Below are 288358 nucleotides of genomic sequence, written 5' to 3' on the forward strand. Positions count from 1 at the left end.
TTACTTCTCAACTGACTTTCAAAACACACCCACGTTAGTTACTGTTATCCACATACACAAATGAGAAAACTGAGATTAAGAAAACAGAAAATTGGGAAGGGAAATTTCTAACTTAAATTGTCTGACTCAAAGTCTCATGTATTACATAATGCCTAGCCTCTATAAAGTGTTGCTCTATTATTTTAAAGGCATCAGAGTAAAGGAAATTAATTTGGATAGTATTTTATACTTGAAATTGCTAACTAACCCTATCACCTTTTTATGCTCCTTATGGCATATCCCAAAAACTATAATCAAGTTTAAGTGCTCAGAAAACAAAGCAGTTTTATTTCATATTTAAGCCTTTTACTTCAAAAGACCAGAAACTTAGACTATTTACCACTGATGGGTAGATCATACAAAAATAAAGTGTCTCTAGATCCACCAGAGACAGTTTGGGGATGCTACTGGAGGATTTTAAGCAGGAATATTTCATGATTCCTGAAAGTGAAAGGCCACATAATGTGACAAAGAGAAAAATTCAAAATGATTGGGGTTCAGGGTTTCCATACAGAAAGACAATTGATGAAGCTGGAAAAATATGTTGCAATGATATTGTGAAAAGTCTCATTTGTAGTCCTAAGGGAATTCACAGTTTTTCCTGGAAGTCATAGCTAGCCATCCCTCATTCTCTCAAAAAAGGATTTTGAATAAGGGAGAGGCATACTCAGGTTTTATTTTTGAAAGGAAAACTCTGATGCTACAGAGGAAGATTGGTGGGGACAGTCAAAGGCAAAAGAGATCACTTGGAAAGGCAAGGCAATAGCTCTTGCTAAAGGTGGTTGAAATGTGAGCCACTGGCTGCAGGGTGGAAAGGAGAGGACAATGTGAGGAGATATTTAGGAGACTCCTTTTAAGGGATTGGAGTTGGGAGCTGAGAGGGCAGAAGAAGTAGAGAATAATTTTGGTGTTACAGAGAGGAGAAGGATCAGGTTTGAGAGCAAGGAATTCAGGTTGCTTGCAGAATGTACCTGTGTACAGGTGGGCATCTAGGAGGCCATTGGAAGTATGTGGAGCTCAGAATGAGAGTGTGCTGAAGAACTTACCTAGACCACCTCGCTCAGAAAAGAATCCCAGCCGTTCATAAGCCTTTGAACAAAAGGGCGATGATTCTTTCCCTCTCTCAGCGTCCTTTGTTCACATCACAATCTCCTAGAGTTTCTCACACATATTAAAGGAGACTTGATATGATTGTAACCTCTTTATATTCATAAAAACTATACTTAGCAGTAGCCTGAAGATTCGGAGAAGGCAATGGCAACCCACTTCAGTACTCTTGCCTGGAAAATCCCATGGACGGAGGAGCCTGGTAGGCTGCAGTCCATGGACTCGCTAGGAGTCGGACACGACTGAGCGACTTCACTTTCACTTTTCACTTTCATGCATTGGAGAAGGAGATGGCAGCCCACTCCAGTGTTCTTGCCTGGAGAATTCCAGGGACAGGGGAGCCTGGTGGGCTGCCGTCTATGGGGTCGCACAGAGTTGGACACGACTAAAGCGACTTAGCAGCAGCAGCAACAGCAGCCTGAAGATTATAAGACGTTGTAATTTAAATACTCAGTCTATGAGAGGAATGACTACATTTCAATATTGATGTGTAAGTAACTATATTTATTTAAAAGATATGTTTCTGAGTGCTTATTATGTGCCAGGTACTGTGATAGGTGCTAGAAATATTGTTTAGAAATATTGTTTAGTCGTGTCTGACTCCTTACGACCCCAAGAACTATAGCCTGCCAAGCTCCTCTGTCCAGAGGATTTCCCAGGCAAGAATATTGGAGTGGGTTGCCATTTGCTTCCCTAGGGGGCTTTCCGACAAAAGGATTGAACCCACGTCTCCTGCATTGGCAGGTGGGTTTTTACCACTGAACTACCAGGTAAGCCCTATATATATAGTGTGTGTGTATATATAAAGTCTGAAATCACTCTGATGTATAGCAAAAATTAACACAGTATTGTAAATCAACTATACTTCAATAACAAAATACCTACTTTATGAAAAATATATATTATAAAAACAAAAATACTGCTTAATAAATAAATAAATAAATAAAAACTGTACTCTTAATAAATGAAACTAAAACACACCCATATTTACTTCTTCTCTATTACTAGCTAGTGTAAATATCTTGAAATTTGTCTTTGGGCTCTTAAAAATCCTGAAATAGGTGAACTGTTTCTTTTCTATGTAAACCAGAGTTTGCAAATGATTAACAGACAGAATTGTTGCTACTTTTTTTTTTCACAATCTCAAATCCATAAGGAATATGTGGCTAATTTAAGCTTCAATGCATTAAACTGTAGAATACACCATAAAATACTGATCCTACAACTTGCATCAAACAAGTAAACATTTGTTATGGGGACAGTAAAATTTACTTTTCACAAAAGGAGCCTACAGTAATAATGCATTCAATTCTATTTCCCAGAATGCTTCTTAAGTATGTTAATAAAGTCTTTATTGTGTCTGCTTATAAAAGTCGCCACCATTTCCCATTAGAAAGTCTCTGTTTATTCATCAAACATTTACTGACAGTGACTGCTGGGAGCAGCCTCAGATTTCCACTCCATTACACGTTTGTGGCATAAAGCACATTAATTATAGATATATTACAATATTCAACTCATTGAGGAAAAATTAGATGATCAAGGCTCATTTTCCTTGACAATAAGCAAGTTAATGAAAATACTAATTACCTGATGATGAAGTGGAGCCTTCAGGATTGAATGCTTAGCATCTGTAAAAGGTTCTGTGCATCTAGCACAGAATATTAAAGCCAGAAGCATTGGAAGTCTATAAAGTGGTCCTTGCAATTGTCCAGTGCCCTTCAATCAGAGGATGAAGGCCAGTCAGAGATGAGGCAGAGTTTTTTTAAAACATTTGGGGAAAGTCATTGAAAAGTCATATTTTTTACCTAAAATTTTTAAAATACTGTTATCTGGAACACAAACCAACTTCATTTTATACAATTATGCAAAGAATAAGCTCATTGTTAAAAAGTATATTGCCATCTCCTGGTTGTCCACTTCATAGAAATGTCAGAACTATTTCCAGCTATTTTGAAATGGTAAGGAAGAAAACTTTAATTTAAAATTCTTTTTCTTTCAACATCTGGAAGTTTAGACTGAAGAGTAATAAATTCCTGACACAGGAAAGCCAGTTCACATCATGTAAGGGGTTTGGAGATGCTTAAAAAGGGGTCCTTGCCTAATCAATGTGTGAAAAGACAGCATGATTTGTCATCAGGGAAATGCAAATTAAAACAAGAACAAGAGACCACTAAACATCTTTTAGGATGGCTAAAATCCAAAACTCTGACAACATCAATTGCTGGCAAGAATGCCATGCTACAGGAACTGCCATTCATTGTTGGTGGGACTGCAAGATAGTGCAACCACTTTGGAAGATAGTCTGGAAGTTTCTTACAAAGCTAAGCATTGCCGTAACAGATGATCCAGCAATCACACTCTTAGGTATTTTCTGAACTGACTTGAAAACTTTCACATAAATGTTTATATTAGGTTTTGTCATAATCACTCAAAACTGAAAGCAAAGGTATCTTTCAGGAGGTGAATAGGCACACAAATTATGGTACATTCACACAGTGGAATACCATTCAGCAATAAAAAAAAAACTTATGAGCTATCACATCACATAAAGACATGGATGAAAGTTAAGTGCTTATTACAAAGAGAAATGAGTAGTCTTTCAGGCTTATGTTTCCAATTATATAATATTCTGGAAGAGACAGAGCTATAGACATGGTAGAGCGATTTGTAGCTACTGAGGGTTGGGTGTGGGAAGGATGAGGATTGAATTGGTGACGCTATTCAGCCATTAGGGCAGTGAAACTTCTCTGTATGACACTCTAATTATGAATTCATGAGACTATGCATTTGTCAAAAGCCATAGAACTTTACAGTATTAAGAACAGACCTCATTTAGTACAACTTTTAAAAAATCATTCAGAAGGTGGAAAGATGGCAGGAGACATGCAAATGTGACAAAGGAACCTAAATATATTACCAATGTATTAAATAACTTCACTGAAGGGTAAGGGGGAAAAGTTGCTAAACTAAGTAATTTTACAAGTAAATAGAACCTGTAAGATTAAGTGAAAAGAAAACCCACTATACACAAGCACTGTACTGTAGTTGATAAAGTTGTTTCTCACAAGGGTATAGGTTAACAGTTCTGCAGCCACCATGCATGTACACTGAAATTGAACAATGGGGTAAATGATGGATGCATACATGCATACATGCATACATACAGTCATGTCTGACTCTTTGCAGCCCAATGGACAGTAGCCCACCAGGCTCCTCTGTCCATGGAATTTTCCAAGCAAGAATACTGGAATAGGTTGCTATTTCCTGCTCCAGGGGATCTTCCCGACCCAAGGATTGAACCTGTGTCTCTTGCATCTCCAGTATTAGCAGGCAGATTCTTTACCACCGTGCCATCTGGGAAGCCCAAATGATGGATAAAGAGAGCCACATTCTCACTGTTGGGGTGGAAGGTTACAGATATGCAAGGAGACTAGGATGATCCATGTGGCAACAGATTGTCAGATACTTGAGTATAAATATGTGTTTAGCTTAAATATAGAACAGACAGCTCCATACAGATACATACACACACACACACATACACTTCCTTGCTCTGTCAACTGAGGACACCTAGAATTAACTATATTACAGGTGGCCACCAGCCAAGCAGGAGATGCAAAAGACCTGGGTCACAATGATCCCCTGGAGTAGGAAATAACAACCCATCAGTACTATTGCCTGGACAGAGAAGCCTGGTGGGCTATAGTCCATGGGTCGCAAGAGTTGGTCACGACTGAGTGACTAAAACAACAGCAGTAACAATGGACATATGTAAAATCCAGATCTCAGTTTCTAATACCATTTCCAATAAAAGCGACCAGGAATAAAACAGGAATACGTGAGATGAGCCTGAAGCACACTATAGTGCCAGAAAATAAGGAAATGTTTTATACATATATATAGTTCCATTCGTGGGGCATCAGGGGGAGCTGTGTCAAAGTGTCATAGAAGCCAACTGAAAGAGCTCCTAATAACCAAGGCTGGAAAATATTAAGCAAAAAAAATAAATAAAGTATTATTGGATTATAACATGGAGTGTAAAATAAATAGCTATGAATCCATACTAAGTGAACAAATAGATAGATAGATAGACAGGTAGATGAGGGAGAAAGAACAAATCTTCCATAAAGAAGAATTCCAAATTATTTATGTAGATACTCTGCATTCAAGGAAGTGGAATGCAACTTCCTATTCTTTTTTTGGGGGGGGGAGAATAATTGCTTTAAATGTTGTATTAGTTTCTGCTGTACAATAATATGAATCAGCTATGCTGCTGCTGCTAAGTCGCTTCAGTTGTGTCTGACTCCGTGCGACCCCATAGACGGCAGCCCACCAGGCCCTGCCGTCCCCAGGATTCTCCAGGCAAGAATACTGGAGTGGGTTGCCATTTCCTTCTCCAGTGCATGAAAGGGAAAAGTGAAAGTGAAGTTGCTCAGTCGTGTCCGACTCTAAGCGACCCCATGGACTGTATATGTATACATATATCCCCTCCCTCTTAAGCCTCCCTCCCACTCCTCCACCGCACTCCTCTAGGTCATCACAGAGCGCTGAGCTGAGCTCCCTGTGCTATACAGCAGGTTCCCACTAGCTGTCTATTATACACATGGTGGTGTATATGTGTCAGTAATACTCTCTCAACTCACCTCACCCTCTCCTTCCCCTACTAACCCTCACTTCCCATTCTTTAAGAGGAGGTTGCACATAAAAACTTCCTTTCAAAGAATACAGTATGGCAAGGGGGAGAAAGAGTCACCTTATAGTTGAGAAATCTGATAAACATTTCCTGAGCCAAGTGAAGATTAACCCCAACAGTAATAAGTCATATTGGTAACAGGTACCCTAGATATATGATGAGAATGCCATTTTACATCTATGGTCTTCCTGCCCCAAACACATTACCCTGATCTAATCATGAAAAAGCCCAGTTGAAGAACATTCTCTAAAATATCTGACCAGTACTTTTCAAAACTGACAAGGTCATCCAAAACAAGGAAGATCTGAGAAACTGTCAGAGACAATAGGAGCCTCAGGTGACATGATAACTAGATGTAATGTGGTAACCTAGATGGGATCCTGAAACAAAGAAACAAAAGAACATTAGCTTAAAACTAAAAAAATCTGAACAAAAAATGGACTATAGTAAACAATAATGTAACAGTATTGGTTCATTAATTGTAACAAATACACTGCACTAACATCAAATATTAATAATGGGGGAGAACACTGTAGGATATAAGGGAATCTGGAATCTTGTTGCAATGTTTATGTGGATCTAAAACTTTTCTAAAACAAAAGGTTCATTTAAAAAAAAAAGGGGGCCCTTTCCACAATCCTGTGCCTGAATTATTTCTTTCATTTCTCAGACTGACGGTCTACATCAGAATAAGCAAACTGCTGAGTAGATCGTCAGTTTTCATTCCTGCACCAATTTGTATTTTCCGTGCTCTTTTGAATTCCCACTAATAGCTCTGCACGGCCTCTCCCTTTTCCTGTGCATTATCCATTGAACGGGTTCCAAATCAGTCTGCTGTGAAGTGGCCAAGATTCCATGTGATGGATGGGCATTTCACACACTTGTTTGGGGGGTCTTTGACTGATGTGTTGGCGTCCATCTAATGTAGCTTCTCCTACTAGAGAAGTGAGGAAAACATACATTTGTGCAAGCTGCCGTCCAATTTGCTACTCATCCAAAAGGCTTAATTTAGAAACAGTTTCTTAATAATTCAACATGGATGATTCCTTGATTTCCACTGACTTTCAATTCAATCAGCCAAGCTGCCTCTTGGATTTTCCATTATGATGAAGACTGATGTATTTTATAAGAGCAAACAGCTGCTCTAGCAGATTAATGTTCCTTCTTGTCACCCTGCAGTGAAAGCTTAGTTGGAATTCTTCTCTTGTAAAAAGAAGTCTGGATCCAAAACATTTAACCGGTTGACCGCCAATGACTTGAGTGTGTACTCCTTTGCCCCAGGTCTGTTTTGATAACCCTAGCTGAGCCAAGTTCAGCAAGATCTTCAGATCGATACCCTCTCCTGAATTAAATGCCACATATAACAGAATGCCCAAGCACTGGAAGTTGAGAGAACTGGGCTCTCATTTCAAACTTCTGTTACTCTGGACAAGTTATTTAACCTCTAAATGCTTTCTTGTCTGTCTCCTTCCCAATTAAATGGGAACAAAAATACTTACCTGGTCTGTCTTATGGAAATATGGGGCCATCATGCATTGATTCAACAAATATTTCTTGAAGATCTATTGTACTGCAGGCAATGTGTAAGAAGTGGGGATGTAATGGTCAAGGAAAAAAGAAATGGCTGCTTTTGTGGAAATTACATTTTAGTAGAAAGAGACAGGGGCTTCCCAGGTGGTATTAGTGGGAACCTACTACCAAAGAACCTGCCTGCCAATGTAGGAGACTTAAGAGACACTACTGGTTTGATCCCTGGGTGGGGAAGATCCCCTGGAGGACAGCATGGCAACCCACTCAAGTATTCTTGCCTAGAGAACCCCATAGACAAAGGAGTCTGGTGGGCTGCAGTCCATAGCATCGCACAGAGTTGGACATGACTGAAATGACTGAGCACACACACATACACACAGAAAAACACAGAGAATAATAAAGTAAGATGTGTATCTCTCTATATATAGATAGATAGATAAGTGCAGTTTCAGAAAAAGAAGACAGAAAGGAAGACAACAACTCTTGGAACTCTTGGCAAAGAGAAGAGGTAGTTTTAAATATAGCGATCCAAGCTAGGTCTCACTGACAAATGGTATTTGAGTGAAGGTAAGGGACTCAATCATGAGGATATCAGGAAAAAAAGAATATTCCAGGAATAGGAAACAGCAGCTGTAAAGGCCCTGAGGCAGGAGTAGGCCAGAATATTCAAAGCATAGCAAGAAGGCCAGTGTAGTTGGAATAAACGGAGCCATGTGGAAAGTAGTGTCAGACAGGTGGCAGACAGGATGATCGGGTCAAGTGGAGTCTCATTAGGACTTTGGTTTTTACTCTGGCCAAGACAAGGAGCCACTGAAGATGGGGAGCCATTTGAACAGGGAAGTTACGTGATCTGTTTCATGATTTAATAAGGTCACTGTAGATGAAGCATAGGTGAGGGGGGAAGGCAGAGGAAGGGATCCATTGAGTTAGCTATGGAAATAACCCAGGAAAAGATCATGGGGGCTCATGCCAGGATTCTGGCAGAAAAGGTGTTCAAGAATGAGTGATTGGATTCTAGATGGAATTTGAAGATATAGTGAATAGAATTGTCTGGGAGGTTGGATGTGAGATAGGAGAGAAAGAGGAGCATCTCTTTCCAGAATTTTTGTCTTGAATACTTGGAAAGATAAAGCATCCATTTTCCAGCACTGGGACTACAGTGTGAGAAACAGTTTAGAGGAATAGGGAAGAACAGCATTCAGTTTTGGAAATGTTATGTTTAATACACCTGTTAAACCTCCAAGGAAAGGTTAAAAGTCAACAACTGGACATTCATGTTTAGAGTTTGGAGGGAAAGTCTGAACTGAAGGTGGAAGTGTGTAGGTCACCAGTGTGCTGCTGCTGATGCTAAGTCGCTTCAATAGTGTCCAACTCTGTGTGACCCCATAGACAGCAGCCCACCAGGCTCCCCTGTCCCTGGGATTCTCCAGGCAAGAATATTGGAGTGGGTTGCCATTTCCTTCTCCAATGCATGAGAGTGAAAAGTGAAAGTGAAGTCGCTCAGTTGTGTCTGACTCCTAGTGATCCCATGGACTGCAGCCTACCAGGCTCCTCCATCCATGGGATTTTCCAGGCAAGAATACTGCAGCAGGTTGCCATTCCCTTCTCCAGGGAGTATTTCTGACCCAGAGATCAAGCCTTGGCCTCCTCCATGGCAGGCAGATTCTTTACCATCTGAGCCACCAGGGAAGCCCAGGGAAGTCAGGACAGTAGAGAGAGAGAAGAGATCCTTTAAGGACTAAACTCTGGGACATTCTGATGTTAAGAGGTCAAAAAGATAAAGAGAAACCAGGGAAGAACACCAAGGAGAAGAGGCAAGGGTTAACAATAAAACCAAAGAAGGAAAGTGTGGTGGACATGACCTGGAATCCAAGGGAAAAAAGTGTGTGGGGTGAAGGGAATTACCAACCCTGTGAAGGAGAGAAGATGGGTAACATAAGTTCTGACAACTGACTTTTGGGTTCAGTGATGTGAAGGTCATTGTTTATTCGGAGGCAAGAAAGTATAATTGCAGTGTGTAATTAAGAGTTTTCAAGAGTAAAGTGGAGTTCCTGACTTTGATAATGTGATGTGGTTATGCAAGGTGTTAACATTAAAAGAAGCTAAGTGAAGGATGTGTGTATGGGAATGTACTGTACTATTTTTCAATTTCCCTGTAAATCTAAAATTATGTCAGAATAAAAAGTTAGAAAATATACATGGGAAGAAAGTAATTAGAAGTAGTAGCATAGGTAATTTTCTTACCGAGTTTTTCTGAAAAGCTAAGGAAAAAAAATAGTAGCTTGAAGAGGAAATAGAATCAAAAAAGTTCTTTGTTTCTTTCTTTTCGGCTAAGAGAAACAGCACCATGTCTGTAGATCAATGGGAATTATCTGGTAGAAATATAAAATCTGATGATGCAGGAAAGAAAACATTGCTGGAGTAATGTCCTTGAAAAGGTAAAAGAGTTACAAACTAGTTTACCTGTGGGAATCCTGGCCAGAGCCAGGAAGAGCAGGTAGAAAGGTACAGAGGCTAGCTTCAAGTAGATGTGTAAATTCTGTCTGATTCCTTCAGATTACTCATGGAAGGGAAAAGCAAGGTCATAAGTGAGAAGGAAGATGGTGGCCAAAGGGCAGGAGAGTCAGAGTTTGGAAGAGAAAGGATAAATGAAGAAAGAGGAAAAGAGTGAAACAGTCCACTAGAGAGTGAGAGGGAGGCTAGGAGTTAGCACCTGAAAGGTGGGAAAGTGATTAGCTTATAGATAAGGAAGAAAGCCTGGACCTGGAAGCCCAGTGGGGACCGGACAATATACTTCTCTTCTCTCTTCTGATCATTCTCAGTAGTAATAACTCCAACTGACAGGCCATGCCAAGGGAAGTTCCAGAAGCAATGGCACAGCCCACCTCTATAGTTTTGGTGTGGCCATAAAAAATTACCAAAATCTTTGGAATCCCAGCCTAACACCTGTGAGCATTAATTTAAAAAGTCACAAGTGTACTGGGTTCAGTATTAAAAGTTTTTTGAAACTGAAAGAAAAATTAAAATTAAAAAAATATTTTTTTAATTACCAAAATCTTCACACATCTAACATTGAACAACTTTCCATCAGCAGAATCTCAACTGTTGTGAAATAGAAGTCAAATCACACTGCCCATCCACCTTTCTGAACTGACCATGATGTGTTGCACAGCTATATGCATTAATTAGGGCTTCCCAGGTGGCGCTAGTGGTAAAGAACCTGCCTCTCAATGCAGGAGACTTAGATTTGATCCCTGGGTGGGGAAGATCCCCTGGAGGAGGAGAATACTCCAGTATTCTTGCCTGGAGAAGCTCATGGACAGAGGTACCTGGTGGGCTACAGTGCACAGAGTCGCAAAGAGTCGGACACGACTGAAGTGCCTTATATTAGCACATATATTAATTATATGCCTTTAAACACATAACTTTTTAAAGCAGTGACATTATTTAAGAATTAAAAATCCACGAGGAGAGTTGAAGAAAGTTGGAAAAAGTTTAATCTTTGGTCATCGAAGTGCTGAAGTGCTTCCATATCACCCCTGCTAATGTCACAGACAGGTTTCCCCAACTAGGGGCCTCCCCTCAGAAGGAGGGCTGGAGGAGGAACATCCCTGGAGAATGCTGTCTCTCCACTGAGCCGTCCAGGTGAAGATTCCAAATTGAGTGACATTTCAACCAAGAGTCAAGGGAAACAGTTACCGCCTCCCTAATAAATCCCCCAGTTCTTCAAGCTGGTCCCTGAGCCTTGGAAAGGGCAGAGGGCCTTGATTTCCAGTTTCCTGGGCTACTGGGTAATTTGCCTCCTGCAGAGAACAGATGAATAACCAAGACTAAAAGCCTCACAGACAAAGTGAGGTGGGGACACTAAGCAATTATTTTTGATAATTTGGACAAAACTCACCTATTCATGAAGGAAAAGGAGGCAGAGGGAACTTAAAGTTCTACAGAGCTCGCTCAGGGAATCAAATTTCCAGAAAACTGCAAGTTGTCCACTTCAATGCCACTAAAATAACTCTGAATAGATTCTTCTCCCCCACCAGAAATCCCAAGTAAATAGGATGAAGTTTCTGTGCCAGATTTCCTATGCTCCCTAACCCCTACCTGCTGGTAGCAGACTCAGGGGAGCTGACTCTTACAAAGCAGTTATGTTTCTCACAACCGTGATGGTAAAAAGGGCACATTTATTCCGTTTGTTTAATTTCTAACTCCTAGCAAATTCTACCAGGACTTAGTGTAGGCCCTGGTTATTTGTTAGAATCCAGGTTTTGACCTGATCTTTTTCCCATAATTTTATCCCTCTAGCACTGCATGTTTAAGTTAAGTGAAAAAGACAGTGGCAATATTAGGAAGAAATTATGGAGCGAGCATCTCAAAGTACAGTTCTAACAGTTATAAGGAACTATCTGGCCAGGAAGCCCTAATGCCTCCATTAATAAAGCTATTAATTTTGAAAAGCCTTGACAGCCATGACATCTTTTTTTCAGAAAGCAAAAAACACTTTTCCTTTATCTCCAGAATTCCTTCTTCTCTGTACATAGTAGCTGCCTCCAACCCCCCTTTCACTGCCTGTTTTAATTTGTCTTTAATATCAGATGTGCTTATCGATTTCTTCTGTGTATATTTTCATTCTGAATAATTCAGAGGCATGCCTTCCCACCCACCCACCCCCCATTATGGTCAATAACGGGAGTAAATTTTGAGGATAATCGATGGAGCCCTGACTGAGGGTTCCTGTGTTGCTATCCCCCGAAGTGAGGGAGGGGGAACAGCAGGCAATAATACAGCCCCTCAGTCAATCACCGCTATCAGCAAATGAGCCAACATAGGTTTCCGTGAGGAATGGAGATCCATACCACTGGCCCAAAAGGTCTGCTAATAGTCTGCCCTTTTTACTTTCCATCTCAAGGCACTCCAGCTGTGCCAGGGAGGGTGATGGTCCTTTCTCATATACATTTTCTTTTCTACTAATGTCATTTTAAAATCACGTCTTAAAGGTGTCATCTTTTATACAAATATGTACATCCTGTAGCGTGTCAATCCTTAATGATTCGTTCATAGTTTAGCCAAGCTTTTTCCAAAATAGGGTAGGGAAATTGGAGAGGTTCCAGGAAATCAGTCCAGGGAATAAATGTCACTTTTTAATTCAGATAATACGGTTGAAATTAATTATCATAAAGCTGACAGAAACAATGCAAGTTTGTCTAGTCTCCTTTCACTGCGGTAAAAACACATTTTCTGTGCCTGTTTTGATGCTGGCCTTTGTCCAAGTCTTTGTCACACTCAATTTACTACAAAATTGGCAGCCCTCTATCTCATAAAAGAATCCAAGTGTAATGATAAATATTGGTCCCTCTGCACAGTATGACAAATGTAAGTCAGAGTAGACCTAACAAGTGTCAGATCATTGGACTTCAATAATTATCATATTTCACATTTTATTTCTCTCTTAAGATATTTTCATAAAATTCCAATTTAACAGGATATACTAGAAGTCAGGAGGGCTTTTGCATTCTCTCAGGGATGCTGATATCAGGACAAGTGTGGAAAAAAGGCTCAGGTTAACAAGAGCAGCTCAGTTTCAATTATGTGAGGTAAATGGTCTTTTTCAGGTTGGATGGTTTTTGAAAACTGTTTGAAGGTCTGATGTGATTTACCTATAGTTTGTCTTGATCTTTTAAAATACAGGCTTTCACATGACTCAATTTGAGTTTTGAATAGAATTATGATATGTATGCTTGTCATAAACAGATATTTCTACAGTAAATTTTAACAAACAACCAAGCAACCCCTAAATAATTGTTGGTATAAACTAAAGTCTATAGAGTTAATACCTCCTACAATAGATATCTGGTTTTGCTTATCTCCAGAGGAGATTGATAAAATTTTGAAAACATCTGCAGTTAATTGCTAAACAGCTTATAGTTAAATAGTAGGTCAATGTATACAAAGTAAAAGAGGAAATTATAAGTCCTGGTTTAGTTTACCATAGATAACTTATTTATAAATCTCTGTAATTTATTATTAATATCCTTATGCAATAATCATTCATGCATATAAACACAGTCAACCTTAAAATTTTATTCTGATTCTTGTTTCTTTACAAAAGAGATATTTTGGCTTCAGAATTCATTAGTCTTAAAAGTTTTTGGAAGACATTAGAGCAATATGTTAACATTATATCTTACAGAAAAAAATAGTGATTCCTTGTTCATGATCTTACTCTATTAATCAGTAAATTTCACAGTGAAAAAAATTACTCTCATTAAAATATTATGCTTTCCTTGGAATTAGTTTTAGAGTTAAGACTGATAATTTTTTTAAAAAAAGAAAAGAAAACAATGTACAGGGATTAATTATTTGTGAAGTTATGATTTATTTTGTAAATATTAGCAAGGCTTTCCTACTGCAAATTATAATATCAGTACTCATATACTCCAATTGCATTCATCAGAACAGGTCATTATCTGACTTGCTCTTGTCCTCAAAGGGAAAAACACAATTTTAGAGTGACAAACTCTTAGTGAATTATATGGTGGATGAAGCTATATTGCATGAAGATGGAAAATAGAATGGAAAAAGTGATTCTTTTTTTAGTTAATCGTTGATAGCATGTAGAAACAGACAATTGCTGGGGTTGATTGAATGCTGATGTAATCAATAGAAAACTAGCAAACACAGCCTATTCTAAAGCAACAACTGGAGTTATTTAATAAAGTCAAAATTAGTAATATAATGCTTTTAGCCTGTTTTAATTGGTCAGCTATAAACATTTTATAGATTGACATTAAAAATTGATATCAAAATTATAAATCCATCTCGAATTGAAACAGGAAAAAGAATTGGGCTAAGTAAGGAGACCTGGGGATTCTCAGATGGCTGAGAGGTAAAGAATCTGCCTGCCAATGCAGGAGATGCAAGAGACATGGGTTCGATTTCTGGGTCAGGAAGATCCTCTGGAGAAGGAAATAGCAACCCACTCCAGTGTTCTTGCCTGGGAAATCCCATGGACAGAGGAGCCTGGTGAGCTAGATCCACAGGGTAGCAAAGAGTCAGACACGCCTGAGGGACTGAGCATACACACACAAGGAGACCTGGGTCCCAAGGCCTGTGCCAAAAGTGCTACAAACCAGCAGTATGATCTTAGCTGGACTATGGCTGACTCACGTTGATGTATGGCAGAAACCAACACAACATTGTAAAGCAATTATCCTCCAATTAAAAATAAATTTAAAAAGACAAAAACATGTATAAAAAATAAAATAATAATAATAATGAGAGCTACCATTTACTGAAAGTTTTTTTGGACCAGGGGTCATTTCATTTCATTTTCTCAAAGCCTTATGGAGCAGGTACCATTATTATTCCCATTTTGCAGATGAGAAACTGAGGACACAGAGAGGTAATAATTTGCCTGAACTACCACATCTAGTAAGTGACAGAATCACAGAGGTGGAAACTCAGGTCTGGCTGGTTCTTAAACACAATAAATATGTGTCCTCTGCACAAATACTGAGGGTGGAGCAAATGGTTCCCTTCCACTTCTAAAATTCTTCATTCCTCATCTTTATATGCACTCCCAAGCAGAGGATTCCCCAACTTTTTAATGGAGGAGCCCCGTTTTGCTGCCCAAATGTTTCCAGTCACTACGAGGAGAGAGACTGTAGGAAAGTCACTGAGAAAAAAAATGGAGAAGGGGCACTGCAGCCAGCTCACTGCCCTCCCCTCAAGAATTTCAGAAAATTGGGTGGAAATGGAAAAATACAACAAACTAGTGCATGTAACAAAAAAAGCAGACTCACAAATATAGAGAACAACAGTGGTTACCTGTTGACGGCGGGCTCAGTATAGGGGTGGGAAGTGGGAGATACAAACTACTGGGTGTAATATAGGCTCACAAATGTGTTATACAACATGAGGAATATAGCCAATACTCTGTAATAACTGTAAATGGATAGCAAGCTTTAAATTGTAAAAAAAAAAAAAAAATTAAAACATAAAACAAAATTAAAAATAAAAGGAAAAAAAGTAAACAGGGAAATAGCTTATCAGAATGATCCCTGCCACAGCTAGGACCTCCTGCCCACCATAGATGGTCTCGCTAAGAAGATGCAGGACTGTGGCAAGGGATGACAGAATATGGTAAATCAATAGCTGGAGAATATGCTTCATTATAACTGCCTTGCAGGCATTGTCCTTAGGTCAGTCTTTCCAACTCATAACCCAGACAGTCTCCTGGCACTCTGAGACAAAATTCACAATAACATCCTACATAAAGTACACCTCTGCTCAAAGTAGTTTTACATCCAGACCATTAATGGGAAGAGATTAAGAGATCTGGTACCCTGATCTCAGGCAGAGCCCTAGGGTCAAGGGGTGTATATGCTAGGACAAGCAGAGATTTGGATCAAACCCTTTCTGCCATGCTCTGTGTGGTCTTGAGAAATTTATGTCACGTCTTTGAGCTCTGGTTTCCTCATCTAAGGGAAAAAGTGTAACAGAATGTAGCTCATAGGTTCATCATCAACATGCACATGGACATAGGGTAGTTATGAGAGTCAGCAAGATCATGGTTACACAATGAGTGCCTGACACAAAGCAGGAGCTCAATAACCATCAGTTCTCATGTTCTGTGTTCCCATCACAGAAAGATACTTCTCTCAATAGGTCATCAAGGAAAGATATTAGCTTAATTACTCCAAAGTTGGAAAATTTGAGTATTATTTAGATTTCATCTTAATTTGAAAAAAACCTCAGAATGCTATTTTCAATGAAATGTATCAATCATAATACTTGAAACTCAGATGCTACACTTTGGCTAAACTGTGATCTGGCCATTTAGAGCACACTTGAAAACTACGAGTGAGCTGACGTAGAAAGATAGCCTTTTCTCAGACTCTTTAAAAAATTTTTAAACTAATAATCTGCTTTAATCAGATTTGTTTAAGAGGAAAGTACCACCATTTCCCATTGACTTTACCTATCACACAGAGAGGGATATAAAATCTAGTTATTGGTCTCCTAGTTTGTCCTTTCCATCAGAAGTTGCAGTAAGTAGCTGACTCCAGAGTTGGAAATCCTTGTAAAGGGGGAACTCAGTGCCCAAGAATCTGGATTGAAAGATGCCAGGGAGAGGCAAAAAACAAGATAAAGGTCCCTATCAAGGGCCTTAATCCCTACCAGTTTGTCCAAGCCAATCCCGGAAGCCCGAGCTTATTCTTAACTCCACTGTCCAAGGAGTAGACGTGGTCATGTGCTGTGGTGTCCAATGAGGTACATTCTTAAGGGCCCCATGGGTCTCCCATACACATAGGGATACATCCATGTCTATGTATTTAATATTTAAGTGCATAGTCATTTAGCTGCATTGAAATACATTGAAGCATTATGGATATAATTTCAGCAAAGTAAATGGCAACTTTTTATATGGGCATTCAAGAAAGAAAGATGTCTCTCTTATGCAGGCCGTAATTGTGGAACTTATGCTAATGGAATCATTGTAACACTTTATTCATAAGGGTCATTTATAAATGATGTATGAATGTCCATAAATGTCTCTCTTATTTGCTATTAATAGTTAGGAATGCTATTATTTTTACATAAGCCAAGTGAGATGCCTTTCAAAGGGAAGCCACAATAGATATAATCTGTTGGAATGAGTCTGCAGACAAAATAAGCATATTTTTGCTTGGTTATTAACTACAATAAAGTATTTCCACATGGGTTATTTAAGGTTTTATTTAGATTTCATCTTTAATTTGGAAAAACCTCAGGGTGCTATTTTCAATGAAATGTATCAATCATAACACTTGGAACCCAATTATTACACTTCAGCTAAGTTACTTACTGTGATCTTACCATTTACAGCACACTTCAAAACCATAAGTGAGTTGTCATAAAAAGAGGTCCTTTTTCCCAGACTCTGCATTTTTTTAAAAACTAATAATCTGCTTTAGTCAAATTTGTTTAAGGGGAAGGGACCACCACACACTGTCATTACCTGACACAGTGAAGGGAATATAAAACCTACAGTTCCTGGTCTTTAGTTAATCCTTATTATCAGAGGTAGAAAATTAAATACTGTCTTGCCCTTCTTCTCAGTGTTAGAGGGAAGGTTTAAGAGTTAGAAGTTCCTAAATAATCTTGTTGGAATTTGTTGTATCCTGTTAGATGATCTATTGATAGAATTTTATGAAATTATTTGTTTCAGATGTAGCAGAAAAGGCAGATGTTTTCCAGGGTGATGTTTAAAGATAGCCCAGGGGCTTCCCAGGTGGCTCAGCGCTAAAGAATCTGCCTTGCAATGCAAGGGACAATGGTTCAATCCCCGATCTGGGAAGATTCCCATATGTCACAGAGCAACTAAGCCCACGGGCCACAACTACTGAGCCCACTCACCCTTGAGCCCACCCTCCGCAACAAGAGAAGCCACTGCAGTGAGAAGCCAGCACATGGCAACTAAGAGAGTAGATCCTGCCCTGACCCAACTAGTGAAAAGCCAGCACAGCAACAAAGATCCAGCATAGACAAAAATAAATAATTTTTTTTAAAAAAATAAGGGCTTTCCAACCTAGATGTCCATCGGCAGACAAATGGATAAGAAAGCTGTGGTACATATACACAATGGAATATTACTCAGCTATTAAAAAGAATGCATTTGAATCAGTTCTAATGAGGTGGATGAAACTGGAGCCTATTATACAGAGCAAAGTAAGTCAGAAAGAAAAACACCAATACAGTATATTAATGCATGTATATGAAATTTAGAAAGATGGTAACGATGACCCTATATGTGAGACAGTGAAAGAGACACAGATGTAGAGAACAGACTGTTGGACTCTGTGGGAGAAGGCGAGGGTGGGATGATTTGAGAGAATAGCATTGAAACATGTATATTACCATATGTGAAATAGATAGCCAATCCAGGTTCGATGCATGAGGCAGGGTGCTGAGGGCTGGTGCACTGGAATGACCCTGAGGGATGGGGTGGGGAGGAAGGTGGGAGGGGGTTCAGGATGGGGAACACATGTACACCCATGGCTGATTCATATCAGTGTATGGCAAAAACCACCACAATATCGTAAAGTAATTAGCCTCCAATTAAAATTTTTAAAAAAAGAAAGAAAAAGAAGAGAAAAACAAGGGAAAAAAAATAAAGGCAAGGGGGAATGAGAAAGTGGAAAAAAAAAAGGGGGGGGGCTTTCCTAGTAGATCAGCTGGTAAAGAATTTACCTGCAATGAGGAAACCGCGGTTCAATTCCTGGGTCAGGAAGATCCACTGAAGAAGGAATAGGGTACCCACTCCAGTATTCTTGGGCTTCCCTGGTGGTTCAGATGGTAAAGAATCCTCCTTCAATGCAGGAGATCTGGGTTGATCCCTGGATTGGGAAGATCCCATGGAGGAGGGAACAGCTAACCATTTAAAAAAAAATAAAGATAGCTCAATGGATGTTTTGCACCGAGAGTTACTCAGAGGTAGCATGGGCAGTGGTCATCTGGCTTTTAGACTTCTGTGCTCCCAAAAAAAGTTATGTATGTGTATGCCCAGGAGGATCTGGACTGCCACCCCCACTCTTTGGAAGTTGATGGTTGAGTCCCAAAAGGAGAGAACCACAAAGCAACTTCCAGCTGGAGACTGAACTGTGCCATGCCACATGAGACCTGCTAGCGGAGGGAGGGGGAAAGAACCTGCCATCCTCTTTGTCCAGCTTCTTTGACCACGTGACCTTCCTCTCTGTCTGGAAAGGTTGGACTTCAAGCAGACCCAGAGTATAGGCTTCCCTGTCCTGCCCTGCAGGTCATTTCCAAGCCTCAGTGTCCTTTAACTTGCAGTTTTGATACCTATTTAATAAAAATACACACCACCTAAGAGGGGAGGCTCTTTCAGCTTCTTCTGAGTACCACCAAGGATGATAGGTGGGACTCTATGAGAGCTGGGGGAGAGAGCGCGGACAGGGCTGCAGGAGGAACGATCCCAGGCTCAGAGGTCAGCAGGTAGAGGACAATCTCAGTCACATTCATCGTTTTGCCTGGGGCCAGATCTGTCTAAAAGCTTCACGCTTTCTCACAGCTCTCCCCCAGGATTATCAGCTCACAGAGGGGTCACGTGCGTATGGCCCCACTCTCACCCCTCTGGGTAAACATCAGAAAATCTGGCAATGTACCATCCAATTATACATCCATCCTTTGGCCTCATGTGGATGATGGAGGAAAGATTTTTGATAACACAGGAAGCTTTCAATTCCTGTGAATAAAACTAGGAAAGCTTGTCAACCATGCCCAGGGCTGTCAGAGCACAGGAACAGTGGAAGGGTGGAAATTCTGGTTAGGATGTTGTTCCTTATTCCAGGTCAGAAGCTTCATTTCTCTAACTGAACTTTTTGATTTTAATTATAGAAATGCAAGGCCAAGTGAAAGAAAACTGTCATAAATGTTAATTAGACAAATAGAGAGATGGATGGATGAGTGGATAGATGGAGAGACAGAGAGATGGATGGATAAACAGAGGGATGGATGGAGAGATGGATGAATGGATAGACTTCATGTGCTTAGACATTGTTTTGTTTAATTCTCACAAGCCTGTGGGGCAACCAGTCTTGTTAATCATGATTCACATATAAAGAAATGGAAACTGATACATATGTGTTAGTATTCACATGCAACTTTCTTATTCCAAAATCCATTTTTGAGTGTGTCGTGCTTACGCTATTGCCTTTCCTCACATGTGTCAAGAAACTGGGTTATATAAGTAACACTCTAATGGGCCAAAATTTGACCCCAGTAATATTATAGAATGAGATTAGAAAGCAAGAAATAGATTTTGCCTTTCTGATCTCCAAAGTGTCACAACATACTTCCAGTAACGAAGACAGCCAAGCATCTCAGATAGTCCTTTTCTCTGTGTCCTAGCTTTAATGCGTGTGGTGTAATAACAACAGGTCAAGAAAAGATAGTAGTTGTGCTGTGGGTTACATGTTCAACCCCTTTGATTTTTTTTTTTCTTACTTATGATTTAATCTGTTTTAGAGTTCAGTTCAGTTCAGTTCAGTCGCTCATTTGTGTCTGACTCTTTACGACCCCATGGACTGCAGCACACCAGGCCTCCCTGTCCATCACCAACTCCTGGAATTTACTCAAACTCATATCCACTGAGTCGGTGATGCCATCCAACCATCTCATCCTCTGTCGTCCCCTTCTCCTCCCACACTCAATCTTTCCCAGCATCAGGGTCTTTTCAAATGAGTCCATTCTTCCCACCAGGTGGCCAAAGTATTGGAGTTTCAGCTTCAACATCAGTCCTCCAATGAATATTCAGGACTTATTTCCTTTAGGATGGACTGGTTGGATCTCTTTGTAGTCCAAGGGACTCTCAAGGGTCTTCTCCAACACCACAGTTCAAAAGCATCAATTCTTCGGCACTCAGCTTTCTTTATAGTCCAACTCTCACATCCGTACATGACTACTGAAAAAACCATAGCCTTGACTAGATGGACCTTTGCTGGGAAAGTAATGTCTCTGCTTTTTAATATGCTGTCTAGGTTGGGCTTCCCTGATAACTCAGTTGGTAAAGAATCTGCCTGCAATGCAGGAGACCCCGGTTCGATTCCTGGGTCAGGAAGATCCCCTGGAGAAGGGATAGGCTACCAACTCCAGTATTCTTGGGCTTCCTTTGTGGCTCATCTGGAAAAGAATCTGCCTGAAATTTGGGAGACCTGGGTTCGATCCCTGGGTTGGGAAGATCCCCTGGAGAAGGGAAAGTCTATCCACTCGAATGGCTTGGAGAATTCAATGGACTAGTCCAGGGGTCACGAAGAGTCGGACACAACTAAGTGACTTTCATTTCACTTCACTTCACTTCAGGTTGATCATAACTTTTCTTCCAAGGAGTAAACTGTCTTTTAATTTCATGGCTGCAGTCACCATCTGCGGTGATTTTTGAGCCCCCCAAAAATAAAGTCTGTCACTGTTTTCACTGTTTCCCCATCTATTTGCCATGAAGTGATGGGGCCAGATGCCATGATATTAGTTTTCTGAATGTTGAGCTTTAAGCCAACTTTTTCACTCTTGTCTTTCACTTTCATCAAGAGGCTCCTTAGTTCTTCGTCACTTTCTGCCATAAGGGTGGTGTCATCTGCATACCTGAGGTTATTGATATTTCTCCTGACAATCTTGATTCCAGCTTGTGCTTCATCCAGCCCAGCATTTCTCATGATGTACTCTGCATATAAGTTAAATAAGCAGGGTGACAACATACTGTCTTGATATACTCCTTTCCCTATTTGGAACCAGTCTGTTGTTTCAGAGTCAACCTCACTTAAAGCAGTAAGTTTATAGACACTGCAAGAGAGTCTCCCTTACCATAGGTATGACTTGGATATTTATAATTCAAGTATCTTTAGCTGGAGAGGGAACTTGAGAGAGGAAAGGGCAGTGCAAGTGGGGAAGTAAAAATAGGATTGCTGAGAAACTGGATAATTTAATGAAGATCCCCTGAGAAGAGAATGACAACCCACTCCAGTATTTTTGCCTGAAGAATTCCATGGACGGAGAGCCTGGTGGTCCATGGGGATGCAAAGAGTTGGACATGACTAACTGACTACCACCACATCACAACCCGAAGGGGGAAAAAAATGAGAATGTAAAAAAGAAGTCTGTGGTTCCCATAGAATTAATTGTAAGGAAGATATTATCAAAATTTGTGCCCATTTTTCTGTTACAGTCATAGTATGAGATTAAATTATTAGGAGAAGAATGCAAGTGAGTTCATATTTTTACCCTTTGCCACCAGGAAAACCACGTATGTGCCAAGTTTCTGAGCTATTAGAATGGCTTAAATCAAGCAAGTCTCTTGGGTGGACATGCCTTTTCTAGAAGAAGAGTGAGATTCAGGGGCAGAAGCTCAGGTGGGTCTCACCCAGGAGAAAGGAGCACTAGCTAGCTGGCAGCCTTTGGCAGGATCCCAGTCAACAGCGACCAGAAAAAGAACCAGAGCCAGGTAAACTAAACCTGGCTCAATTTTACTGTAAATGTCATTGGGTAGGATGACAACTGCCCTTTACTGACAGCATCCAGTTAAGACCTTCAGTTACATTATCTCATTTACATTTTATGGGAACTCTAATAATAACCTCACATGTGCAGATGACACCACCTTTATGGCCAAAAGCAAAGAAGAACTAAGGAGCCTCTTAATGAAAGTGAAAGAGGAGAGTGAAAAAGTTGGCTTAAAACTCAACATTCAGAAAACTAAGATCATGGCATCCAGTCCCATCACTTCATGGCAAATAGATGGGGAAGCAATGGAAACAGTGACAGACTTTATTTTGTGGGGCTCCAAAATCACTGCAGATGGTGACTGCAGCCATGAAATTAAAAGATGCTTGCTCCTTGGAAGAAAGGTTATAACAAACTTAGACAGCATATTAAAAAGCAGAGACATTACTTTGCCAACAAAGGTCCATCTAGTCAAAGCTATGGTTTTTCCAGTAGTCATGTATGGATATGAGAGTTGGAATATAAAGAAAAATGAGCACCAAAGAACTGATGCTTTTGAACTGTAGTGTTGGAGAAGACTCTTGAGAGTCCCTTGGACTACAAGGAGATCCAACCAGTCCATCCTAAAGGAAATCAGTCCTGAATATTCATTGGAAGGACTGATGTTGAAGCTGAAACTCCAACATTTTGGCCACCTGATGCAAAGAACTGACTCATTTGCAAAGATGCTGGGAAAGGTTGAAGGCAGGAGGAGAAGGGGACAACAGAGGATGAGATGGTTGGATGGCATTACCGACTCAATGGATATGAGTTTGAGCAAACTCTGGGAGCTGGTGATGGACAGGGAGGCCTGGCACGCTGCAGTCCATGGGGTCACAAAGAATTGGACACGACTGAGCAACTGAACTGAACTGAACTATTGATTCTACCATTTTCAAACCCATTTTAACAACAAATAAAAGGAGGTTCAGAGAAATTAGGTAATTTACTCACACACACAGTGTGAGTATGGAAAAGCTGTAATTCAGGCCATCATGTTTCCAACCTCTAATATTAAATGTGTGTGTTTGTGCTAAGTTGCCTCAGTCATGTTTGACTCTTTGTGATCCTATGGACCATAGCTCGCCAGGCTCCTCAGTCCATGGGATTCTCCAGGCAAGAATACTAGAGTGGGTTGGCATGCCCTCCTCCAGGGGACCTTCCTGACTCAAGAATAGAACTGGTGTCTCTTACATCTTCTGCACTGGCAGGTGGGTTCTTTACTATGAGCGCCCACCTGAGAAGCCCCTAATATTAAATATTACCATCTAAATCCAAATAACTGACTATCCAATCAACTGTATTTTTTTCCTGATCTCTGCTGATGTTAGAAAGAGCAAACCAAACCATAAGAGGGATTTAATATAAAAAACAAATTAAAATATATCTACACTGTGTTCTCAGAGCAGTACAAATTCACTGTGTTATTACCTCATTCATTCTGTAAGTAGATAGGAATTTATTAAGAATTTATATTTAGATACAGAAAACAAGCTTTCAGTTACCAAAGGGGAAAGGGAGTGGGGGTGATAAATTAGGGGTATGGGATTAACATAGATAAACCATTTTATATGAAATAGATAAGCAACAAGGATATACTGTATAGCACAGGGAATTAAATCCACTATCTTGTACAATATTGTACAATCTGTAACAGCATAATCTGAATCACTATGCTGTACACCTGAAACTAACACAATACTATAAATCAACAATACTTCAATAATAACTGAAAAAAGGATTTATGTTTAGACTTAACAAATATCCTGAATAAAGTTTAATACTAAATGCTATGTTCGTATAATATGTATCTACTATAAATGTATTTTATTATATTAGCAATAAGGTTATACAAAATATTTTAAACACAGTGTCAAACCAGAGATTTTTTTTAAGGGGGCAGAAGCTTCTGTTTTAACCCACAGGTTAAACCAAGTAACTATTCCCTGAACATGACAGTTTACTGAGGTTTTACTTAGCTGATTTGCTAAGTCACAACTGTCTGGTTACCAAATTAGTGCATTCATGGTAACTGAAATACACTCAAATAACATTTACTAATTGCATTCAATGTATTTTTCCTTTTCCACATGCCAGTGAAATGTCCATCTTTTGGCTTTAAAACCACATTTCTAGTGACCATTGTAATGCATACTGAGATTCTAAGACAACAATTCCATAAATACATCATATAAAGTATAGCAAGAGTATATATGCTATTAAGTAAAATAAACTGGAAACTCTTGTTTAACATGACCGTAATTCATCCCACAAATATTTATTAATTCTTCCCACACTTTGCTTTGCCTGAATGACAGGGATGTGAATAAGAATATGGATTTTAAAGGATTGTTTCAATCATCACCATAATTAAAAAACTAAAGCCAGATGGCCTATCAACTTAGCAAGGCTTAGTGCAGGAAACAAGTAAATCAGCAGCGATGTTGCCTAGAAAAGACCATGCACATTTCTCTGTATGTAATAAACACACAATAAATACTTCCTGGTTGGGTAAAAAAGAGTTCTGCCAGAATATTTTTTAAAGTAAGATCGACAACTTAAGTAAATGTATATGTAATTGTATACAGCAGTAAATGTATACTGCTGTCCTGCCACATAACACTTACCAGAGACTCAGAAAGACAAAAACCAGGATAAGAGAAGGCTTCTACACCATTAAATAGACATCAAAGAACGTCCAGTCAGAATGGCTGGGCTCTCATCCAGGCCCCGCCATATACGAGCTGTATTTCCACAAATTACTCTGCGACCGTGAGCATGTCTTCAACTGCACCCTAACTTACAGGGCTGTTGTCAGAGTCAGTGTTAACAGAAGTGCCTAGAAAGTGCTGGCACATGACAGACCCTCCATGGAAAGTAATTAGTGTAGTGTTAGGGACTGAACTGTGTCCCCACCCCCAAAATTCATATGCTGAAGTCCTACCTCCCAGTACTTCTGAAGGTGACTTTATTTGGAGATAGGGCCTCTACAGAGATAACGAAGGTAGTATGAGGTCATACAGGGGCTTTCCTGGTGGTTCAGATGGTAAAGAGTCTGCTTGCAATGTGGGAGACCCAGGTTCAATCCCTTGGTTCAGAAAATCTCCTGGAGAAGGGAATGGCAACCCACTCCACTATTCTTGCCTGAAGAATCCCATGGACAGAGGAGTCTGGCAAACTACAGTCTGCGAGGTCGCAAAGAGTTGGACGCGATGAACAACCTCATCCAATATGACTGGTGTTCTAATAAAAGAGGAAATTCAGACAAGCAGAGAGACATCAAGGGTGTGAGGGCCAAGACGGGAACCATGACGAAGCAGCAACAAGAAGGCAGCATGTTCCAGTCCAGGAGACGGGCCTCCAAAGAAAACAATCCTACCTGCACCTGGATCTTGGACCCTTAGCCTCTAGAACAAGGAGAAAATAAGTTTCTGTTGTATAAACCGCCTGGTCTGGTGGTATCTGTTATGGCAGCCTTAGCAAATTAACATGTAGAGTCATTGCCATCTTCCTCAAAGTAGCTTCATTTAAGAGAAGTCTAGAATTGAAAGACAATGTGATTGATGGAAGCTCCTCAACATTGTCTTTGGAGAGGGTTCAGCATTTATTCCCACATCTAGTCCTGCTCCCTGGCACATAGTACATTCTTAGTAAGTATTTGCTGAATGAATGGATGAATGAATATTAATAAGAAGATAAGTGTCTAGTGCCAGGTATGCTGCAACCAATAGCTGATAGGTTCCTGGGAACAATGGCTAAATGCTTATTAGATGCCAGGTGCTGTGCAGTAAAAACTATAAAAAGCAAATGCAAGAACATAAAACCTTAGGAGTCTGAAGGTTTTTAGAGAAAGGAAAAATGGTCCATGTTACCACTTCATTATCTTTGTAAACACCACTGTGTAATTGCTAGTCCAGGGGGGCAATGCTGTTATGGGAAGGAGCCACAGGCTGGAAGCTAGAAGTTTGCTTTCTTGTTCTGTCACTTATGAGAGACTATGGGGGAAAGTTACTTAGCCACTCTGAGCCTCAGTTTCCTCTTATATAAAATAGCAATGTTTATACCTACCCTGCTTACGGCATAAAGCTGTGGTGAACTTCTAAGGAAAAGCTGTATAAAGATAATCTATACACTATAAGTGTTATGTGGATTAAAGGCATCTTCTTTATAATGATAACCTTGAATCAAGTAAATACTTGCTTATAGCCTATATATAAAGTTTTTTTTTGTTAAAAGCTGTACACAAAAGAGTTTCAAAGCATTCCGTTTAAGTTGACAATCTGTTTAAAATGTTCAGACCATGTAAATGTTTTTCTGGAAAATTCACCAATGTGGTACTCACACCTGATAACTCTGGATAAATGTGGTCACCCTTAATTGTTTTAGGATGGGATTTTCAATGATAATTGTTTGAAAGTTTTTTTGACTTGGGCAGTTCTGATTCTTAGATTCATGATTTTCTAGAATTATTATAGTAATATTAATCAACAAGTTCCAGTGAAAAATGGAAATTATTCTTCTGAGTGACAAGGATACAGAAAAGAAAAACACAAGACATCTGTGCAAATAGAGATATATTTTAGATTTGTTTAGTTGTTTATTTTAATGTATTTACATTTCAATTATTCTAAAAATTCAATACAGAAAACATAAAACCTTTTTCCATAGACATATCCACAACACATTTTGCCCTGCCTAAACTAAAAAGCTTCTTGATGACATTGAAAGGGGAGAGTGAAAAAGTTGGCTTAAAGCTTAACATTCAGAAAACTAAGATCATGGCATCTGGTCCCATCACTTCATGGCAAATAAATGGGGAAACAGTGGAACCTGTGGCAGCCTATTTTTTTGAGCTCAAAAATCACTGTAGATGGTGATTGCAGCAATGAAACTAAAAGACGCTTACTCCTTGGAAGAAAAGCTGTGACCAACCTAGACAGCATATTAAAAAGCAGAGACATTACTTTGCCAACAAAGGTCCATCTAGTCAAGGCTATGGTTTTTCCAGTAGTCATGTATGGATGTGAGAGTTGGACTATAAAGAAAGCTGAGCGCCAAAGAATTGATGCTTTTGAACTGTGGTGTTGGAGAATACCCTTGAGAGTCCCTTGGACTACAAGGAGATCCAACCAGTCCATCCTAAAGGAGATCAGTCCTGGGTGTTCATTGGAAGGACTGATGTTGAAGCTGAAACTCCAATACTTTGGCCACCTGATGCAAAGAACTGACTCATCTGAAAAGACCTTGATGCTGGGAAAGATTTAAGGCAGGAGAAGAAGGGGACAACAGAGGATGAGATGGTTGGATGGCATCACCGACTCAATGGACATGAGTTTGGGTAAACTCCAGGAGTTGGTGATGGACAGGATGGCCTGGCATGCTGTAGTCCATGGGGTTGCAAAGAGTCGGACATGACTGAGTGACTGAACTGAACTGAACTAAATATTTGCAATGCAAATCCTCTCAGTTTCTCAGTTTCTTTACTTACAGTAAAATACATATATATATATATATATATATATACTTAGCTTCATGCTGTAAGTATATGGTCAATTGCATCAGTTCTTAGAGGCAAGACATCAACGTTAACGGAGTGACATCAGAATTTGTGGCCTACTCTGACACTATAATTTGTAACTTTTATTTCATTTATTTTTTTAACTGAGGTAAAGTTGATGTACGGGCTTCCCTGGTGACTCAGATGGTAAAGAACCACCTGCATTGCAGGAGAACTGGGTTCGATCCCTGGTTGGGAAGATCCCCTGGAGGAGGGCATGGTAATGCACTCCAGTATTCTTGCCTGGAGAATTCCATGGACAGAGGATCCTGGTGGGCTACAGTGCATGGGGTCCCAAAGAGTTGGACATGACTGAGTGACTAATATTAACAATTGCTTTATTTAAATGGAGGTATATGAGTGTTCATTGTTATTTTTTTCAAGTTATTATGTTTAGAATTCTTCATGTTAGAAATAACTAAAAAAAGGAAACGCATACAAGACACTCAAAAGATAAGCTTAGGAAAAATATAAACTTTTTTTCATGTATCAATAGTATCTACAAAGTATCTGTAATGGCATCGGGAATTGTATGCTAATCTCTTGATGCTGAGAAGAACAGGGTAAAACCTATCCCAAAAGGAAGTAAAATTTACACAGGAAAAAAAAACCCAAAACAGTTCAAAGACCTTTAAACAACTAGGAAATATAATATTTTCCTCCTATTTTTGCTATGTCTTACTCTATATCTATTACTCCTTACTGGAAAGAAGCAAAAAGCTTATAGCCTCTTGTTAAAAAAAAAAGTAGTGACTTAAATTTGTTCTTCTACTAACAAGCATTTACTACTAAGAATTAATGATTAGACAGGTATGGTGTAAGATTGTAGAGAGATAAAGTAGTGAAAATTTTCCTAGAAAATGCCAGAGAAAGCATCCTTTAGAATGTTTTAAGTGCAAAAATTAAGATTTGCATCTGCACAATGGCTTGGAGAGTTATTGAGGAAGAAATGTCCTCAACAACATGGCTCAAAGAGCTTTTGAAGATCTGGGTCTCCCATAAGCACTAATTAGGGATGAACAGTTGATGTATTTCCTTGTAACAAGAAAAAAAATGTATATGATATTCTACTTTAAGTCAATAAAAATCTGGAAGTGGGATTAATATGAACATGAATTTATCTCAGAGAGAAGACTTGTAGGAAAAGGTTTCTTGAGAGATGTGTTGGAAAGTGAAAGCAAAGATCCAGAACCCGGAAATAATCTTCATGAGCAGAATTTACACAGTCACAGTCCTGGACAGATCAAAGTAGTTCATTCCCAGAATTATCCTTTCAGCTGTCAGTGCCACATTTGCTTCACATCCTTCAGTAGTAAGGATAGTCATTAGAAGTTCTCAGATCAAAATCAACCTATTTAAACAACAAAGCCCAAAGATGAGTTAACCCCCCTGGGGAGACTTTGAGCCCCGTGTAGACAGCCAAAGTTTAACCAAGCCTCCTCCACAGTGAACTTGACTGGGCAACTGTGAGTGAGCCACTTAAGGTGTCTCAGTTTCCTCTTTTGTACAGTGAGGACAAAGATGCTGACATTCTTCCCAGACCCACTTTGAGGAACAACTCATTAGCAATTATAAAGTACATTGAAAATGTAAATGCTGAATTATAATTTTCATCAACAAATTAACCTTGGTGCTTCCCACTCAATCACTGCCTCCTGGGTAACTGATCAAAACTGTTGGCTGACCCAGGCGCTTCTGAGCCCAGAATTTACCCCTACCTCTGCACAAAGCATGACTCCTCCAGAGACGCACTGGGAGCCCTTCCATGCCCCTGTCACCATGCTGCAGAAGTTTTTCCACCAGTGATCAGGACACAAGGACCCCAAATGTGAAGGATATTCAAGCTTGTACTTAACAAACACTTCAAGGAAATTCTCATAAAGAAAGTAACAGGACCAGCCCCGGGAAATCGCGTTTTCTCTGGGTTTTGAAAGTTTCCGATTATGAAAGCACTCATTTATTAATTTATTTTTAACAAATATTTGCTGAACACCTAAAATGTGCACATTAGGATGAAATTTTTTATTGCTCAGCCAGTAGGAATCCTCTAGCAATCAAGACCAATAATCTATGACCCAGTGATCCACGTTAGAAGGTTAAACCACAGTTTCAAAGTCAGACAGTCATGTGACACACACATCCAACTCTTAATAAGGGCAAGAGGGTGGAGAAGTGGAGGAGGCAGGACAGTACAAACACCCAAGTCTCCACTGGGTCACTGGGTGCCTGATTTTACCAAGTTCTCAGATATTTCAAAGCAGTTAGTCAAGCACATCTTTGTAGGAATGACTTCTTATTCTAGATAAACCAATCATCAAGTTGTAGATTGGATTTTAACTGGATGTTCTCCAGAATGGGATAACAAGTGTGCCAAGGCCTCTAATACAAAATGTACTTTAAGTTGAAACCAAAGGTGCTTCCCTTATGATTTGTTAAGTAAGTTGGGCCATAAACCCAAGAGGAAATAAGTGTGGGGAGTATATCCCATTAGTAGGACTTGCATAATTTTACTTGAATATTCATTGGAAGGACTGAAGCTCCAACACTTTGGCAGCCTGATGCAAAGGGCTGACACATTGGAAAAGACCCTGAAGCTGGGAAAGATTGAAGGCAAAAGGAGAAGAGGGTGGCAGATGAGATGATTAGATGAGATGAGATGAGATGATTAGCATCACCGACTCGATGGACATGAATTTGAGCAAACTCCAGGAGATAGTGCCAGACAGAGGAGCCTGGTGTGCTACAGTCCATGGGGTCCATGGGGTCACAAACAGTCAGGCACAAATTAGCAACTGAACAACAACAAAAAATTTTACTACACTGAATTGACAGCTGCAGATAGAGTAAAACATAGACTCCTGGTTTAACTGGTGTTATTCCCTTCACAATAAACCTGAGCCATTCGAATATTCATGCACTTATTTAAGTCATTCAACATTTTGACACTTATTATTATTCATAAATTTGGAGTGATTACATCTGTCAAGAATTTGTAAACTAGAAACAACCTGTGGAATCTGGACTGAGTGTTAGTATATAGATTCAGGACCCAAGCATACCACTTTCTAATCCCTTGACTAGGAGAGTCACTTAAATTCTCTTAGCTTGAATTTACTCCTCTATAAAATTACAGTAAATGTCCCTCCTAATTTCAGGGCCACTGTGGGATGGAATTAGGTGGCACAATGGAATGATGCACATGAAATGCTTTGTGAACTATCAATCATTCTACCAGTTTAAGGGATGATGATATTGACTATTTCTATAAGATTTTCATGGAACAGGTGAATTTGGAAACCCTTCATTGAATAAATTAAAAAAAAAAAAAGATCTGTAGATGCCTGAGTGAGAGAGGAATTTGGGGGAAAATAGAAATACGTATATGTATAGCTGAGTCACTTTGCTGTCCACCTGAAACTATCACATTGTTAATCAGCTATACTTCAGCACAAAATAAAAATTTTTTTAAAAGTCTGTAGATAATAGTACAATGACTATAGGTAATTATAAAGACCCATTGGCTATCATGAGGAAAAGAAAAAGAAACTTTTCTTCAGATTCTGTCTTTGGTTAAAAAGATAAAACTGGCTTTGGTGTATTTTCACAGCTATCACATTTATGTTCTTTACAATTAACTTCTAAAATATTCATATTGAAATGGCATGCCATAAAAATAAAGGATTCAGAAAGTTACCATATGTGGCAAGAATAAAGAAAAAAACAAAATATTTCTCCTTATCCTAAGAAGTTTCAGAAGTTTAGGACACATGGTTAATAAAATTCAATATGCTCTCAGACAGTATATCCTCATGAATAGAATATCACTTTAAAGATAGTTGAACGCCCTGGTATCACCAAAGCCTGCAAAATATTGTTCCTATCTTTGATGAGATAGAAAATATAATAAACATACAGGCAGGTGAAATGCAATATAAATTTCTAAAACAGAGCCATGAAGCAAGTTTACATATAATAGCAAATATTTGCAATTATTAGTATAAACAAATTACTATAAAAACAATAAATAATAAAATGAAATTATATACAATAATTCTTATACCAATGTAAATTTAGTCTTTGCTTTACTTTCTTAAGATACTTTTACATTTTTCTAAATACTCTTGAAAGCATTCGTGTGCCATCTCTTATTCATTCAGAATGCTACAATTTCTTATAATTTTTGTATTATTTTATGTAACTGCCTTTATGTATTTGAAGACACATTTGGAAGCCAGTATACATTCAATTCAGCACCTCAAGCCTGCTATCTCAGAAGACCGGGAAGATAAAAGTTAGAGTCCTTGATGGAGTAGAAGGAAAGACAGCCTCAAGCTCTCCTCTCCTTCTCCCGCCCCACCACCTTCTCTCTCTCCTTCTACTTCTCTCTCTCTTTCTCTCTATCTCTCTGTCTCTGTCTCTTTAGGACCCTCATCAAAAATATTAGCAGAAACTGTTAGGGGAAAAATACCTCTAGTTTTCAGCCATTTTGCCCAAGCATTTTTTTCCTTTTTATTTAACAGTGTATTCATTATCTATTGCTGCATAACAAATCACCCCAAAACTTAGCTTCTTAATATAACAAACATTTAGTATTTTGCATATTTTTGTGGGTTGGGTATCTAGGTATAGTTTAGCTGAGTCCCTTAGGTTCAAAGTCTCTATGAGGTTAAAATCCAGGGATCAATTGGGGTTATTTATGGCCATCCCAAGTCCCAATTAGGGCTGAAGGATTAGCATTCCAGCTCCCTTGCATTGTTGTAGCCAGGTTCAACACCCTCATGCACTTTGGACTAAGGGCCTCAATTCCTTGCAATGCTATGTGGGTATCTCCACAGAACTACCCACTTCCAGGCAGCACACTTTCCCTAGGACAAGCAACCCTAGAGAGGGCGCAAGAGAGCACCGCAAAAGAGGTCACAATCCTCTTGTAACCTAAACTCAGAAAAGCCATCCCAACACTCTTGCCACAATCTATTCAGTAGCAGCAAATCACTAGATCCAGCCCACACGCAAAGAGCTTAAACAGCACTGCATATCAGGCTTAACGCATGCTAGAAAGCGCAAAACAATGACAGATGAGTTTATTTCTACTGTGATGAAACAAAATTGACATATTCGGTATGACTAACTCCACTTATTAAATGACTTTGATGAATCCAATTCTCCCCAACCCCCCCAAAAAAGCTAATTTTTTAAAGCCATTTTCAGAATCATTTATAATCAAACCATAAACTGTGTAAGATGTGCCAGGCACTGGGCTTGGTGCTGACAGCAGAGAGAGAGAGCTTCTGCCTTCATGAGGTTTTTAGTTTTGACCTTGATTGTTTAATTCCACACATTTGAACACTATTTTTAACCTTTTAGTTATTTGGATTTGGCTTGGTTTTGTTGAAATAAGGAACAATTGCTCCACTAAATGAATATGCACTTACATGCCCTTCCAAAGAGCTCCAAAGTACTGAGCAGTCAATATCTCCCTGGACCTTAGACTCTCTATATAAACAAGTGGAGACTCAGTTTACCTTTATGCAGACCAGCATATGAAAGAATTAGGTTCCTGTCCTACAGCACAAAAGTAAGAACAGATAACGAAATAAAAGAATCCATCCAACCTGAGTGTCTATTTATTCTCCTCCTCACTAGGAATTACTGCATTTCTCTGAGCTCAACAAGCCAGTTTAGAGCCATCATTAATTCCACAAATCTACTTACATAGCTCATTCTTTCTCTTTAACTTCTTTATCCCTTGATTTACCATAATCTCAAAAGCCCTTGCACTCTGTGATTCTGCAGGATTAGCCCCTTCAGCTTTCACCGCCCTTGCCCTTGCCTGAAAGCAAGGAACCATTGTACCACACTGTTCTTCCACATCTCTGCTCTTTCCTTCCAAAAACACTGTGCTTTGCCCTACATCTTTGAGGCCACCTTCAAAAACCTATGTCAGATGTGCTTCTGCTCTTTGGAATTCTTGTTCTTCCGTAGACTTGTAATCAGCTTGACTTTGATGAAGTCCCTCTCAGCTGACAACAGCCTCTTTCTATACTAAAGGCCCCCGAGCTTCATCTCCACAATGCAAACCACATAATACCTATTCCAACCACTAGAATTTCCACTATCTCCAGGGTTTGTGTCCTTGCCTGAAATCAGATAATGGGAGAAGCTCCGAAGTAATAGTTGGTGAGGCAAGATACCTGAATCCTAAGTCAGAGTTAGCTCTTTAATTCAAGGAAAATTATAATAACATGATGTGCTGAAAGTCCACTTACATAAAAGTGATTTCAGGTGTGTTTCTATCATATTATAGTATGACTAGACGAAGGTTACTGAGCACATAGATAAAGAATACTACTCCATTAATATTGTTATTTACTCAGCATTTCCATAGTGATACAAAATGCCATGCGAGGTGCATTTCTGGTGTTTGACACCACATCTGTCTAAGCTTGGGCCACTACTGGTCTAAAATGCATGTCAATAAGCAGGCATAACAAGCATTATGATTTTGGGGGGATCTGGAAGTCTGAAAAACTCAAAGAGGAAAACATTTCCAAAGACAGGATTATAAACCAAAGATAGTTGCAGACCCAAGTGAATTTCACAAACATCACTGGGTCCATAAGTTAATACCAGAAAATCTCAATGTGTCATAACAGTGAGTGGTCATAAGAGCATAATGTGCTGTCACTGACAATCAGGCCATTGGGGACCTGTAGGGAAACTAGATGACTTCATGGCTTCTACCGTGGTTAGCAATACACAGTCTAGAGCAAGGCCGGGCCTCCAGAGGCAGTCTGCAAAAGGGGCAGACAGATGTTCTGAATCTTAGAGTCCAGCAGGAGTGAGTGTATTTAGGTCAAGGAATAAGGTTGAACAAGGAGAGAAAGAGCAGAAATGGAATTTGCTATGTGACCTCTAGAAACATTTTCAATAGAAAAGTGTCTTGATGTGTGCATTCTAAATGAGAAATGAGATTAGCTCTGAACTACAGTTAAACTAACATCAAAAATCTAGATTTAAATGGAATTACACTAAAAATGTTGTGGTATTTGAGGGTTCTACAGCATAGTCCATAGAAAATAAATTGTTTTAAAACAGAATTCAATGCACCAAGGAGCAGCATGCTTTTCTGAGATGAAGTTTGTTTTATGTCAGTTGTTTGGTTAAACTTGCTTAGAAAAATCATTTCAATTCTATATAGCCTTCCTCTTCCAAATAATATCCATGTAAAAATATGGAAATTGACATATTCAGTAAAAGTATGAGTCACATTGGAGTGACTGGGATTTACTTGTGTGTGTGTGTGTGTGTGTGTGTGTGTGTGTGTGCACTCAGTCACTTAGTCATGTCTGACTCTTTATGATTCCATGGACTGTAGCCCACCAGGCTCCTCTGCCCAGGGAGTTCTCCAAGCAGGAATACTGGAGCCAGTTTCCATGCCCTCCTCCAGGGGATCCTCCCAACACAGGATTGAACCCACATCTCTTGCATCTTCTGCATTGGCAGGTGGGTTCTTCACCACTGAGACACCTGGGAAGCCCAGTACAACTATATATATATTTGTATCTATTTACATTTAATATCTATTGCATATTTAATCTTTTCCCATTTCACATATAGAGACATATAAAATCAAAATTGCTTGATTCTTCAGTGAGACTAAGAAACATGGGGGTAGAATCCTATGTGAACCCAGCCTGTATGTATCCTAGATGTACTCTCACTACTCCTATACAGGAGGAAATGGTCATAATAGGTGTCTTCAGATAACAGAATTATTTCCTTTTTTAATGTATTTTATTAATTTTATTTTTGGCTGTGCTGTTATGGCAAGTGGGGATTACTCTTTAGTGGGGGTGCATGGGCTTTTCATTGCAGTGGCTTCTCTCATTGCAGAGCATGGGATCTAGGCATTTGGGTTTCAGTAGTTGCAGCACATGGGCTCAGTGATTGGATCTTGGGGGCTTAGTTGGCCCGATGCATGTGGAATCTTCCCTGACCAGGGTTTGAACCCATGTCCCCTGCATTGGCAGGTGGATTCTTCACCACTGGATCACCAGGGAAGTTCAAATAACAGAATTATTTAAGCAATTATGCTGGTAGCTATGTTACCAAATTTCCATCTCCTTCCTTTACCCCAACTTAACACTCTCTTTTGCCCACTATCTGCCCTTCCAGCCCCTGTGTCAAATACATGTAATACTCACTCCAGGCTGGATCACCTCCATAGACTGTGGTTGGCTTCTAAAAAATCCATCAAGTCTATATGATTATTGTACTTCTAGAGTCTACATCATCCCTACCCCTAAACTCTCTCCATCTTTATCATGAAGAAAATGAGACGATGACATCAATTGTCCCCATACAGCAGAAGATCCATGCAACTTTTCATGCTTTGATCAACTCATGCTTTTTGCTCAATCTTCCCTCCATTTTTGGGTGGTCCCAAGGATGGTTTGCTTATGCTTAGGTACTATCTCCACAAAAGTGGGCCTCTACTCATGTAGAGGTCTCAGCCTGGACTATTTCTCCCTGTTTCTGAAAAGCACACCAAAGAATAACATTGGAATATCAAAATATGACTAGTCAAAGTGACCTGTTGTGAGAATAATAAAAAATATGTTTACACATATATACTATGTTTCTAATCCTGTGTTTGCAGCCATGAAATTCAGGAATATGACAAATAATCTTAATATACTGTTAAAATATAAAATGATGACTTAATAATCAAGAAGGGCTTCTTACACCTCTTTGTTGTAGTAAGAGTAACAACTTAGTTCTCAGTTGAAATTTTTGGAAAAGGGTGGCTAGTTTAAGGCATGGAATTTTTGTAATTCAGATATAAAGCAAAGGACAACAAAATCCTTGAACATTTAAGAAAAAAAATGAAAGAAAAAGAAAGAAATGATTCCTATCAAACACCAAACCTGAGTTTTTTCTGCTTTTATTGCAACCCCCGTTTGTGGTCCTAGTTTACACATTCCGTTGACCTAGTTTACAAATTACTTTCTTTTCTCGGTTCAAAAACAAGTCAGAGATAAGTGGGTGTTGCCTCACCCATGCGGCAGCAGCAGTGTGGGCCGTGGACAAAAATTCAAATTCTGAATCAGTAAGGGGTACAGATGCTCATTTTCCTCTTCTGTTTAGGGCTTAAGGTTGTTCATAAGATTCAGTAACACTCTTGTTAGTCCAAGTAACTCTTGGACTAACATTCATGGTGAATTTTTCTTGCCATTTGGCATATTAGAAAAGACATTTTAATTTAATTGACACAATCAATCCATAAGCAGGTGGTTATATGCCTCTTTGTTCTTAGTTTTCTCTTGGCACTGATAGGGATGGCTGAAGAGAATAAAAGATGACTTCTGCTTCTATTGTGTAATATATGATCGAACAAAAATACAAAACACAAATTGTGACAGACACAAAGTACTCATTCTAAATATGCATGCACTAAGTGCCCTAATTATAATACCCCATTAAATTCTCCCACCATCCAACGAAGTAGAATACATTATTATCTCTACTTTACTGATGGGAAAAAATGAAGCACAGAGAATCTATATAACTTGCCCAAGGTTATACAGCTAATAAATTGCAGATCCAGGATTCAAACCCACACATTTTGATTCCTCAACCTTTGCTCTTAACCAACATGTTATACTGACCCTCAAAACACTTGAGTGCTATAATAATTTACAGAAAAGAAGATAAATGAGGGTTGGAGAGGTTCAAAGAGAAAGTGGACTAACTTGGAACATGGCAAATGAAGAGATACTAGGCAGGCAAAGAGCAAGGAATTCTGACAAGAAAATGAATGAGCATGGAGCGCCTATGGAGGAGTAATGAGGCCAATCTGGCCTGGGTGGGTGGGGACAAGGACAAATCAGATGAGAAGTGTACAATGGGGAAGTTTATGGAAATCCGGAACACTTTCAGTGATAACTGAATTCCTAGGAGGGTGAAGTTATAATTGGGTTAAAAGACATTATCTCCACAATGTATTTTGTTACATTCCAACACAAACACAGCTTCTCTCAAGTGTAGCAATCTCTAATCATTTCACTACTGGCAAAATTTAAGAAGGGGAAATACCAACTGCGAGGTCAGGATCAATGCAGGCTTATTTTTAGGTAGCATGGGATGGCATCCAAAGAACCAGCACTTTCAGTACTGATGGACAATCCATTCTGATTTGGCCTCCGTCTGTGATCTTTGTCTCCTAGACATGAATCAACCTTGTTTTTAGGCTAAAATGTGGTTACAGCCATCGAGGCATGGCCTGGAGGAGAAGCAAACTAAAGGAAATTTTTTTAATGCCACCTTCTCTTTGGAAGATCAGTCCTAAAGGAAAATCAGCTGAGAGGCAAAAAAACAAACCAAAACAAAACAAAACTGTGTCCTGCCTGCACAAAGTAGCAAGGGAGGCAAGGGCAGAGAAACAGAAACACATGTAAATCATCTCTGGGGAAAAGATGGCACTCAGATGAGCTGGGCAAAACCAGAGTGAAGCTGAAGAAGGCAGGGGTGTCTAAACATGTCACCAGAAAGTTAGGAAAGAGGAGGGAGGAAGTAGGCTACTCAGGAGCATGGCCAGAATATTGGAAGGAGAACAGGGAGCAATTTCATAACCTCTCAATGTCTCCAACTTCCTACAGTGTTCCAGAGAAGAGAAAATGTGCTTGAGAAGGATGATTTATTGGGCAATTATCTCTTTCCGCCCTCTGCTCTCTGAATGTGGACAGCAGAGAAGTCGACTGAATTATATTTGCAGAATTCTCCGGATGAGCTTCCTCTCAAGGATACACAACTTTCCAGTTACTCATGAGGCAGCTCTACTTTCTTTCTGCACAACATCTGTAATTTTCACTTTGCCTTTCTCAGCCCATACTCGCTCCTCACTGACTGAGGACAGTTAACTGCACCAAGTCACAAAAATCATTGCATCTATCCCTTGCATGTTTATCCAAAGTCCTGGCTCCCTTTTTTGCTTCTCCCCTCATTCCTTCATGCTGATTCTACCTTGGACTATCTGCTCCCCAGAACATCAAATCCCTCATGTGTGGCACCATCTTTCCTCCCTTTTCCTCCAGCCATACTTTCTTGGTTTCCCCATCTGCCTCATGGCAAATATCCCACAAAAAAGAGCTTTTCTGGGCTCTCCTTCCCTAGGAGGTCTCTTCACACCCCAGCATCCTGAGTCTCCACTTACCCTGGTCCTTCCTTGGTTCTTATGACTGTTGTGGTGACCAGTGATGAGCAAGGAAGAGAGGAGCAGAGGGAAAATTGTGCTTTGGGTTCAGTAATTACTCAGATTTCATCTGCGCAGCCTGAGAGTGCTAAAAATCTGTTTGTATGGAACATCCTACAGTCCCAAGTGTGGAAAGCCAATCTCATTTTTCACCTGCTGACATGATTGACTGGGAACTTCCAGGCATGGGGTGACTGGTTGGTATCTTAAGCATGTGCAAGCAAACCACTACGTGAAGAATGCCAACAGATTCTAGACCATCAGATAATGGTTTAGTAGAGGAGTTGTAGCAGGGAATATGTACCAAAGAGATCAAACCAGTCAATCCTAAAGGAAATAGTCCTTAATATTCATTGGAAGGACTGATGCTGAAGCTGAGACTTCAATGCTTTGGCCACCTGATGCAACAAACTGACTCATTGGAAAATACCCTGATGCTGAGAAAGATTGAGGGCAGGAAGAGAAGGGGACGACAGAGGATGAGATGGTTGGATGGCATCACCGACTCGATGGACATGAGTTTGAGCAAGCTCTGGGAGTGGGTGATGGACAGGGAAGCCTGGCGTGCTGCAGTCCATGAGGTCACAAAGAGTTGGACATGATTGAGCAACTGAACTGACCTGATGTACCAGCACCTTAGATCAATTTCAGCACACTGTTTATTTTAAACCTGTGTTTCAGAGCTATCAGGCACTTGATCATTTTACTGTTGTCTGCATTACAAAATAAAAGGAAAACAGTTTGGGGCTGAGTATTTTCAGTGTTACCAGTGACTCAGTACCAGGTAAAAGACTCATTTTACTTTAGATTGTAGGTTGAACTCAAACTGGAGTCCTCGAAAGGAAAGACCAGTTTTTTATACAGTGCATTAAAGAATTTCTTATTTCTATGAAACACTCAGGAAAGAAAATATTGTGCAACAGCTAGAAGAACACTGCAAATATCAGGGTTACCAAGAGTTACCCAGAAACCTTTAAAATAATTTAAAGTGGTGATAGAACAAGTAACATATAGTGTCTCTATTGATACAGTAATCCTTACCCCTTGAACCTAACTTGTATTTGTGCTAAGAAATTAGTAGAACTATTTCTGGTTGATCTCCCAATGCAATTTCCCACAGTTTAGTTGAGTGGGAATGGTGCTAATGATTTTCTCATTTATTTATCCACAAAACACTAAAAAATGTGACTCTGTTGGAATTACCCTTCTATGAAAAAAGAAAAACTATTTAAAGAAACGACTTTAATAAATGAATCAAGATAATGTTATACCATGAGATTGAAATATATCAAAGATATGTGGACCAGAACTGTGATTTTCTAATTCTTTGCCAGGGACCAAAGCAATTCCAAGAAGTCTTGTTTTATTAGAAGTTGGGTTTTTCAAATATTATCCATGTAAGTTCACAGTGAGTAGACAACTACCTTGGAAGTAGAATTAAGAAAAAATAAAATTCAAAGGTTGAAAAACAAATAAAAGAGCAGCAAACTGCTTTGAATCATTAACAGTACTATGCATGCACACAGAGACACAAAAACAGCTAAAAAGGCAAAGACAAAATTAAACAGTAATGATGATTTATAGTAAGATACTCTGAGACATGACAGAAATCTCAGTACACCAAAAGGAAAATCTTGTTTGCTCAAATTATTTGTTTCTTCTGTCTAATGAATGTAATTCTAATATACAAGTGATAACACTGGCATTTCTTTGAAATGTTGATTCAGTTTAATTATGAAAATCACCAAGGTATTTTCTAGCTGCTGCATCACTCCCTGTACTAAGATTAATCACATCAACATCATTCATTTAATCTTCAAAGAGGAAGCAGTTGTCCACAAAAGCCTTCAAATAGCTTCATTAGTGCAATTTTTCAGTCTCAAACACTTAGCTGGCAGCATGTGATGGCGAGTAAGGTCATTATATTCATCATTTCCTAATCTAATTTTTTTAATGTTTCTACATCTAATGTAGATTTGTGTAAGTGTGGAGTTTTTGCCTTCCCATTGTTTGGCAAACAGCTCAAAATATGAAGAAAAATATGGATGGTGATTAACAAAATATTTGGTCCTTGTGGCTTTAATTCATGAAATGTAATGTTCAGGCCCAAAACTGGTACATTTTCCCTTTGGGGGTTTGTTTACTATGAAAAGGACTGTGCCCAGAAACCCTGTGTTTTCTCATCTATTGTAGACAAAGAAAAACTTGCTGCATGAGAGACATTTCTCAGATGAGGAACTAGAGTTAAAACAGTCATTACAAATAAAAATTCTTTGGTGTTTTTAAATGCAAGGTGGATTTTATATTTAAAAACAGAAATAATCAAACGACATAAGTTTATGTTACCCACTTATAGCATCCTTCCCCTTGTCGAAAGCAATAAAAATTGTTTCCTGTATTGAAAACCAACAGGCATCAGTGTCCCAGAAAATCACATTGTAACATTTGATGCACTGATCAAATCACAGTACCAGTCACTAAAAAGTACTCAGCTGCAATCAAAACCATTCTCAGAGATACATAGAGCAGAGACTGGCACCAAAAGGGTTATGGAAGTTGAGTCATTTGTAATTACTCTACCAGTTTGAAGGGTTATAAAATGTGTCAGAAAGTAAAATTTGCTGAGTCCCATTACCAAGAAGCAAAACTTGCTAACTGGTGCATTAAACTTTGCATCTTATAAAGGAATGATTTATTTAACTTTTGACTGGTCCACTTGTGGAAATCACTGCTTTGCAATATTCAGTGACTACACAAAGGGGAAAGAAAGAAAGAATCCTGCAGAGACATTCTCATGTCAATATCTAGCAACCATACAATGCCAAATTTTTAAGGCAAATTTTTAAGATCTGGGTCCAATGGGACAAATAACAAAGTATGTTGGGATTTTAGGCAAAGAGACCAAAAGTCATAAGAACAGTCCACAGCAAGTTGCAATGATATGAGGCCACGGCACAAATTTTGTTTCCACAAATTATATGAAGACAATTACAATATTTCAAATATCAACAGCTTTTAAATCACTTAAAATAAAATTATAATGAGCTTTGTGGAACTGAATTCTAATTGATACAACATAATTTTAAGATAAAATATAAAAATGAGAATAACCTCAGCCTGAAAAGGTCAGTGTTGCCATTTGTCCACTGTGTGTGAAATCACCAGGGTAACATGCAATTATACGAAAGAAGAGCAAGAAACTGCATTATTTACACACAGGTTCAGTGTGGTAATCAGGAAAAAAACTTTGCATTTCTTAACTCACGTATTTATGAAGTTTCATTACCTACCTTATGTAATACTGTGTTAGACATTATGGGAAATAGAAAGGTGAAAAAGATAAACTGTCTTCTATTGAGAAGCCTTTAACTATGGTAGAAAAGCAAGAGAGCAAACATGACTTTATGATAGAAGGCCAAGAGACTAAAAATAGGGAAAATGTGTCTCAGAATTCACAAATAGTTTTCTTCCTGGTCAGAAGATCACGGAAGTCTTCATGGCATGACAACACCTTCTGAGGATGTACACATCCCTAAGATGTTGCAAAACACAAGTTTGGGAAGAAGAAGATTAAATTTTAGAATTTAAAGTATTCTATATACCCTTCCAAACATTTAATGCATTTAATGTCATCTGCAGAGGACGATAAAAGCTCTTTTCTTTTCAGAAGTGTCAAAAGGATTTTTATAATAATATATAAATAAATTTATGAAGACTCAATGCTCATTCCAGCCGGTTTCTCTGAAACCGAGCCTAAAATACCCATTTTAATGGTTAATGTCAGACATTTAATGCAATTAATAAAGTGTGATAAAGACAAAAAACAAAAAAATTGGAGCAAGTGTACTTCAACATATTCTGGAAAAAGAGGATGTGTCTACTTTTCAAATAACAAAATAAGCTTATTTCTTTCATGTAAAATCTGGCAGGAAACAAAATGATCATAATTTAGAGATATTTCAGACCCTGAATCATGTATTTTATAGATTTTTTTTTTATTGTTTCTTCACTCACTCTCTAGATGGAGAGAGACAGATATATTCAATGTCTGCCTGGTCGCAGAGGTAGAAATTCAGTGGCAAAGTAAAGTGAATCCCATCTAAACACCTGTAGTAATGTTAAGAACACAAATATTATATTCAGTAAAGGGCAAAAAATAAAACAAATAATTAATAGAGTTTACTTAATTCATCTAACTCACAAGTACTTCTGGTGTGCTTATGATAATTTCCATTATCACCCTAAAAGTAAAGAACCTGGCTTGCAGAGCTAGATAATATTGGGAAATCAACAAACTAAAATAATGGATATGTTTTCCTGTTTGCAAGCATATAAAGGATAAATACAGGTGGCTTGACAAAACACGAAGGGTTCAGGAACAAAAATAATCATATACAAACTAACACCTGATCTGAGTCCTATTCTGAGATCTGGAAAGGGTCTCACTAATATAAGAATATGCAGTGGCTCTTTTAACTTCGAGTAACTGAGAAGCCTCTTTCACAGAACTCTAAGGAGCTCAGAATCACCTTTCTGACCATCTTTCCTGTCTTCTATATATCCTCATAAAATATTTACTGTTCTTCTGAATGACCACTCTGATTATCCTTAGACTCCTTTCAGATTCCCTGATGATGTCATGGAAATGTTAAACCCATTATGCTAAGTTAGGACCTCCATCTGCAGTGACCTCTTGGCATGAGCTTCGAGGACAGCATGATATTTTTACATAAAAGTTAGTCTTCATTCAAATCCTCGAGGTCTGATCCTGAAAAGAACACTGACAGCTCAATCAACCCTAATAAATACTTAACAAGGCCCATGGAAAAAAATAATAATACGATTCCTCCAAAAAATCCATTATACATTCACAACTGAGTCATAAAAATGTCTATTAAAAGTACAATTATTTTACCACATTTTTATTGGAAAACAAGCATTTATCCTAATTTACAGATTTAACCCAAAGGTGGTACATGACATTCCTTTTCATTAAGCTATTAGAGGAGTGACAAGTGATGGTGCCCAGCTCTAATTATCTTTAATGTAGTGTTTCAAATTGATCATGCATAATGCAATTACAAATCATAATTAAATTAATTTGTATTGATTTAAGATTTTATAAGTTGCTAATAACTACAGTGTAGTATATCTATTTCTGCAAGCTAACATTAATATTTTCAAACTGCCAAAGTACTGCTTCCTTTTCACTCCAGTTTTGTTCTCATTAAAAAGTTCACAAATTTGTCAGTAGTTCATGCAGGTAAAAGCTAACATCAAAACCCTACTATAGGTAGAGGCCTTGAGTATTTTTAAATCCTCCAAAGGTTTCTCCAAGAAATGATGTCTAATACATTTGCAAGTATAGGATCACCTGCATTTAAAACTATATCTCTTTCTGAAATATTTTTCCCTCATTAAGATTGAGGGCAGGAGGAGAAGGGGGAGACAGATGGATGGCATCACCGGCTCAATGAACATGAGTTTGAGCAAACTCTCGGAGATAGGGAAGGACAGGGAAGCCTGGTGTGCTCCTGTTCATAGGGTCACAAAGCGTTGGACACAACTTAGCAACTGAACAATAACAACAAATCTCCTAACTATCCCACCAGACTATCTTCTTGCACTTAATTCCAGCTTCTGATAGAGTGACTACCTGTGGGAAACCAAAGGAAACCCACGGAAATGTAGAAGTTCCTTCTATAATATTCCAGGAGATGGAGAAGTATCTGAGAGCCAAAGGAGGCCTGACCAAACTTTGTCCAGCAACAAAGCCCAGAGAGCTGGGCCCTTCCTACATACTTCTCATGTCTCCCTAGCCTAACCACGCACAAGGAATAGAGTTCCCTCAGAATTCCACATCTGAAGGCAAAATAGAGAATCAGCTAGGAGCCAGACAGCCCCCGGACCACTAGGAACACCTCCTCCTCTGTTTTTCTTCAGAACTGAGGGGAAGTTGGAAGAAGGAGGGGATTGAGACATGACTCCGAAAACCCCATCAGTACATTTTCACTACAGACAAAAATCGTGAACAAATTTGCCAGTCCAGTCGACCCAATTTCGTCACATAATAAAAGAAGGATTCCTTCCCCTCCTCACTCTAGAATTTCTTCCAGCAAGACCCACTAGCATAAACCACAGAGACATAATCCAGTCCTTCTGTCCTCCGCAAGCCTTGGAACTGGGAGTAGGGTCGTGTAGACTGTTCCTCTCACACCGAGAGTGGGTCTACGGTTGAGGGTGTTTTTGTTTTTGTTTTCATCCCACTGTCTTTCTGAATATATTAAATGCCTCAAGTTCCAATGAGGGGGAAAATGAAGTAATCAGTGTTTGGGAGGGCAGGTTTGGAAATGGAAGTGAAATGTTTATGAGAAAGCCTCAGAAATGAGTACTGCAGGAAGTTTCCCAGATCGCAGCTGCCTTCTCCTAGGACTGGTCAGTAGCAGGCACCCGCGAAGCTTAGGGAGCGAGCGCAGGATCACTGCTAACTTGAGGCAGGAACGCCGCTGCTCACTAGCGACCCCTCCAGGTCCCACGGGGAAACGAGCAGAAGCGGGAGCACATCCGGGACACTCGCCCCGGGCCAGGAGCCGAACTAGCTCCGAAGACTGACCCATCCCCGAGGCCGCAAGCGGCCCGCGGTGGACTGGACGCCAGAGCGCAGGGAATCCAGCTCGCGGGAGGCCCGGGCAGGGGAGTGCCGAGATGTTGCAAAGGAGCATCCCTCTCGTCACCACCGTAGAGAAGTCTCGGGGGATCCTGAGCGTAAACTGGGCAGGAGAGGGAAAAGTACGAACAGTAAACTCAGGCGGAACCCACGCGGGGCAGAGGCTCCAGGGGCTCGGGGACCCTCCTCCTGCGCTGGCCGCGTCGGGCTTGAATTCTCTTGTGTATGGGGTCGACCATCAGGACGGTTTCAGATACAAACAAGTTTGAGCGACATTTCTGTATATATCTCCCAGTTATTGTATAGTACACACACACACACACACACACACACACACACACACACACACACACACACACACACACACACACACGCAGCCAAGAAAGTAAATGGGGTCGAAAACAAAGAGGGTCAAAACTTGAGTGAGTTACCAGGTCCTGCTCCTCTCTCAACCAAGGCACAGCCAGCAATACATACACCCCTCTCATCCCCGCTGAGCCGGAGGGACTGCGCACGCAGGACCCGCCTCGTGGATAAATGCATGCGTTCGGTTATTCCAGGGTTCCGAGGCCTCAGTTAGTCCAACCTCATCCCCAGCTGACCAAATCAGTTCTTCGGTCTGATTCTGAAGACGTCCATTTCCAGTCAAGCACTTTGTCACAACAGATGGGGTCCTGGTGGTGACTCATTCATTCTCCCAACACTACACAGAGAAACTCTCCAATGGACCTTTGCGTCTTTGCCAAAGACTTCGGAAAGATTCTCGAGTTGTGAAGGGGCCTGGCACTAAGATCGGGTAGGAGAGGGTTAGAACAAATATTTTCAAGTAATCTCCACACGCATTCCTACGTCGCAGGATAAAAGTAATTCAACCAAACGTATCACATCTTTTCCTTGACTAATAATGTTTTGAAATGTAGATGTGGACGTCCTAGGACTTGAGCTACAGTCTAGCAGTACGCTCGAAACTGCTGCCCTGAGATTGAAGTGCCAGCCATGAATTCTCCTGTGTGTGCTCTCCCTGGAATTGAGATAATGAAGCCCTACCCTCCAGGAATTAGAACATTTTCTGGGGGGTAAAAATCCAACCACATGAGAGCTATTTGAAGATAAGAAAAAATAAGACCCTGATTTTTATAAAGTCTTACAGTTGAGACTGAATTTAAGTGTTTGTTTGGAAAAGATGAGTTTGATATTTGTGGGGTTTTTTTTTTTTTTGGCATCGGTATGTGTGACTAGCAGTGCAGGTTGTTAAATTTCCAAGCAGGAATCAGCTTTAAATGCATGGATTCTATTATATGTACAATTTAATCACAAGGTATTTAAAATAGACATTTCCATCTAAAATCCAATCAGAAATCAACACAGTTCCTCCAGGCATTAGATGATCATCTCGATTTTGCATTTGTAAACTGGGAGAAATAAATGTGACTTGTGGATACCAAGAGGTCAAGTACGGCTGCTCAAATATTTTTCTTACAAAATGACGGATTTATTAGACAAATAAGTAGCCCGGCTGATGCAAAACCCCCAGTGATTGAATTTTGACGTTAAGTCAACAACAACTCGAACTACATCAGTGCTTCAAGATTTAGTTATGATGGTAGAGATTACTGAACAAATAAGAGCCCGAAATGAATACAGATTTCTGAGGCTCTGCCCTGGCACCCTCTTCTTGACATTCTCCTCCATATGCTCCCCCTATTCAGACTGTATTATAATTAAAGGACTTGCTTATGCTTAACGATTGGAAAAGAACTTTAAAATAATTAGGCATATATTTTCTGTTTAAAAAAAAAAAAGACAGGCTTGGGGGGAAAGCCAATGGAGTTTTATTATAAATTCTTTCGTGGCCTGAAAGTCACCCACTATTTTCTAATAGCGAAATGCAGTCTGTGTTTAGTTTTTTGAAAGATCTTATTTTCATTAAGAGTTTTAATAACCTACTCTCCTCTCCTCAACCCCACGCCCCCCGCCCTATCTCTTCCTTTAAAACACAGCTTTCCAAAACATTGGAGAACTTGGGCCACGTTGGTATCCCACTCGTGGATCTGAACCCACTGCTAAATAATTAAACCGCCTCTAGAATTCAGAAGTATTTATATTTCACCTTTCCTGGGTCAACGGCTACCCTCCTACTCCCCCGCCCCTGGCCTCCACCCCCCACCCCCACCCCCGCCCCGTGCCTCCCGGTAGCTGGCCACGTGCTGAAAATCCTGCGTGAATCTTGTGGGAAGGGAAGGCTTTTGCTCATGAAAGGAGGCTTAAATAATTGAGACTATATTTAAGCTTAAAGTAGTTCATTTCTCCTCTTTTCATGGAGAAGGGGCTAATCTGCTCCTAGTGTGAAAATCTGCCTTTTATTTATTCTACGTGTGACTGTCTCATTGTAATGGAATTGGTGACTCAATTTCCATTTAAGTCTTGTTGATTCCTTACACCTTCTCCTTCCCTTGTTTCTCAATTTTCGTCTATGGTTTGACTCCCCCTAATCTATGGACCTGCTTATTTTGCAAGGACAAATCTATATTTGATTTTAAAACTTTGTGTGATCAAGGGCTTAAGACAATTCTTTCTGTAGCCAGAAATTTGCTTTCTGGGTATCCAGGCACAGACTGCTAGAGGCAATAAGCTGGTACCAGATCTTTATCCCAGATTTTATTTAAATGTAGTAATAATTGCTCTCTGTAAAATAAGTTGCCCATCTAGGGGCTTCTCTCCCAGTTTGTCATATTCCCCTTCCAGGTATGCGTGTACCCATACATAATTTTTACAGATGTTTTTATCATGCTGGTTTTTAAATCATCCATTGTATTAGCTGTTTTCCCAAGTAAATAAACCTGGAAATGCAAAATTGCTAGCCCTGAAGTAGCAACAGAATTATAAATAGAAAAGAATGTTTCATAATTATTTTGTCACTCTCCAGGACTAGGTAATAAGTTATGCAATTGAAGCTCTACTATAGGGTGGGTGGGTGGGGGTCAGGTTGTAGGTCTCCATTTTTCCTTTTTTAATACTGAATAGTACCTTCAGTCCAATAATACATCTGTTTACAGTTTGCCTGAACTTGTCTCTGGATTTATATTTCAATATGCTCTTTAGGATGCAAAATTCCTGTCAAATTAAAGAGTGCTCTTGTCTTGCCCGCTTCCAGCAAATCACTTGCAGCATCTAATAAATCCAGCTGGCGTTCTTTCCATAGCCTAATGCTGCTGAAATCATTATTGTCCTGCCTCGTTTCATGTCAGAGGCCTCTTCGCCTCATCTGTCATGAAACCAATTTCACTTTATTTACATCCATTTGCTAGTTTAATTACTGTGCTGATGAATAGCCTGAAGGAATTAAGTTACGAGTCTTTGGAAACCCAATGCGACAGATATATGGGCTACCTTTTAACTACAGGGAAGGAAATGAAGGCTCGTGTGGCATGCACCAAAATTTAAAGATAATAAGTGTTTCTCTGTATGCAACTACTCTTGAGATTCAGGATGATCTGACTTTATGTATTCATCTCCTGAGTGAAATACAGCGCTTTAGAACCCCTCATATTTACAGACTGACTGCAGTTCTCTACAAGACAATACTCAATGTTTTAAATGCTTTTTTTCTTTTACTGAAAGAGTTATAGATGGTTTTTCAAGCAAACCAAACAACCTAATGGGTGTTTTTAATTAAAGGCACCTAACAATGTTAACATTTCTCTATAACTGAGGACTTACTTCTATATGAACACAAATAGGTGCATTTGTGAAAATTAAAAAAATAATATATCCAATCTAATACACAGTACAAAGTACTCTATTTACATACTGTAAATAATGTAACATATCATTTATATTTTTGTTTATCACTGAGCACAGTCTCACAAGTATCTTCTTTAATATATTTTTAAATCATAAAAAAGAACATTTTGCTGCCTTTCTCTTCTCCACATCCCATAGAGTGCTATGAATCTGTTAATGACAGAGGATTTGTGGAATGAGTGAATAATCTTTGTTCTCAATATATATAAATAGTCAATCACTTGCATATAGATATAGACATTTAAACCTAAAGATGAGTAAATTTTTCGGTCATTTCACAATCCTATAAATACTTTAGTATAAGCCTATTATCATGGCAACATTAAAAATCATATCCAAGGGTATTCTTTCTTAAATCGTATCATCAATTACAGGTTGTAAATTTAAAAGAGATAATCCAGAAATTGAGTCTTCACACGGGTCATAATCATTGACTATCAATTTAGAAAATAATAATACCTAAATGAACATTTGATTTTATATTTTCTCTATTCCTAGGTAACAAGTGAAAAGAATGGAACTTTTAAATCTAGGTGCCTTTATGTTTTCCTCTTACTGCTGTTTTTGAGAGTTCTGACATTTTAAAATTAGTATTTCATTTGATTTCCCTAAAAATTCTAAGTTTGTAGCACATGAGAAACATATTCACTGCTTCAAGAAAAAAATATAATTTTTTGTCATAGACTTACTGTACTTTTTCACATATGCCATCTCCATGTTGAGTACCTAAGATTGCAAACTTTCTAAAGTATTTATCTAACCGAAATTATTTTAAAATATTCAAAGGGCAGAGATAATTGTAAATAAACCAGAAGTGAGAAATAAGGGCGTTTTAAATGTTTTCCTACTTCCTCTCCTCCTAAAAGAATTACTTTTTGCACCCTGTAGACTGCAATTTCATTTATCATAAAGCCAGCTTAAAAGAAGGGATAAAAATGTAAACCAGTTTACATGCACTATCAGAAGAACTAAAGGTGGTGCAAACTCTACTGTCAGTGCAGATACACACTGATGAATTATATATTCATTACAAATCCTCCAGACACCTCCCTCTCTGGCCCCCCTTCTATCCCCTAAACACCCATTTGCCTCATTCCACCTCTCCTACCACTTTTAATAAAGTTCATCTACAAAACAAACTTACGTATCAAAAACAACTTTTTGTATCAAGAGTCTTGCTTATAAAAGTTTTGCAATAAAGGGACTCTAAACAGGACTCTCCAGGTAAAATTAACTTCTATATTAATAGAACCAGATACTATTCAAGCTCTTGTGGTAGGGATTTATGAACCATCTTTAACTTGACTGAAAGGAAATCTGCGGTGGATGAGTCTTTAGTTATTTTTGTTCATTTTTCAATAAGAAACACAAATGATGGGGGGTTTAAAATGCTTTCTCTTTCCCTCCCCCCCCCATTACTTTCATTTGCTCCCTTTCCAAGACCCTCTTCTCCCTCTCCAGCTCTTTTTGATTAATAGATCCATGTGGCTAACGGCCTGACATATGGTGTTCGAAGCAGCTTGAGATAGTACCTTAGGCATCCCCTACGGCCATTAACATATTAGGGGCTTATGTGCAGTCAGACAGTCAGACCTCATCTAAAGCCGGCGTGTTCAGAAAGGCTGCACCCCAGAGCTGTTTGATAGAGAGTTTCAATAATGCACCACTCTTCAATTTTAAGGGAGTTGCTTCTGGTACTGAAACACTGGGGCAAAACCAGAAGACAGTTGAGAGATATGACTCCGCCACACTCAACAACAGTAAAAAATTGTGCTTAGTACAACACAGTAAAAAAATCTGTTTGTATAGAGATATGCACGTGGAGGCACAGCTTCAAGCTCACAAACACGCACCAGCTCCTGAGTATTATCAGTAAACAGGCAACATCAGCTGCTTGGATTTATTTTGTTTAAAGTCCTCTTTATACTGAGAATACTAACAATACAATAACAGTACAGTTACTGATAGAGATGATTCAAAAGTGAAAACAAAATACAGCATAATGTTAAGGAAAGGAACAGCTCTTAATCATGTAGCTTGGTGTTTTCGCCTAGTAGATGAAATTAAGTGCATTTTTACATCTGTAGCCTTGAAATAAGAAAGGGGAAGACAGTGATGAAACCTTGGGTTTTAAAAAATGTGATTATATTTTAAATACATTTGCAGATCAAATTCCTGGAAAGATGACCATTATTGCTCTACAAAACCTAAAAGTTACAAAGTCTTGATGATAACTCTGAAAGGTGGAGGACACCTCTAGGATGTACATATATGTGTAAACATATATATATATATACATACATACACACATATAATGTATACACGTGTGTATGTATGCAATTTTGGCGAGGGAGATGATACTCAAAATCAAAGCAGGCATCCCACTTGAAGCTTATTTAATTCACTTTAACATCGCAACTGAAGCTTGAAATTCCCTTTACTCAACGTCCTTCTCCTTCCAGCCTCCTGCTGATAAACCACTGTACCCCTTTTGAACTGTACTCTGGCTGTTTGCTTGGCAAATAAATGCTGTTCCGCCCTATTAAACCTTTTAGGTAGTTTCATCTTCGGATTTCTCAAATACAGAGCTAATAAGGAGGTGCTTTGATGCTGTTTTACTTTCAAACTATAGCCTCGAGGCGTTGAAACGCGCAAAAGGTAACCGAAAAAGTAAATTGCCACGAGCAAGACGCACCCTCTCTTTCAAAATCGCTCCGACCCTCTGCATCGCACTGCGTGGCAGCCGAAAATCGCCTGTTCCAGTGCAGAACTGCGCCCTGTTGGCAGCCCCCGGGGTTCTGAACCTGTGCCACGTAACCGGAAGGATGAGGAGAGGGGGAAGCACTTTTAAGTTTAAAAGCCCTGGGATCCCTTGAGGGAGGGGGAAGACAGGAGGCAGAGAAGGCAAAGCTTCCCCAAAGTTGATTCTAGACAAACAAATATCAGACGGGAAGGGAAGATTAAGAAAAGGCAACCTGTTTAATCACTCAGTAATCAAACTTTTGCATAAGGCGTGGCGACAGAGCACAAGAGCGTGTTCTTAGGCGCTAAATCTCCTTTCAAACCTCGGACTCTGATTACACTTTGGAAGGAAGACCCCGGCGCGCACAAACGCCTTTCACACATTTGATTCCCCTACAAACACAGACACCCGCGCGCGCGCGCGCTAACACACACACACACACACACACACACACACACACACTACCTCTTAGTTGAAAATAAGCAAATGAAACAATTGAAACCGTATCTGTTTTCTTTAAAACTGGGATGAAAGAGACACCCCCTCAAAGGCGTCATGGTTCCTCTTATTTAGGTATCTTTCCAGAAGAAATGAAAGCCCCCGGGAGATACCTTTGCCCAGAGTCAAACGGATCCTACCTGCTTTTTAAAATGCCTGTTTTTTTTCCATTGCTAACTCATAAAATACATTTTAAGCAGGGTAGCTGAGCTCCAGTCTCAGCCTCAGAGCTCCTTGTCACATTCTGCTTCTCTTTCTTTCCTTTTCTTTCATCACAACGCTTTGGTAAAGTCGCATAAGTGATCAAAATTAACATAAATCATTATTAGTTATTAGGATTTGCTCTAAATTACACCGTGACTATCGTACCAGCCCCATCTGCCGCCCCTGCTCTCACAGCAATAGATTGCAGATAAAATAAATGTCCTTACCCCATTAGAAGGTTCCTGTCTCTGTAGCCAAAAGCCAAACAAAAGCAATAAATACCGGGCTTTTTCTCTCCACTATTCAGCTGTGACTCTTTTCATCAGCTCTTCTTCTAGAAAAGCTCGATAGCTGCCTGAAAATATTGCATTTTATATCACCAAAGGGCGATTAATATTGCATTAACTGTATTTAACATTTTTTTTTAAACACGAGTACTCTACAATGAGTTAGTTTCCGTTAATAAGTACAGGGGGAATCAGAACTACTGTAGACCACTTAAGACATCCGTATAAACACATTATTTGCCTCACACTTTGTATTTTTACATATATGTAATGTTAGAGTGTAGCGCGCGATGTTTGAAGTAGAAGCAGCCCTGCTAATGGTCTGCTTCAAGGATTCAGACACTGACTGGAGACAGCCAGATCCCTGCCTTCATTAAATGTTTATTGTCAACACTTGGCGGGGTGGGGGGGGGACGGGGAGGAGAGACTCTTGCAAGAGAATTTCCAAGGTTGGAAATTGTCAACACTTTATTCTGATCATGCCTACAAAAGTTTGCATCCTTTATGCCGCCCTGAAGCCAGGCATCAGAGCTACCAAACTTTGGTTTGCAATTCGATTTACCTAATCAATGCAAGGAGTCTGCCCCTTTTTCTCCTGCATCCCTCCTTAGCCACTTCTCTACAGGCTTCCTTACTTTCCCTTCTCTTTTTCCTATCCTCTTAGCTTTCTAAATCGGAGAGAAGCGACCTCCTGGGCACTCGGGCTGTTGGCAGGGGATGGGAAGCAGGCTCTCCTCGCCCCAACCCTGGGGCTCAGGAACTGAACACTGGTCCCTCTCCTTGAGCTTTGCCAGCACCTCTCGGGCCCGAAATTTTCATCCTCCGTGTTTCGATCCAGAACTCCACGGAATCCTCCGGGACGAATGCCCAGCGGCCAGCCTTCCTTCCGCGCCCGGTATTAGTCCTTCCCTAATAAGGTCAAATTAATAGCAGGACTTTGCTGGGTGCATCCTAACAGCAAAACAGAGACCGAGACCTTATTGCTCCCGGTTCTTTTACAAAAATGTCGACCAGTTTTGAAAGTTTTGCGGTGTTTAAGACGTCTGTTGACTTTAGGCAAACGGTGGGAAGGGGAGTCCTTTTAATCTCTGTGAGAGACTAGTCCATTCCCCTATTATCGCAAGACGCCCTCAGAAGCACTTACAGAGTGGGAAAGAATATTCCGGGAGCGCTTAATTACCAGCTGCGGAACTCCAGCGCAATTCTCTGAGGTGACGCTACCCACGCACCGCGCATGCGCGAGCTCGGCGCGCCCCGTGCACGTCCGGAGCGCGCCGGGTCCGCCCGGCGCTCCCAGCGGTCCGCACCCAGCCGGTCACGCCTGCGCACGCGCGCCGGACGCCGGGGACTCGTTCGTTTGACCTGCTCGGGGCATCCACACGGCCTGGCTGAGTCCCGGCCGGGGCCAATGGGCGGTGACTCTCCCGCCGTCCAAGAGGAGCTGCGGCCTCGGGCAGCTGGAAGCCTCGGGACCCGAGTGGCGGCCGGCGGCGGAGGGGCGCAGACCCAGCGTACCCTGGGCGCTGGGCCGCGGCTCGCACGCCGCGGGCGCTGGGATGCCCGGCGCGGAATGCCCGGGTGGCATGGGTGTTTCTAGGGAGAACGGGGACCTTGCCTGGATCGGGGGAGAGTGGGTCCCCTCCGGGCTGCAAATTCTGACACAATCAGCTCTGCCTGACGTTTGAAAAGGTCCCCGCCAATCCACCCGCTCCGAAGTCCAGCGGGGAGGCGGACGAGATGCAGAAAGGGGCTGGAGGGGAGGGAGTAGCATCACGGGGCCGCCTCTGAAACCACTCCCGGAGCGGGAGAAGCGTTTGTCCGCTCGCGTTTCGAGGCCCATCCGGGCCCGCGCCCCCCGGCCCTGCGGAGCCACGGGATTTCGAGGAGTGGGGGAGGGAGGGCTTCCAGTCTCCCACCAAGCTGACTAGACAATTACGAAAGTTTTTAATTAGCTTCTTGTTATCATTCATTTTATTAATTTCCAGAACTCTCAGGCCATGAATTATTCAAACGACAAGCCGACCCGAGCGAGACTGCCGGGCGCCCCCGCCGCCGCAAGTTCCCGGCCCGGCTCGGGCCTCCCCGCTTACCCGCTGCCCCGCGAGGGCGGGAGGCGGCCCGTCCCCGCCAACCCCGGTGCCACAAAGGTTTGATCAAATATTAAATAACGTAATTATTGCGACAAGGCTTATCTCGCAGGTGGGAAAGAGGTCCCCCCGTGAGATTTAGAATTCGGCTGCTATTTTTAAGAAATCAATTAAGCTTGCGTTCTCCTTTGAAACCCAACTCGCGAGGGCTGGGGCTAAGACTGCAGTGGCAGGAACACCCATCAGCTCACCCACAGCAGAGAGTAATTGTGATCACCACCTTTGTCACCTCGCCGGCCGCCAAGACCATTCGAATGGGGTGGGGAACGCTGCTTTTAGCCAGGTCAAAAGTCACAATTCCAACTTCATGGATTAGAGGATGAAAGTCCATCCAAGTGAAAGACGGGGTAGGGATGCTGCGGACAAGATTGGCAGGAAAGACCAGGGCGACAGGGCAGGGAGTTGAGGGCGGGAGCTGGCCAGGTGAGTCCTAGACTCAGGGCACCCTGTCCTTTAGCGCAGTCTTGTGTAGGAACAGGACCGAAGTCATCTTAATATCACAAGAAATTAAACATCGATACAGTCACGGCAGTGAGTGCCTACGGTTTATTTATGAGAGTGTAATCGAAGTTGAGAGCAATTTCAGAACACGCATTAAACAAAAATCTATTCAAAAGTTAGTTGAAGCGTCTTAAGGACATCTTTACCTAGACTGACAGAAGGAGCGGGACCCAGAACTAGGACTGGGTAAAAAAGGAAATTTGAAACGAATGCATGACTTAAATGCAGCAGATGCATTTTATGTTTACTTTTCTTTTACCTTTCCTACTCCACCTCCGCCTGGATTTCCTGAGAGGCTGAAATGCAAACACAGAACATTTTCCCCACTGTCTCCAACTTATTTTGAGATTATTTAAAAGAACCACCCACTATTTCCACCCACCGACTGGTGCAGGAATTCGCTTGAAGTTCTGCTTTTCAGAACCAGAAAACTTTGAAAGGTTAACTACCAGTGAGTAGCAAGCCTTAGCACTCTCTCCAGGAAGACGTTTGTTTGCTTGTTTGCATATTCATGGATCGACAGTTAAAGGTATCTTAGAATAGTCTTATTATTCCTTGGGACAGTACACAGATTCACTTACTAAATAGCAAGACATTTCTTGTTTTGCAGAGTTTCCTACTACGTAAAATAGGAAACTCTGCAAAGCCTGTATTTTTATCATCTGTTTTATTAACATAATATTGTCTTCTCTTTATTTGGTAAAGATTTTACTTAATACAGAACAAATGCGTAGGTTCTTATTACATACATTGATCATCATTATATAATACAAATATATTTGTCTGCAACATTTCCATTTGGGGCAGACTAAAAAAAAACAGCCTTTGTAAATCTGTTTATTTGTTCATTCCTGGTTTTCCAACAATGAAATCTGATCATATTTTTCTATAAAATAACATTTTAAAAAACCAAGTGCATTTTGTTTAAAACCTTGATGACATTTCAAGTTAATAACAACAGAAACAAATCAATTTTGATGGAAGAGATCTATTTTAAAAAATAGCTCTAATGCTTTTTTTGAAAAAAAAAACCATTAACAATTGTTTAAAATCACAGCTTTTAAAATGTACTCTTCTTTTTTTTGAACATCAAGCATTTTGTTTCACAGATTTGCCGGTGAAATAAAAAAGATTTGGCTAAAGTGGGATGACTTCAGAAGATATAAGCCTAGCTATTAAGAAACTTGATACATTTGGCATCTGATCTAGTCCCAGGTCACCAATAGGGAATCTCTCACCCCTCCGGAGCAGTAGGTGGCACACTGAAGTTCCAAATGAACAAGGCATTTGACACCATGGCTGGACAGATCAGTGGATGGTTTTTATTTATGTTAACCTCCAAAGAAAAGTTATTTAGTTACAACATCTTCTTTAAAACGTTTTTTTAGGCTAGAACAATATATATAAACCTCCAAATGCCTCTGCCCCTGAATCCTGATTCAAATATTTTGAAGGTGCCCGGCTATTTATTACCTTCCACCACTCTGAAGTGAGGGCTGTGCTTGAAGGGATTCTGCAGTTAGAAGACAAAAAAACAAACAACAAAAAAAACTTTGATAAACACAGACAACTAATATAGAATTTATTTTATTCAAGAGCACCGCTTTCACATGAGTTATCTGAAAGTGAATTCTGATTCAGCAGAAAAATACATCATTCTCATCCTTTCCCCTCTTTTCGCAGTCCCCCCCCCAACTTAAACATCCTCCCCTTCCCTGTACTTTTGGTTGAATTGAGTCTCATTTGTTGACCAACTCTACTGGGACTTGGCCCAGTATAAACACAAAAATGCACCCAAATCATAAAACTGTTCTTCTTTCAGTTATGTTTTATTTGTAAGTGTACTGGGACATATCTCTCTGTTGTATTTTGGTGCACAAAAGTAATTCTGATAAGGGAGGAGGGAAAGATAATAGAGCAAAGACATAACCAAGGAAAAAGCTCAGCAGACATCCATGGACAGGTAGATCAATCTGTGAGGCATTTCAGGACTAACACTGGCAGTTTGTAATCACTGTGTGAGTGTGTGCATTCAAGAAAATATTTACAGTAATCTTCCTTTTTTCCTTTTCTTCTAAATACAAGAATATGACAAGAATGTTGTGTTTTCGGTGAAAACAGGCAGTCGACTGTGAAATCACACCATCCACAAAACGGTCTATCAGAAAGCTAGCCCAGTTTAGTGCTCAGTTTAAAATGCATAGAATGTTTGCGCTGCAAACAATGATATACAACGTAATTAAATAAATAATGCCTAACCAGAGTGAGATCTAGTTGTGTTTCTTTCTGCACCTTTCAGATCATGCATGGTTTCAGTCTTGTTTCTTTTCTTATCTGTTCTGTTTTCAGTTTTTTAGTTCTTATTAAAGGATGATAATAAACCATCTCCACCCAATCAAGATCAAGGGTGTCTTGTGCACCAAGCAGGCATTTTACCTAACCAACTTCAATTGTTTTCTCTCCTTTTTTAATCCATCAGCAGTTCATAAAGTACCTTGATTATTACTATGAAATACTATACATGATTTTCTATTTGGGAGACTGATAGTGCAAATTAAAGTTCTTGCTACCCAACATTTATCCCCAGCAATAAATTACTTTTGGATAGTAATAATAATAATGAAACAGTTGTTCTGCTTCCCCCCCTCCCAACATGCAGACCCTTTTGAAATAAATGGAAGGCTTTAAATCTGTCTTCCTCTTATCTGGGATTTAGCTGATTTTCTCACAGCCAAGTCCTGCTCCAAGTGAAAGCAGAAACTTCTCACTATTTCAATGATTTCATGTTCTCCAAAAGAGAAGGAAAGGGGACCTAGAAGAGTAAGATGGATCTTGTTCCGTGGAGAAAACGGGTCAGAGTATCTCTCCTACTGTTTGCCACCCCATCAATCTATTTGAATCAATAGAGAGAGAAAATAAAACAGTAGTTTAAAATAAACCACTTAGAAAAATAAATAAAAGGGCAAGCAAGTTCTATGAATGGAGGGAAAAGCTTATTTTGAAATGGTCTGTTTTCTAGATCTTAGCAATAAGAGCACATATGGAAAGAGAAAAACCTGGTTTTATTTTCCTAAATAAATATTTATTTCAGAGCCTCTAAAATTCTGCTTTTTAGTCAGCTCTCTCCCTAAAGACCCTCACCGACCAATCAGGCCACAGGAGTATATAGGTTGGGTCACTGAAAAACTTGGATTTCACCTAAACAAGCAGCCACTCCCCCTACCCCTTCCTTTCAGCTGGGCTCCCACTTTCTGCCAATGGAGAGCAGTCATCGGAGGAGTCTTATTGAAAAAGAAAAAATAAATCGAAGAGGGTTTGGATGGGGTGTAAGACTTAGAGAGAAAATTAAACAGAGACAGAACAACTAGCTTTGCTACCCAGAATTTCACCTTCGGGTTCGTCTGGTGTTTTGGTCTTTGACTCAGTTCCTGTGCGTGAGGTTGGGGCAGTGGTAATAATTGTGGTGCTCTTTTTTTCCTCTTTCTTAAGGTTGGGGGGGTGGGGGATGAAGCTGCAGAATACGGCTCTCTGGAGTTACATTTCTATTTTTTTTTCTTTTTCTGCTTTTGTTCTGTTTTTAGTTTGTCTTTATTTGTTTAGTTTTTGGTGGTTGGTAGGTTTTTTGTACATTGTTCCTTGGTCCCCAGGATATTCTGATACGTGTTGGTCAAAAACAGTCCATTTCCCTACCATTCCCGTCTCCCCCCACCCTCACCCCCAGAACCATCCTGCTCCTCAAACCCCCTTCTCCAGTCTCCTCTTTCCTTCCCCCCACTCCCCCTCCCCTAAGTGCTCCCCCTTCACCTCCACCCTACTCTCCCGCACACACAACGGACACCCCAATCCTTAAGGCTGGGGAGGGTAAGAACGGGGAGAGCAGAGGGGAGGTGGAGGAGAAGCGCTCGAGGAGGGACTCCTCAAATGCAAGCAGGATAACGGACGCTCTAAATCCGGGGTGGGGGGGGTGGTAAGCAGGCTCGGGGAAAGTCCCCCCTCCCGGCGAAATGCCCCTTCGGCTCCCAGCTCTGCCCCGCCCGGTCCCTCCCATCTTCCCCCTCAGTAAGTGGCGGAGAATTTCATCCGCTTCTGCTTCTGTCTCTGGTTGCAAAACCACACCCGCACCACGTTCTTTTTGAGGTCCAGTTTCTCGGCGATGGCGGCGATCTTCTCGGACGAGGGCCGGGGCTGCACGGCGAAGTAGGCCTCGAGGGAGCGCTTCTCCGGCGCAGCGATGGAAGTCCGCTTGCGCTTCTTCTCGCCGCCGTTGAAGAGCTCGGGCTTGTTCATTTTCTCGCGCTGCGCGCCCTCAGCCTCCTCCAGCCACGCCTGCAGGATGGGCTTGAGCGCGATCATGTTGTTGTGCGAGAGCGTGAGCGACTCGAACCTGCAGATGGTGCTCTGGCTGAGTGAGCCCACGCCCGGGATCTTGAGGTTGGCCAGCGCCGAGCCCACGTCGGCCTGCGTCACGCCCAGCTTGATGCGCCGCTGCTTGAAGCGCTCGGCGAACGCCTCGAGCTCGCGCGGGTCCGTGTCCGAGTCGCAGATGGACGCCAGGCCCGCCGCGCCCACCACGGCCGCCGCCGCCGACGCCGCCGCCACCTGCCCGGCCGCTGCCGCCGCCGCCGCCGCCGCCGCGCCGTGGTGGGCCGCCGCCGCCACCAGCCCCGGGTGCGGCAGCCCCGACGGCATGTTCATGGCGGCCGCCGCCGCCGGGTGCGACAGGTGGCCCAGGCCGTGCATGTGCGGGTGCGGGTGCGCCGAGCCGCCCAGCAGCCCGCCGCCCGGGCCCCCGCCGCCGCCCCCCGGGCCGCCGCCGCCGCCGCCCCCGGGGCCGCCGCCGCCGCCTCCGGGACCGCCGCCGCCGCCGCCCCCCGGGCCGCCGCCCCCCGGGCCGTCGTGGGCGCCGCCGCCCGCCGCGCTGGCGCCGCCCGCGCCGGCCATGAGCGCGAGCGAGGGCGACGAGATGTGATCCAGCAGGTCGCCGGGCTCGAGCGCCTGGTGGTGGTGATGATGGTGGTGGTGGTGCGCGAGCGGCACGGTGGACGTGGACGTGCAGGGCACGCTGTTCATCGTGTGGTACGTGGCGTCCGGCTTGAACGGGTGGCTCTTGCCCTGGGACACGGCGATGTCCACAGCCGCCAGCGCCTCGGCCCGCGCCAGCAGCGTTTCGTCTAGGCTGGCGAAGAGGTTGCTCTGCAGCTGCAGGCGACACAAACCAAACCAAAACAAAACAAAACAAAAACAACAGCAACAACACAAAACCAAAAAAAAGCAAAAACACGAAACAAAACCACACAAGCCGGAAAGCACAGCGAGCCAAAGGCAACACACAAAGCAACCAAAATAATAACAACGGGAGTGGGGATAGTGGAGACCGGGAAAGGCAGAATAGGGACACATTGGGGACGAGACAGGGGGTCAGATGAGAAGGGACGGGCGTGTGAGGAGAGGGGGGCAGATGCAGAGGAGAGAGGGACATGGGGACACATTCCGGGGACGGGCGTGAAAGACGAAAAAGGATGGGGAAAGAAGAAGAAATGAAGATGTAACTCGCAGCCGGGGACCCGTGTCACGCACCCGAACACGCACAGAGACCGCCTTTCCAAGGCATGAAATCAACAGAAAAAGTGGAGGGAAGTCAAGAGACCTGGCCCCAGCGCTCCCCACTCCGATCGCCGGCGCCCGACTCGGAGGCGAAGGCGACGGGAACCCGACATTAAGCGCCACGGTACAAAGCCTGCCTCGCAGCGGGATTCTTCTAAAAATCCCTGCCCGCGAATCCCCGAACCGGGATCTGTGCACACATCGGCACCCGACATGCAGCGTCTCGGAGACCGGGAGGGGGCGGGCGCGCGGGCCGGGTCCGCGGACTTGGGGCGCTTACCGGCGGCGTGGGCAGGCAGGCCCGCCGGATGGCCTCGGAGCTGGAGTGCAGCGACGGGTACTTGTGCTCAGGGAGCGTGGGGTGCATGGCAAAGTGAGGCTGCTTGCTGTTCATGGACATCATCTTGATGGCTTAGCATGTAAATCCACAAACACTCCGAAAGTCCGCGGGAAAGTGCGCACGCCGGCTCCCCCGGCCTCCCTTCGGAGGCTGCAGCCGCGGCGGCTGGCGGTGCGGAGGCGGCGCACGCGCCGGGGGCCGCTGCTGCTTCTGCCGCCGCCGCTCTCGCCCCGCGCTCCCTTTGACAGCGCAGATCGCCGCGCACCGGCCTCGCGATCCCACTTCTCCGCGAGCTCTAGCCCGGTGCGCCGACGGGATGCACTCCTCTTACACCTGAGCCCCAGTTCTCGCGGCCGGTCCGGGGAGCTCTCGCGAGAGCTCGCGGGCCAGCCACGCTGACAGGCATCAGCTGTCTCCGTCTGTCTGACGCGCGCTCTCCCTCTCGGCGGCGCCGTGCGTCTGCGCGCACGCGCGCGCTCGCCGGGCCGCGACCGGCGCGTGGGAGCCGCTCTTATAGTGACCACCAGCTAGGACAGCGCAGGTGATGCACCTGTAGCTACCCGGACATGCGCACTGCACGCCTCACCGTTCCCATCGCGGGTCTGGAGAAGATCAAAAGGGCCAGCTATTGTCTGAGGGTAGGCACCTTTCAGGGGAGAGAAAGACAAGATGCTCGCTGGCCCCTCTGTGGTTTCCCTCCCTCCTCCACGCCCCGACCCAGATTGCTAGCCCTGAATATATGCGCATCACTCGGGCACACCTCCTCTCGGGGACGTCTAACAAGCTGTTATATAATGTATACAACTGGGCATTTGTATGTTAAATTATGCCCCCGTGTTCCTCTGTATACAGTATAAATAACACAGAAATGCAGAAGGTGCTGTCTTTTGCTGCGAGAACCTGTTTCTTTTCATGGTTTATAAATAGGTTCCTGGAGAATAATCGCGGTGACAGACATTTGTTTGAAGCAGTCAGCTGGTATTGATTTCCATATAATTTAATTTCCTCCGCACACTTCGTTGTTGTTGCGAATATAACTGTATCAGGCACCGACAGTGACAGCCACTTAGGAGCCACAAGGAGCGTGTGCTTGCTACCAGGGAACGGCTGTTGAAATGAAATTGTGCATTTCTCTTATTGTTTGTCTGCTTTAACCGTGTACAAACCCACATTTCAAACGAGCTCCGGGTGATCTGAGGCTTCTTGTAATCAAAAGGAAAAATAGTTTACAGGGTGTAGTTGGGATCCTTACCTCGCTTCAGCGTACACACACACACACACACACACTCACACACACACACTTCATGTTGGAAACTCCAGGAAAAGGAAATCGCTCCAGAGAAAAGGGAATAAGATATTGAAGAGAACTTTATTTCCCCTTACTTCGTGTTGGATTGTTTGCCTCTTTCTCTGTGCATCTATCTATAAATAGATGTATATACACACATTTTTTTTCTTCAGTTGGAGACAGAATCAAGCAAGTTTATAGGAAAGCGTGATTAAAAAATGAATTCAAACCAATTTAAAAGAACCGGACTCAAGCTCTGTTCCAGCCTTTAATTATTTTTATTTTTTGTTATTGTGAAATCAAAACGTAAGAGGAATGAATCAATTAGCCAACCTGCTATATGGCCCTTATGTGGCAGACAGATCAAGGGGCTCCCGGGGGAACCCAGTTCAGGTGCCCGAGTCCCCAGGGACTCAGCGCTTGCCCAGGGTGATAATAACAGCCCAGATGTTATCGCATCTGCGGCGAGAGAGCTGGAGAGTGGCAAAGGGCTGCTTGTGGGAGGCAGAGATCAGATAGATAATCTTTCTGGTCTGTCTCACACCAAGGAGATCTGTATTTCCACCAAAGATGAGATTCATTTCTATAAGCCTAACTTGGGTTCGCGTGGATCTCTTTGGATAAACGCGAGCGTGTTTAGCGGACCGACGCACTACTCACATTCCAAGAACAGCCCACAGGCGTCACCAGGGCTTTTTTCCTTTCTTTTCTTTTCTCTCTACCTTTCTCTCTCCCCCACCCCCTTGCAGCTCGAGAGGAGAGTAAGAAGGATGTTCACTTGCTAGTGTGAGAAGGAACCATGTTTTCATCCATTACGTGGTCCCCTGGGACTACTAAGTGCAACTTTATCTCTACGGGGAATGGACGGCGAGCAGGACATCGCTGGAGGGAGCGAGTGAGTCTACAGTAGTTGTCGCACCGGGTGTCCAGGCTTAACTTAATCCTTCCTGACACCTACCGTGGCAGTTCCTTGAGCTATCCTGCGGGGGTGGGGGCGGGGGTGGGTGTGGAGGAAGGGCCCGGCAGAGGAAGAGCGCCTAGATCCTGTCTTCCCCTCCCCCCAGGGAAACAGTGGCTTTTAGGGACCCCAAAGAATGCAGTGGAAACAAATTCAAATAGCACCGGTCTGGGGTACATGGACCCTGCGTTGGGGGGGGGGGCGCCTGAGTCCCCGAAGCCCATCTCAGTTTACCTTCCAACTCTGAGAGGGTACCAACTAACCCACTGGTAAGTCCCTGGCCTGAGGGCAAGAGTTCATCATCTTGTTGAGACTCTCCTCCTAGTTCACTTGAGTGAACTGGCCCAGTTGGGGGTGGGGGGCAGATCTTTGCCCAGAATATCTCACTTTTCTCCAGGGTTGGGTACAATTACCAACTCACTACCTACCCCTCCCAGTAGTGGATTGGAAGCCCATTTGGAGCACATCTTTGTGTACCCTGGCACTTAGGAAAATACCCCATAGAACAATACCTGTGTGTAAGAAGGAAGAAAAGACAGATGGGGAGGGCCGGGAGCAAAAGGGAGTTCAGCAAGCCAGGGGCATTGGGGTGGGGGTGGGGTGAGAAGGGGAGGCAGAGGGAAGATCACTGAAGGGGTCTCCTCTCTACCTAAAAAGGGATGCAGGTTCGAACAGAAGGGCCTGTTGTCCCCAGGTAGAGCTGGATATCTTGATTCCAGACAGCTCTTTCTCTGAAATCATTTATTTCATCCCTCCCTCATTTACTTTCTACCCTACCTTCCTCAGATACTTGCTGAGCACCCATCCTGGCCAGGGCAAGACACTGGAGATTAAATGAAGTATAAAATTCAGGTATCTGCCCTCTAGGCACTCTATGAGAGTGGGGTAGCTACAGGTGAAGGGGTGTTTTTTGTGGTCCAGGGCAAGACCAAGGTGCAAAGAGAGGGAGTTGGTGGGGGATGATGCTTGGGAGAATTAACCTGCCACCTCCCTGCCGGGCCTCATTTCCAGGCTAGAGAGTGGGAGATGGTGGTGGATCTGCAGGCAGTTCCTTGGATCTTATCAAGTCTTTCCCTACTTTCCCCAGGGCAGTGAAAAGAAAGGGTGGCCAACTGGGGCTCAGTCCATCCATGTCACTGCTTTGTCTTCCAGGTTTGGCGAATGCAGTAACTGGATGGCCCGCGCCTAAACTAGTGACACCCACAGGGGGTCAGAGCCCTGGTATAGAATTCTGGGCAGGTTTTTTTTTTTTTTCCTGCTTAATGACCAGCACAGATTCCCTCCTCCCACATCTCATAGCTTTGCATTTTATCAAGAGGGAGGTAATGAATGCACAGCTATTGATTTCCAAGGAATTTCCGCCCCCAGGGACAGGGAGTCTATCATCTGGATCAGAGACACATTTCTTTCCCTCATTAATTAATTTTCTCCTCCTTCTTTGGCAGGCCCCACTTCACGTTTCCTTTGGCAGCGCCTCTTTCTCCAGCTCAGGGAGCAAACGTTGGTAGGCGGGAGTGAAGACGGGGGGGGAGAGAAGCAGCGCAAGGGAGGGACTGGCCGGGGGTGAATGCCCCCCGCCTTTGACCACCCCGTCCGCTCCACATCTGCCACCCGCGGGGCAGCCTTTCTCTCTCCGGAAGAGCGCGGGGAAAGTCTGCCCCTACCTCCCAGCCGCCCCCACAACACCCACCCCCCCACCTCTGGGGTTGAACCCGATTTATTAATCCACATTCAGGGACGGGGATGGGGGTGGGGCGGTCCTGAGGGATGTCCACTGAAGTGAGTGGAGATTGTGTGTGTACAAGGGGAGGAGGTCGGACCCCACGGTCTTGCCCAAACCCGGGGATCTGGGCCGACCTGCAAGCCCGGGCGGCCCCAGAGGGAGCTCTGCTCCTCGCATATCCGGGGCGCCACGTTTCTTCTGGGCTCCTGCCCAGAAACTCGGCCCATTCACCGCGCAGCTAGCGCCCTGGCGGAGGGAAGTCGCCAGAGCCCGGAGTCCGCCGGCTTCCGAGGTCTCTTGGGTTGTCTTCAACGATGAGGCTGAACTGGTCAGCAGGGAAGTAGCAGGCCTAGCATTGGGGGGTGGGGATCGGTCCTTGGAGGAGGGAATGCACTTGGGCGTCAGACCCCCTCCCCCTCGGACACCATCTGTCCGAAGGGTGGGACAGAGGAGGGACTCTTGCCTTCGTTTCCCCTACGGGCGGCGGTGCGAGCGCCAAGCCTGGGCTGCTCTGACCCTGGGCCTCTCTACCCCTCGGGCATCCCGGCCCAGCTCTCCCACGGGGTGGGGACTGGGCTCCTGGCCCGCCCGGCCCGCTCTGCCCGCCAGGCCGTCCTGGGCGGGTGCCCAGTCCTGTGCCACCCCCGAGGCCCAGCCCAGCTCAAGGAGCGAGTCCACAGCCAGGTTCTCGTTGCGAGAGCATGTAGATTTCCCAAAGGCCTCTTCCTTCCTTTTCTACCTCCTCTCCCACCCGCACCCAGGCCGCTTGTCTCGCTCGATCCCAAAAGGCCGTGGGTGAGTTACTGAGGCCCGTGGTGATCAGCTCCTATAAAGCTCCGGGCTAGGACCCGCGGCGGAGGTTCTCGAGGAAGCCGATGGATAAACCACTGCTTTCATTCCTCTGGCCGTTTAATTCAAAGGCAACTTCCGTTGGGAACATTGCGACCACCCCACTCCCTAATACATTTTGCGACCTGAGTGATGAGGCAGTAAAGTTCACTGCCGGTCATTATTACTCTTGGCCGTTAACATTTGTAGATATCTATGTATATATACCTCCACCCTAACCCCTCGGTGGACTTAAACCCACCTACCTTGTGAAAGCCCTAAGGATGATGTATGACCACGTCTCCGTCCTGATATGGGCCGGCCTCCCCCGCCCGCTAGTTGCCAGAACCAGTTTCGCTGTCCGAGTGACAAGGGTGGGACCGCTAAGCTTGGTCACGGGGCCCCTGGGGTTTAGGTCCCAAGGGAAGCTGAGATCCCTCGCCCCGGCCCCTTCCGAAAAGGGAGATCGCGCTGGTCAGAGAAGGGGCTTCGAGGTCTCCTGGTTAAGAACAGCAACGAACCCATCAACTCTACAGCAGACACCCGCTTCCCTGACCCCGCGCGACGAGATGGAAATTGTGTCGCCTTCCTGTCCCCGGAGAGCCGCCAGCGCAGCGCTCCTATCCGAAAGCGCGCTAGCGCGCGCTAAAGTAAACGGGAGAACCCCCAGCGAGTGCAGTTCCGGGGACGGAGAGACAAGCGCCCATCGCACTCAGCAGGTTCGTCTCTGCCTGCGGGAGCGGGATCCCCAGGAGGGTCCCAACGCCGCCGAGCAGAGCTCTAAGCCGAGTGCGCACGCCGAGGTGAGGAGCTGGGTCCTGCCGCCCGGCTCCAACGCTCGCTCGCGCGGTCGTCAGCCGCCCCTCCTCCCCGCCGCCTGCACAAATCAAAGCCCCATGCAAGGGACTGGGAAATAGTTGCCTTGTCATGTAACACATTGCTCTGATTTATTATAAAATTTTAACGAAATCATGCATATTTTAACAGCCTTTAATCACTGCATGAAAATTTAATTCATGGACTGTAGCGCGTTTAAATAAATGAAGTGTTAATTCATTAGGATTAATTAATTTGTTAAAGGATTGTGTGCAAGGTTAAGGTGGAAAGAAAACTCTGTTGGTTTCGCGTCTTAATCGCCAGGTTTTGCGAGTAGTAATAAAATGAAAGGAATCAGCAGCGCGGGTCCCTTCTTTGGGTGGAGCCTGAACGGGAGCCTCTGAGAGCGCCCTCAAGAGCGCGGGAAACTCGAGCTGGAGGGGTATGGGCAAGTCTGTCGCCCCGGGAGCCTGGGGGAGGTGGGAAGCGTCACTGGCTTCGAGAATCCGGGAAGGAGGGGTTCGCCGGAACCAGAGGAAAGAAAGCGGGATCGCAGCCCAGACAGACGGGCCAGACCTCACCTCCCCACCCCCAGCACAAAGACGACCCGGTGAGTGAAGCAAGGTCGCGCCTTCCGGCCCTCGGAGCGCCAAGCCTCGGCTTAATGGACAGATGATGGCCCAGCCCTGCCACCTCCTGAGCCTTCCAGCGCCCAGGGAGTCACAGTCTCGCCGGCAGGCCGCCGGTTCTGGCGGCAAGGGCGAGCCTGGAGTCTCAGGGGACGCTCAGAGAGAGGAGGCGGACCAAAGCCAAACTTGACAGCGCAGGCTGAAGCGATCGGGAAGCCTTTGTCCATGAGGAGCCCTATTAGGGTTTCTTCAGCACCGCTTCTGAGACGTCTGAGAAAAAGGTGCCCACGTGCAGGATAGCGGATACACGCGCAGGAGACGTTCTCTTCTGCATCAAACTCTTATCCATCCTTGGAGACCCAATACAACTAGCACTTCGGAAGCCACCAGGTTTCCTCTCTGCTCCAGGCTATCGCCGGTGCAGACACTTTTGTACTCACCAATGTTATATAAGAATTACAGTGGGCCAGACCTAGGTCCTTCTTGGTATATGCCTATGTGAAATCCTTGCCCTAGGGTATTGGATCTTTACATCCTCAAATTGTGTGTCACACTAGGCGCCCACGTCTACACATTTGGTTAATCTAACACTAGAGAGGATCTACTCCGTTAAGACAAAGCAGACCTAGGAATGTACCTAGTTTCAAGAAGTGGAGCTTCAATTCTAGACTGCCTCTGTCATATCAGACTGAAGATTACCCAAGCTTAAGCTTCAGACGGGTTCTTAAAAGAAAACTGCGACTTAATAGATGCTTCCTCTCTGAGTGGGGTTCCGAGAATTAGGCAATAAATGTTCACTATGCACTCTGAGATCATTGCTTAAAAGGTTTTCTCTCTGCCAAGTATTATTAAAAGGATCGGGTTACATCATGATAGGCAAAGACTGTGGTAGGACTCCCTAGAATAGGAACAGAGACCTTCTTATGAGGCCTCAGGAAACCCTTCTAATGTAATAGGCCAAACTCCACGAAATGGAACGAAACTGTTATCTACAAATATCATTCAAAGGTAGAAAAATGAGGGGGGAAAATTCTAGTGCATGAATTACACTTTGAATAATTGAATACCATTCAAGTATATAGAAACAAGTTCCTGAAACATCTTAAGAATCAAGACCAAAGTTCTTCCCTTGTTCAGCGGTACCATTAGAGGTTTCAAACCAGTGTAAATATGAGTTTATAAGAAAACACAGCAGATTTGAAATTAAGGGACTATATAACCTAATGTCTGCCATTTTAAGTCTCAGTTGATCCATTAAAACAGGAAAAGGACATGTAATTTTGGATGGGATGGAGATTTTAAAAACACTAAAGATCACGTCAAAAAGATACCTAGCATCTTGCCACATTCTCTTAGCCATAGCATTTTGAAGAGATGAGCAGTCAAAAGGTACTGTTTTTATAAAGACATGAAGTGATGCATCTTTTCCCTTTACCACTTGCACATCTTTTTCTAACATAGCCTTAGTGCTATTTTGAAATTCATCTAGATGTCAGAGTTAATGTGAATCTTCATAAACTTAAAAGTGGAACACACCCAATTCCCATCACTGAGCTTCCATTTAGGAGCAGCCTTAGATCCAGGGCACAGCTACTTGAAAAGAAACATGCTAATACTTCCAAAATACTACTTTAAAAAGAATCCTTGGAAATTTCAAATCCATTCATCCTTTGGCCTGCAAATGTGAGCTCCCATGCATCCGATGCTTGAGGGATGAAGACTACAAGCTCTGGAGTCTGAGGCCCAGCTCCAGGACAGGGTTCTACACCCATTCTAGCTGTGTGATCGCTAATTCTCAATTCACTTATTGGTAAACTGGAGAAAATTCTTGGCTCACAGTTTGAAAAGATTACACGCGACAGAGGCTAGCAGAGTACTTGGTATCAATAAAAGGTAGTTTTTGTTTGTTTTTTTTTCTTGTGTATATACAATAGATATTTTAAAATGGGACTGGGCCTCCCTGGTGGCTCAGTGGTACAGAATCCGTCTGTCAATGCCGGAGACTCGGGTTCAATCTGTGGGTCAGGAAGTTCCCCTGGAGAAGAAATGGCAACCCACTCCCATATTCTTGCCTGAAAAATCCCATGGACAGAGGAACCTGGTAGGCTACAGTCTATGGGGTCGTAAAAGAGTCAGACACGACTGAGCGACTAAACAACAACAAAATGAGACTGCCATCTTTGTCATGACATTTGAGATTATGGTAAAGAGGTTAGGAGTACAAATGTGAAATGTCATTAAAATCAAATCCTGCACAGATTATTTCCTTTAACTGAGTAATGTCAGGTTATTTTAACATGATACATGAGATAGTGTTTTGGAGAGGATGAAGCCATGTTTCTGAAGCAGCTGGGAAATACTCCAGCCCAAGAGAGACACCCTCACCCTCACTAGGCATTAGTCAATCAGGCTACACATTCTGCATTTCCATGACACAGTGTCAGTTTGTATTAAAAATGAACACACTCATGGTGAAAAATTAAAAAATAACAGGCAGAATTAGAGTGAGGTTTACCCCCAAGTTTACTCTATTCAGAAAGATTTTAGATTTCTACATTTAATAGAATTTTAAATGCATATCCACATTGTCAAAGATACTTAAATGGGAGTATCTATGAAAGTTTATCAACTTAAAGATTATCAGAAAGACAAAGTCATGCACAAATACTTATTGGAAAAAATATGATAGAACAAAAATTACGCTTTATATTAAGCCTTTTGTGGGCGGGGGGATTCTTATTACTTCTAAAAGCAGAGGTCATGATTTTCCAACTCATAAAAGGGATTTTTACCCTACCAGTGCTAAAGCGGAGAAGGCACTGGCACCCCACTCCAGTACTCTTGCCTGGAAAATCCCGTGGACGGAGGAGCCTGGTAGGCTACAGTCCATGGGGTCGGACTAAGAGTCGGACACGACTGAGCGACTTCACTTTCACTTTTCCTTTTCATGCACTGGAGAAGGAAATGGCAACCCACTCCAGTATTCTTGCCTGGAGAATCCTGTGGGCAGGGGAGCCTGGTGGGTTGCCGTCTATGGGGTCACACAGAGTCGGACACGACTGAAGCGACTTAGCAGCAGCAGCAGCAGTGCTAAAGCAGTCCTATCAGATAAAATGTAAACACATGTGGCTGTGTTCTAGCAAGACTTTGTCTAGAAATATTGAGATTTAAACCTCATATCATTTTACTGTGTTATGAAATATTCTTTGGATTTTTAAAAACCATTAAAAATGTATAAACCATTTTTGGTTCACAGGCCTTTCACAAAAACAGGCACAGGCCAGAACTGGGACCACTGGCCACAGTTTGCCAACCCCTGTATAATAAGAGCAATACAATAAAAATGCTAAGTTGTACTGGTCTTTTTAGGCTAATTCAACATGGGACAACATTAAGGATTACAGTGTTTATGACATCCTTTATTCAGTTCACATAGAAAAGCATGCAGTATTAATGTAAAACAGTACAGTATTAATGTAAAATGTTCAGTGCACATTAGATAAACAAGTCATTAACATACAAACCATTTTTAAAGGCCTATATGGGCATACCAAACATGTTTAGAATATACCTTTTAAGAACCTAAATTAAAAATTGTGCTTAGCTCACCTGTTCTCACCCTCCTCTCAACACTCTTCATGAAAAACAATCTTTTTTCTGTCCTACATAAGATAATCTTTTAGCCAACTGAAACTTCTTTTTCTTAAGTAAGTAAAACAGTGCAAGCAAGATTGCTACCATGCATACAGCGTTTCCATAAAGAACAGTAACATGCAAACAAGAACTTTACCACTCCAAAGAAAGCTCCCCTGGGACATAAGTGGATCAAGAACTTGGCAATGAGTGCTTTTGCACCTGTGTATCTGAAATAATGAAAAGCTACCATGTTTAGTCTTCTCCAAACCCAACTGTTCCCTGCTAAAGTAGGCAAATTTCTGACTTTCAACACACACAAAAAGATAAAAGAATGAAAGCTACCGGACATAAAACAAATATTTTCATACAGAAAATGTATTCTTTCTTATTAGCAACACATTTTCACAAAAATTGGACAAAACACATTGTTAAAAAAGCAAACATATATGTGAAACCTAAAAAAAAAGCCAATGAGTATTGGACTAAGGTTTGAGTGCTGTTTCTCCATCGTGGCCGTGAATAAAAGTTAGGCTATCATTAAACATAAATAAAAAGGGGCAGGAAAAATAATTTCCACCCTAGGAAGCTTTAAAGAAAAGTGTCTTACTGCACCAATGCTTTTATTTAAGAAATCCAAATTCTGAAGATAACTGAGGCTTACTAATACGTCATTGTATCTGAATAGATAAATCAAGATTCAAGACAACAAAATATACCCAAATCAGACACAAAAGGAAGCCTCTCCCTAACTTCTCTGGTCAAAAAGATCCCTAAATGAAAATGAAACACTAAACTCTTCAAAATGAACAAAAGTATCCAGGGTACAGGCTAATCCACCATTCTGACTTGACATGTGACTAAAGATTATCAATTCAAAATTGTACAGAGCTTTTATGAGGGGGAAAAAAAGTAACTTCAAAACCTTATATTCCTCTCAGGACAAAAACATAAATGACATCTTTCTAATTGGTCAACTTTTAGTTGCTTTTGACGGGCTGGCATTGGAAAGGCTGCTCTGGATTTTTCTTTTTGCTGATTGATTCACGTTTTTATTCCTCTTTTCAGGCACAAAAGAAGTAGACCAAGGAGACTGAAGGTGGTTATGAAGACCAGGCATCTCTGAGGACATCTTAAACAAAGATGACCCAAACCTTTGATCTTCAAATAGCCGGTTGGTACTGCTTAACAAAACACTCTGGGAAAACTCAGTCTGAAACAAACAACTTGGTGGTTTGATTTCATTGGTTCCTGGGTTCGAACTGGAATGGAGTGAAAAATCTTCATTCATTTCTTGGTCAGATGGAGAGAGGAGAAAAAAAGAATTGGGTTTCCATTCATTTCCATTTTCTAATTGATCAGTAGTTAGAGAACCTTTAGAAAGGTTTGGTTTAGTTCTTTCTTCCAACTTATCTGGTTCCTCAAGGAATTCACTGCACTGAGATGACTTTGACAATCCATCCAAGTCCAGCGACTTAAAACCGTTATTACAGGGGCTCTTGCTGTTGTCTGACTCTGACATCATTGAATCCAGCTCCGAGATTTTGTCAAGGTAAGCTGCATCCATTGATGCTTCACTGGATGTTCTTGTCCGATTCATTTCAAAAGAACGGAGAGAATTCAACCTCTTGGATAAACATGAACCTGGTTTCTCACTCAATTTTGAAGAAATTTCTCCAACACAATTTGCTATTGTGTTCTCCTCTGAGCTTTCAAAGTCCAAGCTGGGGGCATAGCTTGTGGAACAACAATCCCAAAACCCTGTCTTCGGGGAAGTAAAACACTCTGATTTCTTTTCACACTCACTTCTATCATCTTCTGAAGAATCTTTATTACACACATTCGGAGAATCACAGAAATCATCAAACATCAATTTTCTGAGATGGTTTGACTGCTTTTTAGAACCTCCTGCTTTGACCACAGAGCTCTCTCTATTATCTGGCGTATTGAGCTGAAGACAACTAAGGGACAAAGGAGTACAGGAAGCTGGAAGATCATAGAGTTCTTCATCTTTGTAGGGCACACAATCACTTGGCTTATTTCCCCATTCTCTTTCCAGATAGGTATCCATACTTGTATCTGTCACAGTGAGCACTGTTTCCACTCGCTTCTGATACAGGTCTTGGTTCTTAGAACAATTTGGTTCTGTTTCGCTGGTGCCTTCCTGCCTGACAGAGCTGCTAGGAGGCTTTGCCAGGTGAGAACTCGAGGTGGCTGAGCCAAGCTGCTTTCTGGGACCATCACCTTGGTTCCTGGATGCCAGGTCCTCCTCGGTGCCTTTGCTCCCCTTGCCATCTGTAGAAAGTGCTCTCTGACAAATGGCATTCATCGCTTCCTTCTCGTCACTTGACTTCTTCAGCTGTGTAATTTGAGACTCCAGTTCCTCTATATATTTATCACTTCGTTCCAGCGCTTTCTTCAGACGATTGGTTTCCCGTTCATACTGCTCCACTTTGGACTGCAGAGCAGCTACTGTAAACCTTCCAAACCTGCAAGGAATGGAAGGGTAGTTAACCTTACAGTTTAAGCTTTCTTCTTTCTAAAGTTTAAGAGTGCAAACTGTCTCCATCCATCCTAATTTCATGTAACAGTGACATTTCAGACTGCTCAATGAACAGGATAAGAGCAAGGACAGATGTAGTATCTTCAAAACAGGGTTTCCTGATTTATGTAATAACAAGCATATGATAATAACAGGAAAGACCTAATAGGATACTTCTGTGGTCAAATCACGCTAGTGCTGACAGCGAGGCAGAAACTTGCTGATGATTTCCCTCCCCAAGAGCTAGCGCCATCAATTCAGCTCATATATGCATGAAGAGTTATACCCTAAAACAATGGCAAAGATTTATGATAACATTTGAACAGTGGTCCACATCTTGAAATATTTACATTCAATCATTTTCCTATTGTACAGCAGTGTTTTACAATACATTTCTTATACAATGTCACCTTGTCAAACATAAAATGCCAATTTGAAATTCAGAAATCTTAGCAGTTCCAGCAGGGAGTGGTTTTAAATACTTATTTGGACCCTTTCAATTACAGCTACCCTTGATCTGAAGTTTTTACTTGGCCTTTCTGAATACTGGGCTTTAACCCATTTCATTCAGCTCTACTTATTTTTGGCATTTTACAACCGTGTGGGACATCAATCTCATTTCTTCCAACTTTGAGATACAAAGTCAGTGCTTGAGGTTCCAATGTAACACACAAAAAAAAATATTCAGATTTTCTGAAAAGTATGAGAAAAAGAACACAACAATAATTCACTCCTCTCATTTGGGATTATCTTGTGTTCACTATTCCCTCAAGAATGGGTACTGGGTTTGGCTCAGAAAGCAGTTTTTGAGCACCTAGTATGGCTGGTGGTATATTTGGAGCTGATGATAAAATGATTGGTAGGGCTGTCCAGCTCCAAGGGACATAAAATATCTACCTTAAATTCTATCTGATCTGACCACCAAGGAAAATTCTATCTTTCAGGAAACTGCTTCATAGGAGTCAATAAACATAGGTTTTATATTCTAATCCCATGAAAAATAACTTCCCTCCACAAAAGTATTTTAAAAGGCTTTTTATTAATCACCTTGTTTCAATGACTTAAATAGAGATCCATCTTGAAGAATTTAGGGACTGTCTGTTTGGAGCAAGGTACTTGAGAAGGTGATTTTTAAAAACTGTTTTAATCTATGGGTTTATATTTTTCTTTCTTTTTTTCCCATGGCACCCGGTCCCATCACTTCATGGCAAATAGATGGGGAAACAATGGAAACAGTGACAGACTTTATTTTGGGGGGCTCCAAAATCACTGCAGCCATGAAACTAAAAGACGCTTGCTCCTTGGAAGGAAAGTTATGCCCAACCTAGATAGCATATTTAAAAGCAGAGACATAACTTTGCCAACAAAGGTCCGTCTAGTCAAAGCAATGGTTTTTCTAGTAGTCATGTATGGATGTGAGAGTTGGACTATAAAGAAAGCTGAGTGCCGAAGAATTGATGCTTTTGAACTGTGGTGTTGGAGAAGACTCTTGAGAGTCCCTTGGGCAGCAAGGAGATCCAACCAGTCCATCCTAAAGGAAATTAGTCCTGAATATTCATTGGAAGGACTGAAGCTGAAACTCCAATACTTTGGCCACCTGATGCAAAGAACTGACTCATTTGAAAAGATCTTGATGCTGGGAAAGATTGAAGGTGGGAGGAGAAGGGGACGACAGAGGATGAAATGGTTGGATGGCATCATTGACTCAATGGACATGAATTTGAGCAAGCTCCGGGAGTTGGTGATGGACAGGGAAGCCTGGCATGCTACAGTCCATGGGGTCCCATTGGACACAACTGAGCAACTGAACTGAACTGATTCTCAGATAAGGAAAAAAAAAAAAACAAATCAAATCAAAATTATTTGATTTAAAATCAAATAATGTTACTAGAGAGTAAGTCAGCTATTCTCATAGGATGTCCTTGGGGACTCAGTAGTGACAAATAAGGAATGTTTCCCAAAATATTAGCAGCTTCTTATTCTAGGTTTTAGCCTGAAATTCAGATATAATGTCATTTTATGATGCTATATTTGATGATGCCCCTCATTTTTTATTATTATGTTTTTTAAAAAAGTTAGTTAACAAATGTTCTGAGTTGAAGTCAAAATGATAGCCTGAGTGTGTTTTTTTGCATTACTTTGGAGAGAAAGCCAAAGTGGCATGAGAACTAACAACAGAGGCAAGCAACAAAGCACATCTGAGAGGGACAAGCAAAGAGGAGTCACTGATGGAGCTGCTGTTTTCTAAAAGGTCATTGCCCTCAATCCTCCAAAGTTCTACTTCAATATTTCATAATAGTTTGAATAGTCAGATCTTTTTACCATGCTAATAAGGACCCTGGGCTGGTGGACAAACCAAAAGATATATATAGTGAAAGTCAATGAACTGATCAACTAAATTAATTGATCCATGTAGTTTATCTGTTTTCTGTCTCTCTTTCTCATTAGAATATAAGCTCCTGGAAAGCGGGAATCATGGTTAGCCCCCTAGAACAATCCTTGGTACACAGCAGTTTCTCATTAAATATTTCTTGAATAAATGTTATTTTCTTACTTAAGATACGTCAATGCTTTACATCAAGACAGAGCCAACACTATAGGATAATCCAAAGGTCCTTGGGCCTCTTCTATATGTATTATGAATCACTATATTAGTAAACTAAATGTTCCATATGTCTTACTGTTTATTTCCTTTTTTTTCACTGACACCAAGGAAAGCAACAGAGAAGGACATACACAATCGAGGTCTTCTTATTATACAGGCTTGCTGTTCTATACTCCATTTAAAATAACTGTCCACTTTCACCTTAGGAAGAGAATGAAAACACATGAGACTTCCGACATTTTTAGCTTACCCTAGACACTGATATTAAATTTGGCAAAAGACAGTTCACTTGCTCATATAGCAATAACAATTAGAGATGCATAACTGATGCTATACTTCCATGGACGAAAACAATGAGGATAAGAGCTTATTTAACTTGGGTTTTAATACTTCGTTATTCTAATTCCAGATATTTCTAGAGTACATAACATTAAATGAATCAATGCCAAGGCAAACTAGAGGGATTTCTAATATCATTTACCATACTTCCTTTTCCTGAGCAAATTTCAAAATGGAGTATTTTTATAAACATTCCATTAGAGACCAAAGGCTCTGATTTTCAAAGTAGCAGTGATGGCCAAAGGCTTCATTATGTCAGAGAAAACAGAAAGCAGTTTGGGAGCTGTATCTGATATCAGGAGTATGTTTTGCTAGAATCTAAGAAGTTTAAGGGATTTTTTCCTCTTGCAGCGTTAACTGATGTACACATTCTGGCTGAGGGCTCTCCTGTCCAAAAAAACGACATAGGTACAAGACTATTGCTGTCCCTACTAGAAGTAAGAAATGAAAGTCCTACTAGTTTGACCTCTGAGGTATTATAACTAGAATAAGGGCATCTCTAATAATGAAAAAGTCCCAAGACCACATTTTCTCATAGCTCATCACACAGGAGGAAAAGAATGTGTTTGAAGGGGTGAGAAGAAGTAAATGTGGTAAAAGAATAAATGCCAGAACCAGGTGTGAACAGAATGAACCTCTAGAGCTCTGCGGCCATTAACGAGCTGTGAAACTTGAGTGACTGACTTTGCCTCTCTAGCTCTCAATGGCAGCCCGAACAAACCGGATTAATGTAACAAGCCCAGTAGATTGCCAAGACCACCAAATTTCAGAAACATCTTGAGGAATAAGAGGGCCTCTGGGGAAGTGAGCCCCTCTGCCTCATGTACCTTTGATTTTATATCTTTTCCTAACTTGGCACCTGAGCTAAGAGTGAAACAAAGTAAAAGCAATCTTTGGATCTGGGCCAGCATTTGTGATCCAGTCCATCTGGGACCAATCGGGTTATTTCTCTCCAAGTTTGAAAGTGATTGTGCACGCGTTACCCACTTCACAGACAGTAAAACATAGAGTTGTGTTGTGACATGACATTTTTACAGAAATGGAAACTCAAAACACAAAACTGGCCAACAAAGATGAGATGTAGCAAAGAAATCATAAAATGATTAATGCTAGTAGTCAGTCAGTCAGTCCAGTTGCTCAGTTGTGTCTGACTCTTTGTGACCCCATGGACTGCAGCATATCAAGCTTCCCTGTCCATCACCAACTCCTAGAACTTGCTCAAACTCATGTCCATTGAGTTGGTGATGCTAGTAGGAAAGTTAGAATCAAACGGAAATATAGAGAAGAATAGCTGACTGTAGGAATGCTGAAACTGTTGCTATTTAAGAAAACCTAGGTAAGCCAGAAGAACTGGGAAAGGCGAACTTACTGACGCAAACTTAGGAATACGACAACTTGTTGAAGTGTTAGAAAAATTGCTGCCTTTATTATCATAAGCTATATGATAAGAAGGCAAGCACAATTCAAATTATTGTCCATAAGTTTTCAATAAAGAAATGACATTCCAATTCTCAATGCTTCTAATGTACTATATATAATTCATTGTACTATACAAATATTAAGTATTAAATAGATGTTTTACTATTTTTCATCTTTATATACATTTATAGAGACTCAATGTTTTGATAAAATTATTAAAGTTTATAGAACAATCTGATTTTTCTCACTGATTATTAAGATTGCTTTGCATGGTTTTAGGTTGAATGGTCATTTTTATGATTCTGCACAACATGGAAAGTGAGGATTACCTGTACTAAAGTAATGCTTGGTATGTGGGAAAACCAAGTAAACTTAAGTGAGTCTCAACAATTGTTTTTTAAAGAGCTATTACACATACCTAAGAAAAAATGACCCAGTCATAGAGTAAATTTTATTGTAGCGCTGCCTGGCTACATAGCTGCAGTTGCATACCTTCTCATTCCCTGACTTGCAGAGATACCAGGCAAGTATCTTCTTCACTTTAAACATGGAGGAAAGGTAGAGCTTCAGGGGAAAAAATTTTCTATTGTTCCCTTCCCTCAGTATTTTCTCATGAAGCATGATGTGCAAGCTGGAGATTCCTTAAGTCTGCAAATGCCTCTCTTTGATTCAGTTCAGTTCAGTCGCTCAATCATGTCTGACTCTTTGTGACCTCAAGGACTGCAGCACACCAGGCTTCCCTGTCCATCACCAACTCCTGGAGCTTTCTCAAACTCATGTCCATAGAATTGGTGATGGCATCCAACCATCTCATCCTCTGTCATCCCCTTCTCCTCCTGCCTTCAATCTTTCCCAGCATCAGGGTCTTTTTCAATGAGTCAGTTCTTCACATCAGGTGGACAAAGTATTGGAGTTTCTCTCTGATTAGACGTAACTTTAGTGAGTAGTGTGTAATAGGAGCTCCTTGGGACCTGAGTTTGGGTAGAAGTGGGACGGAAAGGAGAGGTCCCAGTGTGTGCTTTGCCATGCACATGTGTGGAGAGGATGGGGAGGGGCGTATTCCAGGGAAAGCGTACAGGGAGGACCAGCACTGAGGCAGCTCAAGACTGTATCTGCTAGTGGGGGCCTTTCTCTCACCTGCTCCCAATGGCCTATCTGTGTGTGACCCGTATCTATTCTCATCCTTCTGTGTGTAACAGCAGGACCGGGGAAAGCGTTCTGTCTTTAAACTACAAGAGAAGCTTTGGGAAGTGCCCTAGACATTTTCAGCCACTGCTGAACCCAATGACTTGCCAGGGTTTCTTCAAGAGAGTTTTTTCTGTTTAAAATGAAAGACTCAGTTTTGAAAATGCTATATTCCTTGAGACTTTGGTAATCATAAAAGTTACTATCTATGGCCAATCCTGTCACAATAGTTGAGTCCACAAAAATTTATTATGCCACATGAAGCCTACTGAGAGAGAACTGGAAAAAACCTTTCCTCTTGAGGACCCAAAACAATGTTTCTATTCCCTGGCCCAACATCCAAATACATAAATAAAAGTGAACTCTGGGGATGGAAATTACCAAAAGTGTAACAGGTAAATTCTACAGTAGTGTAAGTGACAACTGATGACAATGAAGGTGACAGTGACAGCAGCAGTCACAATTTACTCAAGTTTACTTGTGTCAAGTACATCGCTATATGCTTGATATCTATTGTCATGTCACCTTTATGAAGCATGATCTATGTTTCTTATTTTAAGGATGAAAAAACGAGACACTTAAAGCACTTGTCTCTTGTCCCAGGTTATAGAGAAAGGAAGCAGCAGGAAGCCAAGTCTGAGTCCAAATACCATGTATGAAACCACATGAGATGCCTGAACATGAGATCCCTGCTTAAGTAATATCAGCACCTATTTATACTATGACGTAGTAAAAATGCTAGCATGTCTACTGAGTGCTAAGTCTAGCACTGTTGTAATATTTATTAACACATACATTTGCTAATAGAAATATGGAGAGGAAATAACAAGATGTAGGAAGACATTCAGATATGTCTGCACAAAGCCAATAAACATTTATCAAATATCTATCATGTTCTAGACATAAGTTCAAGAGAATTTTCAAGCTGTCAAAGATCATTTGTTAAAATGGCCTTCCAGGAAACTGTAGCACAGATCAACCTGGCGACTATTTTAACCAAAGGTGACTATTTTAACCAGAAATATGTAAAATCAATCTGAACTAGAATCATAAACTGGAAGCTCCATCTTTAATTGTTCTATGTATAAAAAAACATACATCTTCTTGTCTACCTCATGCACAATCAGCAGGCATTTTCAACTACAAAGAAACAAAGCTACCAATGAAATGAGCAAAATTTTAAATGCAAAAATTTTACGACCTAAACATCACATAGTACTTACTTCCATAGGGGTCTAGTAGGAATAAAAAACATAAGCTATGCTATACTGCATCTTAGTTTTACCCCAAAACAGAATGTGCTCCAATATTTGCAAGAATTAAAAAATTAAAAAAAAAAAAAAAAAGCCACAGTTTCTCCCTAAGGACAAAGGTCAGCCCTTGCAGCCATTCTTTTTTCCTCCACCTCTCCAAAAATAAACGCAGTGTCTGGATTTGCAAGTTTTCAAACAGAGAACCGAATTTAAAAACAATAGCTCATATTACTAACAGGACTTTAAAGAAAGCTTGTTTGTGTATGTTTATTTTATTAAACTAATCATGCATCTGCCATTTCAATTCTACCTAGAAATTCTTAATAGAGAACACTCAAGTGTTGGGCAGTATATGTAAATTGAAAAGGAATAAGTTCCTTTTGTGGTAAGTCTCTAAAAAGGGCCATCCCACATCTGTATTTGCTGCCTGTGAAGATGGACTACTCTTTTTACTGTGAAATAAATTCCATTCTATTTGATAAATCTATTTCAGTTCCATACAGGAATGCTCTAATTTTCTATCCTCTAAGAGCAGCCTTGAAGTTGACATGACATAAATGGCGATCCTCATCTTTCATGGAAGGAGAGAATCTTGAGACATGCTATTTCATATCTTTTTACAGTCCTCAGAGGAATAAAGGATTTCATACCTTTCCCCAAAGCATACTAACCTTAACAACAATAAAATCTCAATAGTATAAAAGAATACAACTGTGGGTGAGGGAAAAAAACATACTTAAAAAATCTCTGGACTAATACAATCTATACATTTGTCACTACAGTTAAATCAATCTCTCTCAGCATGAGGAACAATATGAAACAAAATAAAACAAAAACTGTGATCCAGCCACTATGTAATTATTACTCAGATGACAGTTACTGAAGACTAATATATGCTGAGGGGCGATGAGGAAGAAAACAAAAGGACATTATCCTTGTTCTCAAGCAGTTGGTAATCTTCCTGACAACCTTAAGGCTTAGTCATTAGCATGCACTGCAGGCTCCTAAAATATCTTATCAATACAACAAAGACAAGGTGACAGAAAACTGCAGTACCTGTCCACCCCCAATTAGCTGAATATCCAGAGAAGGGCCCCTCAGGCGTCTGAGGGGCCTGAGCACACCCAGCTGTCACAGTCTGGCCCCAGGGTATCATCAGGCTCCCCTGACAGTCTACAAGTTCCCCTTCCGGGAAAACCAAAGGGCATAGCAGAATCAGTCAGCGGATCAGGCTGGGGTCAAATACCAGGAATCATTGTGTTTGTCAGAGCAGAATCATAAGAAACAAAAAAGGCCAGAAAAGGTCAGGAAGAGAGAAGAGTCGAGGCCAGCAAGAGCAGAGGTGTTGCTGAGGAAGCTGAAAACCAGGCATGGGACTGGTGGTATGTCTTGAGACACAGTTAAGGAAGAGTTTAGACCTGTGAACTAGGAAGGGGTACAGCTCACAGGCAGCATGGAGAAAGGTAAGGGCAGGAAAACCTGTTCAACTGAGGAGACTCAGACTGAAAACACTGTCCTGGAGCCAGGCAAGCCCTGACACTGTCTCCTCTTTTCCTCTTTCAAACTCTCCATCTCTAGGACAATTTTGGAAGACTTCAGGAAATCCCTCTGCTCTCCTCATTTGGAGAATGCCAGGAATCTCTCTCTGCCTTCTTAAACCCTATATACCTTAAACTTCAAGAAACCTCAAGTCTTAATTCCCTGGTCAGTTCCCTCTAAGCAGCAGTGTAAAGCATTAGAGTGTGAGAATGCTATGTCCTTTTGCTATGTCCCAGAGGAAAAATACACACACACATACACACTTTATATAGATACACACTGAGTTCATCACACACATAAAAAAAGTCTTGGGAATTCCCTAGCAGTCCTGTGGTTAGAACGCTGCACTTCCATTGCAGGGGCATGGGTTCCATCCCTGGTCAGGGAACTAACATTCTGCAAGCCATGTGACATGGCCAAAAAAAGGTCTTAATTCCAAGGAGTTGGAAGATTAACTGAGCATGACAGTCATGGAACTGATCAGTATACAGCATAATCCTTAAAACAATACAATAAAAGAACAATGGGAAATCTTAAGAGAGTCTCACAGACAAAATGACAAGTGGGCTCAGTCTCAAAGGATGGGTAGGGATTAATCAAGCTGAATAAAAAAAGAAAGGCTAATGGAGAGGACCAGGGGCAAAGGAAAAGACATGAGCAAAGGTACACGTCACCACATGCAAACCCGGGCCCAGTGAGAAATTCAGCAATGGCCAAAGCAGCGTACATGAAGAGAAAGGCTGGAGAGGAGCTAAGAAGGCTAAGCTGAAGCCCTATTAGTAAAGAGGCTCATGTACTATACTAAGAAATCCGGCCTTCAATTTGTGAACAATGGGAAATTGCCCAAGGTTATTAACAAGAGTGAGATGATCGAATTTATATTCTAGAATTCAGGCAACATAAAGCAAATGCTCCAGAGCTGTGACAGGACAAGAGCAATGAGTCAGAGGGCTATTAAAATTGGCTAAGCATGAAATCATGTGGATCGAAACTAGTGGGAACAAGAAGAGGCATTACATAGGAATTTAATAGATAGGATAGAATATACTGGACAATAAGGAATAGGATGAGAAGAACCTGTGGAAAATGCAGGAAAGGAAGACTGAGGTTTTTATCTTGGGCAAGCAGAGAAGTAGTAAAGCCATTAATGAGGACAGAAACAAAGTGAGAGGATAAACAATCTCAAGTGTGGGATGGATAACGGATCCAGTTATCTAGACACAAACCTCTACCAGTTCTCTGTGCTACATGGTGTGCCAAGGACATACAATTATTTCCTTTCATCTTCAAAGTGGCACATTATACACATTTTACATAAAGAAAGTAATGGCTCCAATAGGTCAAGTAATTTATCAAATGTTATTTATCTATTTATTTAATTACTCAACAACTATGTATCAGGTGCCTTTCAGGTACTGGGGTTTTGAAAGTGAAGGAGATGGGCAGCAAGGCTAGAATCAAGTCATATAGGCTTCACTCAGATTTCATGTCACCTCAGAAGAGTTATTTGAGAACAAGCCTTCTGTACTTCAAGTTAGTTGATTTGAAATATTTAAGAATTGCTAACAATGTGTTTGCAAACATTAGTGTGGAATAAATTAAATTTCATGTTGAATATTTTCAAACATTCACCTCATAAAGCCACTGTTAAATGTTAAAGAAAGGGAAGGAATGAAGGGAGGGAAGGTGGGAGGGGAAGCTAGGAAGGAAGTGGCCCTCTGCTTCTGCACCTTCTACTTCCTGACTCAGTCTTAACTGCAGTGATAAAATCATGGCATGGTGAAGCAATACAGCATATGATTATTAGCACAGACTCTGGAGCCAGACTCTCTAGAACTGAACTCTGGCATTGTCTACCTTCTAGCATTGTGATTTGGGGGAAGATATTTAAACTTTCTGTACTTCAGTGTTTATCTTGTGAAATGGAGCTAGTAGTAGTACCTATCTAGTAAGTGGGTGAGGTTTAAATGAGTTAAAACTTGAGATGTACTTATAACAGAGCCCATAGTTAATGCACAACCAATGTTACAGTATTACCTGTGTTTTTAGCCCTTATTACTGTCTGAAATTATCGTGTTTGTTTAGTTGCTCGACCTCTTGTTCTGTCTTCTCCATTCTAAACTCCACAAGAGAAAGGTCATGGGGACAACTTCAGAGGACTGCTTTAGACGGAATGATCAGGAAAAGCCTCTCTGAATCTGATAACAGGAGACAGCCATATAAAGATGTGGACATTCTAAGAGAGGGAAAAATTCTAGCATGTTTTAAAAACAGAAGGTGGCCAGTATGGCTAGAGCAGGATAAGCTATGGGAATGAGACAGAACAGGCAAGCGTTGTGACTAGCTGGTAAAGTGTCCGGATTGTATTTTAGGAAAACACTGGACAGTTTCAGATAAGAGATTTAATAGTGTGATTTACACTTCATAAAAAACCATTTTGAGTATAGTGAAAATGAACTGGGTAGGGGAAGGAGAGAGTAGAAGACGGGAAACTTGAACCCAGGTGGCCTGTCTCCAGAATTAGGCATTTATTTACCTCTTGTGCTTTGCTGTGAATTTAAGGTATAGGATCTTGAGTGAAAGTATAAAATAGACAGATGGAAACATGAATCTACAGTTTAGGAGAAAAGACAAGGCCAATGATTTATATTTTATCTTGTAATCGCTGACATATTAAGAAAATGATTATTAAAGCCATGGGAGCTGATGAGATGGCTCAAGGAACACAAACACAGCAAGAGGGGAAGAACGTGCAGCTTATGATTTATGAAGTCTATTCTGTCCTCCTCAGTACACTTCATGTCCTAATAGAACACTGATCACCACCCAGGAGTATTTGGAGCATTCATCTTTCTCCAGAAGTTGCTGAGGCATGGGTAAAAACTGGTCCATAATGATAAGTCTTAGGGTTGCTGGACAGTAAAAATGATGCTTGCAGGGAGACACTATCAAACCCACAAATCTCACTAAAGATACAATAACATTACTGAATACATACTTATAGAAAGGAAAGCCATTATTAATCCAATTATAACCAAGTTTGATTTAAATGACCTATGGAATTCTATGTATACAAAATTTTGTATACGTACATATATATTTCATACCCTACACTATTAAGATAAGTTAGAAGCTAAGGGCATGGGCCAGCTGCTCTGTTTAAGCCTCAAAATAGGTGGCAACATGGCACAAACTCTGCCCAGTGGGACTAGAGCAAAAAGAATGGCACAACTGAACAGAGTGACCTTGGAGAGAGGGCATAATACTTTCAAATGCTTCACAAGTCATTAATAAGCTTCATAATATTTGAAGCTAAAAAAATCACTAAGGAACTCCTAACTCTTATCAAGGACAAATATATCCACCCTTCTAGGCACAGTTGAGGAATATGAGAAACGCAGTTCTACCTTCCTTCAGCTTCTTAGTTTTGTTTCTTACTATGTGGAGGTGTGACACTCTTGGGATCCCCCATTAAATGGGAGATGGAGAAGAGGAACAGGAAAAATGACTAAATTTCTTCATTAAATCTTTGGCAAAATGGAAGAGGAATTCTCTCAGGAGCTACATTTTTATTCATTTACTCAACAGATATATACTAGGAGCAGAACTCTATAAAATGCACAGCTATAATAGTGACTAAAACTATAGCCCTCATTCAGAAAAATATGAAATAAAAAATAGTTGTTGTTCAGTCACCGAGTCATGTCTGATTCTTTGCGACCCCATGGACTGCAGCACTCCAGGCTTCCCTGTCCTTTACTATCTCCTTGAGTTTGCTCCAATTCATGTCCATTGAGTTGGTGATGCTATCTAACCATCTCATTCTCTGTCACCCCCTTCTCCTCCTGCCCTCAAATCTTTCCCAGCATCAGGGGCTTTTCTAATGAGTCAGCTCTTCACATCAGATGGCCAAAATATTGGAGCGTCAGTTTCAGTCCTTCAAATGAATATTCAGGGCTGAATTCACTGGAATAATCACAGAAAACTTTAATATTCATTGAAATAATTACACAAAACACTAATTATTAGTAATTGTGATTATGTGCTAAAAAGGGAAAGTACAAGATAGGGGAATCTAACCAACTTTAGGGGTCAGAAACAGTATTTTGTACAGTTCAGAGCATCTAGGATACTGTCAAGTAAATAAACTTTTAGTATTTCTGGGTCGGCTGGGAGAATGGCTTTTCTTCACATACCAGTCTTGTAAACTAAAGGACATTATCACCACCTCTTGAGTTCCAAATATCAAATCTGATTCTCTTAGAAGTCAATGTTAGAGAAAACTGAAAGGGCAGGCAGATGGTTTTATCCAGGTAAAACAAATGAGAAGAGAGAGACTAATTTAGGAAGTGGCTACATCAGGTCAAAGAAAAAAATCGCATTTTTCTGGACCACCAGTTTAGCTGTCAGGACAATGAAGTTTTGAAAAAAGTTCGACAAAAAACAAAAAAGTTTTGTCAAAAAAGTTTGACAAAGAACAGAATGGATATTATTGAAATCCAGACGAGTATGCTTAGTGGGATAGCTGCCACACTGCACAAAAGGGTTTCCAAGCTAAAGATGAAAAAGGAAAAATATCCAGGTACACATTAAGATTGAATATAATGGAGGGTAAAAATTAGACTAGAATAACAACAGCAGAGGAGATAAATAATAATCCAGATTTCATTTTAAAGATTATACCACTGTTTTAAAAAATTATAAAATACATTACTTTTATACAATACTATTTACTTGAAACCAATGTAAATGTCTAAGTCCCCTTTGTTCACACTGGATTGTAGTCTAGTTTTGGGGCAACAGCGTGATATTTGCTTGAGTGTCCTAAAAAGGAGGCTTCTCAGGTGGCGTAGTGATAAAGAACCCATCTGCCAATGCAGGAGACATGGAGATGTGGGTTCGATCCCTGGGTCAGGAAGATCCCCTGGAGGAGGAAATGGCAACCTGCTCCAGTATTCTTGCCTGAGAAACCCCACAGACAGAGGAGCCTGGTGGGGCACAGTTCATGGGGTCGCAGAGAGTTGGACACAACTAAGCAACTGGGCACACACGCCAAGTCCTTAAAAGAAATCCCTTCTGCTGTGGACTGAATTGTGTTCCCATTCTCCCCCCCCATTCCACCACCAAATTCATCTGTTAAAGCCCTAACCCTCAGTATGACTATATTTAGAGACAGGGTCTTTAGGAGGTAATTAAAGTTAAATGAGATCATAAAGAGGAAGCCTTAATCCAACAGGACTGGTGTCCTCATAAGAAGAAGAGAGAGCAGAGTACACACTCTCTCTATGACATGCAAAGACATAGTGCGAAGGCGGCTGTCTCCAAGTCAGAAAGAGAGCCCTTGCCAGAAACCCAAACTACTGAACCTTGACCTGGGATTTCTAGCTTCCAGAACTATAAGCAGATAAATATACAATGTTTAAGCCACCCTCTCTATAGTATTTGTTATGGCAGCCCAAGCTAACACATACACCTTCCTAATTTTTTTCCCTCTCTAGTATCTAAATTTTAAAGCTCTCTCATCTGCCTGATTCGTAGAGTATGTCTGAACAACCTGAAAGATACATTAGACACTCAGGCCATGTATATAAAAAGTAAACCTTGACAACTAACCGAGTAGAGGAGAAAAGTAATTGGTCAAGGCACTTCCTAATCAAGGAAATGAAATGGAATGGGTGGTTTCTGTTTGCTTGCACTTACTTTTAAACTCTTGAAATTTCATATTGTTTTCAATATAAATAGGAGCTCTCCTCAAGTGAACCAGATCTGGGTATTTTCAGCTGTGGTCAGCTTCTCTCTGACTCCCACTAGGGTTTGGTGATGCAGAGGTAAACAAGGCTATAAATCAAATGCCATGCTTTTAATACCACAATGCATTGCAAATTGATCTGGAACAGGGGTCAGTTCAAATCGTTTTTTAAGTGAACCTGTCCCCTTCCCCTGAAGGGAAGCAATGGAAGCTAAAGACAGCGAATCCCAAAGTTCTGTGAGATTCAGAAGTGTGACTGCTTGTGAGAACAGACAGAGGTGAGGTTTCTTTAGGTGAGATTCTTCAGTTGTTTATCAGGTAGGAATCAAGGATATTTAAAAACACACATCCTGGTGGCTCGTGCTAAATCTGAAATCTGGTGGGCAACTTTTCAAGAAATAAAAGCTACGAACAAAATGGCTTTAGTTCCATTCAGCCTGCTGTGGGAAATGGCTAATGGACAAGCATTATTATGACTGGCAAGGCGAGCTGCCAATAAATAAGAAGAGCAGAGATTCAAACCACCATATATTAACGGCAACACTTCCTAAGCTTATTTCACTAATTCATCAAAGTAGGACATTATCTGAAGTGAAAAGAAAAATGAGGTTGGAGAGCACAGGGGAAGGAACTATTTAAAAGTAAAAGCTATGCTTCTTTCTCTATTGGTTAGTTCTCTCTGCTTTGAGTAATTATGGTTTACTTCTACCATTTCCTGATACCACAGTTGGTTTTACTGAAGGCAATATTTTCTCCTTTTCAAATGACAAGCAGAGAACTACCTCTGACAGGATAAATTTCCATTGTTTCTTTATGCCTGTCTTGTCTTTTTCCATTAGGAGAAAATGGCTGAACAGGAAGAAAGTGTGGAGTTCTGATATGCCTCTCCTCAGAGGGATGGGGGCCACATTTTCTTTTCACTTGTCTTTTTTTTTTTCCCTAGAAGAGTAACAACCTCAAGTGCTCTCTCTCATCTTTTCTTAATCTTCAAGTCTTAATTCTCAACTGTTTCTTAGCATTTTAAACTAACTGTTCAAAATGTTGCAACCTTGTATCTTTTGGAATGGAGTGAAAATATCCCCATCATAAAAGAATTCATTTAATTGTACAGCTCAAATCAGTACAAAATTCAACAAATGAAGCATTAAATTCTATTTCAGATAGGCTTTTTAGGGTAATGGATGTAACAGCTTTCAGTGTAATGTAACAGAGTACAGCTCTGGGGCTGGACTACCTGGGTTCGAATCCTATTTCCACCACTTATTAGCTGTGAACATTTAGAAAAATTAATTTGATCTCTATACCTCCATTTTATCATCTGTAAATGGAGAATAATAGTAGCTCTATATCACAGATTGTTGTACCTGGTAAAGACAAAGCAATGAATGAATTTTAACTATCATTAAGATTATTTCAAAAAAAATCCAAAAGGCATCATGTTAGTCTCCCTACTAAAACCTATGTAAAACCAAGTGGAGGCTCACCAGTCTTAGCTCACATAAAACAAACCTCTTCATAATTAGGTAAGGAAAAAGGATAAGAAGGAAATCCTTTCTTCCGACATTAGCGTTAACTGTGATGAAGATTTTACCAATACACTTGACATTTACAGGTAAGACATTCTACTTAAACTTACATGTTTCAACAAAGAATCCAATGAAAAACATAATGTAACAGCAGCTTATTCTAAAACATTGACATAACCTGAAACACTGCTCTATGAGCAAAATACATACTTCTGAGGTGATCTGTTATCAACTTCAGCTTTCAGTCGTAAATTCTCCCTCACCAGGCCACTATTTTCCAATTTCAATTTTTTATTTGCCTTAAAAAAAAAAGTGTTGAAAATAATTAAGCACAAGTTAAAAACAAATGTGTAAAAACTATGACACGAGCCATCTATATTTTTTAGAGCAACCGTGTGAGGAAACTGAATACTAGATCATGCCTTCAGAAACTTAAAATCATCATTGGGAATCACTCGGGAAACTGAGCACAATCATGCATTTTTAATCCAAATTCCCCAAGCACTTTGCAAATCTTCTATCCAGGGAAATAAATGGAGCTATGTTAGTTAGCTTAGAGTCGTTAAGGGACTAAACTAACGGCAATTTTTTTTTTTTCCTTTTTCACATAACTGAATACTCTAAGCATGGTAACAATATACCACATGCAATTATTCACACAACTGATGGTTAGGTATCTTGCACTATGAGATTGATTTCTGGTTGCTATTTAAAAAGTTTTTAGTGATAACATATCTAATACTATTAAACTACTTGCCTGCTTTCTTCAAAATGGCTTTCCCAAATGCTCTGGCTCACAACTTCTTGGATCAATATTTTCTAATAAATTGTATGGATTCTCTTTTGATTTTTTTTTTTTAATCACAAGTATGATTTCCTTTTTTGAGTTGCATGATACCTAAAAACTGTCTGACAAAATATTTATTGCTAGAAAATCTAGAGGCTCAATATTGATCCTAGGCAGCCCCAAAAGTAGAGTGTCTGTTGTAGAATCTTCTTAAAAGTGACTTCCTTTAAATTTGCTAGTCATTGTGTTTCTGAATTCCAACAAAAAATAATACTCCCTAGGCTAGGAACCAATCTCACTAACCTTGCAAGAGAAATTCATTATCTGACTATTAACATTCAAAATGTCAGAACAATTGTCACCAAAAGGTTTAAACTAAGAAAATCTGAAAATAGATTTTAAAAATCTAACCAATAATTTCTAGAATTCTTGACTATATTACTTGCCCATCCACACACAAATGCCCCAAGAGGGTGATAAGAGAAGCAGAACAGAGGACACTCTTTTGAACACCAAGCCTAACTCTCTCAGATGTATCCAGGTTCCTTTTGGATTCTGAGTACCTGCTTATCTTCATGGATGCAAACCAGCCAGGACTGTGGAGAGTTAATTCTTTAAGTGACTGATAAACACCATTACTGCCCCTCTGAAGACATAGGAAAGGTAATATACTTCCTCACACACACACACACACACACACACACACAATGAATTAAGCCCTCAAGCATAGCACTGTAAGAGGAGGCACTTAGTGAATGCTTTTTGATGATGAATAACAAGCTTAAATTAGAACCTCATTTGATTTCTTTTCCCCACCCCCCTTGACAAGGTCTCTCACCAGTCCTGAGGCTTTCTAAGATGCTCTTTATGGGCTAGCTAACCCTCAATTATCAGAGATATTTTCAAGTTCAGGAGAACTGGATGGGCAAAGTTACAAAGGGGAGAGTTCTGCCTATTTGTTGCACCTAAAAGAGTAATAAAGACTTCAGCTAACTATTATACTTTGCAATCTCAACACTGGCTTCATAATGGTTCAAAACTCCTTTGTCTTGGAAACATGAGGAAAAAAGTCTATTTCACTCAATCCAGGTAGTCCTTTATTCTGAATCTTCAGCATTCCTATATTTGTTTTATAGTAGGCTGTTATTTTGTACTTTAGATTCAAGTTTTGCCTCTGCAGTCCATGTTTTTTAGTTTATGTTCCAGTTTACTGCCTAGTTCTACCTAATTCCTTCACTAGGTATCCAAAATAGGCTTTTCAAATATCCCAAATAATTGTGAGGTCTCAAGGTAGCTTTGGGTATTGAATTTAACACATGATCTTTAAAAGAACAAAGAAAAACTGTATTTTATGTGCTATTCTTTTACATACATCCCTTATACCACTCTTAATAAGCTCAGAGTAGAGTTTTCATACATACCTTCATGCTCTAAGAAGCATTTATTGCCAAATATTTTAATGTAATTCAATAATATAAAAGAGACCATACAGAACTTACTGATAGTTCAAGAAGGAAAGTTAATGAGGACATGGCTGATTGATAAACACTGTGACTTCTCAGCTATCTTTCCTTTTCATGTCCTCTTCTCTTCTCAAACTAACACGGTAATGGTGGCCGCTATAAACCAAAGAAACAATACACTTCCCCTAGACTGTAGCAAACTCAGTGCAATTACATCCGTAGTTTCTTTTTTCTCTAAAAGCACTATGTACCCAACTTTCTCTCATCTTGGCCTTCTCTGAGCCCAAATGGCATTTATTTTATACTTGGGTATGCAATTTGACTTAGTATTTATACTAAGTTGCAGATACTTCTCTGCTACTTGCTGCTGCTGCGACACGCTTCAGTCGTGTCCGACTCTGTGCGACCCCATAGACAGCAGCCCACCAGGCTCCGCTGTCCCTGGGATTCTCCAGGCAAGAACACTGGAGTAGGTTGCCATTTCCTTCTCCAGTGCATGAAAGTGAATAGTGAAAGTGAAGTCGCTCAGTCATGTCAGACGCTTAGTGACCCCATGGACTGCAGCCTACCAGGCTCCTCCGTCCATGGGATCTTCCAGGCAAGAGGACTGGAGTGGGGTGCCATCGCCTTCTCCAACTCTGCTACTTAATCTCACTGAGAATCAGAAAGCCGGTATGTGGCAGCACATCTCTAAAATATCATATAGCACATTAATGATTTCAGGAGGTGGAATTCAGTAGTTCAGCACAGTAACAGTATTTTAAGAGAACGCAGATAGGTTGAATAGGGGGCTGTGAACCTGGATACCGCAAACCCATCTATGTTCAGCACAACAGACCTCCACTGTGGATAAACCTGAAGCCAAGACAAAAGGCTAGTCCCTCTGGCCAGCACAGCTCTACATGACTTCATTACCTCTAATGCTGATGCCATGGATTTCATCTCTTTTCCTAGACTGGAAAATCCTGGAGGTTTGCCCTTTTCACCTATGCTTTCTCTATCTTCTTGCGTGGATGAAGAATAACTGAAAAAATTAAACTGCCTCTCAGCCACACTATTCTTTTGCATGGAGAAGTCTAAAGCCGTCACTCACAGTTCTCTTGGAATTAGTAAGTCTTTAACTATTTACAATATTCAAACATCAGAGAAAAGGAGTGCTAGAAAAAAGATGGTCTAAACCTTCCATTTTATAGGTAGGGAAATGGACAAGTCTGTCTTTATGCATACATGGCAGTTACTGACATAAGCTTTTTTAAAAAAGGAAGCCAAATCACAAAGAGGGGAAATAGAAACATATCCTTCAAACTGATGTCGTTCTTCCACAAGAAGATGTAAACTCATATGGAGGCACTACAAAGTCTCCAATTATAGTCACAAATGGGACCACCTGATATTTCTTGGCAGCTAATAAGATTCAAGGAGAAAAAGTTTTCTTATTGTTTATAAATGCTCATCCAGGGATTTGTCTTTTCTCCCCAAATCATCTAAAGGATGACTCAAAATAATATGGCTGTTTATTCTTTTGAAGGTACTTAAAATACTACAGAATTTTAAATGCAACCACAACTTACCTCTTTTAGCTTATCCACATCATCTTTCACTTTTTCATAGATTTCATTAGCTGTTCTAAGTTTTTTCTTCCACTCTGCTATAGTTTCTGGGTCAATTTTACTTGGATTATCTGCAACTGGAAGTTTGTCTTCATTTTGGTTTCCCTGCATCAAGGTTAAAGGATCCAGAATAGTCTTGATCTGTGATTCCAAGCTGAGATTTTTACTCTTAAGCTCGTCTACCTCTTTCTGCAGACAATCTATTTCATCCTGAAAAAGCATTGCACAGCCATCAGGTAGACACAGACACTAAACACATACACATGCTAGAGTGAAGTCAACATGTTTTTAAAATTTACATTCAAAATCCTATAGCTATATAGATTCTTTATGCATCAGAATAACTTTGTAGAAAGAAAGTCACATACAGCTGAAATTCTCAAAATGTATTTTGACTAATAAAAATTGGCATCTCTATTGCTTTTATTTCAATGATCGTGATTTTAAAAAAATAAAATGTCAAATCTTTAATTCCATTTTAATTATTCAGAAAACATGAAAAGTCACATGAATTCAACAAGGAAGTAGATCCCTCAGGAGAAAATTCTGAGTCATGTTTAATTCCTTTACGAAGGGGCATTTAAAAATACAGTTTTGATCAAGGAAATCTGTAGTTTTGGCTGCTGTCTCTCTTTTGCTTCATAAAGAGGTAAAACTATATACCATGTCCTTTCACTTTCCATGTCAGAATAATACCTGTAATTTTGAGCTCTTCTACATTCTAGCTCTTTAACTACTGCTGTGACTATTTTAAGCAATAGTTTTCCCCATGTAGAACCACCTTGAATCCAGCAATGAAACATCTGGGGCTAGAACTCTCTTCTGTGATACCATTTATTCACCTATAATGGATATTTCACCTTAAACTAAAATTGTTAGGAATTCTGTTCTCAGAAAATAAACTTCAACATGTCAGCAATCTCCTAAAGCATTAATTTGATTATTATCTAAACGTCTGATAAATATTCATTACATAAATAAGAATACATTTTAGAGTTAACACAGATATAACTATTTACTATTTTAAATTACAATATGTTTTGAGTTAAATGGCATTATAAAATGAGAAAAGGGCTTTACTTGTTTGAATAAATGAATAAATATAAACAAGAAAACACACATGAATGAACATTTATTCAGTCATTTATCTATGCCCTATTTTATTTCAAAAATTTTTTGAAGCAGCTGAACTGCTTTCCATTTATGTAGTGTAATTTAAAGATATTTTGTGTCAAAGGAAGAGAGCAATACTATCCCCCACTTAGTCAATATAAAATGACAACTGGACTTAATGTTTATTCAAAAGTATATGTATCCATTAGCATGAAGCTAATTTAGAAAAAAATTCCATCACCATGTCAAATCACCTGCATGTCAAATCACATGCAGGGAACGACTGCATGATCTCACATGTATGTGGAATCTAAGAGCTAAACACAAAAAAGCAGAGTTAAACAGTGGTCACCAAGCATGGAAGGTGGGGAAACGGGGAGGTGGTTCAAGGGGTACAGAGCTGCAGCTAGAGATGGCCTAGAGGCCTACTGTATAGCATGATGACTATAGGTAATACCATTGTACTGTCTGCTGGACACTGCTGAGTAGATTTCAGGTGCCCTCACCACACACACACACACACACACACACACACACACAAAAAGTAACTATGTGAGGAGATGGCTATGCTAATTAGTTTGACTGAAGTCATCACTTCACCATGTATATGTATATCAAAACATGTTGTACATCTTAAATATACATAATTTTTTTAAAACATGTTTTAAAAATTCAACAAACAAACAAAAAATTCAACAAACATTTAAAAAATATTTTTTAAACCATGCCAAAAAAAAAAAAAAAAAGAAATTAAGCAATAGCACATCTCAAACCAAAATCTCTTTGTCGGTAGCTGACATAAGTATATTTTCTTTACCAGAACTTATCAGACTTATAATTAGCAGTGAATCTACAGGTAGAAACAAAAAGAGAATGAAGGTTATAGCACTTGTTTGCATTCATAACACCTCATGGGGTTGGAAGACTGACTTCTACATGAGAGTTTCCTTTATCTCCCAAGTTCTTGAGGGAGCAACTTACAAAATGATGTTTCTGTTGAGGACAAATTTAAAATTAAAAGCAAGAAAAAGAGGAAATGTTTCCATCTGTTTCCCCATTTGAAAGGAAAAAAGGAAAGGAAAAGGAAAAGAAAGGAAAGGAAAAAAGAATTTATCAAATAAGATATTTTTAAACTGGCATTTAATGTAAGATTTCATTGGATACTTACTCTAAGAAGTCCAGACTGACAGCTCAGTTTTACCTAGAATTCAATGCTGTCATCATTTAACATTTTACTTAGTATTTACCTCATATTCTTTGTGGAGTAATTCAAGTCTAGTTTTCCGAAGATGCTTCCTGACTGTATGGCTTAGCATAGGTTCACTTTCACTTGTTCCTCCTACAGGGACAAAAAAAAAAATCTAACCTTTCATTCTGATTTGGGTAGAATGAAAATTAAAATGAACCCTTTCCTCATTGTTCTATGTAGTTCTCTAGCTTAATTCCTATCCTTTTTCTTACATCCACTTGGTGCTGCCATCCTTTTCTGTACTTTAATTCTGAGAAAAAATAAATAACACCATCAAAAACATCTTCAGTAAAATATCATGTTATGTTTACTTACCTATGTATCTTATTAAACTCAATGAAGGCAAAGGCTATATTTTATTAACTCATTTGGACTACTGCAAATTTTGAATACCAGACAACTGTTAATGATAAAATGAGTGATTACATCTAACCAATAAGTTGTATAATTAAAATACTACTTATTGTATAAATCAATATTATCTATATATAATTATCAAGTATATTATCTTACATGTCACATATATGTTACACATATTATGATATATATTATTATAACTAATGTATTCAAATATATATAGTTACTAGTAACACAACTGAAAAGATGAATGTATCTTTTCACTGACTCTAAAAACCCAGTTACAATGGATTATAAATCACAGCATTAATTGTATGCCCACAATAACTCACATATACACACTCAAAATGTATTCTTCCTGAGAGCTCTTCACTTATCCTGTGGTTACCTTCTTTGTACTTCTTAGCATCATGATAACAAAGGCATTTACAAATGTTCTTTTTCACGGGACTCCATCCAAATGCAAGGATGGATGAACCATTTTACTTCAGAGAATTTATGAAATATCACTTAGATACAAATGAATGAAGAATGCAGGGATGTGAAAAGAAGCTGGGAAAAAAACATTTAAATTATTTTAATCAACAAAGCTCACAGTCCACAAGGAAAGACCTGACTCTTGGTAAAGATCAGTGCAGATAAAAAAGTAGAGGCTGAGATTAACACTCCAGTTTGCAGCACAGCAGAGAAATATTCCTCTATAAGACTTCACCCAGGTACCCAAGAGAGAAACCTTGGAGCCACCTCTGATTCCCTTTCAGATCGCTTAGTTTCAAAGTTCCAATGTTTCTTCTTTCGTTCTAGCATATATATCCTCCTTTCTATTATAAAAATTTTATATAAGTCCATTTTCCCTAATTTGGGACTATTACAAAGAGGAAAGGTTTTTTCCCTACGATTCATGCTATCATCAATTCAGTTTCAATTTTTCCTAAAGCAGAAACAAATAAAAATCATTTTAACAATCTAAGAAAAATAACACTATAAAAGCTCTTTAAATGTTTCATTTTCCAAGAATCTTCCAGTTCAAGTTTTATCCCTACCACCTTCCCCCTACCCCACTTTACCTACATGACTGTAGCACTGAATGTTCTTTTTCATACCCTTAATCCAGACTCACATTCTCCCTCACCTGGGCAAGAGTCTGACCTACTCATGTCCTGTTTCTCCCCTGGAGCCCAAACTATGTTTCATCACCTGAGTAATATTCCTAGTACACACTTAGGATTATGCCATTCCCCTGCTCAAAACCATCACGCCCACCTTACCCTTCTCACTCACACAGCAACTCCCTGATTTAGTCTGTCACTCAGATGCTCTGTGCTAAAGTCTTAATTTACCTTTTCAGTCTTATTTCAACAGTCAGACCCAAACTAGACTTTCCTGCTTCCCAACTGCAGTGAATACTGCTCCCTCTACAAGAAATGGCCTCTCTCACCTTTACCAACTGAAAATGTATCTATCCTTAAATCTTAGAGGCCACTGCTTCATGAATCCCTTCTCTATGTTCCTAGCTGAACTAGTCTGTTTGAACTCTGTGGGCCTTTTTGTTTGTCTGCTTTTTAAGCTGTTGCCTGCAGTTAAGAACTGGTGCACCTTAATAAATAAATTAATTAAAAAAAAAAATCTTCATCCACACGCACAGCCTCTACCAGAATCAAATTTCCAGAAGGGTCTGCGATTTCTCACAGTGCTTCATGCTCCTCAGTTGCTCCACTTAGGTAGATTATGCCAAATGACCAATCCATCCAGTATGATACTGGCAAAATAACACCACCAAAAGTTGTCTATTTCAGTCTTCCTCCAGACAGACACTATTTAAACACTGTTCTAAATCAGTTTCTATGTGTTTTTACAATAGACACTTACCAATAATTTCTTTGCAAGGATTTTCAGGAGTGATGGGGACTCTGCAGGCTGGACATTGGTTATTATTCTTCAACCACAAGTCGATACAAACTGAACAAAATACATGGTTGTTGATGCATATGACAGGTTGGCGTACCTTTGAAAAAAGAAACACTACTTTTACTACACAGCAAGAGTCATAATCAGAATCTCAACAAGTTTAGCTTAGAGCAAACAAATCACTTCTCCAGAGTACAGCAGCAGGTGCTTTAAGAGGACATATCTAGTATTCATAAAAACACTGCTTCTGCTACCACACTGTTTCTTACATATGTGTAACAGTTACTAGCTTAGATATCTGGTCATAGAGATGGCAACTTTTGACACATTAAGAAATGGTCTTATTTTGTTCCAAATCACACTTACCGCCAAAGAGAAAACGCATTTTGTTTCACTAAGGCTGGGGCAATTTTTCTTCAACTATTCTAGTCAAGGATTATAAAATGTCAGATCTAGAAGGTTCTTTGAAGATTATTTAGTCCAGTCATCCATATGATGCTTGAAATCCTTCCCTCAACTCATTCCACTATATTACAGAGCAAGAGCAATCAACAATTTAGCACTGACATCTTACAAGAAAGCCCTCAAAACCAGAGGCACGAAAGTTAAAACCCTAAAAGACATGACATACACTCAAGTGGTTTATAATCTAAACAGCAAACAATGCTGATAGAAATACTGACGTACATCAAATAAACAAATCTTTGACTCAATGTAATCAAGTACAAATACTTTACATTTATATTGTCTTATATTTTACAATGAGCTGTCCATGCATATTCTCTCTCTCTAATCCTGAAAGATAAACAGTAAACATATTTTATAAATAAGGAAACCAAGGCGAAGAGACCAGGTGTTTTGCTCAGGGTTAACGATATAGGTGTTTTGTTTTGGCTGTGTGTAGCTGTTTTATCAGAGAGAAAACAGAAGAAAGAAGCTGATTTAATTTTCTATCTGATTTTATACATTTGTTTACATATTTCTTATAAATTTGTATTTATCTCCCCTTTTAGAATGGAAACTCCAGAAGAGCAATAACTTCCTTCATCTCATTCACTTCTGAATCTCTGGTACCTAGGGACAACCAAGTACACAGTTGCTGCTGCTGCTACTAAGTCGCTTCAGTCGTGTCCGACTCTGTGCGACCCCATAGACAGCAGCCCACCAGGCTCCTCCGTCCCTGGGATCCAAGAACATTGGAGTGGGTTGCCATTTCCTTCTCCAATGCATGAAAGCAAAAAGTGAAAGTTAAGTCGCTCAGTCGTGTCCGACTCTTCGCAATCCCATGGACTGTTGCCTACTAGGCTCCTCCGTCCATGGGATTTTCCAGGCAGGAGTACTGGAGTGGGTTGCCATTTCCTTCTCCCTAGTATACAGTAGGTACTCAATAAAGGTTTGTTGAATAAAGTAATTGCTATTAAGACAGTATTTATTTTTTATTTTATTTTTTAAATAAATTTATTTATTTTAGTTGGGGGCTAATTACTTAACAATATTGTAATAGTTTTTGCCATACATTGACATGAATCAGCCATGGGTGTACGTGTGTTCCCCTTCCTGGACCCCCCACCCACCTCCCTCCCCATCCCATCCCTCTGGGTCATCCCACTGCCCCGGCCCTGAGCCCTTGTCTCATGCATCGAACATGGAATGGTGTTCTGTTTCACATATGCTAATATACATGTTTCATTGCTATTGTCCCAGAACGCCCCACCCTCACCTTCTCCCTCAGAGTCCATAAGACTGTTCTATGCATCTGTGTCTCTTATTCTGAATTGCTATTAAGACAGTATTTAAAATTCCACATATTGGGGAACTTGCCAGAGGGAATAATGACTGAATATTCTTCAAATAGCACAAATGTAACAAGATGAAACAAAAACAGAAAAGGACACAGAAACGCTTAGGGTTTCACTTTATTTATGTGGTATTTTTACCATGGGACTCAAAATACTTTATAGCCATTTTCAATATTTTGTTCTAATAATAAAAACACTACCACTGTAGAGTCCTTCTGCATTAGGGACTAGAAGATCAAGGGAAAGTGGAACGAGTAGAGGGAGAAGGAAAGGCAAAACCACCACAAGCCACTTTTCGCAAACGCCGATGCTACTCTGTATCTGCCTCAGAAGGATACTGAGTATCTTGCTCACTAATCTGAAAGGGGTCCCAACCCTCAAAGAAATCACAAATGTACGATGATCCATGCTAGGCAAGCAGTCATTTTAAGTCTCTCTGCAAAGAGCTCTCTGGGTTTAGTTTCGCCTTCTAAACTTTCAGATGCTCCCTTGATTATGAACACTAACAGAAGAAAACTAAACAGAGATGATAACTCTGCACAGATTTAGACTTCCTCTTGGAGAAACACCAATTCTAATTCATTGAGTTCAGCTGATTTGACAGGGCTGATTAAAACACAGACAGACAGACTTGCAAACATAGTAAGACCATGAAGCACAGCACTCCTTCCAAAGTGCTCCTACCAACAACAAGGAGTGAGTACTCATCTGGGAGGTACTCCTGGTCAGAGTCTCAAGGAGCAGACAAACCTGAACTCTCTCTGAAGGTTAGTTTTTCTAAAAATTTATCTGTTTCTGAAGTCCAGGCCATAATACATTCATGGGTGTTTTAATCTTATCCCTAAGTCAGGAAATGTTTTTAGAACAAAAAATTCTCAAAGGAAGTACTAGAAAGATACCACTATGCCTATCCGGTAGCTTCCCCAAACAGTGGCATACAGACACACACACAAGCACATACCCCATGTTCCTATAAGGCTCCTGGCAGGATGTGTACCCCTAAATTAAGATGGCCGGCTAACAGATTTATCTCCTTGGACTTCAGGGCAGTGAGTTTATTTCTGTTTTTAGTCATTAACTCATCTGAAAATGAATGAAAGTCAATACTCAAAACATAAAACTGTGCATATTAAGGGGATTCAAAACACTCTTCCACTCTGTACAGGCTTCCCTCATTAGAAGCACACACCTATTTGGCATTTTCTAAGTAAATGTTCTCATAACAAAGATTAAATATCTCCCCTAACTAAAAACTTCCCAAGTAGCTCAGCTGGTAAAGAATCCACCTGTAATGCAGGAGACCCTGGTTTGATTCCTGGATTGGGAAGATCCGTTGGAGAAGGGATAGGCTACCCACTCCAGTATTCTTGGGCTTCCCTGGTGGCTCAGCTGGTAAAGAATCCGCCTGCAGTGTGGGAGACTTGGGTTCAATCCCTGGATTGGGACGATCCCCTGGAGAAGAAAACAGCTACCACTCCAGTATTCTGGCCTGGAAAATTCCATGGACAGAGGAGCCTAGCAGGCTACAGGCCATGGGTCACAGAGTCAAGACACAACTGAGCAACTTTCACTGCAAAAAAGAAGGCTCATACGTGGCGGAAATCAAGAATTCTACTTTGGTCTGTTAAGTCTGTGATATCAACCTGGCTTTTAAATGGACAAGGCAAGGTCTGAGGATCACTGGCATAAAAGATGGCATTTAAAGCATAGGAATGGAGAAGATCCCCTGCATGGGCAGAACAGTATACATTCCAGCACACAGGGGAAGAGGAGGAGCAACTGGCAAAGGGAAATGAGGAGGAGGGGGCTGTGTTGGAGGACAGGAGAGCATGGTGTCACACAAGGAAGTTTTGCAAGAGTGGTCACGCATGTCAAATGTTGAAGAGAGACTGGATTTGATGTGGACAGAGAAGTGACTATGGGATTTAACTGCATGGAAGTCACTGTGGTCTGTAATTGACAAGCACTGTTTCCAGTGAATAGTGGGGATGGAAACTTGATTCGAGAGTGCAAGACAAGGAAAAGTGAAGAAATGAAGACAGAGATTACAGGCAGGTCATCTTTCATGTTTTGCTGTAAAGGAGAGAGCACAAAATGTGGCCACGGAAAGGAATGATAATGCGAATGGTACAGTAAAAAAGCAGATATTAGTTAATGATGGAGGAAGACAGGGAGGGATCAGAGCCATAGATAGCAATGTTGCTAGGTAGTCAAGAGGGGAATTAGATCCACAGCACAAGCAGGGAGTCTGTGGCTCATATGGAGTGAGGAGCTATCTTCCAATTTAACAAAAGGGAAGAAAGACCAAGGCTGTAAGAACAAACACAGAGGATGGAAGATCTGTTGATAGAAAGATGAGAGAACTCATGTTCCAACTACTTATACTTTGTCATCAAATAGGAGGTGAGACTACCAGCTGCAAGTGGGAAGCAGGGAGGAATATCGACTGGAGAAAATAGATTAAAGCAGTCATTTTGAAAGATAAGAAAGTACATTTACTAGGGTCACATATGGAGCAGGGTCAACATATGGTCAAACACTGTTGAGTCTGTGAGTGGCAACAGTGACATGAAAAGGCTGAAATAACACTGGTGGAGTCGGTGTGATGAGAAGAGGAGCGGAAAGTGAGATGCTCACAATCACATTACAGGAGGTGGTACAGCTGCTTTCCCTGAAGTTTTGTCCTGGGACATCTTACCTGACAAAGTTCTATTTTCTCTCAATCTCATGTATTACATAGTGTTAACATCTTTTCTACAGTAATAGTTCCTGAGAAGCCTCTGTAACTGGGTCTCAGTAAGTGGCAGAGCTTAGGCTTCAAAGGAAACCTGGGGCAGACTCCAGCTCCACTGCTTACTGAGCTGTTTGACTTTGGATTAGCCCGTTAGTTAAAAAATGGCATCAGTTTCCTGTTCTGAAATATACAGTTTAACCTAGTACACTTTTCATTTAGCTGTTGTTTAAGATTTAATAATATAAAGATGTAAGCACAGAGACTTCCACTTAGCAATTCCTCAAGAGAAAGAAAAGGAAAAGAAAAGAAAGAAGGGTGGGGGGAGGGAGACAAGGACTATATTCACATGCCCAAGAGCCAACTCCATGTAGGGATCTTAAAGCTGCCCCAACCATAGTATGCACAAAGACAGACCCAGCCTCCACACATTCACCCCGCTCCTGTACTCCCTCTTGTCTAAGTTAATGGCATCTCCACCTCATCCCTTGGTCTAGAATACTCAGAGCTATGTCTGACTCACCCTTTTTACTCACTTCACCATCCAATCTGGCACCAAATTCTGGTATCATGTATCAATCTAAAAAGCCAGGGATTTTAAGATATATCCATATCTTATGTATCACCAGGAAAAAAGGATGAAAAATGTAAGATACTGGAGTGGGTAGCCTTTCCCTTCTCCAGGCGATCTTCCCAACACAGGGATCAAACCCAGGTCTCTGGCATCGCAGACGGATTCTTTACCAGCTGAGCCACAAAGGAAGCCCTATAAGATGCCACAGCTTATAAAATACAACCAGACTCCAGAGATGGTATAATGTGCGGGAAAAAAGTATATCCCCAAACAGTCAAAATGTGGCAAACCTACCACTAAATGTTCTTTTACTTACCATCTATCCCTTCTTTTTCCATCTTCAACTCAATGAGTTCAGGCTTCCCTTCTCTTACCCAACTACTGCAATGACCTCCTCCAAGCATCCTTGCTGCCACACGTTCAATCCTGTCCAACTTTCATACTGATGCCACAGCCACCCAGCTACAGTATGGAGCACTGCTCTCCCACAAAACAACTTTTTCCCCCTACTCACAGTTTTGAGTACACCATCCAGAGAATAATGCAATCTGCTTCTTAAATGGCCATTTCCTTTGATCCATTTCAATACTGGACAAAACCAATACTTCAATCACATATATATATACCTGATGTTCATCAAAAAGAATATGAAGAACAGAGACTTATTATTTACTGGGCTCTCATTTTTTAGCTTGATATGTTCTTCTGGCCTGCAACTTACCCAATCAAAATAAATCCTTCCCATCTTTTGAAATGAAAATCAAAGTTTACCTCTTCTGTAAGGCCTCCACTAATCTTTTTTTAGAATTAATTGGATCCTTATCGAATTCTCATAAGGGCATTTCTTATGTACTGATTTAATGTTCACTGGACTTGGAAAATTGTTTATATCCTGCTTTCCCTATTAGATTTTAGGCTCCCTGGGGGCAGGGGCACTGTCCTGTTCATCTTTGTGTCCACCACCAACTTATACAATGTACACTCTAATATTAATATAAGTAAATTTTGATGTATTAAAATGAAAGGCTGAGATAATGCTCCCAAAAGCATCTCAAGAAGCAAAAGGTCAACAGCCACTGCCAAATTTTGAAAAAGTGAAAGTTTTACCTTTCCATTTAATTTGCCAAAATGATACAGAAGAACAACCGCAGGCAGACTACTTGGCTCTGTCAGCTGAAAGCCACAGGCAATGTCACCCAAAGGAGAATCGTTTCCACTGTCAATACCTGGTATTATCACCACCATTGTGTTGGATTTTGAAACAGCTGACTAATTCCTTTCTTTGGACCATGTACTTATCAGATGAAGATGTCTAGATAATGGTTTAAATTTACTTAGGAGAACAGGAACCAATAAATGAGAAAGAACTACTAGAACAAATTACTTGTTATTTATTTGACCATAACCTACAGAAACAAAATACAAAGAATGTAGCCCTCCCTCAACTCCTGTCTACCCATCTCCTCTACTCAGATCCTGCTATATATAATAGCAAAACAAACACACAAATAACTTCCTTTAATAAGATCTTCTCAAGATACAAAATAATCATAATTTGCCTATGTTATTAGACTTTTTATCCTATTTACTCTCAAATGAGATCTGTGGCATTAACACAGTAAGCACTCTTATGAAATAAACATGCAAGACAACAATGGCAAAGATAAGTGGCATGTACAATTCCAAACTCATCTGGAGTAAGCATTCTGAAGTGATATCCCAGGGTAATGGCCAGTGAAGCTGGTGAGGAAGAGGAAGAGGAGAAAGAGAAGATGAAGGAAGGTGTGAAGAGGGCTCTTCTCTCACGGGAATGGGCCTAAGGCGGCAGTCCTAGGTACAAGAAATATTAGCCCAATAATATATAATTCTACTACGCAATGTCTTTTATCTGAAGATGTTTCAGTTTTAAGAGACTTTACCACCAAAATCCCTTTCTTAAAAAGCAAGTATCTGAAAAAAAAAAAATAAAAAAAAAAAAATAAAATAAAATAAAAAAAAAAAAAGCAAGTATCTGGAAGGAGTCATGCCTAAAGGTGCTGTCCATTAATATCCATCCTATGCTTAGTCACTCAGTTGTGTCTGACTCTTTGTGACTCCATGGACTGTGGTCCACGAGGCTCCCTGTCCATGGAATTCTCCAGATAAGAATACTGGAGTGGGTTGCCATTCCCTCCTCCAGGTGATATTCCCGCACCACGGACTGAACCCAGGTCTTCTGCATTGCAGGCAGATTCTTCACTGTCTGAGCCATCGGGGAAGTCCAAAATCTACCCTAGACTTCCCTAACAGTAGTTACACATTGGTTTAGGGTAGGGTTTGTCAATTTTGGCACTACTGACACTTTGGAACAAAAAGTTTTGTGTTGTAGAAGGCTGTCCTATATACTGTAGAATGTTTAGCTAGCAGCACCCTGAGGCTCTGTCCACTAGATGTGAGTAGCACCGCTATGAAGACAATCAGAAATGTCTCTGGACATCTCTCTGTGGAATGAAATGCACTCCCATCCTATTGAGAACTGCTGGTCTGGGAAATGTACATGAATTTCCCTAACAATCTAATGGGGTTGATAGTATCAAATTAATTTGTAGCCAGTGGAAGCTGAGACTCAAGGAAATAATGATACATGTTCTAAGTGGCAGAGCCAGCATTCCACCACCATTAAACATGCAAATTAAGTACTCTTTCAATTAAGAAATAGTTCTTTCTTCCAGAGAGCATGTTTAGTAAACAATAATCAGGGAGTAAGAAATAGAGGAAACACACCTGAAGGAATCAAAACACTGGGATCAGTAGGGATTGCAGAAAAGAGATAACATATTGATGGAGGTGATGCAAGGGAAAAGGCAGTAGATAAACTTTACCAACTGGTCTAGCAAATTTAAAATCAATTTCTCTGCTCTTTACTAGAGACTAGAGCTAACCTTTCTTCTCCCTTCTCTTGTACCAATATCAAAACTTCATGAGTTTCACTGGAGGAGACCTATTACAGAAAGACTGAAGAACAAAGAGGGATAAATGACTGTAGGAAGAGCCTACCTTCTCAACCTTACAAATTCGGCAATTTTTACAAACAAAATTCCTGGATTGCTCTTGCTATGTTGCAAGAAATCTTTGGCTCTGGGCCAGAATTTAGGACTAGAACTTTAAAACTGTCTGATCCTGAGAACTAAGCTACTTAATGCCTATTCGTCTGGGTCTCCACTTCTGTCTGGGTTAGAAAGAAAGAGAATACACCTCCCCTCTCCCAACTTTATCCCTACCTAGAAGGCTTTAAGGACAAACTGGAATCTTATTTGTGAAGTAAATTATATGCCAGCTATTAAATGCCAAACTTGAAAATTACTAGAATATATCAACACTTTTTTGAATTAATTTTTATTATACTATATGTGAAAACACAATATTGTTATACTTTTCTGAAAGTGTCTGCATTCCTGAAGCTTATTTTAATCTAGATAAGGGAGAAAAAGCAAAACTTATACTCCACATGGCTTTTTTTTTCCAAAGCAAACTACTTGTGATGATTATGTACAAAGCTGGTTCTTAAATCCACTCTTGGGAACTGAGGGACAATCAGGACTCAAACGTGGACTCAATGTACTGAGGAGGATGGCTCGATGGCCAATCAACAGCCCCTGATGAACACTGATGAACGAATTTAGTCAACCGAGAGTTAGGACGCTAGGTTGCTAAGGTGTTACCTCTAGCCCTATCTTTTCAACCTTTTAAATCAACGATATGTGTAGAAAGCAAAGCAAGAAGTCCTCCCTGAAAGAAGGGTTCTTTCCCATAGTATTCCCAGTGGAAAATAGTCTATCCTACTACTGGACACATCGTAAGAAAGCTAATCTCATTTCTGATTATTTCAGCCAGAAAGTTTGCATTTATATTAAGTATAAATCTTAATACTGTAGAGCTACACAAAGTTTGATTCCCTTCCAAACGAAAATACTTTTAATTATTTAATGATTTGCTATCATGTCTGTTCACTCCAACACTATTCTGTTCCATCTATATTCCAACCTCAATTTCAAATCCTTTCCAAATGATTTCGAATACTTCAGTTTATGTATATTTATTTTAAAGGGTGGTGCCCGAATCTGGATTCATACTCAAGTGAGAAATAATTGGATATGCTCTATCAGTGTTAAAGGGTATTAGAAGTCTAGTCGCTTGCCACTTCTCTTGAGAACTTCCTTTGTCCTTTGATTAAAACCAACTGCAGTCCACATTTGGCTGTCACTCATGGCAAAACGCAGAGTCGGTCAATAAAACTATTCCGTGCAACAATTTCTTTTCACAGCTTGAATCCTAATTGAAGAGATAAAAGCCTGGAATTATCTAGAGATAAACTGGCCTGTAGAATTCTGGCAGCAGTGCCAAAATGTCACTTAACATATCCTGGGCTGGATCATTTCAGCTTGCTAGCCTACTAGCCCAAGGCACGGGAAAAAATTAAAGCGGAATAGGCCAGAAAGTGTTATATATGAATTGTCCCACAGGGTGTACTTAACTTCTCCAGGTCACACAGAGCTCTTACTTACAATATTGGCAAGGTTGCTAAACATTGGACAGAGATAATCCACCTTTAAGACTGAGGTAGAGCTGGGGGTAGGAAATGCAAAATGTTTAAACTTTTCAATGTTAAGTAGATTTGTATTGAAAAGGCAAAGCATTAACCACATACATATTTGGGCTATCTCGACTACTGCTCCCCACCATTATTCCTCACCTTCACACCCCCATTCCAAGCAGCAACTATCTTATCTCTTCAAATTCAAGGTCTCTCCCACCCATATTTTCCTTAAGTAATATGCACCGTTTTTTGTTTGTTTTTTTTTTAACAGTAACCCTTCAGGGATAATGGCCCCTAATTCTGTTGAAAAATAAAAAATGAAGACTTGTTAACTCTGTAAGGGACAAATGGCAAGGGCAGCAAAAGATGAGGCCTAGCCAGGAAGGACTTGAAGGCAGACTCCAGAGGTGGCCAGAAATGTGTGTGTCAGGGAGATGGAAGGCTGTCTCCAGCACCCTATAAATACAGGTGTTGGGGGGAGACCGGGTAGCACAAGTAGATCAGATTTGCTTTAACTACACAAAAGGCAACAGGAATATGGAACCAACAAAAATCACTGGATTAACTGTGGCAGTTTCCAGAACAAACAGGTCCTATTCATCTGGAAATGTAAATCTTCATCAAGTGAGTGTACTGGCCTCAGGAAGCAACTGGGAAGAGCAGTGACTGAAAAGGTTGGTTTCCTCACTTTTGAGGGTTTGTCTGCCTCAGTGCCCGTAACAAAGGCTAACATTTCTTAAATGATAAGTGTCAAGCTTCATGCTACGTATGTATGTGCTTAGTCACTCAGTCATGTCCGACTCTTTGCGACCCCGTGGACTGCAGCCTGCCAGGCTCCTCTGTCCATGGAGATTCTCCAGGAAAGAATACTGGTTGTTATGCCCTCCTCCAGGGGATCTTTCCAACCCAGGGATTGAACCCAGGTCTCCGGCATTGCAGGTGGATTCTTTACTGTCTGAGCCAACAGGGAAGCCTTAATACTATTATCATTCCCACTGTACAGATAAGGAAACTGCTCTTAGGGACGTTAAGTAACTTGTATAAGTTAAGTAACTTGTGTAGAATTAGTTAAGTGGAAGACCTGGATTAGAACTTAGCCCTTAACCAACTGCACCTTTTTGTCCCCATAGTAGACATAAAAAAATGTCCAGTTACAAATCATTAAACTTTTGTTATTAGATTTAATTCTAGAATACAGCTAGCCAGTATAGGAGGGAAATATTCACCAAAAGTGTCGGCTGTTATGCATGAGTTCAACTGAGTTTTTGGATGTAACTTACTGAAGACACAAATGCTAACAACAGAGGTTCAAATGCTGGAGACTCTACGCCTTAGTTTACTCATCTGAAAAATGGGGAAACCAGCCCTACCTATCTCATAGCACTGGTGAGAGTGGTAAATGAAATAATAAAATGCATACAAAAGCATTTTGTAATCTTCAAATCACTATATTCTATTTGTTATCATTTTTGTTACAAAACAGAAAGCATAGGTATGGAAAATCAACCAGGCAGAAGACATCTTCAACACAGCCTATTAACTAATGGAAACTAGATATAATGTGCACAACTACAACCAAGTGAAAATTATTTCCCTAGGACATTTTATCAGCCTTTTAACAGGCTACTGTTGCCAGTATATTCACTCAGAAGTTAACTTGTGGAACTTCAAGTCAGGAGCCAAATGCAGATTTCAGCAAACAGAAACATCTCCTCCTCCCAGCTACAAAGGTAACCAGTAGTAGCAAGTGCAAGCTCAAATAACCACCCTCCAAAGGTCATTCTTAAGCTCTCCACAATCAGAATTGATCAAGCCATCTCTATAACCTCTCACAGCATCTTTGCTATTTCCTTGGCATTTCATTCTGATGGATATCAAGAGCTATCAGTTTCTCCCAAGCCTGACTTCCTACTACTTCCTGAACTCAGAAAATTCACATAAGACTTAAAGCAGACGATTAGAGGATCATACTGACTGGCACTCAAATTCTTGCTCCATTTAGTCTGTATTTGTTAACTCTATGCCTGTGGCTGCAGTTTCACTGTGGGGTGTAAACACATCACATTCACACATACCCCACAAATGTATAAACAATTCACCGTAGGTGGGGAGGGGGGTAAGTTTCTTTTGGATCTACATGGTAGAACAATATATTCTTTTAAAAACCGAACGGGAGGCACAAATGGAAATGAAAGAGGACACAAACGCATGAGAACCTTCAAAACTCCGTTTCTAATTCAGAACTCATAACTTTCTACACTTGGTTTCACAAACACGGTAGACACCTCTTGCATCACAAGAGAGAGGGTGTTCTACCTCGTGGCGGATCCGTTCTTGGAATTAAAGACCACATCTCCCATTCTAAACGTCATTCAGTGGTACGTACTGTTTACTTTTTCAAATTTCGAACCCAGAGCAAAGGCCACTCTCAAGGCCGAGTGAAGTAAAGAAAATTATCTTGAAAATGGAAAAGCCTCCCCAGCCAGCACCGAAGGCCCAAGAACAAAACACTCTTAATTCGTGCAGGGGACGAAGGAACCGTCGCGAGGCTCCCAGAAAACGTGATTTCAGCCGCGATGGGGTGGCACCGGGGGGCGTGAATTGCGGGGATTCATTTCTGACCAGGCCTCCTTCGACCCCGGGAGTCACCCGGCTGAGGCCACCCTCCTACCCCACCCCAGGCCGCTGTCATCCTCCTCCGAAAGGCGCACAGATGACCCCGTGAGTCCCGAGGCGTCCCCTCTGTTCCCCAGGGACGCGGCCTCCCTGGCCAGAGGAGAACGCGGGGTCGGCGTCCTCACCCAGCCGGCGCCTCGCGCCGCGTCCCCGCCGCACATCCAACCAGCCCTGGGCTCCGGAGGGCCCCTGCACACCCGACCCCGATTAGGAGCCGTATCAGGCATCACCCATTACCTTCCCCAAGCAGATGTGACACGTGATGGGCAGGGTGAGCGACAATGTAACGTTCTGCACGGTCTGAGCCATGGCAGCGTTCAGAATCCCGCCAACACGGAAGTCCCGCCGACCGCGGCTTCTCTCAGCGACTGAGGCCGCGCAAGGCCGGCTACGGCGGCCGGGCAGGGCCACAACGCGCCGGCCGCGGAAACGAAAACTCTCTTTGCCGACGCTCGGCCGCCGGCGTCTGGTCCCTCCCTCCTTTCCTTCCTTTTTAGTTCTAAAACAAACTTTCCTCGGTTGGGGAGCTACAAGGATTCCTGAGAACGTGAAGGACGGCTGGTTACTACGGGCGTCAAGGATCTTGCAAGTTTAAATGAAAGTATGAATGGTAGCGAGAGAAGAGGAAGGATGCGGAAAGGCGATTTGAAATCCCAGGATCTTTCCCGGAAGGTGGGGAGTTGGGGGAGAGTTTTCCGCCTAAAAATTAAACCTGACAGTCTGCAAACGCGGCGCAGTCAAAAACGGAAGAGGAAAGACATTGTCTCTACGTTTAAATTTTTCCAGACAACTTTGTGCGATCAGCTCTCTTCACATTCTTAAATGATGTAATGTCACCTTAAAAACTACACGCGGTGATCATCTCATTTGTTTCAGAAACGTTTTGGGTACATTAATCGCCGCTCTTCGTGAAGACATGCTTTCACCGTTGGTTCTCCTGTAGTTTCTATCTGAAAGAGACTTAACGATTGGAGCCGTGGACTGTGATTTACACCCACATGTGAGAAAGCTGCTAATAGTGTGAACCATCCACACTCCCCTACAGCAGTGGCACAAGCGTTTAATTCTTCATTTCAGGCTCCTGGCTGGGAATGAAATGTACCACTAGGCTGTTAAGCTCTGAAGAAGAATGTGTGGCTATAAGTTAGCACTTCCTACCAATGAAAAAAAAAAACAAAACTCTGAAAGTTCCTAAGTGAATCTTGAGTATAAATAACAGATTTGGGGTTTAACTGCAGTTTAAGTAAGGAAGAACCAATGTGATCAATTTATGTAAACAAATGCAATCTGTGAATAAGGAGATTTAGAAACAAAACAGTGTAACTATTTTTAGTACTCTTTTTGCAGGGGAGAGCAGTATAATTACAAGAAGCAATCTCATGGTTGAAAGAAAGGGATTCTGCACCTGGACTGCAAGGTAGAAATCCCAGCCTGAACAAATTCCTAGCTCTACTTGCTTTTATTTGTTTAACTATTGTTTAACCCCTCTGCTTCTTAGCTTCCTCATTGGTAAAGCACGTGTGTGTGGTGGGGGAGGGGGTGGTGGTGAATGAGGTCAATGTATGTTTACTGTCACCTCTATAAAAAGAACAGATAATAATGAGATTGGAGCAGCCAGTAATTCACTTGAAGCAGCCAGTTCCAGTTCAAAATCGACTCACAAGTGACAGTGAGAATTCTTCCAAACAGCTCAGTAACTTAATTTCCTAAGAATTGGAGACCATCCCTGTGCTTGGAATTGGAGATCTGGGCAAAATAGTCACATCGTTTGTCTGTTTAACGGCCACTTTTCCAGAAAGCCTGGGCTAAAAGTCATCTGGTTTGGCTATTTTCTGGCTGTTTGAAGTCATATTCAATGGGGTCTAGGCTTCACATGTTTTGCTAATGCATCTTTCGTATTCTTGGCTGTAGGTTAAGGCTTAAGAATGGGAAAGATCCAGGTCATTACCTACTGTCATTCAAGGTTTGCCTTTTCCCCATCTTACTGTGTTCTTCCTCGTTCTTGTTGTCACCTTGCTTAAACCTACCATGGTGTTTTAGTACCTATCATTCCCACAATCTTGACTGGGATAAAGGGCTGAGAATATTCTGTCTCTCCCACTGATCCCTGGAAGACTATGCAATAGGAAGATATGTTGAAGATAATCTTAAAAAAAAAAAAAAAGACTTTTCCAAAGCTACTAGGGAAAGTTCGTTTCTTATTAATCATCCTGATGATTGGTGTTAATACTGTCACAAAAATATATTTAGAAAATACAAACCTGCATTTTAAGTAGAATGGTTAAAGTGAAAGTGTTTGTGACTCAGTTGTGTCTGACTCTTTGCAACCACATGGACTATAGCCCACCAGGCTTCTCTGTCCATGGAATTCTTCAGGCAAGAATACTGGAGTGGGTAGCCATTCCCTTCTCCATGGGATCTTCCTAATCCAGGGACTGAACTTGGGTCTCCCACATTGCAGGCAGATTCTTTACCATGTGAGCCACCAGGGAAGCCCCAGAATGTTCAAACCTAGACCATTTCAAACAGCCCTATCATCATCATAGCTTCTGAATGCTCTTCTAGTGCTCTGACCATGTAGCTGTTTCTGTGCTAAGCTTACTTTATTACATTTTATATAGTTGTTTATGTGCTTGCCCCCACAACAGTTTCTTGAAGTCTGGGACTGTATTCAGTATATCTCATATCTAGTACTGAGTGACTAGTCCACAAACCGTAATATTTTCATTAGCCACAAGCTAACTTTATGAGAGACCCGGCTACCGTAAGCATTGTGTTTACTTGTTTTTCACTTCAAAATGGAAAACTGTTTTACATTGTGCTAATTATAAGCATAATGAGAATCATCTTGAAAATGATGCCGTTTGTAAATATATAAAATAATAAGCAAAAGTTCCCCTAGGCTTATGCTTCACTTCTCAATCCTGTATGGTAATCACTATTAACATTCTGTAGTATATCTTTACATTTTCATTCATATATTACTGTGTGCATAAGCACAGATAGGATCATACCATAACATACCTGCTCTGCTCACTAATGCTTCGTAGATAAGTAACACACACACACACACACACACACACATATATCTGAGTAATACTGTTAGCAATATAGGCTGATTAGGATTTTCTCTAGGTCCAGATTGATTCCAGGTCAATTCCCAGGCTTTGCTTTAAATAATGCAAATGCTTTAAGGCCAGGAACTCATTCTTCCCTCTGCCCCATGAAAGGCATTTCTCTTTTTTGACAAATCATATTCTAAACAGACATTGTCTGGCCCAAATCATTAAATAGTGTTGCCATTATGTTAATAGGCAAGAGTACATGGCTCATTAACTTTCTGTTCAATTTCTTTCTCAACTTCTTTATAGCCCCATGAAGCATCCTGTGACCTGAGAAGTTCGATCAGATACAGCACCTGGAATGGGCTAAAGCCCCCAGATCCTTAGAATTATAAATTTTTAGAACTTGGAAAGATCTTTAGGGGTTTATATGTGGGCCTTTCCTTTTACAAATGGGGAAATCAAGACCTAGATAAGATAAATCACCAGGTAACGGTGGAAGAAAAACGAATTCCTAGATCGCAGTTAGACTCTGAGATTGTTGGCTAAATGCCTTAGTATAAGTGCAAGATGTATTATTATTAATAAAGTAGTTCAGTAATAAAGAGTCACTCATAATAGAATTTCTTTGCTAAGAAAACCATCAAATAGCCATGGAACACCTTTTACCCCTTGTTTAAATCAGATTCATTTTTATGATAAATTATTTAAAAGCAAGTTAAAAAAATATAAAATCTTAAGTGCTATTAAAAATTGATTAGGAATGCATTATTCTTTCACTGACCCAGTTCAGATTGTTTTTTAATTTTTTTGGTCAAAGCTAATAAATTTGAGTAGATGTTTCAGACAGACGTTTTGTAATCATTTGGTCATCAGTCAATTAATCACAACTTCATAAATATTGATTTCAGATTACGTTTATTTTTCATTCCTGAAGAAGATCTTTCTTTTCCCCTTGGTTTTAAATTTATACATCCCCACTTGGATTGTGGTTAACACTGAGAAAACTCATAAAAGTTGGATTAAAAATTAATCAGAGGTGCTGGCCCAATTGTGTGGACATCAAGTATGGTGCCATCTTCTCACGGACTGGAAATTCTGAGCTAAAATGTCTCGAGATGGTGTCATGAAACATGCTTGTTACTACAGCAGACAGAGGAACTTAGGTTTTTCTTCCACAGTGGTTTTTTGTTGTTGTCTTTTTACCATTTTTCTTTTTAGAATAGATGTTGGAAGTTAGCATTCTTTCATTTAATGTATTTTTATTTAAAACATTACAGAAGACTAACTCAGACAAAGTTCATCTCATGGAGCTTACATTCTAGTAGAAAAGTTGCAGTTATATTGCACTGGCTTAGAACCAAATCCTGGCCTCTTGAGTAGCATTTGAGATTTTAATACTGAATTTGCTCATCAAATTTGTATGTAATCACAATATAAATGATCACAGAATAAATAAACAAATGTAATTAGTTGTTATTCCACCAACATTTAAATATTTTTATGTGCCAGGCACTGATGCAAGAGCTGAGTAGACAGCTGTAAGTCAGACAGTGTCTTTGCCTCTATTTATTCATTCAACAAATTATTGATTATCAGTGATGTGCCAGCCCCTGTACTATTAATGAGTCACTTTATAAATGAGAGTACTGAGTCCAAGTCTTCTATTCCACCGTAAAAATGTCTATTTCGACAGACAGTGATTTCTCTTCTGAGTGTTCTCAGGGTTCATTAGCCTCTGGCATTATGATGTAGCAAGTTATAATTTTTAATATTTTTAAATGTTGCAAATTGGGTGATTATTTTAAATCAGGTAATTTTTAAAAGAATATTTTAGTTCCACCTAAGGCTAACAGGTACTTCACAAATGTTTGTTGAATAATGAAGAATAAGTGTAAGAAATATTACCTCCAGGAATATCATACAGGAATCACAAGACAGAGAGGTTGTAGGACTTGCCAGAGTAGCAGAATAGGGATCCCACCTCCAAGATCCTGGCTGGTTTGTCTTTAAGGTGCCCCACAGGGACTCCCCTGGCGGTCCAATGGTTAAGATTCCATGCTTCTGTTACCAAAAGAATTTGGAGTCCAACTGCTTGCCATTCAAAAGCCAATAAACAGTCCAGGTTGGTGGAAAGGAAAGTTTACTTTATTTCAGATACTGGCAACTGGTGTTGGGGGATGATGAACACCTGTCCAAAGACTGACTCTCCACACTAACAGTTAGAGGGGAAGAGCTTTTATGGATGGAGGGAGGGGGCTACGTGCGGCAACAGTATAGTCACCTCTGACAGCTTCAGTCTGATCATCAGTGGTCTGACCAGCATCATCTTGATTGTTTTAGGTACAGTTAATCTTCAGTTCCAGGGTCAGTTTGTTTCCATTTCTTTGAGGCCAGTTCTCAGAATTGTGGCAGCTTATGTCATGGGTCTAGTTTGGTCATCATGTAGTTAACTTCTTCCACCTGGCGTTTCAGTAGCTATAAGATAGTTCACAGTATATGGCTCAGAATATTATCTATCGTCCTTGAGAAGGAACTTAAAGGTCCTTGACTATGCTTAATGACCACATTATCATTATTTGGTCTCCTTTGGCTGTTTTCGTTTCTGCATTTCTCATTCCTCTGATTAAATTAACTAAAGTTTTCCACAGATAAAAGGCAGGCAAAGGATATGGTGGGGTGGAGGTGAGGGTGGGGTGGGGCAGGGGCTATAGGGTCCTGCTCTGTTTCACCTGCACTGCGGGGGCGCGGGTTCCATCCCTGGTTGGGGAACTAAGATCCCACCAGCCATGTGGTATGGCTGAAAAATAAATAAATACATTTTAACAAGAAATTAAAATACTTCAATAAAAACTGTCAAAAAAAAAAGATGCCTGACAGATAACAATCCTATTCTTCTTGCCCTTAGTTTAGGTGTGAGCAGTCTTTCCAAGGTGAGATTCTCCCATAGGAACTCAAAGCTAGGACGCTGTTCATCCTATTTACTGAAGTCCTACAATTAACTGCATTCCACCTCTGAGTACCACTCCAACAAAGACATCCTGCACTTGGCCATAGAGTCCTCAGCAGTTGGCTGGTGTCTTGCTGAGTGGCTTTACCTCTTTTAGGTAATGCATCAACACCCTCTTTATACACTCAACGTTCCCAGTCATTGTTTTAGCAGTTTAATCATTTATTACAAACATTACTTAAAATATAGCCTCATTTCCCCACATTACCACCCTCAACTCTGATCTATGACTTCTCTTTCTTTTCCCCTTCACTCCATTCATGGATCTGACCAACTCCATGACCAAGTCTTAAGTCTCACCTCTTTCATGATGGTTCTTCTGTCTGTTTCAGCCTCCTTATAATCCTTTTGCCTTTCAGATGCTTGATCACTTATGATCTATATCCACCAGTGTTTGTACCTCATGCATTTATTCTGCCAACTATTATTTCACACCTACAGTGGATCACTTGGAGGGGGGCATGGCAACTCACTCCAGTATTCTTGCCTGGAGAATCCCCATGAATAGAAGAGCCTGCCAGGCTACTGTCCATGGGGTTGCAAACCGTTGGACATGACTGAGTGACTAAGCACACAGCACAGTGGATCAAGCACCGTGACAGCTGCTAAAGCTAAGAAGCTGAAAGACAAGACTGGCTCCATCCTGGTGAAAGTTACTTTCTAAATGCAGGAAGTTGTCAATTATACACTGAGTTAATTCCTACAGGAGTCGAGAGGGAGAGCACCCAGCTGAGCCATGTGCAGAGGCATATACACCTCTGTGGGGCTCTACATGTTTGGAAAAATCTCTTCATAACCAAACTGGAGGCCCCTGAGCATGAGGAATCCTGCATTATCCATATGTGATACAGCGCACAGTGGGTCTCAGCAAATAATGGTTTACTGATTGGCTGTCTATCCCCTTTTATGCTCTATGTCTCTCTCTATATTTATATATCACCATTTTTTAAATGTGTGTTAATTTATTTGAGCTGTTGTTATCAGGATTGGAAAGAACAATTGTATGTGTGTGTTTGTGTGTGTATGTATTCTTACTCAAGAAGGGTGTTTTCAAATCGTCATACAAATTAAACAGCGGGATCTCTCTGGAAGGGCAAGTCTCTGGGCAGGATAGCTGCGCAGTAAACTAGAGCAACAGCCTCTTCTGCTACCCAGCATGTACATTCAGTTTAGAGGAAAAGGTGCAGCCACATCACAGAATGGGCTTCCCAGGTGGCTCAGTGGGTGAAGAATCTGCCGACAATGCGGGAGACGCAAACAGCTGTGAGTTTGATCCCCTGGAGGAGGAAATGGCAACCCACTTCAGTGTTCTTACCTGGAGAATCCCATGGACAGAAGAGTCTGGAGGGCTACGGTCCATAGTGTCGCAAAGAGTCAGACATGACTGAAGTGACTGAGCACGCGTGCACATCACAGAATAGGTCATAGATGATATTTTCTCACAAACAGCTGGGGAATCATGGCATAAAAGTGCCTTTCTTTCACTCTTACTCCACCAACTGCTTCCACGGTCTTTGTTATCCTCCCTTAGAGAGTACTGTCCTCTACTTCCAGAAGCTTGACACGGCCTTCAGAGGGACAGTAGACTCCTTCCTAGTAGCTAGTTTGATGACCATTCAAAGAAAGCATGAAATTTTATGATCCCTTTAGAACTATCACATACACAAAACAATTTTGAAATTGTGATTATTTTTCGCATATCTGTTCAGTCAGTACTTACCAGACTCACCTTAATCAAATTCATGGACACTGAAACAAGAAGAAGAATGCAAAGTCATGAAACTACAGAGAGGCAAAGCCCTTTCTGATGACTTGTAGCTTTCATGTAGTGATCATTGCTTCAGGAGGATGAAGAGTCTGGAGGGACCTTGTTCCCAGCTATGGAATCCTGGAGAGATAGTCACCAGAAAACTCTCTTTTAAAAAAAAAAAATTTTTTTTTTAATTGGAGGAGAATTGCTTTACAATGTTGTATTGGTTTCTGCTGTATAACAACTTGAATCAGCCATAATTACACATTTATATATCCTCTCCTGAAAACTTTTCTCTGATCTTTGGAATCAGAGACTCTCTTTACTGGACCGGGTTGGATACACAGACACTGCTGATGAGTCTCTGTGCCTTGGAGTCTTGGCACTGCTGTCCTCCCTTAGTGACTTATTTGTCCTGTTGATGTACTATTACTACTGATTAGCTGCAGCCAACCTCTGCTTCCATTCACCTCTGAGGCCCTCTGCCTACTGCCAAGTGGATATGTCAGAGGCGCACATTTAACTTTCAGAGAATGGCCTGGTCTTTGGGACAGATAACTTATCACCCACAAGTATGAGGTCAAGAGGCTGCACCACTGAACTTTTATTTAAGATTCCTCAGTATATTAAAAAATGAAAAAAACTCCAAAATAGTTATCACAAATACTGTCATGTATTTTGAATATTGCCATTTAACAAATTAACAAATTTCTTAGCTAAAGGAAATTAGTTCCTTTAGCATTGTTGTTGTTCAGTCGCTAAGTCATGTCCAACTCTTTGTGACCCCATGGACTGCAGCATGCCAGGCTTCGCTGTCCTTCACCATCTCCTGGAGTTTGCTCAAACTCATGTCCTTTGAGTCAGTGATGCCATCCAACCATCACGTCTTCTGTCTACCCTTCTCTCGCCCTCAGTCTTTCCAACATCAGGGTCTTTTCCAATGAGTTGGCTCTTCATATCAGGTAGCCAAAATATTGGAGCTTCAGCTTTAGCACCACTCCTTCCAATAAATATTCAGGGTTTATTTCCTTTAGGATTGACTGGCTTGATCTCCTTGCAGTCCAAGGGGCTCTCAAAAGTCTTCTCCAGCATCACAGTTTGAAAGCATCGTTTGTTCATCCTTTGGCATCAATTGTTCATCCTTTAGAATGAAATATACCAAATCCTTCACGGCAAAATAAAATACAGTATAATTACTTTCACATTGACCAAAATAACTAGAAGATTCATCCTATAATCTTAATTCTTGGCATTAAAGGCAGTGTTAACTTGTAAAAGTTTGGTATGTTTTTGTCTTCAATCCATGGGTTGCATCCCCATTAGTGGGCCATGAAACAATCAGTGAATGAAAAGCAGGGAAACCAAGGTATAAAAATCTCCTTTACCCTCTTTCCCCCCAAACCAGGGTGAACTGGCTGAAATTGTTTACCTGGAATTTGTGTTTGTCCCATTTCTAGACCACAAGCCCTTGGTAACTTATACTGATTTTCTTCCCTTTTCCCATTCCGTCACCTTCACCTCCATCTGTCTTAGTGTCTTAGTTGCAGCCAACACACTGAGCAACTTTTAATGGAAGAGAACAGACTATGAATACACAAAGCTTTGCCTGTGGTAATGGTATTATTTTGTGCTGGGTTGTGATGCAAATTAGATAGTTCTAACTGTGGTTTATACTAAAAATCTTAAGAGAGAGAACTATTATCTTGATATACAAATTTAGGCTGAAGGATGGATGTTTCTTTTTAGTATCATCAGTGTGTCAGGATGAAGTCTTTAGATTCTGAGATAACACTGCAAGTCAAAATTTGAATCATCTGATAAATGAATCTTCTCATTCTTGCCCTGCTAAGCAAGAAGGTCATTTGCAACACAAAAGGGCTTTGATGGAAACCTCCCTGTTCCCATTCCCTCCTCTTCTTACCCCTCCTCCAAATTTAGTAATCTCTAAATAAGTAAATCATTTCAATTGCATTGCTTTAACTTTGCAGAAACTGAGGAGGAGCAAAAGGAAAAGGTCTGACTTTCACCATCATTTCCTTCACAGGCATGTAACTCTTGACAGAGCTGCAAAAGGTAACCCAATGAGAATGCTGGTCCAGCCCAACAGACATTTCTGGAAAGTGTCCGATGTATTCCTTACAACTGTGATAGACAGCCCTCCATTCTTCCTGTTTTATAGCTAGAAAATCAAGGTTCAGAGAGGTAGCAAAACAGTTGTTAAATGCTGTAAATGGTTTTTCTGTCTCATATTTCAGTAGCTGTTCATTTAACGATCATTTGTCAAGGATGCCCATTGTTCCAGAAAGCATGTCTTATACTTGGAGGATATTAAATTGAATGAGACATGGGATCTGCCCTCTAGGAGCTTGAATCACCCTGGGGTTATAGATACATTTAAAACTTGATCAAATGTAGTTGGATAAGACAGCCATAATAACCAGGATAATGGCACACTTATTCTGAGTCCAGTGGGAGGTCTGCACACCCCTGTGGGGACCTTGAGGAGCAAGTCTTTTCTGTGTAGGGATCAAGGAAGTTTTTCCAACCCCAGGAAAGGACAGTTAGAATATCTAGCAGTCATAGGGGACAGCAAGGCCCCTCAGAACAATGGGAACCATTAGTGCAGAGGGATTCTCGGTAAGAGAGAGCCTTCTTGTTAACAGGATATGGGGAAAAGGGCAGCAGGGTGCAACCTATCAGAACCCTAGGGGGCCTTCCCTGTCCACATTTTCTGCTGTAGCTCCTCTCTGAAGTACCCAGATAAAAGTATCTCATGCATATTTCGTGAGTTTTTCAGATGCTAAAAAACAACTGCAAATGGAGGAAATCAACTATGTGACAGTCAGGAGCATGTAGCCCTCAGACCTTCTGGCACTTCCATTGTTACTATTACTATTGACCTCTGTGACAGTGCCCTGTGACCTCATGCACGCTTGCATGGTCAGTCGTGTCCCACTCTTTGCAACTCCAGGGACTGTAGTCTGCCAGGCTTCTCTGTGCATGGGATCTCCCAGGCAAGAATACTGGAGTGGGTTGCCTTTTTCTCCTCCAGGGAATCTTCTCAACCCAGGGATCGAGCCAGTATCTCCTGCATTGGCTGGCTGATTCTTTACCCCTGAGCCACCTGGGAAGCCTGTGACCTCACCATCAACCAGAGAATTGACCAGGAACTGATCACGTACCCCATACCACCCCCTCCTTATCTGGCCTTTGAAGTTGCTTTTCTGAAACCCTTGGAGGAGTCTTGGGAGTTTTATGAGCACAAGTCCTGCGTTCTTCTCAGATGGCCCTGTGACAAACTTTTCTCTGTTCCAAACTCCAAGGTCTCGGTTTGTTTGGCTTCACTGTTCACTGGGCTCAGGAACTTGTCTTCCATAACAAGGATTGTACCAGAATTTCTAGCTTGCACAACAAGGTAAGGAGTGGAATATGGGCAATGACTGAATTTTATAATTTACTCAATTTGCAGCATTGTGGTATTCTCTGCCTGGAAGAATGAACACTTTCCAAACTACTAGGTTTGTGTGCATGCTAAGTAAGTCACTTCAGTCATGTCCGATTCTTTGTGATCCCATGGACTGTAGTCCACCAGGCTCCCCTGTCCATGCGATTCTCCAGGCAAGAATACTGGAGTGGGTTGCTATTTCCTCCTCCAGAGGATCTTCCCAACCCAGGGATCCAACCTACGTCTCTTACATCTCCTGCACTGGCAGACGAGTTCTTTACCATTAATGTTGTCATAAATAAATAAGTTGTGGGCAAAGTTGATGTAATGAAAATCAGGTTTTTAAAAAACTGTTTCAGGGATTTATTTCAGAAAAGCAGAGTATAACTTGGGACACTTCAATATGCAAACCTCTCCTTGAAGGACTCATATCTCTTGGTTTCAAATCTATACATAAAGGATTAAAAAACAGATTAGTGAACTGGGACAGTTCAGTTTTAGAAAGTTTATATAGATATGGGAGACCAATGCATTCAGTGGATAGTGGACAGGTCTTTACCAGAAGATCCAGTCTTATTGAACAAAAACAGGATACTGTTAAAAATAAAATTTAAATTTATCCAAGTTTCAAGGGATATGTCATTATTTTTGCAGTTCTATCATTTTTTGGATAGAGGTGCAAGAGGTGAAATACCATCGTACTCTTTAAAGTACAAAAGCACAAGTCTTTGGGAGTCAAAGCACGTGCTAAGTGGAAAAATTTTAAATTATTACCTAAAGCCCCTTTTTAAGCTGGTGAAAATGTTTTGTTAGAATATCCCATGCTTTTTAGGGGAATGTGGAGGCAGTGTTCTAGAAGAAGAAAGCAAGGCAGGAAGGAAATGTATACATTCTATATTCATACTGCATGCTATATACACACCCTACCTCATACACACCTCCTTGAGTTCAAACAACCAGAAAGCTCAGATAATCAGTATCAATACTGCACAATTATAATTGAAATTCATTATGATGATTCTGTGACTCTAAAGAATCCTGAGATGCCTCTGGGATCCTCAAGGGTATATTAAATTATGTCAAGGTCAATATTCTTGTTAATTATATTTTATTATATTATTTAAATATTGTTATCCTTCCATGTTATACATTGTTGCTCTTATCTGAGCTAAATAGTTAATTAACTATGTTTTAATTTGCTGTGTGTGAATTTTGTGGAAAAAAGGTGCTAACATGCACATTTAACTTCATAACTGGTCTTCAATGGTAGCTGCAAATATGGCTCTCAATAAAACATACCTTTAACATAAAAGGACTATAACCTAGATACCCTATTCCTGCCTTATTTATATGCTTGCTTCTACATTAAATTTTTGAGACATTTGGTTGGAAAAACAGGTTTCATTGGTTTATGAAAAAAACTGACAATGAGCTCTTTTTGTCCTCTACTTTAGGGCTTAGTTCCCAAGTGTTTTTCTCTCACTCTGTTTGTCTGTATTTGTTCCAAGTTCTGATCTTCAGTGATAATGCTTGGTTTGAAAGAGGCATCTTTGGGCAATCAACATTTACCAGAATGTACTCCCTAATTCTCTCTAGATTTGCTATTCAGAGTAAGCAAGATTGGGTATTCAGGTTAGAGCACCCACCCTTTTGAAGCCCCCTCCTCGCCCCCAGCCCCAATTGGTAGGGATGATTTTTAGGATGGTAATAATGGTCAGCTTACAGGATTCCACTTACTGGATTCCAGTCACTGTTAAGAGCTTTAAGTGCTTCTGTTCATTTAATTATGGGGACAACCCTATGAGATTGTTGCTATTTCACTTTTGAAAAAACTGAAGTGCGTTCATTTGTTTAAAAAATGTACATTGAAGTCATACTGTGGACCAGGAGCTCATCCAGGTTTGGGTCCACAGCAATGAATACAATAGACGCAAAATCTCTACCTTCTCAGAGATTACACTCTGACAGAGGCTCACAGAGATTTGGAAACCCTGCTTAAGGTAGGACAGTTACTATGGAACATGCAGCGTGCCCTCTAACCTCTGCTTCAATATTGTTTTCTTAGCCTTGTAAGTTCCACAGGGAACCACAATCTATGGTGACTTTGGACTTGAAGTCAACATGTCACAGAATCGAGACTTCCCTGGGAGTCTGGTGGTTAAGAACCTACCTGGCAATGCAGGAAATTCAGGTTTGATTCTTGGCCAGGAAACTAGGATCCCACTTGCCATGGGGCAACTAAGCCCACGAACTGCAGCTACTAAGCCCGTGCACCACAACTAGAGAGTCTGCAAGCCACAAGATCCTGGCTGATGCAACTAAGACCCAGAGTGTCACAACTAAGACTCGACACAGCCAAATAAATAAAGAAATGTTTTTGTTTTTGTTTTTTTAAAAGAAAACAGAAAATAAAAATGTCGCAAAATCTATTTGGTTCAGCAAGTATTGCTGAGTGCCTGCTATTCCTGGGCTCCTCTGTCCATGGAATTCTCCAGGACAGAATATTGGAGTGGATAGCCTTTCCTTTCTCCAGGGGATCTTCCCAACCCAGGGATTGAACCCAGGTCTCCCACACTGCAGGCAGATTCTTTATCAGCTGAGCCACCAGGGAAGCCCGCAATGGAAATAGTACAAGACCAAGAGTTGTGTCCCTGACACCATTTAGGGACAAAGTTCCAAACTTCTCTTGCCTTATAGGTAGAAGATGAGATGCCACTGAGTTAACTTGATTTTTAATGGTTCTGTATATCTAAAACTTTAAATACAATGTTTAAAAATGTACACTTTCCAAAAGCATATGCCCCATGCTGACTTTGGAGGCTGTAAGCCTCTTGGAGGGTTTTGCAGTTTTCAAATACTTCATCTGATTAGCTCAGCATAATGACCCAGCAGCGAACAGGTTGGAAAGATGCTATCACCTCAGTTTTTTGTTTGTGGAAACTGAGGCTAAGTGGCTTACCCTTAGGCACAGAACTAGAAAATATGGGGACAAACACTCAAACTCCTCTCTTTGCACAGACTCTGGCCCAGCTGTCTTTATTTGGAGGACAAGATTGAGCTTGTCTTGGAAAGAATTGTTCTTTATCCTCTTACTATACTGAAGACACTATGAACAACGGTAAATGGAATATGGTCCCTACATATTCTTAAAGCACCTGTAGTTCAGCAGTTGGGAAGAATGCTTGTACATAAATAACTCCTAAAAAGGAATAAAATGGCAAGAGTCTTAAGAGAGATTCAAATATGCAGCAATAGGAATTGATTGGTGGGAAAGATTAGTTTAAGTTGGCTAAAGAGAAGACTTCCTGGAAAGATGCCATTTGAGTTTGTTGTATACAGATATATGGAGTAGGGGAAAGATGAGAGTGACAGCACAAACTAAATTATGGGAATGTTGTTATTGTTGTTGTTGTTTAGTCACGAAGTTGTGTCCAACTCTTTTGCTACCCCATGGACTATAGGCTCCTGCCAGGCTCCTCTGTCCATGGGATTTTCCAGGCAAGAATACTGGAGTGGATTGTCATTTCTTCCTCCAGGGGGTCTTCCTGACCCAGGGATCAAACCTGTGTTTCCTGCATTGCAGATGGATTCTTTACTGCTGAGCCACCAGAGAAGCCCCATAGAAAAGCACTAAGGAGAAACCCACAGTTCAATTCAGCTGAAGCATAATTAAGTCATGAAGGGCAGCTGCAGAGAGACTGGTTGGATGGGCTCAGACCAGTGGTGGAAGGTCCCAGGACTTAGGACTTTGCTTTGTAAGCTCTTGGGAGCCAGTGGAAATTTCTGAGCAAGGGAATATGTGATCAGAGTTATTCTTCAGAGAATCCAACCTATCAACCAATATATAAAATGGATTGGATTGTGGAATAAAAAAGCAGAATATTATATGTGCTGAATACAGCCTGGAATGAGAGAGATGAAGCTCCACAGGGTAGAATATTGAAAGAGTTTCTGGAGCAGGAACAACTTGGTCTGGACTTACGAGGAATGGCCTGATTTACTAAGGGAAGTCTTGGTAGATGACTTGCTGTAACAGTATAGCATTCACTCTCATCAGAACACTTGCTGGTCCTTCAGAGAATAAAAAGACATATGCTCTTTGAGCAACAAAGTGACTACTAAACAGGAGAGTGCCCTCCAGAGTGAATCCAAGGGTTCAGGAAGCTCTGAAATCGATTCAGAAATGCAGAGTTAGGGGCCAGAAATGCCTCCTGGGCTGCATGACCTAATCTTATGACAAGCTTAGGCCAAGAGGAATCCCTAACACCTCTCTGGGGTCACAAAACTGTAACTTTGACTCTTAGAGACAATATCAACCTTTATGATATTCCCAATAGCACAAAACTTAAGCAATCATCATTAGATTTATAGAGGCGAGATGGAAGAAATCAGACCAGGTGGCTGGACAAAGCACAGAAGCTCAGCCTGAAGCGATGTAGCTCTGCTGTAAACAGCTGGGAAACAGCTGCCACTGACAGCCCCCGCTGACATGCTGCTGCAGCGACAGGCATGCTCAGCGCCAGGAGAAGTGACATGAAATCTGCAAGGCTAAGCACTGGGGCGAGAGGACTCGTAGGCCAGGCCTGAAACATATATTCGAAGGCAGGCCTCTTTCTGCTGGTTGCCTTACCCTATTTCTCTTGCCCAGGAAAAATGCCAGCCAATTATCCTTGCTTCAAATGAAGATCAGGAGGCTCCATTTTGAGTGTCTTAGATCTTATAGGCCATTACTATCTACATTACAACCTTCCTGCAATCGTCAGACTTCAGACTGTGTGTTTCAGAAATTGGCAAAGTGTTGTCCAAGGCCATTCATCATTGTGCACTCCTCCCAGCAGTGCATGGGAAGTCCAGTTGCTCCACAACCTCTCCAACAGTTAAGTTTTATAAGTTTAGCCATTCTAATAGGTGTGCAGTGTTTTCTGATATGGTATTTGCATTTTCCTAAAGGATCTTTTCATGTGCTTATTTGCCATCCCATGTCTTTGGTGAAACTGTCTGCTTAAATCTGGATGCTTTTTTTCTTTTCTGGTTGAAAGAGTCCATTACATATTCTAGATACAGGTTTGTGGTCATATATATGCTTTGCAAATAATTTTTTCCCAGTTGGTAGCTTCTCTTTTTACTTCCTTAATTGTATCTTTTAATAGCAAAAGTTGTTAATTTTGATAAAGGCTTGCTTTCTCTTTCCCCCATCTCTTTGATTCTTTCAAGTCTAGGAAAGAGGCAGACCTTGGCTGCTGTTTGAGCCAGGATGTAGCAAATAGTTCCCAACTTAGTCCAGAAATTCCTTTCTATTCGATTGTGATCCCATGGTTTTTGTGGCAAATAGTAGAGAGATAGAGTAAAGGATTAGATGAAGTGGAGGTTTTCTGGGAACTATCAACTGATCTTAAGTCCATCCAAGACTGGGATTCAATATACTCAAGGATTTCAAGGGAGTTTCTCTTCTATTCAGTGAAAGCAGATTCCTTGACAGGTGGCTTCTTAGAGCTCCTTGCATCCCTTGATAAATATGATTTCTGTGAGAAAGAAAGGTTTGATTCTGAGCCTGTGACTTGTGCTGGTAGATTTCCTTGAAGGACACCTTGAGTGACTACAGTACTGACTATTCCTGATACACTTTCATCATCACCCAGACACTTCAGAGGTGACAAGATTGCTTTTTTGACTAATACATTTGTTTTTTTGGAGAGGATAGAAAGTCAAGACTAAGAATAATGACCTTACTTCCAGAAAGACATCTGGAATATCCTGTAAAAAGCATATTTTGTGTTCCTCTAAAAACTTTCTAAATATCAGAACCAGCTAAGTCATAGCAGATATTTGTTTCCATCCCTATGCTTACTAAATCAGAGTTTCTACGCTGCTTGTTCTCATGTGATTTTCATTTACACCCCAATTTGAGAACATGGGCAGAAATGTCTTTTCTTTTATATTTGATCAGTCATGTTATATGAACACCAGGCTTTGTGTTGGGACAAAATGATCCCAGGAAGGCAGAATCTTTATCCAATCCATGTCTTTTATGATCAAAATTATGTGCTTCCAAAGAAAGTGTAAGGAAAACAGGGAGAGATTTCCATACCTGCCTCTGGGAGAAAAAGAGTTACCTTGCAGGATGCTAACTGATTATTACCTGCTCTAGGCAGGAATGTACCTAAGTCTATTGGCTGCAGGCAACAGAGTCCCTAAGGGGTATGGGGCAGAGGTTTCTGTGGTTGGGAGGCGTTATTTGCCGCCTGTTCTGTTGGGCTGAGAAAAGTGGATGTCATTTTATTGAAGTCAGGACTGGAGAAGAATGGCAGAAGTCATTTCCTAGAGGTTTGGCATTTGTTTGCAGAGGTATGATACATATTAAAAAGCATGATTTTTAAATTTTTTTCCAACAAAACTCAAACTTTCTTGTAATTGTTTGTGGTAATCAGTATGTTAATACAATGCTGAAACAGAAATGGTATTCGTGAAATACAAACAAACAAACAAACAAAAAAACTGTGGGCAAATAAGACATCCCTTCATTCACCACATGAGACCATCCAAAGCCAATGGAACTTTGCCCCATATTGGATATACACTGTTTTTCCCCTTACCTCCTCCTTGCTCCTGTCTATGTATCTCCCCCTAAGTATTATCCTCATTCTATCCATCTTTTAATGATAGGCATAAATACCAAGCACTGTCTAAACTTATGCCTATCCTTTACCCCTGTTCTTTAGCTTGAAGGTTCTCTACTTCTTGCTACTGTCTCCTTTCAGTTCTTCCTTTCTGCAAGAACTCATTGCTTTGTTCATCTAGGTATGTTTCCTCACTATCATCACAGTGCCAGACATGGATCAACATCTGTTTCATTGTACTTGCAATTTTTTCCCTTTGCCTAAAATGTTTTTCCCTTTCTACAATTTTAATACCACTGAAAATTTAAGATCAGAATAAATTCCATGTCTTTCTCAAGTTCTCACCTGCCCATGGAAGTCTACCATTATTTCTGCCTCTTCTGCTACTCTAAGAGTCTGTACCTCTCTGGCATTTTTCACAATTTATATGAACCACTATCTTTTCATGAGTTTTATCTTGTTAACCAAATTGTAAATTTCCTCTAGGCTATATGTCTGCCCTCACCTTCTTCACATTCTCCCATTCTCAGAAATCTGGCAATTTTAGTACTTCCTGGGGAAATTCAATATACGAAGAGGAGATTCTAGAGGCTGGAGTAACACAGAATTGTAATTTAATCAGCAATTGAAAGCATATCTGAACTGTACCTGTACTTCTCCTAACTCACCAAATGGTGGTTATCTAAATGGCAAAGAGTCTTGTGTGTATTTTTGAATTCCCAGTTGATAGTAAATGAATATTTATTGAATTAATAATTAGAAAGAACTTTCTTGTGACATCAAAAAACAGACCATACACCACTCCTCCCACTGTTCTTGCCTTTTTTAAAAATGTGCTTTTACAAACTGTAGTATCCATGGATAGAATTGCTTAGAAATGGATAAAGCTTCTCACCCATACCCTGCTGTGTCTTTGCCTATGCAGTGCCCTCTGGAATGCTCCTTCCATCTTTCTTCACTTGGCCAAACTTAACGCATTCTTCAAAACCCAGGTCAGACTCTTCTCCAGGAAATCTCACTGGAACCTGCAGAAGGGCTTCACTTCTCTATTTCCAGAACACCCTGTCCACACTCTATGTCAAGCCTCATCATATATTGTTGAAATAGTCTGTTCACATGCCTATCTCTTTGTTGAACTACACCCTCCGCCAGGTCACCACTGTGTAATGATTTGACACAGGTTATTTCTCAGCCTAACCCCATCCTTCACCTCGCACAGAGTCTGGTATACTAATTCAATAAATATTTGTTGGACTGATGGCCAGTGATGCTCAACTGGGGGGAGGATTTTATTCTCCAGAGTTTAATGGCAGTGCCTGAAGGTATTTTTGATTGTCACATCTTTGAGGAAGGTGTTGCTAACTGGTATCTAGTGGCAGAGGTTGGGGATGCTGATAAACATCCAGTCCTTCTAATGCCACCCTCTACTTTCCCAAGTGATTATTGTTGTTCAGTCACTAAGTTGTGTCCAGCTCTTTGCAACCCCATGGACTGCAGCATGCCAGGCCTCCTTGTCCCTCACTATCTCTCAGAGTTTGTCCAAATGATTACCTAGTTCAAAATGTCAGTGGTGATGAAGCTGAGAAATCCTGTAGCAGAAAAGGCAGAAATAACGGCTTAAATTGTGATGTGAAAAGTATTTGCTAAAATCAATGCTTTGGAAATTCTAGATGCTATGCCCTCATCTTTGTATTATTTCTTTTTTCTGGGAGACTTTTAGATTTTCATGAACAGTTGGGAATGAACTTATAATCACAGCAACTTGTGATATGAGAGTGGAATGGCTTGGTTTCTAAGTATGATCCATGCGGGAAATTAGAAGTTAAAAGCTTTTGTTCATGCAGGGTTCTAGAGGTTTCCTAAAAACCTCTCTATGCAACTATTTGAATTAGTTTCAGGTGAATTTAAAGATGATCAAAGCTTTGTGCATGAAAAATCAATCCCATAGGGATTCAGAATAGCTTCTCCTGGTCATTTATGAACTGAACTGGGGAACTTTTTGAATTTTATATACTAACTGTAGCCATACTCCCACATAAAACTGCAGGGGGAACTGTACTTACGCAGGAGAGACTGTGGTATGTAGCTGCATGCACACACGGCTTTCAAATGACTTCCACTCACCTACTTAGACCAAAGAGGCTGTCAGTTAATTTAACAAACTATCCCTGTTCCCTGATCTTTGGGCCATAAAAATTGTTCATCTGCTCAGTCACAGACCATTTAATTTTGGATGCATCGTTGCCAGTTGGTTACAGTAATTAGCATTCCCTATATTGTGGCAGCTTCCCCGAAGCTATGCTAAGTAGGGTTGCACTTTTGTGTAGAAACATAAGCTGGGTTGTGCAAATGAGCCTGGCCACCCATCTTCGAGACAGAAGCCCTAACTACCATCTTCTTGGCTCAGGGTGCCTTCCAGGCCCACCTGCAGACCTTATTTACTGATTATTAATGACAAGAACCATAGGCAGCTGTGAAAGGCACAGCATGGTAACTCAAAGCTGCAACTCAGAACTATCCTCCGTGGGACTGTAATTTTCTTGAATGACACCTGACTTCATTTTAATTTCTTTCTTTGCCCCAAATGCACTTGTGCTGGAGAAATGCAATAGAAATTCAATGAGCTCCCCGTTTAATAGACAGACTTGCACCATTTGTTGGTGCATCTGCTAGGTTCCTGGCAGAAGTGGGGCATTTGGAAAGGAAATATACATTTGTGTTTGTTCCAGAGTTGGCACACAACCCAGAAGGCGATGATTCAGCAGAGCCCCTGGTGAGATACCAAAGAACAAGGTTACCTAGTGGTTTACTAGCTGCCAGTCTATGGAGATCATATATTATATGGGTTTAAAAATCAAATTTGATTGAATACATGTTAATTTTCCAACATTATCGTGCATGTGTAGGAGATCAGATTTTTATTCCAATTTCGAGGGACATGGTATTTTGTGGAAAACTCAGAAAATGAATTGGCTTCTTTAGGAATACAAACTGGAATTAGTTCTTTGAAAGGCACACATCTACATTTTAGTTTGTACATCTACAGAGTTTTGGTTTCCCAGGAAACCACCATGCAAGACTTTGTAAGAAGGGTTCACCACACATTGCTTTATATCCATGGTGATTTTATTTCTTTTTCTAATGTGCCAGAAAGTAGTATTTCACCAGTAGAATTCATTGCTGCATGTTTAATTTTCAGATTAATAGGATGAACACCTTGAATGTAATTAAAAATAGGTTATGTCTTCTTCTATTGATGGATGCTAATGCAAATATGGGGCTTTAGCTCACATTACTTGCCTTTTTGTCTCTTACTGCCAGGCTGAATTGTTCAGATGAATGAAAGCATCTTAAGTTGAAATTTTGGGGGGGTGAGGAACTCATAAATTTTATGATGGATTAGTCATTTCGCTGTCCTATTTAATCACCATATTCTCTAAGTACAGTGAACTCTGCTAATTAAAAAATGATCTACGTAGTCTGGGTACAATTAATCTTTATTTGCATATGTTTTGAGGTAAAATAAAGTAAATATTACAAGGATAAAAAGAGAGCTACTAGAGTATTTGGTGATTGTGTGTGCAGTGGGAAATGGTGAGTGCCAGTGATGACATAGAGACAAGAGAAGCGCTGCTTAGTATAGTTATTTTACTTAACTTTTTAAAATGGAGTCTACAAAGGCTCATCTTCATAAATGTCAACATAAGCATAGGAACCCAATAAGAACAATGGATGTTTGGGGAAAAAATTGGGCCCAAGTACAACAGTTTCTCATTTCATTTGTTACCAAGAAAAAAAAGAAAGAAAAAAGAAAGAAGGTATGGAAAGCCCAACAGAAGAGCCACAGCAGGAGAAGCAAGGAGCAAAAGGATTTCAGGACCCCATTTTAGAAATTCCTTTAGCCCACATCACAAGAGCTACAGCAGGAGGAAAAAGCGGGGCATGTTTGCATTGTCCACAACGTATTTCTGTGAGAGCGGGCATCTTTCAAACTCATACCAGGAGAGAAAAGCTAAGGTCTGCTTCCAATGGCCTTCTACTCCTATTCATTTCTTTCAGGTAACAAAAATGATCTTGCTTTCAATAGGGGAGGAGGAAAGAATGTAAATCCTTGTCTGAGAATGTTGTGGTGAAGGGCTTTGTAAAAGCTTTATTGACAAGTTCAACCTCAGTTATAAATGAAGGAAAAGGCAAAGTGTTTGTCAAGGCAGTCTCCCAGCAGGTGATTCTGGTCAGTGTCCAGAATGGATCAAGAATGCAGGTATTCAGAGACACTAAAATTCTGAGCTCCATTTACCACCCTCAATGACTGTGGAGGATGGGGGATTAGAAACTCAGGAAGTGATCAATTTATTGGGTGATCAGGAAGAACGTTTGTTTTGGCCAAGACTTTTTCTAGGAGAGTCTATGGTACAGGAAGAAATGAAGTTTCTTGAACCTAAGTTTTTGAACTTTTCACTAGTTATTTCTAGTATGGGACAGATATACATACTGTATTCAGTTTTATCTGTCAACAAAAACAGTTGATACCTCTTGGTGGTCTCTCAGTGAACTGGATCCAAAATGGTGACAGTCATAAAATCATATAACTGAAGAACTGAAAGCGACCTTTAACCTCATCAAAGTACAAAAAGCAATTAATTAGAAACGAGTTTCTTCCCAGGAAACAAGCAAAATACACTTTTTGCCCCATTTTAGCTTCTATTTAAAACAGTGGCTATGCCGCTTCTTAATTCTTTGTAGGTTTGTTCTGCATTGCTATTGACACCAGGAAAATAAAGAACAGTTGTTAGATAATTGAAATCCAGCCTTCAAAAATTCTCTGAAGCGGGGAATTCCCTGGTGGTCTAGTGATTAGGACTCTGTGCTTCCATTGTAGGGGACACGGGTGTGATCCCTGGTCGGGGAACTATGCTTCCACAAGCCACACTACGTGAACTACGCTTCCACAAGCCACACAGTGAAGCCAAAAAACAAACAAAAGATTCTCAGAAGTGGATAGCTACCCTGTCATTGCAATTGTCCCTGCAATTCAGAGGTGGGTCTGCACCTGCCCCAGCTTTCCACTTGGATGATACTACATCTTGGAAGTTACCTTTAGGAAACCAAGTATTCTCTAGTCATCCTGGATATTCACATCTAGTACCATGTGAATTTGGAATTGGGGTGGGGGAAGGTGTTTATCATTAAGCAATATATTTACACCGATGGTGACATTTTGGCATATTTAAGTTTAAGGGGGTATTCAGCCAAAAAAATCATCTGAGGCAGGTCAGATTTCCTGGCTACAGTGAAATGTCCCTTGGATTTGATTTAATCAGATGTGATGAGGCCGACAGATCAGGAGACAACTGCCATGAAGGAAGAAGCTCTTACTTCCAGTTCCCTAGAAACAGGAGACATGGCACACAGGGCCACACGGGGAAGCACCCGCGTCAGTCAGGAGGCAGAGAGGGGAGGGGAAAGCATGACCACAAGCCTGTATTTTGGTTACTGTGGGAAAGGTGAGGGCAGCGTAAACGCCTTAGGATTGGCTAGTTTGAATAATTTCAGTGGGCTATCCCTAGGCTATAGGGATATAGGGCTATAGGGATATATAGGGATATATAGCCCTAGAGCTATCCCTAGGCTATAGGGATGATCCCTAGTTGTCTGGCATGATTTATGTAGAACAGAGGAAATACTGACTTGGTGTTTGAGAGTTAGTTAAAAGAAGTGTTTGAGGTTATGGGTTTTGTATCTGTCGGTTTGCATATCAGAGGCTCACTCCCAGGCAAATTGCTTGCTATCTCTAGGAATTAGGTAACTTTGAGAGGAGCAGGCCCTCCTCTAGTCCACAGGGTCCCCAAGATGCCAAAGCATCATAAACTGTACAAAAAAGCATGATTTATTAACTCTACTTCATTGACTCTACATCAGTCCTAAAGCCCTGTCCCGTAGGACTAACGTGCAATCAAAGGTGAGATCTTGAGGTTGATGGGATGTTGGTCTTCCTCTCCAAAGCGAAAGTGGAGCCATGACAACAGATGGGAGCTTATTTTAAATGTTTGGCCAAATAACCTTCAAGAAAGCATAATAATAATCATAATTACTACCTATTGATCTGTTACTCTGTGCCAGGTACTATGTTATGTGCTTGGCATATATTATTTATTTCTTTTTTGACAACGTAGGTACTGTTTTCTCTGTTGTAATATGAATAAACCAAAAGCTTGGAGAGGCTTAGCAACTTGTCTACGGTTACTTCATCGACAGAAAGCAGAACAGGGCTTCTTATCCAACTCAGACCACAGAGGTTAAGGTTTGGATCCTTAACCTCTACACCCAGACTCTGAAATTTCATAGGACAGTAAACAAGAAATGGCAACAGAGATGAAGAGCCTGACAGAGGTTTGGTAGCATTTTAGTTTTGCAAAACAAGACCATTTAGAAATGGGAGCAATGGCCAGTGGGAATTTGCTGTGTGGTGCAGGGAACTCAAATCCAGTGCTCTGTGACAACCTAGAGGAGTGAGATGGGATGGGAGGTAGGAGAGAAGTTCAAGAGGGAGGGGACATATGTATACCTATGGCTGATTCATGTTGTACGAAAGAAAAGAAAGAAAGTGTTAGTCGTTCAGTCATGTCCGACTCGTTGCCATCCCATGGACTGTAGCCTGCCACACTTCTATGTCCATGGGACTCTCTAGGCAAGAATACCGGAGTGGGTTGCTATTCCCTTCTGCAGGGGATCTTTCTGACCCAGGGATCGAACTCAGGTCTCCTGCATTGCCAGCAGTTTCTTTACCATCTGAGCCACAGGGAAGCCCATACTGATGTATGGCAGAAGCCAACACAGTATTGTAAAGCAATTATACTCCAATTCAAAATAAATGAATTTAAAACAACAGAAATAAATAAATAGATAGATACACATAAAAAAACGGGGCATTGTTATGAGACTATCTCAACAAAGGAGAAAAACAGAAGAGACATGTAATCTCAGAATACAAGGAACATGTTTCCATGGAAATAAGTATAATTTTATGAAAACTCACTGTAGTGTCTTCATTTTTCTCCTGCCAGCAAGGATGGCATCTGATGGGCCGGGTCTTGGATTGGTGTGGGGCAACACAGCTGGACAGAGTAGTGATGAGGGGCTGTGGTAGCCCCTGGCACCGCTCAGGATTTGCTGTCAAGCCCTGCAGGAGGGCATCCCCCAGTGTGGTGAAGGGAGCATGAGGCTGGAGAGGTAGATGAGAGCATACAGCTCTTTCTAGAAACACCACTTTCAGAAGCTCAGACAAGGCCTGCAGGAGATTTAAGGCAGCTACAAAGAGAAAGGGATGGATCTGGTATCTTGTTTAAGTGAAAGACAACAGGCAAAATCGTGTTCAAGATAAAATTTAGCAAGGCTGATGGGGACAAAGGTTCGGATGATTGACTAAGAACACGGGAACTTTTTGCAAAGATGCCAGGGGACCAAATGTCCTACATCCTAATTAAGGACAAAAAGGGGACATTGGCTAAAATAGCAGCAGCAGGAAGGTAATAAATCAGATGGAAAAAGCACATGATGGCTGTAAGGTTCCTAAAATACTGGAATTACGTGTACGAAGCTCGTTCCAACCCTTAGCTTCATTAATTCTTTGCTGTTGACCAATATGAACTATGGGATTCCTTTTTCTGTCCCTTTCATTTCTATTTAGAGCTGAAGTGAGTTCTAAGATGTGTCTTTTCCGTTTGCCATTGTGCTTTTTTCACTCTGAGAAAATATTTTTGCATTTCTCTTTTAGAGCTATTGTTGGAGGAGGCTGTTGAGACAGCACAGTTGCTAGTTGACCCTTGAGATGAACCCAGGCAGTCAGACACTCCTCACCCCTCCTGTGTCCTTGGAATGTACATGCTGCCTACCACTCCCATAGTGGAGACACAGCCTTGAGACAGTAAGGTGTTATTGAGATCGCCTGGGCTATGCCCATGACTGAACCCTGTTAAGGCCTCTCTATGAACTTTTAAGATGCTGGCAGGTGGGTGTGGTGAGCTAGTCATCCTGTAGCTCCCAAGATGAGCCTTGTAAGTAAATTTCCTTGCCTATTTTAATGGCCACCTACCCATCTGGAGTGAGTTCCCTCTTTCTCCAATCTCTCTTTGCCTTCTATGTACACGGGCCAATTTGCAAACCAACAGCTCTCTTTCTTTTATAAAGCTGGAAAAAACAAGATAGATCTAATTGGGAGATATCCTACTTAGGTCTCAATTTGGCCTTTAGAAATGACAGCAATACTATGTCTTTGTATACATAGACTGGTGCTACCTATGACTGTACCCAGGAGTTTATAACTCAGCGATTCAGGACACAACTTGTGGGGGAGGGGGGATGAGCTTTGTGATAAGGGTCCATCAAAATAAAACACAGTGTGTGAAAGAGAGTCTGGCACTCAGGAGACTTCAGTTCTTATTTTTGCTTTTTTTCCTATCAGCTTTGGAAATGTTAGTTTTCTCTCTGTTTACACCTTTGCACTTACCTTGTTATCCTAGCAAGCTATAGTTATTAGAAAAGAAATGGCAGATATGTCTCAGGCTTCTTGCACAATTTGAAGCATGATTTTATGAAGTCACTTTATCTTTATGACAACCTGGCAAGGGAGATATCATTTTATATATTTCATAAATGAGGAATCAGAGACCCAGAAAGCTTAGCTGACTTACCCAAAGCCACACCGTAGTGGAGATGAGACTGAAAACCAAGGCCTTGTTCTGGTACCCTACACAAGGGCTTCTCCAACTGTAATGTGTATATGGGCTACCTGGAGACCTTGTTAAACTGCAGATTCTGGTTCAGTAGTCCTAGACCTGGCCTGAAATTCTACTCTACTAACATGCTCCCAGGTTTTGCACTTGCTCTTGGTCCCTGGATCACACTTTGAGTAGCAAGGTATTACATACCCATTGTTGACAAATAGGCAGAAGGCTTAAGTTGTGTTCTTCTTGAATTTAGGGGAAAGTATTCATTCTGTCTTTCACTGTGAAGTACCATGTTGGGTATAGGTTTCTGTAAATGTCTTTTTCAAGTTAAGGAGGTTCTTTTCTGTTCATAGTTTCCTGAGAGTTTTTATCATGAAGAGATGTTGAATTTTGTCAAATACTTTTTTCTACATGAATTGATATAAACAATAAATAAATAAAACAAAATGAAAACAAACTCCTAGATATACAGAAAAAAATAGATGGATGCCTGGATAGGGGCAGGGGATAAATAAGGAAAGGGAACAGGAGGTGCAAAACTCCAATTACAAAATCAATAAACCATAAGGATATAATTACAGTATAAAAGTATGTTTAATACTACTGTAATAACTAACATAATATTTAACATCTACTATATTTCAATTTTAAAAAGTGACCAAAAGCAGAGTTTTCCCATATATCCCTTGCCCCCACACATCTTCTCCTATAAACATCTTGCACCACAGTGGTACATATGCTAAAATTTATGACAATATATTAACACATTGTTATGACAGCGGAGCCTGGTGGGCTGCCGTCTATGGCGTCGCACAGAGTTGGACACGACTGAAGCAACTTAGCAGCAGCAGCAGCATGACTCAAAGTCCACGGTTTCTACTGAGGCTCACTGTTACTGCTGTACATTCTGTGAATTTGGACAGATTATCTTTTAAAATGTTATCTTATGTTTTTTATATTTATTAAAAACATCTTTAAAAATACTTCTATCAAATTGGTATTGCTGGCTCATATTTTTAAATTTACATTTCAGTTTTTATGTAGGTGATTCTTATGTACTCTATTGTGTTTGTTTATGATTATTTACTTTGCCCATGATATTAACATGCTTTCTTATGTTATTTATTTATAAAAGATTTTTATATATTAAGGCGTATAAATAAATACAATTTTATTTTGTTAAATATATTAACTTACTAAAATCTCTTAATAGTTTCAATAGTCTTTCTGTTGCTTTATAAAGATTCCTTGTGATCATCCTGTCATCTTCAAACAAGGACAGTTTTATCTTTCCTATTCCTTTCCTTTGCAATATGTGTTTACATCTTGTTTCTTAACCTAGTCTTTTTGCATTGGCCAAAATTTCCAGAACACTGTTAAAAATAGCAATGACAGTGAGCATCTCCTATTTCTGTCTTTAATTATCAAGGGTCTAGTGTTTGCCATTTAGAATGATCTTTATCATTAGCTTCTAAAATAAACTTTTAACACGAGAATGCTTTTTTCTATTTCTTGGTTACAGTGAGTTATTATTAACAATAACTGATTCCTGATTTCAGTGGAAATAGCACTAATCTTCAATTCTGATAACTTTCAGTACCTAGACACCAGAATGGGACCTCAAACTGTAAAGCTTAATTTTCTAAGCATGTCTTAGAATTCTTCCTGACAGCAGCTATTACCTTGGCGTCTCTCTCTGATATTTTTGTACTCAGCAGTGCATCCAGACCACAAAAATCAATCTAGACTTTACTGTTAAAAGTCCTATGGTGACCAGAGGCTCCAGAGAAAACCAAGTCCCTCAGTTATCAAAGGTTTCTACTGTTTCCATCAGTTGGGAAAACCAAGTACTCTTGTTTTTTATCTCCATCCTAAGATTAGGAATCCCCCAATCCAGCCTTTCTACTTTTCAGGGCCGATGTACCATCCTTCTCCTCATCCCTGGTCTACCTGGGAACTGCTGACATTGTTTTAGAAGTCCCGTGGCCAACTAAATTCTGATTCTTTTTGTTTTAAACTGTGAACTTTTTATTTTGTATTGGGGTGTATCCAATGAACAATGCTGTGCCAGTTTCAGGTGAACAGCGAAGGGACTTAACCATACATATATTCATTCTATCCCAATCTCTGATTTTTATTCACTTGGAATCAAAGTTTTGTAAAGGAATTGGAAAAAACTGAAGGTGGGGAATCAGGTAAGCCTTTTGATATCTCAATAAGCATCTCTTGTGCCTGGGGGAACAGCCCCTTAGAATTATGGAAATTACAGAAATTGCTTTGCTGAGCAACGGGTGGGCATGGAGTAATGGTTAGCATAGCTTCCAACCTTTCTGCTGAAGAGGTTTGTTCTCTTTCTTGAAAGGTATTATAACAGAGTAGGTAAAAGCAGAGATCTGGATTCTGAAAATACATATCTGAATCCTGGCTCCCACACTTTTAACTCTGGTCTTGTGGTGGTGGTGGTGAAAGTTGCTCAGTTGTGTCTGACTCTTTGTGGCCCCATGGACTATACAGTCGATGGAATTCTCTAGGCCAGAATACTGAAGTGGGTAGCCTTTCCTTTCTCCAGGGGATCTTCCCAACCTAGGGATTGAACCCAGGTCTCCCGCATTGCAGGCATATTCTTTACCAGCTGAGCCACCAGGGAAGCCCAAAAATACTGGAGTGGGTAGCTTATCTCTTCTCCAGGGGATCCTCCCTGCCCAGGAATCGAACCAGGGTCTCCTGCGTTGCAGGCGGATTCTTTCACCAACTGAGCTATGAGGGAAGTCCTTTGGTCTTGTTTAAGTTACTTAACTTCTCTAGATCTCATTTTTCCAGGTATGAAATGGGGATTAAAAAAATCTTGTAGGATTCCTTTGAGGGTTAAATGAGTGTAAATACACCCACACACACTCATGTATCTATCTCTCTGTCTCTATCTAGGTAGGTAGATATATAGATATACAGTGTTTAGAACAAGCATATGGCACATAGTAAGCTATCATTATTGAGGTGAAGTGTGGTAGTCCTCTATTATTCTTAATCCAACTCCTTTGACCTTTTAGGAGAAAAATAGCCCCAATTACTAGCATAAACTGTCACTTTTAGATCTTAGTGGTGGTGTGAGCTTTTATGTTTTTAAAAGTACTTTATTGTTTTTAATGGATTAAAATACTCTAGATGTATTTTAGTATTAAAATAGGAGAGACTTTTAGAATCTAATAGGCAGATGTCATTTAAAAACCTGCTTCCAATCTTGGGATGTGGGGATAAAGTAATGAGGATAAAAGATAAGATGGATTTGGTAATTCTATTAAATTGTCATTCATATAAACACAACATTAGGAATTTAAAAGATACTATAATGGATCTATCACCATCTAGTTAATACCTTTGCATGTATGACTACTCTTAGCAGCACTTCTTTTTTTTAAGGATTCAGACTAAATTTGTGGCATAGTAGACTGAAACACCTGCCTGATATCAAGATAAATATTTTTATGTTACATTGGATGTAGAATAGAATGATATTCAAGGTCAGATAATACCCCAGTGCCAGATTTAATGGTTGGCCATTATGATCCAGGACCTTTTCAACTACATGCAAGTGTAAATACATATCATGTGCACATGTCATGGTACATTCACCAGAATGGGTTACTAGTGTGATTAAAGGTAAGGATTCAAGTTGTTGATAAAGGAGATTTATTATCTCATTTCCTGCATTACCAATTTGGGCTAAAGCCTTACTACTTAAAGCTTGGTTTGCAGGTCAGAAGCTTTGGCAGTTATTGGGGACTGGTCAGAAAAGTGATTATCTCAGACCCCAACCAAACCTTTCTGAATCAAATCAGATTAACAAGACCCCCTAGATGACTCACATGTGTATTACCCTTTAAGAACCACTGGTCTGGTGCAGTAGCTCTTGAACTTTTCTATGGAACTGAGTTGTCTAGCAAGTCTGCTTGGGGATCCATACCAAGTAAGCCAGAAACTATGAAGGTCATACCCAAGGTGTCAGCATTTTTGAAAACTCCCCATGTGGTTCCAAATGCGCAGCCAAATTGGAGATCCAGTGGTCCAGAGCCAACAGAGAAATCTTCAGAGACAACCCCCTGCCCACCTCTGTGGCTTTTTATAAGCCTCCAATTTTAAATTGGAGTTTGGGAGCAAGAGTAATGTCTTCATCTGAGCTAGAAGCCTCTGAGACTAGAGAAAGGAGGTTGCATTCTCTGTGGGTTCCGCAGAGACTCAAGCCTTCAACTCTATATTCTCCATGACTTTCAAGAGCTCACAGATACTGTCAGTTAGGGGTAGTGTCTTCTCTAATGTGATTTGTGTTTGACAGTCTCTAGTGAGTGTTACTTGGGGTAGAAGAGTGACTAGCAAGATGATTACCATATGTGCAGGGTGTCCTGTGTCTCTCACTGTAACTCTTGTTATTTTCATTTATAGTGATGGCAGCCCAGAGTCAGTGGAAGGCACCATGGGAGCCGTCTACCAGGGGGAACTTCACTCTCAGTAATCAATCTGGAGGCTTTGGCTCAACACTTGGGTGATGGGGCTACATCCTAAACAGCACCATTGGTGCTGCTTTGAGAAAGACCTATGCCCACAAAATTCCGTAAGTTAATTTTTTTTCCTGCTGGGAAACTGCCTTCATTTGCATTGACTCTCAATGACCTACCTTCAGGCAAGCACCTGCCTGCAGTCAGAGGTGTGGCTTAAAATAGAACTGTGTATTTAATGAATAGCAATTTCCATGGAGGGCTCTTGGTGCTATCTCAGGCGAGCAGCATCTACAAGCTTGTGGCCCCGGCTCAACCAGGCAGTAGGTAGGAGACTGCTATTGGTTAGGAGTAAGTATTCATAGAAGAGATTGTGTGAGTGATAACAGGGAACCACTCAAAACCTCGGAGACTTTTGACCTAAAACCTCCCTTGTTCATTTATGTGATTATAGCCTTTTCATTTTTCCTTTTATATACTCACTCGTGACTTGGATCATTAGCACATGCCCTTTGCAACAGAGGAGGCTAGCTTAAGGTGAGAGGGAAACAGCAGGAGAATATGAACTTGTAAAGATTCAACTTCCCTGGTAGTATTGTAGCTGGAAAACAGACATAGAAAAATAGAGACAATATCATGAATTAGCTAAGGTATTGTTGATTCGAGTTGTTGCAAATAATACCCTGGGATGCAGGCAATTTTTAATGTAGGAAAATGCCCTTAGGGACTTGGGGAATAAAAATGAACCACTTGAGATATTTAAGTTTAGGAAAAACAGCTATTTAGCCTGCATAGTGGCTACCTTTTCTGCTGTATTTTAATGTATGCAAATGTAGTTTGTATTATGACAATAATCTCATGGCAAGTCCGAATGAAGTCAATGTAGGTGGATCTTTGATGCAATTTCAATTTGAAATTACTGTTAGAATATTATGAGTGCATTGTAGGGGCAGCATACAGATAGGGCTGGGAGACAATATTGATTTTTTTACACTCATTTTAAAATAAAGTGTTGTATGTCAAATGATGTGATTAAGCAAACTATTAACATTGTAAAGCTCTCTATTTAAACCCCCTGATGTGAAGAACCAACTCATTGGAAAAGACCCTGGTGCTGGGCAAGATTGATGGCAAGAGAAGGGGACGACAGAGGATGAGATGGTTGAATGGCATCACTGACTCAATGGACCCGAGTTTAAGCAAACTCGGGGAGATAGTGAAGGCCAGGGAAGCCTGGCGTGTTCATGGGATCGCAGAGAGTTAGACATGACTTAGCAACTGAACAACAAGGCTCTCCATAAGGTTTACTTTTTATGTGTTTTAAACAAATCAATATTGAATTCTACTGTTAGTCTACTATATGTTTGTATACTTGGCACTACTTAACTTAGATATAAGGTGAGGAGGGAGAGTTCTTGATCTTATATAACCAATTCAAAGATTTTTTTGATAGAGCCATTAAAATTTATTTCAATATAAGCCATAGATATCTATTGCTTTTTCATTTGATCATTAATACTTTTTGGGTATCTATAGTTGTAGTCACATTGTAGAATTCTGGTTTACAAGGTGGTAGCCGTGGTTAAAACCTGCACATTCACAGTCTTGCTGAGAAATTTTGATGTCATCACATCACAATCACATTTTGATGAGATTATTGAGCATCCATTGTATGTAGAATTCTTTAAGTTGGAGGAATCATTAAAGTTATAGAAACCTTGATTCCTAGCATGAGAGGAAAACAGAGGGAACTACTGTTTATATTTAGGTATCCACTCTTTGGGCTTTCCAGGTGGCTCAGTGGTAAAGAATCTGTCTGCCAAGGCAGGAGACACAGGAGATAATGGTTTTGATCCTGGGTCAGGAAGATCCCCTGAAGGAGGGCATGGCAACCCACTCCAGTATTCTTGCCTGGACAGAGGAGCCTCGTGGGCTACAGTCCATGCAAAGAGTAGGACATGACTGAGCAACTGAGCAAACACACACACCCATTCTCCACCAACCACAGGCTTATTTTCATGTTATTAAAAAAAAAAAAAGCACACAACAAGCTCCTGAAACAGTTATTATCCCTGTTAACAGATGGAAAAAGTCAGTCATTCAATATCGTACAGATTATTAGTGTTAAACCAGGGTTCAAAGTCTGGTCTCTCTTATATCAAAACCTTGCCTTTTCTATTAGAAATAAATAAAGCATACATGTAGACATTTTGCCATGATAACAGCTTTTCTAGACCAATATATCAATGTTGATGGGATGCTAGAAAAATGAAGACCTAGAGTTAATCCTCGAAGACTTCCTGGAGAGGGTATTGTTCTTTTCAGAGAGCATCTTATACATAAGTATTACCATGGCCCTCCTCTACCCGGTAATGTTATTAATCTGTTGCTATCTTCTGCCTTATAGAATCTTGGTGATAATTTACTAGCATCAAAAAGTATGCTCATCTTCCTGAAATTATTGATGTGAAATAGCTCTCCTATTTCTGGCCGTTTCTGTGTAACCATATTTTTCAATTTATATTACAACTTTATAAAGTGTGGACTTTAAAGCAAATTATCTCCCAGGAGTCAATAAGAAATAGATTATTCACTCTTAAAGCAGACTGGAATAGTGCTGAATTGATTTGCATCTATGCTAGTCATTCCTTGGTATTATTATAGCTGAGGCCTGGTGTGCTGCAATTCATGGGGTCGCAAAGAGTCGAACACGACTGAGTGACTGAACTGAACTGAACTTCCTTTCCTACAAAATTAGCCACATCAACAACTTTGAGAGATTTATATAAGTTGTATACCTTATGTGATTTCTTACAAATGCTAGTAAACCAACTTCTGGATGATAATTCTTACTGCTTACTGTGTTTACAGATAAGAGAGAAAAATAAGAAAACTTAGGGAGAGGTTAAATTACTCCTGAGTGAGACTTCCTATGCAGTGGTGTCTTCCAAGGAATCAGTTTCAAATTATGCCACTGTTGTTTCAGGCTGGCAGGATTGGACCAGAATCCTATTTAGTAAAATGAGCAGTAACACAATCAATATCGCAGGTTGTGCTAGTTCCCTATATTGTTGTAATGCTCGTTTCCTATTAAATTAAATAATCCTATCTTTGGCTTCTATGAAATATTGAGTTTATTAAGGCAAGCTTTCTGTCCCTATTTAGGGCATGGTCTCCAGCTGAGCATGAACTAGAGGATTCTAAAGAAACTGATTGTTTGCCTCCAATAGAATGATTTGGGGGGTCTCAGAGATCTTTGAATGACTATCCACAACTAATCCATAAATCAATACTGATATTATGATCTGAGAATAACTTTATTGTATTTTACACATTAAAACATAAGCTCCTGATTTTTTTCTTTAAAAAATAATCTGCTGATCTATCTTTTTTGAATTCATGGTGTGGATCCTAATAGCATAAAATTATTTTTAAAATTTGATATTAAATGATCTCCTTTCAGTCAAGTGAGAAATGAATAGCAAAGATATTGCTTAGAAAAGCTGCTAGTTTGATACAGCCAGAAGTGCTATTGAAGCTGCTGTTGGCTAGCGGTGATCATGAAATCACTTAGAGAACTTATAGATGCAAAGTTAACTCTTAAAAGGACAAGATTTCTCTGGTTTGAAGCCAGGCCATGACACCAAGAGCTGGAAAATCTAGGTTCTGTTCATGATTCATTACTGTCTAATTATCAAAGCAAGTCATTAAGACCCTGTGCCATGTCCTGTAGGAATGCTTACCTCCTGAATATGTGAATAAGCCAAGAATTAAGAAACTACTGCTTATAATCATCTCTTGGCATGTTGTGTTTCTTGAAACTTTAATCATATGTGATTTCAAATCTGCCCTTTGAAATTACTGATAGTAATAGGTTCATATTTTTCACTGGCAGTTTTTGTTGTTAAATATTACCTCTGCTTTTAAAATTCATAATTATTCTACATGTGAGGAATGGATCACTCTTGCTACAGTTCCAACCTATGACTTATTGTTTACAATGATATTAAAAGTTTTACTCTTTTCTGCTTCACGATTTTAAGCTTTGATAGAAGCTCACCATTTCTCCTCATGGATACTTACCCTGATTTGTCTTCTTAAAAAAATTTTTTTTGTCCTCTTTTGAAAAAAAATTGTATTTTATGCTTTCTTTATGGGCTTCCCTGTGGCTCAGATGGTAAAGAATCTGCCGGCAATGCAGGAGACGAGGGTTCGATCTCTGGGTCGAGAAGATCCTCTGGAGATACTGGCAACCCACTCCAGTATTCTTGCCTGGAGAATCTCATGGACACAGGAGCCTGGCGGGCTACATACAGTCCATGGGGTCACAAAGAGTTGGACATGACCGAGTGACTAACACACTTTCTGTTCATGTTGGGGTCCTCCCTATGTGGTTTTATTTATTATGAAAGTGTTTTCATCTATCAGTGCCTCATTTTAGAGGAGTAAGACCCTGTAAAGGACATTTACAACTTAAAATATGACTTTATTTTATGATGTTCAAATTATTTTAAATACAAGGCAGGAAATGAGAGGCTCAAGCAGAGTTGTTTTGGAAAGGATGAAAAAGCAAGAGAAAACAAAGGAAAACAGAAGGAGGAGAGAGTGAGAAGACACAAAGAAGCTTGGAAACTTCCTCTGTCTTTCTAGGGGCAAGACCTGGTATCTTTGACACTCTTCTGCTCTGGAGTCCTGTGGGGGAATTTCCATTTTTCTTAAGCAGTGCACTGGGCTCATGAATGTGCTCGGCCATTGCATAGGCTACAGAAGGTAGTAGTATATTTAATGGCATGTCTAGTTAGTTACCAGTTACAATAAAAGGGAACAACCTCTTTCCAGATTCTACCAATTTTGAGATGTTGGAAGAGAGAAGAGTGTGCCTACAGAATGTGCCTGGCACATGGTAGGGATTTAAGAAATGTTCACTGAGTGAATGAATAACTCAAGGACTGTGAGATAAAAAGGAGTTGTCTGAATCTAGCTGGAGGCTGAGAAAGGCACAGTGCTAGACCATGGAGATGCCAGAGTGAAGTCATACAGAGATTGGCTCTCAATCACGATCAATTACACTTAAGCCAATGGATTTATGATTAATGTGATATAAATAGCATGATATAAAATAACATGATATAGATTGTGAATGTCTGGTTCAATAAGTTCTGACAATTGCATAGAATTTGGTAACCACTACTGAAAAAATATATATAATTGTAATCATTCCAGAAAATTCCCACATGCCCCTTTCTGCTCCCATCTCTGCATCCACTTCTATAGGTTAATTTTCTCTCTATCTGGATTTCATGTAAATGGAATCTGGTTTCCATTTCCTAGAAAGAGATGTGTGACTTCAGGAACTTAACAATGTTTTTGAAGTCTACCTATGTCATTTTGTGATTAGTAGTCTTTTTTAAATTGTGAAGTAGTAGTCTATTGTATGAATATACCTCAGTTTTTTTCATTAATTCTCCTGTTCATAGACATTTGGGTTGTTTTCAGATATGGGCTATTGTGATTAGAGTTGCCATAAACACTGAAAACTCCATCCCTAAACCCTGACAACCACCAATCAGTTCTTCATGTTGATTCTTTTGTCATATTAAGAATGTTGTATGAGTAAAACCAGGCTTCCCAGGTGGTGCTAGTGGTGAAAAATTCACCTGCAACACAGGAGATGCACAGGAGATGCAGGTTCAATCCCAGGGTCAGGAAGATCACCTGGAGTAGGAAATGGCCACCCACTCCAGTATTCTTGCCTGGAAAATTCCACATACAGAGAAGCCTGGTGGGCTACAGTCCATGTGGTCACAAAGAGTCAGACATGACTGAGCAACTAAGCAGCAGTATGAGTAAAATCATACAGTATGTAACCCTTTGGGATCAGCTTTATTCATTCAGCATAATGCTCTGAAGATTCAGTCAGGTCAATGAATGTATCAGTGATGTTCTTTTTTATTGCTGAGTAGTATTCCATGGTTTGGATGTGCCACAGTTTGTTTAACCATTCAGCAGTTGAAGGACCTGGGCTGATTCCAGTTTTTGGCTCTTGTTAGTAAAGCTTCTATAAATATGTATGAGCTTAAGTTTTAATTTCTCTGGAATAAATACCCAGGAGTGCAATTGCTGGGTCATATGATAGTTGTGTTGCAAGTGTTGTTTTGTAAAAAACTTGCAGACCATTTTTCAGAGCAGCCATATCATTTTATGTTCCTGCTAGCAATATGTGAATAGTCCAGTTTCTCCACCTCTTCTTCAGCACATGGTGTTGTCATTATTTTTTATTTTAAGCATGTAGTACTGGAAAAATATTCCCAAACCCAATCTAAAATATGTGGAGGCTTCTCCACACCAATACCCTGCTGGTGTCCAAGAATTCAGCTCAATTCTGAAGCTGTCTACCAGAGATAGAATCAGATTCCACAGAAAAAGGCTACTCCTTCCTAGTGGCTCAGTGATAAAGAATCTGCCTGCCAATGCAGGAGACACAGGTTTGATCCCTGGGTCAGGATGATCCACTGGAGAAGGGAATGGCTACCCACTCCAGTATTCTTGCCTTGAAAATTCCATGGACAGAGGAACCTGGCAAGCCACAGTCCATGGGATCGCGAAGAGTCAGACACACACACACCCATGCACACACACACGCACCCACAAGGTCATCCTCCTCTTCAGACATCAGCCACAGGTCCAGGTTGTTACCTCTGTTTCTTGCTATAAGTCAGAGGTTCCCACAACCTTGTTTTTGCATTCAATTAATTTTCTAGAATGGCTCATAGAACTCTGGAAAACCTATTTACTCTCTAGATTACTGAGTTTTTATTAAAAGATATTAAAGGATAGGAACCAGTAGCCAGATGAAGAGATTCACAGGGCGAGGTCTCAAACTAAGGAGAGTCTGTCCTCATGGAGCAGATGGTATTCAAAAGAGTTCTGTTCCCCAGTATGGAAGTTCTCCAAAAAGGGCCAAAAAACTGTCCTTTTGGGTTTTTATGGAGGCTTTGTTATGTAGTCATGATTGAACAAATCATAAGTCAATGCAATTTATTCATCCTCCAGCCCTTCAGGGAATCATGGGTGGGACTGAAAGTACCATCTTGTGCTTTTTCTAATCACATGGTTGATTCTCCTGCAACCAGGCCTCCACCTTTGGATGGGAAACTAAGGACAAGAGACCAACTATTATCCCATTGTTCTGATCACTGGGGAGATTTCAAAAATTTTCTAAGTTGTGAGCCAGGAACTGAGAATGAAGATTAAATATGTATTTTTCCTATAAATCACAATATCATAGTAATGAAACCTCATTGTGGTTTTAATTTGCACTTCCTTAATGGCTAATGATGTTGAACTTCTTTTCCTGTGTTTCTTTCCCATAAATATTTTCTCTTCTATGAACAGTTTGTTCTTTTCTTTTGCTCATTTTTTTGATTGGATTTTTTTTTTTTTACTGTTGAGTTTTGAGAGTTCTTTGTATATTCTAGATACTAGTTATTCATAGGATTTGTGTTTTGCAAATATTTTTTTTCCAGTTTTCAGCTTGTCTTTTTATCCTGTTAACAGGCACTTCCCCAGAGAAAAGGTTTCAATATTGATGAAGTCTAACATAAATTTTTCCTTTCAGGGATCACGCCTTGGTGTTCAGTTTAAGAATACTTTGCCTTAGACCTAGATCCTGAAGAGTTTAGCCTATGTTTTTTTTTCCCTAAAGTTTTATAATTTTATATTATACATTTAATATGGGGTCCCCTTTGAGTTAATTTTTGCATAACGTGTAAGATTTAGGTCGAGCTCTTTCTTTTCCTTCACCTACGGATGTCCAATTGTGCCAGCACCATTTGTTAAAAGGCTACCCTTCTTCCATTGAATCGCTTATGCATCTTTGTCAAAAATACGTTGAGAATATTTGCATGGGTCTATTTACAATTTCTCTATTATTTTATGTTGGTCTGTGTGTCTATCTCTCTGCCAATACCAAACTGCCTTGACTGTATAGCTATATTATAAGCTTATAATATAAACTATGTGGATAGAGTGATTCCTCTTATTTTATTCTTATTTTTCAAGACTGTATTAGTTATTCCAGCACCTGTGCTTTCCACGTCTAATACAAATTTTAGAACAAGTAAGTTTGCTTATGTCTAGAAAAACATAGACAAAATTCTCATGCTGAGATTTTGATAGGTGCGTTAAGCTTGCAAATCAGTTTGGAGTGAATGGACATCTATTATGTTGATTCTTTCAATCAATGAATATAGTCCATTGCTCCATTTAAATGTCTCCTTTTATGTTTGTCATGAGCATTTTAATTTTCAGGATACAGGTTGTATACATGTTGTATTAAGTTTTATTTAATTTGGAGCAACTGTATGAATGGGAATTTTTTATGCAGTTGCCCTGTTTCTGTCCAACCATTGTATATAAATGTGTGTTAAGTGGAGGAGGAAGATAGCTTGTCTTTTATTTTGTGGAATCCCAATCTGATGGAGAATACTGAGTCTCCCAGAATTCCTAGACTTTATGCTGCATTTCACAACTAGATAAAATTTTGGGGTTGTTATTTTTGAGAAGTGGGTGAATGTGTTCTACGTATGTGAAGAAAAGAGCACATGGTCTTGAGGACTGTGGCAGAAATCGTCTCCTAATATTCTGTTATTCCTTTTCACACGGTAATAGACTTTTTGGTTAATCATAAAACCATCCAATTTATGACTTCATTTTTCAGCCTCACTTATACCTGCATGCGGTCATGTGTTTAAGCTCTGGACAAGGGGATATGAGTGGATATTATTATGGAGTTATTGAGCTGTACCCTTAAAAGAGAAGAAGTGTAGCTATTGTGATTTGTCTTCCTCCCTTCCTGCTATCTGGATTGTGAATGTATGGTGAGCATTTTTTGATGTGAATGAAGGCAACACTCTTCATTCACATTAAGAAGACGTAAATGATTGTAGGGATATTAAGCAAACAAAATAGAAGGAGCTCATGTCCCTGAACTGTGAAGCTACTGTATCAGACAAAACTGTTTATCATCAGTTTGGGGTCTTTATACAGGATTGAAATTTGCATTCTAACCTATACTCTGTCAACCAAGAGATAAGCACGGTTAATATTTTAGGGTGGCACTGAGCAGTCAGTTCTCTGTGTCAGTATCATTATATGGCTGAGATTATATACTCTATTTTTATTTGTATTTCTTGCTTTTTCTAAATAATATGTTGTGACTATCATTATTTGTCAAAAGGTGCACATCTATGATTATAGTTTTAAATAATGACTAGTATTTCAGTATGTATCTACTATAATTTAATTAATCATTTTCTCAATTTTGGACAACTTTTGCTATGACAGCTAGTACTACAATAAGCAACATTTTATGTAAGTATTTGACCACATTTCTGCCCATTTCTCTTGAATGGATTATTAGAACTAGCTCTTACTTGAGCAAGAGAATAAGCCTCTTAAAATTGATAAATTGCTTCCAGAAAGTTGTACTAATTTATTTGCCCACAAACTTGTAGGAGAATATATGTTTTCCTGTCGCCTTACCAAGATAATTAACATTAAAAAATGGTTTTGCTATTCAGATATGTGAAAGTAAATCTTATTTTTATTTCAACTTGGACTTTTAAAATGACTAATTATGTGGAATCATTTTTCTCATTTCTTTTCCATAAATTGGCTATTTGTATTATTAAAAGATAAACTGAGGCACATTAGACTTTTAAAGAGTTTATTTGAGCAAACATCAACTTGGATAGGACAGTGCCAAACTGGATATGGTTTGAAGTGCTTCACCAGCAGGAGCTAAGGATGTGAAAACAAGCAAAGGAATTGTTTGATTGGCCATAGCTTAAGCAGTTACTTTTTTGGGAAAGCCTCCTTGGCTGTTTGTGATTGGTTGTGCTTGATTTTCAATCTCTTAACCTTGACACATTTACAGGAATCAGCTATGGCTTAGATTGGTTTCACTTTGTTTTACTAGGCTGCCACGGTACTAGAGCTACCTCAGTTAATGGCTTCCTTGTTTAATTACTTCAACAATATTTCTCATATTACTGTTGATTCTTAGATAATGTTTTCATTATTCTGTTTCCATTAATGCTTCACACATTGAGGATTCTCCTGTATAACTTTATGGCATGTATTTTCCTAATTTGTTCTATGTCTTTTAACCTTACTTTTGAGAAACTAAAATCTCAAAAAAGTAAAGATACACCTCAGAGATATTGTGGGTTTATTTCCAGACCACGGCAATGAAGCAAATACCACAATGAAGTGAGTCACATGAATTTTTTGGCTTCCCAGTACAAGTAAAAGTTATGTTAACACTATACTGTAGTTTATTAAATGTGCAGTAGCATTATGTCTAAAAATGCAATGTATATACCTTAAATAAAGTCCATAGGGTCCATGGGGTCGCAAAGAGTCGGACATGACTGAGCAACTGAACTGAATTGAACCTTAAATAAAGAGTACTTTATTACTAAAAATGCAAACTATCATCTGAAACTTCAGCAAGTTGTAACTTTTTTGCTGGTGGAGGGTCTGCCTTGATGTTGACAGCTGCTAACTGATCAGGGTGGTGACTGCTGAAGGCTGGGATGGCTGTGGCAATTTCTTAAAATAAGATGACAATCACATTTGCCATGTTGATTGACTCTTCCTTTCATGAATGATTTCTCGAGCATACAATGCTGTTTGATAGTATTTACCCACAATAAGACTTCATTCAAAATTGGAGTCAGGGCTATTGCTTTATTGACTAATTTTCTGTAATACTCGAAATTTTCTGCTGTCATTTTAACAGTTTTCACAGCATCTTTACCAGTACTTTTCATCTCAAGAAACCACTTTATTTGCTCCTTCCTAAGATGCAACTTCTCATCTGTGAAAGTTTTATCATGGGAATTATCATCATGGGAATTGCAGCAGCTCAGTCACGTCTTCAGGCTCTACTTCTAATTCTAGTTCTCTTGCTATTTCTACCACATCTGCAATTACCTCCTCCAGTGAAGTCCTGAATCCATTAAAGTTACCCATGAGGTTTGGAGTCAATTTCTTCCAATCTCCTGTGGCTGGTGTGATCTTCTATCCAGACCACTAATACTTTCTCCATATCAGCAATAAGACTGTTTCATTCATGTATTCACTGGAGTAGCACTTTTAATTTCCTTTGAGAACTTTTCCTTTGCATTTTCAACGTGGCTAACTGTTTGGCATGTGAGACCCAGCTTTGGCCTATTTCAGCTTTTGATATGCCTTCCTAATTAACTTTAAATATTTTCTAGCTTTTGATTTGAAGTGAGGGATAAGTGAGTCTTCCTTTCACTTGAACACTTGGAAGTCACTGTAGGTTATAATTATCCTAGTTTCAATATTGTTGTGTCTTAGGAAATAGGGAAGCCCAGGGAGAAGGAGGGAGATTGGGGAATGGCTGGTTGGTGGAACAGTCAGAACACGTTATAGATTAAGTTTGCTGTCTTATGTGGGTATGGCATCCCCAAATCATCACAAATCATCATAACAAATACAATAATGATGAAAAAGTTTGAAATATTGGGAGAATTACCAAACTGTGACATAGGAACTTGAAGTGAACAAGTGCTGTTTGAAAAATGACACTGATAGACGCCTGATGCAGGGTTGCCTCAAACCTTCAGTTTATAAAAGATGCGATATCGGTGAAATGCAATAAAAATGAAGGGCGATAAAACCAGGTTTGCCTGAATTTAAAACTTGTTGACATTTTCTAAGTTCTCATTAGTTTCTAAGTCCCATTAGTTTCATGGGAAACATTTCTTCCTTCAGAAATAAGATATTCTTTTACATTTTCTTGTATTTTTAAATTGCTTTATGGTTTGTAGATTTCTTAAAGCAACTGAAAATGTATTTCAGTGTATGGTGTGGGGAATCTAAATAGCTGTTTCTATATACATAGTTTTCTCAGTGACATAACTTGAATATTTCATTCGCTTTCCATTATTCTTGCTTGCTCCATCACATATTAAATTTTTACATATACAAAGGTTTATATGAATTATTTATGTTAATTCATCCATTTCTTCTGTAAGTTGTAACAGTATTTTTATTAGCTCCTTTGGCAGTCAGTTGTCTTAACTACCCAGCCACATCAATTGGCTCTTTTAAGTTATATTTGAAAAAATTTTAAATGTAAAAAAGCAAAAGAATAACATGAAAGTCACTCAGATTCTCACTACCCAGCATTATTGCTTAACATTTTTCATGTTTGTATTGATACAGTGTTATTTTAGTGATTTAAAAAAATTTTTTTGGCTTTTTAATATTTCATCAGAACTGGTAGGGTAAATTTCACATCACCTCTTTTTTCCCAAAAGTTTCTTACCTATTTTTCTTATTTATTCTTCAGATGAACTTTAAAATCATTTTATTAATTCTCTTAAAAATTCATTGAGAGTTTTTTTAGAATTTTGCTGAATCATAAAATAATTTACAAAGAATTGATATTCCCAAACAGAAGAACGAGGGCTTCCCTGGTGGCTCAGATTGTAAAGGGCCTGCCTGCAAGTGGGAGACCCAGGTTGGATCCCTGAGTTGGGAAGATGTCCTGGAGAAGGAAGTGGCAGCCCACTCCAGTGTTCTTGCCTGGAGAATTCCATGGATGGAGGAGCCTGGTGGGATATGGTACACGGGATCACAAAGAGTCGGACACAACTGAGCCACTAACACTTTCACCTTTTCATTTTCAACCAGAAGAAAAGCATATTCTCTTATGTTTTATATCATCTTTCATATTTCTCAAAAGATTCTTTGAATCTCACATGTTTTGAACTGGATTATTTCTGGTAATTAATGATTATTTAAAGTTTTGATATCTTTTTTCCCCTATTGTATCTTCAGATTGGTTATTTCTGGTGTACTTTTGCCTATATATCCTCACATTGCATTTGAGGAACTTAGTTTGGAATTGTTAGTTACCATACTCAAATTATACAGTGGGGTGGGAGAGCAAGATTCGTACCCACGTCTTTTTATTTAACGTACAGTTCTCTTTCCATTCTATCATATTCTGACATTTGGCAAAGACCTAAAAAATACTGGTAAGAGCTAGAGTACAAAACATTGTGTCGAGTACTGTGGAGGAGGAAGAAGATTGTGAGAACTGGCCTTTTCATTCAAGACACATTTTTTGAAAAACAAAAACCTACTGGAAGATACATGCTATTAATTAGAAAGCAATGCAAGAGAGCAGCACATTTGTTTTGCAATAGGGGTGGCTCAGTGGCCCTCTGTGAATTGAATGCCTGAAAAGCAACGTGAGCTTTTACCAGATTTCCTGTTTTGCCATTGCCCACTCAGCCCCATTTTTGGCTGCTGCGCTTTTAACTGCTTGTGCTTATTTTTGTTCTGGCTTCTAGCGCCTGTGGCTGTGTATTCACCAATGTTAAATGAACTGTCTGTATCCTCCAGCTGGTTGCACTGCTTTTTGAGAAATGTCTGTGGTTTTATTGCAACAAGTCCTAGTGAAACGTGGTCCAATTACATAAACTTATTGAATATTATATGAATAACATTGTCACTGCACTGATGGATGTCATGCTTCACTCCCAACTCAACAGACAGTAAATAGACGTTCCCCCAGACAGAAAAGCTTTCGCAGATGGCTACCTCTGTTCCTCAGCTGCCTGCTGCTCCCTCAGAAAGCTGCCTTGGCTCTACAGCCACAGCAAACTACAGGATAACCAGGATGCTGATGAAGAGTCAGCCTGGAACAGGGTGGAAAGGGAATCATTTATGACAGATTAAAACGTCTTTTCATCTATAGGTACAGGAAGGAGGTGGGAGTTAACATCAGGAGCAAAGTTCATCTGACAGCTTTATTATTTAAAAAAATACAACACTCCAATACTCCTGCCTGGAAAATTGTATGGACAGAAGGGCCTGGTGGGATGTAGTCCATGGTGGTCACATAACTGAGCATGCACTCATGAAGGGGGTAGAGGGAGAGGGGTTGGTAGCGATAAACAGAGGTAGAACTAAAAAAAAAGCAAATACCCTAGAGCTTATATAAACAAGAGTTGTTCTCTCAAAAATATTCAATCATCTCATTAGCACTGAATGACTTTCTAACTTTTCTTAAGAGATTTCTTTCAGAATACTGTATTTCACATATTTCCAGTGAAATCTCATCTTATTCCTTTTTATGGTGACTTTGATTTCTCGAAATAGCCAAAATTCACTGGAAATTAAATCTACTGGGCAAAATTGGTAAATAGAATACAGTTCGGTCACTCAGTCATGTCTGACTCTTTGCGACCCCATGGACTGCAGCACTCCAGGCTACCCTGCCCGTCACCAACTCCTGGATCTTACTCATACTCATGTCCATTGAGTTGGTGATTCCATCCAACCATCTCATCCTCTGTCATCCCCTTCTCCTCCTGCCTTCAATCTTTTCCAGCATCAGGGTCTTTTCCAATGAGTCCACTTTTCTCATCAGGTGGCCAAAGGATTGGAGTTTCAGCTTCAGCATCAGTCCTTCCAATGAATATTCAGGACTGATTTCTTTTAGGATGGACTGTTTGGATCTCCTTGAATAAACAGAATAAATACTTGGACTTTTGATGATGACTGAAATGTGACCCAGATGGGACAAAACAATTTTTTATTTGAATTTTGAACTGGTCTTAATGACCATGGAGTTAACAATAATGGCAGCCTCATTGGTTTATAAAAATTTATAGGTTATAATTCCTGAAGTTGCTTTCTTTTTTAAGGTCAAAAGTCATCTGTAGGAATACATTCTAAGTTGCCAAGTTATATTATCTGTATACCTCTTTCATGTCTTGTCAGAAAATTGTGGGATTAACCAGAGTCTCCCTCTGCTGCCAAATTCAGACTGCTTCTCGCTTAGTTTGTTTCCTGTCCAGGGGCCTGGTAAAACCCATTCATATCATGGTCTAACTCAGTCTCTGATGAAAGAGACAATTTCTGAGTATTAGAATGATTGATTGATTACTTGTTGAGCCCTTTGGCCATTTTGGGCTCTTCTGGTGGCTCAGCTGGCAAAGAATCCGCCTGCAATGCCAATGTAGGAGACCTGGGTTCAATCCCTGGGTTGGGAAGATCCCCTGGAGAAGGGAGAGACTACCCACTCCAGTATTCTGACCTGGAGAATTCTGTGAACTGTACAGTCCACGGAGTCGCAAAGAGTCGGACATGACTGAATGACTTTCACTTTGGCCATTTAGTGGTTTTCTTTTTCTGGAAAATTGCAGCCATTTTATTTCTTGCTTTGCCATAGTTTGATAAAACCCAAATTTACATTTATTATTTATTTATTTCTATAAAGAACTTAGAGAGACCTTTTAAAGTGACTTGAAGAAAACATTAAAGGGTTTACTCAGCTCAGCTAAAGCAAAAAGCAATCTGGGTGCTTAGATTATGAAATTCAGTTATCCAGTGATAACTGTGGACTAAAAAGATGAACAACGTGAGAGTTGCGAGTTTTTAAGCTTTATTTGGGGCAAATTTTATTTGCATCCCTGGAGACAGCACCTCAGGTGGCTCTGAGAGACTGCTCCAAAGAGACAGTTGGGGAAGGTCAATATATAAGATTTTGGTGAAGGGGGAGTTCAGTGCAATCAAGCACTTACTTTGCAAAAGATTTTCTGCTAGTCACAAGGAGCTGATGTCACCATGAAGGGATTTAATGCTTTTCTAAAATTTGAAGAGATGTGAAGATTGGAATCATGAAATCAGTTCTTGAACATATTTAAGTATCTAAAAGACCTGTTCCACCAGATTCCCTGGAGCACAGAGTGCCTCACTCTCCAACCTGAATTCCCTTCTGGCAGTGTTGAAGGTCAGTAGCTGCAGCAGCACACACATAGAGGCACATAGCAAATGCCTTTTTTTCAACTCCATGTTATGAATTAGGAAACCAAAGCTTCGTGCTCAGGATTTCAAGTAATAAGTAGTAGAACTCAGCTTTAAAGTTATGTCTTTCTAACCACAAAGCCCATTTTATTCTTCTATGCCTACTTGATTTGTACCCTGTCGAGGGCTGTAAGAGATATGTTGACCATTATGGTGGGCTTTTTTTGTTTGTTTTTTTACTTTTCGGCTATGCCTAGAGGCATGTGGATCTTAGTTCTCCAACCAGCGATGGAACCCGCGCCCCCTGCTTTGAACCCAGAGTATTAACCACTGGACTACTAGGGAAGTCCCTCCAAGTGTAGTGATATGAAACATGAAACACAAAAATAATCTAGGTTTGGGCCCCCAAAAAGCAAATTAATGAAGAGAGACATCATTGGCCTGCTGCATACAATAGCCCATGAAGTGAGTTTATTAAAGAATAAACACATTTCACAGTCATCGTTTTGCGTAATCCAAAATATGTGAGGGAGGTTATCTTTACACAGCATTACAGCCTTTGATGTTCCTGTTCACTGTGCCATTATGACTTTCTGATGCAACGTTTACTGTAGAGTCTGTCTCCCTTTGAGGGTTTTCTTTCAGATCAAGAAAAAATAAGATGGAGTAGCATGGATGATTTTGGTATGTGCATTGCGCCTTCTCTGAGGCAGAAATGTTTGCTTTTCTGCAGTAAGGTCACCGGGAGACTAGCTCTGCACGTAGAATTTCAAATATAGCCTTTGTACTCCATTTCTCTTGGTTAATTTACATATTGTTGCTGTATCACCTGTTAGTGTTGCAGAGAACAGATATTCAAGTAGAGTAGGAAGTTTATGGTTGCCCGATGACAGGAGCTATTTATAGTAGACGGAAAACTAGATCAAAGTTATAAGGCTTGCTTCTAGAATTCTTGTCCGCTCTCTCACTTAAACCGATTTTGAAAATATCAAGAGAAGTCCTTTCCTTTGCATCATCTTTCATGAAAATATTGTTTGTCTGCTTCCTTTCCTTTCCACTTTTTTAAAGCTTATTATTTGCCACACTTGATTGTTAAATTGCTTATTTGATCACCCATGCCCCCGTTAGATCATAAGCTCTCTCTGTCTTGTTCAAAACTGCACGCTCAGCACAGAGTCAAGCACTTGATACTCATGAACTATTTGTAGAATAAGTGCATGTTTATTTATTTATTTATTTATTTTTAAAAATTGTTTTTAATTGGAGGATAATTGCTTTACAATGTTGTGTTGATTTCTGCTGCATATCACATCTATCAGCTGAAAGTTAAAGTGTTAGTCGCTCAGTCGTGTCCAACTCTTTTGCCACCACATGGAAGATAGCCTGCTAGTCTGTCCATAGAATTCTCCAGGCAAGAATACTGGAGTGAGTTGCTGTTTCCTTCTCCAGGGGATCTTCCTGACCCAGGGATTGAACCCGAGTCTCCTGCATTGCAGGCAGATTCTTTACTGTTGTGCCAATTGAGTGATCGACTTCCTTTTTTTTTTTAACTGGATCACTAATACTTTCCCCTCAGTATTCAACCAGATCATTTTGAATAGTGGTATCTTTTTTTTTTTGCAATACAACAATTTGATACGTAAATACATTTTGTGAAGAATATATAAAAAGACTAAGATAAGCTAAGAAATTGGACAGGAAATGTGTTCTCATGAATGCAAACAGTTATCAGCACCCTTTTCCCGCTATGGTTTCAGAGAGATTGACTCTTCTGCTTGGACTACCCCCTGCAGCTGCTTGCCCATGGGCACTCTAGAAGCACCCAAAATTGTGCAGTTGCTAAGTTTGCTGAGAAGTTGTTGCCCAAGGAAGACTGAGGGGCAGTTCTGACTTCGGCTGCAGGGCAGCTAGAATTTATACAGATTTTAGCATTGTAATCTAGATGCTGCTCACAACTTTAGAAAGACACAAGTTTAAGAGAAGGGGCCAATCAATACAAAGGATAAACCTACTACTCTTTTTTAAATTAGAAAAATACAGGTCATACTGAAGATAATGTAGATTCTTAGCAATCCATCTTTATCAGTTTTTATTTAACTTTCCTTTCATATATTTCCATCTTTATTTCAAGTCTCTCTCTCCTTTTTTTTTTTTGATAGAAAAGGAAAGAATGCAGAAAACATAGAAAAATTTGTTACTTTTAAAATTTTTTCTCTGAAATAAGACGAAGTATCTATCTACTTACAGTAAAAGATTGATATAGATGAGTTAGTCTAAGATGCTTGCGTGCTCAGTTGCTCAATAGTGTTGGACTCTTTGCAACCCTGTGGACCGTAGCCAACTCCTCTGTCCATAGGACTTCGTAGTCAAGAGTACTGGAGTGGGTTGCCATTTCCTCTTCCAGTAGCCTAAGATAAGTCAGGTGTATTCCTCAATATGAATATTATAATATAAGCCCATTTAATTCTATTTGACAAATATTTGTTGGGTTTCTTCATGGGTAATGAAACATGGTCCATGTAAATATACTCAGCATTTAAGTAAAACTGAAAATGAGACCAATTGTTCAAACCATATGTAGAAAAAATGAACATACAAAACATGTAGACAATGTTTGTTAAAAATTCTAGGTAGAAAACTGAGAGCTTTTTATGGGATCTTCCTTTATTTTTACTTAAAAAATTCTCCCATTTAGTGCCTGTAATTCTATTTTTCTTCCAAAGCTTGCTGGCCGAATACATGAGCTGCCAACCCTGCGGACCTGAGATACTTGGAAAGTACCTAGAATGTTAAAATTTCACATAGTTTGGATCTTCCATTTCCTTAGGCAAATGATTTTTCTTGTGTTGCCAATTCTACTGGTGATTCTACAAAAATTTGAAAAAGAAATCTTCAGATTTTTTTTTAAATCAACTTACAAAACAAAAACCATTGTGCCCAGTGTATTAGAATAGTAGCTTTCTTAAAATTTTTTGGGAAAGTTAAGTGATAATAAAAAAAAGTGATAGGAAATACTTACTTTTGTTCACTTGAAGGACAAAAACAAAACAATAATAACAAACATTCACTATTCTGAGAAAGTAAAAGGACATTACCATTCTTGATATTAACAAGAAGAGCTTGTTAATATCATGTGGCATTCATAATCTCCAGTTATTTGATATATTTGAGAGATAAAAGAGCCAAAGACTGAAAAGTTGGAAAGTAGTAACTTTGTACAGATGCATATAACCATCATGAAGTTTGGAGGACACACAGTTAGTCAGACTCAGTTGACTGAGCTTTAAGACTGTCTCCTTCTTTGCCTATCATTGCTGGGTTCACCAAAATCTGATCAAACAGAAATAGTCTTGTGAGTACATGGTTAGCCCAAGCTAGGTAGAATGCCTAGGAACATAGTGGGCAAAGAATGAATGTGTTCATACAGTAATGCCTGTGTGGCTGAATTGAGAACAAGTTTGGTTAGATGAGAATGGTTGTAATAAAAAAATGAAAGAGCAATGCTTGCTTAATCTAAGTTAAAGGGTAGAGGGAGCTGCTACTTATATATTGTGATTTGAAGTCTGCTGAATTTTTGTTCAGGGCCGTTAGTTGGAACTTCTTTCAGATTACACTACTGAAACAGCCTGAGGCATTGGAATACAGGACTGTTAAGTTTTAATGTTATGACTGAGATCTGAATTAGAGGGTGCCACTGGACAAGACAGGCCTGAATGAAGTATTTCTGTGCCAAAGACAATTGGCAGCATATAAGCACAGGGGCCTAACAGATAGACTTCCAAAAGAACAGGGGGTGCTGCAAGAGATTCTGGGGACAAGAGGGGGAGCTGCCTTATTTTAATAGTTCTAACTCGAACAAGAAATTTTAATTCTGCACTGTAGACTCTGCAAATGCTTTAGAACTCATACTGGTTTCAGCACACATATGATACGCCTTTTTGACACAACAGCAACATTTTAGTTTGTCTTCTATTTTCCTTTAAAAAATTGGTTGCCAGACAAATATCATGTCATGGCATTTATATATGGAATCTAAAAACATAATACAAATGAACTTATTTACAGAACAGAAATAGAGTCACTGACATGAAAAACAAATTTGAGATTATCAAAGAGGAAAGGGAGTAGAGGATAAACTAGAAATTTGGGATTATAGATACACACTACTGTGTATAAAATAGATAAGTAACAAGGACCTACCGTTTAGCACAGGGAACTATATTCAATATCTTGTAATAAACAATAATGGGAAGGAATCTAAAATACATATTTGTATGTGTGTGTATATATATACACATATACATACATACATATATATATATATATATAACTGAATCACCTTGTTGTACATCTAAAACATTGTAAGTCAGTAATACTTTAAAAAAATTTGCTTGCCATTTTCAATAACATGAATGGATCTCATGGGCATTATGCTAAGTGAAATAAGTCAGAGAAAGACAAATACTGTCTGCATGATGTCTTATATGTGGAATGTGGAATCTAAATATATAAATACACAATAAAAATGTAAATATATATTCTATATAAATATATATTATTATATTTCACATGTAAAAACTCAATGTATAGTTTTCTTTATATATATGAAACCACACTCATAGACACAGACTCCAGATTGGTGTTTGCCTGAGGTGGGGGATAGTGCGTGGGAGATATGGGTGAATTACTTTTAGTTTTGTTTTTAGCTTAAATACATTAAACTTATTTTTAAAATAAAACAAAAAAAAATAAAACATGAATCAAAAGGTGGTCATGGCTTCATATTTTATCATAGGCTAAAACCAATTTATTCTTTTTAAATAGCATCTTGAAAATATATCCAGATGGTTTTAGCAAATGTATATTGACCTTTATAAAATTGTTTTGGTACCGAGATTGATTTCTTTTTTAATCACACATTTCTTCTCCACTTTAAGACCTACTGATTGTGCTCGCTTTGGCAGCACACGTACTAAAATTGGAATGATACAGACACGATTAGCGTGGCCCCTGTGCAAAGATGACATGCAAATCCATGAACCATTCCATATTTAAAAAAAAAATTCCTGCTGGCTTTAGAGTTCTGAGTAGCACTAGTCCTGCGAGGCCCCTTTCTGCTAGCTCTGTTCCTAACCATCTTGTCTTGTACAGGAGACTTTTGGAACATGTAAACAAATGATGACGTACAAACAGATTTCTCTGTCTCTCTTCTTTTTCAATCTCTCTTTCTCTCTCACCTTAGCTCCTAACCAATAGATCCAATGCTGGGTGTAAGTAGTTACACAAGAAATGTTCATTTTTTAATCTTTTCTAGTAAATCATTTCTAACGTAGAAGTAGACAGTGTATTTCCTTCCCACTAAACTAGTCCTATCCCTGGAAACTCATTCTGTCGCTTACATGCTAAACAATCATTGATGGAACATCTACAATGCAGTAAGCATTGTGCTAGAGCTAGGCGGTACAGACATGAACAATCCTCTGTACTCATGGAACTCGTAGTCAATGAGGGATATGGACAGGAAACTGGAAATCCTAATTCAGTGTAGTAAATATATGCCTGTGCCTGCACAGTGCGCTTTATGAACACAGGAAAGAGCCGTGTAACTTAGCAGAAGGAGGGAGGGGATTAGAAAAGAGGAGGTCATGATTCAGCTGAATTTTTAAAGGATGAGTGAGATTTAGTTATGGTGGAAAAAACTGGACAAGATGTTTTAGATCAATAGTAGAACGTCAGCAAACGAATGATGGCAATGGGGAGGGTCACTTTTAAGGCTGAAGCATTGGCAGAGCATGGGGATTGGGGAAGATCAGAAAGAAGCCATCAGCTTGCTTTTCATGTCAAATGTTCATTGCAGCACTACTTATAACAGAGAGGACGTGGAAGCAACTTAGATGGCCATTGACAAATGAATGGATAAGGAAGTTGTGGTACATATACACAATGGAATATTACTCAGCTACAGAAAAGAACACATCTGAATCAGTTCTCAGGAGGTGGATGAACCTAGATCCTATTACACAGTGAAGTAAGTCAGAAAGAGAGAGACAAATACCATATATTAACGCATATATACAGAATCTAGAAACATGGTACTGACGATCCTATGTGTAGGGCGGCAAAGGAGACACAGACATAAAGAACAGACTTTTGGACTCAGTGGGAGAAGGAGAGGGTGGATGACTTGAGGGGCTAGCATTGAAACATATCCATGACCATATGTAAAACAGATAGCCAGTGGGAGTTTGATATATGAAGCAGGGTACATAAAGCAGGTGCTCTGTGACAACCTGGAGGGATAGGGTGGGGAGGGAGGTGGGAAGGGGTTTCAGGATGGAGGGGATACATATATACCTATGGCCAATTCCTATGGATGCATGGCAAAAACCATCACAGTGTTGCATTTATCCTCTAATTTAAATAAATAAAAAGATGCAATAAACACTGGTTGATTTGTTGAATGAAAAAAAAAAAAAGAGTGAAGACTTTAATCCAAAAGCTGGAGGGACTTTAACCCAAACTATTGGACACTGAAGCATTTTAAAGTGAGTGAGTGGAGAGAGGTACTTGCATTTTAGAAAGTCACTCTGGTAAGGTGGAGGAGTGTGTTTGGGTTGGGGTGAGAGGAAGCTCTTCCTTTGAGAAGACTGGTCAGGAGACGTGTAGTAACCCAGCTGAGATGGGAACCATTTTTAAGCCCAGACATTAACCATGCATTGTCAATTTTATTAGATGTAAGAGAAAGATGTAAGAGTTACGCAGGAGAAGGATTCTTTCATGCTTGGAGGCTGATGATACCGTGAGGAGAGAATCTAAGAGATGCTAAAGCCAAGCATCATTTCTAGGTTTCTGGTTTGGGTAACTGGTGGTGATCTTTACTAATATTAGCACATGGAAGAAGAAGATTTGGGGGTACAGTGATAAATACTCTGAATTTGAATGTCTGTGGAGTAAAACTGGAGATATCCAGGAGGCAATGTATGTGGAGCTCAGAAGAGTCATGTGAGATGGACAGAGATAGGAACCTCCTCGGAGAGGAGCTTATGCACAGCCCTGAGTGTGGTTGAGACACTCAGAAAGAGCAGAGGAAACTCAAGGTTAGTAACAACACGGATATGGACATTATGTTACCTGTTATGTGATAATGCCCTGGTGGCTTCCCTGGTGGCTCAGATAGGAAAGAATCTGCCTGCAATGTGGGAGACCTGGGTTCGATCCCTGGGTTGGGAAGTTCCCCTGGAGCAGGGCATGGCAACCCACTTCAGTATTCTTGCCTGGAGAATCCCATGGACAGAGGAGTCTGGCGGGCTACAGTCCATGGGGTCACAAAGAGTTGGATACAACTGAGCGAATAAGCATAGCATAACATATGTGATAACTGACTAGAAATGGAGCCCGAGTAGCTAGTTGAATATTTTAGTCCCTGAGAATAATGAAGAAATTTCAAACTGTTATTTAAATTAACTCTCTTCTTGTTTACCATGCCTATGTTCCTTTACTCTGCTTTGTGTTATTCTTTGCAATGTTGTGACCAGCTGATCTGTACTTTCCTGGTTATATTATTATATTAATATATATACGGTTATATTATATATAACATATTTAATATATAATTATATATTTAATATATAATACTTATATATATTTGATATATATATATGATTATATTATCCAGTACACATATTACTGTATTAACTAGGTAGTTTCCCTTTACTCTTAACCAACACCTACTTTGAAAATTCAGGGTTTTTTTATTATTATTTTTCTCGTTTTATTTCCATCATCTGATGTGTATTTTTTTCTACCCCTAATTAAAATGTGAGTGTTTCACTTATGTCGCTTCAGTCATGTCCAACTCTGTGTGACCCCATAGACTGCAGCCTGCCAGGCTCCTCTGTCTGTGGGATTCTCCAGGCAAGAATACTGGAGTGGGTTGCCATGCCCTCCTCCAGGGGATCTTCCTGACCCGGGGATCCAACTAGCATCCCTCATGTCTATCTGCGTTAGCAGGCAGGTGCTTTAACTAGCACCACCTGGGAAGCCCATCACTTGTACCCAGCCCACAAATTGAATATATGGATACAAAGGGGCATGAACTTCCCCTTCAAGACCACCTTCATAAGAGCAACATATGTCTGCTTTCTTTCTTAGATGAAAATGATCCCCGTGTGAGCCCCCATTAGGAAGACAAGGGCTTTGATGAATTTTCCTAGTTGTAATGGTGCGTACGCACAGTCCTCTGTAAACTTGCCTTGTTTTCTCTTTGGACCAAAGGTGGTCATCTCAGGGCTGACAGCTGAGTGCACGGAGCTTCAGGCAGCATCAAGACGATAGTGTATGCTCAGCCTCACCCCTCTGGTTTTTGGGCCTCTAGATTATGCTGGGTGGCTCTCTTCCATCCTTGGCTACATTACCACTTCTTACTGTTGTCCTTTTATTCTAAAAGGACTCCAAGTCAACTCAGCATAATTGGAAGAGCATCTACTGTATATAAGACACTGTGCTAAGTGCTAGAGATAATATCCAGAAAGAGTTGCTGTCTCTGTTTTAGAGGGGCTTATAATTTCATGAAACATAGATATTTGCATAAATGATGAAAGAGTCAGCATTTTAAGTCTTTTCTTTCTTTGCCTTTTTGTTGGATTCTTGAAGTGAAGTGAAGTCACTCAGTCATGTCCGACTCTTTGCGACCCCATGGACTGTAACCTACCAGGCTCCTCCATCCGTCCACGGGATTTTCCAGGCAAGAGTACTGGAGTGGGTTGCCATTTCCTTCTCCAGGGGGATCTTCCCGACACAGGGATCGAACCCAGGTCTCCCGCATTGTAGGCAGAGCTTTTACTGTCTGAGCCACCAGGGGAGTCCTTACTGAGGACCTATTCAGTTTCACCAGGGGAGAGAACTAGTCCATTTCACAGTTTTGTTGGGTGCGGTGGTAGTGGGGGGACATTTCCTGGTAACCCTTTCTAAAATAGCAGCCTCCCACCCAGACACACTCTGTCTCCTTTCCCTGCTAAAGGTCTCTTTTTAGTGTTTATCATTATTTAACATGGTATATGTGTGTAGCTGCTCTGTCCTATCCAACTCTGTGCGACCACATGGACTATAGCCCACCAGGCTCCTCTGTCCATGGAATTTCCCAGGCAAGAATACTGGAGTGGGTTGGCATTTCCTCCCCAGGGGATTTTCCCAACCCTGGGATTGAATGTGTCTCCTTTGTCTCCTGCATTGGCAGGTGGATTGGATTCTTTATCACTGAGCCACCTGGAAAGTCCATTAACGCTGTCTATATTTTACTTGTTTTTCTTATGTGTTATCTGTCTTCTATGCCATGAAGACAGGGATTTTCACCAGCTTTATTCATTGCTGAATCCCTAGTGCCTTGGCAAATATTTGTTGAATGACTGAATGAATAAATAAGTGCATGCACTTATTCTTTCAACAAATACCTAATGTGTGCCATGCACTTGGAAGGAAATGACAAATGAAACTGCCATGATCCTGCCCTCATGTAGTTTACATTTGGTGAGAGGATTGACATTAATTAAATAGTCACACACATATGCAATTATAAAACTAATCCATATATCCTACCCTCATAAGTGATCAAGAAATACTAACATCAAATTTTACGCTATAAATCCTCAATTTTCTAAATATTTTTATCTGCAAAGTAGAGAGATTTATCATAGACATATTGGTAAAGAGAGTAAAATGGAACATTTCCTGGCAAATAGACATGTTTAAGAGTTAACATAACACTATAATGTCCTCTTCCAGTCCGTCTAGTATTTGGAAAATTAATTTGACAAAGGAAATTAACATCTTATACATATAATGTCATTTTCTTACCTATTTAGCATATTTATCCAGTGGGATACCACTCAGATGAAAGTGCTTTAAATGTGTGTGACTGCAATTATATTCTGGATTAATTCGTTTTCAGAAGAGCTTCTTGTTTCGACAAATGAAGTTTGGAAACTTTTAGTGCTGTAGCCAAGATATCAGATTTTTCAACTCTAGTTGTGGAATATTCTTAACCCACTGAGTTTTATTGACTGTTAAAATAAAATACAACCCAATCTGAATTTTCAGTTTCAAAATATGCATGTTTTGTTCATGAAGTCCTTTTGAAGTTTTAGCTTGTTATTTTAAAGGTTAATATCACTTCTTTGACTTGAGATAGAAGTCTTGAGAGCAGATATAATAACACTGGTTTTTGTGGGTTATTTAAGAAGGATGTTAATCAGAAACTGCTCAAGTTCCTCTTAAGTTAACTTACGAAGGCATATAAATTATATTTGTTTGAAATTTCATCCATGATTCACCTCAAGAGTGTAATGCTACTTCTTGTAGTTCAATTCCTGTAAGAAGCAATCTGTGAAATAGTTGGTAAATAAAGTTGTCCTATTTACTAACAGCCATAACTAAAGTATCACTGTCTGCTGCCCCTCCTCCCCTCAAATTTTAGGATCACAGAATTAACTAGCGCATTTAAAAAAAAAAATCCAAAAATCTACCAGCTGCAGTCTTTCAAAGTCTGGTATCATTTTGTTAGCACAATGCCTGCCTACGTGAGCAAAAACATGGGAACTGCAGCCCAACGCAGTTGACAAGATTTTTTATTTTCATGATTACTTCTCTGCTTTTTTTTTTTATTTTGCCTGCAGGCAAAGGTTGGCATACATGTCAAGAGAATGTTCTCCAGCTGGGGCCTGCAGTACAGAGAATTGTATATACCAGGGGGCTCCTGGGATTCTAGGCAGATTATTATGGTAATATTGGAGGCTGTTGTCCTCTCTTCCCACAGCTGGGCCGCCTCTCTCATTGTAAGTATTGAAGCAATATGTTTTGCAAATTATACGTTGGGAACAACAGGGACCCAGTAAAGTGAGGAAAAAGAGAAACATTGCAAAATGTTGCCTTTAATATTATATTTTTTCTTGTTCATCAAGCAAAATAAATGAAAGCTTTAATTTTTTTTAATTAAATGAGGATCGTATATGGAAAAAACAGAGCTCTGAGAGGAAACTTAATATTGATTTTATTGAGTGAGAGTTTTAAGAAAATATCATTGTGGAGAAATTAGACAGTAGCCTGATTCAAGAGAAACATGGTAAGATGACATAATAGCCTTTATTATGGATTTCAGAAATCCTTTTGAGTCCAATGAAGCTGGGCTAGCAAAAACTGCACAGAAAATATCATTTTAATTAGTGCTAATGTGATCTCGTCATGGTCCAGCTGTTTCACGCAGAGGAAAATGCGTGTTACTTTATTAGTAATGCATCTTAGAAAAAAATGTCACTTCTGATTTTAAGCGTTTGTTATTAAAGTACATTTTAATACGTTAGTAGAGCAACATGATTGATTTGGCGAAATGAGGCATTAGTGAAATTCAGGCAAAAGGGCTTAAAAGCCTTCTTAATTGAGGAAGAAATGTTTTCCTTCTGTCTGGCCTTCCTTTCTGGAAACATTAATAACAAAACAAGAGTCATCTCTCTATGGTGGATTTTGAAGACATACCATGTAAGAGAGAGTCAAAATGTCAATAATTCACAAATGAGCACTTTTTCCCTTCTGGAGCACAAAGTTACCCCTCAATTTAAAGTTGTAGGCTAATTTTAACAAATGCTCTGCTGATCTAGTTTTCAATAATGAATTTAAATTTATTCATCAGCAAACATTTTCACATCTCTCTCGATAGAGAATGCTCAACTTATTCTTTTGGGTCCAGCTTTCATTATTCCAGCAAGTCTTAACCCAACTCCTTCATCCAGACATCGAATTCTGCATCCTTTGAAAAGAGAAGAATCCCCTGATTTAAAAACTTAGGAGTATGGCTCAAATCTTTCCCTTAAATTCTTATTTGGTTGAGCAAGACTGAGCCTTCTCACAGAAGACAATAATATTAAACACAGTATTTTTATTTGTAATATGTCTTCTATTTCTTTGCCATAGACCTGTAAAACAGTTCACTATGTACAATCTTGTGCCACACTAGTATATTTATCCAACCTTTTTATTTGATATCATGCCAATATATTCTAGTTTGCTATTGATAGGGGTGTTCAGATATAATTTACTGCTCTCAGCTAGAAATTCATTTAGGAGGAATTGAGTAAATCAAAGGCTGGTAGGAAGTGATGATCAACATAAATGCCAGCCTCTATGATCTTTACTGAATTACAGCTATCATTTGGAAGTGGTAGTTGAGGGAGGGAAAAGCCAGCAATTCTCTATTGTTTTTTTACTGCTGTTTCTCATTTTTCTAATCACTGTCTCAGGATTTAGTCAAAAAAGAACACAAATAGTAAACTTGATTGATGCTACTAGGGAACTTATTTGTCTGTGGCAAGCCTTCACTGCTTCATGCAAGAGACTGCAGTTTTAGCATCCTTTTAATTCTTCTTGTTATATGGACTTAAGCATGTTGATTTCTTTGAAAGTCCCAGATACCGAACCAGAAGTAACTTTTGATTTTATAAAATAGGCTCTTTTTTCAGTGATTTTTTTCTTGGTAGACGAGAGCCTTTGTAGGCAAAACAATTTTATATTAAGTCTGTTTAAGGGTTAAGCAACCAATTCTTTTGAATGGCAGCCCGACACATGTAAACACACACATGTTATTTTTCTACATATAATATCCCACTGTCGTGAATGGTGGTAACAGGGCTCTCTTGTGTTCTTGCTGGAGAGAGAATGTGGGAACCATAAAACCCTGAAAAAGGAACAGGGGTATGTTTCTCCACTTCTTTGGTCATGACAATTTTTATACTGTGTGCTTCATTCACAGTGAGTGGGTGAAATGTTATTTCACATCAGATATATTCTCATTTTTACTTGGAAGTTTTGGTTATATAGAAGCGTGATTTTGGGGGTGATATTTTTTGTGTATTAAAAATACAAGTGTCTGTCTGCTTGCCAGCACGACTAGCCTTTACCTGTTGAAAGCCAAGCTGAAGAAAATATTAAAAACCCAACAATTGCTGTTCAGTCACTCAGTCGTGTCTGACTCTGAGACCCAATGGACTGCAGCATGCCAGGCTTCCCTATCCTTCGCTATCTCCCACAGTTTGCTCAAACTCATGTCCATTGAGTCGGTGATGCCATCCAACCATCTCATCCTCTGTCATCCCCTTCTTTTCCTGCCCTCAATCTTCCCCAGCATCAGGATTTTTCCGAGTCAGATCTTCCCATCAGGTGGCCAAAGTATTGGAGCTTCAGCTTCAGCATCAGTCCTCATGAATATTCATGGTTGATTTCCTTTAGTATTGACTGGTTGATCTCTTTGTAGTCCAAGGGACTCTCAAGAGTCTTCTTCAGTATCACAGCTTGAAAGCCATAATGGATGCAGGAATATTTTTCTCTCTTTCAAACAATATCTAGAGAAATGTATGGAGAAGATTGGGTTCCAGACCTGGGTTTGGATTTCTATTATATAAAAGACAAGATTCTTGTAATGTCAAGCCAATGTACAGAGCTAGGCAGCAATGGAGGGCGTCATGGTGGCTCTCAGTCCTAACAATTGAGTAGGTAGCTTTCAGGAATAGTTGCGGCACCATTGAAGATTTTCATGATATTCAGTGTGTTCAATTCTCATCAATCAATCTTTTTTGAATGTCTACTGTGTGCAAAGGTGTGGGCTAGTCATTGTGGAGGATTCATAAGAAAGTGGAGATAGAATTTCTACTTTCAAGGAGCTTTTGTTTTGCTAAAGAGACAAAGATAAAGGGTAAGATCAAAATGGCTAGGTTCTGAACAACAGACCTTAAGGACTTCAGGACAGAGTGATCACCATGGATTATTGTAGAATATCAACACAGTCCAACTCTTTTGCAACCCCATGAACTGTAACCCACCAGGCTCCTCTGTCCATGGGATTTTCCAGCCAAGAATACTGGAGTGAGTTGCCGTTTCCTCCTCCAGGGGATCTTCCCAACCCAGGGATCCAACCTGAGTCTCCTATGTTTCCTGCATTGGTAGATGGATTCTTGACCACTGAGCCACCTGGGAAGCCCCTGAGCATGCACACATGCACGAAAAATGCACAGGTTCTGAATGACAGACCTCAAGGGCTATAGGACACTAGAGTGGTCACCATGGATTAGAATATCAACATTGATTTCAGATGGCAGGCTGGATAGGAATATCAACTTCCAGGAGAGAGTAAAGGAAGTGAGTCAAAGGACTGAACCGAGGATGTGATGGAATAAAGTGGAGAGTGTTTCAGTATCAAATGAAAAGTCTGTATCCACTCTGTCATTTAGGGGACAACTTAGTGATGCATTTCAGTGGGGACATCCTACCAGAACCTTAGTCTGTAGGAGTACTGACATAGGTATACATGGATTGAAGGCTGACTTCCCAGGTCTGGAAATTAACATCTCACTTGTATTAACTCCATTTAAATTATGAATTATTTCAAAGTCTTGGGACAATTCCTATCTGTGGCCAAATTCTTCTGGAAGTATTGCTCATACACCTGGCTTCATACAGGCAGATTCAGTTAGTAGAACTTGACATTTTCTCCATCATTTATTAACTATAAAATCTTTTGATCAAAGTAAAATTTTTTTCTAATGAACACCAGTGGCTTCTACATAGATATATCCTTTCACAGTCCAAGGAAAACTGGAGAATGCCAAAGCAATCCAGAAAAAACATGAAAGGCAATACTAAAAAAAGTCTGCCGATACTTCTCACAAGTAAAGAGTTATATTTACATATTTTTAAAGACTTGCCAACATAATTAAGGTCTCAAAATTTCTTTCAGGTGACTGGTTCCTTGGCATTGCTTTTGTAATTTCTTCGATATCTTTTATGAGTAAAAACTTTCCTTTTGTTTAAGCTTCCTTCAGAGTTAACTTTTCTCCTATATCCATTTTTTCCAAAGCACATTCAAGGGAGAAAAAATGGTGATAATCTGGATAGCTTCAGTATGTAGGTAATTCAGTGTGTAGGACTGAGAGACTCTTAAGTATACTGTACTCATTTCATCTCATATCATTTCAAAATTGTTTCAGACATTCTTTGTCAGTGTAAGTGTGCATTTCTAAGGGCCCCCTGACCTGCCTTCTCAACTGTCATCAAGATATTAAAGAATAGTAATTAATTAATTAATTAATTTTTGGCTGTGCTGGCTCTTCATTGCTGCATATGTTTTCGTCTAGTTGCGGTGATGGGGGCTACTCTCTAGTTGCGGTGCATGGGCCTCGCATTGAAGAGGCTTCTCTTGTTTGGAGCACAGACTCAAGGGTGCATGGGCTTCAGTAGCTGTGGTACACAGGCTCAGTAGTTGCATCTCCCAGACTCTAGGACAGCTAGGCTCAATAGTTGTGATGCATAGGCTTAGTTACTCTGAGGCATGTGGGATCTTCCCAGACCAGGGATTGAACCCATGTCTCTTACATTGGCAGGCGGATTCTTATCCACTAGACCACGAGGGAAGCCCTACAGAGTAGTCTTAACATTAGCCGTAGGAGGCTTTGGCAGCATTAGTTAATTTGGCCTAGTGTGCACTGAGTAAATTATACTCTATGGAAGACATTACACAGTTGGCCTTCGTACAACTTGAGTTTGAACTGTGTGGATCCACCATGCCAATTTTTTCAATAATAAATACTACAGTACTACACAATTCATGAGTTGGTTGAATCCAAGGATATGGAACCCCAGATATGCAGGAACTAAGTCTATATGGAGGATAGACTCTAAATTATAACTGAATTGTCACCTACATGGAGGATTGGTGGCCCAACCCTGTGTTGTGCAAGGGTCAAATACATATGTGTATATTCATTATGTATATATGTATTTATATACTATTTGTATGTTTATTCATTTATTTATATATTTGTATAAATGTTAAATGTGTGGTTTCCTGAGTAGACTTGCTAAAAATGCAAATTTCTGGGCCCCATCATAGACTTTCTGAATTGGAATCTCTATGAGTAGTTTAAAGGATCTGCATTTTTCACAATACCCCTCTTGATACTTATAGTAAAATACGAGATCTACTAGTACAGAACTTTTGCAATGCAAACAGCACTTCAGTTCAGTTCAGCTCAGTCACTCAGTTGTGTGTAACCCCATGGACCACAGCATGCCAGGCCTCCCTATCCATCACCAACTCCCGGAGCCTACTCAAACTCATGTCCGTCAAGTCAGTGATGGCATCCAAACATCTCATCCTCTGTTGTTCCCTTCTTCTCCTGCCTTTAATCTTTCTCAGCATCAAGGTCTTTTCAAATGAGTCAGTTCTTTGAATCAGGTGGCCAAAGTATTGGAGTTTCAGCTCTAACATCAGTCCTTCCAATGAACATCCAGGACTCATCTCATTTAGGATGGACTGGTTGGATCTCCCTGCAGTCCAAGGGACTCTCAGAGTCTTCTCCAAAACCATAGTTCAAAAGCATCAATTCTTTGACGTTCAGTCTTCTTTATAGTCCAACTCTCACATCCATACATGACTACTGGAAAAACCATAGCCTTGACTAGACAGACCTTTGTTGGCAAAGTAATGTCTCTGCATTTTAATATGCTGTCTAGGTTGGTCTTAACTTTCCTTCCAAGGAGTAAGTGTCTTTTAATTTCATGGCTGCAGTCACCATCTGCAGGGATTCTGAAGCCCCAAAAAATGAAAGTCTGACACTGTTTCCACTGTTTCCCCATCTATTTGCCATGAAGTGATGGGACCGGATGCCATGATCTTATTTTTCTGAATGTTGAGCTTTAAGCCAACTTTTTCACTCTCCTTTTTCACTTTCATCAAAAGGCTCTTTAGTTCTTCTTCACTTTCTGCCATAAGGGTAGTGTTATCTGCATATCTGAGGTTATTGATATTTCTCCCAGCCATCTTGATTCCAGCTTGTGCTTCATCCAGTCCAGCATTTCTCATGATGTACTCTGCATAGAAGTTAAATAAGCACGGTGACAGTATACAGCTTTGACGACTCCTTTTCCTATTTGGAACCAGTCTGTTGTTCCATGTCCAGTACTAACTGTTGATTCCTGACCTGCATACAGATTTCTCAAGAAGCAGGTCAGGCGGTCTGGCATTCCCATCTCTTTCAGAACTTTCCACAGTTTGTGGTGATCCACACAGTCAAATGCTTTGGCATAGTCCATAAAGCAGAAATAGATGTTTTTCTGGAACTGTCTTGCTTTTTTGATGATCCAGCGGATGTTGGCAATTTGATCTCTGGTTCCTCTGTCTTTTCTAAAACCAGCTTGAACATCTGGAAGTTCATGGCTCACATATTGCTGAAGCCTGGCTTGGAGAATTTTGAGCATTACTTTACTAACGTGTGAGATGAATGCAATTGTGCAGTAGTTTGAGCATTCTTTGGCATTGCCTTTCTTTGGGATTGGAATGAAAACTGACCTTTTCCAGTCCTGTGGCCACTGCTGAGTTTTCCAAATTTGCCGGCATATTGAGTGAAGCACCTTCACAGCATCATCTTTCAGGATTTGAAATAGCTCAACTGGAATTCCATCACCTCCACTAGCTTTGTTTGTAATGATGCTTCCTAAGGCCCGCTTGACTTCACATTCCAGGATGTCTGGGTCTAGGTGAGTGATCACACCATTGTGATTATGTGGATCGTGAAGATCTTTTTTGTACAGTTCTTCTGTGTATTCTTGCCACCTCTTCTTAATATCTTCTGCTTCTGTTAGGTCCATACCATTTCTGTCCTTTATTGAGCCCATCTTTGCATGAAATTTTCCCTTGGTATCTCTAATTTTCTTGAAGAGATCTCTAGTCTTTCCCATTCTATTATTTTCCTCTATTTCTTTGCATTGATCACCGAGGAAGGCTTTTGTATCTTTCCTTGCAATTCTTTGGAACTCTGCATTTAAATGGGTATATCTTCCCTTTTCTCCTTTACTTTTTGCTTCTCTTCTTTTCACAGCTATTTGTAAGGCCTCCTAAGACAGCCATTTTGCTTTGTTTGCATTTCTTTTTCTTAGGGATGATCTTGACCCCTGTCTTCTGTACAATGTCATGAACCTCTGTCCATAGTTCATCAGGCACTCTATCAGATCCTCCCTTAAATCTATTTCTCACTTCCACTGTATAATCGTGAGGGATTCGATTTAGGTCATACCTGAATGGTCTAGTGGTTTTCCCTACTTTCTTCAATTTAAGTCTGAATTTGGCAATAAGGAGTTCATGATCTGAGCCACAGTCAGTTCCTGGCCTTGTTTTTGCTGACTGTATAGAGCTTCTCCATCTATACAGCACTCTCAATTAATTTAAGAGGAAACTGAACCGGCCAATAGGCAGTGAAGTATAGGAATAGCAGATTAGTATCTATGAAGTTCAAGGTAACATGCTCATAGCATTATTTGATGTCAGCTGGGGTTCTAGATCTTTTACATATGTTGTCCCTTTCTGTTCCCACAATACTGTTATGGGGGCTGGCGTCTTATTTTTCCATTGTTCAGATGACTAAATTAGCTCAAAGAGGTTCGTGCCTGTCTGGAGATCACCCAGGAATTAAGTGACAGACTTGGGATTCAAACCACCACCTCCCACCCCCTCCACAGTGCCCTGCACTGGTTTCTCCCTGTTTCCCAGTGGAAGCCTCATGGGGCTTTCTTGCTAATCAGCTGCTATAGACTTAGCAAATCAAGTTCTTTTTACCAATAATGTCAAGAATACCTAATTAGGAGAAACCTCTGCTGATGCTAACATTACACAGTACACTCAGATCCCTTCTTTTGAACTGCCTCTGCCCTCATTAGCATCTCTATGTGAAGGTTGAGTGGGTAGGAGCCAACAGACACATGGAGAGAAAATTTAACACTTAAGACTTAACTCTACCTAATTGTAACTTTACCTACATTTAGTGTATGAGACTGCAGAAACCAGAAGGGCAAAGTAAGGGTCACAGTAAGGAATATGCATGATAGATAATATCAGCATTACCCAGCCAACCCTTCCAAACCTTATCAAATGTTACTGGAAAGCCTTATTTTGCAATATGGCAGAGTGAATGAAGATAGAGCTCTGGTGTCAGATTATCTGGATATAAATCTGTCTTCTGTTCCTAATAGCCATGTGACATAAGGGAGATTGCTTCTATTTCCTGAGCCTTAGTTTCTCCACCTGTGAAATGGGAACATAGTCATTTTTATAGGGTTTTCTAAAGATTAAATGAGATGGTTCATGATGAACTTTTAAGATAGTATGTGATGCATGCTAGCATATTCCATAAATATTAGTCGTGTTAAAAAAAATATTAAGCTCAGTGTCGGACATAGTAGACCCTTGATGATGTTTGCCGAGTACTAGGCTGTATCATTATCCTTGTTCCCCTACCATCAGGGTCACAGTGTCCTTTGATAGTTCCCCTTTCTTTCTCTCTGTTTAAAGACTGACTTGATATTTGTTGTTTATACTAAACAGAGATTCTTTTTTAGAACCTAGATGAGTTCTATCCTATTCTTAGGAAATACTGGGCTTTAGAGATGGAAGAGTTAAGTTGGGGGGCGGGGGAGGAAAGGAAGAAGGGGAGAATGCTTTTAGTTATAGTTCTCATACCTGAGCACAAACTGGTCCACATCACTTTCCCCTTTGCTTTTGCCCTCACTCTGTTATTCCCTTCCTGCTTCAAGGCAGACAGATGCTGGGGATCACTGTCTATCATCTTTTTTTTTTTTTAACTGAAGTATAGTTGATTTACAATGTTGTGTTAGTTTTTGGTTTACAGCAAAGTGATTCAGTGATACTCTTTTTCATATTCTTTTCCATTATGGTTTATGACAGGACATTGAATATAGTTCCTTGTGCTATACAATAGGACCTTGTTGTTTATCTATTTGATATATAGTAGTTTGTATATGCTAATCCCAAGCTCCTAATTTATCCATCCTCCACCACCTTTGCTGCTAAATCGTTTCAGTCGTGTCTGACTCTGTGCGACCCCATAGATGGCAGCCCACTAGGCTCCCCCGTCCCTGGGATTCTCCAGGCAAGAACACTGGAGTGGGTTGCCATTTCCTTCTCCAATGCATGAAAGTGAAAAGTGAAAGTGAAGTCGCTCAGTCGTATCCGACTCTTAGCGACCCCATGGACTGCAGCCTACCAGGCTTCTCCGTCCGTGGAATTTTCCAGGCAAGAGTACTGGAGTGGGGTGCCATTGCCTTCTCAGGGCACCAACACTAAAAAGAATAGGAAGTAGAACTAGGGGATTTCCCTGATGGTCCAGTGGTTAAGACTCCACACTCCCAATGCAGGGATCCCCGGTTCAATCCCTGGTCAGGGAACTAGATCCATATCCTACAACTAACCATCCAGCACACTCAAATAAACAACAACAATAACAAAACACATAAAAAAATTAAAAACGAAAAGAAGTAGAACTGATGGTGTGTGTGGCCCTGTGTATTTTTAACATAAATATCTTTGATTTTTTCTGTGAATTATTGGAAAATGATCAAGTGATTTTTTTTTTCTCTACAATCTCTGAACGAATTTAGCTTTGTGTAACTAGGTTTTGTTGTGTCAGAGGGTTGTTTTTTTTATTTTTGCAAGAACTAGTAGCAGATTCTCTTAATAACTTAAAGTTATATTTCAAAATTCAAATCTGCAATATTTAGTATATTTAGACTATTTTATTTTGTGACTGCGATTGTAATAGAAAAAAAGTGTTTGTTCTTTTGTATTCATGACAGTTCTGAGTATAGTCAGCATGGGATTAAATAAAAGAAGATTTCTAACTGCTCCAGAATTCCTGTTTATATGTACTTTATGAAAAGGTTTCTTAAGGGACTTTTATTTTCTGATTCTTTATCAATTTTATTTCTCTATGTATTATGTGGTGCATTACTGCTATTATTCTTGTTTATCTCTACATCACTACTGAAGACAATATTGCATTTTCCCTAGCCTAGATTTTTTTTAATCTAGCATAAACAGCATCAAAATTTAAATATTTATGGTAGGGATCATTTTAAGAGATATTTTTTCTTTACCTCCTAACCACTTCTATCACTAGACCATTGTAAGAGAACAATATGAGAAAGTTAAGATAATGTTTGTCCTTATTGGTGTTTTCATGCTGTTTTCTAGTTGATTTATATCATTATTTAATGCCAAAATGTGAGACCTGATAAAATAATAATGCAGAATGTTGTATGCTTGCTTGGTTTTTATTGTATCAATTTGTATTGAAAATACATAAAATATTTAAAAAATAATAATGCAAAAATTAATTAGGTCTGATGAACACTGGGGTGTTTATCTTGACAGTCACTTAATAACTGTGTTTTGGTTCTGGGGAGAATGCACTGTTGACTTGGAAGAAATGAAGACTTGGTTGGAGGGAGATTAAAATATCAACTGTCACCTCTCACCCCCAAGTGTTTTAATTTCCCACAAGAATCGCACGGAGGGTTTATGGGTTGTCAAAGTGCTTGTTATAGATAAATCAAGTATTTATTACAGACCATTTCCTAAGTGCTTTTCCCCTGCATTATCCAACATCATCCTCACACTATCTCCAAGAAGCAGAAACTAAACCTCATGTTGACATGATCAACCATTAACCCCACAGCCAATTAACAGCAGTAACTGACTGCAAATTCTGGGATGTATGTTGTTACTAGGTGGCAGTTGTTTAGTCGCTCAGTCGTGTCTGATTCTCCGCGACCCCATGGACTGCAGCACACCAGGCTTCTCTGTCCTTCACTATCTCCCATAGTTTGCTCAAACTCATGTCCATTGAGTCGGCGATGCCATCCAACCATCTCATCCTCTGTCACCCTCTTCTCCTCCTGCCTTCAATCTTTCCCAGCATCAGAGGCTTTTCCAATGAGTTGGCTCTTCGCATCAGGTGGCCAAAGTATTGGAGCTTCAGCTTCAGCATCAGTCCTTCCAATGAGTATTCAGGGTTGATTTCCTTTAGTATTGACTGGTTTGATCTCCTTGCAGTCCAAGGGACTCTAGATGGCAGGGCCTATGCTAAGTGCTTTATGAATTTTCTGTACAAGTCTCACACTGTTAATGACCAGGGTTCTCGACCTTCCCCAATCAATAGAAATTGACTAGAGACCAGACATGAAATCCAGGCTTTATTGGGTCTTGAGTGGTTTGCCGACCCCTTAGGTGGTGCTGTGTGCAGGGGACACGTACAATACTCTGATTTTGCTCCAGACTCTTCAAATGTGGCAGTTGGGTTCTTTGGTGTTTTTTTTTTTTTCTTCTTCTTTTTTTGGTCTCTTTGTATCTTTGGTCCAGAATTTGCCCCCAACTGCACAAGCATGCAGTTATTTTTTAGTCCTGTACAGTTTATTCGTATTTTGTGGCTTTAGAGGTGTGTCCAGCTGCAAGCATTGCAGCACTGCAGCAAAGGGTCCCAGGTTCCAGCCTGTCTCAACACCAGTTCTCCAAGATCGTGTCACTGTGTTCATTTTGAGATGATCAGATCAAAGATCAGTGAGTGCCATGCCCAACACGGCACACTTCCTGATACTGGATCAGAACTGAGACACACCTAAGGCTACATTAAAACTCCACACTGCCTCTGTGTCCTTTCCACTGGCTTCCAAGAGAAACCTCACCACGTATTATCCATGTGTAATTCTTCTAATCAGCCATTATATACCAACATTCCTCATACCCACAGCTAGAATTATTAAAGGCATGTGGAGTTAGCCCCTGTCCCTTCATGTGGGGTAAAAAGGAACCAGACTTGGGATCTTTTATTACAGTTTCTTTTTTTAAAAAAAAAAATGCTAAAGAAGTTCTTTTCAGATCTATGTAGTGATTATTTCAGATCTATGTAGGCATATTAGTGATTATTTGTGTTAGTGCATCGCCTCAGTTAAAGCAAAGGAAACAGACTTCACCTGTGAAAGGAGAATGTAAACTAATAATGACCACCATTTATTCTGCTCCTGTGGGGTACAGATGAGGGACAATGGAAGCATACACTAAGAATGAGAGATGAAATCTTTATTATTACAGCACTTGTAATACAACAGAGCAGACTGAATCTCCATGTGGCTTCACTGTGTGTTGTATACCACAAGAGGAATCCTGCTCTTATTGGGGCATTTTATATTTTTCATCTCTTTGATGCAATCCTAGTTCTATAAGTGTATTAAATATCTATAATCAGGGAATTTTAAATCATCAGGGAATATTTTTGCTTCCAGCCTAAATAGAATAATGAGGATCAGATGTATCTTCCCCACCTCAAACCAGCTAAACCAGACAAAATACTTAAAATAACAAAGGACAATAATCCCTAAGAGACAGCAAAGAAATGAAGTGGTTTCTATGATTGTTCCATCTAACTGCATGGAGAGAGTCTCTAGACTCTGAATCAGAAGAGAAGAGCTGTCACAGACTTAGAAAAGAAACTTATGGTTGCCTGGGGAGAAGGGATAGTTAGGGACTTTGGGCAGATCATGTGCACACTGCTGTCTATGAAACAGACAACCAGCAAGGAACTCTGCTCAATGAACAGAATTCATTATATAGCTCAGTGAACTCTTCTCAGTGTTATATATGTGCCAGCCTGGATGGGAGGGGTGTTTGGGAGAGAATAGATACATGTATATGTATGGTTTAGTCCCTTCTCTATTCACCTGAAACCACCACAACATTTTTAATTGGCTATGCCCCAATACAAAATGAAAAGTTTAAAATTTGGAAAAAAATGAATAAAAATTTAAGTGGTTAAAAAAAAAATGAGAGGAACCCAAGCTTTAACTGGCAGACTCCCTGAATTGAGGAGACAGATCTGTGAGTTTGGGGAGACCAAGGAGGCTGGGATTCATAGGAGAGAGAATTTGAGAAAGAATTTCAGAGATCTGCAGAGAGTCCTCCTTGAGGATTCATGCCTATGAAGAAACTTCCCACAAGTGGGGAAAGGACCACCTGGAAGAATTGTAGAGAAAAATGCCTGGAGTACCCACAGGGTTAGGAATATGCCTGTTCCCACAAGCCAGATCAGAAAACATACTAATTCATGGAGTGTCAGTAGATTATTCAGATGAGATTTACCTCAGTGGTGTGGAAAAATTAGCCCTATAGTATATAGAACTCTGATCTCAACTAACAAATACCAAAAGCAAGGACTGAAAAGATCAGATTATTTTCATGTGACTTAACTTTGCCCCAGAACAAAGCTTAAGAATATTTACTATTTATATTAACACAAAATATCCAGCATCCAACAAGGGAAAATTCATAATGTCTGTCATCTTGAGGTTACCAGGCATACAAAGAATCAGGAAAATACAACCGTCAATGAGGAGAAAAATCAATGACTCAAAACCCACCCAGAATGCACATAAATGTTAGAATAATAGACAGGAAAGCAAAATAAATTTTTATGGCTTCACTTCATGTTTAAAAGATCAAGTTAATTAGCTATATCAATTATTGGCATGTATGTAGAGGAACACAATGTTTCATACACTGTTGGTGAGAATATAATGTGGTATAACCATTTTGGAAGAGTTTGGTAGTTTCTTAAAAAGTTAAACCTGCACTTTCCTTATAATCTAGACATTCACCTACCATATATTTACCCAAGAGAAGGCAAGCTTATGTCTATGCAAAGATTTATATGCAAATGTTAATAGTACCTTAATCTGTAAGAGCAAAACCCTGGAAAAAATCTAAATGTCCATCAACAGATGAATGGATAAACAATTTTTGGTATGTCCATATCATGGAGTACTACTCAGCAAAGAATAAGAATTAGCTATCAATATATGCAACAAAAATGGATGTCTCTCAAAATAATTGTGCAGGGTAAAAGAGGCCAAAAAATGAGTACATATTGTATGACTTCATATAGTACCTCATACTGTATGATCTCATTTATTTAAAACTTAGAAATTGAAGACTGATCTATAATGACAGAAATCAGATAAGTGGTTGCCTAGGAGTGGGGGAGCTTCCCGGGTAACTCAGCTGGTAAAGAATCCGCCTGCAATGCAGGAGACCCCAATCTGATTCCTGGGTCAGGAAGTTCCTCTGGACAAGGGATAGGCTTGGGCTTCCTTGGTGGTTCAGATGGTAAAGAATCCGCCTGCAATGTGGGATACCCGGGTTCAATCCCTGGGTTGGAAAGATCTCCTGGAGGAGGGCCTGGCAACCTACTCTAGTATTCTTGCCTGGAGAATCCCCATGGGCAGAGAATTGTCCATGGGGTCACAAAGAGTTGGGTATGACTTGGTGACTAAGCACACAGGACAGCAGTGGGAAAGGATTATAGCAGGCATGAGGAAATTTGGGGGATATCTAACTGGATTATGGTCATGTTTTCATGGGTGTATAGATATATTAACACATCAGTTATAAATTTTAATTATGTATACTTCACTATATGTCAGTTATACCTCAGTGAAGCCATTAAAAAACTCCAAAAAACAAAAAAGTATAAACAAGGAAAAATAATAATAATAAAAGAATCTTTTAAAATATCAGTATTTTCAGCTGTTTAGCATTTTATAAACTCATGTGCACTTTTGTGCATGAGGGTCTTGTCCCTTCTTAGATTTACTTTTTGTTATGTTTTTCATTTGTAAGATGACTTAATGACAATGTGAGATCCTCCAGATATGTGACTTTTTTCTTTTTTCAAGTTTTCTGCTTTTGGGGTTCTCACCGATGGTGGTCATTACCCCTCTCATTTCTAGAAATTATTTAGACTTGGCCTAGGACATTTCCTTCTTTTTTTTTTTTTAGATTTGTATATCATAAAAATCAACAAAATAAACACCAGTGAAATATTTAATTATAAACCTGTTTTTTGAGTCACTGTCTGATGTTTGGGTATATGTATTATATTAAATGCATTCAATATATACTCATTATTAATTATTAATTAAATACATTCCATTAGAGGAAGAAAAGACCAATGACAGAGCATGTAGACATATAAATTGGTTTGCAAAAGCCTTCAAGATATTCAGGAAAATAAACATTAGAGTTTTGAAAAATTAAACCAGTAAGAATAATATAAAAGCGATGATTTTCAAACCTGGTTATGTATTAAAACAGTATATTAAAAATACCCATGGCTGAGCCCAAGTCTGTACCAATAGAAACTCAGAATCTTTGTAGGTGAGGTCTGTGCTAGTAATTTCATGAATCTCTCCAACAGATTCTAACTTTCCTTCCAGGGTTTCAAGAGCCTCCAGTATAACCATACAGACAGATCATGGGCTTTTGGAAAGACCTCCTCTGCCACTTTCAACCTGAATGGCCCCGGGTGAGTGAGTGAGTGATGAAAACAGTGGTGATCAACTTTGTGCTTTGGAGTCACCTGCAGAGTTTTAAAAAATATAGGTGGTAGATGTCTCCCCCAGAGCTTCTGATTTCAGTGGATTGAGGTATAGCCAGAGAGGGAATTGTTAGTGAGAAGCTCCGGTGATTGTAATGTGCAGCCAGAATGGTGAACCACTGTTAGAAGTGTTTCCTCATCTGTGATGTGCGGATAATACTTCATAGTGTGTGTGTGTGTGTGTGTGTGTGTGTGTGTGAGAGAGAGAGAGGGAGAGAGAGAGAAACTTTCATGAAACAATATGTGTTAAGCACTTAATGTAGGGCTTCCTAGGTGGCGCTAATGGTAAAGAACCTGTCTGACAGTGCAGGTGGACATAAAAGACACAGGTTGGATTCCTGGGTCAGGAAGATCCCTGGAAGAGCATACGATCATGAAGTCACAAAGAGATGGACATGAATGAACACTCACACGCAAAAGTTTACTTAGTTACTCAGTCATGAGCTGGTCATGATGAAGCTAGCTTTCCAGACTGTGTTGAGGTAGACTCCTACAGTTTCTGTCTTGTGAGCCTGTGCTTTCCTTCAGGCTGATTTAGTTGGATTTCAGCTATCTTTCTTGAAGCAATCTCTGGGTCTACTATCAGATACAGTATTCACTGGTTTTTGAAACTGCATGAACAGTTAAAGTTGAGATAAAAAAAATATGATCTTAAGTGATGGAAGAATTGAATTTGGAGGAATCACCTTACTGAAGAAAATATATATACAGTGTTTAATGGAGTCAGAATGTCTCTTGTACTATGTTGTTCTTGCCATATTTTGAATTAGAATATTGGAGGAACAATGATTTGCCTTAGCATGTCTTCTTCAGCTTTGAAGTTGGTCTCTTGGCCCTTTCAATTGTGAGTCCTTAAATCCAAGCTTTATTTAGGCTTGGAAGATGATATGGATTTGAGTGTTTCTTACAATAAAAATTGTGCTTTCTGGGAGTTCTTTTGTTTTTAACTCTCAAATGATAATGTAAAGACAAATATGAATTAAAAATAAGACGCTCAGTTCTCCTTGTTGATAATAAGGGAAAAGATTTCTCTCCCCTCTTTTTTTCTTTGAACCTTTACTTGAGAAAACTTGTAATTCTATAGACTTTCTCTTCTCTTTGAGAAAACTTGTAATTGTATGGACTTTCTCCTCTCTTTGAAATGGATATAAATCCTTTTGAAGACTAGATTGGCATTTTGTCAGCTTTATGACCTGGGAATGTCTCTGCCAGGACTGGAGAGCCATCTCTTTGAACTGTAAACATCAAGAGAGCTTAGAGCCCCAGTCTCCCGGTTACTGTGGGAGGGTAGCGCCTTGCTTCCAGTGGGCACTTCGCTTGAACTTGAACTTAAATCAGTAACTTCCGTTCAAAAGAGATGCGAAGTTGTTTTCCTCTGGATAAAACCACTTAGTTAACACAGATTGTCATCCCAATTACCAGGTGAAGTCTGGATGGTTTGGACCAGGTAAAGTCCTCTGACTTGAGGACTAGTTATGGCTTAACTTGAGAACATGTGTACAATGGGTTATAACTGCCTGGCTACACAAAACAGTAAAATTCCTTCTGTCTTTTCATATCTTAGTAGATAGCCTGTGATGGACATCACATTCTGGTTTAATGCTATTTCAATAAGAAAAGTGTTTGCTTGTGTTGTTTTTTTTTTTTTCTCTACTATGTTCATAGAGAGGATTTCTAAGTCAGAAGAATATTTTGTTTTTATTTTCACTTCTCCAACCTAATTTTCTAGTAAATAACCAAATTACTGACATGTTTTGGTTTCTAAAATCTCCTTTCAAACATTCCTGACTGATCCACTTCTGTTGACTATTCTAAATGACTTTTTGCTCTTAAAAGTAGAGTTGATATTTGAAGACTAGATTATCCCCTCGTAGGGATAATTCTAAACACTTCAATTTGGAATAATATTTTGTTATTTTTTAATGTTATACTAATGAACTAAGGATAATCACTAAAAGATTTAAGGTGTTATTAAAATTCTGTTGGTGTAGGTATTAGTTTGCTAAGGCTGCCATACAAAGAATGCTCAAACTACCGCACAATTGCACTCATCTCACACGCTAGTAAAGTAATGCTCAAAATTCTCCAAGCCAGGTTTCAACAATATGTGAACCATGAACTACCAGATGTTCAAGCTGGTTTTAGAAAAGGCAGAGAAATGAGAGATCAAATTGCCAACATTCTCTGGATCATCAAAAAAGCAAGAGAGTTCCAGAAAAACATCTATTTCTGCTTTATGGACTATGCCAAAGCATTTGACTGTGTGGATTACAATAAACTGTGGAAAATTCTGAATGAGATGGGAATACCAGACCACCTGACCTGCCTCTTGAGAAACCTGTATGCAGGTCAGGAAGCAACAGTTAGAACTGGACATGGAACAACAGACTGGTTCCAAATAGGAAAAGGAGTGCATCAAGGCTGTATATTGTCATCCTGCCTATTTAAATTATATGCAGAGTACATCATGAGAAACGCTGGGCTGGATGAAGCACAAGCTGGAATCAGGATTGCCGGGAGAAATATCAATAACAGATATGCAGATGACACCACCCTTATGGCAGAAAGCAAGGAAGAACTAAAGAGCCTCTTGATGAAAGTGAAAGAGGACAGTGAAAAAGCTGGCTTAAAGCTCAACATTCAGAAAACTAAGATATGGCATCCAGTCTCATCACTTCATGGAAAATAGATGGGGAAACAGTGGAAACAGGGACAGACTTTATTTTGGGGGGCTCCAAAATCAGATGGTGACTGCAGCCATGAAATGAAAAGACGCTTACCCCTTGGAAGGAAAGTTATGACCAACCTAGATAGCCTATTAAAATGCAGAGACATTACTTTGCCAACAAAGGTCCATCTAGTCAAGGCTATGGTTTTTCCAGTAGTCATGTATGGATGTGAGAGTTGGACTATAAAGAAAGCTGAGCGCTGAAGAATTGATGCTTTTGAACTGTGGTGTTGGAGAAGACCCTTGAGAGTCCCTTGGACTGCAAGGAGATCCAACCAGTCCATCCTAAAGGAAATAAGTCCTGAATATTCATTGGAAGGACTGATGTTGAAGCTGAAACTGCCATACTTTGGCCACCTGATGTGAAGAGCTGACTCACTGGAAAAGACCCTGATGCTGGGAAAGATTGAAGGCGGGAGGAAAAGGAGATGACAGAGAATGAAATGGTTGGATGGCATCACCGACTCATTGGACGTGAGTTTGAGTAAACTCCAGGAGTTGGTGGTGATGGACAGGGAGGTCTGGCGTGCTGCAGTCCATGGGGTCACAAAGAGCTGGACATGACTGAGCGACTGAACTGAACTGAACTGTAGATATGAGTTTGCTAAGGCTGCCATAACAAAGTACCAAGTGGTTTAAAGAGCAGAAGTTTATTTTCTCACAGTTCTTCAGGCTAGAAGTCCAACATACGGATGTCTGCAGAGTTGGTTTCTCCTGAGGCCTCTCTCGGCTTGCAGATGGCCACCTTTCCTCTGTGTCCTCTCTGGGCCTTCCCTCTGTGCCTGTGTCCTAATATCCTCTTCCTACAAGGACACCAGTCAAATTGGATTAGGTCCCACATTAATGACTTCATTTTAACTTAGTATTACCTCTTTGTTGTTGTTTGTTGTTCAGTCACTCAGTTGTGTCCAACTCTTTTCAACCCCATGGACTGTATAGCCTGCCAGGCTCCTTTGTTCATGGAACTCTCCAGGCAAGAATAGTAGAGTGGGTTGCCTTGAGATCTCCTCCACCCAGGGGTTGAACTCAGGCTTTCTGCATTGCAGGAAGACTCTTTACCATCTGAGCCACCAAGGAAGCTAATTACCTCTTTAAAACTTTATCTCCAATTATGGTCATATTTTGAGGTACTGCAGGTTGGGACTTCAACCTAAGAATTGGGGCAGACACAAGTCAGTTCAAAACAGTGTATACATTCAAGTTGCTATTCAAATATGTGCAAAGGTAGTTTGATCAAAGCACCTGGGAGACCAGAATGTGACTGTCATTTGCAATAAAGTTTACGAGATTAGCATTCAGCATTCTACTCGTCTTAGTCACCAAAACCAACATTTCCAAATTTAGACCCCATATTTCATTGTTTATGTAAGAAATCAGAATTGGTTTTGAATAACTCTTAGTTCCTTCAAAGTAGGGAAAATGCATTTTATGAAAAAATATACCCCAAGTTTTCTGAAAACATACCCTAGGTTTTTTTTTTTTTCGCAGCCTCAAGTTGGCATAGTCAGTTACCTCTGAAAAGTGACAGAATCAAAGGTCTTTATTGTCAGCTCTACCCTAAATCACATTCCTGGGAAGGTAGCCACCTGGATAGTACTTATAGCCCCTACTTGGAACTCAGTTCTCTCGAAGTTCACTACTGAATGGATGTGGGAAGAGATAACAGGTGGACACATTCTTGACCTTTGCATATACCGGCGTTCATTAAGAAATCAGCACCTTCTCCCAGGCACATCTTGGTGACCTGCAGAGTGACTTGGCACTACGTCTAGCCCTTGGAGGGAGGAGGAGAAGGATGAAGAAAGGCTAAAAGGTGGACGTGCTTTCTCAGACAGTCTATTTGTCTCCTTCCATGAGATTTATTTTTGGCACACAGAAGAGCTTATCCATAGGGGGACCATTTTAAAATTGCTTGTGAAGAGCCGGCTTCCTTCCAAGAGGAAATGTAACCTTGTCTTCATCTGGCACATCAGATCAATGCGCCGTAAAAGATCATGTTCAGTTACCTCATTTTTTTGAATTAGAATTAATGGCTCATTAGTCTTGATCATATCAATATTATAACACCACTTCCACTTGATAGAAGAAGGAGGAAAATGCTGGCAGAGTGCACTTAGCCCCCTGACTCTTGGTGAACAGACCACATGCCCGCCTCAGGGAAAACCAGCGAGATCATGGAGGTGGCCCTTTTCAAACCCACCCCATTTAGGGCAAGCGTGGAGCCTTGTGTCAGAGCCTCTTGGAATAAGAGTTAAAAGGTTCTAAAGGTTTGGGCCACTGGGGACATAGATCAGCATTTCCCCTACTTTTAGCAGCAGACCTCAGTCGGGGAACCAGACACCCACAGCTTTTCTTTGGCCACATGTCAGACCATATGTTGGAAACTGGAAAAATAGACATTAAGACTCTTCTCTTGAACCTCTCTCCCATGAGGAATGTCATATCTCAAGGAGCATGTATTTCTGCAGGACTCAGAGAAACAGGCAGGTCGACTCTTTTGAAATAAACATAAGAAACGTTGACAAGCACAAGATGATGTTATTTAAGAATTAACCCTTTCCCAATCCCTAAAATTTGCCAGAAGAAACACCAATCAAATGGGTTCTAAAAATATGCTGTGCTGTGCTTAGTTGCTCAATCATGTCTGACTCTTTGTGACCCCACGGACTGTAGCCCCCCAGGCTCCTCTGTCCATGGGGATTCTTCAGGCAGGAATACTGGAGTGGGTTGCCATGCTCTCCTCCAGGGGATCTTTCCAACCCAGGGATCGAACCCAGGTCTCCCACATTGCAGGTGAATTCTTTACCATCTGAGCCTCCAGGGAAGCCCTCTAAAACTATAGCAAAGTAAAATCAAAACTACCTTTAAGAAAGGAAGCACTGGACCAGGAGTCAGGAACTCTGGCTGTGTTCTTGGTGTGGTCATTAGCTAATGGTGTAACATGAGTGGCAGATGGTTGTTATTTTTTGCCTGCCAGGCATGGTTTTCCTTTGGACATTGTCCTCATTCTCACCACACAACTGTTGGATTGTAAACCTATGGTACACAAGTCTGTATCTTACCTCCCTGGCCCCAGTGATGGACTTGAGGATGAAGAGACAACCAAGCCAGGCCACTTAGGCGCTTCCCCTGGGAATTTGCTAGATGCATCAGGAATTATGAATCGCAAGGATAATCCAAGCCAATAGCTACTGGTCTCTGCCTTTGTCATAGAAAGGCAACCCAGAGAAAGCAGACTTAAGAAACTCCAGGGTGATGCAGAGCTGGCTGGTACACATTTGAACCCCTGCAGTTGGTCACTCCAGGAATCCCTTTTTAAACTGGGCAAAAACATCCCTTTTGTTTCAGATGAGACTTAGCCACTTGGAACCTGATTATCACATTTGTATATTTGGATTCACCTCTCTGAGCCTCCCTTTCTCATTTGTGAAGGAAAATCGACAGTTTAGTAGATTTTTAAGTTTCTTTCCATCTCTGAGCATTTTTTAATTTTAAGTCTAAATCTCTCTCTCTCTTTTCTTTTTTTTGAATAATTGAAGTATAGTTGATTGAGAAGGAAATGGCTAACCACTCCAGTATTCTTGCTTGAAGAATTCCATGGACAGACGAATCTGGTGGGCTACAGTCCATGGGGTCACAAAGAGTTGGACATGGCTGAGCGACTAACACTGTCACTACTTTCATAGTTGATTTACAATGTTGTGTTAGTTTCAGGTGTACAGCAAAGTGATTCAGTTATATAGATGTTCTTTTTTGTATTCCTTTCCATTATGGCTTATTACAAGATATTGAATATAGTTCCCTGTGTTATACAGCAGGACCTTATTGCATATCTATTTTATATATACTGTTAATCCCAAGCTCCCAATTTATCCCTCCCCCTCCCTTATTTTCCCCTCTAGTAACAATAAGTTTGTTTCTGATACCTATGAGTCTGTTTATATTTTATCTGTGAGTTCATTTGTATCATTTATTTAGATCTCTTATAAAAGTGATATCATAGGATATTTTTCTTTCTCTGTCTGACTTTTGTTGTTCAGACGCTAAGTCACATTTGACACTTTTGTGACCTCATGGACTATATACCCTCCCAGGCTCCTCTGTTTGTGGACTTTTCCAGGCAAGACTACTGTAGTGGGTTGCCATTCCTTTCTCCAGGGGATCTTCCCAACCCTGGGATCAAACTTGTGTCTCCTGCATTGGTGGGCAGATTTTTTACTGCTGAGCCACCTGGGAAGCCCTTCCTCTAAGTCTAAATCTTTTGATGCATATTCCTTAATACTTTGTTGTGACAATATATATTTTCTAGATAGGTGAGAGATTCTTAGAAATCTCCAAAAATTTCCCTCCAATTATTTGGAACATATGATAGTTATACCTGAAGTCAATTTATCTTTATATTAACAATGAATGAGGTGTTTGATGAGAAACTCGATAGCATAAACAGGATCAGAGACTCAGGAAGGAGGGGATTTATGTGTAACTATGGCTGATTCGTGTTGTTGTATGGCAGAAACCAACACAATATTGTAAAGCACTTTTCCTCCAACTAAAAAAAAACAGGATCAGAGAGCACCACTTAAAACCATTTAAGAATACAAACAGTTTTTTAGAAGAGAGGGAGTCATGATGAAAATCTAAAATCTATTCATTCAAAGACATCAAAGTGTTAAATATAGCTATTGCATCTATTTGAAAGCAATAAAACAAAATATTTTTCTAAAAACATAATTAATAATTAAGACCAGGCAATTCCACCAAGTAGTTCAACTCTCTACACCAATCAAAAAATTGAGTCAAAGCTTCATTAGGCAAATATTTTAACAAAATCTCTCTTTCTCTCTCTTTTTTAAATCCTGTGGCAGCATGACTGCAAGCCAGCAAAGAAATAGAATTTGAATAGGGAAGGGCACAATTTGCCTGGAGAAAAGAAGCTCAAGAACTTGAGGGGGTTGGTATAGATTAAGCAGCAGGATTTTTCTTTTTAATGAAAGGACAGTATCCTGAGTTTAGGCTTCTTTCATTGCTCCCTGCTCAGATTTATTAACCTTAGGCAGGGAGAAGGCTGAATTAAGAAGGAATTAATAATAAATATTCTTTCTGCTCTTACCCCTTGGAGAAGCTCACAAAATTTTTGCTAATTTTTTAAATGGAATCCAGTGTGAATGGAAATGTCCCTTTGATAGCCCTGAAAATATGACATCTTTCTGCAGAACTGGCTCAAAAGTACAGTAGCACTTACCATTTGTAGCACTTGAAATTAATTAGCATGCTTAGCGTCCTTTTGTGATGTTTGAGTGTTGACTTTAAAAGGAGGATACAGATGATCAAAGCAGAGGAAACGTGGGCTTGTATAACAGTATGAGTTTTAGAACTCACAGCTTTCTGTTGAATTCTGTTGGCGAGTTCTGAATCTGTCGGCGAGTCACCTCTGCTTCTCCACCTGGACCAGCTTTCTTTGGGAGGGACCTCATCCCTGACTCCCTTCATTATCCCCTGGATGCTTGCTTTTCTATACAGCATGTTGGTGACTCACTGACAAAGTGCCCTGAGAGTGCTTTGGCTGAGGTTTTGAAAGAATGGCCTTGCTTTAGTTGTGGGGTCTCTAAATGGATTATCAGGAGCCAGAGGGTAAAAGAGGATCTATTTTCTAAAGCAAGAGTGACTTAGGAAATCCCCGATGGGGAGATTCATCTCTGAATGTTTTGGAAAGTGTTTTCCAGTGCTGATTTCTAAGAGGAGTTTCTGTGGTTTGAGTGCCTCTGCCGAAGACATCACAGATGCAGCATCTGATGGAGAGAGTGGATACTCGTGGGTTATCCACTTTGTGCAGCTCTGAGCAAGCAGACACAAGGAAAGTGACTGAGTTCAATTCCCAGCAACATATCCGGCAGGCTTCCTCTTCACAGGCAGAGGATGAATTCATCCAGCTAGCATTTGGGAATTCCTTGTGCGGTATGTAGCCTGGTATTGGTCAGTAATACTCAAAATGTGATGCACATAAGAATCACTGGGGAGCTTATTAAATTATCAGTTTCTGGGTCCCATCCTCAGAAATACTGATTCAGCAAATCTGGAGCAGGGTTTAAGAATCTGACTCCCATCTGAGGGGCTCATAAATACCGATTGTTCCCTAACATCATTGTTGTAAGTGCTGTGGGACAGTATAAATTCCTTGCTGAAAATCACTCAGTCACAATGGCCAGATGAGGCCCAGTGGCCCACAAAAGTGACATGGATGGTGGCAAAACCCCACAGAAAACCAGGCAGGATGGTATTGCCCAAAGATACGCAGCCACAGGAATTTTTGAGTATTGTGGGCTACACTTGGGCTTAAGGAAATCTCTTCTAGGATTTTTAAACATAATCTGGACTTTAAAGAAAATCAAATCTGATCCAACAACTCCATTTTTTTTTTAATGAGGCAAATAAGATACAGAGCAGTTAAAGGACTGGCCTATAATCACTCAGCTAAGAGTTGAAGGGGGAAGATTGGAAGCAGTGACTTCTAACTGTGTCTATAAGCAGTCTTGGGAGGGTCTGTGCTGGATGCAATGGAAGTGAATACATAGACTAGCATCCTGTTAAAAATGGCATGGGCGCATCAACAGATGAATGGATACAGAAGATATCCTTGGTGGTTTCCTTAGTGGTTGACTGGTAAAGAATCTGCCTGCAATTCAGGAGCCACAGGAGACTTGGGTTCGGTCCCTGCATTGGGAAGATCCTCTGGAGGAGGGCACGGCAACCCACTCCAGTATTCTTGCCTGGAGAATCCCATGAACAGAGGAACCTGGTGGGCTACAAGTCTATAGGGTTGCAAAGGATCAGACACAACTGAAATGACTTAGCATGTATGAATATGCAATGGAACATTACTCATCATAAAAAAGAATGAAATAAAACCATTTGTAGCAACAGATGTACATAGAGGTTATCATACTAGGTGAAGCAAATCATAGAGAAAGACAAATATCATATGATACAAAGTGATACAAATGAACTTATTTACAAAATGGAAGCAGACTTACAAACATAGAAAACAAATTTAAGGTTACCAAAGGGGAAACTGGAAGAGGGATAAATTAGGAGGTTGGGATGAATACATATATCTAAAATAAACAAGGTCCTATGTATAACACAGGTAACTATATTCCAAATCTTGTAATAACCTATAATGGAAAAGAATCTGAAAAAAATAATAAAAACAAGAAAAAATAAAATTACAAGAAGAATGCTACTGAACTGAACTTGGGTCCACTCACTCAACCTGCAGCAAAGCCAGTCTACTGACACCAGATTATGGTGAAGGAAGGTACAGCATTTTTCACAGGATGTCGAGCAAGGAGAACAGGTGGCTCATGCTCAAAAGACCCGAAGTCCCCATTGGCTTTTAGGGAACGTTTTTTAAAGACAGTGTGTGAGAGAGGGTTGGGAGTATGTGATCACCTTGTGTACAATTCTCTGATTGGTTGATAATGAGGTAACTGGGTGCTGTTTTGGGAATCTCAATCATCAAACTTCTGGTTCCAACCTTTCTGGAGTCTATGGGTGTGGATAGTGTGAAGTTAACTTCCTCCACCTGGTGGAGGTTTCAGTATCTGCAAAACAACTCAAGGATAAGGCTCAGGGTAATATCCATAGCCCTTGAAGAGGAATGAAAGCTCCTTTAATGGCGAAACTTATTATTTTGTCTGCTTTACTACTTTGCTTTGTTTTTGCATTTTCTCACTTCTCTGATAAAATTTGCTCTTTGGAACTTGGGGGAAGGCTTAGGAAGCTAAAGCTTTTCTGTGGACAAGAGATGATGATAGCTGCCCCAGGAAAGACCCCACAGTATTCTCCTTAGTTTCAAGAAGAAAGAAAAGAGGCTGATGGTAATGATCATTTAATGTGTTTTTTAATTTACTGAACATTTTCCTTCTTGCTCCTTGTGAACTCTAAGTCAGGTAAGAGTAGAATCTCAATTATACCACTTCCACGGTGTGAATTGACTGTTGAAGTTATTACTTAGTTAATTGTTTATTTATGACTTAGTATTTTGGTGAATATCATTACCATTTATTTCCTTACTAATACCACTACCAACTACAATACCTGAATAGTGCTAATATTTTAGATCAGAACCCCTGGTTTCTAGGTGGGCACCCAGAGATCTGGAGAATGTGATTTGTTTAAAGTCCCAGAGATAAATCCTCTGATCCTCCCGCCATCACTTCCTCCCAACCTCCTTCCCCATCTTCCTCTTCTCCATCAGTTCCTCTGGCTATGAACCTCTTTTAAAATAAAATTCTTTTTGGAAAGCTCCTAGTTTCCTTTCTCTTCTTTGAGCATGTACTGTGCCTTTTTGTTTAGAACTAATTGCAAAGCTCATCTTTGACTCATGTTGGAGACAAAAGCCCTAAACTAGATTATATGAACACACTCTCTCTCTTTCACTCTTGCTTTCTGATCAGGATCTTGTGGGCATGATTTGTGTTTTGAGTAGATTTACTGGGTGAAAACCCTGTAGCTTTCATAAACTGCACTCCTTGTCAGGTGCTAAAAGCCCTCTTAGCCAACCAAAATGCAGGTGGCTGTGTTCTGGCCAGGTCTGGTTAGTTGGACATAAAATCAAAATATGTGAAGCCTGGAAGAAAGAAAAGATTCCTTAGTATTAGTCACAGCTTTTTCTGAAAGCAAAAGGCCCAAGAAAAGAAACTAACTGTGTTCCGAGTGGAGTTTAAGTACCTGATTCCCGCTGTGAACAGTGATATATGGTTGTTTTATAAATTAGCCACATTTGAATTCTAAATCACTATAGGTGCAGCACAACCTTTGATATAAGACTAAGCTTATTTTTCAACAAAGTAATTGCTCAACATTGGTGAGTTGGTGGGAGGGGGAGGGGACAGTCTATTTTTGAGGCACTATACCTGCTACCCAGATAATATTCCTAATATTTGACAGTACAAAATAATGGTATTGATAAGATGAATAAATCTGATCTTGGCTATTATATGTCAAATTGGTAGAAGACAAATTTTCATGCAAGGATGCAGAAAAGTAATAAACCTGCTTACAGAACAAATTTAATGGTTTCTAAGCCTATATATATTTCTAATAATTGTTTATACTTTTAATTTAGTACTATTATTCTTAGCAGGAAGCTTGTTTCAAGTTGTGGAGAGATTGGAATAAAACCAAAGAATCAGAATTCTCTAAAAAGGCAGTTTCCAAGGGAATTCAACATGGTTAGATAAAATTCTAGCATGTTCACTTCTTTGTCTCAAAGATTTTCTTGTAAATAAATTCTGGATAGACTTTGATAGCTCTTTCGCATACTCCCTGGGATGTGGGAGGTGAAACGAGAGGAGGACTAAGTCTTGGAGAATTTTCCTATAAATTTTTTTTTGGTTTATTGCTAGAGACACCTCCACAATTTATATGCATAAATTTTAGCTGTAGTTTAAGTTAAAACAGCAAATCTCAACCTGATGGTGTGTTCAAAAATCAAATCAGTCTTTGAGAGCAGTCCTAGAGTGTTTCTAAAAGAGCCAAAGGAGACATTATGCAGTCAAGATAATCACTGCTGGCTGCTCTTTGGGCTAAGAAATTAACACGGCCTTGCCTAGCTGGCCCATCACACCCGCCGCTTCAATATCACTTCTCCAGGCTCTCAGACGGAAAGCCGGGAGTTAGGCTTTATGAAGCAAGTCTGCAATCTGTTGGCACTCCAGTGTGGAATGCTCCTGCTGCCATCGCTGAGGCTCTGCCTCTTCTGGGGATATATAAAACCCTCTTGTCTTCAGGGTTGCCAAGTCAGCACTTCCCAGGAGCACTTAGAAAGAACGGCATCCCTCACCTCTCCGTCAACAACAGAAAGCCCTAAATACTGGTAATGGCATCATAGGGGTAACGGGGGACATGAGAAAGGGTCTCAGGATACACTTTCCCAGAGTGAGTCAATATGAATGGGATGCTGCCTTCCAAAGCGAGGTAAAGCCCAGTCATGGGGACCCTGCCCACCTGTGCTATTAATACCCCAGCTGCTCTGCAAGGGAATGGGGCACGGCTTGTCCATTAGCTCCTCATGGAGCCGACTAAGACAGAGTGTATGTGAGACGCCGTGCTCCAAAATGTTCCGCAGGAACAGCCCCAAACTGTCAGGGAGAGAGGAATGGATGGTCTCCTTCTCAAGTCTCTGTTTCTATTATAAATTAGATGCCTACTTAAAAAATGACCAAAGTATAAATAATTCAAAACAAATCAAAGGCCATTATTACCACCTTCACACCCAAGATTTTGAAGATAACTCGTCTACCTGATGCATTTATGGATGCTTGCTCTGCCTTGCGGTCCACTATTTCTTCCACTGTGAAGTGATACTAAGAAAAATGAAACAGGGTGGAGGCAGGGGGAGAAACTCAGTACAGTATCCAGTCTAAGGTCAAGTGCACGTCCCCCACCCCAGGGGAACCAGAGTTCTTTCCCCAAACAATCCACTCCTGAGGTCTAACGTGAGTCTGTCTTCTTCTTCAACCAGAGGAACCAATCACTTTAAAACCAGAATGAAAGGCACAAAACAAAGGCACCAGGGATGTTCTGCATGCCTGGTGGGCTCAGTAGTATCTGAGTCATTGCGAGTCAAGGACTGTATGCCGCCAGACTCCTCTGTCCGCGGAATTCTCCAGGCAAGAATATTGGAATGGATAGCCATTCCCTTCTCCAGGGGATCTTCCTGACCCAGGGATCGAACCCAGGTCTCGCACATTGCAGGCAGACGCTTTACCATATAAGCCACCAGGGAGGTTCATAAGGATGTTCTGGGAAGCATATAAAAGCAAATTATTCATTGACCCAGCTCTTCCCATCCTGCTGGTTACTGCTTCCAGCTCTGCTAAAGCTGCAACCTCATCTACTTTCTCTCCTTTCCTTTTTTAAAAAGAATAATGATCAAGGCCTGATGACTATAACCTTATCTCTCCTATCCTTGACCATCAGTTCAGTTTAGTCGCTCAGTTGTGTCCGACTCTTTGCGACCCCGTGGACTGCAGCACACCAGGATTCCCTGTTTCTGTTACTTACATACTTAAACATATTTAACTTATGTTTATTTTTGTGGCACAATGATCTGACGTCTTTACAAATAAAATGCAAGATAATCTTTCACTGGGAGAGATGAAGTCCTATGGAAAAATCAAGGGCAAAACAACTGCCTCTAATATGGTAAAATATTTTGGAAGCTTAAGTGGGAAGGTGAGAATGGAAAACTGGAAGTAAGAGTGTATCTGAGTGAAGACTACTGTGAAGTGAAACCTTTGCGAAGACTACTGCCCTGCAAGAAAGAAAAAAAGAATTAGGGTAGATAATGTGAGAGCTTTGGTAATGGCAGGATACTCTGTGTTAGTTCCCAAACCTGGCTACACAGCGTATCACTTGGGACCATATGACTTCTCTGATGGTGCAGTGGTTAAGACTCTGTCTTGCAATGCAGGGGGTGCAGGCTTGATGCCTGATCGGGGAACTAGGATCCCACATGCCACATAGTGTGGAAAAAAAAAAGTTTGCTGGATTCACACTGGGAGATTCTGTATCAGAAAATCTAAGGTGGGGCTAAAGAATAGAGCCTTGGGAATCATTGCTCAAGAAGCAATAAAATGTTTGGTAATGAATATGTGTACTTTAGCTGCTGCTGCTGCTGTTAAGTCGCTTCAGTCGTGTCCGACTCTGTGCGACCTCATAGACGGCAGCCCACCAGGCTCTGCCATCCCTGGGATTTTCCAGGCAAGAATACTGGAGTGGGTTGCCATTTCCTTGTCCAGTGCATGAAAGGGAAAAGTGAAAGTGAAGTCGCTCAGTCATGTCCGACTCTTAGCGACCCCATGGACTGTAGCCTACCAGGCTCCTCCGTCCATGGGATTTTCCAGGCAAGAGTACTGGAGTGGGGTGCCATTGCCTTCTCCTGAAATAAGCTAGACTGAACAGGACTAGAGTATGTAGTTACCAGATGTCTGAAAGTAATTCCAGTAGCAGCTAAGCTTTATGGAAGTTTTTGCAAATTGTTATATTCTTATTTATTAAAAGTTCTAAAGCATATAAAGAACGGTATTGTATTTATTTACCAAAAGACAGTTGATTTGATATTTCTATTACTAGAATGAGGGTCTCCCTACAACTCTCTGATGGCTGTTTCCTACAATATATGTGTCTGAAGAATCTTGTCTTCTTAGCCATGATAAAATCACAGCCAACAGGGAAAGCAAAACAGACAACCTCCTTATAGAGTAGCATTTCTCAAACTTTTAAAGGATCCTGTTACAGTCTTAAAAATTATTGAGGCTCTCCAAGGACTTTTTTTATGGATGGGTTGTTGATTCATATTAACCATATTAGCAATTAAAGCTGAGAATGTTATAACATATTAGTTTATTTAAAAATAATAAAAATAACATTGTAAACCCATAATGTTAGCTTAAATAATATTTTTTAAAAAATAACTATATTTTCCTAAATGAAAAAATATCTGTGAAAAGTAGTGTTATTTTATATTTTTGCAATTTTTTAAAAAATGTATGGCTTTATAAATGATAGCTGAATTTTTATATCTGCTTCTGCATTGAATGGGTGGCATTATGTCCTTTTGCTTGAAGCTTGTAAAGAGAAAAACAGCTTTACACAGGTACGTAACTGGAAAAGGGAGGTCCTTATGAGTTCCAGGAAGTGTGTTGGCAACCTGGGCTCCTCAGACCATACTTTGAGAACTACTCCTCTTGAATGATCGCGACACTCTCTCTGTGATGGTGAGCTGGTGATGTCAGCTGAAGGCACTCAGCCTCAAAGTCTATGGGGCTGGATCAGATCACAGAGGTTTTAGAGCTAAGGATAAATTATGTCTAGGGAGTCCAGGTTGGCTGGGAGGAAAATATCAGGAATGAAGTGTTGTAAGCCCCAGAGTGAGGTGTGACGGGAAACTTTGGAAGGACATCTCTGGTGCAAGGAGGAGTCTCCAGAGAAGGCGTCTAGGAGAGTTGCCACACAACGTTTGCTGCTTTATAATCTGAGGGCAGCTCAGGCTACTGCTTTAGGCATTGAAAAAAAACACTCTGTTTAGTCTTTCTGGGGCATTCAAATAACTCAATAAGCCTTGCTCACTGCTTCTGAGGTGTCTTTCTGAGGTATTCTGAGGTTGGAGCCTTTTGTTCAGTTAAGTAGAAGATTGCCCATAAGCTTTATTGATCTTTCTCTCTGAGGAAATTTCTCCCCTCTTTTGCCTTTTTCGGAAAGTTCACAATCTTGTCTTGAGATTGAGCAATGATTTCCCTGGTTCCCTCTTCTCCGAAGGTCAGCCCATTCTGCAGTCCAAGGAATAGGATGTAGATTCGATTCTTTCACAGGTTGTCTCCTCACCACGGGAATCTGACTAGAGAATTGATCTTGTCTTATTAATGCTGTGACCCTTCTCCCTGGTTCCTGCATCAGCCCCCTGAATCCAGGAATTAAAGTGGCCAACTGGTTCAGATGCAAAGTCTATTAAGGAAGGATTCCCTTTGGCATGAGGTGCCAAAGCTTCCCTCAGATGGGTTTAAAATCCGTTGGCCCTTTTGGAGATTTTAGGTTGATATCCCAGATGAATGACAAGGTCACCATTGTGGTTTGAGGCCGAAGACATCCCCTGGGGGCTGGCTGGTGGTAAAAGCATTACCCTCTCATTCAACCAATGTGCCTTTGCCTTGAGCCTTGCTGTCATCCTGTCAGCCCGAGATGGATCCACGGAAGCTTCCCTTCTCTCCTCCATTTTCCTCTCTCCCCATGCAGGCAGAGATCCAGGATTGCCTGGGGCCAACTCCCACCTCAGTGTCTGCCACTTCCTGTTGCCTTGCCCTGAGAGTCCCCTGTCAAATCTCAAAAGACAGAGCTACTCAGGCCATAGGCAGTGGGTTAAGCCTCTGGGGTAGTGGAACTATCTTACTCTTCCATCCTCTGTCCTGTTCTCTTCCAGGATCACAGTTCTTTTCAGCAGGAAAGAAAATGAATGTTTACTGAATGCCTCCTATGTTCCAGGCTCTTCTATAAACATTACATATCCCATTTGATCCTAAACAGCCATACAAATCTTTACTTTGGTAGATAAAATGAATGTTACACAAGGTCACCCAAGGGTCTGTCAGACTCTGACATTCATGCTTTTGTATGCCCTGTGCAGTGCTGCCTCAGCCCAGGAATGCCCCAGCTGTCTTCTTTCTAGAAGAAAAATTGGCGGCCTTTGAATCCTCTTTCTCCTTTTCTCATCACATGAAATGAAGTGAAAGTGTCAGCTGCTCAGTCGTGTCCAACTCTTTGTGACCTCATGGACTGTAGCCCACCAGGCTCCTCTGTCCATGGAATTCTCCAGGCAAGAATACTGGAGTGGGTTGCCGTTCCCTTCTCCAGGGGATCTTCCTGACTCAGGGATCAAACCTGGGTCTCCCACATTGCAGGCAGATTCTTTACCGTCTGAGTCACCAGGGAAGCCCCATATGAAATGACACTCATTCCCAAATTATATCTACTCTACCCTTGTCATAATCCTCACTGTCCTCTCCCAGCCCTGTGACCCTACTTCAGCTGTGTTATCTCAGTCTCTTCTTCTGTCTCAGCTCTGCCACTGTCCCTAGCTTCCTCCCTGGCCCTCCTCATGGCATGCTCACCTTCTTCTGGAGCAGCAGACTGTGAGGTTAGTGGTCAAGGGTATGGGGGCCACAGCCAGAGTCCCTGGATTCAAACCTGCCTCTGTCCATTCCTGACTACGCAATCTTGGGCAGTTGATTTAATTTCTCTGTGTCTTGGATTTCTTAAATGTGAAATGGTGACAATACTAGTACTCACCCAACAGGATTGTATGGAGACTAAAGGAATTGATGCACATAAAGCATCTCGGAAGGTTCCAGGCATGCGCTGAATAGGCGCGAGCTGTTAGCTCACTTTTCCTACTGTAGCGTTCAGACCAGCTTTTTTCTCAGTGGAACAGACTTCAAAGACACTCCCCTCACACCAAGTGAAACAAAGTGAAAATGTTAGCAACCCCATGGTCTGTAGCCCACCAGGCTTCTCTGCCCATGGGCTCCTCCAGGCAGGAATACTGGATTGGGTAGCCATTCCGTTCTCCAGGGTATCTTTGTGACCCAGGGAGTGAACTTGGGTCTCCTGCATTGCAGACAGATTCTTTACCACTGAGCCACCTGGGAAGCCCCCTTCACAGGAGATAAAGACCCAACTCTTGAACTTGGCCTTTGATGCTCTGTTGTTTTCTTCCAACCGATTTTACAAACTTCTTTTCCATTAGATTGCAACATACACCCCCAGCTGGCAAGAGCTGATAGACAGCCTCTGTGTCTCATATGCTCACTTACGTATCTCTATTCCTCTGCATATTCACCTTCCCACACATTCATATTCTATTTATTCTTCAAGACTCAAAACCCAGTGGCATCCTTTTCAAGAGGGCTTCCCTGACCCTCCCAGTGGGAAGTAATCTATTTACCTTGTAGACTCCCATAGCAATTTATTATACCTCTCTTTCAGCACTTAACCATGTTTTCCCATCAATTATAGTTATTTATGTATTCATCTACCCAACCAGGATGTAATCCCCTCCAAAGTAGAGACTGTGTTGTGTTAATCTCTGCATTTGCCGAAGTGTCTATACAGCGTCTTCCTCATAATGAGAATTCAATAAAAATTGTGTTTGAATGACTGGGATGTGAGTTTTATCTAATAATAATACTTACCATCTATTGAGCTCTTCCTCCATGCCAAGTACTGGGAGGAGGGTTTAATGGGTTTTGTCTCATTAAATCTTCATGACTCTATGAGGGACTTATTCTTTTTCTTCTTCCCATTTTTTAGAGGAGGACATTGAGTCACAAATATGTTCAGTAATTTGTCCTAAGTCACCAGGCTGGTAATTGATGTAATCTGGACTTGACCCCAGTGTTGGTCAACTCCATGCCCATACTCATCTCCATTGCATTAGAGTGCCTCTTGTATTGTCAAAGGAAGGCTTTATGGAGCTAAATCAATGCATGCGCGTGCGCACACACACACACACACACACACACACACACATACTTACTGGTACTTAATTGGCCATTGGGCTTGCTGCCATCTCAGCAGTTGCATCTTGCACAACCATAGCTCTATCATAGCTGATATGCACTTCCTCCTTTTCAGGCAGGGTGGATTCCAAGAGCAGTCATGGGGAGACCTCTCCCGCCAGCTCTGCTCCTTGAGAAAGAAACTGAGCTTCACTTGGTGGCCCGACTACAGGGAACTCATCAACAGATGTGTCAGCATTTATGCCAGGCTGATTAAAATGCAGCAAACGAATCATTCATGGCCTAATGTGCAATGCATTGTAGCTTATTTGATAGCGTTGTTTGTGCACACATCTTCAGAAACAATATTCTTGTAAATCTTGTATCAAACCCTTAGGGTATTGGTAGTAAGCAGGAAATCAGCAAACACATTGATCCCTCACGCTCTGTGATGTTCGTAGTAGTCATGAAATTGAATTTCATCTTAACATATTAAAATCAATATACAGTGCTCAGTTTAATTTAGAATGTAAATACCATCAAGGGTTTTCAAGACAGAGGAAATAATAGTTTCTAATTCGGATATGTATGTATCATTACACAGGCCACTTTCCATTATTTAGAACAAGTGTAACCCTGGAATAGAAAAATATTTAGCTCAGCCTGTTAGAGTAAATGGGAGTTCAAGTTCTCTATGGATCAGAATCAGTAGCTAAGAAAGACTTCTCATTTTAAACACAGGAAGTTTAACTGTTCTCTATTTTATATAAAAATTTTTACCAAAAATTGCACTTACTGTTTTTAATTCTCTAACATTACCTTGTATTAAACTCCAGTGAAAGGACTGAGACGATTTTTGCCATGTGTATTAACAGCGAAACAAAACAAAGCAGGCAAAACAAAATGAAATTCACTTTGACATTATGACGGATGAAGGCCCCAAGGATACTCCTTATTTTGGGATATGGGGATACGGAATTCCAAGTGCACAGGTTCCCAAGTTCTCTCACAATATTGTTTTGCTTAATTCTTCCAATCTTTTCTAATTTCATGAATAAAATGAGAAATAGCAATTATTGTGATTACTATTGCTTATAATTATTGTACATTTATCAAAGAATGAAGACATGCCAGGAATGATGTTAAGTTCTTTACACGTGGTTTTAGTTAATATTCTTACCAACACTCCGGTGTCGACATCCTCTTTACCTGTAGGTGAGAGACAGTGACATAAGACTAAAACTACTTGTCTGAGGTCACACAGCTGGTGAATGACAATGCAGTTGTGAACTGGGTCTGTGGCACTTGGGGACTGGTGCTTTTTTTCCGTGACTGACCTAAGGCGGTGGTGCTGGTCTCTTGGAGAGAGTTATTACTCTGCCTTCAAACAACCTTAAATCTAGAAAGAGTTGCAAAGAAAGCAAGAGAAGAAAGGTCACCATCCTCTGACCTGAATGGGAAAGTGTGTATTTCCTGGAGCCCAGGGGTAGGGAAAAAAGTAGACACAAAGGCTACTCAACAGCAGTGATTCCATTTGCGGCTAACATGTCCTTCCATTTTCATCACTGGTGCTGGCTTTTGTGCATGTGCGATTTCTGTGTGATCTCTTTCAGAATACCTGAAAGGCTAAATAGGAAGAGTGGAGTCACTCAGCTAGCTTTCTGAAGTCCACAGTTCTATGAGTCAGCCTTGTAGAGGCTGTTTATCCTCCCTGTCCCACAGGTGGGCACAAGTGATGCCCAGAGAACATTATAATCATTCATTCTTCAATGCTTATTGCCCATGCTACCAAAGCACTGCAAAAAAAGAAAAAATCCGTCATGGTATTGAAGCAGTCCCACTTTTATCTTTCAAAGAATATATATTACCTGCTGGTTATTAGATTTTTTTGTGCTGATTGAACAGGGTCGTGTATTTGTAGGAGCCACTTCTTGGGTTAGGACCACAGGGATGTTGTGAGGTAATATCTGGGAGTACTTTGAGCTCCACTGAGGAAGGTGCTATATCAATATCATGTATGATTCTGCATTATCAGCCCTAGAGGAAAGGTGGCAGGAGATGCTTCGGTTTCCTCCCCTGGGCACAGTAATGCGGTGGCTTTAGGTAGATTTCAGCTGGAGGAATGTTTCAGCACCTGCAGGCTTGGATGGAAAGGATGCCGGCTGCTTCGGGAACTTTCCAGGGACAGAGGATCAGTGTAGTGCAACAGATGAGGAGGGACAGAGTCTGTGGTTGCGCATGGCCAGCGTACTCTCTCTTAACAATGACTGGAAGCTATGATCTCTATACTGGGGGAATTGAAGTTTGCAGGGGTGAGGGGATGGATTTTGTGTATCTGGCAGTAATGAAGCACTCTTAAAAAAAATCAGAGATGCAGTAGCACCTGACCTGGAGTCTGTCACATCCTGTTCAATTCTGTTTATAAAATGCATGCACATCCCAAGTTGACCAGATTGAGCTCAAGTTGTTCCCTCACTGTCCTCAGATGAACCTCATCCTTCTTGGCTGCTGTAGAATTCAAGTTATCTTTTAAGTCCCAGCTTACATGTCATGATTTGCTCCTTGTGTGTGTTAGTCACTCAGTCGTGTCCAACTCTTTGCGAACCCCATGGAGTGTGGCCCACCAGGCTCCTCTGCCTATGGAATTCTCCAGGCAAGAATACTGGAGTGGATTGCTCTTTCCTTCTCCAAGGGATCTTCCCTTCTCCAGCAGATCTTCCCGACCCAGGGACAGAACCAGGGTTTCCCACACTGCAGGCAGATTCTCTACCATCTGCGCCACCAGGGAAGCCCCAATTTCTCCTTAAGCTTTTCTAAATAGCTGTCATGGGGGGATGGTGTCCCTCACAGTATTCACATACTGAAGTTATGACTTCCTCTACCTCTGAATGTGACTGTATTAAGACATAGGGTCTTTAAAGAGATAATTAAAGTTAAATGAGGTCTTTGGGGGTAGGCCCTAGTCCAGTATTATTGGGGTCCTTATAGAAAGGGGAGATTAGGACACAGACAGGCACAGAGGGAGGGCCATGTAAAGAAACAGGAAGGAGAGAGCCATCTGCAAGCCGAACAGAGAGACATTAGAGGAAAGCAACCCTGCCAAGCCCTTGATCTTGGACTTCTAGCCTCTAGAATTATAAGAAAGTAAACTGTTGTTTTCTAAGACACCCAGCCTATGGTACTTTGTTATGGCAGCTCTAGCAGACTAATAGCCAAAAAGTAATTAAAGAAAAAGATTACACTCTTACCAAAAGTTTCTACTAAAACTGCAGGTCATAGGTCACCAGCATTCATATCACCTTTGCCTGGTGAACACTGAAAACTCTCAAGACTCACTCAGACCTTTGGAATGCAAACCTGTCCTTTGACAAGATCTCGTAGAGATAGGTATGCCTGTTAAAGTGAGAAGAGCTGCCAATGAATCGTGCAGTTTGCCCTTGAAACCAACCCCAAACTTAGTGTTTAAATGAGCAATGATTTATTATTTCTCATGATTCCCTAGAGAAGGGAATGGCAACCCACTTCAGTATTCTTGCCTGGAGAATTCCATGGACAGAGGAGCCTGGTGGGCTACAGTCCATAGGGTCAGAAAGAGTCAGACACAACTGAAGTGACTGAGCACGCACACACAACTGTGCCTTTGGTCTTCTGGGTACCGCTGAGTGAAGTAGAGTCAACAGTAACTGCACAATTTCCAGGAAAGGGCAGAGCCAGGGGATGGAGCCATGTGGTGGAGACTTACTGGCCCCAAATTCAGGACTGCTGTTGGTTACATCAGTGTCCTTTGCAGGCCTGCCTTCTGGTCTTGGTAGAGGCCTATAATACTTGACAATATCATGTGCCCTCCACAGCCCTCCCTGTCCTTCAAGCCCTAATTTGAATCAGAATTTCTTTCTCAGGTCCCTTGCGGTGGGGTTTCTCTCCCCCTCTCCAACTGTGTGTTGTGTGTTCAGTCCCTCGGTAGTGTCCGACTCTTTGTGAACCCAAGGACCATAGCCAACCAGGCTCCTCTGTTCATGGAATTTTCCAGGTAAGAATATTGGAGTGTTGCCATTTCCTACTCCAGGGGAATTTTCCTAACCTAGAGACTGAACCCGCACCGCTTATGTCTCCTGCACTGGCAGGCAGATTCTTTATGAGTACCACCACCTGGGAAGCCCCTCTTTCTTGAGGTTTCCTAGAAATGTTAAGATTTTCCTATTATACCATTTATTTTAGATGATTTTGTTTTGGCATTGGTTGTGTTTGTGTCTATGTCTAGTCCCTAAGAGCTGACATGAAATTCTACCCGTGTTTGTATTGGTCCCAGCCCCTGGACCGGGGCTTTGTGCACCTGACAATAGAACATGATGCAAGGTATTGGATTGGCCATAAAGTTCATTGGGTTTTTCCATAAGACATCACTGGAAAATCTGAACGAACTTTTTGGTCAACCTAATATTACCAAAAAAAGAAAAATTCTAACATACTGTTTTTCATCAATATCCTTTTGAAACTTTTGTGTTTTGTGAATTGTAGTCCAGGTGTAAACTTCCGTGGTATAATTCACTTTTACATTTTCTATCATCCCTTGTAGATGTGGAAGTTCAGGGCCATCGAGGAGCCAAGGCTGAATCAAGTGCTGCTGTCCTGTAGGTCTCTGAGCAGACTTTTTTAATTTTAAATTTTTAAAAATTTCCACTCCTTAACTAAGTTTTAAAAATTATAGGCATACATTTTATGAAACATTGCTGCTTTTCCTAGGGAGTTATGTAGTTCTTTAGACACGCTTATGTGTTCTGAATATTCCAGATAATATCACTTGAGAACGATCTTAACTGGTGGAAATAATATTATAGATGACAATTTAATAATTTACACTAGAGTTATGATTGGTCTAACATTCAAAATAAAGGCTTTAAATAAGCAGATAAAGCATTTTGCAGTTACCTTTTAAGTTTCTGTGTAGCCTGTAATGAAATGCTAGAGATCTTCCAGTCATTCTATGGAACAAGAACTTGAATTTCCTTCAACACTTGGTTTCCATCTGAGGATGGCACTGGACCTTTTTATTACCAAGTTCCCTGGTTGCTCAGGCGGTAAAGAATCTCTGCAATGCAGGAAACTCAGGTTCAATCCTTGGGTCAGGAAGATCCCCTAGAGAAGAGTATTGCTTGGAGAATTCCATGGACAGAAGAGCCTGGTGGGCTACAGTCCATGGGGTCGCAAAGATTCAGACACGACTGAGTGACTAACGCTTTCACTTTTTTCTTCCTGAATTTTCTAAAGGAAAGTGTCAAGCATCATTTCAAGGCTGAATAGTGTTTCTGATAACAAGCCCTGGACATATTTTGTTTATTTGTGTGCTTACTCCTCTTAGCTGTGAGAATTTGAAAGTGCAGAAGTGCAGATTTAAGAACAAAATCTTCTCACCTTATTGTATTTGTTCCATATGTTGATTAAAAAAAAAACCCACATGTTCTATAGTAAGATGATGACAAGCTAAAAATGGTTCCTAAAATGTCCTTTCCCAACTTCCCATGAAAAAAACCCAAAACACAATGAGCTTTATGTCTTTTAAAGAACACAGGTTCTTTTAAACTTCCATAATGTGTTGTGGGGAAGTGAAATGTACAGAAACAGAACTACAGAAGAAAATAACTATTGACTGATACTTCAAAAACAAGGGAAAGAAGGGTTAAGATGCATGTATTTTAATCAAAATTAAAAGTATATTAAAGGAAATTTAAATGGAAAATTTGGAAGACTTGAATACTCTTGAAAATTAAAGCCAACACTCAACCATATGGCAGAGTCCAGGAGGGGTGTTTGCCATCTGTGGTTTGGAGACACTAGTTTGAAGAACCCAGTTGTAGCCCATACACGCACTCTGAATATGAGCAGCTCTGTTGGCTGGTAAGTAGGATGGGGGTTATGCGACTCTGTGCTTCAGCCTGCCTCTTGGGTAAAGAAGTAAGGCGAATGATCGAACAGCTGTCGTCTGCTAGTTGGAAATGCTCCTTGTTTGGCCAAAACAGAAGCAGCTTCTGTTTCTGTACCTTCTATTACTTCTAGCATCAGTGTACCTGGAGTGGAAGAGTGGACTGAAGCATCCTACAATTGTGGAACAAATGTTGTTATAGACAAAGGTTAAGTACACACACAGGCTTCCTGGATGGCTTCACGGTAGAGAATCCAATGAAGGTAAAGTGGATTAGATTCTTAGGTCAGAAAGATTCCCTGGAGAAGGAAATGGTTCTTGTCTGGAAAATCCCATGGACGGAGGAGCCTGGTGGCCTACAGTCCATGGGGTCGTAAGAGTCAGACACGACTTAATGATGAAATAACAAGTACACACACTCACACATGAGTATACATGTGCATATGTGCCCTTAGTGAAATTTTAGAGAATTTGGCAGCTGTCATTTGTAAGATTATTAGGCCATATCCTCTCAATAGGAAATTTTAAACAATTTAAATAGAAATTTTCAGGCCCTTAAAAATTAAAAAAATTGCTTTCCTAATAACTTAGTCAATGTAGAAAACAATGAAGATGTAGGTCACTTCAAACACACATATATGAGAATATTATGTATCAAAACATGGATGAATTTAAAGGTATGCTCAGAAACATTAGTTATTAAAAGAGAGAAAGTGAATCATTGAATGACTGAGTTTAACAGTTAGAAGAAAGCAAAGAAAACCCCACAAAGAAAGTAAAAAGATGAAAATAAGAAAACTAATGGTAGAAATTAGTGAATTATAGAACACCATGCATGATCAGAAAATGAATATAAAAACAGTTTTTTTAAAGAAATTCAGCAAACTAGATAAACACTTAACAAAGCTAATGAATAATTAAAAAGAAAATACAAGTACATGAAATTAGAAATAAGAAAAAAGTTATAATAATGTCTTACATGAGCATACTATGGACAATTTTATATTAATAACTTGAGTCTAAATGAAATCTATGATTCTTTGAGGAAAAAAGATACGTGCACCAAGGTGACTTAATACAAAGCATGCAAAAATAATTTTAAAATCATAAAAAGTAAGGAAATAAATCACTAAGATAATTGTTCAATCCATAATAAGAAAGACTGCAAAATTCACTGAGGACAAACATACAGAGAAAAAGTGATACATCTTTGGGCAGACAGCAACATGACTTCAGTGATTCCAGAAGCAGGTGGGAAGATGGGTTTTTGATCAGCCTGGATTCCTGGTGACTATGATAAACAGAGCCCCCTACTGACCCCAGAGTACATGTAACCTGAGTGAGAAATAAACTTTTTTTAAACCACTGATACCTGAGGTTGTTTGTAACTATTCTAACTTGTCTGACTAATATAAAAATATAATCAACAGCATAGAAAAGACTTAGGCTAATCATCCAAAAGAATACTGTATGTGGTATAGAGGCATCACAGATATGTGAGGAAAGGACAAAGATTAGTTATTCAGACAAAGATAAATTTTAATTCGCCCTTTACACTAGAGAACAAAATTCATGTGGATTAAAGAGTTAAACGTAAAAATTCAAGACTTAAATGTAAAAAGAATAATGAAAGTGATTACTAAAAGTCTGAATGGCTGTATGTTTTTCAGGGGCTTAAAAAGACTTTGGAACTGACAAAAGTTATGCCCAAAGAAAGCTCCATAAAATTCAAATTAATAAATGCTGAATTAAATATTAAGAAACCCAAATCTATTCAATTGCCACTCAAATGTAATTATATATAAGTTTAAATCAGAAGAATAAAGTCAAATAAATAATTTATGCTCATCAAAACTCATATTTTAGCTTATAAGATCTTATAATCAACTTTGAATTCACATTGAATTCATCTCATAGAATTCCAGGGCATCACTGGTCAGAGTTAAGAGTATAGGTTCTTGACTTGACTTTTCTATATACTTATCAGTACCATGAACTCCTACAGTCATTTAACCTCTAGGAGATAGTTCCTTTTACTGTAAGTAAATACACTGGACTAGATGATCTTTAAGGACTTTTCCAATTGTTAAATACTGTGACAAAGTAGTTGTCACTGCGACTAGTGAAGCTATCCGCAGCAATCAAAGTATTAAGAAAATATTGTAATAAGGGGATACTAAATAGTAAGCAAAACAAGCTGGTTAAAGGGAAAACATTTATAAAAGTATAGTTGTATTTTTCTCTTGGGATTTGAATATATAATGTGTGTGCATACTTAGATAAGGTACAAAGAAAATATGTTATTTCTTTACTGAAGCACAACTCCAAAATTTTAGTCATAAATTCACCCCAGTAACCTGATAACCTATTTTTGATGGGCGAATTTTTGGAGATTATCCAGTAAGCAAGCCAACCCACAAAGTAAAAGGATAATATATCATACAAAGTAGTTAGGCCATTTTTTTTTTGATATGTGAGGTTTGACTTTAATTATTTATACAATTTCACAGTGCAGTAGTAAGTGTCATGTGGTATTTTTCTAAAAAAATAATGAAGATGTCTAAACATGAGCTCTCATTAGTTTTGTGTTATATTTTCACAGAAACATTTATTTAGTGAAACTTACTGAATCTGAAAATAAATTATATTTAAATCAGTTAGGTTCTGATAAACAAGATGTGTTTTTCACTTACAGAATGAGAAATGCTAAAGAGGAGGAAATGAAGTTACCCAATAATAATTCGTACCTTTACTGATTTGAGCCCTGCTTCTTCTCAAGACCTTTTGTGAGACTTTGGACTTGGGAATGAAATCCTAGCTTTTCCTACCACATTCAAGGATGAGAAGTCTATCACTGATGGAAGAATGATTGTCAGCAAGCAGTTGTGTGTGTATTCACTCAGTTGCTAAGTCATGTTTGACTCTTTGCAACCCCATGGACTGTAGCCTGCCTGGCTCCTCTATCCATGGGATTTCCCAGCCAAGAATACTGGAGTTGGTTACCATTCCCTTCTCCAGAGGATCTTCCTGACCCAGGGATTGAACTCACACCTCCTGCACTGGTAGGCAGTTTCTTCACCACTTGAGCCACCTGGGAAGCAGTTATGAAGCAGCTTCTCTGTGTCAGGTACCATTTGGGCTCCAGGAGTATAAAGGCGAACACAGCACAGTTCTTACTCTCAGTGACCCCAGAGCCTACTGTGGAGATAAGTATATATATGGATAAATAACATTGTGTTCTGTAATACAGACACCCAAAGTTTAGTGGCTTAACACAATATAAATTTAGTTCTTATTGGCAAGTGGTCTTCAGTACAGTCGTTCAGAGTCTCAGGCTTCCTCTATTGTGAGTTTGCTTTCTCTTAGGACAGTGGGGTCCTCTGCTGAATTCTGGTATTGAGACAGAAAAGAGAGTGTGGAAGATAACCCAAGCAGACAGGGATTGACATACATCAATTTTGCCCACATTCTATGGCCCAGAACTTGGTCACAATGTCATGCTTAACTGCCAGGGAAGCTAGGGAATGTGAACCAGCCTGTACCTAGGAGGCAACAGAAATGCATTCTCAAAAACACATTTTGTGTCTGCCATAACATAGGAAGAAAAAGGCCCCCAATCAGTGCATAGCTACTGTTACAGTGCATTGTCGGGGCCCAAGCAAAGAAAGGATGATCCCAGCTGGGTAAGCTGACACATGATAGGAATTCCATAAATGGCAAATATCAAACTGCTATTGAAATTACAGACTCAATAAATCCTTATAGAATATATCCTTAGAGAATCTTTATAGAATAAAAAGGACTAAAAATGCTCCTGTTGTTCAGTCGCTAAGTCATGTCTGACTCTGTAATATGTTCAATGAAACCTCAGTTACTTTATAAAACAGAACCATAGCATTTTAAATGTTGAAATCTTTACTGAGATACTTGTTGATTCATACATTGTTTCAAGAAACAAAAGAGTGATCTCTTGTGAAACTTTAACTGGTTTTATCTAATGGTCATATTTTGAAATAACTCTAGTATAGTATCACAACCAGGATATTGACATTGATGTAATCCATACAATCTACCAAATATATTCAGGTTTCCCCAATTTTACTGGTCTATTTATTTCTATCAGTGTTTATCACATGTATCCACTACCACAGTTAAGATATAGGACAGATCCATCACCACAAAGACCCCTTCCACCTCCCTCCTCTATTTCTGATCTCTGGTAGCATTCAGCTTTTTTTCAATTTTATTAAAGTATAGTTGACTTACAATGTTGTGTTAACTTCTGCTGTACAGCAAAGTGATTCAGTTATACATATATCTTCTTTTTCATATTCTTTTCCATTATGGTTTATCATAGGATATTGAATATAGTTCCCCATGCTATACAGTGGGACTTTGTTGTTAACTCCATCTGTATAGAATAGTTTACATCTGCTAATCCCCTTTGTCAACTGCAAGTCTGTTCTCTATATCTATGAGTCTGTTTCTGTTTCATGGATATATTCATTTGTGCTGTATTTTAGATTCCACATATAAGTGATATACGGTATTTGTCTTTCTCTTTCTGACTTACTTCACTTTGTATGATAATCTCTAGGTCCTTCCATGTTGCTATAAATGGCATTATTTCATTCTTTTTTATGTCTGAGTAATATTCCATCGTGTATACATGTATACCACATTTTTTTTTTTTTCACGTCAGATGGGTAATGTGCCGGTGTCGTAACAAGGTTTGCAGGGAGGCACATGTCACGCAACAGTGTGAACACCCAATCATCACACTCATGAACTACAAAAGGATCTACCACATTTTTTTTAATCCATTCATCTGTCAGTGGACATTTAGGTCACTTCTATGTTTGGGTTATTGTAAACAATGCTGCTATGAATATTGGGGTGCCTGTATCTTTTCAAACTATAGTTTTTTCTGGACATGTAGCAACCATTATTCTTTAACTTCATTTCTAAAATTTTGTTACTTAAAAAAATGTTATACAAACAGAAGCAAACAGGTATAACCTTTGGTTACTAGCTTCTCTTCCCACTTAGCATGACTCTCTGCAATCATCAAAACTGTGTTTATCAATAATTCCTTCTTTTTATTGCTGAGTACTATTCCATGGTTTGGATGTACCACAGTTTGTTTAACCAGTGACTAGCTGAAAAACATCTAGACTAATTTCAGTGTTATGACTGTTACAAGTAAAGCTGCTATGAACACTTCTGTACAGTTTTGTTTGTTTTTTTTTTTTTGAGAGGAGGCAAGAAGGAAAGTCTCCATTTCTCTGGGATAAATGCTCAAGAGTGCCATTTGCTAGGCCACATAGAAGTTGAATGTTATATTTTATAAGAAATTGTTAAAATGTTTCCCAGAATATCTTACAATTTTACATTTTCATCAAAAGTATATGAGAGATCCAATTTCTCCATACTTAGCCAGGATTTAGTGTTGTCCTTATTTTTAATTTTAGTTATTCTGATGGTTGTAGTTTCAACTTGTATTTTTCTATCTGTGCTCATTTACCATCTGATTATCAGAACCATAGTGTTTTTTATTTGAAACAGATTTTAGAAGTTTTCTCATTCTTACAAATAACTTCCCCTTTTTAACTTAAAAATTTCTGGAAAATTCCTATTGATTCTCTTACTCTCTATCTGAAAGCCCCATTTTCTTTGAAGCACTCTTCAACTCCTAAGCCCGAGTTAATTATACCTGTCTTTGCAGCTAAAGTTACAATGAAGGTCTATCTTCTCTGGATTCCAGTTTGTTCTCTTTCTATTATAGCAAATTGTCAAAGTGTGTTTTCATGAAGGTATTTACCTGTCTGTGCTTCCCACTAACCTGTGCTCTGAGAGAAAGGATTGTCTTACATATTTTTTGCCTCTCCGGCTCCTTTTATGGTGTCTGGCACATTTAAATGCTTAATAAACATTTTCAGTCAGCTTGGTTACTTCCTTATGTTCTGCCTCTTTCTCAAAAGGATTTCAACATCTACTGCACTGGGCATCTGCGCAAATGCTAACTCATTTAGAACTCATAACCAGCCTGAGGTTGGTTATGAGGAATAAGGGTCTAACTCAGAGAATTAAGTAATTTGAAATTTTCCATCCCAGAAAGCAGCAGAGCTGAAGCTTGGCTGTGGATCTTCTTGTTGCTATGTCACAGTTGTCCAGAGGGGGAGCGATTGGGTTGCATTCTTTTCCTTGCACCATATAGGTGGTGCATCCTTTTCTCATTCATTGGCTGCTATAGAGTTTGCTCAGGCATCCTATTGACTGCTGTGCCTCCTTGGCCCATGACCAACTCAGAATGGGAAAAAACCATTTCTATACTTCCCTTCCTCACAAGGCTTTGCTCTGAACACCTCCTTCCTCACCAGCCTTCAGGCTTAAAGTTTCTATTAACCATTTAATTGCCAGTTGCCCAATGACCTTCCATTCTCTCTAGTAACTCCTGTGCCCTTGGCCTTTGGATTTTCCCTTCATGTGTCACCTCCTTTTCCCCTTCATTCTTCTAGTTTTACTCAGAAAGAGGCCATGATTTTACAAGGCAGTAGTGCTGAGTTATCACAAATCTGACTTTGCAACATCAAAGTGAAAGTGGAAGTCACTCAGTCGTGTCTGACTCCTTGTGACACCACGGACTGTAGCCTGCCAGGCTCCTCTGTCCATGGAATTCTCCAAGCCAGAATACTAGAGTGGGTAGCCATTCTCTTCTCCAGGGGATCTTCCCAACCCAGGGACTGAACCCAAGTCTCCCTCATTGCAAGTGGATTCTTTACCGTCTGAGCCACCAGGGAAGCCCAAGAATACTGGAGTGGGGTTTCTATCTCTTCTTCAGGGGATCATCCTGACCCTGGTGATATCACCATTTTCTTGTATCATCAATAAAAAACTAAGTACTTAATATATATCATTTCAGATTAAGGGAGAGTTTAGAACTGTCTGAAAAGCTCCACCAAAAAAAGAGAGAAAAAGATTAAAACACTTCAATATGCTTCAGAAAAAAATGCTTTTCTGTAAAATATTTACTGACTTAATGTAGGTTATATTTAATTAACTGAACTTTTCAAATTCTAAAAGGTCCCAAAGTTGTAAGCTTGGGTATTATATAAGGAAATTTATTGTATAAAAAGTATTATTTTTGTTTGTATTTTGAGAACTTTGTTTTAGTTCTTATTTGGACCTCTGAATCTCCAACTGTAAAAAGGAAAGGGCTCTCACACTTAAATGTGAACAGAAGGAAGTGACTTGCTAAAACAGAAAAAAGAGAAAGGGTACAAATATATGTCCTTTTCTCCTTATGTCTAATTAGTAAGATAAATATTATCAGGTTCTCTAAATCATTCTCTGTGCTGATGCCCTGGTAAAGCAAAATTTAAACTTTGAAATTGCTTCCAATATCTAGTAATAGACTAGATACCGGAGTGAAATTCGCTAACCTGTTTTGTCAAAGAGCAAGCAGTTCTTCCCCATGTCCACCACGTGGCTCCAGCTCTTTAGCGCCCCCTGGCTATTGCTCACTCATGCCTGGCATAACTTCTGTTGATTAGTCGCTAAAGTTGTGCCCGCCCCTTTGCCACCCCAAGGACTGTCGTCCACCAGGCTCCTCTGTTAATTTAAAGCCACGTCTAACTCCTTATAAATGGCTAAGCCTTTGCCCTCTCCCCTTTCTCTTTTTATTCTGGTGAGACTCTGTGTTTTGCAATTATACTATATTCATTTGATATCACCAGGGAGTAAGTTCTTACCGACTAGGGAATTTCAAGAACATTAAAGTGTCAAGGCTTTTAAAAAATGTGATATTGATGAAAATCTTTGCAAAATCAAGGCTTTTAAAAAATGTGATATTGATGAAAATCTTTGCAAAATATATCACACATTTCCATGCCTATGAAACTGACCAAAGTTTGAATTTTTCTTACAAAACAGTTAGATGTAAATGAAAAACAATGTCCTAGAAACTGAGTTTTATAGGCTCAGTTTACTTTTATTTATTATTTCAACTAAGATTTATTAAGCACACATTATATTCTACATACCCGTTTGTGTCTTCATATTTAACTTCTGATTGCCACAATATGGAGGCTACTGAAGCAACCAGCACTACATAGTTTTCCCTATATTAAACTTTTTGTTTGTTTGTTTTAAAGAAGCAAGAGAGAAAATAAGAAAAAAGTCTGTCAAAATATACTAAAGTTTGACGTATTTACACAATATCTACTCAAGCCATTTTATGTGCTTTTCTCAGTCTCAGCCACCTTCACCTTCCTATGCAGACTAACAGACGCAAAACAGAAGAAAGTGAAAATGTATCTGAATCTAATAAAATAATTATAGTAGAGACCAAGGATATCACTCTAATGAGATGAAAGGAGCAATATCCTGCTTTTTAAGAGACTATATTTGATCAAATGTAAACATCGATGAGACTCTCTGCTTATACTTGACAACCTTCAGTCCTGCAGGAAGCAAACAGCAGAGACTGCAGACAATGATGATGATTTTAAAAGTGGCTAGTGTGATGTCTGGGAGGCTAAGTGGCACTAAAGCCCACTGGTACATGGTAGCAAGAACCAACCAAAGTATAACCACCAATTCTGCTGATAAAGACTGGATTTTAGCATGAACTTGAGAAATTGCAAAGAGCACCTAAAAAAATCTTCAAATGACTTATACAAGCCAGTTAGAAAATATTTGGAAATAATCATTGGTAACATTTTTGATATTCTGGTTTTATGTGAGTACATGCACATGTTTTTATTTTTTATAAAAATGGGATTATGATTTGTCTTCCTTTTGTTTATTATATTGTACATTGTTCTGTGACCTTATGTTACATGGCTACATCGTAGAGGCTGGGTGGTTTTGGAGGGAGGATATCTGTAGGATCATCTCTCCTCTTATCCTGCCCAGATCTTGCCCTGCTCCAAGGCTCAGCTTCCATGGCACCCTGCTGTGAGCCACTTTGTCCAGGAGTCACTTCCTCCTCTGAACACCTGCAGCAGTGTCTGTTGTCATTCAACTGTTGGTTTCCTGACCTGTTTCAGAGGAGGACTTAAAATAATTTTTTTTTAATTTATTATTTTAAATTGGAGTATAATTGCTTTACAATGTTGGTTTCTGCAATATATCAACATGAATCAGCCATAGGTATACATAGGTCCCCTCCCTCTTCAACCTCCCTCCCACCTCCCACATCATCCACCCCTCTAGGTTGTCACAGAGCAGTGGGTCTGAGCTCCCTGTGTCATACAGCAAATTTCCACAGGCTTCTGTTTTATAGCACATATATAAGGTGATATATACGTGTAAGTGCTACTCTCTCAATTCATCCCACCCTCTCCTTCCCCCACTGCGTCCACAACTCTGCCCTATATTAATGGAACATATAAATGGAATCTAGAAAGATAGTACTGATGAAACCACTTGCAGGATAACGTACTCTTTATAAATACGTTCTGTCTCCCCAAGCAGAGGGTATTTTTTCCTGTACTTACAGTTTTTGCCATTCCTAGTCCCTCCTGTATCCCTGTGCCTTACACAGAGGTGATGAATAGATGATAGTTGATGGTAGCTGCTCAGTGTAGACAGTATTCTTCAAAAAATCAATCTGAGTTTCTAGGAATTATCTCTACTTCTAGGGTAATTTTATATTGTGACTGATAATTGACTACACCCAAAGCCATAGAGGCAGGAACCTATTTCTGTCTCAACATTTAAGGGTTCTTTGAGTGAGCATTCTTTTCAAGATCACAGGTTAAACTGTAGCCTCCATGAAAGGGAAGGCCCTTGTATGTGAGCCCTATAGAAGCCATCTGCATAGCACACAAGTATCCCTTGTTCATTCCGTTTCCACTACCTGCCCAGCATCCCTCATATCATCTCCCTCTGATTGGCTGCTTGCTGATCACCCTGTCTCTTTCTCTCAGCTGCTATGGTTTGGGTGCCTTTCCTTTTGCTTCCAGAAAGTCAGGTCTTTGTTCCTCAGTGGGGCTCCATTATCTGGGCACAGATGACCATTTCCAGCCTGACAAATCCCTGCATTTCTTCATACATCTACAGCAAATGAACCACATGTCATCCCAGGAGTGAAAGTGAAAGTTTAGTCACTCAGTCGTGTCCGACTCTTTGCAACCCCATGGACTGTAGCCTACCAGGCTCCTCCATCCATGGGATTTTCCAGGCAAGAGTACTGGAGTGGGTTGCCATTTCCTTCTCCAGAGGATCTTCCCGACCCAGGAATCAAACCCGGGTCTCCCACATTGTAGGCAGATGCTTTACCATCTGAGCCACCAGGGAGTACCAAGCCATTTAATGCTTCTTTGCTTTTGATCTTGCTGAAATACCATGTTCTTAGGAATTCCTTGGTGGTCTAGTGGTTAGGGGGGGGCTTCCTGGGTGGAGCTAGTGGTAAAGAATGCACCTGCCAATGCAGGAGATGAAAGAGACTCAGGTTCCATCCCTGGGTCAGGAAGATCCTCTGGAGGAGGGCATGGCAACCCACTCCAGTATTCTTGCCTGGAGAATCCCACAGATAGAGGATCCCAGTGGGCTACAGTTCATAGGGTTGCAAAGAGTCAGACATGACTAAAGTGACTTAGCATGCACGCACACACCGGTGGTTAGAACTCCGCACTTCCACCCTGTTCTTTTCTCCCTTTGCTCCTCTTCTTTTCCATGTATGGAAATCATGCTCACTCTTTGAATAAGATTTCAGCTCAAATGTTATCTTCTAAGTGAAGTCGGAATTCTCTCTTCTTCTGTGTGTATGTGTGTGTATGCAGCACTTTTACTATACATTTATTCCACTGTTATATTTTATTAAGGGTTGTATATTTCTCCTAGCTTCCTCAGTGACTCAGTGGTAAAGAATCTGCCTGCCAATGCAGGAGACACAGATGATACAGGTTCGATCTCTGGGTTGGGAAGATGCCCTGGGGTAGGAAATGGCAACCCACTCCAATATTCTTGCCTGGAAATTCCATAGACAGAGGAGCCTGGCAGGCTACAGTCCACGGGGTTGCAAAAAGTTGGACACAACTGAGCATGAACCACAACACTAGGTATGGCAAGGGTGCTGCATGTACCAAAAGTTGAGTGAAAAGAGCAAGCTGGGTAACAGGAAGTAATTCCCATGATTAGGGGAACAATATGGTTAAAAGATGAGGCTAAGATGGACTTTCCTGGTGCTCCAGTGGTTAGGAATCCACCTACCAATTCAGGGGACCCAGGTTCAATCCCCAGTCTGGAAAGATCCCACATGCTGCAACTACTGGAGCCTACACACTCTAGAGCCCTTACTCTGGAACAAAGAAAGCCACTGCAATGCATAGCCTGTACATTGCAATTAGAGAAAGCCTGTGTGCAGCAATGAAGACTCAGTGCTGCCAAAAAAAAATTATTTAATTAAATTTAAAAGATGAGGCTAAGAATGATAAAGAGGAGTCAGATCAAAAGGGTGTAGTAAGCAATCTTGCAGGAGGGAAGTAGGAAACCATTGAAGGTTGAAGCACAGGAATGGCATGATCAGATTTGTGTTTTGAAAAGATGATCGGCAATAGTGTGAGAAGAAAAAGAAGAAGGTGAGTCTAGAGGCAGCCAAGACAGTGAAAAATGACAAAACTCAGGCAACAGGGGCTGATGGCTTGAGTGATGTGCTGGTTTGGGAAGTAGATAGAAATGGACAGTTTGCAAAAACATTGGGGAAATTGAAGCATTAAAACTTGGTAATTGATTGGAAGTAGGGTGAGAATTTGAAAAACATGTTAAGAAAAGTGTTTTGTTGTTTCTCTTTAGGATGGCAATATACATGCAAAAGCTATAGGATTTGAAACATTTTACTGCAAGCTAGGAGCCACTGTATATACTTATCTGACTTTCTAATTTTACTGCTTTTCTGAAGCTGCACAGAAAGTACTTACAATCCAAGCTTCTGTTCCTGAAATGCAGTTGGATCTGCATTAACTTGGAATATTGATAGGCATGTTCGGTCTGCAACATCGAACTCCTATCTGGAACTTTAAAAGCAGAGCTGAAATGTGTTTAAATATATGGAACATATGGAAATTGACATCTAAGCTTACATTAACTGTCATCTCGTAGCCTTTTATGTAGCAATTGGTCTACACGGTGCTGAAAATTTGCATGTTATTGAGAAGTCATTTTTAGAGATTTAGGATATCTCGAATTTGTTGCCTTTAGTTGAGAAATAGATTGCTGGTGGCTAGAACCTATATAATTGAGTTCACAGAGAAATAATTTGATGAAATTAATAAAGTTAATGTTCTCCAGGCAGTTGTAGGCTGCCAACGTGCTAAATCTTTGTCCGTTAACTTATTAAATTATTGTTTTATGAATCTTCTGCAGGACTCTATCCAAATTGAATGTTTTGCCAATATTAATCCCCTACCGGTGGTTCTAACCGAGTTCTCTTTCAGGGACAGGTCTTTTTCCTCGGGGAAGTAAATAGAGTCAGTGATTTACTGATAAAGCCACCCAGTATATACATCATCTCTGTCCCATATATCAATGTCACAGGCAACAGCTTGCTTTACTAAGTGATTCTGCAGTGTCTTCTCAAAGACTGTTTTGTGTAGCAATCAAATTGAAGTGCCAACATGCATATATTTTAACATCCTTTGAATTGTTTTTATCTTTAATAGCACAATCAGTTCAGAGACATTTTTATGGAATGGTTTCCACTGCTGAAATTTTATCCAGCCATATTGGTCTACTTAAAAATAATGTTAGCCGGTACATCACTTTTGTGCACATTGAGCATGGTTTATTTGCAGCAGCACACTATATATTTAAAGCTGAGATGTTATTCTTGTTAACAGTTGGAGAATGCTCCTATCTGCAGCTCTCCCTAACTGACCAGTTTTTAATTTCGTGTTAATTATCTAAAACTGTTTGGGAGACAAAACTGCCTTTCTGTTTTGTGCGATTAAGTGGCATTAAACATTCCCTCCCAAGCCTTGAACATGGATTGTGAAACTAATGAGTGATGGCTTTGTGAAAATTTACATGGGGGTGAATAGAAAACCATAGAGGAAAAAAGGGTCCCTTTGATGATGACTGACAGTTAATGACAGAGTCTTTCTGTCTTGGTTTGAGAAAGGTTTTTCTGAGTGGGTAGTTCAGTTTAACATCTTCATAGGTCGATCCTGGAAAGGACTTCAGGAAGACTCGTGGAAGGACACAGATTTTTTTTTTTTTTAATAAAACATTAAGACAAAGAAAAGTTTTTTTAAAATCATATTTTAAAACCAAGTTATTGATTTTCTTCTGGTATTTGTGAGGCAGGCTTTTTAACGAGTACCATTTCAAACTGTTTCTCGGGAGAGGCGTGTTGTGCTATGTACATAATCTTTGGTAAGGAATTCTACTTGCAGCATATTTTTCTTCAAAGCCTTTGCATTTCTGCATAAAAAGCTTATTAATTATTTGTGGCTGCTTGTCATCGTGTTCTGATAATAGAAGGCTGGTCAAGGATAATAATTACCACTTCACCTTTTTGGATCATATATATCCACTATTCCTACTGCAGTATTACCCAAAGCATCTCTCCTCTCCCTGTACACAGGACCAAAAGTGCAGGCACATCATTTATTGATAAGACAAAAAGAATGTAATGAAATTATCAATGTTCTTGAATTAATTATGAACATGATTAAGAAAGCTAAAATCTCAGGAGCCAGGATCTCATTACCCATTCAGTCTTAGGGATTGCTTTCATTCAGCTAGGCAAAAAGGCTTCAAGCAGCCCCACAATTGCCTTTCTCTCATTTATTTGTGCTAGAATTAAGCTTTATTTGTTTTCTGTTTTCTTCTCCTTCAGACTGTTTCCTCTGCCTTTATCCATTTAACAAACTGTTTCCTCCTGTATCTCAGAAGGCTACAGTGACAGGGCCTACATCTCTCTGCAGCTGCTCACCTTCTTTTGAGTGCATTTCTCTCAACTCATTTTGTTGGAGCTCCTAAATATCTCTCAAGGTAAGTCTGAGAATGTAGCCAAAAAGTTCTTTCAGATTTATGTCTGCAGCTATACAACAGTTCTGTCTGAATCCCATTCAGCCAGGAGTCTTAATGACATCATTATTACGCTGTCTGTACTGGGCTAGATTTTACTTGGCGCCTGCACTGTATTATTACTTATCTTCCTTTCTGTGTGAATGTACAAATAATACTTGTTTAGGGTGGGAGAAATGGTTCAAACCTAAGAGGGGAGTACATTTTTTATTCAAATCAAATTTCCACGAGTGGTATAAACAGGAAGCAAAAGTAAATCTATTTAAAATTTATATTTGCTGTACAGATATCCTCATTGGGCTGGAATCCCTGCCCTCTCCTCTGTGCTATCATAACTGAGTTGAGAAAGACAACCAAAATGTGTATTCTATTTAGATTTATTTAAAGATTTCTGAGTGTTGCCTTTTGAAAGGCCCTCTGAATTCTTGGGATTGTAATGTAAAATGCTGAGGAATATTGAATTGGTGTCTGATATAAATGTCTTGAAATTGTCCTCATGGCCCCCGACTGAACTTTTTTTTTTTTTTGGTAAAATTGGCCAAAGGTAGTTTGACAGCAAACTTTTCTGAAATGTGACCATAGGTCATTTCCTAACAAGGTCACGTCAGCACGTGCTTATAGTCACATCCAGAGTGATGGGAAAAATCATACAGTTGGATGTGATTTTGGTTTAAAAATATTAGTACGGGACTCCTCTTGTATGAGAGGATCAAGTCTTGCAAAGACTTAAGACAGGAGAGAAGAATGATAGCTTTAGGCCACTGAATAAATATGGTATATGTGATCCTAAATCCATTGATCCTGGTTTCCTTTAAAGTTGAGGTCTGATAAGATGGCTAAAACATCCAGGAATCTGAATGCATAAAATCATTGAAAAACCCAAGCATGTCAAAGCGATAAGTGACAAAGTGATTTGATTATGACACACAAAATATAAAAATGCCCATCTCTTAAATCTTAGGAGCAACCTTGACATTTGAAGATCTGCTAGAAAATGGGGTGAAGGAACACAAAGGAAAAAGGCTATTTGACTGTTTCTACAAACCTGCAGTCTCTGCATGCAATATTTAGATAATTACGTATGTTACATGAAGAAATGTTTGCTTCATATTAACTAAATATCTAAGATATTAAAATATTATTGTGGGGTATTATATGATTCATGAGCATCGTATCTTTTAATTTGGGGGCACATAAAAGATTTCAGTCTTTGTATGCTTCCTGCTGCATTTTTGAGTTTTATTTATTTGGTAAGCAAATAGTTATTGGTGTTTACTGAAATTGCAATTGCTAGTCTGCTGTTATTAGTTCTTATGTTAATTAGATTTACCAAGATAGCTGATTAAATTTGAAAGGGTAAAAATGCAGAAGATACCGTATCTTGTTTTCAGACATCAAACAAAAATAGCAGTAAAAATAATTTTCTTTTTTTGTGGACCCAGAATGCCAGGGGAAAAATAAAAGCATGTTTCTTAAATAGAAACTCCTTGTACATCATCTCATTCGGAGAGAATGGAAATATCTCTGAATTTCTTTTGATATTTCTTTCATATCTTATCAAAAAGGGAAAAATGAATCATAAAATATCCTGCATGCCGTTTCGACATGAAAGGAAGGAACAGAAATCCCATGTGGCTCTCTCGAGGGAAAGCCCATTATTGTGGTTTTCTAGGTGGTCGTCTGCACTTCCGCAATTGGACACCATCAGGTGAAGGAGTCTGGAAGCTGAAAGAGACACAAATAGCAGAAGCTGAGGTGGAAGAGAAGGTGGAGGAGAAGGAACTAGCAGAAAATTTGGTAAAGAGTATTTTTCTTTTCAGTTCATTGGCATCTAAGTATAAGTACATTTCTAAACAATAAAATACAAAAAAAATCAGTTATTAGTGCTGTAGTGGGCCAGATGCAATGAATTAGTGGAACCTTTAATAAACTTTTAAAAAGTTGCATTAATGAGACATGTTTCAATGCTAGTCTCAGAAAATCGAAAAGCAGGCTTCTGTTTGACAAGGCATTTGTGAGAAGCATTGTGGCTTACATGTTTCATTAATTTCTATTGCTGTAAAATGAAATGACAACCTAGTGTGTCATCACTAACTTTGAGTTCACAGAGTTTGAAAATGAACAATTGAATAACAGTTGAATAACAATTGGAGAAGTTTGAATGTTTACCCCATTTTTTGACGGCAACATTATATGGTGTAGGGGGGTAGGGATGTTGTTCAAAACTGGGCCGAGTTGTTGCTGGATTTTATTTTTCTATATGTATCTGACATTGACACTTCATAGTCCTGATACTGAGTGAAAAGGTGAATGTATTCAAATCTAATTGATATGGAAATAAAACATCAACCAAAAGTCAACATAACTAATCTTAAATATTTAATACATGACTACTGTTTTTGTTCATAGCTTGAATTAGTTGTGAACCCCAGAAAGTCCTAAAATCTCATATGTATGTGGAGTTATGTATATTCACAAAGACTTCTGTTTAAAAGCAGCAAGTATACAAGAAAAAGCATTAGCAAGTGTTAGGAGATTTCAATTCTGTCAATATCTAGTTGTGACCTTGGATAAGTTATTGAATGTCTCAGAGCCTCCTTTTTCTCTCTGTAAAACTAGTGAGGTAAATTGGTAATATTTAAGGGCACTTCACACACTGAAATCTATTATTTTATAACTACAGGTGTAGGGAAAAATATTTGACCAAACAAGTAAGACTGAAATCTATCTTTAGCACTTATTTATCCAGCTGTTAAGCTATTCAAGAACATTTTTCATCTAGAACCTCTGAACCATATGCCCATCTGATAACCTCAATAACTTAATTCCTGAAATGCAGGGCTTAATTTGCTCTTAAATATTCCTCGCATTTATGCTGAATTGTGCCTACCAACAGTGGGGACTTGTTTCCTAGCAAATGTGTCTGTAACAAAATCCCCTAAGTGTAGAAAAAGGAAGTTATTGCATCTTCAAGTTCCTCACAGCAAGTTGTTGGGTCTTAGCAAATTGCTAATAGGCTCATTAAGCTCCTGTTATGAATATCTACAGAGCAAACACAGAATTGATCATGATAACTAAAACTGGGTTTCCGATTTTGGTCAGGAGCCTCCATTCTGCAGTCTTTCAGAGTGGTGAGGTGTTTTAAAAGATGCTTGGTTTAGAGGATGCAATGTTTTGCCGTTCATGTCTTGCTGGCGAGTTTCTGTATCTGGGGAGAGTTTGAGGTTCTCTGTGGTGGGGGTCAGGTCTGCTCTGAATGGGTTAAGGAGGACTACCTGCTGGAGATTGACTGAAATCAGTAATGGATCATCTCATAAAACTGCTGTTACTAGATACTACCCCGCTATCTCAGTCTGATAGCACAGATAAGAAGTGCTTACCACAGAGGAGGTTCCAAGAGGACAGATACAGTTTCCTGTACCTTAGGGAGTAAAAAGCCATAGTGCTGGATCAGTGACTTTTCCTAACAGCAAGTAAATTCAGGCCTTATCAAGTTACAGCACAAACTGCACTCATGTTTTATTATTCTCATTAGAGATTTAAGGACTAATTCCAGTTGTTAGTGCTTAGCAGTTTAATGTTTTCCATAGATAAGAATTAAGATTCTTCTGGGGGATTTTTTTTTTTTTATTTGCTAAAGCTTGCAAAATAGAATGCGGTGATGCACTTACTGTCATGTCAGGCAGTAGATTTTCTGAACGTCCTAAGCATTTTGAAGGCACACATTTTAAAAATTTAAATCTGATGACTGTATTTTTCCAAGTTGGATGTTCACCCATTCCATGGAAACATGCCTTTCTTTGTCTGAAAACCCAAATCTGCTGTCTCTCAGGAAATAGGACACCAGAGATGGGACGTGAGACTGCGGGGTAACTCGTCTTTAACTGTCTTGTATTTTCTCAAAGTAAATTCACTTAATCGAGACTTCAAGGAGGGTCTGGTTCAAAAGAAAAGACCTGTTTTGTAGTAAACTTGGCTTTAAATTCATTCCTTATAGTGAAGCTGGCTTACCTTCCCCAACAAGTGGAAGAAAGCTGTGACTGTCGTGTTCATTCTATTTTTGTTTTTAAAGAGATGACAAAGTTTGGGTTGAAAAGTAAAAATTTAGGCTTACCGTCTGCTTGGATATTAACGTTAAATCAATGTTTCATGACTTTTCAGTAATGTGAGTATGCAGTTTCCCCAAATTAGTCTTCCTAACATTCTTGAAGAAAAAAAAAAAGATTTTTGAAAAAGAACTTTTCATGTAAGTTACAAGTGTGATAACATTATTATTGGAGTTAAAGCTCAATGATTAATGTCTTATCTGGGGGTTGTATTTATTGAAATTAGTCTTTTTGTATGACAACTCTATTGTGAAAAACCTTATTTTAGCCCTTTGTTTTCCCTGGGTTTAGCTTCAGATTTTTCATCACATGTGGTTTGAGGCTGTGTGGTGCTTACAGAGGTGGCTGAATTTTTCAGTAGTGTCAGTCACAAATCCTATTGTCAAGTTTTGGAGTCCTTTAGAAGAAAATGTGCTACACGCAAATGAAAGCTGTGGTCTTTGGGAGGCATTCATTGGCTGACATCCTGATGGCTGTTCTTGGAAAAACCTTTTCCTAAGGTAAAATAGTTCTAGCAGTAATGCTAGAAGAATGGTCTACTTTATGGCAGCTTGGGAATCCTGAATACATCTGCTAGGTAAGGATTAATGGTATAATAATAATACAAATAGCAGCTATCCTTTATTGTGTGCCAGACACTGTGATAGAGGTTTTAAAGGCATTACCTTATGTATCAATTGTTTTTTCAGGAAAATCTCAATGTGTTCAATGGACCTTTTTTTCATTTTGAAGACAGGAGGACCTATTCTCGTTAATGTTTTTGCTTCTTCCTGGCTTTTCAGGCTTCGTGCCTGTTTGTTCCCTAGTTTGTTTCCCCTTTTTAGCCAGTGATATTCTATCCGCCAGAAAAAAAATGTAACATGCTTGTTCCAGTTATCTTACTGGGTACAATTCTCCTTATACAGGAAATAAATTTATTATGAAGAACTCCCAGTAGAAGCCTTGGAAAACTTACACAGAGCTGTGCTGTGTCCAAAATGCTGTTCAGTAGGTTTTCGAAAGCACCCAGGTAACAGCTGGTGCAGGCCATGTGCCAGCTTTGACAGCCCATATGCTCTCTTTAGTGCTGTAATTATCTCAACACAAAACTCTGATAGCCTAGTCTGCTGGGTCCAGTTTCTCTGGGTTAAATTGACTCAGTGGCTTTGTTAGCAAGTTCCTTTGGCACAGTAAGAACTTCATCAAGAGTTTAAGTATTGGGGTAGGCTTCAAAGACCAATATGACTGCTACTTTCAAGACAGGTGGCTTATTAACCCTGAGAGATTCTAGGTGGCGGTTCATTAGGCTGTCACCCCCAGCAATACTCTACTTAAAGGTCTGTCATTGTTTCTACCAGATCCTCGGCTAAGGGAAGATGACTCACTCATCTATTTTGGTCAGAGGCTACGAGTTTAATTTTTGCATTTCAGTTGTAAGATAGGCACAAGGGACTGAAATACACCACTGAATTTCAGTGGTGGTGCTGGGGGTGGAAGTGTTGGGATGAGGCATGGTAGGACAGAAGAGGTGAAAAATAGAGAGCTGGATTCAAACGGGTATAGGCGTTCTTAGTTGGAACATCGCAAACAAGACTTCCCTCTGTTTATATGTTCCTTTTTTCTCTAGCACATTAATAATTTCTCTCTGTGTGTAAAATTCACATGTTGGAAGTTTGGAGTCCATATTTGTGAGTGGTTTCTTCTCTCCCTCCCTCCCTCCTTCCTTCTTCCCTTCTTTCCCTTCTCTCTCTTTTTCTTCTTATTCTTTTACCCCCTTTTCTTCCTTTCTTCTTTCTTTTCTTCTGAAAAACCCACATAGCCAAAGAGCTAGCTGCAATAAAACAATTAATACAAACCCGCAGTTGTACTACAGAGAAAACTTCCCATACACTGAGCAGCCATGACCTTGAAAAGTGTTGCCTGGTATGGAATCAGAATTCAGCCACAGATGTTTGAAGTTAAGCAAATGTGATATGATATTAGCATGTCAGCTTCTTTTCTGCCTTCTGCTTTTAGCATAGAATTTGAGTGATGACTGTGCTTGTCATGACATGCTATTATATCAGGAATGAGTTTCAACCTTACTTCTGGTCTCTTCATAAGATGATACTAGGCTCATAATCTTAGCAAGAACATTGAGCCACTAGGTCTTTTGGCCAAGATCAACTTGCCCTGTGCTAAGGCTGTGGGGGTAAAATGAATGGTTGAGTCTCTAATAGAGCTTTGGTACAGAATGGCTTCAGACAGCTCTCAAAGAGAGGATGGCGTTCTACCCATTGGAATCACTAGGTGGCATAAAATAATTAGACTATCTCAATTATTCCTGAACCTAAAGAAGACTCGAAGCAAGGGCTGTCTGCTTTGTCAGTATACTTTTAATTTCTTGTGCTGAAGAAGAGGTAGAGAGGAATGCACAAAAATAAGTGCAATATAAGTTCCAAGAGAGATGCGGTCCTACCTTATAATTCTATATAACCCCATAGCACCTGTAATACTCTGATCATCATGTTTCTTTCCTTCCTTACTCCATATATGCTAATCTAGTTCTGGCCAGACCTTGTCTGTCATGTTCATTATTGTAATGTCCCAAAATAGAGGGCTGTCTGGCAAGTAAATATTGGCTAAGTGAATGAATAAATGGGGTGAACTAGGCGCTTTTCTTTATGGAAATAACTCCAGCTGTTAAGTGGCAGTGTATAACTTTCCAGGTGGCGCTAGTGCTAAAGAACCCACCTGCCAATGCAGGAGATACAAGAGATGCAGGTTCAACTCCTGGGTCAGGAAGATCCCCTGGAGTAGGAAATGGCAACCTGCTCTAGTATTCTTGCCTGGAAAATTCTATGGACAGAGGAGACTGGTGAGCTACAGTTTATGGGGTTGCACAGAGTTGGACGCACACCCACACCCACACCCACACACACAATGAATGAGCCATGGTGATGGAGTCAATGGTCCTGAGTGCTGGGCCATCCAGTTGGATGAGAAGATTGGATTCTTTTGGTGACAATTCTTGACTTTAAGGATTCTAAGGAAAGTCTAGATGCCCCAAATCCTTAGTGACCAAGGTCCAGGGTAGGGACATGCCCAGGGTTGATTTATTTCAAGCTGGATTCTAGGTTGAAATTGGTTCACTACTTCATTGCACTATTTTGTTTTCAATTTAATACTGCACACTAAAACCCTAAAGAGCTTTTGTAGAAAGCTAGATCAGCTAGTTTATAAAAACTCAAACACAGACCTTCGTTATTTAGTTTTCAAATACAGGTAGTTATACTTCTAAAGTCATTATTTATATGTTGTCAGGAGTACTCACCAAATTTATTGACTTGTACATTATTCTTTGCAAATAAGTTCTGGCTGCTCTCTGCATATTATAATTAAAACGACAGGGACTTTAATCATTTATGAAATTTTAAACTACATACTGAATATAAATGTATCATTCAATGTGATAGAATGAATTAAATTCATCACTGTCAAATAACTGTATAAAAGATGAAATATCTCTCATCCCACATCATTAACTTATAAAAAAAAGAACCAGATTTGCAAGCATTTTAATAATACTTTTATGGTCTTCTAAGGACACTTTGAAAACTAAGACATTTGGCATATACAAGAAAAATATTGTTGACCAAAAAGTTGACTTCTAATTTTATCTGTAAAAGTTCTATTTGAATTTGATGATGAAGAGTAGCTTTCAGATAGAATCAAATATATGGAAATTCTTTTATGAGAACATGAAGCATTTTTATCACCATGATATACACAGGTAAAAGAGTTTTGGCCATCCACATTACTTAGGTGAAAATTCTTTCTGTGAATTGAAAGGCTAATTTGGGGCAGGAAGGGAATTGAAATATTTATCTGTGTAGGTAAGTACCAGATAATATTTGACCACTTTTCAAGCAACATTCTGGGCATGTTTAGACACAGTGTCACACCAAGATCTCTAAGGAAAACCAAACAGAATTGGCAAGCCATGATTCTGATAATTATTTTCATTTTCTAGTTTGCTATAATCGTTACCATTTTCAGCTGACATCTGTACTTAAGAAACCCTATGACATTCTATTCAAAATAAATTTTGTGAGATGATTTTATATCAGAATGTTTTCTAAAGTGTGAAAACCTCCATGTATCATTTATTTCAGGAAAATATAGACTATAAAGTTTTAAATATTTCTCTCCCAATCTAACCGAGTCTTTGGAAGTTTCAATTATTTTATCTATGTTTCTTGGTTTCCATTTCTTCTTGGGCAAGACATTTGTTAATCTTCTGATTGATTCACTCATTCATTTAAGAAACTTTTACTGAGCCCAGCAAGACATCAGGGGTATGAAAAGAGGGGACGTGGTTGGGGATGAGATGAGAATCTGAGCCCTTCCTTTTGAGAAATATCTGTCTAATGGAGATGACACAGGTCTTGATAAAACCTGAAATGGGCAATTCTTTCATAAACTTATAAAATTAATCAGTTAACTTTTAATTTGGGGGGAACAAAAGTATAAATTAAGTAAAATTATTTTCCCACATCTCAATTTGTTTAATCCCACTCCTTGTCATGAACTTCATGCAGTGTTTCTAGTCAGTGTTTCCAGTGTGACATAACTAGAAGGAAATAAACCTTTGGTGGTATTCTAGGATACTCAATATAATTTTTATGAAAGTGAAAATAGGAAGAAAATCTGAAGTCCAGACAAGATGACAAGATATGTCACAGTGAAAATCAAATCTCTGTGTTTTTAGTGTTATATTCGGTGATATTTTATCTTGTCAATAATTTTAGATTAGGTGTTTTCAGAATGTAGTTAAGTGATACTGAGTTCCTTCTTTTCTCTGGCCAATTAAGTTATTGTCAGCACCAAAACCCACAAAAATCAATGTCATCTAGAATTTTATATCATATTAGCTGTAAGATACCTCACTGACTTGTAGTTACTTGTAACTATTTTTGAAAAGTAAGAATTGTTTCCGGCAGGGACAGAATTAGGAAGTGTGTATAGGATTTGGGAATGCGTATAGCACAGACACTTATTGTTGTTGATTAATATACTCTGCCCTGACAGAGTCTGTTAAAAGCTGACTAGAAACCAATTTAGTCCGACTTTTAATTATAAAGTTAACTTTAGCTTTATTTTAATCAGCAAGTTTGAATAACAGTGAAACTACAAAATGACTATAATAATTCAAAAGAAAAACCACACACACACACATATACACAAACCAGAGAGTGGAATAATGATTTAAAGAAATATTTTAGATGAAAACATTTGTTCTCAGATGTACTTTTATTGCAGCCCACACAGTTTTTGCCCCCAAACATGGGTTCTGATCTGTGAAATGTATTCCATATACATTTTGCCTTTCTTTAAAAACAGCATTACGACATACTTTGTATTCTTTCTTGCTCATGCTTTTTTTGGTGTGTTTTCATAGATCAGTGTTTTCTTATTAGCCTACTTTAGGAGTTTATGATACACAAATTTTAGTTCTTACCCTCATCATTAAGTACCTGATATGAAAATGATCATCTCTTTGAAAGCAAGAAGCCTTGTTTAAATGCCTTCCCAAGATTTCTTGCAGCTTACAGCTATGTTTTAGACCTGTAACTGTATACGGTGGTAGTTGGCATGAAGTAACAAAGCCTGGCTAAGACAGAAAGACACTAGCAACTGAAGCATTGTTTTCTAAGGCTCTATGATCAGACCCTTTATACTGAGAGATTTTCATTAGGTTTGAAATATAATTTTCACAAAGTAGCCATGGATTCAGAGTAAAGTGCACTGGCTAAACACTTTATCTCCTTTCCCACCTGCTTCTCAGTATTTTTCAGAATAGAAGGTGAAACTGTATTCCTTGGTGTGCAGTTTAAAGTCAAGAGCAGCAATATTTAGCACATGCTTGGGCAACCTTGTTTGAAATCCACACGGCCCCTCTCTGGTGTTCTGATGTGCCTTTAGGGGATGCTTGCCTGTTTGTAGTTTGTTTTCTTTTGTTTAAGATTTCAGCTACTGCATTGACTAATGATTATATAGCAGTAAACTCGCGTCCCTGCTAAATTCAGTAGTGATGCCTCCAAAGCATTTTTCCCTTGTGTGATATAAAACAATAAAAGAACTAGACAAACCCCTTTTGAGGAAGAATAATCCTTTGTTTAAAGAAAAAGAAAAGGCATCTCCTTGACGCCAGAGACTGGAGAATTCAAATCAAAGGCTGAGCTAATTGATTAAAAATAAAAAAGTGTTAATTTAGAAAAATATTTGTGGGGAGTTGTTATCGATTGGAAGTTGTTACTAATATCACATTTGTATCTGTGCATAACCTCTTTATTCTACTAATTCTCTAATATTTATTTAACACATTATTACTTGATTGACACCCTCTGCTCTTAAATCTAAACTCTGGATGATGAGTCTGTTTCTTCAGATTCATTTCATGTTGCCAGCATAATTCATCGATGAGATTTTGCTCAGACAGCTGTGTGTTATTTTTCTGAAGATAGCTAGATGTATCATTACCTTCTGCATTTGTCCTTTAACAAAAATTAAAACAATCTATTTAAAAATATAATTTATATATCACAAATTTGACTACAAAACTAAACAAACCATAGATTTACAAAATCTTAGCCTTCGGTCTTACCAATGCCAAATGCAAGGAATTTGAACACGCCATTTAATTGTCCTCCCTGCAATGTCTTTAATGAGACTTGTGGCCATGATTCTAAGTGATAAATTCTTCTTGATTTGCCTCCAGTTGTCACCGGCCAAACCTTAGGGAATGAGAGATTAGTTACGGTTGCAAAAGACTTATTATTTTAAACTGGAGAATTTTTAATGTTCTTAACCCAATTAAGCAGAGAGTGAAGAATCTATCAATATTGTTGTCAGTTTATGAGAGAAGAAAATCTTCCAAATTTTAATTTAGTTAGAGATGCTGTTCAGTTTCTGCCTTTAACTTAGACTAGAATAAGAATGTGTCAAATTAGTAGTTGACCCTGGTACCTGAATGTCACATCACTAACATTAAAAAAAAAATGCCTTGTGATTTAAACAAAGATTTCCATCAATGGGCAGGATTTCAGCTCTCATCCCATTTTTAATAGCATTTGTGTTTTATCACCTAAGTCCTTGAGGAATGTAAACAAGCTGTACCATCCCCATGTGCTTGGTCCTACAGTGACATTAATGTGTGCTTTCACAATTTTAATCCCCACTTACAAAACCCCAAGAAAAAAAAGTTTTATATTTAAGTAAAGAATCTCAGAGACCACTTTCAGGCCACAAAACAGTCCAAGTTGGCCCCAAACACAGGTGCTCCCAGTTTGAACATCATGTCTGGCTTTTCTGCAGAGAAACAAAATGAAAGAGCAACTTCAAACACAGGTGCGAATCCCCACATCTGTGAGGGACAGCCCGAAACCATGGCTTTCTCCTGACCGTTTTCGGCTTGTAAACCTCATCCTCCACAGAGCACCTGTGTCAGAACCAATCAGAGACGTGTATAAATGTTATCAACACCTACACATCATTACTTATTTATCAACATCAGCACCAAATATTGATGCAAACATGCAAGAGTGTTGGGTTGTTTGTTTGTTTTCCTCTGGAGCTGCTCTTTTCTGAAGCTCATGTCCGTTTGCCCGACAGCCGATAAGAACAAGTACAATACACAGAAAAGAAAAAAATGGGAATGAATATTTCAGGCTTTAAATCCTCCAATCATCTGTATCAGTGTCACTTTTTAATCTTTGAATCGAATTCCTTTGATGGGAAAAATAGGGTGCACACAAAAGATTTAAACATATTGATTGCCTAAAGGCCTAATTGCAGTAATTCCATCCTTGGTGGAAGCCTTTTGTGCAGGCACTTCCTCCTTGGTGGTCAGATTCATTCTCACTGTTTGATGAGCCCTCAAAGAACCTACATTAGAAGCTGTGTAAGATTGTGTTTTTTCCACAGCAGTAGCAAGCAGCAGAAGCAGCAGGGGCTGGCTCCCTGGCAAACTCCACAGGCATTTGGTTTAGTGGCTTTGTATTTGCCTCTGGGTCTTTCCTGCACAGGCAGGGCTGGGGAGGGGCGGCTGGGCTGTCAGAGGCTTTGGAAACCATTTCTTCTTTGACAATTGAAATTTATGTGGTTTTTAATTGTCTGTAAACAAAGCCTTTTAAATCTAGCACTAAATCTCCATCGAGGTCAGCTGGCATACAGAGGGATGGTTGCTGAATTAGTTTGGAGTCCGCTTTTCTTTTCCTAAAAAAACCCCCTCTCAATCAGTTTATTGTCCTCCAATAGAGAGACACAAAACACACAAATCACTTGGCCCCTCCTTTCCACTTTGAATGAATAGATAAAAATCCATCTGTTTTTTATCTGCCTGTTTTGAGGGGCCAAATCTGTGTCCTTTGTAAAAAAAAATGGCCTCAGCGATAACAGTTTCTAGTTAGTCAGCAGCTAAGAAACTGACCAAACACTTAGGTGTTTGGTCAGGGATGATCATAGTTGAGAAAGTTTCAGTATGGCTTTGGCACTAAATGGTCATTAGATGAAGATCATTTATACTGTGAATAATTAAGAGCTGAAGATATAATACAATGTGTAATACAAATGTGTACTGGTTATCAGGGTTCACAGTTAGACTACGGATTACATGACTTTATTATAAAGTAAAAAATATAAAAATTTGAGGGAACAGCCCAAAGAGTGTGAATGTTTGGTTTTCTATAGATTGTCATACCATTGACAATAGTCTTTGACGATCAGAATTTAAGACGCAAATGCCAGGCTGCAGGCCCCTGGCTCTCTGGAGCTCCAGAAAGCTTGGGACACACTTCCTATTTGTAGCATCTTCTGTACTGGTCCTCACTGCTCTCTTGTCGGGCCTGCAGGCTCCGTGTTGCAGTTCTCCCATTTCTCTGATAGCTACTTCTGTGTCTCTGTCGCAAATGAGAAGAAATGAACCATTGTGAATCAGGAGAGACAGAGAGCTCTCAGGGAAAAAAAATTTTAAAAAGGATGCTAAAACACACAGAGCAACCAGGTTCAAATAAAAGCTGTCACTGCTAAGCGAACTGAAGATTCAAATTCTGGCATGGGATTCCTAATTTCAAGCAGCTCTGGCTCAGGGCTTTTGAATATTCCTTTCTTTGTCTCTTCTGAGCCCCCCAATTCCTGCTTTGAAGAACCATAAAACCGAAAAGCACATTTTGGTTTCTTTTTCTAAATGTATCTCTATATGTGAGGAGTTATCTCATATGAAGCATGGATTTTTTTTCTTCCAAGTCTGTTTCTAGTTTGCAGTAATGTCAGATATTTTAAAGGATCCTGCCTGTGTTTTTAGCAGAAAGTGGACTAAAATTCCTGATTCTGTTAGTTATATATTTTTGGACAAAGCACTTAGTTTTCCTAGTCTATTTTTCTCATCTGTAGAATGGTAATAATAATATCTATGACATGGGTGTTGAATTATGGACTAAAATCAGATCATTTAAAATGTAATTTCTTATAGTACCTGGCACTTATCTGTACCAAAACCTTTATAGACCAAGGAATAATTTGAGAACAAAAAATAAATGATAACCCCCCACCTCTCAACCAAAACAAGAGAAGGAAAGAAAATTTAGAAAGCCCTAGCAAATAAGAAAATTCAGTGGATCTCTAAAATATAAAATTATGAGAATTAAGTTAGGACTGTAAAAAGTCAGGAATTGAAATAAAAATTATGTATTATTATGTCACTGGTTAAAAGTAAGTGGAATTTGTTGCTTTAAAAATAGTTCATTACAGTCCGGGAAGGGGAACACATGTAAACCCATGGCTGATTCATGTCAATGTATGGCAAAAACTATTACAATATTGTAAAGTAATTAGCCCCCAACTAAAATAAATAAATTAAAAAAAAAAAAATAGTTCATTACAGAGAGTATGTACTAAAATGGAATAGAAAAACTGTCCCCCATGTATGGATATGAGAATTGAACCAGAAAGAAGGCTGAGCACCAAAGAATTGATGCTTTCGAATTGTAGTGCTGGAGAAGATTCTCGAGAGTCCCTTGGACTGCAAGGAGATCCAACCAGTCAATCTTACAGGAAATCAAGCCTGAATGTTCATTGGAAGGACTGATGCTGAAGCTCCAATACTTTGGCCACCTGATGTGAAGACCCAACTCATTGGAAAAGACTCTGATGCTGGGAAAGATTGAAGGCAGGAGGAGGGGGAGGAAAAAGGGGTGGCAGAGGATGAGATGGTTAGATAGCATCAGTGACTCAATGGACCTGACATTGAGCAAACGAGCAAACTCCAGGAGATAGTGAAGGACAAGGAAGCCTGGCATGCTGCAGTTCTTGGGGTCGCGAAGAGTCAGACCTGACTTAGCAACTGAACAAGAACAACCTCCTGATGCAGAGGTGAGGAAGTTTGAGGCACAAAAGTCAGGGAAAACAGAAGCTGAAATGTTGATCAACCCCTGGCCACACAACTTGGCCACCCAGAAGCAGTGACAGCAGCCCTCCAGGATTTCCAGAGGGGACCTTTCAGGCAAGGCCCACCCTTCTCCACCCCTTCCTCCCACCTGTGCAGTCACTAGTCCACCAGTGGATTTTAACTGAACTCTCCTGCAGTAAAATCACACTTGGAATTTCAAATCCATTCAGGATGAAAATGTTGGCGAAGCCAGATTCCTACTCCTTTACTGTGGAGCCTCAGTGCAAATTCATTCATTCATTCATTTATTCACTTGTTCAACTAACTTGTTGAGCATCTACTGAATGTAGACACTGTGCTAAGCTCTGGGAATGAAACTGAATTACAGAGACCTGGTGTCTACCTTTTAAGAGATATAATTATTTGAAATAGTCTCACCCAACCCTATCAGCATCCCTCCATTGTGGCTTTGGGGTCCTAGGGATTCCTTGTTGATCAAAATGTACCCAGCTGCCTTTTAACAAGTGGAGGTACAGTAAAGTCACCAGGCCTTGTCATTAGGACATTAGCTAAATTTAGCTAGATCCTGAGAGGAAGTAGCTGGATTAGACCTGGTGGGGTTAATCTGAGATCTAAGGTCAGATGGGAGTAAAAGATATCAAAGTTGTGCCCAAATGGTAAATAATAAAGATGAAGTAAGTTAGTAGTAGATTGATGGACAGATGAAACATGATACAGACATACATTCTTGATCACACTCTCCTCTATAATCTTCCTTTCTGGTTTCACCTTATTTCAGTCTGTTGGACTAGAATATTAATTCAGTATAATTAATAAATGTTATTACTTTAATTATACTGTCGATTATTATAAATTCAGCTATTTTTTAGCTATTATTAATAAATAGTATTATGTAATACAATAATAGCTAAGTTTCATAATGTTTTATTATGTGCCAGATACTGTGCTAAATTCACCTCATTTAATTCTCACTTCAGAGTGATGGAAATTATTATTATCATCTTGCAGATAAGAAAACTGAGGTGCAGAGAGGTCAAGTAAACCTTCCAAGATCATGTGCAGCTAGTGTTCAAAGCCAGGAGCTTGTCTCCAGAACTGACATTCTTATCTCTCGATCCTGCCTCCATCAATCATTTGCCTCTCTTTCGTTGGCCAGATTGATTAGGCAAGTTGATCTTCATCTCTTGTGTTTTTGACCTGGATTTCTCTCTATCTTTAACATTTTCTTTAAGAAAATTCTAAGCAAACAAAAGTGGAAAGAACAGTATACCAAACCTTATGTATGCATCAATCTTGGATTCTGTTTGCTTTGACCTCAGATCTTGATCTGGTTTATTCAGTCTTGCAGATAAACTTTAAATTTCTATTTCTCCCACTGATTTTTAAAAATTAATTAATTTATTTTAATTGGAGGATAATTACTTTACAATGTTGTAGTGGTTTTAGCCATACATTGACATGAATCAGCCATGGGTGTACATGTGTCCCTCATCCTGAACCCCCCTCCCACTTCCCTCTGCATCCCATCCCTCAGGGTCATCCCAGTGCACCCACCCTGAGTGCCCTGTCTCATGCATCGAACCTGGTGATCTATTTCACATATGGTAATATACATGCTTCAATGCTATTCTCTCAAATAATCCCACCCTCGCCTTCTCCCACAGAATCCAAAAGTCTGTTCTTTACATCTGTGTCTCTTTTGCTGTCTCGCATATAGGGTCATCATTATCATCTTTCTAAATTCCATGTATATGTGTTAATATACTGTATTGGTGTTTTTCTTTCTGACTTACCTCACTCTGTGTGATAGGCTCCAGTTTCATCCACCTCATTAGAACTGTTTCAGATGTATTCTTTTTTATAGCTGAGTAATATTCCATCGTGTATATGTACCACAGCTTTCTTATCCATTCATCTGCCGATGGACATCTAGGTTGCTTCCATGTCCTAGCTATTGTAAACAGTGCTGCGATGAAAATTGGGGTACATGTGTGTCTTTCGATTCTGGTTTCCTCAGTGTGTATGCCCAGCAGTGGGATTGCTGGGTTGTATGGAAATTCTATTCCCAGTTTTTTAAGGAATCTCCACACTGTTCTCCATAGTGGCTGTACTAGTTTGCATTCCCACCAACAGTGTAAGAGGATTCCCTTTTTTCCCACTGATTTGATGATTTGATTGTGGCATTCTTTATATTTTACTGTACTCCAGTGGCCATGGTAGTTCAGAAGGAATGATTCAAGGAATCTCCTTCCCCCCTCTCAGATTTATTGAGATATACTTGACTTATTGTTTAAGTGTCAGGTATACAATGCAATGACTTGATGCACATATATATCATGAAAATGACTACCCCAATGATGTTAGTTAACACATCTCTCACATTTTTTTGTAATGAGAATATTTGATCTATTCTCTTAGCAACTTGCAAGTGTGTAATAAAGTGTTGTCAACTGTAGTCACGTGCTGTACATTAGATCCCTAGAACTTGCCTCAGCTAATTATGGCTTCCCTGGTGGCTCAGAGGATAAAGCGTCTGCCTGCATTGTGGGAGACCTGGATTCAATCCCGGGGTCAGGAAGATCCCATGGAGAAGGAAATGGCAACCCACTCCGGTACTCTTGCCTGGGAAAATCCCATGGATAGAGAAGCCTGGTAAGCTACAGCCCATGGGGTCACAAAGAGTTGGACACGACTGAATGACTTCGCTTTCACTTTTCACTTTCACTTTCATAGTATATTATTATATCTTATAATATATTATTATAAAATAAGCTACTTAGTAGCTATTATTAGTAAATAATGGTTAATATTTAATAATGTTTTATTATGTGGCAGATATTGTGCTAAATTTATCTCATTTAGTTCTCACTTCAATGATCTTTGACCATTGCCTCTCTTTTTCCCCTGCCCACCAGCCCTGGCAACCATCACTATACTCTTTGTTTCTATGAATTGCCCTTTTAAGATTCCCATATGAGTGAAAATATATGGTTATTGGTCTTTCTCTGTCTGACTTATTTTGTTTAGCATAATGCCCTTAAGGTCCATCCATGTTGTTACAAATGATAAGATTTCCTTTTATGGCTGAATAAAATTCCATTTCATACACACACACACACACACACTCACCAGCTTTTCTTTCTTTATTCATTTGTTGACATTTAGGTGGTTTCCATGTCTTGGCAATTGTGAGTAATGCTGCAGTGAATATGGCATACTCATATTTCTTCAGGATAGTGATTTCATTTCTTTCAGGTATATGTTCAGAAGTGGGATTGTTGGATGATATGGTAATTCTATTTTTAAATTTTTGAAGTTCCTTCATACTGTTTTTCATAGTGGCTGTATTAATTTACATTCTCACCAACAGTGTACAAGGGTTCCTTTTTCTCTACATCCTTGCCAATAATTGCTATCTTTTATCTTTTTGATGATAGCCATTCCAACAGATGGAAGATGATATCTCATGGTGATTTTTATTTGTATTTCCATGGTTAGTGATGGTAAGCATCTTTTCATGTACCTGTTGACCATTTATATGTCTTCTTTGAAATAAAAGTTTATTCAGACCCTCTGTCCAGTTTTTAACTAGATTATTTGATTTTTGCTATTGAGTTATATGAATTCCTTGTGTATTTTGGATATTAATAGCTTATCAGATATGTTGTTTGCAAATATTTTTTACCATTTTATAGGTTGCCTTTCATTTTGTTGGTGATTTCCTTTGCTGTGCAGAAGTTTTTTAGTTCAATACAGTCCTACTTGGTTATTTTTTATTTTATTGCTTGTGATTTTCATGTTATATCCAAAAATTGTTGCCCAGAACAATGTCAAGGAAATTTTTCCCTATATTTTCTTCTAGTATTTTACAGGTTCAGGCCATGAATTTGATTATTTAATCCATTTTGAGTTCATTTTTCTAAGTGGTTTAAGATAGAGGTCCAGTTTCACTCCCTTGTATGTAAATATCATTTTTCCAACATCACTTGTTGAAGAGATTATTCTTTTCCCATTGGATATTCTTGTCAAATATTGACAAATATTGAATCCCTTGTCAAATTCTAATTGACTTAATATGCCTGGGTATATGCATGATTATATTCCAGTGGTCTATGTCTGTTTTTATGTCAACTTTATGTTTGATTACTATAGCTTTGTAGTATAGTTTGAGACTAGGATGTATGATGCCTTCAACTGTTCTTTTTTCTTAGGACTGCTTTGGGTGTTTGGGGTCTTTGGTAGTTTCATATGAGTTTTAGAGTTATTTTTACTTTTTCTATAAAAAATGCTGTTGAAATTTTGATATGGATTTCATGAAATCTATAGATGGCTTTGAGTAGTATGGACATTATAACAATAACAGTTCTTCCAATCTAGGAACATGGGTATCTTTCCACTTATTTTGCTTTATTCAGTTTCTTTTATCTATGTCTTATCATTTTCAGTGTTCAGATCTTTCACCTACTTGGTTAAATTCATTCCTAAGTTGTTTTTTTTTTTTATTGTTTTTGATGCTATTGTAAACGGGATTGTTTTATTCTTTTTCAGAGAGTTTGTTGTTGGATATAGAAATGAAACTGATTTTTGTATGTTAATTTTGTATCCTTCAACTTTACTAAATTCATCTAATAGTTCTACGAGTTTTTGGTGGAATCCTTAGGGTTTTCTGCATGTAAGATAATATTATCTACAAACAGAGACAATTTTCCTTCATTTTTTCTGAAATGGGTGCCTGTTATTTCTTTTTCTTGCCTAATTACTCTGGCTAGATCTTTCAGTATTATGTTGAATAGGAGTGATGGGCTGGGAATTTTCCATACTTTAACCACGTCCAAACTCTTAATTATCAATAATGTGATTCTAGGGCTTAAATGGGATGGATTACCAGTTTCTAGGTTTTCTTATCTGCTTAACTCTGTAGTGGCACATACCCACATATCAGTATGTTAATTGAAAAAAGTAGACTCTTCATTAATGTTGTTTAATAACTTAGCTAAATTAAGGAGGGTGCAATATTTTAAGAATTGTGACTGGGGGTGGGGAAAGGCATGAGTATTCTTTTAATTTTTCTGATGGAAATAGAAGTAGAGTTTGCACTTTTTTTTTCTCTTGTGCCAGGACATTTTTCAAAGAAGCTTTCTTATCTTAAGGAGAAATAAAGCTTTTTATAATAATCTGCTCCTAAAGACTCCCAGGAAGAGAATTTTTTACGGCAGCTCTTGTTAAAATGATGATAAAGAAGGGTTAGGAAGCATTCTACTTAACTTAGATTAGTGAGGGGTAAAATTCTGACAGAGGCCAAGGTGAGTAAAATATCACAGCAGGCATAGCCTTGCAAAAGCCTTTCCTTTGAAGTAACAGTCTCTTCCCCTTCGTGGTTGAATGCTGTCTAAGGCTTAGTGTTTCATGAAGTTCCTTCCAAATCTCAGTTCTCTTTAGACTTTATACATTGGCCTTGGAAATCTCACCCTCTACCATGGACAAAATGAACAAATACAAGGAATTGAGTCTTAAATATCTAATTTGAGCCCTAAGTCTCTCTCGTCTCCAGACACATTAATCCAACTGCCTACTGGAAATTGACGTTTAGATGTCTCACATTTTCTTTGAACCCAAGATGTCTGAAATAAAATTCATCATCTTTCCATTAACTATTGCTTCTTCCATTTTTCCTACAACACAAAAAGACCTGCCCCAGTTGCATAACCCAAACCCTCACTCCTCATTGTCTCTTCTCCACTTGCCATTAATCACAGTGTCCTGTTGGATCAGCTTCCTAAATATATCTCTAATTTGTCACCTCTCTTCACCCTCACTGTGCATGCCATGCCTCCTTCATCTCTAGAATAGAGAACTGTAAGACTCCTAATTATATCCCTTTTTCTAGTCTTGTTTCCCTTTAATTCATCTTCCTCCTCATGAAAGTACTTCCTCTGAAATGCAAATATAACTGCGTTATGGCCAGTGTAAAACTCTTTAAAGGGTCCATTGCACAAAGTACAAACAATTTAGTTTAGCAAAACTCTCCAGCTACCTTCTTTCTGCATTTCCCTTTGTATCCTGAATTCAGATATCCAGTAGTTACCAGGATATACTGATGGTTCCCCAATTTTGTGCTTTTGCTCTGAAATTTTTCTAGAAGAAAGCCTTTACCTTTTTCTCTTTCTCATACACTTACCATGACAACCTACTTCACCTTCAAAATTTTCCAGACCCAATTCAAGAGTTCCCTCCTCTACAAAGTATGATCTGAACCATTCTCTAACTGCAAGGATGGAATTGACTATAGGAGCTCATTTGCATTTCTACTATACCCACTAGAATGTAAAACATACCTAAGTTTTAATTCACTCACATTTTAATATATCTGTCTTTTTTTATGAATAGGTTTGTTTTTTTTTTTTGCTTCCTCAACCCCTAGCATCAGTTTCTGGCATATAGTACACTAAATATATTTTATTTGCTTGCTTGCTTAAGTGACTGATTGAATAAGTAAATGTGTACCCCTGAAGAATCTTTCTTATTACAATGAATAAGTTCTTATATTTTGTTTCCTTTCTGTTATTATAAAACTTTCTTCTATCTATACTGCTAAGTGCTGCTAAATAAATTAACACTACATGGAATAATTATGTTGGTTTATATTGTTTTCTATCCTCCATACTTCTAAGCCCCCATTTATTTATTTTGTTACATAGTTAAAACCTTCTTAATGTTAGAATTTAAACACATTTCTATAATAACTTTAAAAGAGATACTTATGGTTTTTGCTATTATTATGTTTAAAATCTCATCTTTTACTTTATTTGGGCACTATTATTGTTGCTGTTTAATCACAAAGTCATGTCCAACTCTTTCACAACCCCATGAACTATTGCCCACCAGGCTTCTCTGTCCATGGGATTTTCCAGGCAGACATGGAGTGGGTTGCCATTCCCTTCCCCGGGGGATCTTCCCAACCCAGAGATCAAACCTGTGTCTCTTGCATTGTAGGCAGATTCTTTACCACTGAGCTACCAGGGAAGGCTTTAGGCACCATTGCCTCTTGCTAATTATAAATATGTAGAGAAAGTTAACCTTTTAACACTTCTAATTTGGTAATTTGATCTATTTGGATACTGTTACTAGAAACTGACTTGTATGGGGTGAGGATTTGACCTATTTCATTAGTTGTTTCCAAGCGAAATCTTCTTCAGGTCTTACTTTGGAAATTTCATTCAGACTGTGTTGCGAGTTTAGCCTTTTCCAGGCATACATATCCTAGGTAGGAATATAAAGAGAGCAAGCACAGCTGCTTACCTGGAGGAAATTACAATGTTGAAGGAAGATAAGATTGTTGTACAGAGAGCTGTAACATAAAGATAGGGGAAATACACAAAGGGCTGTGGGAATATAGAAAAGAAACTTATTTCCAAAAAGAGGACCTAAAGAAAGCTTCCTGGTAGAAGGGAGCTTTTAAACTTGACTTTGAAAATGAAGTACGATTTCAATAGGTAAGGATTGGGGAAGGACAGTGGTGATGAGCTGAGGTGTGAAAGTACAGGATGCAGGGAGAAAAAAAAAGCAAAGCAGGCAGTTTCCAGAGCACACGGAGGTTGGGTTGATACTTCTAGAGGATGTTAAAAACTGGAAAGATAACTTACAGTCCTAGTTAAGAAGCCCTTGAATGCATCACCAACAATCAAGGCTCACATGAGACTGAACAAATTGATGACCTTCTTTCTGTCTGCCATTATCTACCCACAGCAGCGTATTAGGTTCCCCTTATCTTTTATACTCTACATTTGCAAAGAAATTGCCATGATATCACTTCTGTTTGCTGACCTTCTTTAGCCACTTTGAAATCATGCTTTTTTTTCCCCTTACTCCGTCTTTTGGCTCAATGTTCTGCTGTTTCAACTTCAGCCACTGTTTTTTTGTTGTTGTTGTTCCTCTGGGGGGCACTGCTATTAGAAACTAACTGATATGGGGTATAAATTGTTCTGTAATTATATTCACTGTAATAAAGGATGCTTATCAAACCCTTCTAGCTTTCTACCTGTCATGAGATTTAAATACTATAAACCCACCTAGTATCTGTTGGTAATATTAATTATACACACAGAGGAATGTTCTCTTGGGAACGTCATGCTACTTCTTTTACTCATTATTCTTTTTAAATTCAAAAATTCAGATTTTACCCACTTTCGAGGGTATGGAGTCACACCGTGTGAGACATATGTTGCAATTCTTTTCTTCCAGTTGTGACTTGATGCTTCATTCATCGTAAACAGTTTTATTCAGACATAATTTGTATACCATAAACTCACGATTTCAAGGGTTCAGTTCAATGAATTTTTGTTTACAGAGTTGTACCACAATCACCACAACATAATTTTAGAGTATTTCTATTAACCTAAAAAGAAATCTTTTTTTTTTCTTTCTTTCTTTCTTTTTCTGGCTGCACCACCCAGCATGTGGAATCTTAGTTCCCAGACTCATTCTCCCTGCATTGGAAAGGTGGAGCCTTAACTGCTGGACCTCCTGGAAAGTCCAGAGAAATCTTGTATCTAATTACAGCCATTCCCCATTTCCAGTCTCAGTTCTAGGCAATGACTAATCTACTCTTTTTATATTTCTGAATTTGGACATTTTATATAGATGGGTTGTACAATACGTGTTTTTTCTTATCTGGCCTTTAGCTTAGCACGGTTTTGAAGTTCATCCACATGGTAACATGTGTCAGTACTTCTTTTTTATTGTCAGAAGTTTTCCATTGTAGGTATGAACCTCATTCTGTTTATCCTTTCACCAGCTGATGGACATTTGAGTTACTTCCACTTTTTGGCCTGTGTGAATAATACTGCTGTGAACGTTAGTGTACACGTTTTTGTGTGGATATGTTTTCATATATTTTTGGTAGATTCCTAGGAGTAGAAATTCTGAGTGGGCTGATATATTTGTGTTTAGCCTGTTAAGAAAGTACCAACATGTTTTCCAAAATGGCTGCTCCAGTTTACATTGTCGTAGTTGTTCAGTCACTCAGTCATGTCCATCTCTTTGCGACCCCATGGACTGCAGCTCACCAGGCTTCTCTGTCCTTCACCACCTCGTGGAGCTTGCTCAAACTTGTGCCCATTGAGTCAGTGATGCCATCCAACCATCTCGTCCTCTGTCATCCCCTTCTTCTGCCTTCCGTCTTTCCCAGCATCAGGGTCTTTTCTAATGAGTCAGCTCTTTGTTATCATGTGGCCAAAAGTATTGGAGCTTCAGCCTCAGCCTACATAGCCTCCAGGAACGTATGAGGCCCAAGCTTCTCTACATCCTAATCAACACTTGTTATTGTCTCTCTTTTTGATTTAGTCATTTTAGTGGGTGAGGTAGAATTATTATGGCTTTGAGTTGCATTTCCCTAATGAATAATGATGTTGGGCATCTTTTTATGGTATTATTAACCATTTGTACATATTCTACGGATAAATGTCTATGCAAGTCCTTTGTTTATTTTTAAATTATTTATCTTTTTCTTATTGAGTTCTCAGTGTTTTATGAGGCTTCCCAGGTGACTAAGTGGTAAAGAATCCACCTGTCAATGTAGGAGATGCCAGAGTATGCCAAGTTTGATCCCTGGGTTGGGAAGATTCTCTAGAGGAGGAAATAACAACCCACTCCAGTATATTTGCCTGAAGAATTCAACGGACAGAGGAGCCCGGTAGGCTCCAGTCCATGGGGTTTCAAAGAGTCAGAAACAAGTGATCGACTGGGCACATAGAAGTGTTTTATACATAACCCGATACAAGTCCTTTATGAGATGTATGATTTGCAACATCTTTTCCCATTCTGTGGGTTATTTTTTCCTTCTTTCTTCTTTTTTGTCTTTTTACTTTCTGAACGGTGTCTTATGAAGCACAAATCTCTTAAAAATTTTTTGCAGAATTCAGTTTATCAATTTTTACTTTCATCTCTGGGCTTTCAGTGATCACTCAGCCTTTTTGGAGACCTGGGTCAGATTAATTTATGGAAACTCTATTTGTTATGTTTATGATGACATAACAAACTGAGGCTTTTATTACCTTATTTGTGAGGTGATCATGCCTGCTTCTCCCTGCAGCTTCATTGATCTACTGTGGATTTCCTGAAATTACAGTAGTGAATTAAATTTACCTTCCACTTTGGGGATTCACTGCCTACACAAACTTCCTATTTTCCTTCCCACCATCCTGTCCTTACCCTTCAAGCAGTAAGGAATCTCTGTCCAAAGAACTTCAGAACATCAATTTCCAGCTCCTGAAGGGTTCTGGGGACACAGCAAGCACCCACAGGAGATTCAGAGATGACCCATGTGTTGTTGGAAATGGACTATCCAAGAGTGTTTTCCTGGAGTCTGTCCAGGTCTCCAGAACTCATGCATGCATGCTCAGTCGTGTTTGACTCTTTGTGACCCCACGGACTACAGTCCGCCACCTCCTCTATCCATGGGATTTCCCAGGCAAGAATACTGGGTTGGGTTGCCATGCCCTCCTCCAGGACATCTTCCTGTCCCAGGGATTGAACTAGCATCTCCTGCATTGGCAGGCAGATTCTTTACTCCTGAGCCACCAGGGAAGCCCAGAATTCTGAGCGGCAGAATGAAGTTATGAAAGAGCTTGGACTAGGAGCCAAAAGACCCAGGTTCTAGTCCTGAATCTACCCGACCAAGTTACTTGAACTTGCTGTAGTTTTACTTCTTCATTTAGGAAGTGAGCTTTGGCTATCTAATGCTTCTTTTTTTATATAGCAGTGGTTCTCCGTAGGGGGAACAAATTGCCCAGAAACATTCGCAAGACATCTTTGGTTACAAAAACTGAGGGAAGCATTATTGCATTTCTTGAGCAGAAGCACTGATGCTGTTAAACATTCTATGATGCACATCCCAGCTACTGCAACAAAAAATCACCCAGTCCAAACAGCAAGAGTGCCGAGCTTGAGAAGTCCTGTTTAGAGTATCTGTTTTGTTAGTTTTTTTAATAGAAAATTCCCCTCTCTTGTTTTATATGAATACTTCCTTTCTTCTAAAGCTCAGGTCCAAAGTGGAGCCTTCTTTGGTCATTTTAATTCATAATGATTATTTTTTCTTATTTTTCAGAACTTCTATGCTACTTATTATTATGTCACTAATAAGTATAGTAAAACAAAAAATAAAATTATAATTGTAGACAATTTATATTTTTAAGCAATATATATTTATGAAGCTAATTAATGTATTATAGTCTATAAGATCTTTGCTTTTTATCATCAAAATAATTCCAAAAGTGATGAAAATTTTTATCCCAGCTGATCTGCTTGAGATACTTGCAGCCTCCAGTACTGACTTCCCTGTGCTGGGCTTCCTTGGTGGCTCAGACAGTAAGGAATCTGCCTGCAATGCAGGAGATCTGGGTTTAATCTCTGGGTCGGGAAGATTCCCTGGAGAAGGGATAGGCTAGCCACTCCAGTATTCTTTCCTGGAGAATCCCACGGACAGAGGAGTCTCATGGGCTACAGTCCATGGGGTTGCAAAGAGTCAGACATGACTGAGCAAGTAACAGTCCAGTACTGACACCTAACAGTAATATGGAAGTTAAGAATTTTGCCAATTTACATGTCAAGATCTTTCACAGGCCCAGATCACTCCAGCCTCTTCACTGGGGCCCAATTCAGGGAGGAGTGTCTCGGGGGTTTCACTGAAGGAAGTCGAAACCCTGCTCAGGGTCTCTTAGGCACAGTCTGGCAGCCGGAGTAAGGAAGGCAAGACCTGAATGGAAATTTCAATGCAGGGCTATTCTAAGGTACATACAGGGTATTTGTTTTCTAAAATAAATTCCCTTGCACTTCCACACTGTTTTCACATCTATCTATTTCTCCATGATCTGTCAGATAGATCATGAATTATCGTTGCTAAAATTTGGACCTGCTTAAGCAACACAATCTAAGCAACCGGCTTAAGCAACACATCATTAGGGTCACATTAAACAGCACCAGGTGCAGGACTGACCCCTTGAGGACCACCACTCAATATGCCCCCAAGGCTGACATTTAGCCATTGATGACTGCTGAGTAGGGCCCTCTGACCAATAGCACATCAATCAATAGTGTTCTTCCAGTCCCACATTACCAGAATCTCTGCTTCTCTTTAGAGCTGGCCCCATTTGTTTTCATTAGTTTTTGGATTGAACAGTATGGCTAAAAGTTAAAGGCAACTGCAAATGATTTATAAAGAGTATAGGCTCAGTTGCATTAGGGACATCAATTGTCTAGTAAACATATGAATAAAAACACAATGACTTTTCACTTTGTATTTTACTATAATAGGTTACTAAAAGAATCTCTAATCTCCTTTTGTGGAATCTGCTTTTCCAAATTGACTTCCCTGAGCCTTAGTTTGACCATATGGACTCTATGTGTGTGTATCTGTGTGTGTGTGTGTGTGTGTGTGTGTGTGTGAGTGAGCAGGCAGAGGGGTTAATCTGCCCAATTATCATTGGATTTTGTTTGATGTTCTCTCTGTGGAATATCTACCAATTTTATAATTTTATAAAATAAATTCAGTCAGTAGACTTTCTGCTTTATTCATTTGTTTAACTAAAATGTGATAAAAGATTTTTAGGAGTTAAATAGATGTTTTTGTTAATAAACTTTATTTTTCTAGAAGATTTAGATTTATAGAAAAATCAGACAGAAAGTACAGAGAGTTGCTATACATGCTCTGCATCCTCCCCTCCCTACCCTCACTTTTTCTCCTATTAACATCTTGCTTTGGTATAGTTGGGCTTCCCAGGTGGCTCAGCAGTAAAGTATCTGCCTACTAATTCAGGAGATGCCTGAGATGCAGGTTCGATCCCTGGGTTGAGAAGTTCCCCTGCAAGAGGAAATGGCAACCCACTCCAGTATTCTTGCCTGGGAAATCCCATGGACAGAGGAGCCTGATGGGCTATGGTCCATGAGGTCGCAAAGAGTGGGACTTTGTGACTGAGTGACTGAGCACACACACACGCATTGGTATGGTACATTTGTTACAATTGATGAGCTGATACAGGTGCAATAATATTAACTAAAGTCCATAGTTTACATTAGAGTTTACATTAGAGTTATGCTTAGTTTAGTATTGTTCTATGAGTTTTGCCAAATGCATAATATTATGTAACCACCATTACACTATCAGATAACATCGCTTTAGGGCCCTAAAAATCCCCTGCGCTCCACCTATGCATACATGCCTTTCTCTTCCTTGCTTCCCCTCACCTCCCGGCACCACTGTCTTTTTACTGTCTTCATAGTTTTGCCCTTGTTATATGATAGGAATCATACAGTATGCAGCCTTTTCTGATTGGTGTCTTTCACTTAGAAATATGCATTGTTTCCTTCTTTTTTTGGCTTGATACCATATTTCTTTTTTCTTTTTCAGAATACTATTCCATTGTAGAGATGTACCACAATTATTTATCCATTTATCTCTTGAAGAACATATTGTTTGCTTCCAATTTTTACAGCTGTAAATAAAGACGCTATTAAACCTTCTTGTGCAGACTTTGTGTGGACAAAGGTTTCATCTCACTTCGGTTAATAACTAGATGTGCAATTGCTGAATCATAGGTAAGAATATGTCTAGCTTTGCAAAAAAGAAAAATCCCAAACTGTTTTTCAAAGTGGCTGTACCCTTTTATATTCCCACCAGCAGTGAATAAGAGATTCTCATGCTCCAGGTTTTCTCCAGCATTTGGTTTTGTTCCTGCTTTGGATTTTAGTCATTCTAATAAGTATGTAGAGGTGTCTCATTGTTTTAATTTGCAGCTTTGTAATGATGGAATGATGTTAATCATCTTTTCATATGATTACCTGTTATTTATGTATTTTCTTTGAGGAAATGTCCATTCAGATCTTGTACCCACTTTTACATTGGGTTGCTTTCTTTAGAACTCTGTGTATTTTGGATACAAGCCTTTTATCAGATAGGTTTTTTGCAAGCATTGCTTCCCAGTCTGTGGCTTTTTCTTTCATTCTCTTAACAGTGTCTTTTCCACAGCAGGAGTTTTTAATTTTAATGAAGTCTAACAGTAATACTTCTCTTTCATGGATTGTTCTGGCATTGTATCTAAAAACTTCTTACCAAATTCAAGGTCAACTAGATTTTCTCCTATACTATCTTCTAGAAGTTTTATTATTTTGCATCTTACATTTAGGTCTGTGATCAATTTTGAGTTAATTTTTGTGAAAGGTATAAGGTCAGTTTTTGGGTTTTTTTTTTTTTTGCATTTGGATGTTCAGTTGTTACAGCATCATTTGTTGAAAATACCACCATTTCTCCTTTGATTTGCTTTTCTCTTTTATTAAAGATCAGTTGTCTGAATGAATCTGTGTGAATCTATTTCTTAGTTCTATCTTCTGTTTCATTGACTTGTCTGTCCTCTCACCAATATTGTACGTGCTCAGTTGCTCAGGGATGTCTGACATTTCATAACCCTTATTGACTGTAGCCTGCCAGACTCCTCTGGCCATGGGATTTTCCAGGCAAGAATCCTGGAGTGGGTTGCCATTTCCTGCTCCAGAGGATCTTCCCCACTCAGGGATCAAAGCCATGTCTCTTGTGTCTCCTGCATTGGCAGGCAGATTCTTTACCACTGAGCCACCTTGGGAAGCCCCTCTCACCAATATCACCCTTTGTTAATTACTATAGCATTAGGGTGGGGCAGTGTCAGTCCTTGACTTTGTTCTTCTGTTTTAATGCTCTATTGTCTCTCTGGATCTTTCACCTCTTTGTATACCTTTAGAATCAGTTTGTGAATATCCACAATGTAACTTTCTGGAATTTTGGTTTTGATTGCATTGAATATATAGGTCAAGTTGAGAAGAACTGACATCTTAACAATATTGCTTTCCCATCTATGAACATAGACTGTATTTCCATTTATCTTGAACTTCTTGATTTTGTTCATCAGAATTTGTAGTTTTCTTTATATAGATCTTACAGATACTTTCTTAGATTTATAAGCAGTTGTTTCATTTGTTTTGTGCTGATGTAAATAGTGTTGTGTTTTTAATTTCAAAGTTCCATTGTTCACTGCTGCTAGGGAAGCAACTGAATTTGTGTATTAGCCTTATATGTTGCAATCTCACTATAAGAGTTTGTTCATTTCAGGAGTTTGTAGTTCTTTAAAAGTTTTTGGGATTTTCTACATAGATAATCAAGCTATCTGTGAACAAAAGTGGTTTTATTTCTTCCTTCCCAACCTATACATCTAATATCTTTTCTTATTTTTCTAAGGAAAAAGTTCCTTCTATTAACAACATTTACTATAACTTCCAGTATGATGTTAAAAAGCAGTGATGAGTGGGGAGATCTTTGCTTGTTCCTGATCTTAGAAGGAAAGCATTTCAATTCCTACCATTTAGTAAGACATTACCTGTAAGTTTTCTGTAAATATTCTTTGTCAAGTTGAGGAAGTTGTCCTTTATTTACAGTTTGCTGAGGTTTTTTTTTTTCTTTTACCATGTTAGGTTTTGTTAAAAGCTTTTTCTGCATCCCTTGATATGATTATGTATTTTTTCTTATTTAATCTGTTGATGGGGGTGGATGACTGGAATAAAGTCCAACTGATCATGGTAAATAATTTTTTTCATACATTTTTGAATTGGATTAGACTGCATTTTCTTGAGGACTTTTGTGTCTATATTTATGATAGATACTGTAAGGTCTCTGAAAATAGTTTGCTATCTTAGCTCTGCCTAACATGGCATTCAAATGGATCACTAATTACCAATATAATAAATTTATAGAATTATTTACATTTTACAGTTTTTAAGTTATCCAAACCAAATTAGATGAAGAAAACCAGTTCTCAAAACTTTGACAAATACTGAAGATTTCCCCGCAACTTTATTGGGAGTTTGCTTTTATTTTAGATATAGTCAACTAATTATATAGAAGTAATTTTTGAAGTTTGGGCTTCCCAGGTGGCGCTAGTGGTAAAGAACCTGCGTCCCAATGCAGGAGACCTAAGAGATCCGGGTTCGACCACTGGGTCAGAAAGATCCCCTGGAGGAGGGCATGGCAAACCACTCCAGCATTCTTGCCTGGAGAATCTTTATGGACAGAAGAAGCCTGGCTGGTTACAGTCCATAGGGTCACAAAGAGTCAGACACAACTGAAGCGACTTAGCACGGACACACAAATTTGTGAAGTTTAAGGTCATGGTTCTGATACAGATTTTTTTTTGATTTATCAAAAGCTTAAGTAAATGTGGCTGAGGAAAAAATTGCAAAGACAAACCAAATTTATAGTGCAATATTAAGATTAGAAGATTAGAATGACTGATATTTTCACTTATTTATTAGTTGGTATTTTGAAAAATGGTTCACACAGTGGAGAGGATAAGTGACCCATAAAGTTTAAAGGTATAGCTCTATTAAGAAGGACCATGAATGTTAAGACCTAAATTACTATATTTATATTTGACTTGTCTTGAGCAATGAGTATGTATATTGTCATATTTGCAAATGGCATACCAAGGTAATTGGAAACTGAGTATAACTCAAATGACTTATTTTTATATTATTCATCCTGTTGTTTATATGAATGGCCTACCCAGTGTTTCTGGAGACCAATGTTAGTATCATTTAACAATTACATGATTAAGAGCCTGGCATAGTGATCACTGACTTCCCAGGAACCTGCCTGCCAATGCAGGTGATGCAAGTTTGATCCCTGGGTCAGGAAAATCCGCTGGAGGAGGAAATGGCAATCCAATCTAGTATTCTTTACTGGAAAATCCCATGGACAGAGGAGCCTGGAGGGCCACAGTCCATGAAGTCACAAAAAGTCTGATACAACTTAGCACGCACGCATAATGATCACCACTCCCAGACTTATTCTGTTGTCAGCCCTGAAATACCCATATGCAGAATACAAATTCCACAATCTGATTGCACTCTACCTTGTTAGTCCTTAATAATAATGGTAAGTAAGATTAATACAGTGCTTTAGTGTGCCAGCTGCTAATGTGTCACAGGCATTAACTTTAAATTATTACAATAACCTCACGTGGCAGGTACTTTCCTCTACTTTATCCACGAGGTAACTGAGGCACAGAGAACTTCCATAATGTGTACGGTGTGGTCACCCAGCTGGTGCCACCAAGACTTCAACCCGGTTGAGATGAATTTAGAAGTTTCCCATCTCTACTCTGCTACACCGTGTGGTGCAGTGCTAAGTCACTTCAGTCATGTCCGATTCTTTGCAACGTTATGGACTATGGCCTGTCAGGCTCCTCTGTCCATGGGATTCTCCAGGCAGGAATACTGGTGTGGGTTGCTGTGCCCTCCTCCAGGGGATCTTCCTGACCCAGAGATTGAACCCATGTCTCTTGCGGCTCCTGCATTGTAGGCAGATTCTTTACCACGGGGCCACCAGAGTAGGGAAGCCCCTACTCTGCTATACTGACTTCCAATTAGAGAAGAAATGAAAACAAGCAAATACTTTTAATCTCTCTTTAAACAAGTTCTACTTTTCATCTGTTGGAATTCTGTAGACATTTTGGGAAGAATATAGAAAGAAAATAATTTTTATGTATATCTCTTTTAAGTAATCTTTTTATTTCTTTATTAATTTGAAGAAATTAATTTAATTAACTTCATTAACTTAATTTAACCTAATTTAATTATATAACTCCTCAAAGGGCATTTATTAATTCTCTTAACTGAGAAATCTAGGAATAGTTTTGACTTCATGCACAGCTGGATCCAGGGGGCACACATCCTATTTTTAGGTTGATCTCTTTCTATATCCCTGAGATACATTTTCTTCATGGGATGGGCCAGATGGCCTCCAGTGGTTACTTCCTAGCAGCTTAACAACTCCAGTAGAATAGTAAATTATGCTTCTATTAATAGAGTAACATTTTTATCAGAGCTCAAGAATCAAACTCTTGATTTTGCTCAGATCTATTTAATTTGCAAACCTCCCTGATGGGTCTCTGTGCCACTATAAATTGTAGCAACTTTTAGAACTTTGGTCTCTGAGGTTTACTCTTAAATGAGGATGTAAATTATCAGCATTGTCCACATTTTACACTATCTCACCTCTGATGTAGAATTAAGTTAAAACACCTATATAGAGATGCTCACCCTGATTTCGGAGAAGGCAATGGCACCCCACTCCAGTACTCTTGCCTGGAAAATCCCATGGACGGAGGAGCCTGGTAGGCTGCAGTCCATGGGGTCGCTAAGAGTCGGTCACGACTGAGCGACTTCACTTTCACTTTTCCCTTTCATGCACTGGAGAAGGAAATGGCAACCCACTCCAGTGTTCTTGCCTGGAGAATCCCAGGGATGGCGGAGCCTGGTGGGCTGCTGTCTATGGGGTCGCACAGAGTCGGACACGACTGAGCGACTTAGCAGCAGCAGCAGCAGCAGCATCCTGATTTAGCTCCCTGAATACTGCCCCGCATGTATTCTGATTCTGATTCTGAGGTGGGAGAGGAAGGAAAACCACTCCTCAGAGTGTGAAAAGATGAACTATTAATAGACGTGAGTAAAGTCATTAACCTGGATACAGACTCAACAAGGAAGGGCTGGCTGTCTTATTATTCTCACATGAATTTCTCTGCCTGACAGCTTGGGCCTTCAGCAATCCTCCAGTTCCTTGCTGACAGTGTCACGAAGGCCATGGTAAGCTCTCCGTGTAATAGGATATTACTACTCTCTGAAGCTCTAGGGTACCCTGTTTGGTCTCCACGGGCATACCTGAGAGTTCGGCTCTCTCCTGACTATCTAGATGGCCTAGGTAACCCCTGGGGCTTATGAGTGTTCCAGGAAAGAACAGAGAAGTATCTTCAAGGGGGAGGTAAATGATTTGTGCAAAGATTCAAGGCATCACAAGTGTCATGATCCTTTCCCTCCCCATAGTTATTTTCTCACTCATCTGGCTGATTGGCAGGTGACATTTAGCAACGCAGCATAGTCTGTGAGTTGTCTAGAGTCATAGAGGTAGAGCTGGACTTCTGGTCCACAATAGGACCTGTACACTGAAACAATATTTTTTACAGTGATGCTTTTCCTGGTCCCCTTCCTGGTACTTTTCTGAAATATATGCACCTTGAGACCTTGCTGTAGGAGGACACCTTACGTAGACATTTCAAGCTTCAAAGCTATGGAGCACTCCCTTGCTTGGCCCTCTCTTCCTTTTCCAGTATTAAGGTATGTATTTTAAAAGATATTTTGTTTATTGATTGATTTCAGCTTTAGGTTGACAGTAAAATTGAGAAGAAGGTACAGAGATGTCCCGTGTACCTCTAGCCACTACTTAATATCTCTTTAAGAACTATATTCCATGGAAAAATAGTAAGATTCATAGGTGTCTGTATCACAATATTAATATTCTTAAAAAAAATCAGAAGTCAAATAAATTAAGATACATGCCTTGGATGTTAAAAATCTAGATTAAAATAAAATTTAAACACGTAAGTTGATACTTACTTTATGGTGCTAAGTAAATATACATGGATTCAACCCTTTTATATAGTATTATCCCAAATTTAAAAATATATATTGTATGTATAATTAGAAAAATTGAAAAACACACCAAAATATTAATGGCTTTTTTTTTTAATAATGAGCACACAGATGATTTAGTTTCTTGTGTGTATTTTCCTTATAAATTTTAAATTTTATAAAACAAATAGGGATGACTTCTTGAGTGAGAACATCCATTTGAAAAGAGTTGTAAATATTACAGAAAGCATGGGAAGCAAGAATTGAGAAAAGAGCACTGGATTTGACAACTAGAAGGTCAGTGATAGAACTGAATTTGATAGGGTGAATTAAGGTAGACGTGTCAGAAGATGTTGAAGGGATCAGAGCTTAAGTGGGAGTAGAAATCCAAAAGCAGCAGCTACTGCCTTGCCTTCAATGTACGGAAGGAGAAAAATGCATCATAATCACATCATCTTTTGCGAGTCTACTAGGTATTGCATTTGATTTTTCACATTATGCTGATAAAACAATTAAACACTGTAATATCCATGCAGGCTTCCCTGGTGGTTCAATGGTAAAGAATCCGCTTGTAATGCAGGAGACGTAGGAGAATAGGGTTCAATCCCTGGGCTGGGAAGTTTCCCTGGAATGGCAACCCGCTGCAGTATTTTTGCCTGGAGAATCCCATGGACAGAGGAGCCTGGTGGCCTACAGTCTGTGAGGTTGCAAAAAGTGGGACAAGACTGAGCAACTGAGCACAGACACGCGCAGAGTCCATGCATGACAAGAAAACGGAGACTTGGAGAAATGAATTTGTCTTACAAAACAAGGCAACTGCTGCTAAGATCTGGGGACTTTCCACCATGTTCCACTGTGTCTTGCAGGTTGATACATAAGATCAAGGAAATGTGTCTTTTTATTTTATTTTTTTTCAGCTAAAGAAGACCCATCTGAACAAGGAGGAAAGAATCACAGAAGCCTGTGCTCTCCTAAGTATTTCGTTTCCTTGTCAGTAAAGCAGAGCGGCTAACATGAGTTTGGACTCAAGCCAGCTTGATTCAAATTCCTGCTCCATGGTATACTCCCTCAAGGACTCTGGGCACAGAATTGAGTGCCTGCAGCCTCGGTTTTCTCCTTTATCTAGTGGAGATAACAACATCTACCTGAGGGTTGTTATGAAGATCGGAAGGATAATGTAGGTAAAACCATCTAGCGCAGTGTCTGGCCCAGATTAACCTTCATACCTGGTTGGTGTAGCTGTCGACATTCTCTTTGTTATAACGTGATTGAGTTGCCCTTGATTTCTCTGAGGTGGTAGAGAATGGGTCTTGATCCTGTGATATATTTAGAAGCATTCTGTATTTTAGTGCATGCTTGTGTGCTCAGTCACTTCAGTCGTGTCCAACTCTTTGTGAACCTGTGGACTGTAACCTGCCAGGCTCCTGTGTCCATGGGATTCTCTAGGCAATGAAACTGGAGTGAGTTGCCATGCCCTCCTCCAGGGGATCTTCCCTACCGAGGGATTGAACCTGTGTTTCCTGCATTGCAGGCAGATTCTTTACCACTGAGCCACCAGCAAAGACCCTGTGTATTTTAGTGTGCGAAGACAAATAAAGTTTTAGTCTCTGGCTAATTCATTCCCTTAGCAAACATCTGGTAATGCCAGTCAGGTAGGTGCCCAGTATGGTGCTAGGAAGTGGAGATGGAAGAACAGCTGAGACATGGGCCCTCTTCTCAGAAGCAAGTGGGAAGACACTTATGTATAGAGAATATGATAAACCAATTAATAATCACCTGATAGAGATATGAACTGAGCACTAAAAAAGCCTGTGGGACGTTTCACTGCCTAGGGCTAGTGCAAAAAGCCATCGGAGAGAAGGTGACATGTATCTGTATCTAATATAGATGTATACAAAGAATTGTTTTATTTATTTATTTCTGGCTGCATTGCAAGGCATGTGGGATCTTAGTTCCGTGACCAGGGATTGGACCTGCACCCCCAGCAGTGGAAGCACAGAGTCCTAACCACTGGACTGCCAGGGAAGCCCCAAGAAGGTGACTTTATAGTAATAAAAAACAAATAACATCTTTTAGAGTCAAGAACTATACTAAATTTTTTCATTTTTTATTCATTTGCACTACATCGTGTTATTCTACCTCCTACATCATGACCCTCAATGAGATGTTATGATAGAAGTAAATCCCCTCCGGGGCCACTCAGAAAAAGTGAAGGCCCAGAGGTCTCCAGGTCTTTCTATGGGAAGCTGTCCCTCTCAGATGCTACCTGAAAAGGATCCCACAGTCCAATATATTTAAGAAATAAATTATGCTTTCACGTCTTGAACTATTGCAATGCATAGTGATATTTTACAGATTCTGAGAAGACTCTTCGAGATTATTAAACTCGATGCCCAAATATTTTACTGAAATAGCAACTCCATTTTAAAAAAAAGTAACAACTGTAAACAAATTAAGGAATTGAGTTCTGTGGAATTGTGGGAATGCTCATTTAGGTAATGGTTTGCATTCTGAGCAAGTGTCTGTATGTTTTCTGAAATGCTCTTGTAGTAGAGAGAGCCCTGTGAGGAGGGATGGTCAGTGACTTCTGTTATATTTCAAGCTATTTCTAAATGAAAATGGCCCAGCCTTGACATAGGTGGAGACGGTAGTAGAAGTTGGAAAATTGTGAAGCAGTATGAAGTGAGGACTAGAAAATGGCAAAGCTGTGGAAGACTGTGTTGTGTAGAAGAAAAACAACTTGGTAAAAAATTAAGGCGAAAAGCTCTGGTAAAATTTCGGGCTGATGATATCACGACAAAATGTTTAGAAATGTTAAATATAATTATCATTATCCTCACATGAAACAATATCCTTAGTTTATATTCTGTTGTTTGATTTTACTTTATCTTGACCATTCCAAATGAAAATCTCCTCAGTCATTTTTTTCCCCCTATTCTCCCAATATTTTAGATTTGGTTTTATAGTATGACCTTTCTATGAGTAAGCCTTCTGAAATCAGTGGAAAAGTGCTTTAAACAGTTCACAGTATTTAATTGCATGATTGGTTTTCAGTGATATTGTGGTCATGACCTGAATTTTCTTATCAAGTGTAATGAATCTGTTCTCATATCTGGTTAATTATTATAATTTGATGAATATCTGTTTAATGTAATGAAATTGAAGTGAGTCTAACATTTGTGTTTCCTCCAGTAATGCAATGCCAGTGGTTCTGGAAGATGATTAAATGATAAAAAGACATATTCCAGGGACATCCCTTTCTAGCCTGATCTCACCTCTTTTGCATAAGGGCTTTTAAGTTTTCTGAAAGTGAATGTAAAGTGTCAAGCCGCTCGATTGTATCAGACTCTTTGTGACCCCATGGACTACATGTAGCCCGCCAGGCTCTTCTGGTCATAGAATTCTCCAGGCAAGAATACTGGAGTGGGTTGGCCTTCCCTTTTCCAGGGGATCTTCCCTACCCAGGGATCGAATAGGGTCTCCTGCATTCCAGTCAGATTCTTTACCACTTGAGCCACCAGGGAGTTTTCTAATTTTCATCAAATCAGAATTTCCCAGAGATGGCAAACACTCCATTCAGTTTTGAATCCCACTTTAAAACTTTGGACAGTAGTTCAAACACGCTGTCCCTCAGAAAAATCTGAAAGGCCACAGCAGAGGGAGACGGGGTTTGACAATGATCAGGTGCTGTCTGGTGTCCTTTGGTTTGGGACAAGTTTGATGGGTTGCAGGGAGAGGATTCTCCAGCACTAATGAGTTATTTGCCTCTCCAGGAGGGGAGAGGGCTAGCAACAGCAGGGTCCCAGTGTTCAGATCGGCTTTCTTTTCCTCTCTAGGGTCAACTCACATTTTACAAGGTACATCTTGCATCTCCCTTTTTTTTTTTCCTATACTAAAGAAATGAAAAAAAAAAAATTAACCAAGGTTTACTTTTTAATTAAATGTAGTACCACTTAGGAAGATGTATGCTAATCTGAGGCCAAATCTGCTGCCCTCAGCTTTACAAGATGCTGGCCCCAGCAGAGGCTGTAAAGCTCTCGATAAGAGAGGTGAGGAGCAAGGTGCAGGGCCCTCAGCGATAACCTCCTGACTCCGACATTATAGGGCTTTCTGCTGGAATTGAGTTCTACATCTTACTCGATGGGCTATTGTCACCGATGAGTAATGAACGCACCCAGCTCGGTCCCAGGGTGCAGGAAGCAGGCAGGCCGGCCACCGGGTGGCCCAGCTGCTGGCAGCGGGGCGGGGGGCTGCAGGGGAGGCAGTTAAAGGCACAGGGATCGCGATGATGCCCTGGACCTGCCAGGGAGTAGCCTTGGGCCAGGGGCAGGGAGCATGGGCATTAATCACGGTGGTCCTTGGGCTACAGGGAGGTGCAGAAAAAGCAGCTCCGACTCTAGAACAAAGGCAGAACGTCACGAAGAAGGTACCTCTGCTAGTTTGCAGCACTGGGCTTCAGAGAGTGAAATAAACAGCAGTTTCCATCACTGGCAACTGGAGCCGTGAGGCCTGATGGGACAGCCCGTCTGGGGTCGTCTGTTTTCATTCCTTCCAGTGTTCCTTGGTGAAGCTGAATTTATTTGGATGTCTGATTTCCTTGCAGCCTCCAAAGGAGCTGATGTCTGTGGGGAAGGGACTTCTTTCTGAGAAGCAGCACTGCTGGCTTGATGTGAACTCTTCATTCCTTTCTGGTTATAATTTTAAAAATGACATTTGGGTAACTTCAGAGGTATAACAGATGGCGTCATTAGCTATGATTTTAAAATCCGTCTGTGCAATGCCTTTAGATATCATCCTTAAAATTACTATTGAATTGATTTATCAAAGACATCTCCATTAAAAAGCAAGAAGAAGAACTTGACCAGCTGTCTGCAGTGAGTTCTGATGGTCCCATAGACTGTTTTCTCTCTTGAAGTTCCACAGGAAAGAGAAGGAAAGAATACTTCTAGCCCAGAAGAGCAAACTTTAAGAGCACACATTGAAAATATGTGACCTATTACTCTGAGCTTAAGATATTCACAGCTTTCAGGAATGATGATTTAGGGGAAGTAGAACCAATTGACATTTTCTTTGATAGTTTTACAGCAATTGTATTGCACTGAATTACAAGATAAGGTGATTTATTTATAATTATTTTTATTTAGAAAAATTTTTATAGTCTTCCCACAAGGCAAAATAATAGTTCTAATGCTTATTTTTTAAAAGAGAGCAGGTCAGAAATTCTTGGAGGAAATGGGGTGAGAAGATGGAATTAAGTAGTAAGGGGTATCATAAGTCAAGCACTAGTTCAAGTTGGGAAAAATAGGAGAGACAAAGTTTCTCGCCTTCACACCAAGAGCTCTGAGGGTGTCCCAGATTGAGGGACAGGGGCAGTGAACTTCTGAACAACCCATCACTTGGACCAGACAGTTGCCTGCATTCCCTTTTCTTTGAGATTATTAGATTGTGTTTGAGGTATCTAGTGACCTGGGAGAGCCAGGGGTAATTCAGTTCTCCCTGTTTACTTCTTTTTCTGTTTTCAGTAACTGTAGTAATCTCTACCTCTGCACCCCCAAATTCTATACTGATTAGAGATGCAGCATGTTAAGGACATCTAACTATTAATAGTTGTCAGACAATCTGCTTTGCCAATTGCTAATTGTTTGACCTCTAGCAAGTGGTTTTATTTGGGGGAATAGAGGGAGCCTCATTTTTTTTTTATCTGTAAAATTTGGATTTGGTGATGGAGTTTCATTGATTCTTTGCTCATTCTCCTTAAATGCAATTAGACTACAAAATCTTCACTTGCTTCTACCTGTCTTTGAACAAGGGATTCAAAAATATCAATGAAAGTTTCTATCATGAATTAAGATATGCTACCTATGCCAATAATAACAGTGTATGTTATATGGTGTATGGTATATAGTGCCTTAAATATGGGAAAATCTGAGGTTTTTAGATAATGACTTAGAACATTTTAATAACTTCAAAATCAACACATCAATTACTATAAGTTATGGACCCTAGTTTGCAGGACTTTCCTGTGATTTCTTTTCTCAGCCTATCTGGATGGTTCTGCCTCACTTCCTGACAGCAATTGAATCCTCACCCATCGTTGTAATGTAGTGACTGAGTACAGAGCAGACTGTTTCTGTCAGAACTGTGGTTCAATGAATCAGTGTGTAGTCCATGCAAAAATAACCTAGGTTTTTGTGGGGTTACAGGACTCTCCTAATGGTTGGTCATCATCTGGATAAATACATTTGGTTTCCATGGTCCTGAAAAATGGAAGAGTCTTAGCAAAGAACTCAGCTGCTCTTATTTCAGAGCTGTTAAGTGTTCCATCATTTAGAGTAAATCAGGGAGTTCTGTTTAGAGCCAGGAAAAAAGGAGACTGAATGTGTACATCATGATTTGGAAAGTCAGTCTTAGTTAATCTTCAACCCACAGCAATAACCGGACAGGCTCAGGTCAGATGAATGTTCATGGGTTGCTTTTGTGAATGCATGAGTCTCTTGGATTCAGTCATCATCATATTAGTATTTTTTGCACTCAATTCTTAAATTTTACAAATGACTGAACTAAAAATGCACAACATGCATGAATTTCAAAAGGGGGATCCCATAACTAGAAAACTCTGAGCATAAAACTTTGTGCATAATCTTAAAAGTCTAATTTAAAAATATCAGCTATAGAGAATCTGGAAATGTTATTTAGCTACAGAACTCATCAAATATATATACCTGGTTTCCCCATGTTAAGATTTGCTCAGATAGTGTGCATTTTGAATCCTGTAGAAATATCAAGAAGTAAGCTTCATAGTGTATTAAAGACTGATACAGCAGATATAGGCTTCCTTGATGGTTCAGTGATAAAGAATCCACCTGCAAAGGAGGAGACTTAGGAGACGTGGGTTCGATCCCTGGGCCAGAAAGAGCCCCTGGAAGAGGAAACGGCAACCAACTCCAGTATTCTTGCCCCTGGAAAATCCCATGGAAAGAGGAGCCTAATGGTTTACAGTCCATGGGATGGAAAAGAGTCAAACACAACTGAGCAACTGAACATGCACACTCATAGCAGATATAATCATGGAAAACATAAGCAAGTGTTTATTCCTTGCTGCATAAAGGATAACTGGTAAGAAAAAATCTTCTGAAGTGAAAATAATTCCAACATCTGCTCTTCTGAAATGGGATTCTCTTTTTTTAGAGTTTGCTGTAGCCTGTGCCTTTACACAAATGCCTTCTAATGCATTTGAATTGCTGCTGAAAAGAAACTAAGTTCTTGTTAGAATTTAAAACACAAGGATCCATTTCTGCCTAACAGTCTTGTAGCTGCGCATTCCCTGAAGTGTATCCCATCTGCTTTGGGGAGCTCTCATTGCAATATGCAGTGATTGCAGGATAAGCACACCATTTTCCTGTCAATACTTTCCTATTAGCCTCCTGGATCCATACATCATCATCTTGCTGGCCTGCAGTTTGCTTATCTTTGTCTCTGAGGCTGCCTTTGATTTATCTAACACCCAAACTAATGAGGCATGGAGCCCAGGGTGGCTCCAAGGATAATGCACTCCTGTATAAAAATGCTTAAGGAAGGATCAAGTGCTAATCCATCCTAGACTAAAAGGCCTAGCCCTTCAACAAACGTCGTATTTCTTAATCGCTAAACTAAGACTATAATAGCTCCCCTTTAAGCTACTACCATTGGTAAAACTATACACATTAAATACATGCAATTTACCAAAAGAACTGAAAATTGGATTTTAATTTGTGCTTCCAAAAAAAAAATAGCCAAAAAATAGTTTCTGTCTTAGCAACAGTTATCACCATTATTTGACAGCACTCTTATGCAAAAATAAGTTAGCTTTAATATTTAATTTACCGTAATAGTTTTATATTCCCTCTCTGGGACCTATGTTTTTCTGAAGACAAAAATAACAGAAGCTACTATGTTACTGTGGCAAGGATGAATCAAGCCAGCTATTTCAATAGTGAAGGTAATTACAAAGTGTACATATCTGAAATGTACCCAGTGGTTAGGGGTTATTTAATTAACATGAAAATTTCAGTATCAGTAGCAAGTGTGTTAATATCACAAAAGCACTGTTAAAATGTAGTTGAAAATAGTAATGATTTTCACTATTTTAGTTATACACATTTTAGTCTTAAAAACACTTTTTACTGATACATGGTTGATTCTACAGCATTGCAGCTATATATAGAAGAGCATAAAAAAGCTAGAGACTATTAATTTGGTCAAATTAAATAACTAACCTAGAAACATAGGCACAAAATATTTGTCTTAAAAATAATGTCCAAATGAGATATCTATATTAATATATGCATAGAAAATACCCAAATATCTACTCTCTTTATTTTTCTTAAAGTGTAAATTCAATGTGCAGAGATTTTCTTAAAATATTTTGCTCATTCTATTAATCACACGCAAAGAGAAGTAGGTTACGGAAAATTCTTCCCTTTATAAATCTTTTGCCTGTATTAGGATGAAAACAATTCTGTTTAAAAGCATATATAGAAGGAAGGAAGGAAGAGAGGGAGAGAGGGCAAGAAGATGTGAGAGAGAAGAAAAGACAGAGGAGGGGAAAAAAGCCATCCTGCAACTAAATCGTGGTAAGTGTCCCAGAAGAAGAAAGGTTCACTCCGAATCATGGTGCAATGAGAAAATCCTTCACCCATTGGTTCACTCTAAGCCCTGAGGACCTGACCAAGGTAATAAGTCCTTTTATTGGTCACTAACCAACATTATTGAGAACCCGGGTGGAATTTAATGATGTGACATTATTAGGAATTGTTATTCAGATGTAAATGATCTTCAATTGGTTTATTTAAGTCACATAAAGAACCTAGTTTAGAATGAAAATTACTTATTGATTATTAGAGCAATTAACAGAATAAATTTTAGTGCTGGTATTAACATTTTGCTAAAGTCCAAAACTGTTGCTATTTAAACTCAGCAGAACACTTAATTGGTCTGGGACTCAAAGATTATCTTCTTTGGGGAGATTTATCCTTAAAGGATTTTTTTTAAAAAACCAAGAAACCAGTTGCCAAAATCCATTCTAAAATATTTGAAGTGCTTCCATTTTGGCTTTTAGTAGGGGAGAAAAAACCATGCCAGAATAAGATGGAGCTGCATAAACTTAACTGCATGAGTAAAAGGATGGAATATTCCATTTTTGCTCTATTAAATAAAAAACAAAACCTTTCAGGTCAATTAAAGTGATATCTGTGTTGTAGATTTCCTATTTCCTTTCCTTGTGCTAATATCCTTCAGTCAGTCAGCATCATTCATCATTTATGGGGCTGACTTTCCTTAGTTATACTTTTTTCTCTTTCAATTGTCTTCATTTTAAAAAGAGAATCACTTCTTAGAATATGGACTTTGTCAGAACTGATCATTCTTTCTGTGATTTTCAAGAAGTGGTAATAGTGTGTACAGTTATATACACAAAGGTGTACAGTAGAGCTCATTAAAGGCATAAATTCAATACCCAAATCTTGAAAAGCTATTTAAATTATTTTGATGTCAAAGGTAAAAGTTCTTTTGCTTTCTTAAAAAAAAAAAAAGCCTATTTATTGCCACTAGCTTCATCCCAGTGTACCAGCCCATCCATGTCAGTGTACTGAATAATCTTCAAAGGAAATTTCTAAGGGGGCTAATCCATTAATTGATATCGTGTTCTGTATTCCTAAGAGCTATTACAGAAGCTTGAGTGAGAATGTGGGCTAAATTATTGTATTGGTTTCTTGGTGCTGCCATAACAAAGTGATTAACACAATAGAAATGTATCCTTTCACAGTCTGGAGGTTAGACGTCCAAAATCAAAGTATCAGCAGAGCTATGTTCCTTCTGACGGCTCTAACCAAGAATTCTTCCCTGTAGCTTCTACTACTACCTGCTAGCTTCTAGTAGCTTCTATGAATCCTTGGCATTTCTTGTCTTACAGCTGCATCACTGCAGTCTCTATGTGTGCCTTCACATGGCCTTCTCTGTGTGTTTCTGTGTCTTTGTGTCCTCTCCTGTACTTATGTGAACACCAGGCATTGGATTCAGGGTCCACCCTGTTCCGATATAGTGAAAATGAAAATGTTAGCTGCTCAGTCATGTTCAACTTTTGCGACCCCATGGACTGTAGACCACCAGGCTCCTCTGTTCATGGAATTCTCCAGGCAAGAATACTGGAGTGGGTTGCCATTCCCTTTTCCAGGGGATCTTCCCGACCCAGGGATCAAATCCAGGTCTCCTGCATTGCAGGCAGATTTTTTACTGTCTGAGCCTCCAGGGAAGCCCCATTCCAGATGTAATTAAGTTAGGATGAGATTATGAATATTCCAGTATAACCTCATCCTAACTTGATTAGATCTACAAAGACTCTCTGAAAAGACTCTACTTCCCAATAAATTCACATTCACAGTTTTCAGGAATTAGGACTTGGTTCTTTCTTTTAGGGTTCATGATTCAATCCACTGCAGTCATATAAATAATAATTTTCATATTCCACCTGCTTCACTAATAATGGCTACTCTTTCGTGAGTGCCTAGCGTGTGCCAGACACACTGTAAGCTTTTTCCAACTTATATAAGAAAGAACTGTCATTCCAATTTTCACATTAAAAAAACAAACTTTAGATACCTTAACCTAGATCACAAAGCTTGTGAGTGGTGGAGCCAGTATTTACATTGAGGTCTTTCCAATGACACTTTTCCCTATGGGGTCTTCATGAGTTAAATAAAACACAATATGCTTATACTTGGTTTTGTAGTAGATTTAGTCTTTGCATAGAGATGTGTTAAATATGTTTGTAAATATTCAGATTGAAGAGGAGAAAATGATGTTAAGTCAAAACCACAAGTGATTGCCACACCTTTGAGTATAGCCAGACCTCAGGCACCCTGGAAGATAACAAGTATCAGATGGAATACGAAGTTTCCAGCCAATGTTCACTTTGGTTCTTCCAAAGCCACCATATGTTTTAAGAAAGATGTCTGTTAAAAGACACTCATACAGAAGATCAACGAAATTTTCTAAGAGATTGAAATAGCTGAAATAGCTGACAACCAAAGATATCACTTTGGAGAAGTCTCATGGGGATAATTTTAGATGTGGGTGCTTTATTTATAATAATACATGTATTTTATTTTCAAACTGCTTTAGTGTAAAATTTCTGACTCAACATTATGCTTACTGAAGCTTTAAGTACTTTATAAAAACAGAGCTTAATTCTATCTCCAAGTGAAAAAGGGAGAATGAGCTTTTTAAATTCCTTGTATTATTTCTTTATTATAAAATTGATAGAGACAATAAAATATTCTAATTAGATTTTGCATTTATTTGACTAGTATTAGTGGAGGAAGCATTCCAAAAAGTATATTTTTTGACAATTTGCACTGACTGTTTTTTAGCCTATTTATGTCTTTTGCTGTTTGTGTGTATCTGGGGATTGGGTTTTTTTTTTCTAATGGTTTACAAGAGCTCTTTCTGTATTAAGGATATTAACCATTTGTCTGCCATACTTGTTGCTTAATATGTTTCCCTGCTCATTTATTTCTTTTAAACTTTGTTTATATTTCTTTTCTTTTAATTCCCTCTCCCCCTTTAAATTCTTACATTAGTAAAGTTATTGCTTTCTTTCTTTTCAGTTCTATTTCTAAGGTAATTAGTTTACCTTAGAGTTCAAAAGTTATTTCATACCCCAATATTGTTAAAATATTTTCCTAGTATTCTCACAAGCTTCATCCTCATCCTCATAATTATATTTTACATTTTAATCTTTCATGCATGTGATGATTTGCAGCCCATGCTTCAAGTTTTTATTTTCATCAAATACCAGGAAGAAACCCTGTTCTCCTTATGGAAAGCAGCAACTATGATATGCCAGATCAGGAAAAGATGCTCCTTGCCAGCGGAGTTGCTGCAGAGTCCCACTGCATCTCAGGTTATTCAGCCCATGTCAAGTAATATGAGCTAAAACCCATATGCTGTCCAGTTGCTCTCCTCCCCCTTGTCTCAGTTTCAACATTATTGAACTGTGGAGTATTGTGCTTGCCTCTGCTTCAGAAGTTCCTGCCCATCACATAACAACTGCTCTTGGATTGTGTCATCCTTTAGTTCAGAACACCAGACCGTGTGGAATACAAAGAAAGATCAGGGGAAATTACAAGTGAGCAGCCGAGCCTCTCTGAGCCTCTCTGTTCATCTATAAAGAGGCAATAACTGTGATACTTGCAGGGGTGATACGAGAAAATAAATGAAATAACTCATGTAAAGCAAGTCAGTGCTCTTAGAATGACTGTTAGTTTTATCAGTGTTAAAAATAGTTCTTCAAGTCTGATTAAAAATTTGCATTTGCCAAGTTTTCAATATCTGTTAATTGGGATTTACTTTCCAATTGCAATTATTCGCACTAACTCTGCACCTATTGGAGGATTAATACATACCACAGAGGCTATTCTTTAACCCATTGAAATGTGGATGCCTTTATAGTAACTATAAAAGTATGGCATGATTAAAAAAATTAAACTTTTAAGATATACTTTTAAGAGCACAGCTACTAAATATTTATTCTAAACACTGTGGAATAATACTTAGGAAATGATCTGGAAATTTGAAAACATCCTCTAGGAATACTTAGGGCTTCCCTGGTAGCTCAGCTGGTAAAGAATCCGCCTGTAATGCAGGAGACCTGGTTTTGATCCCTAGGTTGGGAAGATCCCCTGGAGAAGGGAATGGCAACCCACTCCAGTATTCTTGCCTGAAGAATCCCATGCACAGAGGAGCCTGGCGGGCTACAGTCCACGGGGTTGCGAGAGTCAGACACGACTGAGCGACTAAGCACAGCACAGCACAGGGATACTTAGGGGATTATTGATTCTTCTTTATTCTTTGCATTACGATTTTGCAAAAGATATGTTCTAACACAGATGACATTATAGTTTCTACTTTATTCATTTTTATTTTTTAAGAATTGAGTTGCATGATGGAACCAGGCAACTTCATGAGGTTCTTACAGATTAATAATAAAATAGACAAACCAGGAGGAGAATAAAAACTACTTCGCTCATTGGAGCATACACAAATTCTTAATTTTAATGGAAATTTCATTTGAGTCAGCAAAAAATATACATGGGCCTTTGTTCTCTGAATCAGTCTAAGAACATTAGGTCAATAGCAGACAATTGAGCAACTGTCACTCTCCTATAACTCTATCCATCAGGGAAAAAAATAAAGGATGTAATTGCAAACTTGTATTACACTTATTTAGAGTTCTGAAACTACAGTTATTATAAAATAACATTGTCAGTGGTGACCTGGGTTATTTGCTTATTTATCTTATTTAACAACAAACTTCACTGGTTTTTTCAATACATCAGGATAAGGATGTCTCAGATCATGTGGGGATCTTTTAAAATTTGCTCAGAGCACCAGAGGAAACCTTAATTTCATGACTCTGAGTGTGTTTTAACCATCAAAGGTAGACTTGTTTCTTCTATACAATAAAAACAAATGCGTCTTCAGACGATTTTTGAACTAATATTTTTTCAGTCTACATAATACCTTATATTAGATAAAAATTGCTCCGTGTTAACCATAAGCATTATTAATTAAAAACCACATGCTTAGTAATGAGTCTGTAGAGTTTGTCCTCCTGCCAGGAGAGAGAAAATTCCCTGGATAGAAGATGTCACAACGACTAAACTGAGGCTGTGCTTGCTCTTTGCCAAAAGGCCAAGGAGTAAGGCAGCCAGTTGGCTGGAAGCTAGCAACCAGTCAAATGGTTTGGTCCCTGCTGAATGTAAAGTAATGGTCTGGGTGCCATGGGGAGGTCCTCCACTGAAGCAGAAGACACAACAAAGGGTTCAAAATTTAACGAGGAAAAAGGACCATTGAAAGTGGAAGTAAACGATAATACAACAGAAATGATGAAAAAAGGATTATTTTTGGTAATTAAACATTCCAGTTAGGTACAATAAATAACAAAATTCATGTTATTAAAAATTCTTCTCTGGGCACGTTTTTGCATTGGGACTAAAAACTAGATTATTTTTGGTCTCATCTTTAATGGATGCTGCTGACTGCCTGCCCAGAAGCTGCTCCTCTTTCTTCCAAATGGGATTTTCTGTTTGGGCCCTAACTTCTATCTCATCCTATAAGGAAGAGATTATCATTGGAGGCAATTATGTACTAGATTTTATATAGCATTTTTATTTACTGCATGTATGATTCTTATATCATGTGACCTCTCTGATAGCTGTCTGTTTTACCAAGTCCACTGTCCATTGAAGAAAGTTCAGTATCTATACTTTGTAGCATTTGAGTTTACTCCACCACCCAGATTCAGTTCAGTTCAGTCTCTCAGTCGTGTCCGACTCTTTGCGACCCCATGAATCGCAGCACGCCAGGCCTCCCTGTCCATCACTAACTCTCGGAGTTTACCCGAACCCATGTCCATCGAGTCGGTGATGCCATCCAACCATCTCATCCTCTGTTCGTCCCTTTCTCCTCCTGCCCCCCGTCCTTCCCAGCACTAGGGTCTTTTCCAATGAATCAACTCTTTGCATGAGGTGGCCAAAGTATTGGAGTTTCAGCTTCAACATCAGTCCTTCCAATCAACACCCAGGACTGATCTCTTTTAGGATGGACTGGTTGGATCTCCTTGCAGTCCAAGGGACTCTCAAGAGTCTTCTCCAACACCACAGTTCAAAAGCATCAATTCTTCGGCGCTCAGCTTTCTTCACCGTCCAGCTCTCACATCCATACATGACCACTGGAAAAACCATAGCCTTGATTAGTTGTAATTTATTTTAATTACCTTACATTTTCATTTTTCTCAGCAACAAAATGGGATTAATCCAACTTCTTTCACAAAGATGCACGGTTAAATAATAGGCAATCTCTATAAACTCTTTGGTGTTTTTTTCCATTTTATTTTATTTGCTTATTTACTTTTGGCCACACCACTCAGGCTTGAGGGATCTTAGTTCCTGACCAGGGATTGAACCCACACCCCCTGCAGTGGAAGCACAGAATCCTAACCACTGGACCACAAAGGAAGTTCCTTGTTTTTTGACGGATTTTTTGTTTTTTTTTTTTAAATCAAAGTTACAGTACAATATGATGTCGTGTAATTATATATTGTTTTTAATCTAATGGGAAGCCACATTCTTTCAATTCTAACACATAAAAAGAATTTTTTTATGTATCATGTACTTGATTTAAATAGAAAATCTGGACTTCAGCTTATGGCTGATAAGATCCTGAAAATCTAAAAAACAATCCTTCAACCATTCTATTTAGCTTTTGCTTTTTAACCAAAGTCTAGCATAGATCATGTTGATTCAGGGGAAAAAAAGTGAGACCCATAACTATGCACCAGGCTGGACAAACTGCTTTAGCCCAAAGATGAGAAGGCACCACCTGGCTCGTAGGCATACAGAACAGAAGCAGACCTGGCTGAGTGCCCATGTGCGTGAACCCTGCCCCTCCGGCAGTGATTCCAGCTACCAGCAGTATACCTGTAGGCTCAGTTGTTCAACCGTGTCTGACTCTTTGCAACCCCATGGACTGCAGCCCACCCCCGACCCCCACCCCTACCACCAGGCTTCTCTGTCCACAGGATTATCCAGGCAAGAATATTGGATTATCTAGACCATTTCCCCTTCCAGGGGATCTTTTTGACCCAGGGATGGAACCTGTGTCTCCTGCATTGGCAGGTGGATTCTTTACCATTTGAGCCACCAGGAAAGCCCAGCCACCAGCAGAGTGGGCTCCTTTCCTCTGCTGGTTCTATGATTTTCTCCCAGGCTGACCTTTCCTTACTGCAAATTCAGTATCCATATTCCATATTTGTGCAGTATTGTAACCTGGAGGTCATTCATTTGTGCAAGGTCATAGCATAAACTAGCTCCTTCCAGCACTTTCTAGCACTCTGTCCTTACCTCGAGAATTCCCATACACTGGTATTTACTACTGTGCCACTCATTTGTTATCAAAGGTCCTCACACAATGTGGGTCAGAACCCATGTCCACCCTGGAACTCTGGCTCATTGACTCCTAAACCTCTTAACTGACACAGTGAATACATGAATTAAAGAATGAATGAGTGCACAAAGAAATGCAATGAGGAGGCTGTGCTGATTTGGTTTCACCCAGATTTCCTCAGTTTATCCATGGAAGTTTCCTTGTCTATACTTTATGAATTCAGATTGATTCCTGCTTCTGGTCAGTCTAGACAAAAAGGATAATGGACAGAGAGAGGAAACTCTTTCTCAAGTGAAATTTCCAGTGGATGTGCTTTAGAATCATCAGAAGGGGATTGGATGCTGTGGAGAGCGGCTTGGTAAAAAGCAGATTTCTGGGTTATGGTTCAGATCTCCTATTTCAGAATTTGAGGGACGGGGGATGCCATAGTGAAGTGAATCTGAACTCTTAATGAGCTTCCCTAGTGATTCTCACACTAAAATCTGAAGCCAGTATGTTCTCTGACAAAAATGTTAGATTTGACCTTCCCTTTAATGAGTCCAGCCAATCTAGGGCACTGTCCATGGTACCGGAGATAGTTTTATAGGTCATGTGCGGGAAATTCCAGAAATTACCAAAAGGGATCCCTTTTCATTGGGAGTTATCTGCTTCTGAACTAAATTGTAAACATTCTAATTCTTAACATCTAGTAAATTAGAAGCAAGATTTCTGGGTGAAACAAGCTTGAAGGATAGAGACACTACTGCTCTGAGTCTAGAGTAGTTTATGAGTGGTAAGGATTTTTAAGACTAGAAAATAGGGCTGTGAGGTTAATAGAACTAGAATATTTGGGGGGAGTGTTGGTAATTTTTTTTAGAAAATGGCTTATTTTATATTGGAATATAGCAATTAACAATGTTGTGATAGTTTCAGGTGGACAACAAAGGGACTCAGCTATACATGTATCCATTCTTCCCCAAATTCCCCTCTCATTCAGGCTATCACATAACATTGAACAGAGCTCCCTGTGCTGTATATATACACATACACACACATATATATACATTGTGTGTGTGTGTGTATATATATATATATATACATATATATATACACACACATACATATGGGCTTCCCTGATGGCTCAGTTGGTGAAGAATCTGCCTGCAATGCAGGAGATCGCTTCCAATGCAGGAGACCTGAGTTTGATACCTGGGTGGGAAGATCCTCTGGAGAAGGAAATGGCAACCCACTCCAGTATTCTTGCCTGGATAATCCCATGAACAGAGGAGCCTGGTGGGTGATGGTCTATAGGGTCGCAAAGAGACACAACTTGATGACTAAACCACCACCACCACCATACACATACACATATATTTGTTATTTGTTATTCAAATGCTCAGTCGTGTCTGATTCTTTGCAATCTCATGGACTGTAGCACACCAGGCTTCCTTATCCTTCACTATCTCCTGGAGTTTGCTCAAACTCATGTCCATTGGGATGATGATGCCATCCAACCATCTCATCCTCTGTCACCCCCTTCTCCTCCTGCCCTCAATCTTTCCCAGCATCAGGGTCTTTTCCAATGAGTCAGCTCTTCACATCAGGTGGCCAAAGTATTGGAGCTTCAACTTCAGCATCAGTCCTTCCAATGAATATTTAGGGTTGATTTTCTTTAGGATTCACTGGTTTGATTTCCTTGCTGTCCAAAGGACTCTTTATTTTATATACATATATATAAAGAGAGAGCAAGAGGTGGTGCTAGTGGTAAAGAACTCACCTGCCAAACAGGAGACCTAAGAGATGTGGGTTTCATCCCTAGGTGAGGAAAATCCCTTGGAGGAAGAAATGGCAACCCACTCCAATATTCTTGCCTGAAAAGTCCCATGAACAGAGGAGCCTGGCAGGCTACAATCCATGGGGTTTCAAAGAGTTGGACACAACTGAAGCGACTTAGCACATATGTATCCCTGTTGATTATCCATTTAAAATATAGCAGTGTGTACATGTCAACCCCAAACTCCCTCTTCCTCCCATCCCCCTGGCAGCCATAAGGGAACTAGAACATTTGTGATGGGAAAGAAAGAGGGGCCTGGCCACAGCCTGATAGTAGGTTTTACACAGGAATATTGATAAAACTGTGACAGTAGCTCCCATGCTCTGTCTTTGGGAAAGGCAGACAGAGGAAGCTGATTGAAAAGTACAGCAACAGGATTTTGAGTACAAAGAAATGTGTATTTTCCACATCAAGAAACTGTTTAATGCTGAACTGAGTTTCATAGAGAGGGAAGTTTACAATCTCCTTCAGTGAACATCTTTGAAATGGGATAAATACAAACTTGTCTAGGGTGCTTGAAGAGCCATTGCTGCAGGTAGAGACTCAGACTTGAGAATATTTCAGGTCCTCCTTGGTCCCTCACTTTTTAATCTGCAATAGTTCCAAAGTAATATTTTACAGGTGACTATGACAAACAAGGGCTTCCCTGATGGCTCAGTGGTAAAGAATCTGCCTGCAATATGGGAGACCTGGGTTTGATCCCTGGGCTGGGAAGATCCCCTGGAGGAGGGCATGGCAACCCACTTCAGTATTCTTGCCTAAAGAATGGAGAGAGGAGCCTGGAGGGCTTCAGTCCATGGGGTTGCAAAGAGTCAGACACGACCAAGCAACTAAGCACATCACATGACAAACAAGGTCTAGCAAGACAATGGGTAAAAGTTCAGTAAATAAAGTAAGATTTCAGTGGAAGCCATTTGGGTGTTTGCATTCCCTAAATTGTAGAGAAACAAAATGAATTTTAGGTTTTGGTATAGTTCTGCTTCATTAACTCAATTATAGGTAAAACGAGATTCCCGATTTCCACCTACAAAGTAGCATTGAGGTAGCAGTTAATTATTTATACCTCCTATTATTATCAGATTGTCACAGTAGGTATATACAATAAGCAAGTGGATATGGCTTTTTTCCCCCTAAGTTTACTTCTGACAGTCTGGGAAACAATCTCATTTTATGGATTTCTTTCTGTTTTCTAAGACTTTTATATAAGACAATAGTGAGAAAAAGGAAGTGAGCAGATAAATTGATCTGCAAAAAAAAAAAAAAGCAACGGCAGACAGTTGGTTTAATTTTTTTTATCTTTTCAGAAAAATGTTTATTAATTTTCACTTCAATAATAAGTTCCTCCAAGTCTATAAAATTTGAAGTTGCATTCTAAGACTTATGATTTAATGGTTAACTTCTAAATTTGTGGAGCTGTTTAAACATCTGCCTGCTGCTTAAGTTTCAACACCATCTATTGGTAGTAATTTGATAGTGGTGTATAAATATGCATGCACGTGTGTGTGGGCGCGCTCTTAGTCACTCAGTTGTGTCGGACTCTCTGCAACCCCATGGACTGTACACCACCAGTCTCTTCTGTCCATGGAATGCTGCAGGCAAGAATATTGGAGTTGGTTGCACACCCTCCTCCAGGGGATCTTTCCAACACAGGGATCGAACCTGGATCTCTTGCATTGCAGGCAGATTCTTTACCATCTGAGCCACCAGGGAAGCCCAAGAATACTGGAGTGGGTAGCCTAACCCTTCTCCAGGGGATCTTCAACCCAAGGATTGAATCTGGATATCCTGCCCTGTAGGCAGATTCTTAACTGTCTGAGTCACCAGGGAAACCCAGTGTATTAGCCTCAATCAAATGTTACCTTTTCTGGAAACCACTCACATGCCTTGTTTGGAAACCTTTCAGATATACGTCCAGGTAGAAAGTGTAGTCATCAGGCTTTGTAAAATCATGTTTCTAATTCCAAGTAGTGGCAGAAGCACAGTCTTGGCTTCAAAAGACCGAGGCTGGTTCTTGTGGAATGAGAGACTGTGACTGATGTGTTTGTACCTGCCCTTGTAAGGGGAGAATTCCTGGGCTCCCACCTGAACTCCAAAGGCATGTGGTTTTTATGCCGCCACCAGCATCTTTAGAACTTGGCTTCCAGCTGGGTTCCTGTGTAGGATAAAAATCCTGATGCAGCCTCCCTCCTCTCAAGTTTCTGGCAGGTGTGTGCTAGATCCTGACTACTAAATACTTTGTAATTAGAATGCCTTGGGCAATCACTGTCACCCTCCATCTGTAAGGGAGTGAGGGCAGTGTTAGCATGACTGCGCTCCTCTCTTTAACATCCCATGCCTATAGACCCAAGCGCAGCTGCCTGAAGGGCCTGCGTTTGATGCATGAACTATAGGAAGACCTCAGAAATGAGTCTAATTATGTCAGTATCTGAATGCTTTGTGGAAACAAGATGTATTATTCATGACCTCAACTGAACCATTATATAAGGGGGAAAAGAGACCAATATACGTACTGCCACTTTCTGAATAGCACTTTTCATTTTTTTTGTGTGTTTATTATGTTGATTATTTGCCTTCTCAACAGCAGAATGTAAGCTGCCAGAAGGCAAGACATTTTTGTTTTGTTTTGTTTTGGTCAGGGATATAACTGTGGTTCCTCAAACAATGCCTGGCACAAAGTTAGGGATTGAGTGAACCATTGAATGAATATTAGCTTTTAATTTAACCGTGGAATTAAGATGGTATAGGTAAGCAAAATGTGTTTACTTTATCTCGTGTAATGAAGTGAGAGGAGTATGTTATTCCCAAACTGAGCACTGAGTATATCATCAGATAATCAAATGTGATCAAAAGAAGTGGAATGAAAAAGGCAATATGCTATGTCTCAAAATTGTTGGGAGAGGGCAATGGCACCCCACTCCAGTGCTCTTGCCTGGAGAATCCCATGGACGGAGGAGCCTGGTAGGCTGCAGTCCATGGGGTCGCGAAGAGTCGGACACGACTGAGCGACTTCACTTTCACTTTTCACTTTCATGCATTGGAGAAGGAAATGGCAACCCACTCCAGTGCTCTTGCCTGGAGAATCCCAGGGACAGCGGAGCCTGGTGGGCTTCCGTCTATGGGGTCGCACAGAGTCGGACACGACTGAAGCGAAGCAGCAGCAGCAGCAAAATTGTTGATCTGAATAACTACAGATTCCTTAAAGAGAATTGAATTTTAAGATGCCTAGCCTGGAGTATGTGTAGATTTTAGCGATGATTGCTTTCGAGGAATAATTAATGAAGAAATAAAATTATAACAACATGATACACTTCATTATGATTTCATTGCTAACCTCGGCCTGTGATTATTTTCACAATTAACACTGCCATCTATAACATTTAATGATTTGGGGCAATAGATGGAAGCTAGCGCTCAGAGTAACTCCAATTGAAATTCCTTGGGAATTGTTCAATTGGTCTATCATCCTTTACAGATGCACTTCAGATAGAATTTTGGTTTATGACTTTGTTTCATCCTCAATTAAGGAGAAAAAAATTTCTTAATGCAACTAAGAATAAATACCTAAAATGTCCTAATGTTTTAAAAAATGGCCCTTGCATTATCAATATTTTAACATAATTTTGGATTTAATCTGTTGTCATCTGAATTTTGGAGAAGGAAATGGCAACCCACTCCAGTATTCTTGCCTGGAGAATCCCAGGGACAGAAGAGCCTGGTGGGCTGCCGTCTATGGGGTCGCACAGAGTCGGGCACGACTGAAGAGACTTAGCAGCGGCAGCAGCAGCATCTGAGTTTTAGACTACTTATTCAAATAGTTTCTTGAATAAAATAGATCTAAAAGCAAATAGGCTCACTGTCTTACAAGTGTGACACTTATAGTCCCATAAACATAAACAATGTCCTTTGTTTGACCTCAGATTTCTGTTGTTCTCAAACAACAGACATATACAATTTTAATCCCTCCGCTTTAGCCTTCATTTCTTTCAGTCCCTACCTCCTACACCACCTTTCACACTTAGAGCACATAAAAAACACACAGACTCAAAGGCTCAGAAAGGCACAGGGAGTATTTGAAATACTGGAGAGACCTCACAGTCCATTGAGGCTAGTCATTTTAACTTTAAAAACAGGGCGAAGAGATGACGGGTCAAAGACTATGCAGTGACTTTGTGTTAGAGATGGGACTGAGGTTCCCTCTTCCTTGGCAAAGGTTAATTTCATTTCGCTTTTCCTTTTGTAACTTGCCTAGGCACTTAGCCGAGCGTATGAGGGGAGCTCAATTAATACTGGCTGGTTTGCACTGAACATAGTCAGAATGAATTTCTTGACATTTTATATGGAATTTTAAATACTCAACTTACTCTTTATGAGCAGTTGTAAAAACATCCTTAGAGAACATGCATGATTGGTGTATTAAGTATAGATAGAGCATATTCAAGTAGCACAAATATTTCTCACTAGATAATAGCTGAAGGGTGGATATCAAGGCATTTTCCCAGTTAATTAGTGATGGGCCAGAGCAGTTACAGGAGATAGAAGATGGGGTCAGAGGGGGCCATGAGAGAAATGGATTATCAGAATCACAGTCACCCTAGAATTCCCAAGAAAGCCATCGCAGCTTTATAACAAAAAGATGAATAATTTGAATAAAGTTGTTGAGAACAGTTTTAGCATGTACTCCTTTAATGTCAGTGAGTTGACATATTTGCTTGCTAAAAATCTATTTCCTTAGATTCTCTTCTGGACTGTTCCGGCAATGCTATAGTTTTGCGATTTTATTTCTTTGGGCTTTTAACCTATAAGTCTGTATTTAAGCTCTTTTGAAATTGAGCCATTGCTTGCATTATATATTGATGTATATTATATCAAGTTTTATAAAGCAACGAGAGATCTGGAAATTTGTCCAGTAATACTTATTACTACTTCTTTTTAAGATAAGTGACAAAACCTTTATTTCTTTTAGCTTTGCACATGGAAATTGCAAATTGGGAAGGCTTTGTATAAAGAGATTTGTCCTAACTTTGGTTGCATCTGTCTGATTGACTGAGGGAAAGAGAATATCTCCCCCAGCTCCTCTGAATCCCAAGGATCTTCTCAGCTTGCATCTAGGAGGTCAGAGTCTGAACTTGATGGTCCTATCATTACTTGGCTCAGGAGGCTGATAAAGAAAGAGCAAGGTGATCTGCTGTGGGTCTGGAATATGGCTCAGGACATTTCCCTTCACTTAAACAAAAACCGGGAAAATGTCACTCTGTTTGCTTTAAATCAGACTGTCTTCAACATCATGCCAAAAAAAGAATGTGAAATTTGACAGACTTCTAATTTCATTTTTTAACATTTCCTCTCTCTTATTTTCACTTTTCACTTTCATGCACTGGAGAAGGAAATGGCAACCCACTCCAATATTCTTGCCTGGAGAATCCCAGGGACAGTGGAGCCTGGTGGGCTGCCGTCTATGGGGTCGCACAGAGTCGGACACGACTAAAGCGACTTAGCAGCAGCAGCAGCATCTCTCTTATTTATTTTTTATTTAACTTGTTAATTTATATTGGAGTCTAGCTGATTAACAGTGTAAACGTGATAGTTTCAGGTGGACAGCAAAGGGACTCAGTCATCCACACACATGTATCCCTTTTAACCCCCAAACTCCCCTCCCATCCAGGCTACCACATAACATTGAGCAGTGTTCCCGGTGCTATACAGTAGGTCCTTGTTAGTTATCCATTTAAAATACAGTAGTGTGTACTTGACAGACTTTTCAATGTGTTCATAACTGCTCAGAATTATTTTCTAATAGTTTTATTTTCTATTAATGATTTGAACTGATGTTCTAACAGTATTTGAAAAAAAGTTCACTTTTCAGGAGATAGACGATTTGGTAGAATTTCTTCATTGAACAGATACTGTTTGCATTTCTTTACTATGAAGAGTAAAGAGATTGAGAAGCAGGAGATAAAGTCCTTACAAAGAGTTCGCTCTAGTGCTGTTGGTAGCGTTTGCACAGTCGCGCTTATAAAGGAATGGACCTGATAATGTTGATATTAACATGCCTTCACTGACAACGAGATAAGTTTTCATGTAACATTTGAAACTCACCCATGAGAGAGAACACAGTTCTTGGAATATGGGTCTCATTCATTTCTCCCTTTTATTTCCTCCTTCCTCTGCCTTTCTTCCCCACTCGCTTGTAGCTTTAGCTCTTAAACTGTCTTTAATTCCTTCTCTTTGTGCTCTTGGGAGGCCCTGCACTTTGAAAATACTTGACATTCAAGAAAATACACTTTATATGTTAAAAATCAATGGTGACACAATATTTACAGCCCAAAGGCCAAACATTTGGAGTTTCTTTATAGAGAGTAAGTGCTCAGAGACCAGCTTTGTGCTACTAAGCTGTAGACATCAAAGAATAATAATACAGCAGTTTTCAACTCGATGGCCCAGATGGGCTTTAGCCCAGTGAAGTATCGAGCTGTTGCACAGATCTGTTTCAGCACACTGATGTGGGAATCCTTATTTTATCTTAATTACTAAGGAGCCCTTCATGTCTCAGAAGTCCCCATGTTTTGTTTCAAAACTTCTACCCGGAGAATGAATTTATAGACTTGTGTCTACAAAAGAAGGACAATACTTTGAATTAGGTTTTAAGAAGATTCAAAAAAAAAAAGAAGATTCAAAGTGCAGCCAGAAGGGGAATTCTTTAACTCTTTTCTGCTGTCTCGCAAGGTTTTTGAAGAAAGCTTATGGTAGGGCTGTGATTTAGTAGAAAGGAAAGAAACTCTGGTGGTTGGAGATGCCCCTGCCACCTAGAAAGGTTAATTTTCTTGGATTAAGCACACATCTGCAACCACACATACACACACACACAGCACTTATTAGCTCATTAGAAACTGCATTATGTATCTGGGAAAGGAGTGCCGTTGGGTTTGTAAATTTGACCCCTCATAGTTATTAGTTGTCCTTTACTAAATCAGCAAAAAGAGAGAAGGTGCTGCTGTTACTCACCTAATAATAATTATCAGGCTCAGACCTGGTTATCAATGGCTCCTGTGTCCTTTCCTATGTGTGCGCTCTTGCTAGAACTGATGTGCAACTTCTGTTCTTGGCGTGAACTTTCTGTGACCTGTCATTTCTCATCAGATGAAGCTCTGCCTGGCCTAATAGTTACATTACGTAACAGAGCTTTCTGGTGGTGAAAGGAATCCGCTCAAACCACTGATGTGCTAGGGTTTCAGACGGGGTATAGAGTGTTCATTCTCTTTTGCTTGTAAAAGAGACTCAGAGGGGGCTCTTGAAGCACATACTCTTAAGGCTTCAGCTTGGAGAAAATTGTGGAAGAAGCCAGGCAGGGCAAGTCAAGTCTTACTTGGGGATGCTTCCAATCCAATGATGGCATCATTGACTCAATGGACATGAGTGTGAGCAAATTCCGGGAGATAGTGAAGGACAGGGAAGCCTGGCTGCTGTAGTCCATGGGGTTACAAAGAGCTGGACACGGCTGAGCCACTGAACGACAACCAAGCCAGCGAAACATGGAGGAAGGAACTGAGGAAGAGGAACCCCTCAGAGTACCAGTGATAGAATTATCAGAGGAGGGATCTAGAGATTTTCTAGAACACCTTCCCCTCAACTTGCTGGATGATGAGGTTAATAGTCTCAAGGTCACACATCTTACTTATTCCTTTTCCCACTTTTGTCTTAGGAACAAAGGATGGGAAGGACATATTTTAGGATCGTCATCTTTGGGACCTCTAGGGTACAGTCTCCTTGTTGGCAGCTGCCCTAAGATCACTGTCAAGAAAAGAAGCATGTCTTTTAGGTCTGTCTCTGAAATTAATAGTGGAAAAATACTAGCAAGGAAGTGGCTGGTGCTTGGGTAGGTTAGGGGAGAATGCTTCTCAGAGATTCAGAGCCTATAGCAATAGCATATGAAGAACCTAGACTGGCCCCATCAAGAAGACACCAGCTAGTGTGTCCTGCTTCATGTCAGACAACGTCACAGATGGTTCACCTAGTGTGCTGGTGTGTTTTGGAAAGAATACAATGTCACTAGAAGACTTACTGAAATGATGGGAAAAGAAATTGCATGAAGATAGCTTTTTGGTTGGTGGCTGCAGCCTTTGAGGGCAAGATCTTGTAATGTGTCCCTGGATGATGGTGTTAGGTGGTACTTCTGAACCTCTAGGAAGTTTTCGTATCCTGGTAGACTTTACATTATAGATCCCAAAGACGGCAAGCTTTCACCAATGGGAACTATGCCTGCTTGATATACACGAGCACAGAAGGAGCAGAGAGTCACGGGCTGCTATGCAGAGCAACAGGCTTCTAGAGCAGCCCTGAAGGTCACCCTGAGGCATCTCCTGAAGGCACAGCTGAGGAATTTGGAAGGTTGGGAGAAGGATGTTGAAGTATCTATCAGCTGAGCGTCAGGCTCCCTGGCTATGGGACTATATTCTTTTGCTGGGGTTTCCACAACAAACAGGGTGGCTTAGAACAACAGAAATTTATCCTCTCACTGTTCTGGAGGCTGGAAGTTCAAAATCAAGGTGTTGGCCAGGTTGATTCCTTTTGAGGGGTTTGAAGGAAGGACCTGTTTGAAGATTTTCTTCTTAGGGAGTAGATGGCCATTTCCTCCCTAGGTCTCTACATCATCGTCTCTCTTTGTACATCTTACTCTGTGTCCAGATTTACCCATTTTCTAAGAATCTATCTCCAAATAAAGTCTTATGCTAAGGTACTAGGGGTTAGGATTCCGATGTATCTTTTATCAGGATGCAATTCAGTCCATACGGGGACCCTGTGCTTGTCTCTCTGAGATTGGTTTCCATGGCTAATGAGAGCCAGGAGCTATGGTTTGGATGCCAGAGAAATTGTTGAGTTTATGTGTGTTGTGTGTGTGTGTGTGTGTGTGCGCGCACGCGCTTCTTCCTTAGTATCGGGCTCAAGTCCACATTCCTCCATAGCTTTTACACATCTGAAAGCAAATCAGTTTCCTTTTTTGAAGTGGAAAGTCTCTCTTCTTTTGCCATGCTCCCCCTCCACTTTTATTCTCTTTATCTTTCCCCTTACTTCCTTTTCTTACTTTTTACTTATTTATTTTTTTTTTTTTACAAATTTTATTTATTTGTTGATTTGGCTGCCTTGGGTTTTAGTTGCAGCACATGGGACCTTCGTCGTATCATGCGAGATCTTTCCTTATGGCACGTGGGCTTCAGTAGTTGTGGCGCGTGGGCTCCAGTGCTCACCGGCTCAGTGGTGGTTGCAGTGGGTGGGCTTGGTCGCTCCACGGCATGTGGGATGTTAGTACTCTGACCAGGGATCGAACCCACGTCCCCTGCATTGCAATGCAGATTCTTAACCACTGGACCACCGAGGGAGTCCCTCTTACTTTTTAATGAACCTAAATTGTGGGTTTTTTTTTTTAACTTATCAATTCTCTTGCTGTCTCTGACATTCCTTCTCCGTTCATAATCATAATTTATTTTTTGCCATTTTGCTTCTTCATTTTCTAACATTATATACTTTTTGGCTTACATAATTTTCTCCTCCTATTGGCCTCCTTTAAATATATATTTTTCTTCCCTCCATGGATCATAGAAAGGCTGAAGCAAAGACCTGAGAAGTATTTATTCACTTACGGCATCAGAAATGTTTATTATTATTTTTACTAGAGAGTTGTGGGTAGCCCAGATTTAAAGTATCCAGACAGCAACTTTGCTCTATGTGCAGATTGAAAGTGAAAGTGTAAGTTACTCAGTCATGTCCGACTCTTTGAAACACCATGGACTATACAGTCCATGGAATTCTCCAGGCCAGAATACTGGAGCAGGTAGCCTTTCCCTTTTCCAGGGATCTTCCCAACCCAGGGATGAAACCCAGGTCTCTTGCATTGAGGGAGGATTGTTTACCAGCTGAGCCACAAGGAAAGCTCAAGAGTACTGGAGTGGGTAGCCTATACCTTCTCCAGCGGATCTTCCCAACCTAGAAATTGAACCAGCGTCTCTTGCATTGCAGGCAGATTCTTTACCAGCTGAGCTATCAGGGAAGCCTTATGTGTATATTATCCTCTAATAAATATATTTTGCTGTCAGTGGTTTGAAGACTTCTTTGGTGATTTTTAAAAGAGGCTCAGAAATTTATGAGGAAGGTATTTTCTCCTGAGACCTCACTTGAGATCACTCGTACTAGAGTTGAAAACACAGGGACAATAGGCCTTCTTGGCTTCTTAGTCATCATCCTCTCACGATATTATTAGAAGACAGCAGAACTAATTGTTGGACTTTTCATCCATTCATTTCTCTCCTGTCTCCCCTTTTTAGCTCCTGAAGCCACTGTTCCATGATACATTGCTGGTGAATATTTAATTGCTGTTCTCAGAAAAGTGTTTTGCATTTTCACATTACCCTCCTCCACCTCCTTGTGGTGATGAAAGACAAGATGGGGAATGTATTGTGCATGTGTCTGTGAGTATAGACTCTGGGTATTTTCTTTACAATAAAAGAAAATATATAGGTTAGATTTCCTGTAATGGAGAACTTCGATGCCTGCTTCTTAATGAGAGGTGCTGATGTGAAATGGCCCCTACCTTCCTAAACACACAGCAATCTAATTTGAACCTGTATGCCAATTATAAGCCTCTGTGGAGCAGTTTATGGGGAAACAATCACGTCACAATAGGATTAGAACACTAGGCCCCAGGACCACAGGGGAAGCCAGCGTGGGCATAACTGCAGGTTTATTCCTCTAAATTGTCTGTAAACAGCATTGATAGCCACCTTGGTGCTACCTTGGTATTGTTTCTATAAATCCTCCATAGAAACAATCTGAAATGAATAGACAACGAGTCAGTAATGGCCTGTTAGTTCCCAACACAGTCGTGCCACCGATCTGCCGTATGAGAACCCCTCCCAGAGACGGATCCTGGATAAACACTCACAAATGCCAGAGCAGACAGGCTTTATGGTGACAATCAGGTTGGATATTCTGAGAAGTCAAGGTAAACTGCTTTCTCCCTCATCTTTCCTTGCAAAAATTAGCTTCAAAATTTGAGCTGTTTTAGTCATAGTACATTTCTGTTGTCATGCACTATTACACACTGTCTTACATTTCAAGATTATTTTGTAAGTTTCCTGACCATGCTAATTGCCTCTGAATGATGTGAAGAAAGCTGAAATCGCTTGTTTTGTTCATCGGGGCAGGTCTGAAGAGAAAGGCGAGATGAGAAGAAGTCAAGCCAATAAGATGGAGATTAACCACCGGGTTGCAACAGTGAGGTTGAAGTAATTAGGTGACATACAGTGGATAATGACTGTAACATGCCAGTATTGTAGGGTCAGTCATGAGTGAGTGAGTGTTCAGTCATTCAGTTGCGTCTAACTCTTTGCAACCCCAAGGGCTGTACCCCATGAGGCTCCTCTGTCCATGGGATTTTCCTGGAAATATTGAAGTGGGTTGGCATTTCCTCCTCTAGGGGATCTTTCTAACCCAGGGATCGAACCCATGTCTCCTGCATCTCCTGCATAGCAGACAGATTCTTTACTGCTGAGCCACCAGGGAAGCCCAGGCTCAATCATATCCTCCTATAAATTAAAACCAAATAGAGTAAAATTGTGCTGTTAAACTCTAAAGAAGTGTTAGTTTTGTTTTCTAGCATCATATGAAATCATTTACGCTTACCTCCTTTGATACATAGAAATAAAAGCTAAATATTTTCATTTGCTCTGCTAAATACCTTAATAATTTTCTCCATTTGGGCAATTTACATGTTCTCAACTTTTTTTCCCTCTGAATGGGCCAAAAGAATTCTGTAAAGTGAAGCTACTATTCCATATTTGTTAGTGGGTGGCATGAAACCATTCCTGTACTGCTTGTTTAATGTTGTAAGGGTGGATATAATTTGTTTGGGAAAAAAACACACGTCATATATCCCTAGGTTGGTGTCATTTGGATTTCGGAGGAAGCAAACCTCTGCTTAGGTTAAGATTTAGTGGTGTTCTACCACCCAGGCAGGGAAAAGAATAATACTTATTCATTCAGAAAGAAATATTTGAGTGCCTTCCCTATGCCAGTCGCCATGGTGGACAAAATGCAGACTCTTCCCAAAGGATCATTCAGGCTATTGACTAGGGAAAAGTTGAGAGCCTTTAGTTTATTCAGATTAAAAACAAAAACTCACATGAAAAATAAACTTGCTATTTAAAAGAAAAAGTAGAGTTTGTGCTGGAGTGATCATTCATCTCAAAGATTGTTGAACTCTTTATTGCCTGATTTATAAATATGTACATCTTAGTCATTTAAGGATGCTATAATAAAATACCATAGACTGGGTGGCTTACATACCAGAAATGTACTTTCTCATAGTTTTGGATGGTATAGGTTGAGGTCAGGGTGCCAGCATGGTCAGTTTCTGGTGAGGGCTCTCGTCCTGATTTGCAGATGGCAGCCTTCTCATTGTGTCTGCACATGGCCTTTCCCCAGTGCATGTATGTGGAATAAAAATGAGAGACTCTCTCTCTCTTCTTGTAAGACCACCAGTTCTATCGGATTAGGACTCCATTTTTAAAACCTCATTCAACCTTGCATGTGTGTGTGCTAAGTTGCTTGAGTCATGTCCAACACTTTGTGACCCTGTGGGCCATAGCCTGCCAGACTCCTCTGTCCATGGGATTCTCCCAGCAAGAATACTGGAGTGGGTTGCTATACCCTCCTCCAGGGGATCTTCCCAACCCAGGCATTGTACCCATATCTCTTATGTCTGCCTGGATTGGTAGGCACCACCTGGGAAACCCCATTGAACTTAATCACCCCCTGAAAGCCCTTTCTCTAAATACAGTCACATTGGGGAAAGGGGCTTCAACATATGAGTTTTAGGGAGAGAGAATTCAGTCCATATCAATGAATTACTTATTTCAAAGTGTAGGTGTAATTTATTTCAATTGCAGATTCTCAAGCTGAAGCCAATCGTTCATGGATTTCAGAATAAGGAGACCATTATGTCCTGGAGCAGCACTCAGTTGGAGGTAGAAGACCTGAATATGAGCTTAAGTTGAACTATTCGCTGGCTTTGCGAAGCTGGGCATCAGTTCAAATAGAGTTAAAACCCAACACAGTTAAAATAGAGACCTCAGTCCTCTCACACATGTCTGTTTCTTCTTAAAAGTGGGAACATTTTCTCAGCTGCTGTGGTAGAAAAGCTCAGTTACATTCACCCCACTTCCGTTTGTGAACCCTACACTCACTCAGTTGCCATGTCCTATTGGTTCTACACATAAGATCTCTTCCATGCCCACCCTTGCTTTTCTTTTCTATAATACTACCTCTACTTTATCACGGATCAGTATTATCTCTGGTTTACATACTGAATGTTTGTGTCCCCAAACAATTCTTAGGTTGAAATCCTAACCCCCAAGGTGATGATAGTTGGAGGTTGGGGCTTCCCGGGTGGCTCAGTGGTAAACAATTCAGCCAATGCAGGAGCTGCAGGTTCAATCCCTGAGTCAGGAAGATCCCCTGGAGGAGGGATTGGAAACCGACTGCACTATCCTTGCCAGGATAAGCCCATGGGCAGAGGAGCCTGAGAGGCTATAGTCCGCGGGGTCATAGAGAGTCAGATGCAATTGAAGCCACTGAGCACAGATAACGCTTTAGGCAGGTGATTAGATGGAGGGCA

The 288358-nt window shown here is 39.9% G+C and overlaps 2 protein-coding genes, 1 long non-coding RNA gene and 2 other non-coding genes across 9 annotated transcripts; 2 read left to right on the forward strand and 3 right to left on the reverse strand.

Moving 5' to 3' along the window:
• Positions 1 to 54792: 54792 nt before the first annotated feature.
• On the reverse strand, positions 54793 to 62068 carry POU4F1 (POU class 4 homeobox 1). Its single transcript, XM_081550055.1, has 2 exons — positions 61946 to 62068; positions 54793 to 61260 (listed from the first exon to the last, which is right to left on the reverse strand). The coding sequence occupies exons 1-2, from the start codon at positions 62066 to 62068 to the stop codon at positions 60118 to 60120; spliced, it is 1266 nt and encodes a 421-aa protein (XP_081406181.1). The 3' UTR covers positions 54793 to 60117.
• Positions 62069 to 71645: 9577 nt separating this feature from the next.
• OBI1 (ORC ubiquitin ligase 1) lies at positions 71646 to 115982 on the reverse strand. Of its 4 annotated transcripts, none has more exons than XM_081550058.1 (6): positions 115851 to 115982; positions 98486 to 98621; positions 96258 to 96349; positions 93859 to 94107; positions 90248 to 90336; positions 71646 to 74369 (listed from the first exon to the last, which is right to left on the reverse strand). In XM_081550058.1, the coding sequence occupies exons 1-6, from the start codon at positions 115863 to 115865 to the stop codon at positions 72854 to 72856; spliced, it is 2097 nt and encodes a 698-aa protein (XP_081406184.1). In that variant the 5' UTR covers positions 115866 to 115982; the 3' UTR covers positions 71646 to 72853. The 4 variants fall into 4 exon arrangements, with proteins under 4 accessions (XP_081406184.1, XP_081406183.1, XP_081406182.1 ...); XM_081550057.1 differs by lacking the exon at positions 115851 to 115982 and adding an exon at positions 111118 to 111215; XM_081550056.1 differs by lacking the exon at positions 115851 to 115982 and adding an exon at positions 111006 to 111215.
• On the forward strand, positions 112228 to 225057 carry LOC145529497 (uncharacterized). 2 transcript variants are annotated; one of them, XR_014071286.1, is made up of 9 exons: positions 112228 to 112297; positions 120747 to 120775; positions 121755 to 122117; positions 141928 to 142096; positions 168506 to 168664; positions 183987 to 184075; positions 222694 to 222848; positions 223846 to 223963; positions 224557 to 225057. It is a non-coding gene; the product is annotated as an uncharacterized LOC145529497 (long non-coding RNA). The 2 variants fall into 2 exon arrangements; XR_014071287.1 differs by lacking the exons at positions 112228 to 112297; positions 168506 to 168664; positions 222694 to 222848; positions 223846 to 223963; positions 224557 to 225057 and adding exons at positions 116025 to 116067; positions 192589 to 192830; positions 207507 to 207561; positions 211546 to 214468.
• LOC145530636 (U6 spliceosomal RNA) lies at positions 162784 to 162890 on the forward strand. Its single transcript, XR_014071952.1, has one exon. It is a non-coding gene; the product is annotated as a U6 spliceosomal RNA (small nuclear RNA).
• LOC145530748 (small nucleolar RNA U13) lies at positions 213547 to 213651 on the reverse strand. The gene has a single exon (XR_014072048.1). It is a non-coding gene; the product is annotated as a small nucleolar RNA U13 (small nucleolar RNA).
• Positions 225058 to 288358: the final 63301 nt, after the last annotated feature.

Source organism: Giraffa tippelskirchi, chromosome 12, assembly GCF_054371585.1.
Source record: "Giraffa tippelskirchi isolate mGirTip1 chromosome 12, T2T-mGirTip1v1.2.pri, whole genome shotgun sequence".
NCBI classification, from domain to species: domain Eukaryota; kingdom Metazoa; phylum Chordata; class Mammalia; order Artiodactyla; family Giraffidae; genus Giraffa; species Giraffa tippelskirchi.

What these genes read in the sequence shown, in the direction of transcription:
- OBI1 (XM_081550056.1), bottom strand. Translation starts at nt 111,107, where the DNA reads ATGCCTGATACGGCTCCTAATCGGGGTCGGGTGTGCAGGGGCCCTCCG. An exon ending in CGGCGCGAGGCGCCGGCTGG is followed by an intron (nt 98,622 to 111,005) that starts GTGAGGACGCCG and finishes CTTTTTTCAAAG; the next exon opens with GTACGCCAACCTGTCATATG. An exon ending in TCCTTGCAAAGAAATTATTG is followed by an intron (nt 96,350 to 98,485) that starts GTAAGTGTCTAT and finishes TTGTCCCTGTAG; the next exon opens with GAGGAACAAGTGAAAGTGAA.
- POU4F1 (XM_081550055.1), bottom strand. Translation starts at nt 62,068, where the DNA reads ATGATGTCCATGAACAGCAAGCAGCCTCACTTTGCCATGCACCCCACG. An exon ending in CCTGCCTGCCCACGCCGCCG is followed by an intron (nt 61,261 to 61,945) that starts GTAAGCGCCCCA and finishes TGTCGCCTGCAG; the next exon opens with CTGCAGAGCAACCTCTTCGC.